General features: G+C 45.0%; 2 protein-coding genes and 1 non-coding gene across 9 annotated transcripts; 1 reads left to right on the forward strand and 2 right to left on the reverse strand.

The window, feature by feature from the left end:
• Window positions 1-9,071: 9,071 nt before the first annotated feature.
• On the reverse strand, window positions 9,072-20,000 carry ost4 (oligosaccharyltransferase complex subunit 4 (non-catalytic)). 2 transcript variants are annotated; one of them, XM_067993191.1, is made up of 3 exons: window positions 19,893-20,000; window positions 9,453-9,599; window positions 9,072-9,249 (listed from the first exon to the last, which is right to left on the reverse strand). In XM_067993191.1, exon 2 carries the CDS (start codon window positions 9,596-9,598, stop codon window positions 9,485-9,487), a length of 114 nt encoding a protein of 37 aa, XP_067849292.1. In that variant the 5' UTR covers window position 9,599; window positions 19,893-20,000; the 3' UTR covers window positions 9,072-9,249; window positions 9,453-9,484. The 2 variants fall into 2 exon arrangements, with proteins under 2 accessions (XP_067849292.1, XP_067849283.1); XM_067993182.1 differs by lacking the exon at window positions 19,893-20,000 and adding an exon at window positions 19,715-19,811.
• A 406-nt stretch (window positions 20,001-20,406) lies between these two features.
• trnag-gcc (transfer RNA glycine (anticodon GCC)) lies at window positions 20,407-20,477 on the forward strand. Its single transcript has one exon. It is a non-coding gene; the product is annotated as a tRNA-Gly (tRNA).
• Window positions 20,478-50,418: 29,941 nt separating this feature from the next.
• Window positions 50,419-181,310, reverse strand: LOC137327420 (short transient receptor potential channel 3). 6 transcript variants are annotated; one of them, XM_067993199.1, is made up of 12 exons: window positions 181,286-181,310; window positions 179,682-180,436; window positions 164,389-164,577; window positions 157,912-158,076; window positions 143,581-143,797; window positions 143,252-143,485; window positions 116,288-116,552; window positions 106,390-106,585; window positions 94,570-94,791; window positions 92,500-92,583; window positions 64,792-64,867; window positions 50,419-58,606 (listed from the first exon to the last, which is right to left on the reverse strand). In XM_067993199.1, exons 1-12 carry the CDS (start codon window positions 181,308-181,310, stop codon window positions 58,461-58,463), a joined length of 2,574 nt encoding a protein of 857 aa, XP_067849300.1. In that variant the 3' UTR covers window positions 50,419-58,460. The 6 variants fall into 6 exon arrangements, with proteins under 6 accessions (XP_067849300.1, XP_067849323.1, XP_067849313.1 ...); XM_067993222.1 differs by lacking the exon at window positions 164,389-164,577; XM_067993212.1 differs by lacking the exon at window positions 157,912-158,076.
• Between the last annotated feature and the right edge of the window lie 107,048 nt (window positions 181,311-288,358).

Genomic DNA, 288,358 nt, shown 5'->3' on the forward strand with positions numbered 1-288,358 from the left:
ATGTTGCCAAGGGGCAGCATAAAGATGAGAAATAGAATGGGGCCAAAGATAGATCCATGGACAACTCCAGAGGTAACGGTGCAGAGAAGCCATTACAGGAGATTCTCTGGCTACGACTGGATAGGTAATGGTGCAACAAAGCAAGGGCATTCTCACTCAATTGGACAATGGAGGAGAGGCATTGGAGAAGGATGGTGTGGTTAACCGTGTTTAAAAACTACTGAAATAAAGATGAGGAGGGATAGTGCGCCACGGCCACAGTCACAGAGGATGTCACTATTGACTTTGTTTAGGGTCGAAACCTGATGAGAGAGGTTCAAACATGGAGTTGCGGGAAAGATGGCAGACAGGGTATGGGGCCAACGCACAACAGCATTGCCTTCAGCTCCACAGCTGCAGATAATGCACAAGTGTCTTTTGGAATACAGGCGATTGGTGTTGGGAATTGCAGGCAACACAAACTGCACAGTGCCTCCTCTTCACTCCTATAGCTGCCCTGCCTGTTGGGTTATGTGTATCTATGAATGCTGTCCGTCATCCTTCCATTGCTCCTTTTCTTCATTCAAAAAAAAGAGATCACAAGAGAACTATGGATGGGCAAGGCCATTTGGCTTGCCTTGAATCAAGTGCTGATCCCTCTTTATGTGAAGAATGATTCCTTGATATCATTCCTACATTTGAATCTATGTTATTTTCTCCTATTCCGACGATGCTCCTTGTGGCTTTTCTCTGCACTGGCCACAGCACATCAGTAGCGCCCTTGTGCCTCAATAACCAGCACTGCACAAGGGAGTCAAGATGTGGTCTGAGCAGCAGACTGGTCACAACTTCCTCTGACATGAAGGCCTGGATTTTCCTTATGAAAACCACCTACTTTTGGTTAGTGGTCCGGCAAAGGAAGTGGGGCAGAGCACCTCAGCCAAAACTCCACACCAAAACTGGCCACCTCGATTTCAGCCATGATTTCCTTCCCATGACCCCTGTGTGGCCCTGATCATTCTGCTGGCAGCACACCCACCGGAATCATATGAACAGGGGCAGGGGGGAATTGCTAAATTCAAACACACGGGCAGTAACTGTTGCCACTACAGAAGTGACAACAGCTCTTATACCCCCCTCCTATTGTTTGGCTGACAGCTATATTGATCTCCTGGATGCCATGGGAACATAGGAATAGAAGTAGGCCACTGAGCCCCTTGAGCCTATTCTGCCATTGATCTGTATCTTCACTCCATCTACCAGCCTTGGTTCCATATCCCTTAATACCCTTGCCGAACAAAAATCTATCAATCTCAGTCTTGAAATTTTCAATTGACCTAGTCTCAACAGCTTTTTGGAGGAGAGAGTTCCAGATTTCCACTACTTTTTGTGTGAAGAAGTGCTTTCTGACATCGCCAGCGACGCCCACATCCCATGAACGAATATTTTTTTAAAAATCACCCCTGAACGGCCTAGCTCTAATTTTAAGGTTATGCCTCTTTGTTCCAGACTCTCCTACCAGAGGAAATAGTGTATCCTATATATCCGATCAAATCTTTTAATCATGTGAAACACCTCAATTAGATCACCCCTTAATCTTCTATACTCAAGGGAATACAAGCTTACCTGTCCTTATAATTTAACCTTTTTAGCCCCGGTATCATTCTGGTGAATCTGCGCTGCACCTCCTCCAAGGCCAATGTATCCTTACTGAGGTCTGGTGCTCAGAACTGAATGCAGTACTCCAGATGAGGTCTAACCAGAGTTCTGTACAGCTGTAACATAACTTCCACCCCTTTGTATTCCAGCCCCCTTAAGATAAAGGCCAACATTCCATTAGCCTTTTAAATTATTTTTTGTACCTGTCCACTAGCTTTTAGTGATTTATTTTTTATTTTTTATTCGTTCACGGGATGTGGGCGTCGCTGGCAAGGCCGGCATTTTTTGCCCATCCCTAATTGCCCTTGAGAAGGTGGTGGTGAGCCGCCTTCTTGAACCGCTGCAGTCCGTGTGGTGACGGTTCTCCCACAGTGCTGTTAGGAAGGGAGTTCCAGGATTTTGACCCAGCGACAATGAAGGAACGGCGATATATTTCCAAGTCGGGATGGTGTGTGACTTGGAGGGGAACGTGCAGGTGGTGTTGTTCCCATGCGCCTGCTGCCCTTGTCCTTCTAGGTGGTAGAGGTCGCGGGTTTGGGAGGTGCTGTCGAAGAAGCCTTGGCGAGTTGCTGCAGTGCATCCTGTGGATGGTGCACACTGCAGCCACAGTGCGCCGGTGGTGAAGGGAGTGAATGTTTAGGGTGGTGGATGGGGTGCCAATCAAGCGGGCTGCTTTATCTTGGATGGTGTCGAGCTTCTTGAGTGTTGTTGGAGCTGCACTCATCCAGGCAAGTGGAGAGTATTCCATCACACTCCTGACTTCTGCCTTGTAGATGGTGGAAAGGCTTTGGGGAGTCAGGAGGTGAGTCACTCGCCGCAGAATACCCAGCCTCTGACCTGCTCTCGTAGCCACAGTATTTATATGGCTGGTCCAGTTAAGTTTCTGGTCAATGGTGACCCCCAGGATGTTGATGGTGGGGGATTCGGCGATGGTAATGCCGTTGAATGTCAAGGGGAGGTGGTTAGACTCTCTCTTGTTGGAGATGGTCATTGCCTGGCACTTATCTGGCGCGAATGTTACTTGCCACTTATCAGCCCAAGCCTGGATGTTGTCCAGGTCTTGCTGCATGCGGGCTCGGACTGCTTCATTATCTGAGGGGTTGCGAATGGAACTGAACACTGTGCAGTCATCAGCGAACATCCCCATTTCTGACCTTATGATGGAGGGAAGGTCATTGATGAAGCAGCTGAAGATGGTTGGGCCTAGGACACTGCCCTGAGGAACTCCTGCAGCAATGTCCTGGGGCTGAGATGCTTGGCCTCCAACAACCACTACCATCTTCCTTTGTGCTAGGTATGACTCCAGCCACTGGAGAGTTTTCCCCCTGATTCCCATTGACTTCAATTTTACTAGGGCTCCTTGGTGCCACACTCGGTCAAATGCTGCCTTGATGTCAAGGGCAGTCACTCTCACCTCACCTCTGGAATTCAGCTCTTTTGTCCATGTTTGGACCAAGGCTGTAATGAGGTCTGGAGCCGAGTGGTCCTGGCGGAACCCAAACTGAGCATCGGTGAGCAGGTTATTGGTGAGTAAGTGCCGCTTGATAGCACTGTCGACGACACCTTCCATCACTTTGCTGATGATGGAGAGTAGACTGATGGGGCGGTAATTGGCCGGATTGGATTTGTCCTGCTTTTTGTGGACAGGACATGCCTGGGCAATTTTCCACATTGTCGGGTGGATGCCAGTGTTGTAGCTGTACTGAAACAGCTTGGCTAGAGGCACAGCTAGTTCTGGAGCACAAGTCTTCAGCACTACAGCTGGGATGTTGTCGGGGCCCATAGCCTTTGCTGTATCCAGTGCACTCAGCCGTTTCTTGATATCACGTGGAGTGAATCGAATTGGCCGAAGACTGGCTTCCGTGATGGTGGGGATATCGGGAGGAGGCTGAGATGGATTATCCACTCGGCACTTCTGGCTGAAGATGGTTGCAAACGCTTCAGCCTTGTCTTTTGCACTCACGTGCTGGACTCCGCCATCATTGAGAATGGGGATGTTTGCAGAGCCTCCTCCTCCCGTTAGTTGTTTAATTGTCCACCACCATTCACGACTGGATGTGGCAGGACTGCGGAGCTTTGATCTGATCCATTGGTTGTGGAATCGCTTAGCTCTGTCTGTAGCATGTTGCTTCCACTGTTTAGCATGCATGTAGTCCTGAGTTGTAGCTTCACCAGGTTGGCACCTCATTTTTAGGTACGCCTGGTGCTGCTCCTGGCATGCTCTTCTACACTCCTCATTGAACCAGGGTTGATCCCCTGGCTTGTTGGTAATGGTAGAGTGAGGAATATGCCGGGCCATGAGGTTACAGATTGTGCTGGAATACAATTCTGCTGCTGCTGATGGCCCACAGCGCCTCATGGATGCCCAGTTTTGAGCTGCTAGATCTGTTCTGAATCTATCCCATTTAGCATGGTGGTAGTGCCATACAACACGTTGGATGGTGTCCTCAGTGCGAAGACGGGATTTCATCTCCACGAGGACTGTGCGGTGGTCACTCCTACCAATACTGTCATGGACAGATGCATTTGCGACAGGTAGATTGGTGAGGACGAGGTCAAGTAAGTTTTTCCCTCGTGTTGGTTCGCTCACCACCTGCCGCAGGCCCAGTCTAGCAGCTATGTCCTTCAGGACTCGGCCAGCTCGGTCAGTAGTGGTGCTACTGAGCCACTCTTGATGATGGACATTGAAGTCCCCCACCCAGAGTACATTTTGTGCCCTTGCTACCCTCAGTGCTTCCTCCAAGTGGTGTTCAACATGGAGGAGGACTGATTCATCAGCTGAGGGAGGGCGATAGGTGGTAATCAGCAGGTTACCTTGCCCATGTTTGACCTGATGCCATGAGATTTCATGGGGTCCAGAGTCAATGTTGAGGACTCCCAGGGCCACTCCCTCCTGACTGTATATCACTGTACCGCCACCTCTGGTGGGTCTGTCCCGCCGGTGGGACAGGACATACCCAGGGATGGTGATGGAAGAGTCTGGGACGTTGGCTGAAAGATATGATTCTGTGAGTATGGCTATGTCAGGCTGTTGCTTGACTAGTCTGTGGGACAGCTCTCCCAATTTTGCCACAAGTCCCCAGATGTTAGTAAGGAGGACCTTGCAGGGTCGACTGGGCTTGGTGTTTTGCTGTTATCGTGTCCGGTGCCTAGTGGTCCGATGCCGGGTGGTCCGTCCGGTTTTATTCTCATTATGACTTTTCGTAGCGAGATTTTACAACTGAGTGGCTTGCTAGGCCATTTCAGAGGGCAATTAAGAATCAACCTCATTGCTGTGGGTCTGGAGTCACATATCGGCCAGACCGGGTAAGGGCGGCAGGCTTCCTTCCCTAAAGGACATTAGTGAACCAGATGGGTTTTTACGACAATCCGGTAGTTTCATGGCCATCATTACTGATACTAGTATTTTAATTCCAGATTTTTATTTAATTAATTGCAATTAATTAATTAATTGAATTTAAATTCGCCAGCTGCCGTGGCGGGATTTGAACTCATGACTCTGGATTTTAGTCCAGGCCTCTGGATTACTAGCCCAGTAACATAACCACTATGCTACCGTACCCTACATGGACTCCTAAATCTCTCTGCTCATCCACAGTTCCTAGCTTCCCGCCATTCAGAAAATATTCTGATCGATCTTTCTTAGGTCCAAAGTGGATAACCTCACACTTTCCCACCTTAAACTCCATTTGCCACAGTTTTGCCCATTCATTTAATCTATCAATATCCCTTTGCAACTTAGTGCACCCATCTACACCATTTACTGTGTCGTCAGCAAATTTAGATATACTGCTCTCTCTTCCTTCATCCAAGTCATTTATGTAGTAAAAGCTGTGGCCCCAGTACAGATCGCAGCGGGACACCACTATTCACATCCTGCCAATTTGAGTACATACCCAATATCCCTACTCTTTGTCTCCTACTTACTAACCAATTCCCTATCAAGCCAATAGGTTGCCTCCAATTCCATGTGCTCTCATTTTTGTTAACAGTCTTTTATGTGGAACCTTTTTGAGAGCTATCAGCATGATCTGTAAAAACTCCAACGAAACTCCCATCTGCTGGGGGAGTGAGGCCTCTACATTGTGAGTAGCTGCTGGCGGGATTGCTTGGACAGGCATATGTCCCACCCTACCACTTCACCAACACCATCTCATTGCTGTGTGTAGGACTTGCTGTGTGCAAATTGGCTGCGTGTTTTGGTTCCTTTATTCCCCTGGTCACGGCCCCCATCTTCACTTCTGCAAGCTCAAGGGGCACAGGCTTGGGTGCATCCAGTGCACAACACGCTTAACCATCCATCACCATATCAGGATGGCAACATCAAGTGCTTTCAGGCCTCACCATCCTCTCCCAAGACCGCCTACGACTCCAGGGTCATCCTGGAGAGAACAATGGCCCTCCGCTTCTTTACTGCACCATTGATCATTTCCATAAACTCGCCCCTACCTACCCCTCACATCCAAAAAGTTGTGAGGAACTCACTGTCACCGTGGTGCACTATGCCCCCTCGTCCTCACCCTCATGGCCCATGGTCATCGATCATCATCATGCCTTGGGACTAGGCCTGCTACAATGCGTGGTGTGAAAGGGCATCTCGGGAGCAGCAGCAGGTGGACCTTTGAATGGCCTACGAGCCTAGTGAAGCTCCCATGAAGGCCTGCCTGCACACTAAACACCAAATCGGCAAATAACATAAATGTAGTGTCATGCATGTTGGTATGACCAACACAGAATACGCTATCATTTACAGGGAATAATACTGAAAGAGGTTGAGAGAGAAAAAGATCTCGGTGTTATTGTGTACAGATCACTGAAGGTTCATGACCAATGTAGAGAAGCTGTAGCTAAAGCTAACGGTATTGGATTGTATTAATAGAACCATTCAGTACAAATCAAATGACCTCCTTCTGTCATTATACAGATCGCTGGTTGGACTGCATCTGAAGTACTGCACCCACTTTTGGTCCCCTCACATGGTGGGTGATATAGTGGCCTTGGAAAAGGTTCAAAGAGCTACAAGAATAATTCCTAGCTTAAAGAACCTTAGTTACTCAGATAGGCATAAAGAGCTCGATCTATTTACTGTAGAGCAGCGTAGACTTAGACACAAGCTGATACGGAGACTGGGAAATGGGGGTGGGGAGAAAGGAACGGGGTAGGATAAGTCAGGCAGTGAAACCTGAGGACCTTACTGTGGGTAAACAGTGAAAGATTGTTTCCACTGGCAAGCCAGACCCCACTCTATGGAGAGCTGCATGGCACCAATTTGTGCCAGTCATTGTGAACCTGGCATCACGCACAGCACACTATCAGCATGAGCTGTAAAAACTCCCCTGTCTGCTGGAGAAGTGAGGCCTCCACATTGAGCAGTCTCCCACCTCACTTTGACTCTGAAAACGCTCCACACCAGGCCAACCCAGCAATTGACTTGCGGGCCCCTTCAAATATGTGGCCGCATGAACAGGTACTGCAAGATCATGCAGGGTGCTGTAACCGTTTCCGAGGCTGAATTTGTAAAGTCTACAGCATTGACTATTTTACATAATTTGAGTTGCAAGGTTGGTTTAGTGAGACGCATTTCAGTGAACAAGAACAGGTGAGGATGAGGTAATTGGAAGTGACTTCACTAGCGGAGCCAGCCGTAGCTTTTTAGCATGCACTGAGAGTGATGTCATAGGGTGGCCCGCCGCACACGCAGAAGAACATCATGCGTCAATTGAAAACCGGAAACGTCCACACTGTTGCTAATCACTCCTTTAAACTAAACACTTTGGGAAAGCTGCAGTGACTCATGGGGCATTGTGTGTTAAGTCATGCATTGTTTTCAGGTTTACTGGGTAGAAAATAGTGCGGGGGCAGGAGGTGAAGAGAATGTGATCCATCTCCCTGCCTGGACCACGTTCTCCCTCCCCTCCCTTAGACCTGGATCACATTCGGCCACTTCACTTTTAGTGAACGGCAGTGAGGTCAGTTGGTGACCTACAATGCACATGCGCGGCAATGCCAGCGGCAAATTATGACATAACTTGCCAGTTAACACCGTTTCGGAAATTCCAGACCATCATGCAAAACGTCTCCTTTTCATCATAAATACTCCTCCTACTTTTCCCATTAACAGCTCTGTAAATATGAATTGTGTTGCAAACATTTTTCTCCTGGTAAAGAAAAAACCTGTATTTATGTAACATCTTATCACATTTCCCAAAAATTGTCCCAAACCTCTTCCTTTGCAATAAATTGTTTTTTTTTTGAAGTGCATTCACTGTTATGTAGGTGGCAATGATAATATGTAATGTTGCAGGCTATATCTTGCAGATCACTACATTGGAATTATGGGCAGTTCAATGTGTTTGTGGATAATTAATAGCTTGGTAATGCAAATTATAGTTCAAATTATAGGGCCTAGATGATAGAACATAAACCATGTAAACTTTAATTCCTGTCTGTTGTAGTCAGTTGCAGCTAGTTGTAACAGTAACTCACTCCAGAAACATTGTTTCACCCATTCACATCCCTTCCATTGTTTCATCAAGTGGAGCTGGTGTGATATATTTGTTATGTTCACAATATTGGTGGAGATAGCAATCTGCTAATAACAAATGGAGGTGAGAAGCACATGAGATATGTAACAGCCATGGAGAAAAGAAATTTGAGAGATATAGAATAAGCTTCTATGAAGTACAATTATTATAGCTACCAGGGAAAATATGAGAGGACCAAACAATAGAAGAAAAAACAAACAGAAAAAGAAACAAAAAAGAGAAGCAATGTACTGGAAAGACAAAGGCAACCACTAAGTTACCAATATTTTTTAAATCTTGTATGCACAAATACAACAACAGCATCAATGTTTTATTTTTTTCCCTTATGAATATACTAGTGAACATACTAAGATCTGTTGTATGACTGAAATCAGGTTTGCTTATAAATGTCTAAATCTGTGCAGAAAGAAGGGCACAAAGGAATCAGAGGAATTTAACACCCTTGGGGAGGGAAGGAAAAGGAGACAAGTATTTAAAATTTCACGTCAAAAGATTAATTTGTTACGCAGTGTGTAAAGAGTAAGTCTTATGAACCAGAGTTAAGTTTGCATATAATTATGAGATTGCATAACCTATTCTAACAGTGCAAATGTAGCAGTAAATATCCCAGAGTATGACTGCTACAGCAATGGGATATGCTTACCAAGTTATCTTATCATAAACTGGTATTACAGAACCTTGGCTATCATAGAGCTGCAGGAGGCACAAAGCCCTCTTGGGTCTTTAGGTGACTTCTGTTGCACTGCAAATTATTACTGCATTTCAAATTATCCATGTTATTACGGTTTAATCGGAGGCAGCATAGCAAACATCCCTTTCCTTATTTACACAGTGTTTATAGCAATTTTGTGTTGCAGATAAATTTAAAGGAATCACAAAGAAGTGCAGTTTGCAGTTTTAACAAGTCAAATATTTATTGACAAGGAACATTTCTTCAGTACAAAAACACACAATGCGGTTGTTGTTTACTATGGTATTGGCAAAGTCCAATGTGCATAGTGTTTCATCTGCTAAACTAGCTTCCATCTTTCAAGTAATCCATTTGTTATTGGTCCTAATTTTCACTCTGTAAAACAAGAAGTATAAAATAATTCCCGTGTACTACAGGAGGTGGTAGGCCTCTTGCTGGAGATTTGTTGCATTTCTCACTAAAAATTCACAAACCAATATTTTAAAACATATGAAGCTATAAATCACATACTATTTTCATTACCAAAATTTTTTTTAAAAAGATCCTTTGGTTATTTTATACAACATGTGGTTCATTACCTGTCACAGTATTATGCTCCTGTGCTATTCCATTACTCTAGTTTCTTGGGGTTATTAACAGCAACATAGTGGTACAGGACAACAAGAAGGAAAAGGGATACCCCCAACATGTTGGCGAAGATCGCCAGCTGTACGTCTGTAATCATCCTGCAAGATAAATAAGACCACCGCCATGTTAGAAATAAGTGTAAAGAATACAATGCTTGTGCATCTTTAGAAAAATACCTGTTATTTTGGGATAATATATAAGGGTGCCAAAGTTGACGGATGCCGAGTAGGGTTGTTGACTTGACAATTTTTGAACATCACTGCAAATGCTTCATTGTTGCCTCCATCACTCACATGCTTGTTGAAGATGTGGAGACATGGAGCCTCCTCCCTCTATTAGCTGTCTGATTTTCCACCTGTCTTGACCGTATGTGAAGGTAGTGAGATCACTTGCTCCTTTTGGTGTTCAGCATGCAGGCAGGCTTGTGTTGTAGCAAGCACTGAGGGAAGTCAGGACACATTCTAAGGTATGCCCGGTGCTGCTCCTGTGCACCCTTCCATACTTCCCAGGGTTGTCGCCTGGCTTACTGATAAAGGACACATCACACCGATGAGATTACACATTGTGTTGATATTATGCTGCTGCTGATGGCTCATAGCACCTCATGTTTCCCAATCTTGGGTTGCAGATTGGTCTTTAATCTGTTCCACATAGCATGGCTGTAGTGGCACACTACAGGTTGGAAGGTGTCCTTACAGTGTCTTCACAATGACTGTGTGTTGGTCACTTCTATCACTGCTATCACATATCTGCAACAGGTAGGTTGGTGAGGATGAGGTCAGTTAATTCACTTCCTCATGTTAGTTCCCTCACCATCTGATATAGGCCCAGTCTGGCAGCCATATTCTTAAGGATTTGGTCAGCTCAGTTAGTAGTGATACCAAGCCATTCGTGATTGACTTAAAGTTAAAGTCCCACACCTGTGTGCTTGCTTCTCTCAGTGCTTCCTCCAAGTAGTGTTCAACAGGAAGCAGTACTGATTTGTCAGTCAGGTGTTAATCTGGAGGGGGAAGGTTTCCTTGGCCTTGTTTTATTAAAGCAATGAGATGTCGTGGGGTCCCAAGTCAACATCAAGGTCTCCCTATCCAACTGTGCCTCCACCTCTGGTGGGTCTATCCTGCCAGTGGAACAGGCCGTATCCAGGGATGGCGACAGAGAAGTTGGGTTATTGACTGAAAGATATGACTCAAGAGTACTGTGTTGCTTGAATAGTCTGTGGGCCAGCTCTCCTGACTTGGGCACCAGTTCCCAGATGTAAGCAAGGATTTTGCAGGATTGAGTGGGTTGGGATTACCTGAGTCTTGCCAGAATTAATAAGATATTGTGGGACTGAAGTCAAATGTAGGCCAGAGCAGGTAGGTGGTTCCGTTCCCTGAAGAATACGAGTGAACCAGTGTTTTTGTTTTGGCAATCATTTTTTCTGGTACTAGCCCATAAATTACCAGATTTATTGAACTGAATTTCACAATTTGCCATAGTGGGATTTAATCTCAAGACTTCTGGGTGCTGATCCAGTGCCATAACCACCACATATCTCTCAACTCCTACTAGCCACATTGCATCATCAGTGCAAACAATGCCATTTTGGTATTCACCATAGAATTCAAGCAAAAAATATATGGAATGATTCACAAAATGTAATTTGAACATATGGGGACAATATATTGACACACACAAACAATTCACAGCTTTTTCTTCTCCTTAAAAAGGCACAAACTCTTCCCCACCCCATTGTCTCCTAGCCCGAAGGCAATGACTCTTCAATGAACATAAGAAATAGGAGCAGGAGTAGGCCATACGGCCTCTCTAGCCTGCTCCGCCATTCAATAAGGTCATGGCTGATCTTCGAACTCAACTCCGCTTTCCCACCCAATCCCCATGCTCCTTGATTCCCCTAGAGTCCAAAATCTATCTATCTCAGCCTTGAATATAATCAACTCAGCATCCACAGTCCTCTGGGGTAGAGAATTCCAAAGATTCACAACCCCGAGTGAAGAAATTCCTCCTCATCCTCAGTCCGAAATGGCTGACCCCTTATCCTGAGACTATGCCCCATAGTTCTAGACTCTCCAGCCAGAGGAAACAACCTCTCAGCATCTACCCTGTCAAGCCTCCTCATAATCTTATATGTTTCAATGAGATCACCTCTCGTTCGTCTAAACTCCAGAGAGTATAAGCCCATTCTACTCAAACCCCCTCATCCCAGGAATCAGTCTGGGAAACCTTTGTTGCACTCCCTCCATGGCAAGGACATCCTTCCTCAGATAAGGAGACCAAAACTGCACACAATACTCCAGATGTGGTCTCACCAAGGCCCTGTATAACTACAGTAAGACATCCCTGTTCCTGTACCCAAATCCTCTTGCAATGAAGGCCAACATACCATTTGCCTTCCTAACTGCTTGCTGCACCTGAATGCTCACTTTCAGCGACTGGTGTACAAGGACACCGAGGTCTCGTTGCACATCCCCTTTTCCCAATCTATCACCATTCAGATAACAATCTGCCTTTCTGTTTTTACAACCAAAAAGTGGATAACCTCACATTTGTCCATGTTATACTGCATCTGCCATATTCTTGCCCACTCACCCAACTTGCCTAAATCACATTGGAGCCTCATTGCATCCTCCTCACAGCTCACATTCCACCCCAGCTTTGTGTCGTCTGCAAACTGGATGAGTTCCCTCATCCAAATCATTGATATATATTGTGAATAGCTGGGGCCCAAGTAATGATCCCTGCGGTACCCCACTAGTCACTGCCTGCCACCCAGAAAAAGACCTGTTTAGTCCTATTCTCTGTTTCCTGTCTGTCAACCAATTCTCAATCCATGCCAGTATATTCCCCCCAATCACATGTGCTTTAATTTTGCACACTAACCTCGTGTGGGACCTTATCAAAAGCCTTCTGAAAATCCAAGTACACCATATCCACTGGTTCTCCCCTATCTATTCTACTAGTTACATCCTCAAAAAACTCCAGTAGATTTGTTAAGCATGATTTCCCAAGCATAAACCCATGCTGACTTTGTCCAATCCCGTTAATGCCTTCCAAGTGTTCTGTTATCACATCTTTTATAATAGACTAGCATTTTGCCCACTACTGATGTTAGGCTAACTGGTCTGTAATTCCCTGTTTTTTCCTTTCCCTCCTTTTTTAAAAAAATAGTGGGGTTACATTTGCCACCCTCCAATCTGTAGGAACTGTTCCAGAGTATATAGAATTTTGGAAGATGATCGCTAATGCATCCACTATTTCCAGGGCCACTTCCTTTAGTACTCTGGGATGCAGATTATCAGGCCCTGGGGATTTGTCAGCCTTTAACCCTAGTACTATTTTTTTTTACTAATATTGGTTTCCTTTAGTTCCTCCCTCTCACTAGACCCTTGGTTCCCTAACATTTGTGTCCTCCTTTGTGAAGACAGAACCAAAGTATGTGTTTAATTGTTCTGCCATTTCTTTGTTCCCCATTATAATTTCCCCCATTTCTGACTGTAAGGGACCTACATTTGTCTTCACTAATCTTTTTCTCTTGACATATTTATAGACGCTTTTACAGTCAGTTTTTATGTTCCCTGCTAGTTTACTCTCATACTCTATTTTTCCCCTCTTAATCAATCTGTCTTCCTTTGCTGAATTCTAACCTGCTCCCAATTCTCAGGCTTGCCGCTTTTTCTGGCAATTTTATATGTCTCCTCTTTGGATCTAATACTATCCCTAATTTCTTTTGTAAGCCACAGTTGAGCCACCTTTCCTGTTTTATTTTTGAGCCAGATGGGAATGAATAATTGTTGTAATTCCTGCACATGTTCTTTAAATATTAACCACTGCCTATCCAGTCATCCCTTTTCGTAAAGTTCCCCAATCTATCATAGCCAACTCGCACCTCATACTTTCGTAAATTCAGGACCCTAGTTTCAGATTCAACTACTTCACTCTCCATCTTAATAAGGAATTCTATCATGTTATGGTCGCTCTTCCCTAAGGGACCCCGCACAACAAGATTGTTAATTAATCCTTTCTCATTGCACAATACCCAGTCTAGGATCGCCTGTTCTCTAGTTGGTTCCTCAACGTATTGGTCTAGAAAACCATCACGTACACACTCCAGGAATTCCTCCTCCACAGTATTATTGCTAATTTGATTTGACCAATCTATATGTAGATTAAAGCCACCCATGATTTATAGTTGTACCTTGCTTGCATGCGTCTCTAATTTCCTGTTTAATGCTCTCCCCCTACACCTCCACTACTGTTTGGGGGCCCCCACCAACGTTTTCTGCCCCTTGGTGTTTCTCAGCTCCACCCATTCAGATTCTACATCATGATTTTCCGAGCCAATATCCTTCCTCACTATTGCATTGATTTCCTCCATTACTAACAATGCTACACCACTTCCTTTCCCTTTTTGCCTGTCCTTCCGAAATATTGAATACCCCTGGATGTTCAGTTCCCATCCTTGGTCACCCTGCAGCCATGTCTCCATAATCGCAACTATATCATAACCGTTAATATCTATCTGCGCTGTTAATTCATCTAGTTTATTGCAAATGCTCCGCGCATTAAGACACAATGCCTTTAGACTTGTCTTTTTAAGATTGCTAGCCATCTTAGTTTTATTTTGCACTATGGCCCTATTTGTTTAATCGCCCGTTTTCTCTGCCTTCCACTATTGCTTCTTCCCTTTCTGTCTTTTGTTTCTATCCTTGTTTCCCCCTCCTCTGTCTCCCTGCTCAGGTTCCCATCCCCCTGCCATTCTAGTTTAAACCTTCCCCAACAGCACTAGCAAACACCCCCGCAAGGACATTGGTCCCGGTCCTGCTCGGGTGTAACCCGTCATGCTCGTACTGGTACCACCTTCCCCAGAACCGGTCCCAATGTCCCAGGAATCTAAATCCCTCCCTCCTACACCATCCCTGCAGCCATGCATTCATCTGGTCTCGTCTCCTGTTCCTATACTCACTAGCACGTGGCACTGGTAGTTATCCTGAGATCACTACCTTTGAGGTCCTGCTTTTTAAATTTATCTCCTGACTCCTTAAATTCACCTTGCAGAACCTCATCCCTTTTTTTACCAATGTCGTTGGTACTGATATGGACCACGACTACTCGCTGTTCACCCTCCCCCTCCAGCCACTCCTTGACATCTTTGACCCTTGTAAACAATTTTGCAACACCAAGTTATAGTCCAGCAATTTTATTTTAAATTCACAAGCTTTCGGAGGCTTCCTCCTTCGTCAGGTGAACGATGTGACCCTAGCACCAGGGAGGCAACATACCATCCTGGAGTCACGTTTGCGGCCGCAGAAATGCCTATCTGTTCCCCTTACAATTGAATCCCCTATCAATATAGCCCTGCCACTCTTATTCCTCCCCTCCTGTGCAGCAGAGCCACCCGTTGTGCCACGAACTTGGCTCTTGCTGCTTTCCCATGATAAGCCATCTCCCCCCAACAGTATCCAAGCGCGGTATTTCTGTTTGAGAGGGAGATGGCCCCAGGGGACTCCTGCTCTACCTGCCTAGTCCTTTTACTCTGCCTGCCGGTCACCCATTTCCTTTCTGCCTGCGTAATCTTTACCTGCGGTGTGACCACCTCACTGAACGTGCTATCCGCGATAATCTCAGCATTGTGGATGCTCCACAGTGAATCCATCCGCAGTTCCAGCTCCGAAACGTGGTTAGCCAGTAGCTGCAGCTGAACACACTTCCTGTGCACACGGTCGCCAGGAACACCTGTAGTGTCCCTGACATCCCACATAGTGCAGGAGGAGCATATCATGGGTGCGAGCTTTGCTGCCATGACTTGCCTTAGATTTACACTGCGTTCGCCTCTCGGACTCTTTTCCCGCTCTCTAGACTCTCCTTTTACACTAGTTACAGCCTGTCAACCTGAAAATGACCCGTTTATTCCTACTCTCTGTTTTCTGTCCGTTAACCAATCCTCAATCCATGCTACTATTCTACAGGATGTGACAACCTTCTAATACTTCACCCATATAAGCATTCCTCAAATGACCCTGGAGAATATTTTTCAGCTGTTTGTGAGAGACATTTAGTTAAGCTAATCCTGTACTCACCTGATGTCCACATACATGCATTTCCAGCAGGATTCACTCACTGGGCAGTGATCAGGAGAATGACTGTGGCTGATTTATTCACCCCTCTCTTCAACCCCAGGAACAGCGGGATTACTAGGCAGTGCATTTACCTGCTATGCCATTAATAAAGCCAGTACAACAATGCTTACAACTAAAGCCTAGATCCTCAGTTTTTTGAGTTCTTGTGAAATTTTAAAGCAAGGTTTTCCAGCAATTTTTACATATGGTACTTGTATGCAAGCCCAATACAGCATAACAGATGCTGGGAAATAGTGGAAATGTACTCACACATTGCATTTATTTTTAACACTACAGCAACTCAATCTTCAGACAGTCACAAGTTATCTCCCTGAGGAGCACATAGTTGTAATGCTCCACAGCCATATTAGAATGGAAATTGGCAGATCTACAGAAAATCACTGAATTAAGGGATTACAATTTCAGTGTCAACAAGGCAAACACTCATTTTTTTAAAAAATATATAAAATCAGTTATTTCTAATGTCAGCTACAGTCAAGGGAGGATGTGAATACAAACTGGGCACTTCTCCACTGTGGTGGGAAAGAAGGCAAGATAGGATAAAAAAGGGTTACTTCCTCTTCCAGTTTACATGCAATTTTTAAATTGGCTTGACAGCCATTCATCCACCCTTTGATCTGGGTAGGAAATGATGGATAGCACAGATTAGGAACATAGGAACAAGCATAGGCCGTTCAGCCCCTCGAACCTGTCCTGCCATTTAATTAGATCATGGTTGATCTGTACCCTCAACTCCATTTACCCATCTTTGTTTCACAGTCCATGATATCCTTAGCTAACAAAAATCTATCAATCTCAGTCATAGAGTCATAGAGTTATACAGCACGGATAGAGGCCCTTCGGCCCATCGTGTCCGCGCCGGCCATCAAGCCCTGTCTACTCTAATCCCATATTCCAGCATTTGGTCCGTAGCCTTGTATGCTATGGCATTTCAAGTGCTCATCCAAATGCTTCTTGAATGTTGTGAGGGTTCCTGCCTCCACAACCCTTTCAGGCAGTGAGTTCCAGACTCCAACCACCCTCTGGGTGAAAAAGTTCTTTCTCAAATCCCCTCTTAACCTCCCGCCTTTTACCTTGAATCTATGTCCCCTTGTTATAGAACCCTCAACGAAGGGAAAAAGCTCCTTAGTATCCATCCTATCTGTGCCCCTCATAATTTTGTACACCTCAATCATGTCCCCCCTCAGCCTCCTCTGCTCCAAGGAAAACAAACCCAATCTTCCCAGTCTCTCTTCATAGCTGAAGCGCTCCAGCCCTGGTAACATCCTGGTGAATCTCCTCTGCACCCTCTCCAAAGCGATCACATCCTTCCTGTAGTGTGGCGACCAGAACTGCACACAGTACTCCAGCTGTGGCCTAACCAGTGTTTTATACAGCTCCATCATAACCTCCTTGCTCTTATATTCTATGCCTCGGCTAATAAAGGCAAGTATCCCATATGCCTTCTTTACCACCTTATCTACCTGTTCCGCCGCCTTCAGGGATCTGTGAACTTGCACACCAAGATCCCTCTGACCCTCTGTCTTGCCTAGGGTCCTCCCATTCATTGTGTATTCCCTTGCCTTGTTAGTCCCTCCAAAGTGCATCACCTCGCACTTTTCCGGGTTAAATTCCATTTGCCACTGTTCCGCCCATCTGACCAACCCATCTATATCGTCCTGCAGACTGAGGCTATCCTCCTCGCTATTTACCACCCTACCAATTTTTGTATCATCAGCGAACTTACTGATCATACCTTTTACATTCATATCCAAGTCGTTAATGTAGACCACAAACAGCAAGGGACCCAGCACCGATCCCTGTGGTACCCCACTGGCCACAGGCTTCCAGTCACAAAAACAACCTTCGACCATCACCCTCTGCCTTCTGCCACTAAGCCAGTTTTGTATCCAAAGTGCCAAGGCACCCTGGATTCCATGGGCTCGTACCTTCTTGACCAGTCTCCTGTGGGGGACTTTATCGAAGGCCTTACTGAAATCCATGTATACCACATCCACTGCGTTACCCTCATCCACACGCCTAGTCACCCCCTCAAAAAATTCAATCAAATTAGTCAGACATGATCTTCCCTTGACAAAGCCATGTTGACCATCCCTGATTAATCCTTGCTTCTCCAAGTGGAGACTAATTTTGTCCTTCAGAATTTTTTCCAATAATTTTCCTACCACTGATGTTAGGCTCACTGGCCTGTAGTTCCCCGGTTTTTCCCTACTCCCCTTCTTGAATAATGGTATTACATTAGCGGTTCTCCAGTCCTCTGGCACATCCCCTGTGGCCAGAGAGGTTCTGAATATATGTGTCAGAGCCCCCGCAATCTCCTCCTTTGCCTCACACAGTAGCCTGGGATACATTTCGTCCGGGCCTGGGGATTTATCCATTTTTAGGCCTGCTAAAACCGCCAATACCTCCTCCCGCTCGATGTTAATATGTTCGAGTATATCACAGTCCCCCTGCCGTATTTCTATGTCTACGTTGTCCTTCTCCATAGTGAAAACAGATGCAAAAAATTCATTTAGAACCCCTCCTACATCTGCCGGCTCCACACACAGATTGCCATTTTTGTCCCTAATGGGCCCTATTTTTTCCCTAGTCATCCTCTTACCCTTAATATACTTATAAAACATCTTAGGATTTTCCTTTATTTTGCTCGCCAGTGTTATTTCATGGCCCCTCCTTGATCTCCTAATTTCTTTTTTAAGTATCCCCCTGCACTTTTTGTACTCCTCTAGGGCTTCCTCCGTCTTTAGCCTTTTGTATCTGCCAAAAGCCCTCCTTTTTTTCCTAATCCATTCTCGTATATCCCCTGACATCCAAGGTTCCCTGGAGTTCTTGGAACCACCCTTGACCTTTACGGGAACATGTTGCCATTGTATGGTCTCAATCTCCCTTCTGAAAGACTCCCATTGCTCCGATGCGGATTTTCCTACAAGCAGCTGATCCCAGTCCATTTTGGCCAGATCCTGCCTTATCCTATTAAAATCAGCCTTCTCCCAATTTAGAACCTTTATTTCCGGCCCCTCTCTGTCCTTTTCCATGACCACCTTAAATCTCACCGAATTATGGTCACTCTCACCAAAGTGCTCACCACTTGGCCGGCCACATTCCCTAGAATTAGGTCCAGTACCGCCCCCTCTCTTGTAGGACTTTCTACATGCTGGCTCAAAAAGCTCTCCTGGATGCACGTTAAGAATTTTGTACCCTCTAAGCCTTTTACACTCTGAGTATCCCAGTTAATATTGGGGAAGTTGAAATCCCCCACTATTATTACCCAGTATTCAGAGCCTTTTTGGGGAGTGTTCCAGATTTCCACTACCTTTGTGTGAAAAAGAGCTTCCTGATTTCACTCCTGAATGGTTTAGCTCTAATTTTAAAATTATGCCCTCTTGTTCTGGATTTCCCCCACAAGAGGAAATACTTTATATCTACCCTAGCAAATCCTTTAATCATTTTAAACACCTCGATTAGATCACCGCTCTATTTTCTGAACTCTAGGGAATACAAACCAAGTTTATGCAACCTGTCCTCATAATTTAACACTTTTGCTATCATTCTGGTGAATCTGTGCTGTACCCCCTCCAAGGCCAATATATCTTTCCTGAGGTATGGTGCCCAAAACTGAACACAGTACTCCAGATGGGGTCCGACCAAGGCTCTGTCGAATTGAAGCATAACTCTCTCACCCCTCTTTGTATTCCAGCCCCTTTGGAGATAAAGGCCAACATTCCATTAGCCTTTTTGATTATACTTTTTGACCTGTCCACCAGTTTTTAGTGATGTGAAATGCAGGCAAAAAAAAGTGAAGAACAACCTGCGACATTATCATCAAGACACTGTGTTGGATTATTGCAAATTTAACACCTCAAATCAAACGAGAATCTCACTCCACCACTTTTCATTAGTTATCACTAAGGCCACAGATTTACACTTTCCAATGACAGATGGACAGAATAGAGGCCTAATCCTCCCAAAACACCCATAAATAGCCAAAGATGTCATGTAATAATAATATTCGTATTATCCAGTCACTATAAATCAGTAGCTCCTTTAATGCTCCCTCCCTTCTTTCTATTACTTACCCGAAAGCACAGGCAAGCTCTCTGCTCCCAGTCCTCTAGAAATGGCCTAGTTCCGCGGGTACGTGGAGGGGATTTTTTTTTTTTTAAAAAAAAAGTCTTATTTAATCGGCAAGCATCTCGGTCAAAAAAAAAACTGCTACCCTCCCCATAATTATCCAGGCCCAGATAACCCGCTCACCTCACTGAAGGACTCTTGTCAATTGTACTCCACTCCGATGCCTGACCAAGCCACGTCTCGGTAACAGCTGCACTGTGGGATTTACGTCTTTGCGTGATCACGTTCAGGCACGTGCTTGAAGGGCCCGCAGGGGCTCTGATCACGTGTCGGGAGGGTGGGACAGGTCCGTGGCGTCAGGGAGAGAAACCGGCTCGACCGGCAGGGAGCGCCCGTTGCAGTTGAGTGAGAGCTGTGGGCCTCTGTGAGGAGGCGGGCCCAGCCGTGAGAATAATTCGTAAGAACTGAATCAGTGTCGGTTTTGTGAAAAGGGAGCAGACTTGAAATTACCGATCACTGCTGCGCTACTTATAACGAGATAGACCTAAATCAGGCCCGGACTTCATGTCAATCTTAGCGGTCTGAAACGGGTCAGGTTTGATATAATTGATTTAAACAATAAATTATAGTAATGAATCAATGTGACGATGTGTTAATATGATGCATGTAAGTACCAGTGGGTACGTTTCAGTCAGTTGCATTGGTGGTTCAGTGGTAGAATTCTCGCCTGCCACGCGGGAGGCCCGGGTTCGATTCCCGGCCAATGCAAAGTTAATTTTTGATTACACAGGAATTAAATGTCATTTAGAGATTACATTTTAATGATTTTAAACTCATAGAAGCATGAAACAATTAAAAGAACAATATGTTCCAATTTTAAGAAGATATTTTGCACAAGGAAAATATAACAGATTTTTACATAAACATTTTTTAAAAAATGAGTATGCTAAATTTAAACACATCGAAGAATAAAACAAAAAAGCGCACTTACTAAAAAAAAATTTCATTTTTTTGCTTTTTGCTTCCCTTATCCATTAATATATTAAGGGAAGGAGTTGTACCAAAGGATTGTGGGTGTGGCATCCAGGTACCATTCGCAAAAAAGAAAAATAATTCGAATTCAAGACCAAGCTCCCCACTGACTGGAGAGTGGAAAGGCCAAACATCACAAGTGAAAACACAAGCCCCTGTACCTGTAGTCCACCAATCTGCACATCTACTTTCACTGAGAATAGATCAGTGATGCTGAATTGGAAGTCTATTTAATGAAAATTTCTGGCAATAATCTAGAATATCTGTTACAGTAAAAATTATTTGTTTAAGAGATAAGACTAGTTCTAATTTTAACTTGCACTCATATTTCTCTGTGCAGTTGATAGGATAATTGGATCACAAGTTTGTAAAAACTTGCTTGAGACAGACTCTGAGCATAATTTCCTCAAATTGTGCCATTTTTATTAGCATTTGGAGCTACCTGCATATCGTGGGAAAGCCCACCTGACACTACATGACTAGAATGCTTTGATGAGCAGTGACCAGCAAGAGATGAATTAAATAATCTATTTCAGGATCAAGAAGCATCTTATGGAACCTCAAGAGGTCATGAAGTAGATGTAAATCAATTAAGACCCCAGTTATGGACTTAACCATCCTTGCAACAGCATTCCAGTATGGTTGGAATATAAGGTGAGCCTGTCCAGAAGATGTGGAGGAGGCATTAGGTATCTATGAATTTCACTTGTGTAAGCAATGTGAGATATAATGGGACCTGCAAAAAAAATTTCAGTTCATCCTACAGTGTATTGGATACAGTCATATCAGTCACCAGTTATGTTCATCGCTCATCTAGAATACATAGCCCAGTTGGCTTTTGATGCAATTTGCAGATAGCAGGTGCTCCCCAAGTTCGTGGGAAATATAACAGAATAAAACAGGAAATTTCTACAATGCAACAAAAATTGTAGTCAGGTAGCCAAGGAACCTGTACAAATGTAACAGCATCAGATAGAAAATAATGTATTTCAAGTTTTTGGACGGAATTCCTGCAACAGGCAATCTTCAATAAAACTGGAGTGCACGGGAAAATTCCTTGCTATGTAAAAGTATTCTGAAAGTTGCTAATTGGTTCAATGTGTTGTGAGATCTGTTGAGGAAGTTTTTGAGCTCCTATACATTTCATTTAAAAAAATCAGAACTGTGTTACTGTCTAACGTTGTACCATTGTTTAAAAAGGGAGCGAGGGATAGACTGAGTAATTACAGGCCAGTCAGTCTAACCTCGGTGGTGGGCAAATTATTGGAAGCAATTCTGAGGCACAGGATAAACCGTCACTTAGAAAGGCACAGAGTAATCAAGGACAGTCAGCATGGATTTGTTAAGTGAAGGTCGTGTCTGACTAAGTTGATTACATTTTTTGAGGAGGTAACAAGGGTCGATCAGGGAAGTGCATTTGATGTGGTATAGATGGATTTTAGCAAGTCTTTTGACAAGGTCCCACATGGCAAACTGGTCAAAAAAGTACAAGCCCATGGGATCCAAGGGAGAGTGGCAAGTTGGATCCAAAATTGGCTCAGTGGCAGGAAGCAAAGGATAATGGTCGACGGGTGTTTTTGTGACTGGAAGGCTGTTTCCAGTGGGGTCCCTTGCTTTTTGTGATACATATTAATGATTTGGACTTAAATGTAGGGGGCATGATTAAGAAAGTTGCAGATGATACAAAAATTGGCAGTGTAGTTGATAGTGAGGAGGAAAGCTGTAGACTGCAGGAAGATATCAATGGACTGGTCAGGTGGGCAGAAAAGTGGCAAATGGAATTCAATCCAGAGAAGTGTGAAGTAATGCATTTGGGAAGGGCAAACAAGGCAATGGAGTACACAGTGAATTGAAGGATACTGAGAGGTGTGGAGGAAGTGAGGGACCTTGGAGTGCATGTCCACAGATCCCCGAAGGTAGCAGGACAGGTAGATAAGGTGATTAAAAAGGCATATGGGATACTTTCCTTTATTAGCCTAGGCATAGAATATAAGAGCAGGGAGGTTATACTAGAACTGAATAAAACACTGGTTAGGCCACAGCTTGAATACTGTGTACAGTTCTGGTCATCACATTACAGGAAAGATGTGATTGCACTTAAGAGGGTACAGAGGAGATTTACGAGGATGTTGCCAGGGCTGGAGATCTTTATCTATGAGGAAAGATTGGATAGGCTGGGGTTGTTTTCTTTGGAACAAAGGAGGCTGAGGGGAGATTTAATGGAGGTATATAAAATTATGATGGGATCAGATAGAGTGGCTAGGGAGAACCTATTTCCCTTAGCAGAGGGGTCAGTGACCAGGAGGCATAGATTTAAAGTAATTGGTAGAAGGATTAGAGGGGAGCTGAGGAGAAATTTTTTCACCCAGAGGGTGGTGGGGGTCTGGAACTCACTGCCTGAAAGGGTGGTAGAGGCAGAAACCCTCAACTCATTTAAAAAGTACTTGGATGTGCACTTGAAGTGCCGTAACCTACAGGGCTATGGACCAAGTGCTGGAAAGTGGGATTAAGCTGGCTAGCCCTTTTCAGGCCGGCACGGATGTGATAGGCCTAATGGCCTCCTTCTGTTCCGTAACTTTCAATGGTTCTATGAGTGCTTCCCCCAGGCCCAACAAGCCTACCTACAGCGAAGCCCCCCACAATCTCCAAACGCCCCCCACAATCTCCAAACCCCACCCACGATCTCCGACCCCCCCTACAATCTCTGACCCCCCCCCAGGATCTCGGACCCAGCATTAACCCCCAACCCGAACCCCCCCCCCCCATGACTGACCGCCCCCCGATGACTGACAGCCCACCGGTGACTGGCCCTCCCAATGATTGACTCCCGACCCCCTCCCAGTGACCCCTGTGACCCCTGAACTTCCTCCCCCTGATCCCCGACCCCACTCCCCACCCCAATCTAACACTTACCTGATCACCTCCTCTTTCTGGCTCTCCTCCTGTCTGACTGAGAGCCAGCCTGTCAATCAGGCTGGCCTGTCAGGCGGGAAACTGGCAAAAAAGAAAAAAAGCAACATCCTTACGTCAAAATCATAAGGACATCCGGGAAACCCATACTTCCTGGTTTCCCGTCAGGAATTCCACCCCCCTGCCCCCTGGCTAAAGTCTTGCCCATAGAGAACAAAAGCAAAGAAATTATGCTAAACCTTTATCAAACACTGTTGGAGTATTGTGTTCAATTCTGGGCACCACACTTTAGGAAGGATGTCATGGCATGAGAGAGGGTGCAGATGAGATTTACTAGAATGGTACCAGGGATGAGGGACTTCAGTTATGTGGAGAAACTGGAGAAGCTGGGTTGTTCTCTTTAGAACAGAGAAAGTTAAGGGGAGATTCGATAGAGGTGTTCAAAATCATGAATGGTTTTGACGGAGTAAATAAGGAAAAACTGTTTCCAATGGCAGAAGGGTCGGTAACCAGAGGACACAGATTTAAGGTGATCGCCAATTCTTTTTAGGTTGCTGTTACTCACTTTAACATTGATACCCCCCTAATTAAGGTATCACCCGTTCAGCAACAATGCTGGAACTAACTTGAATGCAACTCACACATGGGTGCCAAATAATACCAGATGAGAAACTGCAATACAATATTATTATTGTAGAGTATAAACAATGTAAGTTTAAACCATCTTCTTCTTTGGAATCAGATTTGGTGCAGTGACTCATTTCCTTCCTGTGCAATGCTGCTAGAGTTCTGCAGCATTACAACTTCCTGATTGGTTTGTGTATTTTGTATAATATATAGATAGATGTAGCTATATAGTTATATAAACCAACGTAGTTTCCCCTTCTCGTTTTCCAAGCAACTTTCTCCCTTTTCCCTGTTTTTTAAATGTACAAATGCAGCAATAAAGGTCGATCAAAAAGGGACTAGCTAAGTGAATGCCTGTGCTATAAAATATAATAAATAGAATCATAGAAGTTTACAACATGGAAACAGGCCCTTCGGCCCAACATGTCCATGTCGCCCAGTTTATACCACTAAGCTAGTCCCAATTGCCTGCACTTGGCCCATATCCCTCTATACCCATCTTACCCATGTAACTGTCCAAATGCTTTTTAAAACACAAAATTGTACCCGCCTCTACTACTGCCTCTGGCAGCTCGTTCCAGACACTCACCACCCTTTGAGTGAAAAAATTGCCCCTCTGGACCCTTTTGTATCTCTCCCCTCTCACCTTAAATCTATGCCCCCTCGTTATAGACTCCCCTACCTTTGGGAAAAGATTTTGACTATCTACCTTATCTATGCCCCTCATTATTTTATAGACTTCTATAAGATCACCCCGAAACCTCCTACTCTCCAGGGAAAAAAGTCTCAGTCTATCCAACCTCTCCCTGTAAGTCAAACCATCAAGTCCCGGTAGCATCCTAGTAAATCTTTTCTGCACTCTTTCTAGTTTAATAATATCCTTTCTATAATAGGGTGACCAGAACTGTACACAGTATTCCAAGTGTGGCCTTACTAATGTCTTGTACAACTTCAACAAGACATCCCAACTCCTGTATTCATTGTTCTGACCAATGAAACCAAGCATGCTGAATGCCTTCTTCACCACCCTATCCACTTTCAAGGAGCTATGAACCTGTACTCCTAGATCTCTTTGTTCTATAACTCTCCCCAACGCCCTACCATTAACGGAGTAGGTCCTGGCCCGATTCGATCTACCAAAATGCATCACCTCACATTTATCTAAATTAAACTCCATCTGCCATTCATCGGCCCACTGGCCCAATTTATCAAGATCCCGTTGCAATCCTAGATAACCTTCTTCACTGTCCACAATGCCACCAATCTTGGTGTCATCTGCAAACTTACTAACCATGCCTCCTAAATTCTCATCCAAATCATTAATATAAATAACAAATAACAGCGGACCCAGCACCGATCCCTGAGGCACACCGCTGGTCACAGGCCTCCAATTTGAAATAAAGGCTGGGGAACAGTTTTACATGCAGTGGTTGGTTACCCTTCACTACCTCATCCTCATTCCTTTGACAGTGAGGGCTCATCACAGCCGAGCATAATCCTGTTCTTGCCCTACACCTCCAGCAATGATCACTAAATAGTGATTGGGAGTGGGAATCTGGATTGATCATCTCGCCTTCCTAACCCAGGGGTGCTCCAACTAACATCAGCTGACCTAGCACAGACTGAAGATCAAACCAGGAACTTGCTGGTCTATATAGCTCAGCTATTCACTGGATAAATCTGCTGAGCCATTGGGGAGTTCTGTTTAATTTCTGACAAACTTTTCACCTTGGAGCCCGGATACATTAAACTTCCATGCTTTAAATTCTCCTCTATGTAACTACGTCATAAATATGGAAACTGGGGAATGGTGTTATATTGCCATCTGTTCAAGGATCCAAAATTAAAACAATGTGACAATGTAGCATCGCGAATGTCATACAATTACATGCTGAAATAATCAAGGAAGTAACTGCTCAGTTAAAGGGACAGTCTTTATGAAAAAGTAGCAAATCTCTTTTTTGTTTCTGGAGATGAAAGAATCATACATTAGGGTTAGGGTTAATGCAGCATCATGATGTTATGCATAAGTGACATGATGTGTTTTAGCTAAATTTGCATCTTTATGATGCATGCTTGTAAACAAATGAAAACAGGTTTGTCCAGTTCTGTCAGATTCATCTTCCTAATGCAATTGTGACCAAGGTGCATTATCCCTCCTTGATCTCTGCAACTTTTGACATGGTCAACCACACCATCCTCCTTCAACAGCCTTCACTGTTGTCCAGCTTAGTGGAACTGCCCTTGCTTAATTCCATTCTTGCCTATCCAATCGTAGTCGCAGCATCTTCAGCAATCGCTTTTCTTCCTGTCTCTGCAACGTTCGCTCCAGAGTCTCCTTGTCCCCTCCTTGTCTTCATCCACAGGGTTCTGTTCTGGGATCGCTGCTGTTCACTGTGAATATCAATGATTTGGATATAGGGCTAGAGGGAGTGATATCCAAATTTACAGATGATACTAAAATAGGAAGCATAGTAAATAATTCTGAGGATCAAAGGAAGCTGCAGTAGGATACGGATAAGATGATGGAACGGGCAAAAAAATTGCAGAGTGAATTCAATGTCCGTAAATGTGAGGTGCTCCATTTTGATTAAAAAAATTTAAATTGATAATTATACTTTGAATACGGAAAAGCTGGGTGATGTGGAAGAACAGAGGGATTTGGGGGTTCAAGTTCATAAGATATTAAAAGCAGCACCACAAGTGGACAAGGCCACTTAAAAAAAGCTAATGGAATACCAGGTTTTATGGCAAGAAGTATAGAATATAAAAGTTAAGACGTAATGATGAATTTTTTATAAAACCTTAGTAAAGCCACAGTTGGAGTACTGTGTGCAGTTTTGGGCTCCACACTATAGCAAGGATGTTGAGACAATAGAGAGGTTACACCACATAGAATTACATAGAATGTACAACACAGAAACAGGCCGTTTGGCCCAACAGTCCCATGCGGAATTTACGCTCCACACGAGCCTCCCCCCTCCTTACTTTAACCCTATCAGCATATCCTTCTATTCCTTTCTCTCTCATGTGTTTATCTAGCTTCCCCTTAAATGCACCATTAGAATGTTGCCTGTTATGAGGAAGAAAGACTTGAAAAATTGGGGCCGTTTACATTAGAACAGTGGAGTTTTTTTTCCATATAGATAAACTCCCTACTCTGGAGCACACAAGCATACCTGGGGTGATTTGATAGAGATGTTTAAAATTTTGAAAGAACGGGACAGTTTGGACAGATAGAAACAGACTGTTTCGAGTGATTGAGGGGTCATAAATATAAGATTAAATGTAAATGATTTTGTACAGAGAGCAGGAGAAACTTTTTTCCACAGAAGATTGTGAAATTGGAATGCACTACTGGAGTTGGTGATTGAAGCAGAGACCATGTTTAAGATACATTTAAGATTAGGTTAGATAGGTGATTGAAGGAAAGGGGAATAAAAGCATATGGGAACAGAGTGGGCACATGGAATTATGACTGCTGCTCATGTGGAGGACAAACACTGAGATGAACTGAATGGTCTGTTTCCATGTTGTAATTTCTACGTAGTGCTGCCCCTTGGCGATGTTGTCCACAGACGTTTGATCAGGTTCCACATGTATACTGACGACACCCAGCTCTACCTCTCCACCATTTCTCTTGATCCCTCCATTGCCTCTGTAATGTCAGACTGCTTGTCTAATATCCTATCTTAGATAAGCCGCAATTTCCTCCAGTTAAACATTGGGAAAACCGAAGCCATTGCCTTTGACTTCTTCCCAATCTCTGTATCATCGCCACCGATTCCATCCCCTCCCTGGTCATTGTTTAAAGTGGACCAAATTGATTGCAACCTAGATGTCCTACTCAACCCTGAGCTGAATTTCTGACCCCATTTCCTCTCCATCACAAAGACCGCCTACTTCCACCTCTAATATCGCCTGTCTCCATCCCTACATCAGCTCATCTGCTGCTGAAACCCTCATCCGTGCTTTTGTCACCTCTAGACTTGACTTTTTCAATGCTCTCCTTGCCGGCCTCCTACCGTCCACCCTCCATAAGCTTTAGCTCAAACAAAACACTGCTGTTGGTACCCTATCCTGCACCAAAACCTGTTCACCCATTACCTCTGTCCTGGCTGATCTACATTGGTTCCTGGTCCCCCAACACCTCAAATTTAAAATTCTCATCCTTGTGTTTAAACTCCCTCCCTATCTCTGTAACCTCCTCCAGCTCAATAATGCCCCTCCGAACTCTCCATTCCCCTGACTCTGGCCTCATGTGCATCCTCCCCTTCCTTTTTTCACCTCACCATTGGCAGTTGTGCCTTCAGCTGCCTAGGCCACATACTCTGCAATTCCATCCCTAAATTCCTCTGTTTCTCCACCTCCCTGTCCTTCCTTAAAACCAATCTCTTTGACTAAGCTTTTCATCACTCGTCCTAAGTTCTCCTTCAGCTCAGCTTCCATTTGTTTTATTATACCTCTGTGAAGTGCCTTGGGATGTTCATATTAAAGGTGCTATATAAATGTAGTTTTTGCTGTTGATCTGAAGATTTCCTGGTAGTTTCTGATCTATTAGCTGATGTCTCTTTACCTAATCTTTATCTGTTGCCATCCTTCTCTCTATGCCCCTATGAGCTGGTGCAGGTTCTATGAATATGATTTATGTTGCTGAGAGCATATTGATTGGAAATGAGGTAGGAGGTGTAGTTGATGTTGGTGCAGAGATTTACCAGAATGATACCAGGAATGGGGGACTTCAGTTATGTGGAGGGTCTAGAGACTGGGATTATTCTCCTTAGAGCAGAGACGGTTAAGGGGAGATTTAATAGAGGTGTTTAAAATTATGAAGGGCTTGAATTGAGTAAATAAGGAGAAACTGTTTCCACTGGCGGCTGGGTCAGTAACTAGAGGACATAGATTTAAGGTAATAGGCAAAACAACCAAGGTGAACATGAGAATTTTTTTTTACGCAGTGAGCTGTTATGATCTGGAATGCACTACCTGAAAGGGTGGTGGAAACAGATTCAATAGTAACTTTCAAAAGGGAATTGGATATATACTTGAAACAGAAATATTTACATGGCTGTGGGGAAAGAGCAGGGGCGTTGGACTAATTGAATAGCTCTTTCAAGGAATGGCCTCCTTTTGTGCTATAAGATTCTATGATTCTAGTGTGCTGTGGGGCAAGAAGTTGCAGTCAGGAGTTGAGGTGAGTTATGGAAGGTAGGAGGCAATGGGATCAAAAGATTTGGACAGCGCATATAATAGATATGATCAACAACAACAACTTGCATTTATATAGTGCTTTTAATGTAGTAAAACATCCCAAGGCGCTTGATAGAGCAAGAGGGTCAGCAAAAACTCGATACCATTTTGCCTCAATGTACAACAATATTAGGGCCAGTAACAGGGATCAGGAATGCATTGTGCAACAGTAGGGAGTAGTATTTATTGTCAGTTTTCTTCCTTATTCCTCCCCTGAAAGCTCAACTTTTCTGTCATCTCAGAAGGCTTTTTGAGGTTTGGTATATTTTTGGTGAAGTAATAGTGTGCATCCTCCTTTCCCAAGTTATATTAAAGCATTTTGGATGTTGGGAACTGTACTTAAATTGTGTTTTGCAGATTTTCTTTTAACTTGGCTGAAACTATTTTTAACAGTGCCATTTTACTGCTACTTTTATAGTCGTTTAGGGTGCACATCAAAAACAAAATTGGGTGTCATGCCCAAATCTGATTTCCAAGTGCAATGAAGCTACGAGTTGTGAGACCACTTCTAGGAGGATGCTTTACATCACTAGTGCTTTGCATCAACTATAGTACAATCCAGGTATTTCCACCTTGCACTCTGCTCAGTGAGGAGGGAGCTCTGTACATGTCTGTTTGCACACATGTCCAGTGCTCCGCTTCTAGGCCAGTGTGGTGTCGCGCAAGAAGCTGCAGTCAGGAGCAAAGTATGTTTTAAAAAGTGCTCAGGCATTGGACGTCCCAAACACTTCACAAACTTACTTTAGAGTCATTTTATTGTTGGTGTATCTCAGATTATTACAAGTCAGAGATTGATATCTGTAGCATAACTGCACTGTAAGATGCTGTACTTCTGTAGAGAAACACTGGTTAATCCAAATGATGTTTTATTGAAGCACTTTTCCACTTCTGTTGCTTTCATTATGTTTTTCTTGTCCGATAGGCAATATATAATTATGACACTAAGCTTGCATTGTTTGACTTGTCTGTGAATGGCTCAATCTCCATCTTAATTGTAATTTTGCATTCTATAATCTGAAAATCTACTGTAACATACATTAATATTACCTCCTATACGTTCTTCTCTATAAATCCCTTAAATCTCTTTTAGGTTCTTCTCTATAAATCCCTCAAATCTAAGGTAATTTTGCCTTGATGTATTTCCCAGACCGTCGCTAAATCATCTAGCCTTAGTCTCTTGATTGTATCTTTACATTTATTTATTTTATCTTCCTTTATTTTCTGTTATGTCTTGCTCATTTTTTGTGCTGAAGTTGTAAGGCTATCAAAAGTTTCCTGTATTTGTCCTTTGCAGTCAATAATGTTATAAAACATGCTGGAGGAACAGCTTTATTTACGTAGGACTCTCCACTTTCTAGTCCATCATTTTCATCCCATTTTACAGTCATTACAATAATGACTCTCACTGGACCTTTGTTTTTTCCAACCATCTGTTCAGCATTAACTTTAATTTAATACTCAATTAAGTAGGTTAAATAATAGATGAAGACAGACACAGGAAAAATTAAACCTGCTGCTTACCATCAAAGTTTTTTGAAGCTTTCCCTGTCACTAATCCTATAATCATGTAATAAACTTCAGTAGTAGAATTCACTGCAAATTCAAAGCATGCTGCAAATGGGAATTATGGCTGAAACAACTACAAAGCATTTATTTGACAGATACTTTGAAAATTGAGAAACCTTTTCCCTGCTCCGTTGGCGATCCACAAAATTCCTGCTTAATATTTCTCTCCCATTGACTTTTAAATGAAATTTTCAAGAGCACTGGACTGATTATAAACAGCATATATCTGGTTTATAATCAAACAAACACATACAACTTCTTGTTCATTCACTCATCTTTCATTTTTTCATCAGAAGTGCAAAGGGCTATATGGTTTCAGTCACCACTAAACACAGGTATTGAAATCTTTCACAATGGTTAAATCAGCAAATCCATGGCACCGTGGGAGACTTGGCTACACGGGGGCAAAAGAAGTGCAGTTGTTATAGGGGATTCGATAGCTAGGGGATAGACAGGTGTTTCTGCAACCACCAACGTGAATCCCACATGGTGTGTTGCCTCCCTGGTGCCAGGCTAAAGGACATCACTGAGAGAGTGCAGAACATTTTGAGGGGGGAGGGGAACAGCCTGAAGTCGTAGTCCACGTGGGAACCAATGATATAAGAATGAAAAGGGTCAAGGTCCTGCAGTCAGAGTTTCAGGAGCGAGGGAGGAAGTTAAAAAGTAGGACCTCGAAGTTAGTAATTTGTGGATTACTCCCAGTGCCACGTGCTAGTGAGTGTAGGAATAATAGGATAAGACAGGTTAATACATGGCTGGAGCAATGGTGCAGGAGGGAGGCTTCAGATTCCTGGGGCATTGGGACCAGTTCTGGGGCAGGAGGGATTTGTTCAAGATGGACAGGTTCTCGCCGGGAGGTTAACTAGTGCTGTGGGGGAGGATTTAAACTAATTTGGCAGGGGGATAGGCACAGGGTGAAACATTAGAAAGGAGAAACAAGATGCACAGAGGACTGGGAGGGACAAGTAGCACTAGAGTAAAGAATAGTTCAGATCAGACAGGGGTCAAATGCAAGGCAATCTATGATGAGTTTAGAGTGCATGTGTGTAAACACACGTAGCGTGGTAAATAAGGTTGGTGAGCTGCAGGCTCAAGTTGCCACATGGGACTATGATATAATGGCAATAACAGAGACCTGGCTCAAAGAAAGGGATGATTGGCTACTTAATATTCTTGGCTATAAGGTATTAAGGAAAGAAAGAAGGGGGGGTGGCAGTAATTATAGCACAGGAAAGGAATGATGTAGTTGAGGGGTCAAAGACAGAATCTGTTTGGTTAGAATTAAGGAACAATAGAGGAGCTATTACATTACTGGGTGTATACTATAGGCCACCAAATAGTGGGAAGGAAATAGAGGAGAAAATTTGCAGGCAAATTACAAAAATATGCAAGAACTATAGAGTAGCAATAATGGGGGACTTCAATTATTCCAATATAGACTGGGATAGTAACAGTGTAAAGAGCAAAGAGGGGGAGGAATTTCTGAAATGTGTTCGAGAGAACTTTCTTGATCAGTGTGTTTCCAGCCCAATCAGGAAAGAAACAGTGCTGGATCTAGTTCTGGGGAATAAAGTGGGGCAGGTGGAACATGTTTCAGTGGGGAAGCATTTGGGGAACAGTGATCATAATATCATTAGGTTTAGAATAGTTATGGAAAAGGATAAAGAACAATCAAATGTAAAAATGCTTAACTGGAGGAGGGCAAATTTCAGTGAGTTAAAAAGAGACCTTGCCCAGGTGGATTGGAATCAAAAATTGGTAGGCAAAACAGTAATTGAACAATGGGAGGCCTTCAAGGAGGAGTTGGTTTGGGTACAGAGCAGACACATCCCAACGAGGGGGAAAGGAAGAGCATCCAAAGCTAGAGCTCCCAGGATGACTAAAGATATAGAGATTAAAATGAAACAGAAAAAGGAGGCTCCTGACGAATGTAAGGTTTATAATACAGTAGAGAACCAGGTTGAATACAGAAAGTACAGAGGACATTTAAAAAAGGGAATAAGATGGGCAAAGAGAGAGAGTATGAGAAAACATTAGCGACTAACATAAAAGGGAACCCAAAAGTCTTTTATAAACATATAAATAGTCAAAGGAAGGGTGGGACCGATTCGGGACAAAAAAGGAGAGCTTCTCGTAGAGGCAAAGGGCATGGCTGAGGTACGAAATGAATAATTTGCACCTGTCTTCACTAGAGATGAGGATGCTGCCATTGTAGCAGTAAAGAAAGAGGTAGCAGTGATATTGGATAAGATAAAAAATAGATAAAGAGATAAAAGATTGGCAGTATCAAAGTAGAAAAGTCACCCGGTCCAGATGGGATGCATCATAGGTTACAGAGGGAAGTAAGAGTGGAAATTGTGGAGCCTGTGGCCACAATCTTTCAATCCTCCTTAGATATGTGGATGGTGCCTGAGGACTGGAGGATTGCAAACATTACACACCTGTTCAAAAAAGGGGAGAGGGATAAACCCGGCAATTACAGGCCAGTCAGCCTAACATTGGTGATGGGGAAACTTTTAGAGACAATAATCCGTACAAAACTAATTGGCACTTGGAAAAGTATGGGCTAATAAATGAAAGTCAGCACGGATTTGTTAAAGGAAAATCATGTTTGAATAACTTGATTGAGTTCAACTTGATTGACACAAAACTTGGAAAGGAAGTAAACAGTGGAGGATAGTGATAGACTTCAAAATGATATAGACAGGCTGGTAGCATGGGCGGACATGTGGCAGATGAAATTTAACACAGAAAAATGTGAAGTGATACATTTCGGTAGGAAGAGCGAGGAGAGGCAGTATAAACTAGAGGGCACATCTCTAAAAGGGGTACAGGAACAGAGAAATCTGGGGGTATATGTGCACAAATCGTTGAAGGTGGCAGGGCAGGTTGAGAAAGCAGTTAAAAAAGCATACGGGATGCTGGGCTTTATAAATAGAGGCATAGAGTACAAAAGTATGGAAGTCATGATGAACCTTTATAAAACACTGGTTCGGCCACAACTGGAGTATTGTGTCCAGTTCTGGGCGCCGCACATCAAGAAAGATGTGAAGGCCTTAGAGAGGGCGCAGAAGAGATTTAGGGATGATTCCAGGGATGACGGACTTTAGTTACGTGGATAGACTGGAGAAGCTGGAGTTGTTCTCCTTGAAACAGAGATGGTTGCGAGGAGATTTGATAGAGGTATTCAAAATCATGAAGAGTCTGTTCCCATTGGCGGAAGGGTCAAGAACCAGAGGACATAGATTTAAGGTGATTGGCAAAAGAACTAAAGGTGACATGAGGAAAAACTTTTTTACACAGCGAGTGGTTAGGATCTAGAATGCACTGCCCGGGTGGAGGTAGATTCAATCATGGCCTTCAAAAGGAAACTGGATAAGTACTTGAAAGGAAAAATTTTGCAGGGCTACGGGGATAGGGCGGGGGAGTGGGACCAGCTGGATTGCTCTTGCATAGACTCGATGGGCCAAATGGCCTCCTTCCATGGTGTAACGTTTCTATGGTTCTATGATTCTTTGATGAAGTAACGGAGAGGGCTGAAGAGGGTAGTGTGGTTGATGTTGTGTACATGGACTTTCAAAAGGCATTTGATAAAGTACCACATAATAAACTTGTTAGAAAAATTAAGCCCATGGGATTAAAGGGATAGTGGCAGTTTGGATACAAAATTGACTAGGGGACAGAAAGCGGAGTGTAATGGTGGACGGTTCTTTTTCAGACTGGATGGAAGTATACAGTGGTGTTCCCCAGGGGTCAGTATTAGGACCACTGCTCTTTTTGATATATATTTATGACCTGGACGTGGCTATAGAGGATATCATTTCAAAGTTTGCAAATGACACGAAACTCGGAAATGTAGTGAACAATGTGGAGGGTAGTAACAGACATAGGAGGACATAGACAGACTGATGAAATGGGCAGACACGTGACAGATGAAATTTAATGCAGAGAAGTGTGAAGTAATGCATTTTGGTAGAAGAATAAGGAGAGGCAATATAAAATTAATAGTACAATTTTAAAGGGAGTGCAGGAACAGAGAGACTTGTGGATGCACATACACAAATCTGTGAAGGTGGCAGGACAAGTTGAGAAGGCTATTAAAAAAGCAAATGGGATCCTGAGCTTTATTAATGGAGCCTTAGAGTACAAAAGCAGGGAAGTTTTGCTAAACCTTTATAAAACACTGGTTAGGCCTCAGCTGGAGTATTGTGTTCAATTCTGGGCACCACACTTTAGGGAGGATGTCAAGGCCTTAGAGAGGCTACAGAAGAGATTTACTAGAATAATATCAGGGATGAGGGACTTCAGTTATGTGGAGAGACTGGAGAAGCTGGGGTTGTTCTCTTTAGAACAGAGAAGGTTAAGAGGAGATTTGATAGAGGTGTCCAAGATCATGAACAGTTTTGATAGAATAAATTAGGAGAAACTGTTTCCAGTGGCAGAAGGGTTGGTAACCAGAGGACACAGATTTAAGATGATTGGCAAAAGGGCCAAAGGCGACATGAGGAAACATTTCTTTGCTGCGAATTGTAATGATCTGGAATGCACTGCCTGAAAAGGTGGTGGAAGCAGATTCAATAGTAACTTTCAAAAGGGAGTTGGATAAATACTTGAAGAGAAAAACATTTACAGGGCTATGGAGAAAGAGCAGGGGAATGGGACTAATTGGAGAGCTCTTTCAAAGAGCCGGCACAGACATGATGGGCTGAATGGTCTCCTCCTGTGCTGCACCTACTATGTTGCTATGATTTCATCCAGGATTTCTTCCTTCTTGTGCATGTGCAGCAACCTAAATGCTCCCCAACGGGAAAGGGAGGAGATCTCTTATCTTGATATGACAAAGACCTATCTTTAATTGAACAATTCCTGAATAGTGGACAGTATGAGTCATACTGACACCTGCAGACTCTTGTGAGCAGATGAGGGAGATTTCTTCCAATTCTTGCAATGAGATAGTTCCTTACATTACAGTTATGATTCCTTCAGACTCTTTGGCACTGCATTTGCACCTTGTAAGTCAATTTGCTTTAATTTGCTCTTTATGTATATTAATAAGTCCTGAAAATATGATGGCAATTAAGAAGGTACGGGATAAACATTTGGAAAGTGTAGCCTGGTGCTCCATGAAGTAGAAAGTATGTTGGTATTGTAGGAGCCACTTTACAAATTCCACGGGGCGGATTTAAACTCGGAGTGGGATCAAGTGCAAAACCGAGCAGAGGAGCAGGCAGCCATGCCGATTTTAACCACCGGATCTCAGTTAAATGCCGCTGGTCCACTTCCTGTCTGGAATGAGCGTGAAGAGGCCATTGAGCAGCTGCCGGCAGTTGAAGATTGTGCGGCCTCTGGCCACTCACCGGCTTCCAGGTAAATGGCGGGGAGGGTCTCGCAGGAGGGAAAGGCGAAGGCGGGGGTCCGGAACGGGGGAGGCGAGACTTATAAGTCCATAAGACCATAAGAGATAGGAACAGAAGTAGGCCATTCGGCCCCTCGAGCCTTCTCCGCCATTTATTGAGATCATGCCTGATCTGATTTTTACCTCAACTCCACTTTCCCGCCCTTTCCCCATATCCTTTGACTCCCTTGCTGATCAAAAATTTGTCTAACTCAGCCTTGAATGCATTCAATGACTCAGCCTCCACAGCTTTTTTGGGTAAAGAATTCCAAAGTTTCACGACCCTCTGGGACAAGAAATTCCTCCTCATTTCAGTCTTAAACGGGCAACCTCTTATTCTGAGACCATGCCCCCTAGTTTTAGATTCCCCCATGAGGGGTAACATCCTCTCAGCATCTACCCTATCGAGTCCCCTCAGAATCTTGTATGTTTCAATGAAATCTCCTCTCATTCTTCTAAACTCCAATGAGTATAGACCCAACCTGTTTAATCTTTCCTCATAAGACAACCCTTCCATACCTGGAATCAACCCAGTGAACCTTCTCTGAACTGCCTCCAATACAAGTATGTCCTTCCTTAAATAAGGGCACCAGAACTGTACGCAGTACTCCAGGTGTGGTCCCACCAGCATCCTGTACAGTTGTAGCATTATTCCCTGCTTTTATACTCCATCCCCCTAGAAATAAAGGCCAATATTCCGTTTGCCTACCGAATTACCTGCTGCACCTGTATGTTGACTTTTTGTGTTTCATGTACAAGGACACCCAAATCCCTCTGTACCGCAGCATTTTAGAATCATAGAATCATAGAAGTTTACAACATGGAAACAGGCCCATCGGCCCAACATGTCCATGTCGCCCAGTTTATACCACTAAGCTAGTCCCAATTGCCTGCACTTAGCCCATATCCCTCTATACCCATCTTACCAATGTAACTGTCCAAATGCTTTTTAAAAGACAAAATTGTACCCGCCTCTACTACTGCCTCTGGCAGCTCGTTCCAGACACTCACCACCCTTTGAGTGAAAAAATTGCCCCTCTGGACCCTTTTGTATCTCTCCCCTCTCACCTTTAATCTATGCCCCCTCGTTATAGATTCCCCTACCTTTGGGAAAAGATTTTGACTATCGACCTTATCTATGCCCCTCATTATTTTGTAGACTTCTATAAGATCACCCCGAAACCTCCTACTCTCCAGGGAAAAAAGTCTCAGACTATCCAACCTCTCCCTATAAGTCAAACCATCAAATCCCGGTAGCATCCCAGTAAATCTTTTCTGCACTCTTTCTAGTTTAATAATATCCTTTCTATAATAGGGTGACCAGAACTGTACACAGTATTCCAAGTGTGGCCTAACTAATGTCTTGTACAACTTCAACAAGACATCCCAACTCCTGTATTCAGTGTTCTGACCAATGAAACCAAGCATGCTGAATGCCTTCTTCACCACCCTATCCACCTGTGACTCCACTTTCAAGGAGCTTTGAACCTGTACTCCTAGATCTCTTTGTTCTATAACTCTCCCCAACGCCCTACCATTAACGGAGTAGGTCCTGGCCCGATTCGATCTACCAAAATGCATCACCTCACATTTATCTAAATTAAACTCCATCTGCCATTCATCGGCCCACTGGCCCAATTTATCAAGATCCCGTTGCAATCCTAGATAACCTTCTTCACTGTCCACAATGCCACCAATCTTGGTGTCATCTGCAAACTTACTAATCATGCCTCCTAAATTCTCATCCAAATCATTAATATAAATAACAAATAACAGCGGACCCAGCACCGATCCCTGAGGCACACCGCTGGTCACAGGCCTCCAGTTTGAAAAACAACCCTCTACAACCACCCTCTGTCTTCTGTCGTCAAGCCAATTTTGTATCCAATTGGCTACCTCACCTTGGATCCCGTGAGATTTAACCTTATGTAACAACCTACCATGCGGTACCTTGTCAAAGGCTTTGCTAAAGTCAATGTAGACCACGTCTACTGCACAGCCCTCATCTATCTTCTTGGTTACCCCTTCAAAAAACTCAATCAAATTTGTGAGACGTGATTTTCCTCTCACAAAACCATGCTGACTGTTCCTAATCAGTCCCTGCCTCTCCAAATGCCCGCAGATCCTGTCTCTCAGAATACCCTCTCACAACTTACCCACTACAGATGTCAGGCTCACCGGTCTGTAGTTCCCAGGCTTTTCCCTGCCGCCCTTCTTAAACAAAGGCACAACATTTGCTACCCTCCAATCTTCAGGCACCTCACCTGTAGCTGTCGATGATTGAAATATCTCTGCTAGGGGACCCGCAATTTCCTCCCTAACCTCCCATAACGTCCTGGGATACATTTCATCAGGTCCCAGAGATTTATCTACCTTGATGCGCGTTAAGACTTCCAGCACCTCCCTCTCTGTAATATGTACACTCCTCAAGTCATCACTATTTATTTCCCCAAGTTCCCTAACATCCATGCCTTTCTCAACCGTAAATACCGATGCGAAATAGTCATTCAGGATCTCACCCATCTCTTGTGGTTCCGCACATAGATGACCTTGTTGATCCTTAAGTGGCCCTTCAAATAATATTTTGCTTTTTTATTTTTCCTCCCAAAGTGGATGACTTCACATTTTCCCACATTATATTCCATCTGCCAAATTTTTGCCCATTCACTTAACCTGTCAATATCCCTTTGCAGACACTTTGTGTCCTCATCGCAACTTGCTTTTCCACCTATCTTTGTATCATCAGCAAATTTGGCCACAAGACATTCTGTTCCTTCATCCAAGTCATTGATATATATTGTAAATAGTTGAGGCCCCAGTGCTGATCCCTGCAGCCCCACTAGTTACAGATTGCCATTTTGAAAATGACCCTTTTATCCCGACTCTTTGTTTTCTGTTAGTTAGCCAATCCTCTATCCATGCCAGTATATTACCCCCATCACCATGAGCTCTTATCTTGTGCAGTAATCTTTTATGTGGCACCTTATCGAATGCCTTTTGGAAATTCAAATAAACTGCATCCATTGGTTCCCCTTTATCCACCCTGCCTGTTACTGCCTCAAAGAACTCTAATAAATTTGTCAGACACAATTTCCCTTTCATAAAACCATGTTGACTCTCCATTGTATTATGAGTCTCCAAATGTCCTGCTACTACTTCCTTAATAATGGATTCTAGCATTTTGCCAATGACAGATGTCAGGCTAACTGGTCTATAGTTACCTGCTTTCTGTCTCACTCCCTTCTTGAAAAGGGGTGTTACGTTTGCGGTTTTCCAATCAGCTGAGACCTTTCCAGAATCTAGTGAATTCTGGAAGATTACAACCAATGCATCCACTATCTCTGTAGCTACTTCCTTTAAGACCCTCGGATGCGAGCCATCAGGTCCAGGGGATTTGTCAGCCTTTAGACCCATTAGTTTACCTAGTACTTTTTCTCTAGCGATAGTGATTGTTTTCAGTTCCTCCCTCCCCTTTGCCCCTTGATTTTCTACTATTATTGGTATGTTATTAGTGTCTTCTACTGTGAAGACACATACAAAATATCTGTTCAATTTCTCTGCCATTTCCTTGTTTTCCGCTATTATTTCCCCAGTCTCATCCTCTAAGGGACCAATGTTTACTTTAGCTACCCTCTTCCTTTTCATATACTTGTCGAAGCTTTTACTGTCAATTTTTTTATTTCTTGCTAGTTTACTCTCATAATTTATGTTCTCCCTCTTTATTATTCTTTTAGTCATTCTTTACTGGTTTTTAAAGTTTTCCCAATCTTTGGTCTTACCAGTAATCCTTGCCATGTTGTATGCTTTTTCTTTTAACCTGTTACCTTCCTTGACTTCCTTAGTTAGCCATGGTTGGTTCACCCTTTTTGTGGAGTCTTTCCTCCTCACAGGAATATATTTTTGTTGCGAGTCATAAAATATCTTTTTAAATGTTTGCCACTGCTTATCCACCATCATACCATCTAATCTGCTTACCCAGTCCACTTTAGCCAATTCCGCCCTCATTCCTTTATAATTGCCCTAATTTAAGTTTAATACAGTAGTTTCAGACCCAAGATCCTTGCTTTCAAACTGGATGTGAAATTCTATCATGTTATGATCACTGCTTCCCAAGGGATCCTTTACTTTGAGATCATTAATTAATCCTGTTTCGTTACCCATTACCAGATCCAACGAAACAGCTCCCTCTTTCCCCAGTACTGGTGCGAATGCCCCATGAATCAAAACCCACGTCTCCCACACCAATCTTTGAGCCACGCATTCATCGCTCTAATCTGATTTACCTTGTGCCAATTTGCTCGTGGCTCAGGTAATAATCCGGAGATTATCACCTTTGTGGTTCTGCTTTTTAATTTAGTCCCTAGCTGCTCAACCTCCCTCAGCAGAACCTCTTTCTTAGTCCTACCTATGTCGTTGGTACCGACGTGGACCATGACAACTGGATCCTCCTCCTCCCACTCCAAGTTTCTCTCCAGCCCTGAGGAGATGTCCTTAACCCTGGTACGGGGTAGGCAACACAGCCTTGGCTGCGGAGAATAGCGTCTATCCTCCTAACTATACTGTCGCCTACTACAACCACATTCCTTTTTACTCTCCCCACTTGAATGGCCCCCTGAACCACGGTGCCGTGGCCAGTTTGCTCATCCTCCTTGCAGTCCCTGCACTCGTCCACAAGGGCTGCAAGAACCTCGTATCAATTGGACAATTGCAGAGGCTGAGGCTCCTGCAATGCTACCTCCTGGATCCCCGTACCTGCCTCACTCACTGTCCCTGACCACGTGCCAATTCTACAGTATTTAGTCTAAGGGACGTGACTGCCTCCTGGATCAAAGTGTCCAGGTGACTTTCTCCTTCCCTGATGCATCGCAATGTCTGCAGCTTGGACTCCAGCTCCTCAACTCGGAGCCGAAGTTCCTTGAGCTGCAGACACTTACCGTAGATGTAGTCGCCCTGGACAAAACTGTCCAGTAGCTCCCACATATTGCAGCTGCAACACATTTCCTGCCCTGTTAAAACTATTTTATTTATTTAATTGATTACTACAATGCCAATCAGATTATTTTTAGGTTGAACCAAATATTGGCCTTGTTAATTTATCAAATTACGTTTAGTTTTTTTTTTAAATTTAGTTTTATGCCATGTTACTTAGCCCACAGTCCTAAAGAGAGAAGAAAAGAGAGGAGATACTCACCTCCAACCACCTACCTGCCTTACCTGTGACGTCACACTGCAGTTTTGTTTTGTTGTTGCTGTGATCCACTCTCGGTACGCTCCTCTCCGCTGACTAATCAAATGCACCTCACCCCTTACTGCACCTCACCCCTTACTGCACCTCACCCCATACTGCACCGAATCCCGTCACTCACCAAATTATAGACTCTGTCAAAACCAGACTCCGTCGATGGCTGCTACTCCGTGCTACCTCACTCCGTGCGTTAGCAAAACCCTTCTGAATTTATGCTAGCTAGAATGCCAATCACCTGAGTCAGCCCCAGCTGACAGTAGATTACCAGTTCTTCCTTGTGGGGCCCAGAGGAGCACGCTTGCTTTTCCTGACCCCACAAAGGAAAGCTGTAGACTTGCCTGAAGGGCCTCATTTGTCAGCAAACCTGCTTCTGCCTAGCAGGAAAGCCACGACGGCTTCTTCTCTCAGGCACCAGTTAAAATTGAATCCGGGTCCTAGTGATGTAATAGGACCCTGATTTGCATATACTTATGAGACCCCTGCCTGCTTTAGGTGGGCACCATATTCACCAGCAAAACCTTGCAGGTTAACATCAGAAATGGTCGGGATCTGAGCGGGTAAGTTTCCTGTTTGCTTTTAACTGCCTGTCTGTCTGGTTTCTGCCGGGCGGCAGGGTTAAAATTGACCGTCTTTGTTCTTTAAGGATCTTCATGTTCTGACAAACTCTTAGAAAGACTTGCTTTACAGCAAGCTTCTCTGCGATATTGGGAACAATAATTTGGCTGCTTGTGCACTAACGTAAGTATTTCTTCCATGTTCTAACCTGGAAAACTACACAATTCTGGCAGGCAAGAGAATGCAAAAATTATTGAAAACTTGTCACAAGGGCATGTGTTCCAAAATTTAATGCTGTGACCTGTGTCACGTAACAGTTGGATATTTTGAAGTTACTTTAAGACAGACATTTAGAAACAGCCAGTTTCTTATTACAAGACAAAGACAGAGACTGTACCAATGCTGTAGTAATAACTTAAACTGTTTCAGGCAGTTATCAACATTGCACAGATGAACATAATTAATTCAGTGTATCATATGGCAGTTGGTGTCTGAAAATGTAAAACTAATTTATGGGAACTACAAAATGTAAAGGTACATTTCAGTAATTAACAATTCCAACGCAATTTAAATTAAAGATTTTCCATCTTAAGAAATCTGAAACGTAGTCAGTACAGATAATAAATAGACTTACTGTATTTAGTGGCTTAGTAATGGTTTGCCACATCGGGGTAATGGGTTGATTCCTGGCCAATACAGGGGGAATTTTTTAAATAATTACTTTGTATTTTATGCTACTGTGCCTCAATATTTACCTTTTGAAAAAATAACACTATCATCTCAATTGTCCTACTAATTCCATTTCTAAAAGGAAAAAGGTTCAAAGCTAAATAATGTTATATATATAGGGCTGATTTTAACCTTCGGCGATGGCGGAAAACGGAAGGTAGTGGATCGGCCACCCTTATACATCCCGCCGATTTTCCTTTCCATTGACTTCAGTATCTTAATGTTTTGTTTAAATTCTGCAGGAAGTTTAATTGAAATGGCGAATTTTATCCAAAAAATTTTTCTAGGAAGACTTATAGTATTTGGTAAGTTACATCTGGGATACTAATGTAAAATAATACACTCGTTAGATAGTCATGTCTCTGATCTTTCAGTGGAGTTGTTAACCCTATTATTTTAAATGGTTTGTACCCCGTGTAACTTCAGAGTCAAAATGTGTAGGGCCGATAGCCGTGTGATTAATAAAATAGACAGCGCTGAGTCTCACAAAATGAGTAAATAATCATTATTTGAGTCCAATATGTTGGAATAAAGAAAGCAAAGTAAATATTACTGAACAGCAAAGATTGTTCAAGTGATATTTAGCAATGGTGATACTACTGAAATGTATTATTGTATATTATTGTATTCCATTGTTCGTGTGTGTACTATACATGTGCATAAACTAGCGAAATTAGGGGAACATAGTTTGAAATATTTGTGACGTTATTACATGTTCAGTAGTCTATGTCATGACCATTTACTCTCTCTCTACCTCCATGGATTGAGTTGTCATTAAATTGACAATTTTTGTTGTTTAGTAGTATCAGCCTTGGCTCTTAGTCACACTTTTGCCTCTGAGTGAGAAGGTTATGAGCTCCAAGCCCCACTCCAGAGACTTGAGTACATAATCTCGGCTGACACTTCAGTGCAGTACTGAGGGAGTGCTGCAGCACTGTTGGAAGTGCTGTCTTTTGGATGAGACATTAAACCAAGGCCCTCATTGCCCTCTCAGCAGAGATAAAAGATTCAATAGCACTAATTGAAGAAGAGCAGGGGAGGGCCAACATATATTCCTGAACCAATACCATCAAAATAAATCCGATTATCTATCATTTATCTCTTTGTTGTTGCCTTTCCCATTATTACAGTGGTGACTGCCCTTCAAAAGTAATTAAGAACATAAGAAATAGGAGCAGGAGTAGGCCAATCGGCCCCTCGAGCCTGCTCCGCCATTCAATAAGATCATGATGTGGAGATGCCGGTGATGGACTGGGGTTGACAATTGTAAACAATTTTACAACACCAAGTTATAGTCCAGCAATTTTATTTTAAATTCACAAGCTTTAGGAGGCTACCTCCTTCCTCAGGTGAACGATGTGGAAATGAAGTCCTCGAAATGAAGTCGCATTTATAATTCACAGAACAATGCTGGTGATAACAGACAGTTTTTTCAACTGCCCGTTGCCAAGGCAATCAGTGTGCAGACAGACAGGTGTTACCTGCCAGGTCTCAGAATATACAAATCACCAAAAAAAACAACAAACAAAAAAAAACAGAGATAGAGAGGTAGAAACATAGAAAAGACAGCAACTGACCCGTTATATTAAAAACAGATAACATTTGTTCGCTGGTGGGGTAACGTGTAGCGTGACATGAACCCAAGATCCCGGTTGAGGCCGTCCTCATGGGTGCGGAACTTGGCTATCAATTTCTGCTCTACGATTTTGCGTTGTCGTGTGTCTCGAAGGCCGCCTTGGAGTACGCTTACCCGAAGGTCGGTGGCTGAATGTCCTTGACTGCTGAAGTGTTCCCCGACTGGGAGGGAACCCTCCTGTTTGGCGATTGTTGCGCGGTGTCCGTTCATCCGTTGTCGCAGTGTCTGCATGGTCTCGCCAATGTACCATGCTCCGGGGCATCCTTTCCTGCAACGTATGAGGTAGACAACGTTGGCCGAGTCACAGGAGTATGAACCATGCACCTGGTGGGTGGTGTCCTCTCGTGTGATGGTGGTATCTGTGTCGATGATCTGGCATGTCTTGCAGAGGTTACCGCGGCAGGGTTGTGTGGTGTCGTGGACGCTGTTCTCTTGAAAGCTGGGTAATTTGCTGCGAACGATGGTCTGTTTGAGGTTGGGTGGCTGTTTAAAGGCGAGTAGTGGAGGTGTGGGGATGGCCATAGCGAGGTGTTCGTCGTCATTGATGACATGTTGAAGGCTGCGGAGAACATGGCGTAGTTTCTCCGCTCCGGGGAAGTACTGGACGACAAAGGGTACTCTGTTGGTTGCGTCCCGTGTTAGTCTCCTGAGGAGGTCTATGCGATTTTTTGCTGTGGCCCGTCGGAACTGTCGATCGATGAGTCGAGCGTCATATCCCGTTCTTACTAGGGCGTCTTTCAGCGTCTGTAGGTGTCCATCGCGTTCCTCCTCGTCTGAGCAGACCCTGTGTATTCGCAGGGCCTGTCCATAGGGGATGGCCTCTTTGACGTGGTTAGGGTGGAAGCTGGAAAAGTGGAGCATCGTGAGGTTGTCCGTGGGCTTGCGGTAGAGTGAGGTGCTGAGGTGCCCGTCTTTGATGGAGATTCGTGTGTCCAAGAAAGAAACTGATTCTGAGGAGTAGTCCATGGTGAGCTTGATGGTGGGATGGAACTTGTTGATGTTATCGTGTAGTCTCTTCAGTGATTCCTCGCCGTGGGTCCATAGAAAGAAAATGTCGTCGATGTATCTGGTGTATAGTGTTGGTTGGAGGTCTTGTGCAGTGAAGAAGTCCTGCTCGAACTTGTGCATGAAAATGTTGGCGTATTGGGGTGCGAATTTGGTCCCCATGGCTGTTCCGTGTGTTTGGGTAAAGAACTGGTTATCGAAGGTGAAGACATTGTGATCCAGGATGAAGCGGATGAGTTGTAGGATGGCGTCCGGAGATTGGCTGTTGTTGGTGTTGAGTATTGATGCTGTCGCAGCGATGCCGTCATCGTGGGGGATACTGGTGTAGAGTGCCGAGACGTCCATCGTGGTGAGAAGTGTTCCTGGTTCAACTGGTCCGTGGGTACTGAGTTTTTGTAGGAAGTCTGTAGTGTCGCGACAGAAGCTGGGGGTTCCCTGTACGATGGGTTTCAGGATGCCCTCGATGTATCCAGAGAGGTTCTCACACAGGGTTCCGTTGCCTGATACGATAGGACGTCCAGGTGTGTTGGCTTTGTGTATCTTTGGGAGGCAGTAGAAGTCTCCCACGCGGGGATTACGTGGGATGAGAGTGCGTAGGATGCTTTGAAGGTCTGGATCGAAGGTCTTGATCAGTTTGTTGAGCTGGTGGGTGTGTTCTTTGGTCGGGTCTGCGGGTAACCGTCTGTAGTGTTCCTGGTTGTCCAGTTGTCGGTATGCTTCTTTGCAATAGTCCGTTCTGTTCTGTATGACTATGGCTCCTCCTTTGTCCGCTGGTTTGATGACTATGTTGCGGTTGGTCTTGAGAGCGTTGATGGCGTTGCGTTGTGCTCGGGTGACATTCTGGACTGTCTTCTGAGTGCGGCTGATGAATCTGGCATTGACCAGTTGAACCAGGAACACTTCTCACCACGATGGACGTCTCGGCACTCTACACCAGTATCCCCCACGATGACGGCATCGCTGCGACAGCATCAATACTCAACACCAACAACAGCCAATCTCCGGACGCCATCCTACAACTCATCCGCTTCATCCTGGATCACAATGTCTTCACCTTCGATAACCAGTTCTTTACCCAAACACACGGAACAGCCATGGGGACCAAATTCGCACCCCAATACGCCAACATTTTCATGCACAAGTTCGAGCAGGACTTCTTCACTGCACAAGACCTCCAACCAACACTATACACCAGATACATCGACGACATTTTCTTTCTATGGACCCACGGCGAGGAATCACTGAAGAGACTACACGATAACATCAACAAGTTCCATCCCACCATCAAGCTCACCATGGACTACTTCTCAGAATCAGTTTCTTTCTTGGACACACGAATCTCCATCAAAGACGGGCACCTCAGCACCTCACTCTACCGCAAGCCCACGGACAACCTCACGATGCTCCACTTTTCCAGCTTCCACCCTAACCACGTCAAAGAGGCCATCCCCTATGGACAGGCCCTGCGAATACACAGGGTCTGCTCAGACGAGGAGGAACGCGATGGACACCTACAGACGCTGAAAGACGCCCTAGTAAGAACGGGATATGACGCTCGACTCATCGATCGACAGTTCCGACGGGCCACAGCAAAAAATCGCATAGACCTCCTCAGGAGACTAACACGGGACGCAACCAACAGAGTACCCTTTGTCGTCCAGTACTTCCCCGGAGCGGAGAAACTACGCCATGTTCTCCGCAGCCTTCAACATGTCATCAATGACGACGAACACCTCGCTATGGCCATCCCCACACCTCCACTACTCGCCTTTAAACAGCCACCCAACCTCAAACAGACCATCGTTCGCAGCAAATTACCCAGCTTTCAAGAGAACAGCGTCCACGACACCACACAACCCTGCCGCGGTAACCTCTGCAAGACATGCCAGATCATCGACACAGATACCACCATCACACGAGAGGACACCACCCACCAGGTGCATGGTTCATACTCCTGTGACTCGGCCAACGTTGTCTACCTCATACGTTGCAGGAAAGGATGCCCCGGAGCATGGTACATTGGCGAGACCATGCAGACACTGCGACAACGGATGAACGGACACCGCGCAACAATCGCCAAACAGGAGGGTTCCCTCCCAGTCGGGGAACACTTCAGCAGTCAAGGACATTCAGCCACCGACCTTCGGGTAAGCGTACTCCAAGGCGGCCTTCGAGACACACGACAACGCAAAATCGTAGAGCAGAAATTGATAGCCAAGTTCCGCACCCATGAGGACGGCCTCAACCGGGATCTTGGGTTCATGTCACGCTACACGTTACCCCACCAGCGAACAAATGTTATCTGTTTTTAATATAACGGGTCAGTTGCTGTCTTTTCTATGTTTCTACCTCTCTATCTCTGTTTTTTTTTGTTTGTTGTTTTTTTTGGTGATTTGTATATTCTGAGACCTGGCAGGTAACACCTGTCTGTCTGCACACTGATTGCCTTGGCAACGGGCAGTTGAAAAAACTGTCTGTTATCACCAGCATTGTTCTGTGAATTATAAATGCGACTTCATTTCGAGGACTTCATTTCCACATCGTTCACCTGAGGAAGGAGGTAGCCTCCGAAAGCTTGTGAATTTAAAATAAAATTGCTGGACTATAACTTGGTGTTGTAAAATTGTTTACAATAAGATCATGGCTGATCTGATCCTAACCTCAAATCTAAATTCAAGTCCAATTTCCTGCCCGCTCCCCGTAACCCCTAATTCCCATTACTTCTCGGAAACTGTCTATTTCTGTTTTAAATTTATTTAATGATGTAGCTTCCACAGCTTCCTGGGGCAGCAAATTCCACAGACCTACTACCCTCTGAGTGAAGAAGTTTCTCCTCATCTCAGTTTTGAACGAGCAGCCCCTTATTCTAAGATTATGCCCCCTAGTTCTAGTTTCACCCATCCTTGGGAACATCCTTACCGCATCTACCCGATCAAGCCCCTTCACAATCCTATATGTTTCAATAAGATCGCCTCTCACTCCTCCGAACTCCAATGAGTAGAGTCCCAATCCACTCAACCTCTCCCCACACGTCCACCCCCCCATCCCCGGGATCAACCGAGCGAACCCTCCCGGCACTGCCTCGAGAGCAAGTATGTCTCTCCCTAAGTATGGACACCAAAACTGCACGCAGCACTCCAGGTGCAGTCCCACCAATACCCTATACAAGCGCAGCAATACCTCCCTGCTTCTGCACTCCATCCCCCCAGCAATAAAAGCCAACATTCCATTGGCCTTCTTGATCACCCGCTGCACCTGCATGCTAACTTTTTGATTTTCTTGCACTAGGACCCCCAGATCCCTTTGTACTGCAGTACTTTCCAGTTTCTCGCCATCAAGAAAATAACTTGCTCTCTGATCTTTCCTGCCAAAGTGCATAACCTCACATTTTCCAATATTGCATTGCATCTGCCAAATCTCCGCCCACTCACCCAGCCTGTCTACATCCCCCCGTAGGTTTTTTATGTCCTCCTCACTCTCCACTTTCCCTCCCATCTTTGTATCATCTGCAAACTTTGACATGTTACACCTGGTCCCCTCCTCCAAATCGTTAATATAGATTGTAAAGAGTTGGGGACCCAGCACCGACCCCTGCGGAACACCACTGGCTACTGGTTGCCAGTCCGAGAATGAACCATTTATCCCAACTCTCTGCCTCCTGTTAGATAACCAATCCTCCATCCATGCCAGAACATTACCCCCAATCCAGTGATTCTCTATCCTGAGCAACAATCTCCTATGTGGCACCTTGTCGAATGCCTTCTGGAAGTCTAAATACACTACGTCCACCAGTTCCCCTTTATCCACCCTGTACGTTATGTCCTCAAAGAACTCAAGCAAATTTGTCAGACACGACCCCCCCCCCCCCCCCAACAAAGCCATGCTGACTCTGTCCTATCAAATTATGTTTATCCAAATGTTCCGCTACTGTCTCCTTTATAATAGACTCCAAAATTTCAAATTTCACACACCACAGATGTTAGGCCAACTGGTCTATAATTTCCAGCCTTCTGCCTACTACCCTTTTTAAATAAGGGTGTTACATTAGCAGTTTTCCAATCTGCCGGGACCTTTGCCAAGTCCAGAGAATTCCGGAAAATCATTACCAACCAATTAATTGGCTGTGAAGTACTTTGGGACATGAAAGGCGATATATAATGCAAGTTCTTTCTTTTTCTTTAAGTGTGAGACTACTGCTCAACACTCATCTGCTACTGTTGTCTTTCTAACCCCCTTTGCTACCTTATCCATTACCTGACATATGGCTCTCCTGCTTGTTTAGAGTTGGGAATGCCACTCACCGTATTGAGGAACTTCCCTGAAAACCTCCAAAAGGACCTTCAACTAGATCAGGTTGGGTAGGAACGGTACAACATTCGTCAAAAGAGTAGTATTGGTGGTTTGTATAGGTTAGGGTACCGTGTGTTATCAAGAATCAACTGGTGACTATACATTGGACCATCAACTTCAAGGATCTAAGTCCCACAGAATGCCTTGCATATCCTGTTTTGAAATTATGGCACCCACAACAAAGATACACAAGGTGTGCCAGCTTGTGCAACGGTATTGCTACTGAAATAATCATTGTGTTGGTGAAACTTCCAAATGTGTCTTGGATTTTGAATTTGAAACTTCCAAATGTGTCTTGAATTTTGAATTTGAAAATCATCTGCAACAAGGACATAGTTCAGTGACAAAGCAGAAGTCAACATCTGACTCAATCTATTCAATGAAGTGGGACAAGAGCTCCAAAAATAAGTTATAGGATCAAAATTATTTTATTGAATTGTTTTCATCCATGACAGATAGCTATTGATTGCGAGATAGGTTTGGACGAAGAAGACCCTTCAGTTCATTTGATTTAATCCTTCCAGAACACCAACTGTGATATCTTCCCATTACAGTATCTAACTGTTTCGTAACGAGTCTTGGCTTCAAGCAATTTTCCTGACAATCTGTTCTAGCTGTTGATCAACCTCTGTAAAGGAATACTTCCTGATTTCCGTTATAAACTTCCTCCTCACAACCCTGAATGTGTACCCTCGTGTCTTGCTTTCTGTATCTGAAAGTATTGTTCTGGGTTGACTTTCTTTATCATCTTAAGTATCCCACTGAGACATCTCTTTTTAAGGTGGAAGAGCTATAGTTTATCTAGTTATTCCTCATATTATCTCTCATTGCTCTTCTCTGCACTGCCTTTGAATGCCTTGCTATGCACAAGAACTGTATTATAGCTTGGATTTCAAAAAATGAACAGAAATTTTTTTCAAACCAACTTTTATAATAGCATAGTATTAATGTAAAAATATGTTTTAAAAGTTTGTCTTATTTAACTGTTAAACATAGACAAATGCTATTTATAAAATGACACAATTCAACAGATAAAAGCCTGTCAGCAGTTGACAAAGCAAGAAGTAAGCTGCTACAATGCCTTATTTGTTCTTCAGATATCCACAGCACTCACTGAATAAACAAACCAAAATATGAAATTTGAGGATTGACTGTAACAGTATTCAGGGAACTATGTGGTACAGGGGGTCACGTTGCGTCTGTTCACTTTTTGGATTTGGGCTTCAATCCAGGCCAGATGAGTCCCTTCATCTCATCAGTCTGGCTGGATTTTAGCCCATCTCTGCTAAATGTAAGGGTTCTCAGTGAAATTAGCCTTGGCAATCGCAGTACAGTTCCAAAGCACAAAAATTCTTATAGGTCTGCACCAATTTACATGAATTGACACTCTCCAAGAAATTAAAAGGACAGTTGATGTTGCAAATATTATTTACACTGGTACAGTAGAAGATGCTTTTCTGCAGTGTAACAGGGTGACTGAGGGCCAGTAGGCAGCCGTAGGCTGATGAGGGCCCTGAGCCCCAAATAAAGGAATTAGGAAACCTTGCCTTTAAGAAGCAATTGAGGCTGGAGTAGGTGGAGACCTTCTCCAGTCAGGTGAGAGTAAAAGGGCGAGGTGGCAATAAGTAAGAACCCCTGAACAGAGCCCCTGAACAGGCAGCTGGGGCTGGCCTGGGCTCTGAGACCTGAAAGAAGTTGATGAGTTGAGGGCAGCTGCAGACATCTGAAAGATCCTGGGACTGGGAAAGTGTACTAGGCATTGCCAAAGATACTGTGAACTGGAAAAGTGTACTAGGCATTGCCAAAGATACTGTAGTGCGACTTTGTGTATAGTGAATTAAAAGAGAAGTGTTTTGAAGTACTACCGTTTGTCTTACAAAGAAGGTTACGAGATGGTAGGACCCTGTGACAGAGGATAGGATCAAGGCACATTGTTGGATTTGGCATCTAAACTGTGCTGCCCCAGACCGAGGAGTGCTTCTTGCTGAGACTGGAAAATCTAATATCAAGGACTTGGTTGGTGGTGTATTACCCTTTCACCTATGATACAAATTTCGCCCAGACTGATGGAATGAAAGTTCCTTCTGCTGATTGTAAGGATCCTATTTGAAATGGGTTCGGACAGTCTCTTAATTTCTAGTGGTTCGTTCCACAGCACAAGTGTCTGTAATGCAGCAAAAATTGTCATTAAGTTTGCAATCATGCCTCTTGGCCAAAGATTGTGGGTTCAAGCCGCACTCCAGATGTTGACACACAAGGGAGCTCTACACTGTTGGAGGTGCTGTATTTCATATGAAATGTTAATCTGAGGCCTTGCCTGCCCTGTTAGATGGATGTAATAGATCCCATGGCACTATTTGAAGAAGAGCAGGGGAGTTCTGGTGTTTTAGCCAATATTTATCCCTCAACCACATCAATATAACAGATTATCTAGTCATTTCTGTGTGCAAATTGGGTGCCATGTTTCCCCACATTACAGTAGTGACCGCACTTTAAAAGTACTTCATTGGCTGTTAAGTATTTTGGGATGTCCTATGGTCACAATGGAATGCAAGTTCTTTCTTTCAATCAATCAGAGACACCATGAGGGTGACTAGTGTGAGAAATGGAAATATTTTCTGGTGACTTGGAGGGTAATTTTCTGAGGTTAAGGTTAAAGGCATATTGAGGGTGGAGTAAAAGGATATTCACTGTGGCCTCTCTAGCTGTACCTGACCTGGGAGTATTTGCTATGGAGACAAGGGGCCCAAAGTAGAAAATTCTTCCATTCTCACCATTATAAGTATAAAAATTCACCAATGGTTAAAAAACTCTAAATTACCCCAATTTAATACTTGATGCTATATGTGAAAAGGGCAAGGACCCCAATTCCTGTGCATTATACAAATCAGTATCCCTCTTCAACTGCAGTTATGGAGTATTGGCCAAGATCCTGGCCTGAAGATTGGACTCAGTCTCCACCGGATTAGTTCACCCAGACCCAACTGGATTCATACGAGGATGCCTCCTAGCCACTGGCACCAGAGAATTGTTTAATGTTGTGCACCATTGCAACAGCACAAATACATCCACCCTGGACACAGAAAAAGCCTTTAACCAGGTAAATTAGAGCTTCCTCCTCCCCGTGTTTGACTAGATGGCATTTGGAAATACGTTCAGTAGACGGACCAAAATCGTCTACTCCTACCCTCAACCTTTTTCAAAACTAATGGCTACACCTCACACATTTCCCCCTCCACTGAAGGACCAGATAGGACCCCCTGTTCCCCTTCTCTTTGCCTTTACCGTAGAACCCCTATATATGACTGTAAGAATGAGTCCATCATCCATGGAGCCCAAAGCTGGTGGAGTGAATAACAAAATATCCCTCCATGTGAATGAGATCCTGCTGTCTAACCCTGTCACTTCCCTCCCCAGCATCTTTCAGACCATCAAATTAAAAAACAGCTGTCAGGCTACAAGCTCAACTACTCAAAAACAGAGGGAATGACCCTTGATCAGAAAATCTCAAACAAGTACATTAGTACTATGTACTTAGACACATGAGCTACACCCAAATTCCCAGCCCCCTCCCAGTCCTCAATAGGAAAAAAAAACCCTCTTTCCAGTATGCTCGCCAACCTGAACAGTTGAAACAGCCTGCCCATCTTGCTGCAATGGAAAGTAAGTAGGTAATTGAACCACTGGAAAGATGAATGTGCTCCCCAGCCTCCTCTACATGTTCCAGATGCTGCCCATCCACACCCCAGTAGAACAGTTCCAGGACTTCGACAGGCACTTTATCAGGTTCCTCTGGGCAAGAAGGCAGCCAAGGATATGCCTGAGACCAAGCTTCAACTAACCAAAAAAAGACAGGCAGAGTCTCCCAAACTTTAAGCGCTAAAGTTTGGGAGATGCAGCCCATCCAAGGCAATATTACCTGGAACAAAACCTCCCCCTCTGGCTATCTCATCACTTCATCTAGGACCCTATCATACTCTGTAAAATCCTATACAAATCAAACCCATTAGAGCACTCCCTCTGCAATACAGAGCCACTCCAAAGGTACATCACAGTCCTCCACTCAGTACTGTCCAGCTCTGCAGCAGATGGCTCCTGGGAACATGACATTGACCACCCACTCTTGGCAGAAACTGGAAACAGGCACTGACACTGGTCCTCATAACATCTACCTATAACAACTCACAATCCTCCACTGCACATACCTCACCCTGCACAAACTTAGAACATTCCACCTGACCCAGGGTACATTCCTGCATGCATTCTGGTGCTGTTCCACTCTCCAACACTTCTGGACAGAGACATTGGAGTCCACTGAAGCTATGACTGATGTACTCGGCCTTCCAGACACAAGCACTATTGTTTTTTAATGCAATCCAACACCTCCCTGCAACAAACATGTTGGCCCTAAATTTTCTTGATGTGATTTACACTACTCTTGTACCTGCAGACCTCCAAGTCTTTCTGGGGGACATTGAAAGGAGGACAAATGGACTCCTGGCTGTGGGAGCCACTAAGTCACCGAGAATGATCACTCATGCCATCTGGAGGGAGGTGGCACTGGTACTGACTACCAACTCCGTCATTCCCTGGAACAGTGCTGCAAGAGCTTCCACATCCTCAGCAGAGCATGCAAGGTAACACACAGCACACCTCTCACTTAAGGAGCGAGCCCTTGGCTTAGTGGTAGCATTTCTGCCTCTGAGTCAGAAGGTAACGGTTTCAAACCCCTCTCCAGATAGTCCTGGCAAATGAATTCTGGGTTGATTTCCAGCGGGATACTGAAGTCTGGTGGGAGTGGTTGGCTCCCACCCTCATCACATGGGTAGTGGGAGCCCATAAAACCTGCTGTATAGGATTAACCTCCCGATTGGCTGGTATAAAGATGGTTATGACCATGAAAGGAGCTGACTATTAAATCAGCCTGAATCCTTCCACCACTTCAAACTATTCTCCAAGGGAAGAGGGTGAAGATATGACAACAACAACAACCACCTCTTCCATGCCCATTCTGGTCATCGAAACTTGCTTCATCCTCATATAGCAACATTCACAGAATTAACTCTTCACTTTGCACACTGGTAAGGGTGCCTCTATCTACCTATACTGCACTATGGCTACACAGCAACTGCTTTGCACTACCCTAAAGCACCTTCGTCCACTTTAACACCTTCAGGCCCCCACTTCTATTACATCATCTCTACAATGACACTCGCCACACAGTCCTTAACTGCCAACCTTACCCTCATTTACTTATCTTTTTGCAGGAGAAGTTATTGCACAATGCCCGGCAAAAGCAGACCATCAGAGGTGGCATCCCCATCTTCAATTTCCTAACCTCTACAAGTACAACACCAGGCAACTTGTGGGCATGCCTGCTGCTATTGCCTTAGGAGATGGTGAGGTCGATGATATCTTGCCAGCACCAGGTTACTGATTGAGCACTTGCACTGTCACCCTGACATCCCTGTGAAGCACCACTCAGACACCACCCTCCACCTTTTTCTCTGTCTCCTTATTCCCAAGGGGGGTGATGCTCACCCATTCTTGCCTTCCACCCTCCCTTCCTACAGATCCAACACAGCAACAGGTGGCACAGGAGGAGGAAGATGATGGTGAAGAGGGTGATGAAAACAAAGCCACCCAGAATTCACAGCTGAATGCCATTGGACAGCAGCATATGCCAGGCCTCCAGTTGTCCCCCTCATAGCATCATGCCAGTGGAAGGTGGGAGGCGAGACCAAGCTGCCCAGGAGAATCCTCCAGAGATGCAGCCAGCAGAGGCTCCATGCCACAAGGCAGCTGGCATGGGACAAGGGCCACCTCAGTCCCATGACCCTTCTGTGCAGCATTAGAAGCCAATCACCTGCGATCCTGACCATCAGGTGACACCTCGAAGGGACGCAAGACTAGGTGCCTATAGGAAATGCCATATCTGCTCCCGAGTATCCCTGACATTGGATGAGGGGTCCAAAAATCTTCTGGCATTCCAACCTCCTGAGAAGCAAGTGCAGTTGTCTGTAGGCAGTATGCAAAAAGAAACTTTAAAAAATGTTTTCTACCTTCAGAAATCTTCAATTACAGATCTCCAGCATCATCTACTGCAAGAACTTCTCACTTCCACCTTTACAGCTGATCCTGACAGCTTCTGTGCCTCATGTCAACAGGCGTACTAACGAGGCAAGTCCAGGAAACCCCTGTACTCATGCAACTGACTCTCAGGCAGCTGCATGTAAAAGAGGCCAGTGGTGACTAGCAGGGGAATCTTAGAATGGCATCGTGAGGAAACTCTGGGGGGGCCTCTTAAAGGTGCATTAGCACCAGAAAGGGCTTCCCAGCAAATTTCCTTGCTAGAAAAATTTCCAGCCACCGGTCAGAGTGAGAAATGCACATGGGGCTGTTGGAACAGAAATCAGAAGAGGGGGGACACCTTCTTGCTGGCTAGCCCCCATCCACTCTAACCACCTAACAACAAGACCAACCCCAAGGATACCTGCTGAGGAGAGAGTCCCAGCAAGCTGCACAATGCTGACAAGTACTTGCTGCTACCATAGTGCAATAGCTCCAGGATTGTGAGGAAGCTCTGGGGGACCCTCTTAAAAGCACAAGAGAACCACCCTTCCCCATTCCTCCTCCCCCTCACATCCCTAGATCTCGGTGACCAGGGATGACCCAGCTTTGCCACCAAGCATCCTTCACCCTCGTACCAAACTCTATTACTATGTATAATATTCACTGCACTGACCCGCAAATACTGTGAAATGTGCACTATAAGTATATACTTTGTATGAAATCATGCCATGGAAGCTTGTAACCTTCTTGTTTAAAATTATTTTTAAAATAATGTGGATGATTCAATGTCTCTTTTTGCAGATTTAAGCTTTGAACAGTAGGTTAATAGGGTACTGATCCATTTTTCATACAACACATTTCCAGCAACCGGCAAAACCATCACTGTGTATGAGGCCTGAAGGGGGAAGGCTTGCTGGGAGCCAATGAACAAAATTGGTTGACCCTTTATAAATCACTGGATAGGCCTCAATTGGAGTATTGTGTCCAATTCTGGGCACCACACTTTAGGAAGGATGTTGAGACCTTGGCGAGGTTACAGAAGAGATTGATCAGAATGGTACCAGGGATGACGAACTTCAGTTATGTGGAGAGACTAGAGAAGCTGGGATTGTTCTTCTCAGAGCAAAGAAGGTTAAGGGGATATTTAATAGAAGTGTTAGAAATTATGAAGGCTTTTGATAGAGTAAATAAACTGTTCCCACTGGCAGGAGGGTCAGTAACCAGAGGGCACAGATTTAAGGTAATTGATAAAAGAACCGGGGGTGGGGGGGGGGGAGGAGAATTTTTTTTACGCAGCAAGTTTAACGATCTGGAATGCACTGAAAGAACTTTTTCACCCAGAGGGTGGTTGGAGTCTGGAACTCACTGCCTGAAAGGGTTGTGGAGGCAGGAACCCTCACAACATTCAAGAAACATTTGGATGAGCACTTGAAATGCCATAGCATACAAGGCTACGGACCAAATGCTGGAATATGGGATTAGAGTAGACAGGGCTGATGGCCGGCGCGGACACGATGGGTCGAAGGGCCTCTCTCCGTGCTGTATAACTCTATGACTCTATGCCTGAAAGGATGGTGGAAGCAGATTCAATAGTATCTTTCAAAAGGGAATTGGATGTATATTTCAAAAGAAAAAATTGCTGGACTGTGGGGAACGAGCAGGGGAATGGGACTAATTTGATAGCTCTTTCAAAGAGCGGGGACAGGCACAATGGGCCAAATGACCTCCTACTGTGCTTTATGATTATACCCCTCAGAAGTTGCACATGACTTGTGTATTAGATGAAATAGTCCTGAATTACTATTGATAATAACTATCAGTGAATGGTATATAAATTTAGCCTGCCTGTAATACCTAACTGTAGACCCTGACAAGTTCTGGTGTTAAATACCTATCTAATGGTATCACAGACTAATGATTGACACATGTTTGTTATAGAACATCATAAGAGAGTGAGCTAAGTAATCTGTAAACGTGCACATAGCTAAATCAAGTATGCAATTTTGGTACAAATAAGGTAACTAACGACCTCTGATATGATCACAAAATAGTCAACATGACCTTCAAAGAGCTATAAGTGGGAACACTGTTTTGTATTTTAGTTCTTCAGTAATGAATAGCAACTTTATATAAAATGCTACAAAGTGAATTTTAGGCAATCCAAAATTCTGTAAGTTGTAAAGACAAGGTATTTCTCACTGCACTGTACATGAATTGCAAGTTTATTAGTAGTAGAGTAATTACCTATTACGTACTAGAGATCTAAATACTCAATATGCTGACTCTCAAATTTTCATTTATAAACATTATTGCCTTAAATTGTGCTGTTTCTTGTTTCCATACATTGATAAATGGAATGTCCATTTTCAGGTTAAGTCACTAGTGTTTTTGTTTTGTCAGACAGGTATTAAGTTTTTCACCAAGTTTTTGAATGAGGAAAGCCAGCTCCTCGGTTGCTTGAGACTTGTCTTCTAGAAGTTCATATCGAAGACTTGAGATATCCTGTTTAATTTCTTTTAGTTCACCTGGGAAATAACATTGCAATATCAGTGAGGATACTAAGACAAAAGACATAACTTTATAAACATATTCTAGAATTTAAAGTACTGAGATATGTAAAATATCATTAGAAAAGAACATGGTGCAACAAAATAGGAAGTATTAACTGTACGTAGAATCTTTCAAAATTTATATTGTTAGAAGCAAATTGTAACACAGTTCACCCTGTTGCAGTTGCTAGTGATGGATTCTTCATCTTCTACCTACTCCCATTTATTCCTTATTATTCCCCCCATCACATCTACACTTCCTTCATTAGAACTCACAAGCTTTCGGAGATTTTCTCCTTCCTCAGGCAAATGTTTGCCTGAGGAACATTTGCCTGAGGAAGGAGAAAATCTCCGAAAGCTTGTGAATTTAAAATAAAATTGCTGGACTATAACTTGGTGTTGTAAAATTGTTTACAATTGTCAACCCCAGTCCATCACCGGCATCTCCACATCATTAGAACTAGGAGTAAAAGAATAACTTTGTCAATGTATCGGAACACATCTTTAATTTACTAACCTGTGAAATCATCTTGCAAGGCCACTTACTACATAATACAGACCAATGGGCAACTATAGATGTAAATGTGCATCAAAAATACAGTTGTGCATTGGAGTTTAATCACATGACTGCAACCTGTTACGAAATATAAGAGATAAAAAACAGACTTGGAAAGGGGAGTCAAAAATCAGGAATTAGGATATTTGATCATGACATTTATGCTGTTTGACTCTCCTGTCCCAAGTCTGTTTTTTTTCTCTCAAACTAAAGTGTTGACCTTGGCCCAGTGATAGCACTCTTGTCTCTGAGTCAGAAGGTGGTGGGTTCAAGCCCCACTCCAGAGACTTGAGCATATGAGCTAGCCTTCAGTGCTGCACTGTTGGTGGTGCTGCCTTTTGAATGAGACCTTAAACCAAGGTCCTGTCTGCCCTCTACATGGCACTATATAAAGAAGAGGAGGAGAGTTTATCCCTCAACCAACACCACCAAAAACAGTTTAATTAAACACTTGTCTTATTGCTGTTTGTATATAAATTGGCTGCTATGTTTCCCTACATTACAACAGTAATTATATTTCAAAATTAATTCATTTGACTGTGAAGTGCTTTGGGACAACCTGAGGTTGTGAAAGACAGGTTCATTCTTTCTTTATTTGGTAACTGTTTAACAAAAAAGGGAGAGGTTTTTCTGATCCACAGGCAGCAGTTTTCCCAGTTGGAGAGAAACAAAGAAGGACTAGCACTGTTTTTATATTGGCACTTGTTAGCTCAGATTCTGGGTGACCTGTGTCCATGTGCCAGCTCCTTGAGTTTACACTATGGCTCCTTTTATCCCAGTGGCAGAATCACAAAGCGACAAAAAACTGAGTTTACGATTCTATCGCCTGGATAAGAGAGCCAGATTTAGTGGTGTAAACTTGGAGTGGGCTCACGAACACCAGTCTTCCAGAATCTGAACTAAACAGTGTAAAAGTGGCTTAAAACACTAATCCTATCTACAGCAACAACATGGGACGTAATTGTCTTTTAACATCTTTCGGTTCTTTATATGGAATTAAAAGTTACTATTCCAACATATAAACACAGCTAGAATGCTCCAGTAAAGGTTGCTTTAGTAAAGAATGTTCCAGTAAATGACCTTATAATGTCATTTATCCACATTAACTTTGCCTTAAGTGTCAGCAATGTTACCGTACTGGTATCAAACAGGTTATATTTTCTAGTCACAAATGTGCTCCAGTTTCAACCAAAACTTAGAGCACCACTGGGGATAATTTTTTTTCAATTCGTTCATGGGATGTGGGCATCGCTGGTGAGGCTGGCATTTATTGCCCATCCCTAATTGCCCTTGAGAAGGTGGTGGTGAGCCGCCTTCTTGAACCGCTGCAGTCCATGTGGTGACGGTTCTCCCACAGTGCTGTTAGGAAGGGCTTTCCAGGATTTTGACCCAGCGACGATGAAGGAACGGCGATATATTTCCAAGTCAGGATGGTGTTGTTCCCATGTGCCTGCTGCTCTTGTCCTTCTAGGAAGATGGTAGAGGTCGCGGGTTTGGGAGGTGCTGTCGAAGAAGCCTTGGTGAGTTGCTGCAGTGCATCCTGTGGATGGTACACACTGCAGCCACTGTGCACTGGTGGTGAAGGGAGTGAATGTTTAGGGTGGTGGATGGGGTGCCAATCAAGCGGGCTGCTTTATCTTGGTTGGTGTCAAGCTTCTTGAGTGTTGTTGGAGCTGCACTCATCCAAGCAAGTGGAGAGTATTCCATCACATTCCTGACTTGTGCCTTGTAGATGGTGGAAAGGCTTTGGGGAGTCAACTGGTATTTTAATTCTAGAATTTTATTTAATTAATTGAATTTAAATTCGCCAGCTGCTGTGGCAGGATTTGAACTCATGACTCCGGATTTTTAGTCCAGGCCTCTGAATTACTAGCCCAGTAACATAACCACTATGCTACCGTACACAGCATTGTGCATCGTATGTACATGTGTGGCGATGCTGAGTTTTGGAGGAAATTATATGAGGAAATTATATTACCAAGAGTATGTGGGTTACTTTATCCACCTACATACACATTAGTTCAACTTAACAGCATGGGTCTACTGACCTGATGGGTTCAGAGTCATGCTAATAAACAAATAAGACAATTTCAATACATGTTGTGACATCACAACATTATGGCATGAGCTGTAATGACTCCATCTATTTGTCTGAAATCTATTGTGTGGGTTTTGTTGAAGGCAAAATTCTTGAATCGGGCGAGATTTAGCAGTGCTACACTATGATTGCACTGATGTGGATGTAAATCTGGTTTGAAAGTAACCCAAGCATTAATTAAGAGTACTTGGCTGGGAATTTCCTCAGAGCTGTTCCTGCTCCGCCACCATAACTTTGTCAGAAGTGCAACGGAAACCTCGTTTACTGGGATATTTGAATACTCAGGGCAGATATCCAGAACTGCAGTGGTGCAATAGAAGCTCCTACACCAATGAGGAGGCAGAAGTTAGAATGACAACCTACACAAGGTGCCTGAAATACAGGAGAGCAAAAAATTTATCTTAAAATCTTTTTTGCCGGGCCTTCTCTTTGATTGTAGTCGATCCCTCTGAGATCAATTACTGTTCTCTTTTAAGCTGCCAGGTTCTTTCCTAGGCCCAAAATAGGACCCACGCCTGCTCTCAGCAGACACACGTTACATTGCATCTATTGAAGACAAGTTGGGCAGAATGCCCAGGGTAGCCAGGAAATGCACCTCAGATACTTCCCTTGACTTAACGGGGACAGGCCTAAGAAAAGCCCTACCCCTTGGAGCAATGGGCCGCAAATCCAGCAGATCTGGGTTCTATTCCGAATTGTGGTCCCCCCACCAGGATCATGCCACAGTTCCAGCGTCCCCCCCGCCCCCCGACACAACTGGAATTTTTAGCCTTATATGTAGATCATGAGAGCAGTCTCTGAGATGGTTCAGTTGTTAAAGTAGTGAGTAGCTGAGTTGTCTGAAGGTCCCAGGTCTGTACTGAATCAGCTGATCTCATACAGGCAGCAGTAGTGGTGCTGCAACTGTTCAGTTGTCATGCAATGAGCAGAAAATTGGCCAGGGTTCTTATTCCTGATCACGATTCAGTCACCCTTGCATAAAGTGCACGTGTGTTTGTTGAGTGAGGACATGGTCAGGATCAACTGTGTTAAGAACCTAAAAAAAGCTAGGACAAAAAGGGGCATTCAGCCCATTGTAACCTATCCCTCAGTCAATGCTTATCCCTGAAAGTTCACTCTTCCAGTTTATCACATCATCAGAACCCCTTAAGTGTATTCCTTAAGTGTACTGTAACCTCTTTCAACAATTTTCTCCCTTAACTTCTTCCTCTTATGAAAGTAACAACACATGCTAAGATATAGTTCCATGGGTGGCTAATGGAATGCTGGCCTTTATATCTAGAGGACTGGAGTACAAGAGGGCAGAAGTTATGCTGTAGCTACACAAAACCCTGGTTAGACCGCACCTGGAGTACTGTGAGCAGTTCTGGGCACTGCACCTTCGGAAGGACATATTGGCCTTGGAGGGAGTGCAGCGTAGGTTTACTAGAATGATACCCGGACTTCAAGGGTTAAGTTACGAGGCGAGATTACACAAATTGGGGTTGTATTCTCTAGAGTTTAGAAGGTTAAGGGGTGATCTGATCGAAGTTTCTAAGATATTAAGGGGAACGGATAGGGTGGATAGAGAGAAACTATTTCCGCTGGTTGGGGATTCTAGGAGTAGGGGGCACAGTCTAAAAATTAGAGCCAGACCTTTCAGGAGCGAGATTATAAAACATTTCTACACACAAAGGGTGATAGAAGTTTGGAACTCTCTTCCGCAAACGGCAATTGATACTAGCTCAATTGCTAAATTTAAATGTGAGATAGATAAGCTTTTTGGCAACCAAAGGTATTAAGGGATAAGGGCCAAAGGCAGGTATCTGGAGCTAGATCACAGATCAGCCATGAACTTATCAAATGGCGGAGCAGGCACGAGGGGCTGAATGGCCTACTCCTGTTCCTATGTTCCTATGGGTGCTCTTAGTCTTCATCACCCAAGTAACAATTGTCACGCCATTAAAAGGGTACTTACGCTGTTAAGTATGAGCCCTAACTTTCTGTGGTGAATTTAATGGGCAATTAATGTGCCAATCTAGCAAGTTCTTAAAAATAATGGGGAGGTTGAGAGCGAGATGCTGTTTGTGCGAAGCAAACGGCAGAGCACCATAAATCAACCAGCAAGTTATGAAGATTTGCAACTCACACATATCTCTTCTTCCCCTGAAATTGCTGGCTGATTTGCACATTAATAATGGCATGTGTCGTGAACTTGCCGCTATTTTTCCAGGAAGATTTGACCCAGTGCATTTACTAATCCTTGGCTTTTAAAGAATATATAATGCAACATCAGTCCCATTTTTATGCTCTGAGGATGATTGAGCATGCTGAGGATGCCAGAACACAGTTCTTGAATAGTCTCTTTGGCCCCGATATTAGTGGGGAGGTAGGATGGCAGCAGGGGGTCCATTGGGCACGTGGCAATCCCGCATGAACCAAACTTACTGTTTCCGATGCGATCGCACATTGATAGTGATTAACGTCCTCTCTGGGTTTCGCGCCGGCGGCTAACATGAATGACAAGCTGGCTGCCATCAGGAGCTGCAACGCGAGGGTGGGGGGGGCGGTGGGAAAGAGAGAGAGCCAGACGTCATCCAGTGCTGGAACGGAAAGTCGGGTGGGGGAGAATGGAAGATCCGGTGCTGGACTGGAAGACCGGTGGGGGGGGGGGGAGAGGGGAAGATCGGGGGGGGAGAGGGGAAGATCGGAGGGGGGAGAGGGGAAGATCGGGGGGGGGGGGGGGAGGGGAAGATCGGAGGGGGGAGAGGGGAAGATCGGGGTGGGGGGAGAGTGGAAGATCGGGAGGGTGAAGAGGGGGATATCGAAGGAAGATTGGGAGGGTGAGATCGGGGGGACATCAGGAAGGTGAAGAGGGGGACATCGGGAGGGTGAAGAGGGGAATATCGGAGCGGGAGACATCGGACATCAGAGCAGGTTTCAAAGGTAGGTGCATTTCGTGTTTTCACTTCATTGCATGGTTTTTTATTTAATTTATTTACTTTCTTTTTTGCTGATCCAGCCCTTCATGCCTGGTGAAACCAGGCGTGAATCAGAAGCGGTGGGCAAGCTGCCCAGGTAAGTTAAAAATCTTTCTAATCCCTTCATCTGTCACAGGTAAAGTGCCTTAAGTACCTCAGTGAGGTACATTTGGATCTTTAACTGTCATCCCGCTGGCGTTAGTTGCCGGCGGGGCTTCCATTTTCGGGTCGCCCGCCGCACACAGGTGAGTCCCTGGGAAACTCGGAAGCCGGCGGGTTGGAGCTGGCTTCTGAACCCGAACGGGATTTGCCCAATTTTCGGAGTCCCCCTGCACCCAACGCACCCGCATTTGCCTCCTAAAATCACCCCCTTTGTGTGAGCTATGGGACAGAAAGAGAGAGGAATTTTACAGAATTACTTGTATTCCAAAAATATTTTTTAGACTATGATGGACTTTACTGGGAAGTGATATAGTCCTTTTTACAAGGAAATAGTTTCTGAGATATATATTATTCAATAATGTACTTGAATGCTGTTGATCCTTACCTTCATTAACTTCATCATTTTCTTTATCAACTTGCGCTTTCAAGACATACCGTTTAATCAGTCGTTTCATTATTTGCTGTGGATGACAAGAAAAGAATTAAAACAAGAGTATCCTAAATACAGATGACCTTGCTTATAACAAGAATTGTTATGTGTGAATTCTGATTTACAATACAACATATTTAAAATTGTGATGTGTTGATGTTTTATATCAAATGTGGCATTTAGAGTGTGACAGACATTCACAAAACTCAAGTGTCAGATTGGCTCATATTTAAATGTCCTGAATCAAGTGTTAATAGAATTCTGTAAATGCTGCTCACACATAATGAACGTATTATCTGTTTACACCGAACTAATTAGCACCAAAGAACATATAAAAACATGTGAATTGTTTTGTTCATCATCAAAAATCATCTTGTTCATTTGAACATTTTACAATCTATTGCATCTCTGCAGCTGGCACAGGTTAATCTCACGTTTACACTTGGCCAATGCAGTATTGATGAGGTGTTAATGGGGCCACAATCGTAAACCATTTGATAATGTCACTCTTTTCTGAAAATCCTGCTCTATCCTTTGCATAACAGCCTGGCAAATTTCAACTATTATATTCTGCTGTATTGAATTCAAAAGGTGCAGTGACTAGCCCCAGGGAATGACTTCTTCCGCTTTCAAAGACATGCATACGCACTCGGGTCTGGATCATGTCGGGGCCTCACATGCACACTCGATGTTGGGCCGCGCTCACGCATTCATTAGCCATTGGCCAAGCGTGTGGAGCCTGGACCCTGCTGTGCTGACCCCTGGAGCCTGAAGTTGCTTGCCAGCGAGTGTGTAGAGCCTGGGGCTTGCTGTGTTGATCTCTGGGGCCTGAAGCTGCTTGGAGCATAAATCTGTGGTATCTTTGGCTGTGCTTTGCTTTGTAGTTGTCGATTACTGCTTTAGTCACAGTAATATTTTGTGAGCTCATATTAGTTGCATGTTAACTTCAATAATAATTTGTGGTAGCTACTAGTACAGTTGAGGAGTTGTTTGCTTGCAATTTGTAGTGCTACACATGAGCTAATTGTGGATTGATTGCTCTAATTACAGTAGTGATTCGTGGATTCCTAGTAGTTCCATGTTAACCTCAGTAGTACTTTGTGGTAGTATCACCAACGACTGCATTAATCATAATCATCAGACAGGCGCTTGCTATATGTGGCCTCACATTTTTCTTCGCTGCACTAGCCCTCATGAGCATAGTATATTATGCCAATTCATCTTGAGGAATCCTTCGTGTCTCCACTCAGTGAAAGTCCATGGGTACAGTTATCTTCATTGTGTGAAAGTCTGTGAGTATAGTGCGCTATATGCCGCATATTCAGTGCATTTGGTCTGCTCCATGTGAAACTGCTGGTGTATTTTGTTTGGAGTGTTTTGCTCCATGTAAAGCTGCAGCACATTTGGTAAAGCCTATGTGCTCCCCTTTGTCCATTGTACACCGAGCTTCCCACCGTGTGCTCCCCTTTGTCCATCGTACACCGAGCTTCCCACCACGTGCTCCCCTTTGTCCATTGTACACCGAGCTTCCCACCACGTGCTCCCCTTTGTCCATCGTACACCGAGCTTCCCACCACGTGCTCCCCTTTGTCCATTGTACACCGAGCTTCCCACCACGTGCTCCCCTTTGTCCATTGTACACCGAGCTTCCCACCATGTGCTCCCCTTTGTCCATTGTACACGGAGCTTCCCACCGTGTGCTCCCCTTTGTCCATCGTACACCGAGCTTCCCACCACGTGCTCCCCTTTGTCCATTGTACACCGAGCTTCCCACCACGTGCTCCCCTTTGTCCATCGTACACCGAGCTTCCCACCACGTGCTCCCCTTTGTCCATTGTACACCGAGCTTCCCACCACGTGCTCCCCTTTGTCCATTGTACACCGAGCTTCCCACCATGTGCTCCCCTTTGTCCATTGTACACCGAGCTTCCCACTGTGTGCTCCCCTTTGTCCATCGTACACCGAGCTTCCCACCACGTGCTCCCCTTTGTCCATTGTACACCGAGCTTCCCAACATGTGCTCCCCTTTGTCCATTGTACACCGAGCTTCCCACCATGTGCTCCCCTTTGTCCATCGTTCAACGAGCTTCCCAACATGTGCTCCCCTTTGTCCATCATGCAAATGGCATCCCTTTGCCATTTCTCTGCTGCTGCAGGATTTTAGTTGTCCTCCATGTGATTTTCCCGGTGTATCCATTTAATTTCTAGTGCAACTGTGAGATCTGTATTTTCTTGCTTCCAGATGTGAGGTTATTGGGCAATTTTCATCCTTTGTGCATTTATTTGGCGCGTCTGGACCAAGATTTACCATTTGGCAAGCAAAAGCCCTTGGAGTCTGTGATCTGTGCAAAAAACAGTATCTGCACTTGGTGTTTGCGTCTTTTCTCCATTTTCTTCAAGGACTGGAGACCTGCCAGTCTTAGTCTGAGTATTTATTTTGATAAATTTCGATTTATTTCGAAACACCCTGCCCCTGAGAGAAAACCTTTAGAATTCTGCTGTCAGGGCACTGCAAGTATTCTGAGCGTATAAACAGTGTTCGGTGATCAGTATCTCCACTTAAGTTTCCTTGCGTTTTTTTTCCTCCTCACTCATTTTAGGTCAGGAACACAATCAGAGACCGTCGATGCACCTTCATAGTTGCTGAGAAGGGAGACCGACTGGAAATGACCAATCAAAGTGAGAATTTTGTGAACTTTCCCTTTTGTGCTCAATAGGTTATGTTTCCTAGATGCTTTACGAGTGAGTTGCATTTTGTCCCATTGCTTCCTCAGGCTCTGATGTGAGGCATGGGGGTGGGTGTGTGTCTAGGAAGAGCGCCCCAGAGAGGCTTGGGCCAATACCGGCTCTCCAGCTTGATCATGGACTCCTAGGGAACTTAACAATGGGCTGGTGAAATCCGCTGGAATCCAGTGGGGCCAAAATAATCGAAGTGTGGGTAAAGTCGGACCCTTTCCAGACAGGGAAACCTCATGGCACCAATTCTCTCCATCTCAAAGGCCATCTAGCCTTATCTCAGTGACATTACTTTCCCTTGCTCTTATCTCACCCCAGCCCATCTGCCACTGAAAATCACATTGATGCCTTTGTTAGCTCCAGACTCGTTGGGGGTTAAATTGGGCTGCATAGTGCTAAATTTTCAGGTGCTACACGGCCTACTGAGCCCCCAAAATGGCCGGCAGGAAACGTGTGCATACTTTCACCTGGAATCACCACCCCGATTGCCAGCGCTCCATGTCCCCTGATCTCTCTCACTACCGATCGCGGAACCCTGGCCCCAAGCCCCCATGTTCCTCCTGACCGATCGTGACCCCTCCTCCTGATGGTCAGGCCCTCCGCTAATTGTGGAATATTGTAGCAAAGCCTCTCAAGCCTTTCCTTGCAGTCTTCTCTGTGGAAGCTGCCTGACTTAATCACTGTTTCTTGCTCACTCCCACACTCCTCATATTACAGAAGCTATCTAAGTCACTCTGACTCAAACTGTGAAAGCAAACCCTTTGCCAAAACATCCAGGTATGTGTTCTGTATGCCATTGAGTTGTTTTCCCATGTTGTCATTCCAACTTAAGAACATAAGAACATAAGAAATAGGAGCAGGAGTAGGCCAATCGGCCCCTCGAGCCTGCTCCGCCATTCAATAAGATCATGGCTGATCTGATCCTAACCTCAAATCTAAATTCATGTCCAATTTCCTGCCCGCTCCCCGTAACCCCTAATTCCCTTTACTTCTAGGAAACTGTCTATTTCTATTTTAAATTTATTTAATGATGTAGCTTCCACAGCTTCCTGGGGCAGCAAATTCCACAGACCTACCACCCTCTGAGTGAAGAAGTTTCTCCTCATCTCAGTTTTGAAAGAGCAGCCCCTTATTCTAAGATTATGCCCCCTAGTTCTAGTTTCACCCATCCTTGGGAACATCCTTACCGCATCCACCCGATCAAGCCCCTTCACAATCTTGTATGTTTCTATAAGATCGCCCTAAGTTCAGTGTCATTCACTGTAGTTGCCATTTGTTCCATGTGCTGATCTGTAGATCTGTAGTCCGTGATGGCAAGTGAAGTGTCCATGGATACCACCCAGCAATTCAAGGACATCTTATCAACAGTGGAGTTTGATAGTTATGAAGAGCTTGTTTTGAAATTGGAGGAGTTTCAACAGGTACCTGTGCTCATATGTGCATTTTGTGTCCGGTGTGTTCAGCTGCAGGTTCTGTGTTTTAATCTTTCATTTTTGACGAAAGACTCAGGTTTCAGTGACTATCAACTCTCTTCTCGCAGGCGACTGTCAGCCTCTTCATGAAGACATGCTCACACACAGTGGCAACTGAGAATAAGAAACAGAAGATACCAGTCCCCACCAGCTTCAAGTACGCATCTGTGAAACTGAGCTGTGCCCAGTATGGGCAGCCACGCATCCGGTCAACTGGAATTAGACCGAATCAGCAGTAAGTGTTCCAGCTGCTACACATCTGCTTGGTTACTGTGATGTTCATGTTGAAATGGTTGTGGACTGATGTCCAGCAAGAGGACTGCAAGCATGACCCCTGCTGAGAGGGGCATGTATTCATGCCACTCTTTCAATCTGGTGAAATATTGAAAACCAGCAATCCAAGAGCCAGTAACTTAACTCTGACTTATGTGCTCACTGCCCTGTGGCTTCCTACCTGTCAGAATGAATGGTTGGGGAAAAATTGCAAGCTGCGAGCACATTGCCGGTAAATTCCAGCCACCATCTCAGGTGGTACCAGTGGCATCTTTAGCTTCTCCGCCATGCAATGCTAGGCCTCATCCCTCGAATAGATGGATTGTGCCTCTGGCGTGGGATTGTTTGTTCAACAGCACTGTCACTGCAACTAAACCTGTTCACTTCTCTCCTTAACCCTCCCAAACCTTGCATATGATGCACACGAGTACTGCAACAAGTGACTTACGTTGAGCACTAATAGGCTGTGGACATGATGCTTGTGATCTACTGCAATTGTGAGCATGCATGAATCAATTGTGTGCAGCTGATAATTCTGACCCCAATTCCATTTTGTTTCAGGTACCTCCCAATGGGATGTGAGGCAAAGTTTACCTTGGAGCGTGTCTCAGAGGTCGGGCAGGTGCTTGTGGAATTGGACATTGATAATATCGGGTTCATTGCCTTTGCAACAAATGCAATGCAGTCGCAGTTTGAGACCTTTCCCGAGGTTTTGTTCATTGATGGCACCTACAAGATAAACAAGCACGGCTATCCCCTCTACCAAATCATGGTGCAGGACAATCTTGGCATGGTTATGGCTGTCTTTTACGCCTTTGTAAAGAATGAGATCCGAGGTGCTCAATACCATTGTTCAAGCATTCATAAGAGTGATGGGATCCAACATTGATCCTGTGCAGACAGTCATTGTGGATAAGGACATTAAAGAGATTAATGAGGTCAGGAAGAATTTGCCAGCAGTCACTGTTCTGCTTTGCCACTTCCATGTTATGATGAACCTAAAGCAAAAGATCAGTACCTACTTGCTTCACAACTCTGTGAAGGATGAGATGTTACAAATCTGCAAGGAAATGGTTCATGCAAGTTGCAAGGAGAGGCTGCAGAGTTGAGTGGAAAGGATTGGGCAGCTCCACAGACCACTGCAGGTGGGTCTGTGCTTATTACAAAGATGCAGAGCTGCATATAAGGATGAGTCTACTGATTCCTGGACAGCAATGCTCTAACTTCTTTCTTTCTATTTCAGGTGTATCTGTTAGACAACTGGGTCCCGCAGAAGGAGATGTGGGCTACATACCTACGCAGTGCTGTGATGACATTTGGGAACAATACGAATAATCGTATTGGGTCCGAGAGCGGGAAGATCAAACACCTACTTCATTCTTCCTCATCGCTGGCAGAGTGTGTCACCGGCCTGTTGTTCCACAATGACATCCTGGATGAGGAGTGCATCGATGCTACGTTCCTGCAGCATGTCTCCTTCAAGTGGTTTGCAGAATTGCTGGCGGATCCACACTCTGCGTACAGAGTTCACAGAGTATGCTGCAAAACGAATGTGCGAGAATCACTGGCACGTGGATCAGGTGAGCATCAAGCAGCAGGAGGCTGATACAGTCACGGTGACCTCTGGTGACAAGGAGTATAATCTGCAAATATGTGATGGTCAAGCTATCTGCAACTGCACTTTCAGGCTTCAGTATTCATTCCCTTGCAAACATGCAGTTGTAGTTCTTTGGCATTTGGGGCAGTCACAGGTGTTGGTGTTGTGATAACTGAAGCCCATGCATGCCCCTCACAAGCGCTGAGAATTACCAACTTGCATCTGATGCAAGGCACCACCTGTCGTTCTTCCTGACCAGCACTGGAACAGAGTGCTTCACACAGACCATGGAATGGTTTTGGAGCCATATTTATATTTTGCAGCAAGGCGAGGAACCTTGGACAGAAAGTTCCGAGGGGACAGCTGAGCCAAGCAGCAACTCATTGAGCTTCACTGAAGTGCCTGTTGAGGATACCAGCCCTACTGTTCCAACTGCCATTGCTGACTCTGACCTCCACTTTGTGTATGGTGAGGAGGACGTCATCACCACCCCACCATTCGTGGGTGACAAAGCTCCTACCCCCTGGCCTCCTGATCACGCCAAGTTTGCAGCTGGCACTGTGGACTCCAGCAATGTCTGCCCACACACGACTCTGCTCCACACACCCGAGCAGCCCTGGCAGCAGACTGTCACATGGGGGTGGGACTGACTGATGTCTCACCTGGCCCAGCACAAGAGACAGCTGCAGCTACTGTACGGCCCCCGGACTTCTCAATGCATGGAGGATATCCAAGGGGGTCATAAGGCTTGGGACATTTCAATAAGAAGAAAAGACCACGAGAACGAAATGCTGCACTGGTTCGTTGCGGCATTTGTCACATGAGGGACCCTCCCAGCCACCTGAGCACCGAGCCAGAGGTTTTATGGATGCAATGTGGGCACAGGTGTTCTTGGCTGTTTCACTGTTGTTTGCTTCCCTCCCGGTGTGACTCCATACACATATAATGTGGGCAGTGCTCGTGCTAACCATGCATGTAAATGCATCTTCTCTATGATGGATGCCTAACATGCTCCACAGTGGATGGTTGCACTGAATCGCTCAGAACGGGTCCATTTGTACCAAATGTAAACTGATCTATATCAACAGCCAGTCTTTGCCTCACCTGCTCACATGGCCATGGCCAGTTGTTTAGTTTTGCTATCGCTGCATTTTATTCTGAAAATGTATCATGGCTGACCACGGCCTCCTGGAGCTTTGCTTGATTGCCTTTGGGAGTTGGAGAGGAATTTCCCAGAGTTTTTCCACAAATTGGACAGTGGTTTTCCCTCTGGGTTTTTGTCTCCCCCAGGAGTGAGAAATGTTACCTGGAGTTGATAGCTGGTGCATGCCATTACATTGACTAGTGAGAGTTTTGTCAACCCTGTATCCATTAAATCCATGAAAGTTGTACGATGTCACTTGTTTGTCTCGTGAGTCCTGTGTCAATGAATTTCATGAAATTCTTTCCGCGTTATGTGTTTGTTTCGCGAATCCTGCATTAATAAATTCATGCTGTGCTAGTTGTCATTGAATTACAGCCTGTGTTGCCTTGCAGTTTGTCAGAGGTGTAATGACGATTGAGTCTGCAGATTGTGGGGTGAATATTCAGCTGGAAGCCCCACAGCGCAGTGGACCACAGCACCATAGCATGAGCTTAGACACATGAACATCTAATTTCCTTTTCCCTCCCTTTAAAGTGCTGCCCTGGAAATATGGGGTGTGTCAGGCATCGCTGAGAGCTTCTGGCAGAAAACACATCCGTCCATAACGTCCCTTAAAGTGTCATTGGAAGGCAGCCCTCTCTTCTACTTATCTGTTACTTTACCCACTGCTCCTCTCACATATCTGCCCTTTACCTGCTCTGAGGTCAGAGTGCAGCATACACTGGCAGCCGCCTATTACCAATGAGCAAATTAAACAGGCCTTGCGCTGGAGTGGGGGTGATACTGCTCACTCGGGGAGCGGCTAGCTTTGATGCATGGGTCTTCTGCACCTCACCAGGGATATTGTCACAGCCCAGGGCCTTTGCTGTGTCCAGTGCACTGGGCCACTTCACCATGTTATGTGGAGTGTCCCCAGGTTTCACTCAGCCCATTACTAGCTGCTCCTCTCTCGGTTTCACTCCCACTCTCCATGTTCTTGCTGCTGCTCCCGACTCTGCCCAACTTACCCTGCTCCTTTCCTCTCTCCCCACCCCTATTCCCCAGTCTCCTTATCAGGTTGCATCTAAGTCTACGCTGCTCTAAAGTAAATAGACCCAGCTCTTCAAGTCTATCGAAGGAACTATGGTTCCTTAAGCAAGGAATTATTCTCATAGCTCTCCTTTGAACCTTTTCCGAGGCCATTATATCACCCTCTATGTGAGGGAACCAAAACTAGGTGCAGTACTCCAGATGCGGTCCAACCAGTGACCTGTATAATGACAGAAGGAGGTCCTTTGATTTGTACTGAATGGTTCTATTAATACAATCCAATACCGTTAGCTTTAGCTACAGCTTCTCTACATTGGTCATGAACCTTCAGTGATCTGTGCACAGTAACACCAAGATCTTTTTCTCTCTCAACCTCTTTCAGTACTGTTCCCTTTAAATGATAGCGTATTCTGTGTTGGTCGTACCAATATGGATGACACATTTATGTTATTTGCCGATTTGGTGTTTAGTGTGCAGGCAGGCCTTCACAGGGGCTTTGTTAGGCTCATAGGCCATTCAAAGGTCCACCTGCTGCTGCTCCTGAGATGCCCTTCCACATCACGCATTGCAGCAGGCCTAGTCCCCAGGCATGATGATGATCAATGACTATGGGCCATGAGGGTGAGGATGATGGGGCATAGCGCACCACGATGACAGTTCCTCACAATTTGTTGGATGTGAGGGGTAGGTAGGGGCGAGTTTATGGAAATGATCGATGGTGCAGTAAAGAAGCGGAGGGCTATCGTTGCTCTCCAGGATGACCCTGGAGTAGTAGGCGGTCTTGGCAGAGGGTGGTGAGGCCTGAAAGCACTTGATGTTGTCCATCCTGATATGGTGATGGATGGTTAAGCGTGTTGTGCACTGGATGCACCCAAGCCTGTGCCCCTTGAGCTTGCAGAAGTGAAGATGGGGGCCATGATCAGGGGAATGAAAGAAGTAAAGAAATAAATGATCCAAAACACAGCAGCCAATTTGCACACAGCAAGGGCCTACAAACAGCAATGAGGTGATGTTGGTGAAGAGTGGGACTTAAGCCTGCCCATGCAATGTGCCAGCAAGTACTCACAATGTGGCGGCCTCATTCCTCCAGCAGACAGAGCAGTTTTGTTGGAGTTTTTACAGATCATGCTGATAGCATTTGACAAGGTTCCACATAAGAGACTGTTAACAAAAATGAGAGCGCATGGAATTGGAGGCAACCTATTGGCTTGAATAGGGAATTGGTTAGGACGTCAGAGACAGACAGTGGGAATAATGGTATGTACTCAAATTGGCAGGAAGTGACTAGTGGTGTCCCCCAGGGCTCTGTACTGGGGCCACAGCTTTTCACTATATTTATTAACAACTTGGATGAAGGAATAGAGAGCCATATATCTAAGTTTGCTGTCAACACCAGGTTAGGAGGCACAGTAAATATTGTAGGCGGGAGCAGAAAGTTGCAAAGGGATATTGATAGATTAAGTGAGTGGGCAAAACTGTGGCAGATGGAATTTAATGTGGGAAAGTGTTAGATCATCCACTTTGGACCTAAGAAAGATAGATCAGAGTACTTTCTAAATAGCGAGAAGCTAGGAACTGTGGATGAGCAGAGAGAGTTAGGGGTCCATGTACAGAAATCACTAAAAACTAGTGGACAGGTACAAAAGATAATTAAAATGGCTAATGGAATGTTGGTCTTTATCTCAAGAGGGCTGTAATACAAAGGGGTGGAAGTTATCTTACAGTTGTACAGAGCTCTGGTTAGAGTACATCTGGAGTATTGCATTCAGTGCTGGGTACCGCACCTCAGGAAGGATATATTGGCCTTGGAGGGGTGCAGCACAGATTCACCAGCATGATATTGGGGCTAAAAGGGTTAAATTATAAGTATAGGTTGCATAGACTAGGCTTGTATTCTCTTGTGTATAGAAGATTAAGGGGTGATCTAATTGAGGTGTTTGAGATGATTAAAGCTTATGATAGTGTAGATGGAGAGAAATTATTTCCTCTGGTGGGTGAGTCCAGAACAAAGGGACATAACCTTAAAATTAGAACCAGGCTGTTCAGGGGTGATATCAGAAAGCACTTCCTCATACAAAGGTTAGCGGAAATTTGGAAAACTCTTCCCCCAAAAAAGTGTTGAGACTAGGTTAATTGAAAATTGCAAGACTGAGATTGATAGATTTTTTTAGGCAAGGGTATTAAGGGATATGGAACCAAGGCTGGTAGATGGAGTTAAGATACAGATCAATCACAGAATAGGCTCGAGGAGCTCAGTGGCCTACTAAAATTCCTATGTTCCTGTGGCAGTCCAGGAGATTAATGTAGCTGTCAGCCAAACATTAGGAGGAGGGTACAAGAGCTGTTGTCACTTCTGTAGTGGCAACAGTTACTGCCCGTGTGTTTGAATTTAGCAATTCCCCCCCTGTTCATCTGATTCTGGTGGGTGTGCTGCCAGCAGCATAATCAGGGGTTAAGGGAGAGAAATGATGGCAGAAATTGAGGTGGCCAGTTCTGGTGCGGAGTTTTGGCTGAGGTGCCCTGCCCCACTTCCCTTGCCAGACCACCACCCAGAAGTGGGTGGTTTTCATAAGCAAAGTCCAGGCCTTCATGTCAGAGGAAGTTGTGAACAGTCTGCTGCTCAGACCACATCTTGACTCCCTTGTGCAGTGCTGGTCACTGAGGCACAAGGGAGCTCCTGATGTGCTGTGGCCAGTGCAGAAAAAAGCCACAAGGAGGATCGCCAGTATAGGAGAAAACAACATAGATTCAAATATAGGAATGATATCAAGAAATCATTCTTCATACAAAGAGGGATCAACACTTGATTCAAGGTGAGCCAAATGGCCTTGCTCATCCATAGTTATCTTGTGATCTCTTTTTCTTGAATGAAGAAGAGAAGGAGCAATGGAAGGATGACGGACAGTATTCATAGATATACGTAACCCAACTAGCAGGGCAGCTGTAGGAGTGAAGAGGAGGCACTGTGCAGTTTGTGTTGCCTGCAATTCCCAACAGCTATCACCTGTATTTCAAAAGACAGTGTGTGTTATCTGCAGCTGTGGAGTAGAAGACAATGCTGCTGTCCATTGGCCACATACCTGTCTGCTATCTTTCCCACAACTCCATGTTTGAATCTCTCTGATCAGGTTTCGGCCCTAAACAAGTCAATAGTGACATCCTCTGTGACTCTGGCCGTGGTGCATTATTCCTCCTCATCTTTATTTCAGTAGTTTTTAAACATGGTTGACCACACCATCCTTCACCAATGCCTCTCCTCTGTGGGAATGTGGGAATGTCCTTGCTTTGTTCCAATATTACCTATCCAGTCGTAGCCAGAGAATCTCCTGCAATGGCTTCTCTTCCCACCCCCGCACCGTTACCTCTGGAGTCCCCCATGGATCTATCCTTGGCCCCATCCTATTTCTCATCTACATGCTACCCCTTAGCAGCATCATCTGTAGATGTATACTGACGACACCCAGCTTTAACTCACCACCACCTCACTTGAACTCTCCACTGCTTTTGTGTTGTCAGACTGCTTGTCCAACATCCAGCCTTGGATGAACTGCAAATTCCTCCAATTAAACATTGGGAAGACCAAAGACATTGTCTTCAGTCCCCGCCACAAACTCCGTTCTCTCGCTACTGATTCCACTCCCCTACCTGACCACTGTCTCAGGCTGAAACAGCGCAACCGCAGCATCATGATTGACCCTGAGCTGAGCTTCCGACCCCAAATCCTCTCCATCACAAAAACAACCTATTTCCACCTCCTTGCCCGTCTCAGCCCCTGCCTCAGCCCATCTGCTGCTGAAAGTCTCATCCATGCCTTTGTAACCTCCAGACTCGACTATCCCAATGCTCTCCTGGCTGGCATCCAATCTTCCACCCTCAATATAATTGAGCTCATTCAAAACTCTGCTGCACGTATCCTAACTCGCAGCAAACCCTTTCACCTATCACCCCTGTGCACTCGTGCTCTCTGACCTACATTAGCTCCCGGTCCACCAACAACTTGATTTTAAAATTCTCATCCTCATGTTGAAATCATCTCCATGGCCTCACATCTGAACTCGGTAGTGTCAGGGCTGTGCACTCTCTGAACTCGGTAGTGTCAGCTCTGTGTGTTCTCTGAACTCGGTAGTGTCAGGGCTGTGCGTTCTCTGAACTCGGTAGTGTCAGTGCTGTGCCTTCTCTGAACTCGTAGTGTCAGCACTGTGCGTTTTCTGAACTCAGTAGTGTTAGCTCTATCTGTTCCCTGAAATCAGCGGTGTTACCACTGTGCCTTGTCTGAACTCTAACCTGCTTGACAATGACTGGATATATGCTGTGCTGTGCTGCTATATATGCTGTGCCTTTATGCAACTCTTCACTTCACCTGACGAAGGAGCAAAGCTCCGTAAGCTTGCGATTTCAAATAAAGCTGTTGGACTATAACCTGGTGTTGTGCGACTCCTTACATTTGTCCACCCCAGTCCATCACCGGCATCTCCACATCATGGATCAAATTACACATTGTGGAAAACTTGAATTACTCTGCAGCACACTGGATCAAATTACACATTCCAGACAAAGGGTTGGGTGAGTATTGTCCTCCCACATCCTGTCGGTGACAATAGGGATTACCTTAATTCCACCATAGTGCTGGAAATAGACGTGACCTTCAAAGTACAATGCAGGGTAGTGATATTATGGGATAATACATTGCGGCTAAGAGTGGCACCATATGTTTATTCTACTTATCAACCTTTTCAAAAACCCAAATCTCAGCTGCCTCACCCACAGAAATAGAGCTAATAGCTTGAGGAGGGTGTCTTGCACTGGTGCAGGAGGGCCATATTAAGTCCAGTGAGGTCAGAACATATTGAGCATTGTGAAATTTAAGTGTGCTAGTTGATCTGCCAGGGCATTGTTCTAAAATAATCTAGGATTAGTTTTGCAGTTGTAATGTTTATCTGACCTATTCGTTTAAGGCCAGTGTGAAGAAATAAGTCCTGAGGTCCAATAGAATCTTACTAATTTTGCTGTTGGAAATTTCACTAGATTAACAGTGTTTGGCTCCTCTCCTTGTCACCTCAATACCTCTCCAGATTATCTCAAGGTCAGGAAAAACAACAGAAATGAATTGGCTTTCTTTCTTTTTGTGTACTTTTTAAAGATTGTGATGTGTTGATGTTTTATATAAAATGTGGCATTTAGAGTGTGACAGACATTCACAAAACTCAAGTGTCATCTTGGCTAATTTGGTAGCATTCTTGCCTCTGATTTCGAAGATTGCAGCCTCAAGTCCCACTCCAGGATTTGAAGACAAAATGTAGGCTGATACTTCAGTTCAGCACTGAGGAAGAGGGACTGGGGGTTAAATTCGATAACCTCTGAATCCAGTGTTCAGTGATTTCTCACCAGCAGGGGGGGCCCGATATCACATGAGTGGCTCTTAAGGCAGCCTGCACCTCTTATTTGCAAAAAATAAGATATGGGTCTGCACGGAGATCAGACATCGCACACGTAAAACACAGATGCAGGTCCCATCCCTATGTTTACAAACTATTGAATTATGTTAAAACGTTGAATAAAGGTTGCCCACTACTAAATCCCACATCCTCCAATCTGCACGCCAGACCTCACCAATCTAACGATCTGAGTTTGTACTAGGCCTGCGTGTACCAAGGTTCTCTGACGATGCACTAGAGGCCTTGGTGCAAGAGGTGGACAGAGGGAGGGCCATCCTATATCCAAAGCGGGGGGCAAGATGCAGGCATATGCTCCCGAGACAGTGGGAGGCAGTAGTGGATGAAGTCAATGCCAGGCGCATGGCACCAACCCCCATCACCCACCTACCAACAAACTCTTTCAATCAGTACTCAGCTCTTCCAATCAGATGCTTCCTCTCACCCTCACACATTAGCACCGTTGCGGGCCGCACACCCACAACTCACAAGTCATACACATTGGCAGCTATTCAACCATGACAGGCACATCACCCAAACATCCTGCAGGACACTCACCGACTCATGCCCTGCTTTCTTGCAGGAGAAGGTGGTTCATAATAGGATGCAGCAAGTGGCAATGACAATTAGCCCCTTGAGCCTGTTCCACCATTCAATCAGATCAGATGGTGGACCTGTGACCTAACTCCATATACCTGCCTTAGCCCCATATCCCTTAATATCCTTGGTTCTCAGAAATCTATCAATCTCAGATTTAAAATTAACAATTGAGCTAGCATGAACTGCCCTTTGCAGAAGAGCGTGCCAAACTTCTACCACCCTTTGCAAGTAGAAGCGTTTCCTAGTTTCACTCCTGCAAGTCCTGGTTCTAAATTTAACGCTATGGTCCCTAGTCCTAGTATTCAAGTATAGGAGACCTCCAAAAACAGATACAAATGCATCAGCAGCCAGAAGCAATAATCCAGCAACTCACCTGTAAATCCTGCACGGTCCCTTTAAATAGCACTGTTAGGGGTGGGGGTCCTCCAGGCCGTCTACGACATGTTCAGCTTTTCGTGATTAAGACAATGTGTTGGCTGGAATGTTGAGTGCCAAAATTGTATCTATCCCTTTAAATCAGCATTGCACACTGATCTAACACACATTCTCCTTACTTTACATGATACTGACCTTTATTATCTGCACGTGCGCGATCACCTTTACCAAGATGGAGTCTGGTGCACGTGTGCACGCATTCCGGACGCCATTTTCGGACCTTAGGAGGCTGCGTAACGCCTAAAAAACGGGCGCTATATGGCCAAATTTATAGCCCACATTGTCGGATGTCTTTCGGATGAGACATTAAACCTGGGCTGTGTCTACCTGTTCAGGAGGATGTAAAAAGATTCCTCAGCACTATTCAAAGAGGATCTAGGGTACGGTAGTATAGTGCTCATGTTGCTGGAGGAGTAATCCAGAGGTCTGGACTAATAGATTATATTAGACATGAGTTCAAATGACAACTAATAGACATGAGTTCAAATTCTGCCACGGCATCTGGGGAATTTAAATTCAGTTACTTAAATAAAATCTGGAATAAAAAACTAGTATCAGTAATGGTGACCATGAAACTACCGGATTGTCATAAAAACCCATCTGGTTTCCTTCCCTAAAAGTTTCCTTCCTTTAGGGAGGGAAACGTGCTGACCTTACCCAGTCTGGCCTAGATGTGACTCCAGACCCACAGCAAAGTGGTTGATTCTTAACTGCCCTCTGAAATGGCAAGCCAGTTGTCCATTCCCACTACAAAAAGACATATTAAGAATAAAACCGGACGGACCACTAGGCACCAGACAGGACAAAGGCAAACCAAGCCCATTCGACCCTGCAAAGTCCTCCTCTCTAACATCTGGAGACTTCTGCCGAAATTGGGAGAGCTGTCCCACAGACTAGTCAAGCCATACATGTCAAGCCTGATATAGCCATACTCACAGAATCATACCCTTCAGCCAGCGTCCCAGACTCTTCCATCACCAACCCTGCGCATGTCCTGTCCCACCTGCAGGACAGACCCATCAGTGGTGGCAGCACAGTGGTATACAATCAGGAGGGAGTGGCCCTGGGAGTCCTCAACATTGACTCCGGACCCCATGAAGTCTCATGGCATCAGGTAAGATATGGGCAAGGAAACCTCCTGCTTATCACCACCTACTGCCCTCCCTCAGCTGATGAATCAGCACTCCTCCATGTTGAGCACCACTTGGAGGAAGCACTGAGGGTAACAAGGGCACAGAATGTACTCTGGGTGGGGGACTTCAATGTTCATCACCAAGAGTGGCATGGTAGTACCACGACTGACCAAGCTGGCCGAGTCCTGAAGGACATAGCTGCCAGACTGGGCCTGCGGCAGGTGGTGAGAGAACCAACACGAGGGAGAAAACTACTTGACCTCGTCTTCACCAATTTACCTGTCGCAGATGCATCTGTCCATGACAGTATTGGTAAGAGTGACCATCGCACAGTCCTTGTGGCGACGAAGTCCCGTCTTCACACTGAGGACACCATCCATCGTGTTGTGTGGCACTCCCACTGGACTAAATGGGATAGATTCAGAACAGATCTAGCAGCTCAAAACTGGACATCCATGAGGCACTGTGGGCCATCAGCAGCAGCAGAATTGTATTCCACCACAATCTGCAACCTCATGGACCGGCATATTCCTCACTCTACCATTACCAACAAGCCAGGGAATCAACCCTGCTTCAATGAGGAGTGTAGAAGAGCATGCCAGGAGCAGCACCAGGCGTACCTGAAAATGAGGTGCCAATCTGGTGAAGCTGCAACACAGGACGACATGCATGCTAAATAGCGGAAGCAGCATGCGATAGACAGAGCAAGACAATTCCACAACCAACGGATCAGATCAAAGCTCTGCAGTCCTGCCACATCCAGTCGTGAAAGGTGGTGGTCAATTAAACAAGTAATGGGAGGAGGAGGCTCGGTGAACATCCCCATCCTCAATGATGGCAGAGCCCAGCACGTGAGTGCAAAAGACAAGGCTGAAGCATTTGCAACCATCTTCAGCCAGAAGTGCCGAGTAGATGAACCATTTCAGCCTCCTCCCGAGATCCCCACCATCACAGAAGCCAGTCTTCAGCCAATTAGATTCACTCCACGTGATATCAAGAAACGGCCGGGTGCACTGGATACAGCAAAGGCTATGGGCCCCGACAACATCCCGGCTGTAGTGCTGGAGATTTGTGCTCCAGCACTAGTTGCGCCTCTGGCCAAACTGTTCCAGTACAGCTACAACACTGGCATCTACCCGACAAAGTGGAAAATTACCTGTCTACAAAAAGCAGGACAAATCCAATTCGGCCAATTACTGCCCCATCAGTCTAGTCTCAATCATCAGCAAAGTGATGGAAGGCATCGTCGATAGTGCTATCAAGTGGCACTTACTCACCAATAACCTGCTCACCGATGCTCAGTTTGGATTCTGCCAGGACCATCGGCTCCAGACCTCATTACAGCCTTGGTCCAAACATGGACAAAAGAGTTGAATTCTAGAGGTGAGGTGAGAGTAACTGCCCTTGACATCAAGGCAGCATTTGACCGAGTGTGGCACCAAGGAGCCCGAGTAAAATTGAAGTCAATGGGAATCAGGGGGAAAATTCTCCAGTGGCTGGAGTCATACCTAGCACAAAGGAAGATGTTAGTGGTTGTTGGAGGCCAATCATCTCAGCCCCAGGACATTGCTGCAGGAGTTCCTCAGGGCAGTGTCCTTGGCCCAACCATCTTCAGCAGCTTCATAAATAACCTTCCCTCCATCATAAGGTCAGAAATGGGGATGTTCGCTGATGATTGCACAGTGTTCAGTTCCATTCGCAACCCCTCAGATAATGAAGCAGTCTGTGCCTGCATGCAGCAAGACCTGGACAATATCCAGGCTTGGGCTGATAAATGGCAAGTAACATTCATAGGAACATAGGAACAGGAGTAGGCCATTCAGCCCCTCGTGCCTGCTCTGCCATTTGATAAGATCATGGCTGATCTGTGATCTAACTCCATATACCTGCCTTTGGCCCATATCCCTTAATACCTTTGGTTGCCAAAAAGCTATCTATCTCAGATTTAAATTTAGCAATTGAGCTAGTATCAATTGCCGTTTGCGGAAGAGAGTTCCAAACTTCTGCAACCCTTTGTGTGTAGAAATGTTTTCTAATCTCGCTCCTGAAAGGTCTGGCTCCAATTTTTAGACTGTGCCCCCTACTCCTAAAATCCCCAACCAGTGGAAGTAGTTTCTCTCTATCCACACTATCTGTTCCCCTTAATACCTTATAAACTTCGATCAGATCACCCCTTAACCTTGGAACTCTAGAGAATACAACCCCAATTTGTGTAATCCCTTGAAGTCCAGGTATCATTCTAGTAAACCTACGCTGCACTGCCTCCAAGGCCAATATGTCCTTCCGAAGGTGCGGTGCCCAGAACTACTCACAGTACTCCAGGTGCAGTCTAACCAGGGTTTTGTATAGCTGCAGCATAACTTCTGCCCCCTTGTACTCCAGTCCCCTAGATATAAAGGCCAACATTCCATTTGCCTTCTTGATTATTTTCTACACCTGTTCATGACACTTCAATGATCTATGTACCTGAACCCCAAGTCCCTTTGGACATCCATTGTTTTTAACTTTTTACCATTTAGAAAAAACCCTGTTCTATCCTTTTTTGATCCAAAGTGGATGACCTCACATTTGTCTACATTGAATTCCATTTGCCACAGTTTTGCCCATTCACCTAATCTATCAATATCCCTTTGTAATTTTATGTTTTCATCTACACTGCTTACAATGCCACCAATCTTTGTGACATCGGCAAACTTAGATATGAGACTTTCTATGCCTTCATCTAAGTCGTTAATAAATATTGTGAATAATTGAGGCCCCAAGACAGATCCCTGCGGGACTCCACTAGTCACATCCTGCCAATGTGAGGACCTTCCCATTATCCCTACTCTCTGTCGCCTTTCGCTCAGCCAACTTCCTAACCAAGTCCATACTTTTCCCTCGATTCCATGGGCTTCTATCTTAGCTAACAGTCTCTTATGTGGGACCTTATCAAATGCCTTCTGGAAGTCCATATAAATAACATCCATTGACATTCCCCTGTCCACTACTTTAGTCACTCTTCAAAAAATTCAATCAGGTTTGTCAGTCACGACCTACCTTTCACAAATCCATGCTGGCTCTCTCTGATTAACTGAAAATTCTCAAGGTGTTCAGTCACCCTATCCTTAATTATAGACTCCAGCATTTTCCCCACAACAGATGTTAGGCTAACTGGTCTATAATTCCCCGGTTTCCCTCTCTCTCCTTTCTTAAAAAGCGGAGTGATATGTGCAATTTTCCAATCTAGAGGGACAGTTCCTGAATCTAGAGAACTTTGAAAGATTATAGTTAGGGCATCCGCAATGTGCTCACCTACTTCCTTTAAAACCCTGGGATGGAAACCATCTGGTCCTGGGGATTTGTCACTCTTTCGTGCTATTATTTTCTTCATTCAAGGCCAGACAAGTGCCAGGCAATGACCATCTCCAACAAGAAAGAGTCTAACCACCTCCCCTTGACATTCAACGGCATTACCATTGCCAAATCCCCCACCATCAACATCCTGGGGGTCACCATTGACCAGAAACTTAACTGGACCAGCCATATAAATACTGTGGCTACAAGAGCAGGTCAGAGGCTGTGTATTCTGCAGCAAGTGTCTCACCTCCTGATTCGCCAAAGCCTTTCCACCATCTACAGGGCACAAGTCAGGAGTGTGATGGAATACTTTCCACTTGCCTGGATGAGTGCAGCTCCAACATCACTCAAGAATCTCGAAATCATCCAGGACAAAGCAGCCCGCTTGATTGGCTCCCCATCCACCACCCTAAACATTCACTCCCTTCACCATTGGCGCACCTTAGCTGCAGTGTGTACCATCCACAGGATGCACTGCAGCAACTCGCCAAGGCTTCTTCGACAGCACCTCCCAAACCCGCAACCTCTACCACCTAAAAGGACTAGGGCAGGATGCACATGGGAATAACACCACCTGCATGTTCCCCTCCAAGTCACACACCATCCCGACTTGGAAATATATCGCCGTTCCTTCATCGTCGCTGGGTCAAAATCCTGGAACTCCCTACCTAACAGCATTGTGGGAAAGCTTTCACCACACGGACTGCAGCGGTTCAAGAAGGCGGCTCACCACCACCTTCTCATGGGCAATTAGGGATGGGAAATAAATGCTGGCCTTGCCAGTGGCGCCCACATCCCATGAACAAATTTTTAAAAATTTCAGGTGTTTGGCAAAAGAACCAAAGGCGACATGAGGAAAAACTTTTTTATGCAGAGAGTCGTTATGATCTGGAATGCGCTACCTGAAAGGGTGGTTGAAACAGATTCAATCTTAGCTTTCAAAAAGAAATTGGATAAATACTTGAAGGGAAAACATTTGCAGGGCTATGGGGAAAGACCGGGGGAATGGGACTAACTGGACTGCTCTTACAAAGAGCCAGCACGGGCTCGATGGGCCGAATGGCATCCTTCTGTGCTGTAACCATTCTATGATATTGCCTGTTATACACTATCGCCCAAAGTCAAAATGACCCCCTTCGTCTTTTAAATGTTCCTGGAGTCATGATGATCTCTAGCTCTCTCAAATTACTTTCAACCCTCGTGATGCACTCAAATATGCCATTTTCTAATAAAAGTTAGGAATTTATTTTCCTCGATTTCCTCCAGGAATCCCACATCACCAAAGTTTTAGCACCAGCCTTGTTCCTAATGTTATCTATTTTAGCCAGATGTATTTGTTCTTTACCTTCAGCTCAGCATTTTCCACATTCCACATGATGGCCCCAATAATAATGTGTAGACGGGATCAGAGCGGGGTGGGGGGAGAAGTGTTGCTGATAGCAGGCAACAAACGCCCAAGATCGTGGGACACGTGGGAATGTCCAATTTCACCAGGGATGCCTCATTGTCATTTTACTTTGGGTTTTGCATCCCCACTGCGTGTGAGCGGGCATGATGCGGATGCCCAGAGATGTCAAGGATAGCTCAGAGGAGCTCATTCCTGCTGAGGGTGCACCGGCACAGGACACATGCGTACCAGGCACCAGCACAGATACGAGAACTTCAGTGGATCCTCTTAGAGAGTTAGGTTGGATCTCACCAGATGAACCACACTTCACAAGTGAGCATGAGCAGAGAGTGGTCGTAGGAAGAGCTGTGGAGAGTCTGCATTGGAAGGCACAGACATCTCCAAGCTCTGCTCAGCTGGACAGTGATGCTGAACCCAGGGGGGAGACGATCAATGAAAAGGAGAATGATAGAGGGTCAGCAGCAACTGAGCAGGCACACTCTCCACAATGTCCCAGAGGATGGAGGAGTTCAGCTCAAGCTTTAGTGAAGTGATGTCGCTGACCCTTGCGAAGATGTCTTTCATTGAGAGACTGGCCTCCTCTGTGGAACTTGAATCATGGTGCACTAATGAGTCCCTGCAGGCCCTGATGGTGGCGCTGCAAACTATGAACGCCAACACGTCTACCGCCTTACACAGGATGATAGACAGATTAGACGTGGGCTTCCAAGGCAACACTGATGTCCTCCAAGCTGCTCTCCTGCAGAGAGCCAGAAGTGACGTGCTGCTGGCCCAGGAGAAGGATGATGGCGATAGGGGAGATGAAAGTCCGAACTCCTCTCAAAGCGTTTCCACGTCTCACCAGTTGCCCCCCTCCCCGCCTCCCACCCCCCCCACAACCAGTACCCGACATGCTGCCTCCTCTCCCGCTGGCCCACTCTGCACCTGCACAAGTGCAGGTATAGCAGTCATTGGCGTGGCCCTCACGGGCTCAAACAGCCAGAGGTTGTAAGCTGCGAGCACCTTAAAAGTCAGAGCAGGGATCACAGCAACCCGTCTCTACTTCTGCTGAATCCACAGGGATTTCACCACTTGGAAGTGCTAGGAGGGAGAAAGAGAAAAGCTTTGTAGTTCACTGAGGGTACGCACGCGGATATTTTTGAAAATTTGTTAACATTTTTAATTTAAGTCACATTAAACTTACTACCTCACACCACTTTCCTGTGCTCCCCATTCTTGCATGGTGAATGCCAACTCTGCTTTTCATTTGTTTGGTGCTGAATGTGAAGACATGGAATTGACTTGAGTCCAATTGGTGCATGTGCAATGAGTGGATGGATGGTTAAGGAATGCTTGTGTAAGTGGGGCTGGGGGGTGCAGGGGATGTGATAGTTATTTTGGTTCAGTGTGAGTGACTAACTGAATCTTCGAGCTAGTAGGGCATCCCTGGCATCCCAAGCAGCAACGTGATGGCTGCTCTGGAGTTGGGCAGCCCATTTTCCTCTTCCTTCTCCTCATCCTTCTCGCCATTGGAATCCTCATCGGATGAGCGGCTTGTTCCTCCTGCACCTCTAGTCTTTGCTGTTGTGCTATGTTGTGCAGAACGCAGCACACCATGATTATCCTAGAGATTCTCGCTGGTGAGTACTGAGGGCACCTCCAGACCTGTCCAGGCACCTGAAGCATAACTTGAGTATGCTGATGACTTGCTCGATGACACATCTGGTTATCATGTTCGCGTTGTAGTGCTCCTGGTGTTCATCGGTGGGGTTCCCCAGAGGTGTTACCAGCCAGGTTTGAAGAGGGTATCTTTTGTCACCTAGCAGCCACCCTTTAAGGCTGGTTCCAGGTATGAACATGTCGTGGATGTTGGACTACCGCCGTATGAAAGCATCATGGCAGCTCCCAGGAATCTGCCGCAGACCTGCATGAACCTTTTCTTGTGGTTGCACACCAGCTGAACACTTAAGGAATGAAATCCCTTGCAGTTGACAAATGATCGTGGTTGATCTGGGGGTGCTCAGATTGCCAAGTGTGTGCAATCGGTGGCACCCTGCACCTGTGGGAAGCTAGCCAGAGACGCAAATCTGAGTGCCCACTCATTCTGGCTATTGTCATCGTAGGGGAAGTTTACAAACGTCCCAGCCCTGGCAAACAATCCATCCATCAGCTACCTTATGCATTTATGTGCAGCCGACTGTGAGTGCCTCACTTTGTCTCGGGTAGCGCCCTGGAAGGAACCGGAGGCAAAGAAATTGGGGGCAGTGGTGACTTTCACAGCCACTGGTAATGCGTGGCCACCAGGTCCAGCAGGGAGCAGATTTTCTTTTAGGACGCTGCAGATCTCTGCAACCTCCTGATGTGACAATCTCAGCCTTTGGAAGCACTGCTCTTCTGACAGGTCAAGGAAGCTGAGCCTCTGTCTGTTGACCCTGTTAGGTGGGTAGTTCTTCCTGTGAACTCAGCCCCTCTGTTGTTCCCCTCTCTGTTGTCCACCTGCAGCTCCCTCCGCTGCTGATGATGCTCATTCTCTTCCTCATCCAAAATCCAATCAAAAGCAGCCATGGCGTCACCCATCCTGATGTTCTCTGTGTGAAATGAATCTCCCACACCATGTACTCTCACCAAACCGTTCACCAGAGGGAAGTGAGAAAGCAGCTGTGAGCACTGAACCTTTATTCAAATCGGGACTTCTGACCTTTAACCACCCCGATAAAATGCCGCTCAATCTCGCCTTGGTTTCACGGCCGACTTTGCTGAACTCTGGGGAACCCATACAGCAGCTATTAATTCCAAATCGGGCTCAAAATAGTCTTATAGGAGCCCGATTTAAATATGTTAATGATGGACCCACCTCCCCACAGCAGGATAATCAGACACCCCGATATCCGCCACTGTAAAAACGGAAATGGACACGTGCGCGACGGGTTGGGGTCGCGTTTTACGCATTTGATGATTTAACCCCCTCCCTTCCCCCGATGTTTAGAAAAGACAGGCAGAATGGAAAAGGAAGGGGTGTAGCCCTAATAATAAAGGATGACATAAGGACAGTGGTGAGAAACTATCTTGGCTCAGAAGATCAGGAAGTAGAATCAGAATGGCTGGAAATAAGAAATAACAAGGGACAGAAAACACTGGTGGGACTGGTTTATAGGCCCTTTAATAGTAGCAACACCGTTGGACAGAGTATTAATCATGAAATAATAGGAACTTGTAACAAAGGTAATGCAGTAATCGTGGGTGACTATAATCTTCATATAGACTGGGCAAATCAAATTGGAAAAGGTAGTTTGGAGGATGACTTCATGGGATGCATTTGAGCCGGTTTCCTAGAGCAATACGTCATGGAACCAAACAGGAAACAGGCTATTTTAGATCTTGTATTATGTAATGAGACAGGGTTAATTAGTAATCTCACAGTAAGGGATCCTCTGGGGAAGAGTGATCATAATATGATAGTATTTCACATTGAGTTTGAGAGTGATGTACTTAAGTCAGAAACTAGAGTCTTAAACTTAAATAAAGCCAATTACATAGGTATGAGGGGCAAGTTGGCTATGGTATATTAGGAAATTAGATTAAAGGGTATGATGGATGAAAAGCAATGGCAAACATTTAAAGAAATATATCAATATTCTCAACAAATATACATTACATTGAGAAATAAAAACTCCACGGGAAAAGTGATTTATCCGTGGCTAACTAAAGAAGTTAAGGATAGTATTAGATTAAAAGAAGAGGCCTGTAATGTTGCCAAGAAGAATAGTAAGCCTGAGGATTGGGAGAGTTTTAGAAATCAGCAAAGGACGACCAAAAAATTGATAAAAAGAGAGAAAATAGAATATGAAAGTAAACTAGCAAGAAATATAAAAACGGATTGTAAGAGCTTCTACAAGTATGTAAAAAGGAGGAGAGTAGTAAAAGTAAATGTTGGTCCCTTAGAGGCTGAGACTGGAAAAATTATAATGGGGAATCAGGAAATGGCAGATGCGTTAAACAAATATTTTGTATCTGTCTTCACAATAGAAGACACAAAAAAGATACCAAAAATAATGGGGAACCAAGGGTCTAATAAGAGTAAGGAACTTAAAGTAATTAATATCAGTAGAGAAAAAGAACTTGGGAAACTAATGGGACTAAAAGACAATAAATCTCCTGGACCTGATGGCCTACATCTGAGAGTTCTAAAAGAGGTGGCTGCAGAGATAGTGGATGCATTGGTTAAGATCTTCCAAAATTCCCTAGATTCTAGAATGGTTCCAGTGGATTGGAAGGTAACAAATGTGACCCTGCTATTCAAGAAAGGAAGGAGAGAGAAAACAGGCCAGTTAGCCTGACATCAGTTGTCGGGAAAATACTGGAATCCATTATTAAGGAAGTGGTAACAGGGCACTTAGAAAATCATAATATGATTAGGCAGAATCAACATGGTTTTATGAAAGGGAAATCGTGTTTGACAAATTTATTAGAGTTTTTTGAGGATGTAACTAGCAGGGTAGATAAAGGGGAACCAGTGGATGTCGTATATTTGGATTTTCAAAAGGCATTCGATAAGGTGCCACATAAAAGGCTGTTACGAAAGATAAGGGCTCATGGGGTTGGGAGTAACATATTAGCCTGGATAGAGGATTGGTTAACAGACAGAAAACAAAGAGTAGGGATAAACAAGTCATTTTCAGGTTGGCAGGCTGTAACTACGGAGGTACCGCAAGGATCGTGCTTGGGCCTCAGCTATTTACAATCTATATTAATGACTTAGATGAAGGGACCGAGTATAATGTATCCAAGTTTGCTGATGATACAAAGCTAGGTGGGAAAGTAAGCCGTGTGGAGGACACAAAGAGTCTACAAAGGGATATAGACAGATTAAGTGAGTGGGCAAGAAGATGGCAGATGGAATATCACGTGAGGAATAGAAAAACAGAATTTTTTTTAAATGGTGAGAAACTATTAAATGTTGGTATTCAGAGAGACTTGGGTGTCCTTGTACAAGAAACACAAAAAGTTAGCATGCAGGTACAGCAAGCAGTTAGGAAAGCAAATGGCATGTTGGCCTTTATTGCAAGGGGGTTGGAGTACAAGAGTAAGGAACTACAATTTTACAGGGCTTTGGTGAAACCTCACCTGGAGTACTGCATGTAGTTTTGGTCTCCTTATCTAAGGAAGGATATACTTGCCTTAGAGGTGGTGCAACCAAGATTCACTAGGTTAATTCCTGGGATGAGAGGGTCGTCCTATGAAGGGAAGTTGAGTAGAATGGGCCTTTACTCTCTGGAGTTTAGAAGAATGAGAGGTGACCTCATTGAAACATATAAGATTATGAGTGAGCTTGACAGAGTAGATGCTGAGAGATTGTTTCCCATGGCTGGAGAGTCTAGAACTAGGGGGCATAGTTGCAGGACAAGGTGTCAGCCATTTAAGACTGAGATGAGGAGGAATTTCTTCACTCAGAGGGTTGTGAATCTTTGGAATTCTCTACCCCAGAGGGCTGTGGATGCTGAGTCATTGAATATATTCAAGGCTGAGATAGATAGATTTTTGGACTCTAGGGGAATCAAGGGATATGGGGATCGGGCAGGAAAGTGGAAGTTAAGGTCGAAGATCAGCCATGACCTGATTGAATGGCAGAGCAGGCTCGAGGGGCCATGTGGCCTACTCCTGCTCCTATTTTTTATGTTCTTACTTATGTTCTCCCACCCATTGTGGCCGATGTTTCACACGGCTGCAGTCCTAATGAACACTGTTCAGCTGCTCATTAAACCCTGCAGGAGTTCACCATATTGCATCAAGCTTTTCCCTGATATCTTTCATTGTTTTATTTTGATCATTGTTGCATTTTTTGTATTGCTCTCTGTATGTCAAAGACTGTGCCCTCAGTGGATTAATCACTGTTTTTTTCTGGTAGCATCTTTATTAACAACACAAAGTACTTCAGCTTTATATACTCTGTTCCCCAGTCCTTTCATTTCCTTTCTGGTAATTTTTCTTTCCTTGAGGAAAGGTTTGAATAAAAATGAATCATGAGGTAAAACAGATCAAAAAAGATCAGAAATCCTGCTGCCCCATGTGACTTCCCCCATTCCTTTCTTAATTAGTGATCATCTATAGAGGATAGAGGGAGATGCCTTGTTATATATAACCTTCAACATAAATCAAATTCCTGATCAGACCTGGGATAGTATCTAGCCTTGTGGTGAATACTTGACCATTTGATCCCTGGCAGTCTAATTGAAAGAGGGCAATACATCTATTTAATCACTAGATTTAATAACTGAGGGCAAGAGAAACTTCTTCACACAGAGAGTTGTGAGACTGTGGAATTCGCTTCCAGGGTTAGTGGTTGAGGCAGAAACTATGTCAACATTCAAGATTAGATTAGATAGGTGGATGAAAGACAAGGAGTTTAAAAGATATGGGAACAGGGTGGGTAAAAATGATTAGCACTATTTGAAAGTAGGGTGCAACTGTGGCTGTATGATCCCTGGTAGCCTAGTAGAGCAGGGATTATTCTGTGCAGCCTAGTGGTGTTTATGTGTCCCTTTGATCCCTTGTAGTCTATTAGAGAGGAAGGAGGGGCTGATGACTGTATTTTACTTTGTCTGTCCAGTTGTTGGTAATCTACTGGAGAAGTAGGTATGCAGTCTGATGAGGTGATGTGTTACTTTGATCCATTTTTGAGGGGTTGTTGCTGTTTGCAGCTTTCTGATGATGATATCTCACCAATCCCTGTTGTCTAGTGGGATTTACCCAACTTAACCAAACATTCTTTTCTGCTTAAAAACTTGCTTACTATGGGTTTCTAGTCAAGGACACTTTGCAGGAATGGGAGAGAGAGTTCCTCTGTTCAATATTTGTACTAAAATCGTAAACAGACTCTTTATACACGTGTTTGCAGTATCGCTACAAATGGTGAACATTGGAAATCTTCCCCAAAGGTGACAAAGTAAAGACAACAAAACATAGTTTTTAAAATTTCAAATAAACTAGTTCAATCCTCCTGTCATTTCATAATAATATTTGACATCCACTCAACAGATTTGACAATCAAAAATTACTGCACAGAAAATATTCATAATTAGCATGTACCTGGTATCTCGTTGGTTGGTTTATAATACTGTTGAAACTTTGGGTTTCTGAAATCCTTAGATTAGACTGAGCAAAAAGATTCAGCTGGGAAAAACAGAACACAAACCTTTAAAATCATAGAATCTTATAGCACAGAAGGAGGCCATTCAGCCCAACATGTCTGTGCCGGCTTTTTGAAAGAACTATCCAATTAATCCTACTCCCCCACTCTTTCCCATAGCCTTGCAAGTTTTTCCTTTTCCTGTATATAGTCAGTTCCCTTTTGAAAGTACTGAATCAACTTCTACCACCCTTTCAGGCAGTGCAATCCAGATCATAACAATTCGCTGCCTAAGAAAAGTTCTCCTCATCTCCCCCTGATTCTTTTGCCAATTATCTTAAATCTGTGCCCTCTGGTTATTGACCCTCTTGCCAGTGGAAACAGTCAAAACTTTTCATAATTTTGAACACGTCTATTCAATCTCCCCATAACCTTCTCTGCTCTAAGGAGAACAATCCCAGCTTCTCCAGCCTCTCCACATAACTGAAGCTCCTCATCCCTGGTACCATTATAGTAAATCTCCTCTGCACCCTCTCCAAGGCCATGATAGCCTTACTAAAATATGGTGCCCAGAATTGGTTACAACACTCTAGCTGAGGCCGAACCAGCGATTGTGGAAAAACATATTAGTAATCCAAACAATCAATTCACTGGAGAATGGGGTGAATTATTTCACCTCTAGGAATTTTTGCAACTATTCAGATCCAGTTCTGACCAATGAGACAAATGTCTGTTCTCTCTGCTGGCTAAAATAGTTGCAATTGAAATAATTTTGAACCAGCATCACACACAAATTTTAGCACAAGGGTGATTGGCACATCACGCAGGTTCAGGACCTAATGAGCCAAAATTCCTCCATTCTATAAATTTATTGAAAAAGTAGATGTTCATAAAAAAGTGAAGAGAAAGTACTAACAAACTAGTCAAGGATTAACAAACCTTACAAAACAGTTTTGTGTTTGCTAAGGCTTTCTTACGAATAAGTGGAGACTCATTGAAAAAGTGAATATTTAATGTTAGTTATGCCTGGCACTATGCAACTTAATGAATAGGAAGATTTTGAAGTACTATATTACCATCGTAATCACAGAAGTGTACACTATAGCAGAGTTTTTTGCCCAAATCATTGGGTGCAGCAACTATTGTCTGGTTTCTTTTAATGGCCGAGGAGAGTGCAGACAGGAGAGTTTTGGAGGCACACAATTTGCACCATCAACTATCGCAGGCAGCAGGTATACCTCAACAAAGTCAATTCCCTCTGCATTACAGAGGATCTGTGCTGAGGAGATAAAAAAACTCTGCAAACTCTTTTAGACTGAAGTTAAGTAATATTTTCAAAAAAATGTGATTGTTCTTATGTTATGTATATTGGTTGCTGCAGGTCTCTGCTCTTTAAGGTTAATGCAAGTGTTGTTCCTAAATTATCCATGTTCGTTGCCATATATTTCTGCTGTGTAAAGTTACTGTAAATGTCTTTACAATAGACTTTGTGAAATAGTACTGCTTTGGTGTCAGCTGTGGCTCAGTGGTAGCATTCTTGCCTCTGAGTCAGAAGGTTGTCGGTTCAAGCCCCTACTCCAGGAACTATGACCACATAATCCAGGCTGATGTTCTTGTGCAGTACTGAGGGAGTGCTGCACTGTCAGAGATGCTGTCTTTCTGATGAGATGTTACGATGAGGCTCTGTCTGTCCTCTCAGGTGGACATAAATGATTCCATGGCACTATTTCAAAGAAGAACAGGGGAGTTCTCTTTGATGCCCTAGCCAATATTTATCCCTCAACTAGAAGACAGATGATCTGGTCATTATCTCATTGCTGTTGGTAGGACCTTGCTATGCACAAATTGGCTACCATGTTTCCTGCATTACAACAGAGACTACACTTCAAAAGAACTTTATTGGCTGTAAAGCGCTTTGGGTCGTCCTGAGGTTGTGAAAGGCACTATATAAATGCAAATCTTTCTTTTTTAAAACAATATGTTTGTCTGCTTTAACATTGAAATACCTTGTAAATCCTTTAAATACGTACCCTGGACTTTGAATTCATCATTCCAATTTCTACATCTTTCTTCAACCTTTTCCTTCTGCATTTGAACAGACCAAGAATACAGTTTTTGATTCTTACTATTAAACTGATGCATGATTTTGGAGTAGGCAAAAGACTGAACGGAGGGGGTAAGGTTTTCCCGTGGTCAAAGTAAAACAGCCAAAGCTTTGAACGAGCAAATTTCCATTCCACATCTGCATCATCCTAAGGAAAAAGATCAATAAAAGACATGCTCTGATTGACAGTAATAACCAAAAATGCCAATAACAATTTCAGTCGGGCTTTTTGGCACACGCAGAATGGTGGGCAAGTGCTAACCCAGAGGGCAGCAAATGAAACTGGAGCCAGCATAGACATGAACCTTTTAATGGATAGTTAAAAATTAACATTGGCGTGGGACTGGAATCAGAAATTTCTTCAGGAGCTGATATACATAACATAAGCAGAAAGGATATACTTGCCATGGAGGGAGTGCAGCGAAGGTTCACCAGACTGTTTCTTGGGATGGCAGGACTGTCATATGAGGAGAGATTAGGTCGACTAGGCCTGTATTCACTAGAGTTTAGAAGAATGAGAGGGGATCTCATTGAAACGTATAAAATTTTGACAGGGCGAGAGAGACTGGATGCAGGGAGGATGTTTCCCCTGGCTGGGGCGGTCCAGAACGAGGGGTCACAGTCTCAGGATACGGGTAGGACATTTAGGACTGAGATGAGAAGAAATTTCTTCACTCAGAGGGTGGTGAACCTGTGGAATTCTCTACCACAGAAGGCAGTGGAGGCCAAGTCACTGAATATATTTAAGAAGGAACTAGATAGATTTCTAGACACAAAAGGCATCAAAGGGTATGGGGAGAGAGTGGGAATATGGTATTGAGATAGAGGATCAGCCATGATCATATTGAATGGCGGAGCAGGCTCGAAGGGCCGAATGACCTACTCCACCTCCTGTTTTCTATGTTTCCATGTTTCTGATGCATATTGTAGGGACCTATGAGAGGTCTGAATGCAATTTACAAAAACAAGGGGAGAGGAAGGTAAGTGCAGTGGTGTAGTGGTAATTGTAGAAGTGGGTATACTGTATATCATGGAAGGATTTGTTTGCGAGAATGTGTAGTGGTAATTGTAGCATTCAGAAAAACCAGGCCTACATGTGGCCTAACAGGCGGTCTTTAAAGTAACTGACTGTTAGTCCCCAACCAACAAGTTTTAAAAATAGACATACCTTAAGGTGGAGCTGGAAGGAGCAGGAGTCCTACTCTCGATTCTACATTAAAAGAAGAGAGGCAGCTGCAACCCCGGCACCCCCCCAACCAATCGGCACCAATCCCTCCCACACCCTCGATTATCACCACTCCCTCCCCCGACCCGTTCACCACCGCCCCCTCCCCACAACCGCGCCTCTTCCTCCCCCCGATCATCACCACTCCCACCCCAAAACCTCCCCCCATCATCACCGCACACTCCCCCGCGATCGTCACCGCCCCCTCCCCCCCTGATCGTCACCGCCCCCCTCCCCACCCGATCGTCACCGCCCCCTCCCCACCCGATCGTCACCGCCCCCTCCCCACCCGATCGTCACCGCCCCCTCCCCACCCGATCGTCACCGCCCCCTCCCCACCCGATCGTCACCGCCCCCTCCCCACCCGATCGTCACCGCCCCCTCCCCACCCGATCGTCACCGCCCCCTCCCCACCCGATCGTCACCGCCCCCTCCCCACCCGATCGTCACCGCCCCCTCCCCACCCGATCGTCACCGCCCCCTCCCCCCCGATCGTCACCGCCCCCTCCCCCCCACGATCGTCACCGCCCCCTCCCCCCCGATCGTCACCGCTCCCTCCCCCCACCGATCGTCACCGCTCCCTCCCCCCACCGATCGTCACCGCTCCCTCCCCCCCCCGATCGTCACCGCTCCCTCCCCACCCGATCGTCACCGCCCCCTCCCCCCCGATCGTCACCGCCCCCTCCCCCCCACGATCGTCACCGCCCCCTCCCCCCCGATCGTCACCGCTCCCTCCCCCCACCGATCGTCACCGCTCCCTCCCTCCCCCCCCGATCGTCACCGCTCCCTCCCCGCCCCGGATCGTCACCGCTCCCTCCCTCCCCGATCGTCACCGCTCCCTCCCTCCCCGATCGTCACCGCTCCCTCCCTCCCCGGATCGTCACCGCTCCCTCCCCCCCGGAACGTCACCGCTCCCTCCCCCCCGATCGTCACCGCTCCCTCCCCCCCGGAACGTCACCGCTCCCTCCCCCCCGATCGTCACCGCTCCCTCCCTCCCCGATCGTCACCGCTCCCTCCCCCCCGGAACGTCACCGCTCCCTCCCCCCCGGAACGTCACCGCTCCCTCCCCCCGGATCGTCACCGCTCCCTCCCTCCCCGATCGCCACCTCTCCCTCCCCCCCGGATCGTCACCGCTCCCTCCCCCCGGATCGTCACCGCTCCCTCCCTCCCCGATCGCCACCGCTCCCTCCCCCCGGATCGTCACCGCTCCCTCCCCCCGGATCGTCACCGCTCCCTCCCTCCCCGATCGCCACCGCTCCCTCCCCCCGGATCGTCACCGCTCCCTCCCTCCCCGATCGTCACCGCTCCCTCCCTCCCCGATCGTCACCGCTCCCTCCCCCCCAGGATCGTCACCGCTCCCTCCCCCCCGGATCGTCACCGCTCCCTCCCTCCCCGATCGCCACCGCTCCCTCCCTCCCCGATCGCCACCGCTCCCTCCCTCCCCGGATCGTCACCGCTCCCTCCCCCCGGATCGTCACCGCTCCCTCCCCCCCGGAACGTCACCGCTCCCTCCCCCCCCGATCGTCACCGCTCCCTCCCCCCCGGAACGTCACCGCTCCCTCCCCCCCGGATCGTCACCGCTCCCTCCCCCCCGGATCGTCACCGCTCCCTCCCCCCGGATCGTCACCGCTCCCTCCCTCCCCGATCGCCACCGCTCCCTCCCCCCGGATCGTCACCGCTCCCTCCCTCCCCGATCGCCACCTCTCCCTCCCCCCGGATCGTCACCGCTCCCTCCCCCCGGATCGTCACCGCTCCCTCCCTCCCCGATCGCCACCGCTCCCTCCCCCCGGATCGTCACCGCTCCCTCCCCCCGGATCGTCACCGCTCCCTCCCTCCCCGATCGCCACCGCTCCCTCCCCCCGGATCGTCACCGCTCCCTCCCCCCGGATCGTCACCGCTCCCTCCCTCCCCGATCGCCACCGCTCCCTCCCCCCGGATCGTCACCGCTCCCTCCCTCCCCGATCGTCACCGCTCCCTCCCTCCCCGATAGTCACCGCTCCCTCCCCCCCAGGATCGTCACCGCTCCCTCCCTCCCCGATCGTCACCGCTCCCTCCCCCCGGATCGTCACCGCTCCCTCCCTCCCCGATCGCCACCGCTCCCTCCCTCCCCGGATCGTCACCGCTCCCTCCCCCCGGATCGTCACCGCTCCCTCCCCCCCGGAACGTCACCGCTCCCTCCCCCCCCGATCGTCACCGCTCCCTCCCCCCCGGAACGTCACCGCTCCCTCCCCCCCGGATCGTCACCGCTCCCTCCCCCCCGGATCGTCACCGCTCCCTCCCCCCGGATCGTCACCGCTCCCTCCCCCCCGGATCGTCACCGCTCCCTCCCCCCCGGATCGTCACCGCTCCCTCCCCCCGGATCGTCACCGCTCCCTCCCTCCCCGATCGCCACCGCTCCCTCCCCCCGGATCGTCACCGCTCCCTCCCTCCCCGATCGCCACCTCTCCCTCCCCCCGGATCGTCACCGCTCCCTCCCCCCGGATCGTCACCGCTCCCTCCCTCCCCGATCGCCACCGCTCCCTCCCCCCGGATCGTCACCGCTCCCTCCCCCCCGATCGTCACCGCTCCCTCCCTCCCCGATCGCCACCGCTCCCTCCCCCCGGATCGTCACCGCTCCCTCCCCCCCGGATCGTCACCGCTCCCTCCCTCCCCGATCGCCACCGCTCCCTCCCCCCGGATCGTCACCGCTCCCTCCCTCCCCGATCGTCACCGCTCCCTCCCTCCCCGATCGTCACCGCTCCCTCCCCCCCAGGATCGTCACCGCTCCCTCCCTCCCCGATCGTCACCGCTCCCTCCCCCCGGATCGTCACCGCTCCCTCCCTCCCCGATCGCCACCGCTCCCTCCCTCCCCGGATCGTCACCGCTCCCTCCCCCCGGATCGTCACCGCTCCCTCCCCCCCGGAACGTCACCGCTCCCTCCCCCCCCGATCGTCACCGCTCCCTCCCCCCCGGAACGTCACCGCTCCCTCCCCCCCGGATCGTCACCGCTCCCTCCCCCCCGGATCGTCACCGCTCCCTCCCCCCGGATCGTCACCGCTCCCTCCCCCCGGATCGTCACCGCTCCCTCCCCCCGGATCGTCACCGCTCCCTCCCCCCGGATCGTCACCGCTCCCTCCCCCCCCGATCGTCACCGCTCCCTCCCCCCGGATCGTCACCGCTCCCTCCCTCCCCGATCGCCACCGCTCCCTCCCCCCGGATCGTCACCGCTCCCTCCCCCCGGATCGTCACCGCTCCCTCCCCCCCCGATCGTCACCGCTCCCTCCCCCCCGATCGTCACCGCTCCCTCCCCCCAGGATCGTCACCGCTCCCTCCCCCCGGATCGTCAACGCTCCCCCACCCCCCGATCGTCACCGCTCCCTCCCCCCCCGATCGTCACCGCTCCCTCCCTCCGATCGTCACCGCTCCCTCCCCCCCCGATCGTCACCGCTCCCTCCCCCCCGATCGTCACCGCTCCCTCCCCCCGATCGTCACCGCTCCCTCCCCTCCGATCGTCACCGCTCCCTCCCACCCGATCGTCACCGCTCCCTCCCCCCGATCGTCACCGCTGCCTCCCCCCCGATCGTCACCGCTCCCTCCCCTCCGATCGTCACCGCTCCCTCCCCCCCGATCGTCACCGCTCCCTCCCCCCGATCGTCACCGCTCCCCCCCCCCCGGATCGTCAACGCTCCCTCCCCCCGATCGTCACCGCTCCCTCCCTCCCCGATCGTCACCGCTCCCTCCCCCCGATCGTCACCGCTCCCCCCCCCCCGGATCGTCAACGCTCCCTCCCTCCGATCGTCACCGCTCCCTCCCTCCGATCGTCACCGCTCCCCCCCCCCGGGTCGTCACCGCTCCCTCCCCCCCGGATCGTCACCGCTCCCTCCCCCCCGATCGTCACCGCTCCCCCCCCCCGATCGTCACCGCTCCCTCCCTCCCCGATCGTCACCGCTCCCTCCCTCCCCGATCGTCACCGCTCCCTCCCCCCGATCGTCACCGCTCCCTCCCTCCCCGGATCGTCACCGCTCCCTCCCCCCCGGAACGTCACCGCTCCCTCCCCCCCGGAACGTCACCGCTCCCTCCCCCCCGGAACGTCACCGCTCCCTCCCCCCCGATCGTCAACGCTCCCTCCCCCCCGATCGTCAACGCTCCCTCCCTCCCCGGATCGTCACCGCTCCCTCCCCCCCGGAACGTCACCGCTCCCTCCCCCCCGGAACGTCACCGCTCCCTCCCCCCCGGAACGTCACCGCTCCCTCCCCCCCCGATCGTCAACGCTCCCTCCCCCCGGATCGTCACCGCTCCCTCCCCCCCGGATCGTCACCGCTCCCTCCCCCCGGATCGTCACCGCTCCCTCCCTCCCCGATCGTCACCGCTCCCTCCCCCCGGATCGCCACCGCTCCCTCCCCTCCGATCGTCACCGCTCCCTCCCTCCCCGGGTCGTCACCGCTCCCTCCCCTCCGATCGTCACCGCTCCCTCCCTCCCCGATCGCCACCGCTCCCTCCCTCCCCGGATCGTCACCGCTCCCTCCCCCCGATCGTCACCGCTCCCTCCCCCCCGGATCGTCACCGCTCCCTCCCCCCCGGAACGTCACCGCTCCCTCCCCCCCGGAACGTCACCGCTCCCTCCCCCCCGGAACGTCACCGCTCCCTCCCCCCCGGATCGTCACCGCTCCCTCCCCCCCGGATCGTCACCGCTCCCTCCCCCCCGGATCGTCACCGCTCCCTCCCCCCGGATCGTCACCGCTCCCTCCCCCCGGATCGTCACCGCTCCCTCCCTCCCCGATCGCCACCGCTCCCCCCCCCCCCGATCGTCACCGCTCCCTCCCTCCCCGATCGTCACCGCTCCCTCCCCCCCGATCGTCACCGCCCCCTCCCCCCCAGGATCGTCACCGCTCCCTCCCCCCCGATCGTCACCGCTCCCTCCCCCCCCGATCGTCACCGCTCCCTCCCCCCGATCGTCACCGCTCCCTCCCCCCGATCGTCACCGCTCCCTCCCCCCCAGGATCGTCACCGCTCCCTCCCCCCGATCGTCACCGCTCCCTCCCCCCCAGGATCGTCACCGCTCCCTCCCCCCCGATCGTCACCGCTCCCTCCCCCCCGATCGTCACCGCTCCCTCCCCCCCGATCGTCACCGCTCCCTCCCTCCCCGATCGCCACCGCTCCCTCCCTCCCCGGATCGTCACCGCTCCCTCCCCCCGATCGTCACCGCTCCCTCCCCCCGATCGTCACCGCTCCCTCCCCCCCGATCGTCACCGCTCCCTCCACCCCGGAACGTCACCGCTCCCTCCCCCCGATCGTCACCGCTCCCCCCCCCCCCCGATCGTCACCGCTCCCTCCACCCCGGAACGTCACCGCTCCCTCCCCCCGATCGTCACCGCTCCCTCCACCCCGGAACGTCACCGCTCCCCCCCCCCCCGATCGTCACCGCTCCCTCCACCCCGGAACGTCACCGCTCCCTCCCCCCGATCGTCACCGCTCCCTCCACCCCGGAACGTCACCGCTCCCTCCCCCCGATCGTCACCGCTCCCTCCCTCCCCGATCGTCACCGCTCCCTCCCTCCGATCGTCACCGCTCCCTGCCCCCGGATCGTCACCGCTCCCTCCCCCCCGATCGTCACCGCTCCCTCCCTCCGATCGTCACCGCTCCCTCCCCCCGATCGTCACCGCTCCCTCCCCCCGATCGTCACCGCTCCCTCCCCCCCGATCGTCACCGCTCCCTCCCTCCGATCGTCACCGCTCCCTGCCCCCGGATCGTCACCGCTCCCTCCCCCCCGATCGTCACCGCTCCCTCCCCCCGATCGTCACCGCTCCCTCCCCCCCCGGGTCGTCACCGCTCCCTCCCCCCCCGATCGTCACCGCTCCCTCCCCCCGATCGTCACCGCTCCCTCCCCCCGATCGTCACCGCTCCCTCCCCACGATCGTCAACGCTCCCCCCCCCCCGATCGTCACCGCTCCCTCCCTCCCCGATCGCCACCGCTCCCTCCCTCCCCGGATCGTCACCGCTCCCTCCCCCCGATCGTCACCGCTCCCTCCCCCCGATCGTCACTGCTCCCTCCCCACGATCGTCAACGCTCCCCCCCCCCCGATCGTCACCGCTCCCTCCCTCCCCGATCGCCACCGCTCCCTCCCCCCCCGGATCGTCAACGCTCCCCCCCCCCCGATCGTCACCGCTCCCCCCCCCCCGGATCGTCACCGCTCCCTCCCCCCCCCCGGATCGTCAACGCTCCCCCCCCCCCGATCGTCACCGCTCCCCCCCCCCGATCGCCACCGCTCCCTCCCCCCCGATCACCATTGCTCCCTCCCCCCCGATCGCCACCGCTCCCTCCCCCCCGATCACCATCGCTCCCTCCCCCCCGATCGGCCATCGCTCCCTCCCCCCCGATCGGCCATCGCTCCCTCCCCCCCAGGATCGCCACCGCTCCCTCCCCCCCAGGATCACCATCGCTCCCTCCCCCCCGATCGGCCATCGCTCCCTCCCCCCCAGGATCACCATCGCTCCCTCCCCCCCAGGATCACCACCGCTCCCTCCCCCCCGATCGGCCACCGCTCCCTCCCCCCCAGGATCGCCACCGCTCCCTCCCCCCCAGGATCGCCACCGCTCCCTCCCCCCCAGGATCGCCACCGCTCCCTCCCCCCCGATCACCATTGCTCCCTCCCCCCCGATCGCCACCGCTCCCTCCCCCCCGATCACCATCACTCCCTCCCCCCCCAGGATCGCCACCACTCCCTCCCCGCCGATCACCATCGCTCCCTCCCCCCCAGGATCGCCACCGCTCCCTCCCCCCCCAGGATCGCCACCGCTCCCTCCCCCCCCAGGATCGCCACCGCTCCCTCCCCCCCGATCACCATTGCTCCCTCCCCCCCAGGATCACCATCGCTCCCTCCCCCCCGATCACCATCGCTCCCTCCCCCCCGATCACCATCGCTCCCTCCCCCCCAGGATCACCACCGCTCCCTCCCCCCCGATCACCATTGCTCCCTCCCCCCCAGGATCGCCACCGCTCCCTCCCCACCAGGATCACCACCGCTCCCTCCCCACCAGGATCACCATCGCTCCCTCCCCGCCGAACGCCACTGCTCCCTCCTCCCCTGATCGTCACCTCTACCACCCTCCCCACCCCCACCCACTGGCCACCGCTACCTCCCGACCCGATCGCCACTGCTCACTCTTCCCCTGATCATCACCTCTACCACCACCCCGCCCACCCCCACCCACTGGCCACCGCTACCTCCCGACCCGATCGCCACTGCTCACTCTTCCCCTGATTGTCACCTCTACCACCACCCTGCCCACCCCCACCCACTGGCCACCGCTACCTCCCGACCCGATCGCCACTGCTCACTCTTCCCCTGATCGTCACCTCTACCACCACCCCGCCCACCCCCACCCACTGGCCACCGCTACCTCCCGACCCGATCGCCACTGCTCACTCTTCCCCTGATCGTCACCTCTACCACCACCCCGCCCACCCCCACCCACTGGCCACCGCTACCTCCCGACCCGATCGCCACTGCTCACTCTTCCCCTGATCGTCACCTCTACCACCACCCCGCCCACCCCCACCCACTGGCCACCGCTACCTCCCGACCCGATCGCCACTGCTCACTCTTCCCCTGATCGTCACCTCTACCACCACCCCGCCCACCCCCACCCACTGGCCACCGCTACCTCCCGACCCGATCGCCACTGCTCACTCTTCCCCTGATCGTCACCTCTACCACCACCCCGCCCACCCCCACCCACTGGCCACCGCTACCTCCCGACCCGATCGCCACTGCTCACTCTTCCCCTGATCGTCACCTCTACCACCACCCCGCCCACCCCCACCCACTGGCCACCGCTACCTCCCGACCCGATCGCCCCTATTAATGGTCGCCCCCCTTCCTCACTAACCTGAGGGTCGCTGCAATGCCAGCATTGCCCCAATCTATCATGCTTCACTGGTGAGCACTGCTATTCTCCGAAGCTTGATGGGAATGAGACCCGAGGTCCAACATCAGGGTGCCTCGGGCCTCACCATTCAAGCACAGGGATCAATCCCTGCTCCCCCTATGCACCACCCAAATTTCTAGACCATAATCTACTATGTTGAACAAAAATTTATAATGGTGAATCATGTATGTTGTGGCAATCTATTATTAACAAAATAAAATAGGGGTAAAAATTCAGTTTCTCCGTTCGGAAAAAACTGGAAACTCAAATGGTGAAATTACACAACCCCAAAACATGTGAAGGAGGGTAGTAGTATGGTATGTCGTGCCAATGGGGACTGTATATGAAAGTAGTTTATACATTTATATATTTATAATAAATAAAACATTTTGCATATGTTGCACATTTCTAGTCCACAAACTTTACCTCCTGCTCTCATGATTTTTGGTCAGGCTTTTCTGCCAACATTTATCATTGTAAATTGGTATGTCAGCATTTTCAATTCAATTTTGCTATGTCAACTGTCACGATCTAGTTGCAGGCTCCGGCCACTGGGTAGCTCTTTGAACCAAGTTTCTGAAATCTTTTTCCCAGCTCCGTCACTATCTTGCCCATGTAAAAAGAAACTTGTACTGATTATGGGTAATGCCCTAGGCAATTTACTGGTATAAATGGGGACCAGATAGGAATGAAGTTTAAACAATGCATGTATTTATGTGGAATATGTAAGATATAATCAGGACCAAACATAACATAATGGAGTGAACTTTGAGGCCTCCTGCCCGGCGGAGACAGGGAAGAACTTACTGCCCCGCTGTCACTGTGGCCCTCTCTATTTTGTTGGTATCCTTCGAATAGGTGTCTGGGCGGATGCCTGAAGAGGATGAACAGCTAATTTATATATTTAAATTGGGATCCCAGGATATCGATTGCCATTTTAGGACTGAAGTGAGCGGAGCATGCGTCGTGCACACACTGCCCAGTATCAACTCATGGCCCGGCTGAAGAGGAGCCCAAAGGCAAGTACTTTCTTATTTTTGTGGAGCAGAGGTGCTCCTCCAGGCTCCACAAAACCAGCATGAGCCGCTGCCACTCTGGCTCCCCCCTCACCCCCCGCTTCCCCCCAGGAGTTGGGGTGCCCCTCCACCCCCAGGGACCTATTTTCCTTCGGCCTGGCCACCTGATATATTGTGACGGCCCAGAGGCAGTGGGCTGCCCAGGTCGCTCAATTTCCGTCTGTTGCCCACTATCCTAATGACACCTGACCTCAAATTGGACTGGCTGTCCTGCCAGGATTATCAGGCAGCCGGCCGGCACAGTCCGCCGGCCAGTCGCCCGAAGTCCGATCGGGGGAAAAAATCTACCTCAGTACGTTTAATCCTCTTTCATACCCTGCCTTCAAAAATAAAAAGTTGATATGTATAACCCTTCATTATACCCCAGATATACCTTTCACTGGTTCAAATCCAGCCCACATATTTCTAATCTCCAAGATGGTTATAAAGGAAATGCATTGGGCAGGATCACTTGGTTCAGTTCTTAGTGTGCAGCAAAAAAAAAATCCTACAACTTAGTGCAATTTGACGCTGAAGTGACAATCTCACAAAGACAGCCCATGAGGAATGATAGAAATGGCACTGATGCATTTGGAGGTGCTCTTCTGAAGTTGAAGGTGAATGCACATTGTTTGGTCAGAGTAGATAGCATTTGTCATGCAATCTGGCCCAGGAGTACCTGATGCTGACTGTGCAAAAAGTAGAAAATATCTGTTGGCCTCAAGGTTGATGGACACAACAGCCCCAATATTAACAGGGAGTCGGGGAGTTGTGTGGGAGAGGCCGAAATCGGCCGAAGAACCCAGCAAGGCTGGATACATGGAGGCCCTGCCAATCTTAACGGCAGGACCTCATCAACGGATTGAAGGGCTGCCTCCCGCCCAGCCGGCCAAATGACCCCCTCCAGTTCCGAAGTGAAGAGCCTGGCCGACGAGCGGAAGGGATCACCAGCGGCAGGAGGCCGCAGCCAGGGACACTTGGGGACAGTCCCCAGCACTGGGATGAGCGCATCAGCTACAGGCGGCAATTGGGAGGGCCGGGGGAAGAGGTCGGCGATCGGGAGGGCTGGGGAGTTGTTGGAGGCTGGAGATCAGGACTCGGGGAGGCCGAAGGCTTCCTTGAGGGGTCTAGGGGGGCGGTGAACTCCTGTTCTTCCACACCCACAACGAGTGCTGAAAGAGCCACTTACCTTGGGGAGCCGGCAGCTCCCATCTCGGATCAGCTGCAAGGAATCCCATAGGTCAGGCCTCCCCCTCAGCTACTATTAAATTTAAGTCGCGGTGCCGAATATGTCATCAGGCCATGACTTTAGTATGTTAATTAGGCCCCCCGCCTGCCTTTTGTGGGAGCCTCGTCCATGACCTGATTTCTGCACTTTAAAAGGGCGGGAATGGAATCGGGTTCGGGTCGGGTTGCCTGATCCTGATATTTTAACCCGCCCACTGACCCTCTCCCACCCGTCGAGGCGAGGGGAGGGGAGGGGGAGTTAAAATCAAGGCCAACATTTTTATAGTAACTAAAGTATTCTAAGATTATTAAAGCACTCAGTATGTCCTACCTCAATTTCTTGATATGAGCTATTGATCATAGCAATCAGCATGTTGAGCAAAACCACCACCATAGTGACGTTGTATATTCCATATAAAACATATCCAATGTTCTCAATGAATTTGTGGTCATATTTGAGGACAACAGAAGATACTTCAGACAAACCAAAGATTGACCAGAATAGCGTCTTGAAACTTTCTTCAACTCTGAGGAAGGCAACAGATTTAAATTTATTAGATGCCATTGTGACAGCATACTTTGTTAAGCTGTTAATAATTTACAGTATGTTTGAAAAGGTAAGAACTGATTGTTATACTACATAACAGGCACCGAATTTCCCAATAATCATTTTTTTTCTGGATAAAATTGTTTAAAATTTGGCTTTTTATTTGGCTTCCTTTTATTTTCTACCCTTATGTTTACCTTGAATGTTAGAACGTTATGGTCACTAAATCATAAATGTTCCCTTAGTTCTACTTTGGTTAGTGCTCCCTCCTTGTTCATTAAAACTAAAATCCAATATTGCATTGCCCTTTGTGGGTTCTTTAACATACTCTTTTAGAAACGAGTCCCTCACAATTTCAATAAATTCCAACTCGCATGCAGACTGTCCCCATTGTACACTCCAGTCAATATGTGGAAGATTGAAGTCCCCTGTGATCACTACTGAAGACTTGGATCTCATCTGTCATCGTCTCCCACAAAACTGCATCAATCTCACTTTGATTATTTGGTGGCCTGTCACATATTCCTATTACTAATATTTTTCCTTTACTATCCTTTAATTCTATCCAAAGAGACTCAGTGCCACATCCAGCATCCAGCTTCATTATAACTAGGCCCTTTCTAGCAAATAATGTCATCCCATATCCTGCCTTACCTTTCCGGTCCTTCCTAAAACACACAAAACCCTGCAGGCTAACTCTGCACTCATCATTTGATTTCCACCTGATTTCAGTCACTCCCTATGTAACAGTACTTCTAGCTCCCCCATTTTATTCCTAATACTCCTTCCATTCATATAACCACAATTTAGATTATCCTTTAATATCTGTTACATTAAACTTGTGTAGAACCTTGGTTAAACCACACTTGGAGTACTGTGCACAGTTCTGGTCTGCATATTATAAAAAGGATACAGAGGCATTGGAGAAGGTGCAAAAAAGACTTACTAGGATGATACCAGACCTGAGAGGTTATACCTATCAGGAAAGATTGAGCAGGCTGGGTCTCCTTTCTCTAGAAAAGAGAAGACTGAGGGGTGACCTGATAGAGGCCTTTAAGATTATGAAAGAGTTTGATAGGGTAGATGTGGAGAAGATGTTTCCACTTGCAGAGGAGACCAGAACTAGGAGCCATAAGTATAAGATAGTCACGATTAAATCCAATAGGGAATTCAGGAGAAACTTTTTCACCCAGAGAATGGTTAAAATGTGGAACTCGCTACCACAAGGAGTAGTTGAGGTGACTAGCATAGATGCGTTTAAGGGGAAGCTGGATAAACACATGAGGGAGAAAGGAATAGAAGGATATGCTGATAGGGTTAGATGAGGTAAGGAGGGACGAGGCTCTTGTGGAGCATAAACACCGGCATGGACCTATTGGGCTGAGTGGCCTGTTTCTGTGCTGTACATTCTATGTAATTCTATGTAATCTTTATTCCCTTTTTGCTAATTATTCTTAACCTATAGTCTGTTCTGCTTTCTCCTCCCCCACTTCCATACGCGCGTGTGTGTGTGTGTGTGTGTGTGTGTGTGATATTTTCTTCTCTTCTCCTTTCTAGATTCCCCATGAAAATTACCATCTTTCACTGCGAGGACAGACTAAAGATCCATTAATGCCTTTATAAAATGAATAGCTAGGAGCTGCATAAGAGTGAGCTGCGTTAATTGGCCCTGTTATTCTTTTCCTTCCATATCTGGCTTCTGTTCAGTACCATTCCATAATGACACAGCTGAGATTGAAAGCTTTCAATGTGGGGAATCAAAGGCATAAAATGCCAATTACATGTTGGGTACTGGATACCTGGGGCCATTACCATGGCTTTTCTCTAACCCAAGGTGTGCATGTACACAGATCACTAAATGTCAGTAGGCATATACAAAAGGTTAATCAAAAAGGCTAATGGAATGTTGGCCTTTATTTCAAGAGGATTGGAATACAAAGGGGAGGATGTTATGCTTCAGTTGTACAGAGCTTTGGTCAGACCCCATCCGGAGTACTGTGTTCAATTGTGCGCATCAAACCTCAGGAAAGATATCTTGGCCTTGGAAGGGGCACAGTGCAGATTCACCAGATTGATACCAGGGCTTAAAGGGTTAAATTATGAGGCCAGGTTGCATAAACTTGGCTTGTATTCCCTTGAGTTTAGAAGGTCGAAGGGTGATCTAAACAAGGTATTTGAAATGATAAAGGGATTTTATAGGGTAGATACTATATTTCCTCTGTTGGGGGAATCCAGTGACATAATCTCATAATTAGAGCTAGGCCATTTAGGAGTGAAATCAGGAAGCACTTCTTCACACAAAGGGTAGTAGGAATCTGGAACTTACTCCCCCAAAAGGCTATGGATGATGAGTCAATTGAAATTTTAAAGACTGAGACCAATAGATTTTTGTTAAGTAAGGGTATCAAGGCATATGGAACAAAGGCAGGTAAATGGAGTTGAGGTACAGATCAGGCATAATCTAATTGAATCATGGAACAGGCTCGAGGGGCTGAATGTCTTAGTCCTGTTCCTAAGTTTCTATGAAATTGTAGTGCTCACATTGCCAATCTGCCGGAAATCAGCTAACTCAGACAAGCTAAATACAGAAAGTGCAGAGGAGATCTAAAAAAGGAAATAAGAGGGACAAAGAGAGAGTATGAGAATAGACTAGTGGTTAACATAAAAGGGAACCCAAAAGTCTTTTATAAATATATAAATAGTAAAAGGATAGTCAAAGGAAGGGTGGGGCCAAATCGGGACAAAAAAGGAGATCTTGTTGTGGAGGCAGAGGGTATAGCTGAGGTAATAAATGAATACTTTGCATTGACCTTCACTAGAGAAGAGGACGCTGCCAATGTAGCAATAAAGGAGGTTGTAGCAGCGATATTGGATAGGATGAAAACAGATAAAGAGATACTTAAAAGGTTGGCAATACTCAAAGTAGAAAAGTCACCTGGTCTCGATGCGATGCATCCTAGGTTACGGAGGGAAGTAAGGGTGGAAATTGCGGAAGCTCTGGCCACAATCTTCCAATCCTCCTTAGATATGGGGACGGTGCCAGAGGACTGGAGGATTATAAATGTTACACCTGTGTTCAAAAAAGGGAGCGGGATAAACCAGGCAATTACAGGCCAGTCAGCCTAATGTCAGTGGGTAGGGAAACTTTTAGAGACAATAATCTGGGACAAAATTAATTAGCACTTGGAAAAGTATGGGCTAATAAATGAAAGTCAACACTGATTTGTTTGACTAACTTGATTGAGTTCTTTGATGAAATAATGGAGAGGGTTGATGAGGGCAGTGCAGTTGGTGTTGTCTACATGGACTTTCAAAAGGCATTTGATAAAGTACCACATAATAGACTTGTAAGCAAAATTAAAACCCATGGGATTAAAGGGACAGTGGCAGCATGGATACAAAACTGGCTAGGGGAAAGAAAGCAAAGAGTAGTGGTGAATGGTTGTTTCTCAGGCTGGAGGAAGTATAGAGTGGTGTTCCCCAGGGTCAGTATTAGGACCACTGCTCTTTTTGAGGGTATAATTTCAAAGTTTGCAGATGACACGAAACTTGGAAATGTAAACAATGTAGAGGATAGTAATAGACTCAGGAGGACATAGACAGAGAGGTGAAATGGGCAGACACATGGTAGATGAAATTTAACGCAGAGGAGTGTGACGTGATGCATTTTGGTACGAAGAATGAGGAGAGGCAATATAAACTAATGGTACAATTTTAAAGGGGGTGCAGGAACAGAAAGACCTGGGGATGTATGTACACAAATCTTTGAAGATGATAGGACAAGTTGAGAAGGCTGTTAAAAAAACATATGGGATCTTGGTCTTTATTAATAAAGACATAGAGTACAAAAGCAGGGAAGTTATGCTAAACCTTTATAAAACACTGGTTAGACCTCAGCTGGAGTATTGTGTTCAATTCTGGGCACTACACCTTAAGAAGGATGTCAAGGCCTTAGAGAGGGCGCAGAAGAGATTTAGTAGAATGGTGCCAGGGATGAGAGACTTCAGTTATGTGGAGAGACTGGAGAAGCTGGGGTTATTCTCCTTAGAGCATAGAAAGTTAAAAGGAGATTTGATAGAGCTGTTCAAAATCATGAACGGTTTTGATAGAGTAAATATGGGGAAACTGTTTCCAGTGGCAGAAGGGTTGGTAATCAGAGGTCACAGATTTAAGGTGATTGGCAAAGGAACCAAAAACGACATGAGGAAACATTTCTTTAAGCAGCAAGATGTTATGATCTGGACTGCACTGCCTGAAAGGGTGGTGGAAGCAGATTCAATAATAACTTTCAAAAGGGAATTGGATAAATACCTAAAGGGAAAAAATTTACAGGGCTATGTGGAAAGAGCAGGGGAGTGGGAGTAAATGGATAGCTCTACCAAAGAGCCGGCACAGGCATGATGGGCCTTATGGCCTCCTTCTATGCTATATCCTACTATGATACTATGATGAGGCCTTCCTGATCCATATGACCCAGTAACGTGCCATAAAATGCATTTACCAATTGGAACTAGTGTGGGATTTTAAAAAAGCAGTCCTATTGAGTCTGTAGAGTGGTGGTTTAATTCTTTCACCTTTAGGACCTGGATTAGAATCCACCCCAAGTATTGCAATGAAACTTTTTACCCTTTCGGCTGTATGTATCCCACATGGGACATGATTTTTACTTGGACCCGGGAAGGGGGCAGGTGGGTAGATTTTCGCGTGGGAAACCCGGAAGTGAAGCGAGTGCGTCGGAATCTGTAATCGCAACTCAATTAAAGGCAATTATTTTGCTTCCAGGTTTCCGGTCGCCAAGCTGCGACCTGAAGTCCATTATTTAAAAGGCCAATGCAAAAATGGATTTAGGAAGAGAAAGGAGGAAATAAAACTATGGATTCAAAGAGAGCAAGGGCAGCACCCAGGTTCACAGATGCTTCACTTGAAGTACTGTTGGGTGCAGTGAGTACCAGGAGGGAGCTAATTCACCCAAGCAATGAGAGGAAGAAACCTGGTTCTGCCATCAAGGTGACCTGGCTGGAAGTGAGATAAGAGGTGAGCAGCAGGAGCACGGTGCCCAGTAAAGTGCAGGAAGCGCTTTAATGATCCAACCAGGTCAGGAAAAGTGAGTACAGTTGATGATTCACCCACATCCTGTGGTGTACATTATCTCTCCTCTCACTCTGTCTTGGCAAGCCTACTCCATCCCATCACTCCTCACACCCACTTAAGTTTCAACTGCAACCATCCTTCACTTTCTATGCACTTCCTCACCTCCCCATTTATGCACCCGCCACTGCCGCTCACCCCAATCCCTATGCAATATGATGCATCTGTCTGATAGTCAGCCTCATCCAATGCACTGCATCCATCGGGTGAATACGTCATCTTCAGTTACTCACAGGTCTGTTCTTCCGCTCCATGTGGGAGAAGAGAGCACAAAACACAAAGGAGAGGGCGAGGACTGGAGGTGGCCCTCCACAAATAGTCCAGTTCACAGATACAGATGAGGAGGCCATGGAAATTAGTGTGACATCGGCATCCCCATCAATCGGGGAAGGAGAGACTGGGAACCCGCATATGCCTGGTGACAGAACTTAAACATCTTTCACACACATGATGACTTTATTTCAATGACTGAACTATGAGAAACCTGAGAATGGTGACTGGCAAGATTATTACTTTGCCATGATTAATTCATATCACTTCACATGTGGAAGAAGAATGGGCGGAGATGGAAGACATTGATTCCTCAGGGGACCTCATTCCTTCTGAGGGTGCAGGACATATAGCCATGCACAAGTGCAGATACTGGCATTTCGGTGGGTCACGTTAGCCAGTTATTTGGGTTGTCACCTGGTGATTCACAACTCACATGTGGCAGGGACAGCTGTGGAAAGTCCTTGTTGGAGGGCGCACTCCTTTACAAACTCTCCTCATCCTCTTCCTCTTCTTCAATGTTGTCGCTTTCAGAGGATGTCTGACGAGTGCCTTCATCCTCCTCCACCTGTAAACCTCTATGCAGCGCTATGTTGTGCAGGACACAGCACGCCATGATTATTCTGGAGACCCTTTCTGGCAAGTACTGAAGGGCACCTCCAGAACTATCCAGGCACCTGAAGCGCATCTTCAACGTGTCTATGGCTTGCTCAATGATACACCTGGTGGTCATGTGGCTCTGGTTGTATCGTTCTTTTGCTTCATTGGTGGGGTTCCTCACTGGTGTCATGAACCAAGTTTGCAGGGGGTATCCCTTGTCCCCAATGAGCCAGCTGTTAAGTCTGTATCCTGTTTGGAAGAGGCCTGGAATGTTGGACTGGTGCAAATGAATGCATCATGACAGCTACCAGAGAATCTGGTGCACATCTGCAGAAATCTCTTCTTCTAGTTGCACACCAGCTATGCATTGATGGAGCGATAGCCCTTTTGGTTTATGAAAACTCCTGGCTAATGTGGTGGTCCTCAGATTGCCATTTGTGTGCAATCGATTGCACACTGCATCCATGGGAAGCCAGCCAGAGAGACATTCTGGCTATTGTCATCGCACGGGAAGTTCACATAATCGGACGCCCTGGCAAACAACCCATCTGTCACCTGCCTTATACACTTATGTGCAGATGACTGACACACCCTGGAGATGTCACCGGTGGTGCCCTGGACCAATCCAGAGGCAAAGAAATTGAGGGCAGTGGTTACTTTTACAGAGACGGGCAATGCGTGGCCACCAGATCCAGCAGAGAGTAGCTCTTCCTCAAGGAGGCTGCGACCAACTGCCGACTCAATCTAAGCCTGCATAGGCACTGCTCTTCAGAGAGGTCCAGGAAGCTCAGCCTCTGCCTGTATACCCTCTGACATGGAAGTGCCTCCTGCCACCTCAGCCCCTCTGTTGCTCCCCTCTCTGCTGTTCTCCAGATCGATATTGCGCTCCTCTCTCTTGTGCACCTGCAAATCCCAACACAGCATGACATGGCTGCCGTGGATGGTCATTTTCCTCCTCCTCAGGCGTCCTCTGGAATACATGCATTTAGCCCCCCATCCTAATCTTGTCAGTTTGAGAGGCTCCAAAATTTTGCTATAGATGTCTCAACACAAGCACTCTCAGTCTCAACACAAGCACTCTCAGTCTCAACACAAGCACTCTCAGTCTCAACACAAGCACTCTCAGTCTCAACACAAGCACTCTCAGCCAAACATTTGCCTGAGAAAACTGAGACACCAGCTGCAATACCTAAGCTTTTAGGGAGACGTGTCAATCACAGATTTAAAAGCCCAAATTAACTTTGGCTGAATCTCGCCTCCGTTTCACTGGTGAGATTAAATTTGTTTATGCTTAAAAATCAATTTAAAAAACCTACCCCAATGATCTTAATTGATGCGCTAACGACCTGCCTGCCAGCGGTAACTTGGGACACGACCGCCGCATTTTGTCGGTGGGCGCGCATCCAAATGCGCCCACATTAAACCCGCCGCATTGGAGCTGGGTTGTAGTCGCATTACAAAAATCAATGATTTTCACTACTTCCCCGCCCCCAACTCATCCATTCTTGGGGGTTAAAATTCCCCCCATGGAGTCAGTTTGGGCCATCTCATCTCAGGTCTTAGTGGGTAGAATTACACAGCACAAAATAGCCCTCAACAGTTACCACAATAGGCTTACAAAGCTGGGCCTTTTTACTCTAGAAAAGCAGATTTGAGATTTGACTGAGATTTGTAAAATAACAAAAGGACTAGATTTGATGTGGATAGGCTATTTGAGTTAGATAAGTTAGGAAGGTCCAGAGGACTTAAGCATAAGCTACGTAAGTATAGAACTGGGTGAGATGTCAGGAGACTTTTCTTTTCATAGAGGGTCATCGACCTTTGGAACAAGTTGCGGCTCATGCAGTGAGTGCGTATTCACTGCAAACATTCAAAAGGGAGCTGGACGAGTTCCTAACTATTGCTGACATCACAGCGTACAAAAGGTAGTTGGAGCATTGGGAGATATATTTCCTGGTCACTGTGGTCTCCTGGAACCTGGAGATCGCCTTTGGGGGTTGGAGAGGAATTTCCCAGATTTTTTCTTACCTGAATTGGCCTAGGGATTTTTCTCTCTTTTTTTGCCTCTCCCAGGATATTACATGGCTGCTGTTGGATTGGGGAACGGGAGTCATCGTGTTGAGATGCACCATGACAGGATGGGACAGGTTCAATGGACAAGCTGGTCATTTCTAGGGGGCATAATCAAAACTGAGATGAGGGGAAACTTCTTCACTCAGAGGGTGGTAGGTCTGTGGAATTTGCTGCCCCAGGAAGCTGTGGAAGCTACATCATTGAATAAATTTAAAACAGAAATAGACAGTTTCCTAGAAGTAAAGGGAATTAGGGGTTACGGGGAGCGGGCAGGAAATTGGACATGAATTTAGATTTGAGGTTGGGATCAGATCAGCCATGATCTTATTAAATGGCGGGGCAGGCTCGAAGGGCCGATTGGCCTACTCCTGCTCCTATTTCTTATGTTCTTATTTCCTATTCGTCATTTTCGTATGGGACTTGCCATGGATCAACTATGGGCAATCTCACTCAGAAGGTTAATGTGGAATCAGAATTACATTTTGGAATTTGGAGTTAAGACACATTTGGGGCGCTTTTAACTATCAGGTGGATGGCTGGTGGAGCACGTAGGCTGTTTGTCCGATTCCCCTGGCAGGAGACCCAGTCGACAAGCTGCACATCCTGAACAGAGTTCCTGTTGCAGCTTGCCTGCTATGGCACAATATTAGAAGGTTTGAACCTTCTGGCAGAAGGGTAAGTCTTGGGGGAGGGGCAAGCGTGGAGGGGACACACCGATGGGCGGCAGCGGCCCATGTTGTTCTTGTGCAGCCCAAAGGATCACTGCTGCTCCTTTTGCCCCCACAAAAATAATTTTGAGACTTACATTTTTGGGGTCTCTTCCTCTTGACCGCCAAGTTTTACTGAACAGAATTCCATGACTCATGCTCTGCCCAGTATGCCTTCAAAATTGGATCGGCGTCCTATCTACATCATTTGCATTGCTTAATAAGGCTTCTGCCCAAGTTAAAATGGCGATGGAGCGGGAACGTTAAGTAGATCACCCCCATTTTAACCTCACTACCATCCTGTTTCTGCCAGGCGAAGGAAATTAAAATTGCCCCTATTGTTAGGACAAAAGGAGTTGCTTCACTCTACATCTAACCTATTCTATACACACCCTTGGAATGATGACACTGAGTGCCAAAAGTAGAAAAGTATTCCATTAACACTGATAGCTATCATTCTGCTGAGCAAAATAAATATAATTATGTTGTTAAAAAGGGTCTTGTTGATAAGACTGTCTCTTTAAGTAATCAGGTTTATCAGAATGTCAAAGGTTTGGCAGTATTGAAAGAGACACATTGGCATAGCAGTTTGGAGCACTCGCATATTGCACATGAAGCAGTGTACATTCAATTCCCTCAACCTGGTAAGTTTCCAATCTTATCCACGACCTTGTGGGGATGTAACAAAATCGGAGGGAAATTCACCCTTTTACTCTTGTAGCAGTTGATTTAGAGTGGTATTGATGGAAGGATGAAAGCAAAGCCTGTGCTTGCCTTCTGAAACACTGTTGGTATGTGGCTTAGGGAAACCAGAGAAGGGGAGAAAACTAGAAGTGTTATTATGTTATGATAATATAAAATAACTTGACAAAATTTGTACTCACGTTGTGAAGGCTGGATTCACTTTTGCACCAAGATAGTAGGAATACAGGATAAACATTCCAATCATGAAAGCAAGAAACACCATTATAAAGATGACCATAAATTTGAATATGTCTTTCACCGTCCTTCCAAGGGAAATTTGTAATGGACCAAAGCTTTCATTTGCAGGCAGGATATAAGCGATTCGTGAAAAACTAAGGACAACAGCTATTGCATAGAGGCCTTCAGATATGATCTGAGGATCAGAGGGAACCCATCTATCTCTGGCTAAAAAGATAAGAGAAAAATTGTTAGCAGAAGAATTCTTAGTTGCTCTGCTCCTGTTTGAAATCACTGCAGACCTGAAATGTTAACGGGGAGGTGGGGAGGGAGTGAGGGCACGTTGGGACGGTCCCCGGAAATTGAGCAAATCGGGGGTCATGGTTGGGGGAGCTTAGAGCGCGGCAGCCGGGAGAGACGGAGAGATTGCAGGGGGGAGAAATAGCGGGGGGGGGGGGGGGGGGGAGAGATCGCGGGGGGGAAGAGATCGCGGGGGGAGAGGTCACAGGGGAAGAGATCGCTGGGGAGAGATCGTGGGGGAAGAGGCCACGGGGGAAGAGATCGCAGGGAGAGATCGTGGGGGAGAGATCGCGGGGGAAGAGATTGCGGGGGGAACAGATCGTGGGGGGCGAGATCGCGGGGAGAGATCGTGGGGAGAGATCGCGGGGGAAGAGATTGCGGGGGGAACAGATCGTGGGGGGCGAGATCGCGGGGGGAGAGTTCATTGGGGTAAGATTGCGGGGGGAACAGATCGTGGCTGGAGAGATCGCTGGAGGGAAGAGATCGCTGGGGGACGATTGCAGGGGGAAGTGATCGCGGGGGGGAGAGATCGCGGGGGAGAGGTCATGGGGAAGATAGCGGGTGGAAGAGATTGTGGGGGGACAAATCGTGGGGGCAGAGATCGCGATGGGGAGGAGATCACAGGGAGGGTTGGCAGATCGCGGGGAGATCGGAAGATTGCAGGGGGAAGGTTTGGTTGAGGGGCCAGTGGAAGCACTCCTGCTCCTTTTGGCTCATAAGCAGTGCTGATAAAGCACTTACCAACTGGATCTGGCAGCTCCCGCCTCCCTTCAGCTGCTGGGTTTCCCGAGCCCCGGGAAAACCGGCCAGCTGGCCAATATTGAATTTAAATGGCTACCAAAATTTGAGGAACGCAATTATAATATTAAACATTATAATTACGAAACCGCCTCTAATGAGCGGGTTACTGAGATGCCCCCAAACCCGCCGCTGTTAAACCAGATGTAGGCACGTTCGCGGTGGGATAGGGTCAGGTTTCCCATTTTTAGCAATTTAACACCTCTCCCGATCCTCTCCCACCCGTCCTGGGGAGAGGGGTTAAAATTCCTCCCCATTCCTTTCAAGAAATCAGAAGCATTTCTGAATCACATCCTAAAATAATACAAAACTACAATGTTTCATTTTAAGAATCCTTACTGTAAGTACATACAAAGTAATGAATAGGACTTTAGGTAGTCACATAGAGAATAATGGACAGAAAATGCTGGAAATACTCAGCACGTCAGGCAGCATCTGTGGAGAAAGATACAGGATTAGCATTTCAGGTCGATGACCTTTCATCAGAACTGGCCAGGTCATCGATGTGAAATGTTAACTCTATGTTTCTCTCTCCAGAGATGCTACCTGACTGGCTGAGTGTTTCCAGCATTTTCTGGTTTTATTTCAGATTTGCAGTATCTGCAGTATTTTGCTTTTTAGAGAATAATGGATATGCAAGAGGAGCTCATGTAGAGCATAGGCACCCAATCTATAGCCCCGAGCTCTGGCAAAACAGCCCTCGAAGCCCAGGCAATTCAGTCCTACTTTATGTTTCTATTTTTTCTTTGCTGATTTGTCCTGTTTGAATTTCATGAGCCTGGAGGTTTGGAAAGGCCTGTTCCTGGCACTGTTGCTTCATTGATGGATTAGTTCTGAACCAGAATACGAAAATTTGATATTACAAGCAGCTTGCGATATATACAAATTATTGTGAACATGAATTTTAAACTTGATATGTGGCCCTTAAAGTTTGATGATATGGACATATGTGGTCCATGAAGACAAAACCTTGAATATTCTGACATGGAGAATGGACACCCTGACATAGAAAATAATTAATAGACAAGACAGTCATTGAAAGTAATGGATAGAAACGAGATCCATACACAGCAATAGATAGGCAAAAGGGAGTCACACAAAGAATAATGGCTAAGCGCGATAGAGTGATATAGAGAACAATAAATGGTCAGGAAAGTCATATAGAGGGTATTTGTTAGGCAGGAGGGAGTCATGGTAGAATTACACCATGGGATACGAGCATGTGAATGTTTAATATATTTGTCTGAAATTCCTTGCTCCATTATTTTAATGGAAGGAAGCATTAACCCATTTATTTTGAACGGGTTAACATCTCTGTAATTTGAGGGCCATACAAAATCATGGATAGGCAGGAGGGAAATGTATACAGAATAACACAGAGATTAATATGCTGTTATTGGATTTTATTGGGCTATTTATTCTCCTTTGGTTCAGTTTCATTGGCCACTCCTGTAAATGGACCTCCGGCACGGACTCGATGGGCCAAATGGCCTCCTTCCGTGCTGTAACCTTTTTATGCTTCAATGATTCTACATTCCATTCCTACGAACTAGAGTGCGTTTACTAGCTCAATATCGAGGTAAATCCAGGGAAAGCCAGGGGTTGAATCGAGAACCCTCGTCAATGTACTCCAGCTTACTGGAATACATCATGTCCTGCCCCTGATCTTCTCATCTTTGGAAGACAGAAGAATATACACCGTCAGATTGTAGCTCAGGCTATAAACCAACAGACTAATTTATTCAACATTCGACAGGTAAATGAATGGTACTCAGTATAAACAGTATATATACTTATAGTAATTACAAAGTTTACTTTTATCCTTGAACTGCCAAAATAACAAAGATGCTTCTAGGAACGTAGGAACATAGGAACAGGAGTAGGCCATTCAGCCCCTCGTGCCTGCTCCGCCATTTGATAAGATCATGGCTGATCTGTGATCTAACTCCATATACCCACCTTTGGCCCATATCCCTTAATACCTTTGATTGCCAAAAAGCTATCTATCTCAGATTTAAATTTAGCAATTGAGCTAGTATCAATTGCTGTTTGCGGAAGAGAGTTCCAAACTTCTACCACACTTTGTGTGTAGAAATGTGTTCTAATCTCGCTCCTGAAAGGTCTGGCTCTAATTTTTAGACTGTGCCCCCTACTCCTAAAATCCCTAACCAGCGGAAATAGTTTCTCTCGATCCACCCTATCCGTTCCCCTTAATATCTTATAAATTTCGATCAGATCACCCCTTATCCTTCGAAATTCTAGAGAATAAAACCTCAATTTGTGACATCTCTCCTCGTAACTTAACCCTTGAAGTCCAGGTATCATTCTAGTAAACCTACGCTGCACTCCCTCCAAGGCCAATATGTCCTTCCGAAGGTGCAGTGCCCAGAACTGCTCACAGTACTCCAGGTGCGGTCTAACCAAGGTTTTGTATAGCTGCAGCATAACTTCTGCCCCCTTGTACACTAGTCCTCTAGATATAAAGGCCAGCATTCCATTAGCCTTATTGATGATTTTCTGCACCTGTTCATGACACTTCAATGATCTATGTACCTGAACCCCTAAGTCCCTTTGGACATCCACTGTTTTTAACTTTTTACCATTTAGAAAGTACCCTGTTCTATCCTTTTTTGATCCAAAGTGGATGACCTCACATTTGTGTACATTGAATTCCATTTGCCACAGTTTTGCCCATTCACCTAATCTATCACTATCCCTTTGTAATTTTATGTTTTCATCTACACTGCTTACAATGCCACCAATCTTTGTGTCATCGGCAAACTTAGATATGAGACTTCCTATGCCTTCATCTAAGTCGTTAATAAATATTGTGAGTAATTGAGGCCCCAAGACAGATCCCTGCGGGACTCCACTAGTCACATCCTGTCAATGTGAGTACCTATCCATTATCCCTACTCTCTGTCGCCTTTCGCTCAGCCAACTTCCTAACCAAGTCCGTACTTTTCCCTCGATTCCATGGGCTTCTATCTTAGCTAACAGTCTCTTATGTGGGACCTTATCAAATGCCTTCTGGAAGTCCATATAAATAACATCCATTGACATTCCCCTGTCCACTACTTTAGTCACCTCTTCAAAAAATTCAATCGGGTTTGTCAGGCACGACCTACCTTTCACAAATCCATGCGCTAACCTCTGCTTAAAATTGATCCTTCAAATATGGCTGTTCACTTCTTACATGGTGAAATGTTGCCATAGAGCCTCAGATTAGCCCAGTATTTCTGCTGGCTTCAGACTCACTGCTGACTGGGAGAAAGCCAGCCACATATACACCATTCAAAATCTTTTGAAGATAAATTGGAACAAAGGACATTAAAAACTGTGTGCGCTAAATTGGGCCATGTGGCACCCGTTGTTTCGGCGCTACACGGCCTCTCCGACATCCAAGATGGCATCTTGGATGTGCATGCACGTTTCCAGCATGACGTGCGCCAGACGTCATCTTGGTATGGGAGTTAGCGCAGGCACAGATAACGAACGCTGGATTCATGTAAAGTAGGGAGAAAATGGCTTCAGTCAATGTGCAACGCTGTTTAAAGTGATAGACACCATTTTGGGACTTAACGTTCAACTCAACTCAACTTAACCCCAACCATCTGAACGTGTCTTAGAGTGCCTGGAGGACCCCCCCCCACCAGCGCTATTTAAAGGGGCCATGCAAGATTTACAAGTTAGTTGCTGGATTATTGCTTCTGGCTGCCGAGACATTTGTAACTGTTTTTGGAGGTCTCCTACACATGAATACTAGGACGTGGGGACGTAGCCTAACATTTAGAGCCAGGACATGCAGGAGTGAAATTAGGAAATGCTTCTACATGCAAAAGGTGGGAGACGTTGGCAGTTGATGCTAGCTCACTTGTGAATGTTAAATCTGAGATTGAAAGATTTCTGTGAAACAAGGGTAATAAGGGATATGGGGCTAAGGCAGGTATATGGAGTTAAGTCACAGGTCCGCCATGATCTCACTGAATGGCGGAACAGGCTCGAGGGGCTAAATGCCGCTGCCACTTGCTGCCTCTAGATATGCGCCACCTTCTCCTGCAAGAAAGCGGGACATGTATCTGGGTGATGTACCTGTCATGGTTGAATAGCCTCCAGTGTGTGTGGCCTCGGAGTTGTGGGTGGGCGGCTTGAAACAGTAGAAATGTGTAAGGGTGAGAGGAAGCATCTGATTGGCAAAGTTGAGTACTCATGGAAAGAGTTTGTTGGTATGTAGATGATGGGGGGGTGTAGTGTGTGGTGCAGTTGGTAGGAGACGCCAGTTAACAGTTGACCTCACTCACCTGGACCACTCATGTCAAAGCATTGAACTTCTCCCTGCACTGCATCAATATTCATGATGCTGTGCGCCTGGCATTGACGTCATCCCCTGCTGCCTCCCACTGCCTTTTGAGTATATGTCTGGAGGGCCTCTTGCACCACCCCCCACCCCCAACCCCGCCTGCGGATATAGGATGTCCCTCCTTTTGTCCACCTCTTGCACCCAAGGTCTCCAGTGCATCAGCAGAGAGCCTTGGTGCACGCACTCTCGCAGGCCTGGTACAAACTCAGATCGGCAGATTGGTGAGGTCCTGTGTGCAGATTGGAGGATGTGGGATTTAGTAGTGCGCAACCTTTATTCTATGTTTTAACATAACTCATCAGTGTGTAAACATAGGAATGGGACCTGCATCTGTGTTTTACATGTGTGATGTCTGATCTCTGTTCAGACTCCATGCAGACAGTAGACTGTTATTTTCAGCAAATAACAGGTACCAGCTACCTTTAAGAGATTTCTAAGAAACATCCTCCCTTTAAGAGATTGCACTCCCTCTGGTGGTGGAAAGAGCAAATTGCAAGGCCTGGAAAGGAACGCTGATTGCAGGTAAGTCCTGGGGTGGGTCGAAACGTGCGTCCTGCCTGCGAAGGGGCCATTGGGCGTGGGGTAATTGTGCTACCTACGCCCAAAAATGGCCCCTATCCAATTTTTCCCCCCCCAGTATCTCTGATAACTATATCAGCTGGCCAGTGAATGACAAGTTGCCAATTACATAGAATGTCTGTTGCAACCACTATGATCTGTGATTGCTAGAATTTAACATTTTGTCTTTCCATCGACACTGATGAGCGGAATGACACCAATGACTCTGCATTCAACAGACATTAGCTGTAACGTACTCTTAAAAGTAAACACCGTTTCATGTTTATTTTTTCTTTTTGAATGCTGTTGTTTTTTATTTACAACATGCTGATGTACATTTATACAGTGTAGCTGTCATAACATACGCAGTATATTGTGTCAGAGTGAGTGTGCTTTACTGAGTGGCTTGAGTTACGATTGGCCATGGTGATCAATTCAGGTGGTCGTTTGAGTGTGCCTTCTTTGTTAGGCCTGGGTGGGTTTGGAAATGTTGTTGGAGCTTTGCCAGCTACCTTATTCAGGTAGGTGAAGAGTGGTCTGAACACTTGGTATATGATCTATGTGGAAACGGTTATTGATATACCAATTGGCCATTGGCATTGGGCTAAGAACAGGGACATGATTTTCGCAAGCTAGGCTATTTTTCATAGTGTCTCAAATCACATTGACAGGTTTTGAACCAATGTGGGAGAGAGGGGTAGGTGACCTCTTGTTACTACCTCAGTGTGATGGACTGAGGTTAGGAGGAAGCCCAATAGCCTGCTCATGTTGGGTCCAGGAGGCAATCTGCTGGATCTAGATGTAGGTGTTTCGGAAACGATCTGCAAGTTTGCAGATGTTACCCAGTTACATGCTAGAGTCAGGGCTGCAGAAAATTCTCAACTATTACAGGCAGCTCTAAATGCATTGGGGAATTGGGCACGTAACTGGCAAATGATGCTGAATTTAGAAAAGTACAGTGTTATGCATATGGGCAGGGCGAATGCTGAACCTGCAGAGAAAAGTGCCAGTGGAGAAAGAAAGAGATATGGGCGTTCTAATGCACAGATCTCTAAAGGTTCATGACCAATATAAAACTCCCTGACTGCAATACACCACAAACACATATGGTAGGATGTCCCTTACTCCATCCCCATAGGATTAGGGCAGGACCTGCCTCGGTTAAGGGTCATTAACTATTCATAGCAGGCTCGCGATGGGATTCCTGCCAGCAAGCTGGAGGCCACCAGCGGCCCACAGGTTGATTTAAGTACCACCACTGCAGCACCAGAAGAGGGAGGAAGAAAGATTAAAGGGGCCACAGGGCCCTGAAGACTGGAACGTGTACTTCACTGACGGCCTTTACTGAGACCAAGGACTTCACCAAATAAGCCATCATGGCAAATTGAAGGGAGAGGAGACCTCTACTCGGACCACTTTTTCCATTTACAACTTTTGGGACCATTGCCACTGCTGCCTCGGGGTGTCAGCCGTGGCTCGGGTAGCACTCTCACCTCTGAACCAGAAGGTTGTGGGCTCATGTCACACTCCAGAGACTTGAGTACAAAGTATAGGCTGATGCTCCAGTGCAGTATTGAGGGAGTGCCGCATTTTCGGAGGTGCCGTCTTTCAGGTGAGACGTTAAACCAGGTGGACGTAAAATATCCCAAGCAACATTTCAAAGAAGACCAGGGGAGTTCTCCTTGGTGTCCTGACGAATATTTATCCCTCAACCAATATCGCTAAAACAGATTATCTGGTCATTATTTCTTTGACGTTTGTGAGCCTTTGCTGTGTGCAAATTGGCTGCTACGATCCTACATTACATCAGTGACTACACTTCAAAAGTACTCCATTGGCTGTAAAGCACTTTGGGATGTCCTGAGGTCATGGAAGGCGTTATATAAATGCAAATCTTTCTTTCAAGTCTTTTACTGCCACTTTTCACCAGGCAGTCCGAAGGAGCGGTAGAAAGAGTGGCAGACGATGCTCAGTTTGGGTTCCGCCAGGACCACTCGACTCCAGACCTCATTACAGCCTTGGTCCAAACATGGGTAAAAGAGCTGAATTCCAGAGGCGAGATGAGAGTGACTGCCCTACCAACTGCACCACACACTACACCCAATTAGGGAAGTGCAATAAATGCTGGCCTTGCCAGCAACGCCCACATCCCATGAACGAATAAAAATAAAGACGGGAGGCAAATGGGAAAGGAAGCAGGACCTTGCTTCTCCTGCAGGCATTTGCATGCCGTGCAATCCTTGTTTAGGTGATGGGTGGAAAATCATGGGCAAGGAGTTGGTAGGCCTCACTGCCTGATTTTCTCCACTGTTTCCGCTGCTACTGTGCCAAATGTGGGGCACAACAATGGAGGAAAATCCAGGACATAATGTTGTCAGCACACTGGACCATAGTATATTTTATATGCAGTTTGCAGAAACAGCTAGCAATAACTGATTTTAACCCTGTGTGTGACTAACAAGAAAGAATCCAATAAATAATCCACCATATACAAAAATGCTTTGTTTTTGTCAAATGTGTGTCAACAAAATGATATGTCTTGGGTTAAGATGATACCATAAATGGCAAAAGTGGAGCTCAAGTGGTTAATAAATCTCAAGATGTATTATTGCTTTAAAATACGGCCCTACTTATGGATGGGGAGGGGGAGGCCACGTAGCAGGTGGTACGTTCATGACAGAGACAGATTGCTGGTGCACAAACGCAGAGTGATGGGAAACAGTGGACAATGGGCCAGAAATCGCTCCCAAAATAATGGAGGAGCTCAACAACGCTCTCCCTTTTTAGTGGTAAATTGAAGGAGCAAGTCCCATGTTCGCACATGCGCAGTAAAATGCATAAATCGTGAACTCGCTCCTAATGGTTTGTCGGCGATATGACAGCTTTGAATTAAAGGGCCATTGCACGCTGCAATCAGAGAAATCATTGAAAGAGCACCAACTTACTTATTCGCCCAGCTGGAAAGTAACTAATTACATCACCAAATAGGTACGCTTTAGAATACCAGATCTAAGCTAAGTTTTAACAGTCTTAATGACTGCCACACAACTAAAAATTAACTTTTAAAAATATGGACTCTGATATTACTTCTTATTTTAATAGTTTTTGCTCATTAAAAAAAAAATTAAAATTTATTTTTTCCCTTCTGTGTCTTTAATTTAATTCAATTATTTCTTTGGCTTTTTGTAATAAAAATGTAAAATTTTTATTTACAACGACATCCAGAATACAAACTTTAAATGAATAAAGTCTGCTTGCCTGCTTGAGCAATGCAGGCTGAATCTGTGGCGTGACTTCTCTTCCTGCCAGATTTTGTGGGTGTGTCATCTCCTCACAGACTTTTCCAGTCGCGTGACAACTCACTCTGCACAGAGGCTGGGTTGATAGTGCACATTTTGTTTAAAGTTCAAATTCAAGCAATTCGACACCACAGCGCCTGCAGTAAGTATTTTCGTTAATTAAATTCATAGGAGCTGTGGTGAGCATTGCCTCGCTGCTCTGCACGATTTCTGGCCCAAAATCTTTGTCATTGTGGAGTAAGATATAATTAGAAAGATGGGACAGAGACAAATACAAACACAGATAGGCAGAGACAGGCAGCATCAATCAGAGAAGCCTTTGCTGTATAGAGTGCTGCTGTCTAACATTTAAAATAGAATTTCCTGTGTCTATCATAAACGTTGAGTCTGTTGCTGCGACGTGACTTTCGAGCCATTGGTCAGTTTTGTTCTTCCTTGTTGGTTAAATGTTTAAGTTTCTATTTTAACTTTGAAATTGGTTATCTTTACTTTCATTATACTTTGAATTATTCACCAATCATTTCAAGAATAACCTTTCTCCCTTTTTTGGTTATCTTTCCTATCACATTCCACAAACATGCAGTTTCTATGACAGATTCTCCCCCGGCCCATGCTAATGTATACTCCTAAAAATAAAATTGGAGCACAAAAAACACATACAAAATTCAAGAAAAAAACACACAAATTTACCATAAACATCCATCCCAGCTTCCAATTGCTCCAACAACTTACCACTTTTCCCCCCCACCCAGCAGCCCCCACCACTCCCATGCATGGCTTGACCCACAATATTTTATGTTCCAAGCCACCAAGTTGAATCCTGATATTCTGATCCAAACAACTATGCTACAACTTCCACAAGCTACCCTTGCAATCCATGCACAAAGGGACTCAATTGTACTGAGGATGATGTGACCACAACAACAACTTGCATTTATATAGCGCCTTTAACGTGTCGTAAAACATCCCAAGGTGTTTCGCAGGAGCGTTATCAGACAAAATTTGACACCGAGCCACTTAAGGAGATATTAGGACAGGTGACCAAAAGCTTGGTCAAAGTGATAGGTTTAAGGAGCATCTTAAAGGAGGAGAGATAGGTAGAGAGGTGGAGAGTTTTAGAGAGGGAATTACAGAGTTTAGGGCTTAGGCAGCTGAAGGCACAGCCACCAATGCTGGGGCGATGAAACTCGGAAATGCGCAAGAGGCCAGAATTGGAGGAAAGCAGAGATCTTGGAGGTTTATAGGGCTGGAGAAGGTTACAGAGATAGGGAGAGGCAAGGCCATGGAGGAATTTGAAAACAAAGATGAGAATTTTAAAATTGAGGTGATGCCGGACCTGGAGCCAATGCAGGTCAGGGAGCACAGGAGTGAAAGGTGAATAGGACTTGATACGAGTTAGGATATGGACAGCAGAGTTTTGGATGAGCTCAAGTTCACAGAGGGTGCAACGTAGGAGGCCAGCCTGGAAAGTATTGGTATAGCCCATAACCAAACAACTCCAAGAAGTCATCATGCAGCTCAAGGCCCACACTTTCCTGCTCCCTCCATTCTATTTGCGCCAACCCCAAATCCCACACTTTGGAATTCCCTTCTGGCCTCAAGTCTGTCCAGACTGCCTCCTGCTTCAAAACCTATTCTTACAATTTACAGGCCCTGCTCAATCTGCTCACACTTCTCCTGCACGTCTCGCTGCTTTCCTTCTTACTATTGATCCTTTCCTACTATTCTTCCTCCAAATGATTTCCCACATTCAACTCTGGACCTCTCTCTGTTCTTGTCTCAGTCAATGCCACTCTCCATTCCAGGCTGGGGCCTCACTCCAGGGGCAAACTTCACCACTCACTCCCATCCTGCCATGTGAATTGTCCAAGTATTGCTTCTCTTTCCTTCTTTCCCTTTCTAAATAACAATTAAATTGTTGAATACAAACATGAATGCAATTTTTCACAAACAAACGTCTGTCCATAACAAATTAAAATGGTACATCTTGTGTCATGCTAATCAAAGTCCAAAATATTCAAAATTCTGGGCACATTTCTGCAGTAGAAGTTCTGATGGCTTGCTCTTTTATGAAAATGAAAATATATGTAAGTTGCAATAAAAAACTCCAAATTTACAACTAAAATTTCTACCACATTTTATTTATATAGAACTATTTTCTGTATACTTATTAGTCATCCTGCCCTCTCCTTCTTGCTTTCAATCCAAAGCCCCCAAATTTCCCCATTTTAAGCCCCAGGCTTGGGACAAAGTTTGGCATTTTCCCCTTCATTACCATGAATATTGATGGATTTTAATTTTGCATCACTGCCAATTCCATTTCCTGCTCATGCTAACTGCTCTAATATGCCTCAGTTTGCCTCCAACCTTCAACACTTAAATTTCTGCTCCCACTTTATCTGCTTCTCTTCCATCTCATCCACAATTGCTTTATGGCTTCTTCCGCCTTCCCAATAGTCCAGTTCCCCTACAGACTGAACACCTGCTCCTGTTCCAGAGATGTTCAGCATGGATTTGTAAACGGTAAGTCATGTCTAACAAACCTAGCTAAATTTTTTGAGGAGGTAACTAAAGTGATAGATAAAGGAGTGTCTATGGATGTTATTTATATGGACTTCCAGAAGGCATTCGATAAGGTTCCACATTAGAGGCTGTCACCAAAAATGAGACCACGTGGAATTGGAGGCAACCTATTGGCTTGGATAGGGAATTGGTTAGGAGGTAGGAGGAAGAGAATAGGAATAATGGATATGTACTCAAATTGGCAGGATGTGAGTAGTGGTGTCCCCCAGGGATCTGTACTGGGACCTCAGCTTTTCACTACATTTATAAATGACTTGGATGAAGGAATAGAGAGCCGTATATCTAAGTTTGCTGATGACACTGTTAGGTGGCACAGTAAATAGTGTAGCTGGGAGCAGAAAGTTGCAAAGGGACTAAGTATGTGGGCAAAACTGTGGCAGATGGAGCGCAATATGAGAAAGTGTGAAGTCATCCACTTTGGACCTAAGAAAGGTAGATCAGAGTGTTTTCTAAATGGTGAGAATCTAGGAACTGTGGATAAGCAAAGAGATTTAGGGGTCCAAATACAGAAATTATTAAGAGCTAGTGGACAGGTACAAAAAATAATTAAAAAGGCTAATGGAATGTTGGCCTTTATCTCAAGAGGGCTGTAATACAAAGAGGTGGAAGTTTATGTTACAGCTGTACAGAGCTCTGATTAGACCCCATTTAGCGTATTGCATCCAGTTCTGGACACCTCATCTCAGAAGGATATATTGGCATTGGAGGGGTGCAGCACAGATTCAACAGAATGATACCAGGGGTAAAAGGGTTAAATTATGAGGACAGGTTGCATAGGCTAGGCTTGTATTCCCTTGAATATAGAAGGTTAAGGCGTGATCTACTTGAGGTGTTTAAGAAGATTAAAGGAGTTGACAGGATAGATGGAGAGAAACTATTTCCTCTGGCGGGGAGTCCAGAACAAAGGGGCATAACCTTAAAATTAGAGCTAGGCCATCCAGGGATGATGTCAGAAAGCACATCGTCACACAAAGGGTAGTGGAAATCTGGAACTCTCTCCCCCAAAAAGCTATTAAGGCTAGCTCAATTGAAAATTTCAAAACTGAGATTGATAGATTTTTGTTAGGCAAGGATATTAAGGGTTACGGAACCAAGGTGGGTAGACAGAGTTAAGATACAGATTGAATGGCGGAACAGGTTCAAGGGGCTGTATGGCCTACTCCTGTTCCTATGCTCCATTCTTTGTGGGATTTTTGTGTTCCTCACAGCCTCTCCTCTCACAATACCCACCTCATCTCCAACTGCTCTTCTCATACAGCCCATCCCTGTATCTTAACTACTCTCTCTTTGGTTTTGGCACAACTAAGTACTGCCAAGTCAAAATCCCCTCCAGCAAAATTATGCAATGCCTCACTCCTTAACACAGCCAACGTCTCTCCTTCCAACCTTACCATTTCAAATTGATTGTTTTACTGCAATTGTAGAGTCACAATAGCTGATCTGTTGTAACATACAGTCACGGTCTGCCAGCATCTCCGCAAGTGTGAAGAGTTACAAATTAAACTGAAGGTAAACATATAGTTGAATAAAATAAACTCTGTCCAGGTTAAATGCTTTGCACCACAGCGGTTTGATACAACTAAATGGCTTACTTATTCACTTCAGAGGGCAATTAAGAGTCAACAACATTCATGTGGGGGTAATATTCTGGCATGGGTGGAGGATTGGTTATCTAACAGGAAGCAGAGAGTTGGGATAAATGGTTCATTCTCAGACTGGCAACCAGTAGCCAGTGGTGTTCCGCAGGGGTCGGTGTTGGGTCCCCAACTCTTTACAATCTATATTAACGATTTGGAGGAGGGGACCGAGTGTAACATATCAAAGTTTGCAGATGATACAAAGATGGGAGGGAAAGTAGAGAGTGAGGAGGACATAAAAAACCTACAAGGGGATATAGACAGGCTGGGTGAGTGGGCAGAGATTTGGCAGATGCAATACAATATTGGAAAATGTGAGGTTATGCACTTTGGCAGGAAAAATCAGAGAGCAAGTTATTATCTTAATGGCAAGAAACTGGAAAGTACTACAGTACAAAGGGATCTGGGGGTCCTAGTGCAAGAAAATCAAAAAGTTAGTATGCAGGTGCAGCAGGTGATCAAGAAGGCCAACGGAATGTTGGCTTTTATTGCTCGGGGGATAGAATATAAAAACAGGGAGGTATTGTTGCAGTTATATAGGGTATTGGTGAGACCGCACCTGGAATACTGCATACAGTTTTGGTGTCCATACTTAAGAAAAGACATACTTGCTCTCGAGGCAGTACAAAGAAGGTTCACTCGGTTAATCCCGGGGATGAGGGGGCGGACATATGAGGAGAGGTTGAGTAGATTGGGACTCTACTCATTGGAGTTCAGAAGAATGAGAGGCGATCTTATTGAAACATATAAGATTGTGAAGGGGCTTGATCAGGTGGATGCGGTAAGGATGTTCCCAAGGATGGGTGAAACTAGAACGAGGGGGCATAATCTTAGAATAAGGGGCTGCTCTTTCAAAACTGAGATGAGGAGAAACTTCTTCACTCAGAGGGTAGTAGGTCTGTTGAATTTGCTGCCCCAGGATCATTAAATAAATTTAAAACAGAAATAGACAGTTTCCTAGAAGTAAAGGGAATTAGGGGTCACGGTGTTACGGGGAGCGGGCAGGAAATTGGACATGAATTTAGATTTGAGGTTAGGATCAGATCAGCCATGATCTTACTGAATGGTGGAGCAGGCTCGAGGGGTCGATTGGCCTACTCCTGCTCCTATTTCTTATGTTCTTATGTGGGACTGGAGTCACATATAAGCCAGACAACACACAATGATGCAAAGGATGTGGGAGACCTCACGTTACTGTTGCTGAGCTCAGTAACAGGGTAGCCAACCCTCCATCTGCCCCCTCGATCTCCCTAACTTTACCTCATAATGGTATGGTAATTATACCCTCAGCTATAGGCCATTACATCACCTCTCTTCCAGGACCTTTCCCCTTGCTTTACAATAACTTACATCAGCTCAGCATTCCAGAGACTTGCTGTCTCGGTGGTGTCAGTGGGTGAAAGCACCATGGCCTCCACTCATCCACATCAATGATGGGCTTAAGACACAACATAAACTCCCTGTCTAGCTAGACCTTGGGGAAAGTGTAAAAGCACTTCTTATATGGTTGTTATGTTACTGGACTAGCAATTGAGAGGCCTGGAAGGATCATGGAAGTTTGAGAATTTGAAATCAATTTTAAAAATCTGTAAGTAAAAAGCTGGTATCAGTAAAAGTGACCATGAAGTTGTCAGATTGTCATAAAAACCCAACTGGTTCACTAAAGTCCTTTAGTGAAGGAAATCTGCCGTTCTTACCCAGTCTGGCCAAATGTGACTCCAGTTGTACACCAATGTGGTTGACTTGTAACTGCCCTCTGAAGTGGCCTAGCAAGACATTCAGTTGTATCAAACTGCTATGGTTCAAAAAGAAAGCCCACCACCACCTTCCCAGGGCAACTAGGGATGGGCAATAAATGCCGGCCTTGCCAACAAGGCTCACATACTGAGAATGAATAAAAACAAGATAGATTTATCTATCAGAAGGTCAGAACTACACAAAAAACAAAACAACATTTTATGAGTAGAACTTGCATCAGCCATGGAGAGCCTTAAAGAATTGATTTGATTTTGGACGTGTTCCAGATATCGTTTGTTTCGGAATTTCCTGCAGAAACCGTTTTTTAACCTCAAGTCGTTAATACAAGATGGAATCCAAAGCTGTGCTACGTGAGATTGTCCAGATTGAATGACCATCTGCATTCTCTAACTGGAAGTATTATGATGAAGCAGAATTCAAATTATTCCGAATGGGAAAAGGAGGGTTTAGTGAATGAAAAATGCCAGAGAATGTAATTAATCCGAATAACCTCACGTAGCATAGCTTCTTTAACACAAACCACAGGCCCAGATGCTTCGAACAGCACTGGTACTGCAGGTACTTCTCAGCATCAGCAATCCAGAGCCACGAGGAGGAAGCAGCTCAAATCCTCAAAGCACGCACTGGCTAATCTTGCACAGTAGCTCCTTTACCTGCTAAGCACAAACCCACCCAACTGCCATATGCATATAGTATATCATCCCTTCAGACATCATGGGGGGAATTTTAACCCTCAAGAATGGGTGGGCTGGGGACGGGTGGGTAGTAAAAATAGTTGATTTTTGGTGCAGGATCGCATCCTGGCTCCAACGTGGCCACTTCCGGGTTTGACCCAGACGCGTTGGGATGCGCGCGTGCAACAGACACCCGGAAATCCCACCCCCACTTAAAGCTCGTGGGCCGATACTTAAAGGGGCAATGTACCCCATTGAAATAGCTAAGGTACTTAATTTTTTGTGTATTACAAAAGTAAAACAACTTTAACCTTACCTGTTCTGGTTTCCCATCGCTTCCGATTCACGTCAGGTGAAAGTAGGTGGGAAGGGCCAGATCCATGAGGTGAGTGCCTTCATTGCACTGCTTGTGGGCCTGGAGGAGCAGGAGTGGTTCATCCAAGCCCAACACATTCACCTGGCGTGACATGACCCTATGATCAGCCGTTCCTCCCCCACCACGATGCTGGACACCCCCCCCCCCCCCCGCCCCCAGCCGCTGGATCTCCGCATGGGAAACCCGGAAGCACAAATACTTACCTTCAATTGAGTTGCGATTGCAGATTGCGACGCACTCATTTGGCTTCCGGGTTCCCTACGCGAATACCTAAAGACGGGCTGGGTTCCTGACTCCCAGCTAAAATCATGCCCCACATTTCAACTGAACAATCGTAAAAAGGTATTAAAAAAGAAAGAAAACTAATTTGCAAGAAATTTTCTTTAGATTGGAAAATTCCACTTGTCACTCCGCTATTTAAGAATGGTGAGAGAGGAAAACCACGGAATTATAGACCAGTTAGCTTAACATCTGTTGTCGGGAAATTACTAGATTCTATAATTAAGGATAGAGTAACTGAACACCTTGAAAGTTTTCAGCTGATCAGAGAGAGCCAGCATGGATTTGTATAGGGTAGGTCATGCCTGACGAACCTGATTGAATTTTTTGAAAAGGTGACTAAAGTAGTGGACAGGGGGATATCTATGACTGTTATTTATATGGACTTCCAGAAGGCGTTCGATAAAGTCCCTCATAAGAGACTGTTAGCTAAAGTTGAAGCTCGTGGAATTGAGGGCAAATTATTGACCTGGTTAAGAAATTGGCTGAGCGGCAGAACACAGAGAGTAGGAATAATGGGCAGGTACTTAATTTGTCAGAATGTGACTAGTGGAGTGCCATAGGGATCTGTGTTGGGGCCTCAACTATTCACTGTATTTATTAATGACTTAGATGACGGGATAGAGCGCCAAATATCCAAGTTTGCCAATGACCATTAAGGTAGGCAGCATTGTAAGCAGTGTAGCTGGAAGAATAAAATTACAGAGAGATATTAATAGATTAAGTGAATGGGCAAAACTGTGGCAAATGGATTTCAATGTAGGCAAGTGTGAGGTCATCTACTTTGGACCTAAAAAGGATAGATCAGAATACTTTTTAAATGATGAAAAGCTCAAGACAGTGGAGGTGCAAAGAGACTCGGGGTCCATGTACATAGATCATTAAAATGTCATGGACAAGTACAGAAAATAATCAAAAAGGCTAATGGAATGCTGGCCTTTGTATCTAGAGGACTAGAATACAAGAGGATAGAAGTTATGCTGCAGCTATACAAGTCCTAGTTATATCACATCTGGACTACTGTGTTCAGTTCTGGGCACTGCAACTTAGGAAGGATTTATTGGCCTTCGGGGGAGTGCAGCGTAGATTAACTAGAATGATACCTGGACTTCAAGGGTTAAATTACGAGGAAAGATTACACAAACTAGGGTTGTATTCCCTGGAATTTAGAAGATTAAGGGGTGATTTGATCGAAGTTTTCAAGATATTAAGGGGAATTGATAAGGTAGATAGAGAGAAACTATTTCCGTTGGTTGGGGAGTCTAGGACTAGGGGACACAGCCTAAAAATTAGAGCCAGGACTTTCAGGAGTGAAGCTAAGAAACACTTCTACACACAAAGGGTGGTAGAAGTTTGGAACTCTCCTCCGCAAAGGGCAGTTGATGCTAGCTCAATTGTTCATTTTAAATCTGAGATTGATAGATTTTTGTTATCCAAAGTTATTAAGGAATATGAGGCTAACGCGGGTATATGGAGTTAGGTCACAAATCAGCCATGACCTCATTGAATGCCGGAACAGGCTCAAGGGGCTAAATGGCCTACTCCTGTTGTTAGCTTCCTATGTTCCTAAAATAAATGATTTTTGTAGAAAAATTCATTTCAAAATTATTTTCTTTCTGTGTTTTTCAAAAGATTTCATTCAAATTCATTTTTTCTAAACCATGACCCTTGAAAACCATAAAGCCCAAGCTACATCCTGCCAAGTATCCTTTCTTGGCCATTATCCCATCTCTGAAGCCATGCAACTTAGATTCAAACCTGTCTAATCACCTCTGTCCTACTATTCTGCAGAGCACTGTATAAACTCACAGCAATTATTAACTAGCATGCATCTGTCACATTTCAGAACACTGATCATTTTCTACTGTTTTATTTGACCTTGGTTACCTGGCCTCTCCCGAAGAGTAGGAGCTGGGGATTTACAAACAGCTGCCAATATACAGAAATATCCTTTAGCAATTAGCCTCTAGTTGACCTCAGGACTTGCCTACTTAGACCATGGCTCCGATATTACCAGGGAGACAGGTTGGCAGTGGGAGGTCGACTGGTTAACCCGCCCAGTAAAATCGGTGGGTTCCCCACGCGATCGCGAGTAAATTGAAGCCACATACCTTGGCTTCCGGGTTTCCCGTTGGGAACCTGCGCAGTGGGCGGACTGCGCACCCGCATCACAGGCTGTCAGCTGGAGGAGCCTGACTTAAAGGGGCAGTCCTCTAATGCTGCTCCTGCAGCAAACAGCCAAAATTACAGCATGGAGCAGCCCAGGGGAAAGGCTGCTCCCAGGTTTAATGATGCCTCACTCCAGGTCTTACTGGATGGGGTGAGAAGGAGGAGGGAGATCTTCTACCCAGTGGACAGGAGGAAGTGGCCTGCCTTTGCCACCAAGAAGGCCTGGCTCAAGGTGGCAGAGGAGGTCAGCAGCACCAGCAACATATCCCGCACCTGGATACAGTGCAGGAAGCGCTTCAATGACATAACTAGGTCAACCAAAGTGAGCAAACTTACTCATTCTCCTACACTCCGTCTTCCACATCACCGCCCCCACCCCACAACTCCTTCTGCGCTGCCAACATTACTCTATCACATCACTCCTCACACCCACTCAAACCTCATCCTCAACTTACCTGCACTTCCTCACCTCCCCAGTACTCATCCCACCACCACCACTCAACCCAATCCTCATACAATCTCATGGCTCTGTCCCATACTCACCCTCTGATGCATCTCTTTCACGGTTACCCTCACCCAACCTGCCATTACCTCTGCTGCAGCCACAGGGGATGCATCACGTGTGAGTAGTAGGGAGCATAAGACAAAGGTTTTGTGAGCACAAAGGGGATGCACAAGGGTGTTTGACAGTTTGTCATGTTTTTTATTTATATTTGATTTTGGTTCAACTCACATTAAATATTATATTGTCACCACTACTGCCATGTCTTGGCCATTCTTGACTGGCTTGTGCAATAAGTCCCTTTCATGAGGTTCTCCATGAACACCCACACTTGATGCCACCCATTAGGTCACCCTACAGTGGGTGTATGTGTAGTTGCATGACTATTTTGTGCAGGTGCCTGTGGCGCAGCACTGTGTTGTGGAGCTCCACGTGGCGGAGGTGGATGGTGTGCCTGGCAAGGCTGGTGATGTTGCTCGTCCTCGGATGAAGTGACGAATGCAGCCGTGGCGCCCCCCATCCTGACGGTGTGAGTTTGAGGGGGTCCGCAAAGTAGGTAAATGTGTTTGCACGGCAGAGTTTATGGTGTAAATTAATAATTTTGAATGGAAAGACAAAGGTGTCGCAGCCAAAACTTTGTCTGAAGTGACAGAGTGCCCTGCTGCAATAAATGAGGTATTCCCCCCAACTGTCAAAAAATCCTTTACATCTCCCACTGGCTGCTGACTGAAACACGTCTGCTCCTCAGCGTGTTACCACAACACGGGAAACACGCTGAGGATCCATGAAAATTGCACCCCTGCCAAAATCTCCTGTCAATGAGGTCTGTCAAGTACCTCAACTAGGTAAGTATTTAAATTGTCATCCCACCGGCTTTAATTGCCGGTGGGAGTCCCACATGCGGGAGCTGCGCGCGCACCCGAATGTGTCACTGGGGAACCCGGAAGTGGGTGGGTTGGAGCCGGGCTTCGGACCCGCTCCGGGATTCCCCGATTTTATGAGCCCCCCCGCCCCCAACGCACCCGCTCAGCCATCCTAAAATCAACCCCCATGTCTCACATGTAGTACCTGAGTAATAGCCTTAAAGGCACAGACTAGATTAAACATAACTCCATCCTATTAACTAAACATCACATGAAAGAAAAGTCACAATTACCGATGCTGTCAATAAACAAGAGTTCGCTGTAATAAAGCATAAACTATAGCACGGTATATATTTCTTGATATATAAAAAGTTGTTTATTGATACATATTTGATATATTAAAAGCTAAATACTACAGATCACATGTAACCAAAGCCATGGAAGAGCAATAGAAGGGATCACAAAAGAAAATGGGAGTGAAATTGGTCTTGGACGGTAACGCAAAATGGGCAATAGCGAATCGAAAAGAAAATTGGGCGGGGTGTAAAATGAGCTGCCAATTCGCAAGCACCCATTTTGCACTACTGCCCAAGACCCATTTCACCCATAAATAATTACATTGAAACTAAGGATTTCAAACTAAATATCAGAGAAGAAGAAATTTTAAAAATAAATTGATATGGAGAATAAAAATACACCAAATAATTACAGGATAAAATAGTAAATTATTTTTAATATTTTAATATAATGTTTAATGCCATGAGAGATCAACTTGTGATTATAATATTCCGTACAGGAGGACAGCTAAACCACTGCTGTTGTAGTGTAGGCACAAGGGCATGTCACATGATGCTTCATGGAAGTTCAATGGACAGAAAATCAGGGGTAGCATGCCTGGGTTTAGAAATAACCTCTCAAATAATAATCTCAAATAAACCATTGATATTTAGTCACATATGTGATGCAAAACCTTGTGATGTACAATTGAAAACAGCTTTTAATATATCAAGAAATGTATATGCTACTGTTTATGCTTTTTTACAGTTAACTCTTGTTTCTTTACAGCATCAGTAATTGTGACTTTTCTTTCATGTGACAGCTTTTGATATGTGACTATTAGTGTGAAAGATGCAACGTAAGACAGTTAGTTTTTTCAAATACTGTTCATAACATAGATAATCAACATTGGTTAGGAATGAATTACAAAGCTGTACTTCTCTGAGCTTTTATGACATCATAGCCCACAAATCTGACGAGGTAAAATATATTCCAAATTCTCTAATGAGGGTTCTTACACTTAGCTCAGGTTACCTGGACAATATCAAACATTTGTAATGTATATTACATTTAATCACAGTTGCAAGATTGCCACGGGGTAAATTTTACAAGTTAGCTCTCCTGGGGGCTGAGCTTTGCTTGACAGTTGGTTATGCAGCTTCACAAATTGACATGTCCAATTCATGGCTGTCAATTTTCTGGTTATTAAATTTAATGACTGGAAAATCAGGTGGGCCACGAATTGGGCTGCTAACCTCTGAGGTCGATTGTCCAATTTGCATTCTTCTAGAGACAGGCTACGCATTGGGAGCAGTGACCCTTTAAAGAAGTGATTTCAATGATGGAAGACAGATCTTGCAATAGAAAGTTCCTTTAAACTGATTCTTATTGCTTATTTTTGCAGCAATTCTTTTCATTTGTCTTTTATATTTATAAAGACTTTGCACTCCAGTTTTCTTCATAGCCATAGGGGACTTACTTCCTAAAATCATTACACAATTCAAAGTAGGTCATCTCCTTTTTCCATTACCAGCATTTGTGACTATTTTTCTGCGGCGTGAATGATAATTTTACTGCCCAATGTCAGGATCAATTACTGAATGTGGTTATAAAAGGTTATTTACTGCATCTTTTTAAAGCAGTTATTTCCAAAACCTGTTTAGAACATGAAGTGAATTGTAAACAGAATATTGCACCATTAGCATTCTGTGTTGCAATTCTTTTTCTTCCTTGCAACAGACAGCCACAATTCAAACGGACTTGTTTTTTCCACATTCATGAAATAACTCTCAGAACATATATCAGAGATACCTACTAAATTTATTTTACCTGGATTTGTATTCTTTCAAAAGACATATGAAACTTATTCCAGAAACCTACTTACTGTTGTTTCCTAATCGTAAATCAGAGGGACTACATAGAGATTAGTTGACTGATTTCTGAATTGGTTGACCTGAAACTGACAAGCAGATAATTGGAAAATGGATGCAGGAGCTTTGGGAGGTCCCTCAGTGTACTGGTGAATTTCCTGATTGTGCAAAGATGGCAACTGTGAAGAAAAACTGAGTTTATGGGGTTGATTTTAACCCTATCCGCCTGGCGGAAACCGGGCAGGTAGGCAATTTAAAACGAGCAGGTAACTTACCCATTTGGAACTGGATCCTAATGCAGCACTATTCCAATTTTAACGTTAAGCAGGCAGGAGCCTCATGAATTTATGCAAAATGGGACCGCAATTGCACTTTAACTCGGGCCTGAGAAGGAAGGCTGTCGCGGCTTTCCCACTAGGCTGAAGCAGGTCAGCAGTTGGTAAGAAGGACAAAAAGGCCCTCCAAGATAAGTATAAAACTTTTCTTTGTGGGGCCAGAATTCACCCGCTTTGCCTCCCTCACGACCCTCCTGAAACCTCCTCCCTGCCACTTACCTGCAAGCTGGAGGGTGGACTTGATCATTCCCTGCCGGCAGCTGCTGTATGCCCTCTTCTTGCCTGTTCCAGGCGGGAAATGGACTGGCAACATTTAAATGAGGCATTTAAATATGCACTGGTCCTGCCTGCCCGCTCGGGATTAAAACAACCTCCATAAGTTCATTTGGACAGCTAGTGAAAAGAAATATTGGAACAGAAGACCTACAAAAAAGTCAGTGCTTGAGGTTATGAAAAACTTGAGATTTATAAGACAGAAAGTCCCTTACGGATTTGAAAAAAGTGATGTACAATAGCTTATAAAAGAAATACCTATCTTGTTCCCTGATTGAATCCACTCACTTATCTCTCCGAAGGTTGAGCATAACTCTGTTAAACCTGAATTTATTTTTTCCCATTGCATTGCACGATGCTGGTATCTTCTGGCAGAAACTATAACTGATTTAGCTGTCTATTTTTCTTATGTAAACACCATGCACAAATACTCTACTTCCTTGCATTCTTACCCAGAAAAAAATCCAATAACATGGTCAGAGAAGAGGAGGAGAAGCTGCAATAGCCTAGTAGTTGGCTTTGAAACCAGATAACCACATGTTCAGTACCAAAGCAAGTTGTAGACACAAAAATATATAAGTGAGGAACTTAAAGTAATTAGGATTAGTAAAGAAAAAGTACTGGAGAAATTAATGGGACTAAAAGCCGACAAATCCCCTGGACCTGATGACCTACATCCTAGGGTTTTAAAAGAGGTGGCTGCAGTGCTAGTGGATGCATTGGTTTTGATCTTCCAAAATTCCCCAGATTCTAGAATGGTCCCAGTGGATTGGAAAGTAGCAAATGTAAACCCGCTATTCAAGAAAGGAGGGAAAGAGAAAACAGGGAACTGTCAGGGTGGGTGGTGGAGGCAGATGCAATTGTGGCTTTCAAAAGGGAACTGGATAAGTAGTTGAAAGGAAAAAATGTGCAGGGCTACGAGGGTAGGGCGGGGGAGTGGGACTAGCTGGATTGTTCTTGCATAGAGCCGGCACGGACTCGATGGGCCAAATGGCCTCCTTCCATGCTGTAACCTTTCTATGATTCTATAGGCCAGTTAGCCTGACATCAGTAGTATGGAAAATGCTAGAATCTATTATTAAGGACATAGTAACTTATTATTAAGGACGTGGTAACTGGGCACTTAGAAAAGTATAATATGATTCGGCTGAGTCAACATGGTTTTATGAAAGGGAAATAGTGTTTGACAAATCTATTAGAGATTTTTGGGGGTGTAACTAGGAACCAGTGGATGTAGTATATTTGGGTTTTCAAAAGGCATTCGATAAGGTGCCACATAAGAGGTTGTCGCACAAGATTAGGGCTCGTGGGATTGGGGGTAATCTATTAGCACGGATTGAGGATTGGAAAAGAGTAGGGATAAATGGGTCATTTTTGGGTTGGCAGGTTGTAACTAGTGGGGTGCCGCAAGGATCGGTGCTTGGGCCTCAGCTGTTTACAATATATCTATATCAATGACTTAGATGAGGGGACCGAGTGTAGTGTATCCAAGTATGCTGACGATACAAAGCTAGGTGGGAAAGTAAGTTGTGAGGAGGACGCAAAGAGGCTGCAAAGGGATATAGACAGGTTAAGTGAGTGGGCGAGAAGGTGGCAGATAGAGTATAATGTGGGAAAATGTGAAATTATCCACTTTGGTAGTAAGAATAGAAAAGCAGAATATTTTTTAAAACATGAGAGACTAAGAAATGTTGGTAGTCAGAGGGATTTGGATGTCCTTGTACATGAATCACAGAAAGTTAACATGCAGGTACAACAAGCAATTAGGAAGGCAAATAGTATGTTAGCCTTTATTGCAAAGGGGTTGGAGTAAAAGAGTAAGGAGGTCTTGTTGAAATTATATAGGGCTCTGGTGAGACCACACCTGGAGTACTGTGTATAGTTATGGTCTTCTTACATAAGGAAGGATATACTTGCCTTAGAGGGGGTGCAACAAAGGTTCACTAGATTGATTCCTGGGATGAGAGGGTTGTCCTATGAGGAGAAATTGAGTAGAATGGGCCTATATTCTCTAGAGAAGAATGAAATCTCATTGAAATGTATGAAATTCTTAGAGGGATTGACAGGGTAGATGCTGAGAGGCTGTTTCCCCTAGCTAGAAATAGGGGTCAAAGACTCAGGACAAGGAGTCGGCCATTTAGGACCGAGATAAGTAAAAATTTCTTCACTCAGAGGGTTGTGAATCTTTGGAATTCTCTACCCCAGAGGGCTGTGAATGCTCAGTTGTTGAGTATATTCAAGGCTGAGATCGATAGGTGGGAAAGTAAGTTGAGGGAGAAGATCAGCCATGATCTCATTGAATGGCAGAGCAGGCTCGAGGGGCTGTATGGCCTAATCCTGCTCCTATTTCTTATGTTCTTAAGTTGTCATTGAAAATACTCCTCAAGGTCACAAGATACTTATGGACGAAGAGGGCCTTTCATCCTATCTTAATTCATCCATCCACAAAAACCCTAATGTTCCCCCATTGTTGCATCTAATTGTTTCTTGAATGATTCCAGGGTTTTCACCTCTAGCATTCTATCTAGAAGTGCATTCCAAATGTTGTTCACTCTCTGCATGAAGTACTTCTTGATATCAATCCTAAAATTCCTTTTAAATAATTTGAACCTGTGTCTCCCAGAATTTTATTTCAATAGCATTTATCTTTATAAGCTCACCTTTTGGATGCCTCCTTTCAAGACTGAAAATCCCAAGTCTCTCCAATCTTTCCTCATTGCTCAAATTCCAACACTAAAGATCATTATCATGACTTTTCTCCTCACTATGGTCAGCATGTTCATGTCTCCTTTGTTTCTTGTGATCTTGTGGAGTATTTTCAATGACAACTGGATGCGGTATTCAAGGTGCGGTCTGACCAGAGCACAAGACGGTTTGATCATAATTTCCTCTGACTTGTACTCTAGTGTTCTGGCTGTGTTGTTCAACAATCTTTTGGCTCTGTTGATTGCTGCTGTGAATTGGTTGGACATGTTGATCATTGAGTCTACTAAAACTCCAAATTCATCCTTCGCTTGTTCAAAACTATTCATAGAGTACGTATGTCACCCATTTATCCTCCCAAGTGCAGTAAATTACATTTGTTGGCATTAAATGTCATCATTGCTTGGCCCACTCACATTTGTTTAACTCATTCTGTAATTTCTGAGCTGCTTCCTTTGATTCTACTGCTTCTCCTAGTTTGGTATTATCTGCAAATTTGACCAATTTGGATTGAGTTTCTGAATCTAAGTCATTGATGTAAATTAGATATGGTAGTAGTCCTAACACGGTGATCTGGGACACCCAACTCAGTAGGTCCTCCCACCCCGACATGACTCCTCTCACCAATAATCTTCAGCCAATTATCTTGTCCATTCCCAAATTTTATCCAGAATTCCCACAACTAGTAGCCTTTTGTGTGGGACTTTATCAAATAACTTTTGGAAATCTAAGGACACAACTTCATAGGGTTTACCACAGCCCACTTGGGTTGCCCTCATTGAAATTAAGGAAGTTGGGTCAGACAGGATCTATCCCTTCTAAAGCCATGTTGACTACTGTTTACTAGGTTGTTGTCGTACATATAATCCTCAAGTTTACTCCTGATAATTGATTCCATTATTTTACATGGAAAAGAAGTAAGACCATAGACATGAAAGGGCATGTTCAATGGATCTCACTTATTTAAAACAATCTTGGGGGTAAATGTCCTTGGAGCTTCTCCTGATCCGTCGCTGTAACTTCGGTGATAGTTTGACAGAAACCCTGTTTAAGCGCGCGATGGGGGTTTCCTTCGAACTTCCACCAAAGTTACAGTGGTGGAGCGGGAGAGGTTCCGAGGAAATTCCCAGTTTCAGTAACAACACCAAGTTAGCGATCTACCTGATTAACATCTGAATATCAACTTCATCTAGTTTCATAAAACTAGCACGGTTAATTCAGAGGTTTTACATTATTAGCATACCTTAACATATACCTTAACAAGCCAAATAAGAGTACAGTTTTATGAAACTCACTTTTAGATGTTACCTTACCATATGTGTAGTATTCAACTTCTGGTGGAAGTGTTACAAGCGACAGATCACTCTCCTCAACACGTTCGTCTACATACTGCTGTGCTTTGGAAGCTTCCAGAAATGCCATAAATCTTGCTGTAAATGCAGCTATAAAAATTGACAGCATTCCAAAATCTAAAAGATTCCACATTTGAAAAATGTATTCCCGTGGCCCTTCTATCCAGATTTCCTTACACTCAGTCCACATCATGCCTACAAAGACAGACATATTTTAAAACAATCAATTTGTACATAGTTTTTTTGAAAAAACATGAAAGATGTTAATATATAGAAAGGAGGCTACTTACCCAGTATCCACACCATGATTAGCATTTCAGTCCAAGTAAACATGGTAGTTTTCATTCTGAAGACTTGTTTGGGGTAATCCGTAACAGTGACATTGGGTAAGGTTTTGATGCCTTCAAATCTGTCAGAGGCATTAAATACTAGTAAACACAGAAAGATGATGAAGGATGCTGCATGCATCACAAACTTCATGAAGGGACTTCTTAGAATCTTCCCCAGCTAGAAGGAAAAATTAAAATTTGTATCTATCCTGTTGATGTAAACTGAGCATCAGTCATTTCACCTCAGGGGTATTTGTTTTGCTCTTTAACCACCTGGTATACCCTTTGTGTTTTGCTGCTGAGTTTCACATTAGTGAGGCTAAGTACATGTCATAACTGGAAGTTGATTACTTTTTCAAATCCAATTTCTCCTTTTGCTCTCCTGATGGTGTTGACCCATCTGGGGTATGGTTCTCTCTGTGCCAGACACCCTGTACCAAGTGTGAGCAGAGACTGAGTGTCAGGAGCCTATTAGCCCTTTGGGCATTTCAGCCAATCTCAATCCTGTTCTTCTTTGATATCCACAAACATCTTTTTCCAGCAGGAGTCACATATTTAATGTTCAGGTGCAGGGACCCGACCTAATTTGTTTTCCTATCCCTGGCAGAATGGCACTATGTCCAGTGGTAACACCCTTGATGTTGCCCTGAGACAGACTGGAAATTGAAGCTGGGACGTTCTTGATCTGCATAACCTAATTCTACACTAGATAGCAAATTTACCAATTGAGTAATTGAGGATGCATTAAAGCATTGGGCTGGATTTTGCTGTGAGCGGCGAACGAACGGCACAACCATTTGTTAGACTTGCACTTGCCCATAGACTTTCTATGAGCTTTTGCACGGCAAATTACTGTCAATGGGACAGCTGTTCAGCGCGGTGCCCTCTACAGGGCATCTAGAACCTATGTGAACAGGGCAAGCAGCTGTGTGTCTCCTTAACCAATCAGATTGAAGAATCGTTAATAACAGCGCAGTCAGAACCAGGAAGTGTAAGTTAGAATAGTGAATTCAATGTCAAATCAGGTACAGGAAAATAAATAAAGAGAGGGAAAGAAAGATTGAATTAAGAGATAAAAGAGACAGAAAGAAAAAGTTTTTAAAAATTATATAAATGTTTTTAAAAATGTCCAACAGTAATTAAAATCTGAAGGAATGAGACTCCACACTTGTAAAAGTTAATTTTCAGTGTCAGAGAGATTGTTTGTCAGACATACCACATCATTAAAATGGTACTTAGACTTGAAATGACTTGATTTAACTTTTTTTGGCGAATTTATTCCATATCTGCGACGTCAGTACTGGAACTTCACGCCACTCAATACATTTGAAGGGGGAGCAAGAGAGCGAGATAACATTTCCGTGCAGCCTTTGGAGAAGCATCACATCTCAGAGAGCAACTTCTAGATTTCTGCGTATGACTGCGCATGTGCGGTCGCTGGAAGTTGCTTTCCGTTTTGTACATAAATAACAGTGAGCGCTGTTAACCTCACCATCATTTTTACAGCAAAATCCAGCTCATTTTTTTACGATCCAAAACCAACCCAAATATCAGCAGACTTGATAAAAGCCTTTACAACACTGCACATTTTCCTGTACCTGATTTGACATCCGCCTGCCTTTATACAAGCAGCTGTTAAAGTCTGTCTTATGAGGAACCAATTGTACTTGCTATATAAACAGCCTAATTGATGCCATGACCTTTTGAATTCCAGCAACAGCTATTAGTATTATCAAACAAAACATTGATTTAGAATTCAATATTTTTGCAGTCTGTATCCTTGTACTCTTGCTATGAAAATCTATTTAATTAAAACATTGAATTTGAAAAATAATATCTGGGATATAATTACTATAGTTTAATAAGTCATTCTCAAGTCATTCATTTGGTCACACAGTGTTTTATTTTGCAGAACATATGCCTTCTTATAAAAAAATATATTTTTATGGTTAGAACAAAAGTTATATCAGGGACCCACAACTTTTGTTTTGACCAACAAAACAGTATTCTTTTAAAAATTGTCATGGCCATGACTGTACCTAATGTAGCAGATTGATGGTTTGGGGAGAACAACCTTCTGGGAAAAAAAGTGGAGATGGATAGTCCATTTTAATCACTTGTGAATACAGGTTGGCTAAGCTACGACTGAGTTTGAAGATAGAATATAAACCCACCTGCTAATTAATTCCTGTTAAACTACACAATATGGAAATAGCAGGCCAAATTGACATATTAGTGAATCGTCCACCCCCTGCTTCAGGACATAATTAATCAGCTAATACTTCAACATACATCTCTGTTTCCATGATATAGGGGTCAATTTTCAGAAGGCCGAGCGGGTGCGTTCGTGGCGGGCGGGGCTGCTAAAATTGGGGCTTCCCGGGGCGGGTCCAGAGCCCGGCTCCAACCCGCCCACTTCCGGGCTCCCCAAAGACGCGCTTAGATGCGCACGCAGCCCCCGCATGCGGGACTCCCACCGGTAATTAAAGCCGGCGGGATCCCACTTAAACCAATTAATTACATAGTTCAGGTGGTTTGCAGACCTGATTGGGGGATATTTTAGGAGGGGTGGGATTTTCATCTCAACTGAGCGTGTTTCCCGTACTGGGAGAAACACTCCCAGTTGAAACAGACGTGTTGAAGCCACCAGCCTGTGGGAGCTGCAAAGGTCCATTTGAAAGGTGTGGGGGAGACCCTCACTCATTGCAGGAGTCCACTCTCACTTTGGGGGGAGTCATCAAGGTCAGCGGTCATTAGGGAGTCATCGGGGGGGGGGTCGGTTATCAGGGGCTCAGTCACTGGGGGTTTGGACATTGGCGGGGTCAGAGATCGTGGGGGGGGGTGGATCAGACATGGCGGTCTGGAGATCATGAGGAGGGGGTCGGACATGGGGCGAGGGTTGGAGATCATCTGTGTGGGATCGCGGCAGGTAAGCTTGTTGGGCCTGGAGGAAACACTCCTGCTCCTCTTGGCCCACAAGCAGTGCAATAAAGGCACTTACCTCATGATCTGGGCCTTCTCGCCTCTTCTTATATGGCCTGAATCAGAAGGCCTGGGAATCCCGGCCCACAAGAGTTAAAAATAACAAACCTATTAAAATGGAGGCCCACAACCTCCTTAAAACCTTTCACTGACCGACCTGCCTCCTGAGAGCGAATTGGTCGCCTGCCCCTCGACCCACCCGCCACCAACCCACCCATTCGTGGGGTTAAAATTTACCCCCATAAGTTCAAATCCAATCATCTCAGTTTGAGAATTTGAATTCAGTTTAAAAAAAAATCTGGAAATAAAAAAGCTAGTATTGGTACAAATGACCATGAAGGATTTCAAGCATTTCTATTTTTAGATTGCCAGCATTTGCAGTTTTTGCAAACCAGCCTTGTTTTCTCTACTCATTTTCTAAATTCCCACATGCCATACGCCATTACTGAGTTGAGAGATTGGGGGCAATTAACCTGTCCTAGGCCTCAGTCTATGCCATTCAATAAGCAACCACTAGGAGCTGCCCAGGGTGATGCAATCCATGTTGTCCCTATCTGCCTGTGGAGAAGCTTTAAGCAAATCCCAAAGCTTACTGCAACAGAATTTCTTCTTCACAAAAAAAAATTCTTACAAAAGAGGTCAACAAGATAGCACAGAGAAGGAAATCATTCTACTTCTCGACCACAATAATCAATGTTACATTTTCCTTCTGGCACAATGGCATGAAAGCTGTTTGTGGCACTACATTGTATTTTGAATGGCAACTGCAGCAGAAACATGGATAACCGTGGTTGAAAATGCTTTAAAAGCCACTTCTGAATGTGGAGTCAGACTGCTTATGAATGCTTAAGTGAACTGTTTATCTTTGCAAACACTTTCTTAAATTATAATCGATTGGTCCTAATAAAAGAGTAAAATAGATCCTTGGTATATTATGGTTGATCATGCCATCCTCCTCAATCACCTCTCCTCTGCTGTCCAGCTCTGTGGGACTGCCAGTGGATGGTCCCAGTCCTACCTTTCCAAATGCAAACAGTGCATCTCTAACAATGGCTTCTCTTCGCACTCTGTGCTGTCACCTCTAGAGCCCCCCAAGAGTCTATCATAAACTCCAATTTGTCTAAAATGTGGGTGTCCTTACCTTGTCCCATAGTAAGTCCCACTTGCCCATCTTTAATTCTCTCTATGGCCTCACCCCACCTCTGAAACCCCCTCCAGCCTCTTCAGTTCTCTGACACTGGTCTTTTGTGCATCCGTCTCTCTCTTCACACTCAGAGTCTTCAACCTCAGCCCTACTCTTTCAAACTTCCTTTGTAAGCCCCTCTACATCTTTAAAAACTTTCTCAAAACTCATGTTTTCAACCTAGCTTTCAGTCACCTCTCCTGCCATGGCTTGGTGTCCGTTCCACTATCTGTTTGCGTTGTAAAGCATTATGGGATATTTTGTACATTAAAGGCACAATATAAATCCTAGTCATTGTTGAGGAGATAGTCAGTGGAGTAGTTAGGTTGTAGTGTATCAGCTGCAACAATAAAATAGATAAAGAAACAATAAGGTTTACCAGAGTCCAACAGAACCATACAGAACAGGAAAGATTCCATCCCTCAGTCTGTGACAAGTTAGCTGGAGCCCCCCAAGAGTCTATCATAAACTCCAATTTGTCTAAAATGTGGGTGTCCTTACCTTGTCCCATAGTAAGTCCCACTTGCCCATCTTTAATTCTCTCCATGGCCTCACCCCACTGCAATGCAGGTACTATGATTGATCTTAGTCCCTGGACTAGGAATGAAAAAAAATCAGCCAGGGTCCCTTTTCTTAATTGTTACCCAACTGGAAAATGTACATGTATAGATATTAGGTGAAGACAGGATTGGACTTGGCTGTGATGTCCTCCACAATGAAATAGCCTGCTGATACTCACTGTTTAGGCTCACACATGAAGAACAATTGCTACTGAAAGGCTGCCACCAGATGAAACTGTACCCCAGCAAAAGTTGGCACCATCAAGAATGGAGGGGGGAACTAGGAAAAAATAACCATGCCCTGGGGTTTAGAAGAAGTTTGGAACAAAAAATAATTCTCAGAAAATAAACTGGAGGAAGAAGAGCTTAACTTGCCACTGCATTTGCTTTCTGCAAATCTGTTGCTGCAGCAGTCAGGATGGAAGCTGAAGCAGAACAAAGCTCTGCCTCTGATTTAAATATAATTAAACACAGCAGCTAACTCTGGGGGAATAGTGCAATTTTTCATTCCTTAATCTATTTGAGCTATAGGTGGTGCTCATGTTTGTGCAATTTAAGAAGGATATTTTCCCATTGTTTTTTGCATTCTTAAAAAAAAGCTTTTAAAGATTTTGCTGTGAATCTGTGTAATGTGCTTTTTGATGGTCAATTTTCAAAAATGAGGCATGAGGAAAAACATTAGTGATGATCAGTGTTCTGAAAAATAAACTGCACAATCTATGAATTTATGTTTTATTATGGATACATACAAAATATAATAATACTTTGAAAAATTCCTGTAAGAACTCATGAGAGATACTGCAAGTAACTCAAATTGATTCTACTGTCTCTGCTTTAATTTATTTCCTGGATGAAAAATAGGCCCATTAGTTCTATAAGCTCAGGTCATTGATTCTGCAGAGCACTATGCTACAAGGTGAGCCGAACATTTGCAAGCACCAGCTCAACTACACATTTCAGAGAATGCAGCTGGTGAGCTCAGGGGGTAGTCCAGCATGAGTCACAGTGCACAGCATTGAGGAGGAGCAAGTAGTGGTGCCAGAGGAGGAGCAGGAACTCTGCTGGTCACATCAATCACCCCTGTACTTTGGGAAGTCCAGGCATGTGGTGAAATTGGGAGCTGCATCACACTGCTATTCAGTGGGGAAGAAGGTGAAGGTCTGCCTGTGCTGATGAATGCATTAATCAACTGTTTGTTGCACCTGTAGACAACAAATTGGCTGATAGTGCAGATGATCTTTATGCTAGCCTAGAAGGAGTCAGAGGCAGAAAAGTTAAGGCTGATGGTGACTTTGACCACCACTAGCAGTGCTGTCCTATGGTGGAGACTGCCTACAAATATCCTTGCAGCAAATGGCACAGCTCTGCAATTGCCTCTGTGCTGACCCAAGCTAAGGTTTGCTAAGGCCTGCAAATATAGTAAGTGGCATAATGATGGGCATTTGGGGCTGGTGTCAGCTGATCTTCCTGGCATGCTTTCTTTCATCTTGTATCACTTCACCCATTAAATATAGTGGTTGGGGTCTTTCAAAAGTAATCACCATCATTAATTTGAAACTAATTTGCAAAATGACATGGGATCCTGTAACTTGAAGTTAGATACTGTGTCCCTCACTGAGCTGGTGAGAAAGTTAGTATTCTAAGAGCCCCTATTCGGGTTCCCTCTTCTTTAAGGATCCTCGTGTTCTGCTAAACTCTTGTAAGTCCATTTACAGCCAACTTTCCAGTCATTTTGCAGACAATATTCAACCACTTTTGTGCTAACATTAATATTTCCTGCATGTTCTGATCAAACAAAAACAGAAAATACACCAGATCTAAAACCAGACAAGAAGCTGTGAAACAAGCTATTGGCTCATTCAGAGCCTTGCTGCTTATGGAACAAATGAACTTGCTAAAGGACAGGAAATTGAGTAAAGAATACTTAAATGTAATTTAAAATAAAATTGATTATTTTAATGAAGCTCTTGCACAATTACACTGGCCTAACAGGCCACCAGAAAACAGCATGAGTCAAGTGAGTCAAGTGGGGATCCATCAAAATCAATTTCCATATAATTTCCAGGCCCCAGCAGCCTGTTCCGACTGACTAGAAAATCTGCCCCTATGTCTGCTACATTTCCTTTTTTCCAGGAAGAACCTTCCTTCGGAGAAATCCAGGAATTTTACTGTACTCTAGAAGGGCCCAATATTGCATGTTCCAATATTGCATGTTAGTAGAACCCTGAGGAACATTCAGCTAACATCAGCGTGAGTGTGGTGTCTTTCCAGTCTAGCATTTTACAGCCCTTTGGATAGTACAGACTGCAAGCTTCATCACCTCCAAGAATATTCACACTCTGACTCATCTGTGTGATTTATAAGGGGGAATTGTGAAATCATCAGAATTTCAACAAAGTCTTAGATGGTTTTTAAAAAGAGCAATATGATTACTTTATGAGTGGGGTCATGCATATACATGTATTACAAACTGAGTTAGCTTCTATAATAATTCTTCTTCATATGTTTGTTCAGTAAAAATAAATAAATGTGTGGGGGTGGGTGCAGAATTGTCTAAGAATTGTTTTATTTTTCCTGTGGTTTGAAATAATAGATATAGGGCTTGATTTTACCGGCGGGTTCCGGGTGCGTTCCCGGCGGGGGGGGCGTCGAAAATCGCGATATCCAGGCGCGTCACTGGATCGCGCCTCGATCCCGCCCACTTCCGGGTTCCGCGCTGACGTGCGGGGTTGCGTGCGCAGACCCCGCTGGTGGGAATCCTGCAGGCAATTAAAGCCAGCGGGATGCCACTTGAGTGTATTTACCTTGCTTGTGGAGGTCATTAAATGACCTGATTCAGCTGTCATAACAGGAAGTGTGGGATTTTACCTTCAACTCAGACTGTTTCACACACTGGGGGAAACAGTCTCACTCCAACCGGACGTGTTGCAGCCAGCAGCCTGTGGCAGCTGCCAAGGTGCACTCCACGGGGGACAGCCCTCACCCACGCAGGAGGCCACCGCGTCACATAGGGCAACCCCTGCCCTCCACCACCCCCCGCCAAGACAGAGGACAGACCGACGTGAAACCGCAGCCCCAGTTCGAGGAACCACCTACCTACCCTGCACAACCCCTCAGACCAACACCTGTCAGATGGGTGGTGCGTTGACATCCTCGGAGGACGAACAGCATGACCAGCCCCAGCAGCCTCGCAGTCCACGCCGTCCGCCTCAGCGACGTGGAGCCCCCCAACACGGTGCTGTGGCACACCCACCTGCACAACAGGAGGGAGGGCAACCGCAGAGAGCGATGCGTCGCAGGAGGCACTACCCTCCGCACAGGGTCTACAGACCGAGGCTCAGCTTCATTGACCTCTCCGAGGAGCAGTGCATACGGCGGCTCAGAGTCAATCGCCAGGTAGTCGCCGACATCTGCAGCCTCCTTAACGACGAGCTGCTCCCGGATGGACCAAGCAGCATCTTCTTACCTGTCGCCGTCAAAGTCACCACTGCCCTCAACTTCTTTGCATCCGGATCCTTCCAGGGTGCCACCGGGGACATCACCGGGGTCTGTCAGTCGTCTGCACACAAGTGCATAAGGCAGGTCACCGATGGGTTGTTCCGCAGGGCCTCGCACTACATCAACTTCGCCATGGATGAGCGCAGCCAGATGGAGAGGGCGGTTGGATTCCTTGCCATGGCTGGCTTCCCACGGGTACAGGGTGTAATCGACTGCACCCACATCGCAATACGGGCACCTCCGCATGAGCCAGGGCTGTTCATCAACAGGAAGGGGTATCACTCCATGAACGCGCAGCTCATCTGTGACCACCGCCAGAGATTCCTACACGTGTGCGCCAGATACCCCGGCAGCTGCCACGATGCCTTCGTCCTCAGGGAGTCCACCGTCCCGCCCATCTTCCACGCACCCAACGCCGGCAACGGCTGGCTCCTCGGCGACAAGGGGTATCCCCTACACACGTGGCTCATGACGCCTCTGAGGAACCCCATCACCGAGCCGGAGCGTCGGTACAATGACAGCCACACTGCTACCAGGTCTACAATTGAGCAGACCATAGGGCTGCTCAAGATGCGCTTCAGGTGCCTTGGTCGTTCTGGGGGAGCGCTCCAATACACACCATTCAGAGTGGGACGAATCATAGTTGTCTGCTGTGCCCTGCACAACATGGCCCAACAGAGAGGGGTGCCGCTGGAGGAGGCCCCATGCACACCCGCCACCCACATTGAGGACGGCGATGAGGACGAGGAGGTGGAGGTGGAGGAGGAGGTGGAGGAGGAGGAGGAGGAGGGGGACGCGCCAGAGGATGACGTACGACCCATGCGCCGAACCCCGACTCACCGGGATGCTCGCCGGGCCAGGGAGGCACTCATATGTCAACGGTTCTCCTAGAGTCAGACAGTGCGAGGCGTTCGCATCTCCTCACCTGCACATGCGAGGGGCCATACCAGCCCCCTCCACTGAAGAGTGTTGCCAGTACTCCTGCACCCACAGCAGTGTGCCCAATGGGCGGCAGCAGGTGTCCGCCGTCATGATGGGCTGCACGGAACGCACCTATTGCACAGGCCGCGGAAGAATGGACGAGAGGTGGCAGGAGTGGTGAGAACGATAGTGTTTAATATGTACAAGGTGCAATACTATAAACAAAAAGTGTACAAATTAACAGACACCCTGGTGCATTCCCTTTGTGCTTATAACGCCTTTGGATTTCTTTTCCGGGTACCCCTACGTGGTGCTACCCCTGTGGCTCCAGCAGAGGTAGTGGCAGGTTGCTCGTGTTCTTGCCTTGACCGGGTAGATGCTTTGGGTGGACGGCCCCTGGGTTTCGGTGCCCGTGAGGGCACCTCCACAGACTGCTCCTCCTGCACCTGCGCAGGGGCAGACTCGGCCACCTGGAGAGGAGGCACCATTGCGGGTACTGGTTGAGAGGGGGGCAACGGGTGGGACGTGGTGGCACCTTGAGAAGCGTCCCTGCTTCCATGTCCCCGGTCACCATCATCCCTCTCGTGGCCTCGGCCCACATCACCCCTTCCACCCTGCTGGACGACAGTTTGGATCGCATGTGTGAGGCCTTGCAAGGCCACCCCTAGTGTATCCGTCAGCCTATTTATGGCGGCGGAATGTTGCTCACCCTGAATCCGTACAGACGTTGTCAGGGCCTGCAAGGACTCGATCTGGAGCTGTGCGTGACGCTCGAGGGAGGCTAGCCTGTCCTCCACCGCAGACAGTCCCGCACCTACCCGCGACACTATGTCGCCGGTACCCTCCTGTGCCTGCGCCACCATTGCCCGCATGCAGGAGTTGGACTCCTCCATCTCCTGCGCAATTGTGGACAATGCGCGCGGCACCTCTCCCAGTACCTCGGCAATTAGCTGATGACCCTCGACGACTCTCCTTTTGACTGGTGGCCCCCTGGGTTCAGCATCTGGGTCCGGCTGAGCAGAGCCTGGAGATGAGTGCTCCCACCGACGCGGACCCTCCGCGGCTGCCCCTGCCACCAGGGTCTGCCCATGCTCACACGTGCGCGGTGAATTACCAAGTGCTACCCCAACTAGTTGGCGAGGGGGACCCACCGAGGTGCGTGTCTCTGCGCTGGTGGATGGTTGGCTCAGATGTGACGATGCACCCTCAGAGACCGCCATGTCCTCTGAGGAATCGCCCTCCTCAATCGCAGTGCTCGCAGACGGCCCTGCAAGAGAACAGAGGGCACTATGAGGCATGTGCACAAACGTTACGGTGCGCCTGATGCCAGGTGATGATACGGTCACTCGCGATCATGAGTGTTGAGTGTCAGCTTTCCCTTACTGGCCGTTTCCGCAGCGACAGACTCGCCATCCGCTACAGAGAGGCAATGTGGCGTGCCGGCGAGGTCGAGCGCCTCCACCTCTGCATCGGTCAGATCGACCACATGCGGCGTGCCCCCTCCGGTGCGGGCCCTTTCTCTGTTGTTCTTGCATCTCTTCTCCTGTCAAGGCAAAGCACAGATGCGTTAGTGAGTGCATATTGCATAGTGAGACGCATCAAGCATCAGTGTGGGTGGGTTGAGCGTGGGGCAGATGGATGGGAGGATGCGTGTGCCACATGCCCATCCCATTGCATGGGGATTGGGGTGTGTGGTAGTGTTCGGGTGGGGACAGGGACGGTGGGTACTCGCGGGCACGGCGAGGATGGTGACTGAGTGGCTGTGAGGATTGCTGCCGGAGCGCTGTGGTGGCTCTGCAGGAGGGGTTGTGATCTGTTTGGCGTGATGGTGGGGACGGGTTGTGGGAGGGTGCGTTGGTGTACTCACCTTGCCGGACCTGTGAGGTCATTGAACCGCTTGCGGCACTGCTCCCATGTCCTGGGGGTGTTGGCCCTGCTGCTGACCTCCGCCGCCACCTCTGCCCATGCCTTCCTGGTGGCGGAGCCAGGGCACTTGCGTCCGTCCGCAGGGAACAGCGTGTCCCTCCTCCTCCTCACACCCTCCAGCATCAGCTGCAGCACGAGGTCCGAGAAGCGTGGCGCAGCCTTGCCCCTGGGTTGCGCCAATCTGTTTTGCCTCTTGATTGCAGCAGGAGGGGCTTTGGGGGACTGCCCCTTTAAGTGGAGCTCCTGCATCGCGCAAACGGTAGTGCGCATGCGCAGCCCGCCGGCACGCAGCTGGGGAGCGGAGAACCCGGAAGCAGGGTTTAATTTGATCAATTATCCCGCGATCGCGCGGGGGGCGCACTCAATTAGCCGTCCACGTTTTCCACGCTCCCGGAGGACCACCCGCTGGGAACCCGCAGGCCTGCTAAAATCGAGCCCATAATGTTACACGTACATTTAATTACAGATATAAGTTGAACACTATGGTATTTTCAGGAAAGTCAGGCACATATATTGCTATGTGGAGTAAAATCCCATTTTGGAACCCCAGGAGATTAATCAGGAAAAAAAGACCAATAGACTTACTAGTGGTGATCTAGATAACATCTGTGTCAAAGATTAGCTGCTAACATTAGGAAGTCGAAATTAGAAATAGGTGATTTTGCTGAATAGAGATCTGGTGTGGCCATTCCTTAATTTAAAAAGTTCAAATGAACTCAAAAACATTTACTCCATTAGTTTGAGATGTAATGTATGGACTATGAAAATTCAATGAAAGTAATTCTGTTGAATTGTACAACATTTCATGAAGTGAACCATGTATATCTTAACATATTGGGAATATTTATTTATCATATGACTATAATCCAATAAAATAAAAGCCAATTCAACATAATGTACTTCTTTGTCAGGAAAAGCGTTGCATTACCTAATCACTGTAAAATGGGAATATTATACTGCAAGATAGAGAATATTATTGAGCTGTAATAATGTAAAATTGTTTTGTGCGTCCAGACATTGTTTCTTCTGCTGAGATTTAAAATGTCAGTCATAATGAGAGTGTGGCTTAAAGCACAGGCTGAAGTGTTGTCCAAACCCACCTACAAACAACTTTTCATATTAGTGTAGAAATTAATGCAGTTCTCCTGAAGACTGTTTGTCTCCATCTGCTTTACAGTTTCATAGTTTCATAGTAAGTACAGCATAGAAGGAGGCCATTTGACCCATTCTGCATGTGCCGGCTCTTTGAGAGAGCTATCCAATTAGTCCCATTCCCCTGCTCTTTCCCTATAGCCATGCAAATTTTTTCCTATCAAGTATTTATCTAATTCTCTTTTGAAAGTTACTATTGAATCTGCTTCCACCACCCTTTCAGGCAGTGCATTCCAGATCATTAGTCTCCATATCTCCAGCCCTATTAAATGTTATAAGATTCATCGCTGTCATATGAAAACATTTTTCTACTTGACCCAATAACATCAACTCATGACCCCATAAGTCCATGACACAATTCATCATGTGTGGTTCTTGATTGCAACAGCTGTACTTCAAACTAGGCTCTTATCTTTGGCATAATATCAATAATTATATTTATATACTTCAAACAGTATAGTACCATTTTTCAGTGGATAGATTTATCTGCTCAGATTTTTCTGTTGAATTACCTTTGGAGGCATCCATGATTTTCTTAAAAATGCATGCCATAATAACATTTAACAAAAAATTACACTACTATCAAATGAGCAAGTCTATTGGGACATTGGAGGGACCTGTGCCTTAGTTAAGGTACCATTGCCTTAAAATGATTCTTTTCAGATATAAATGTACAAATACTTAATACCTTCACATGAAATTGTTTACTGTTTTAATAGTGGTGTTAAAATGAGTGTTAAAGTCTCTGTTAAAATAAAAGACAATGGAATTTCATGTGAACAGGTCAGTAGGCTAAAATTCAAAGAGCCTAATTTCAAGGTACATGTTTCTGCAGCCATTCTTAAGGAATACAGACTGACAGATTAGTCTTGAAGTAGCTAATGCTGTTTCCAGTAACAATGACACCCAAACAACCACTCAGCAAGAGTGGAGGTCAACATGCTGCCCACTAAATAAAAATTTTAATTTATGTCTTCCCTAAGCTATAGCGGCAAGTTCACTTTAAAATTTATTTATTTTGAAATGATGCAAGCAATAAACAGAAATCATTATTTTCTTAAAGAGCTGGGCCTTGAAATTATGCTGTGGGACACTAGCCATGTTAAGTTGAACACAATGGGGCAGAAATTGCTCCTGAAATAACGGAGGAGATCAGCAGCGCTCTCTGTTTTTAATGGCGAATTGAAAGAGCAAGTTCCCGCGTTGCACATGCACACTAAAACGTGGAAATCGTGAACTTGCTCCTATTGGGTCGCCAGTGATTTGGCAGCTGCGAATTTAAGGGCCATCGCACACTTCAATCGTTGAAATCACTGAAAAATCGTAAACTTGCTCATCCGCCCAGCTGGAAAGTAACTAATTACGCCATCAAACAGGAATGCTTAAAAATACCAGGTCTAAACTAAGTTTTAAAAGCACGGTTAGTCTTAATGGCTGCCAAACATCAAAAAAATACATTTTAAAAATGTGGAGTCTCATATTACTCTTTATTTTAATAGTTTTTGGTCATTAAAAAAATGTTGATATTAAAAAATATTTTTTTTTACTTTTCCCTTCTGTCTCTTTAATTTAATTCAATTGTTTCTTTGGCTTTTTATTAATTTTTTAAAAATTTACAATGACATCCAGAGTACTAACTTTAAATGAATAAAGTCTGCTTGCCTGCTTGTGGGCGTGTCTTGTCTTCCTGACAGATTTTGTGGCCGTGCCTTCTATTCTCATAGACTGTTCCATGCGCATCAACTTACGCTGTTCAGCGGCTGAGTTGATAACACAATTTTTTAAAAGTTCAAAATCAAGCAAACTGATGCCACAGAGTCCGCAGTAAGTACATTCGTTAACTTAATTTGCAGGAGCTACGGTGAGCGTTGCCATGCCGCTCTGCGCAAGTTCTGGCCCACTGTGTTTATCGGGAATTAACCTCTGCTATTTAAAATAAATTGTTTATGCCTTAGCTAAAATACTAGAAAGAGGAACATGAGACAAATGGGTTAAGGGTTTGTATGCTAGTATCCCACAGTGCGATTTGAAGACCTTATTTATTTCCTTTTCAAAGTCAACACTGCATACCTTGCTGCACGGTGCAATCCAATAGCCAATTGCAAGAAATGGGAGTCCAATTGCAACAACGAGCACCACAAGGCATTTCATAGCTATGGGCTGCTCCCGTAATCCTGAGATGTTTTCATACCATATTGTGAGTAGTTGCTGTTGGCAATTTGGGTGGGCAACAAACTGTAAGGAACAAAGAATCATTGGTTAAAACAAGTCCTGTAACATGTAGGTGGATGGGTTAAGTAACCTTTTCTCTTTCCAATATTATTATGTTCTTATTCATTTAATTTATGTGGACATTTTGTAGAACAGAAGTTCAGTAATGCACAATCATCAATGCGAGCGAACCTTTGGCTTACTGGTAGCATTCCCGTCTCTGAGTCAGAAGGTACAGAGTTCATAACTCCACTTCAGACAGTCCTGGCAAGTGGAGACTGGCTCTGAATTCTAGGTTGACATCCAATGGGTACCTGCATCTGGTGGGTGACACCCCTCAATATATGGGTTGTGGGAACCCATAAAACCCTCCTGTGTATAGGACTAACAACCCTGTCAGCTGCTATAAAGATTGTTATGGCCAAGGAAGGAGTGGTATGTCTGTTCAGGGCATACAACTCACTGGCGGCATGGTAATGAGGCCCTGCCCTCGAAATGGTTTCCCACCGGTAGGATCGAGCATTCGGACCGTGTACTCTGTTACCTTTTCCTGAGTAGCCCTTTGAGGACCGCTATTTAGGCTGCTCAATGCCCAAAACAACTGGGTCTAGTATGCAGCATGGAAGCTCCGCCTATTTGTACATTAAAATGGCAATTGGGGTCCTACAACTGGGAAAGCTTGGCACTCATTTAAAGGCCTGCCTGAAAGTTGAATCAGGTGGGCAAATCAATGTCAAAGGTGTCCACCAGATTTCACTCTGCCAGTTGCCCATTTTTCAGGCGAGAAACAGGCGGTCGGCAGTTGAAACCCCTCCCCTCCAATGTTAATGAAACTCTGAGAGTAGGTTGCTTGCCTATTCTCCTAATTGGGAAAGGAATGCTTTGAAATAACTTGAAGGGGGCGGGGGGATAAAATATACTAAAATAAAACATGGAAGAAGTGTGAATTTTTTTGAATACATTTTACATAAGAAATAGGAGCAGGAGTAGGCCAATCGGCCCCTCGAGCCTGCTCCGCCATTCAATAAGATCATGGCTGATCTGATCCTAACCTCAAATCGAAATTCATGTCCAATTTCCTGCCCGCTCCCTGTAACCCCTAATTCCCTTTACTTCCAGGAAACTGTCTATTTCTGTTTTAAATTTATTTAATGATGTAGCTTCCACAGCTTCCTGGGGCAGCAAATTCCATAGACCCACCACCCTCTGAGGGAAGAAGTTTCTCCTCATCTCAGTTTTGAAAGAGCAGCCCCTTATTCTAAGATTATGCCCCCTAGTTCTAGTTTCACCATCCTTGGGAACATCCTTACCGCATCCACCCGATCAAGCCCCTTCACAATCTTATATGTTTCAATAAGATCGCCTCTCATTCTTCTGAACTCCAATGAGTAGAGTCCCAATCTAATCAACCTCTCCTCATATGTCCGCCCCCTCATCCCCGGGATTAACTGAGTGAACCTTCTTTGTACTGCCTCAAGAGCAAGTATGTCTTTTCTTAAGTATGGACACCAAAACTGTATGCAGTATTCCAGGTGCGGTCTCACCAATACTTTATATAACTGCAGCAATACCTCCCTGTTTTTATATTCTATCCCCCTAGCAATAAAAGCCAACATTCTGTTGGCCTTCTTGATCACCTGCTGCACCTGCATACTAACTTTTTGATTTTCTTGCACGAGGACCCCCAGATCCCTTTGTACTGCAGTACTTTCCAGTTTCTCGCCATTAAGATAATAACTTGCTCTCTGATTTTTCCTGCCAAAGTGCATAACCTCACATTTTACAATATTGTATTGCATCTGCCAAATCTCCGCCCACTCACCCAGCCTGTCTATATCCCCTTGTAGGTTTTTTATGTCCTCCTCACTCTCCAGTTTCCCTCCCATCTTTGTATCATCTGCAAACTTTGATATGTTACACTCGGTCCCCTCCTCCAAATCGTTAATATAGATTGTAAAGAGTTGGGGACCCAGCACCGACCCCTGCGGAACACCACTGGCTACTGGTTGCCAGTCCGAGAATGAACCATTTATCCCAACTCTCTGCTTCCTGTAGATAACCAATCCTCCACCCATGCCAGAATATTACCCCCAATCCAGTGATTCTTTATCTTGAGCAATAATCTTTTATGTGGCACCTTGTCGAATGCCTTCTGGAAGTCTAAATACACTACGTCCACTGGTTCCCCTTTATCCACCCTGTACGTTATGTTCTCAAAGAACTCAAGCAAATTTGTCAGACATGACTTCCCCTTTTGCACTAGGGAAGACAATATTTTGTACAAGGGGAATCAACTGTGGTCCTCACAGTAAAGGTGAATAGCCAACGCTTATTGGCAGGCAGTGGGTGTTTAGTATTTAAACTAAAAAGTTGTTATAGATGCTGCAGCCCTTAAATTATACCGTGGGATACTAATCTTCAGTTCTATTATGGATTATCTGAAATTCCTTTTTGCTATTTCAGTGCAGCTTTAACACCGCTGCTAAAATAGTGGATAGAAGAATTTCTGATAAACACCATACGTGCACTAATATCCCACAACAGACGGGGTGGTCGGTTTTAGCCCAGCAGGAATTGGGCAGGTAGGCACTTAAAATCAAGCAAGTTACTTACCTGTTCAGATCCTGACTATTCGCGATATTAACCTGCAGGGTTTTGTAGGCGGATGAGAGGCCCTCCTAAATCAGGCGGGAGCCTCAAATATCTATGCAAATTGGGTTCCTATTACATCAATAGGACCCTGCAGTTTCAACCGAGGCCTGAGTGGGGAGGCCACCTCGGTTTTCCCTTCAGGCAGAAGCGGAATGCAGCTGGTCTGAAGGCATAAGAGGCCCTTCAAGGAAGTCTAAAACTTTCCTTTGTGGGGACAGGAGATGCCCCACAAGGAAAGTCGCGGCCTCCCCTGTTTCGGACTCTTCCAGCTTCCTTTATCTGAGACCCTTCTGAGACTCCCTCCATGCCACTTACCCCGTAAGGCCCCCCCCAAACGATCTTTACCTGCTGGCATACATTCTGCAACCTTTTCTACGCTCGTGGAAAGTGGACTGGGTATTTAAATGAGGCCAGGTGGGAAATAAACTCACCGGGGTAGAAATTGGTATGCGTTGCAGCCATTTCTCATCTGCCTGCAAAATCCTGCCAGTTAACATTGTAAATGGTCAGGATCTGAGCGGGTAAGTAACCTGCTTGATCTTAACTCCCCACCTGCCTGATTTCCGCCGGGCAGGTAGAGTTATTAGAAATTAATAAAACAATTAGGAAGGCAAAGAGGAATTACGAAATGAAATTATCAAAGAATATAAAAATAAATAGTAAAGCATTCTATAGACACATAAATAACAAAAGGAAAGTTAAGGTAGGGATAGGGTCACTAAGGGATACACAAGATAAATTCACAGGTAATGATTAAAATGGCAGAAATATTGAATTGTGATTATGCCTTAGTTTTTACCAAGGAGATTTACAAGGTGGACATGACATTAGAAGAAGAGATCAAAAAGGATATCAAGACGTTTAAAATAGAAAGGGGGGGAGATAATTGATAAACTACTCAAACTTAGAGATGATAAAACCATGTGTTCGGATGGATTGCATCCGCATGTACTCAAAGGAGCAAGGGAAGAAATAGCAGAGGCACTACTGTATGTATATATAAAATTTCAATAGGAAAGGGAATAGTGCTAGAGGACTGGCGGACAGCTAATGGTATTCTTATGTTCAAAAAGGGAGATCGAACAAATCCAGTGAACTATAGACCAGTTAGCTTAACATTAATGAAAGGAAAGATATTGAAATCTTTACTCAAAGATGTAATTGAAAAATATGTAGAAACCGAAAATATAATAAAGAATAGTCAGCATGGATTTCAAAAGGGAAGGTCATGCTTGACCAACCTTATTGAATTCTTTGATGAAGTATCAGCAAGAGTAGACAAGGGTGATACGTGGTATATATGGACTTTCAAAAAGCTTTCGTATCGCATAGTAGACTCATGATTAAGGTCAGAGTATTTGGAGTCAGGGGACAAGTAGCAGAATGGATAGAAAATTGGCTACAAAACAGAGAGTAGGGGTTAAAGGTAATTACTCAGACTGGCAGAAGGTGGGAAGTGGAGTTCCACAGGGATCGATGCTGGGACCACTGTTGTTCACCATTTACATAAACGATTTGGTCTCTGGAATCAGAAGTACAATATCAAAATTTGCAGATGACACCAAATTGTGGGGTACAATTAATACTGAGGAAGACTGAGACAAAATACAAAAAGATGTTGAAAATGGGCATGTAATGGCAAATGAATTTCAGTATAGATAAGTGTGAGGTGTTGCATTTTGGAAGGAGGAATAAGAAGGCCACCTACTCCTTGGAAAATAAAAGATTAAATGGGGTAGAGGTGCAAAGGGATCTACAAATCATTAAACATAGCAACGCAGGTTAACAAAGCCATAAAAAGTGCAATCAAAGCACTGGGGCTCATTTCTAGAGGAATACAAATAGAGAGAGAAGTTATGTTATATAAAACCTTGGTTAAACCACACTGAGACTACTGTGCACAGTTCTGGTCTCCATATTACAAAAAGGATATTGAAGCACTGGGAGAAAGTGAAAAAAGATTTACAAGGATGATACCAGTACTGAGAGGGTACAATCATTAGGGAAGGCTGAACTCTAGGGACTCTTTTCCCTAGAAAAGAGAAGACTGAGATGACCTGATAGAGGTCTTTAAAATTATGAAGGGGTATGATAGGGTAAACTTGCTTCCACTTGTGGGGGAGTCCAAAACAAGGGGTTATAAATATAAGATACTAGGGGCAATAAATCCAATATGGATCTCAGGAGAAATGTCTTTACTCAGAGAGTGGTGAGAATATGGAACTCGCTACCACATGGAGTGGTTGAGGCGAATGGCATAGATGTATTTATGGGGAAGTTAGATAAGTACATGAGGGAGAAAGAAATAGAAGGATATATTGCTGGGGTGAGATGAAGTAAATAGAGTGGGAGGAGGCCCGTGTGGAGCATAAACACCTTCCGGGACTTACCTGAGGACCACTGCCAGCAAGGCAGGTGGCACAAAATTGTTTTTCCCTGTCAGGCAAGTTGCCTGTGGAGGTGCGACCAGCACTAGCAGCTCGCCCCAATTATTCAGATGAGGCCCGAAGGTCAATTTCTATAAATCCTCGGGCTCTTAGTTTTGGTGCACATTGCCTCCTCTCCGAAAACGGGCCCAGACTAATTTCTTCTTCATCAAGACATTTTCTCATCTGAATACCACTCCAACTTAACATCCACCCAAGGGAGTAACTTTCAACTTTGGTGGGAGTGTAAAACAGGCAGTATCGGATCGGCTGTCCATCATACACCCCGCCCAATTTCCTTGCATCGGGTAGGGTGTATAACGCATGGCCGATCCCTTCTCACCCCGTTTTACGCCCCGCCAAAGTTGAAAGTTACCCTCCACAAGTTAAAGCCTAAGCCTGCTTGCTTGCACTGCTCGGGAGAGTAAAATTGTCATACACCAGCAATCCTGTTTGAATGGCACCTTCCACTGGCCAGTAGAATTCATGGTCCTATGGAAGGGCTGTCCCCGATACTCACTTCCCTATTGGAGCAGGATACATGATGCTGTGACATGATTGAAGAAAAGTAAGGTGAGAATATGAATATTTAAAAGTCACAATTAGACTACACTATATCTGAAAATTAGCATTATTAATACTGAACTTAACAGGGGTGATTTTAACCCCCAAGAACGGGTGGGTTGGGGGCGGGTGGGAGTTGAAAATTGTTGTTTTTAGGGTCGCAACTGCAAAATTTTCGGACTTTGCATTCCCAGCGGGAAGCTTGTACTTTTACGCGCCCAAGTTAAATCCGGAAATAAAGCCGGGTTGCGGTTGTGAGCCAAAAAACAACTATTTTCAACTCCGACTCGCCCCCAACCCACATGTTCTTGGGGGCTAAAATCACCCCCAACATGTCTAACGTGCCATTTTTCCACCGCTGGAGAGAAGAATCACAAACACTTTGACAGCAAATTCTGCCTTTTTTTTCCTTGTGAGTCTTTTGGCTCTGAATTGATGTTCCAGTACTTTGAAGAATTGTCAATACCTGGAACCTTTGCTCAAAGACAGCCAACTTATCCAAAATATCTACTGACAATGGCAAAACAGGAGAATTTAATGATTCACCATTTCAAAATCATGCAGTCAGTTCAAACGAATCCCAACATGTTTAATCTAGAGCAAACCCAATTATGTTGGACGTGACTTTATGGGGCACATTGTTAGTTATAATTATGACCATTACCAAATGCCAAGACTTTAAAGGAAAATGTACCTTTTTGACTTCATATTTAATGGCGAGTTTGACGCGAGTTAAACCTGCTCTTTGACAGTGGTGTCCTTCATCTTGCTCAGCTTCCACATCGCCGCTCAGAATCGCTTCAACTTCCTCACTGTCTCGGCACAGGTCAAGGACACCAACAACAAAGTCTTTGCATTGCATAGATAACTTGCGGTAGTCATTCTGAACAAAAACAATAAAAAGGCACTTATCAAGCAATTGGTTTAGCAAACCGTATGGTCATTCTGTTTATGGAATACTAAAAGGCAAATTTGCTTTAAAAAGTTATATTTTCCCTCTCATTTTTAAAAATAAACTTTCTCTCTTTTGATTCCTCCATGCCACAAACAATACCCCAACCAAGAAGTGGTGAAGATGGGAAAGTAGTCTTGTAAAGTTATGCTGATAGGGTTAGATGAAGAGGGGTGGGAGGAGGCTCGTGTGGAGCATAAACGCTGGCAGTTGAGCTGAATGGCCAGTTTCTGTGCTGTACATTCTATGTAATTCAATGTAATGGGAAGCACTAAACACTCTTTAGTCAACTCATCCAAAAATGTTTCTTTTACCTTTCAGAGAAGTGTCTCACGTCTGTTCAACACATCTTTCTAATAACCTGACTGAGGTGGACAATTTACCATGTGCTGAATTAGAGGCATTAATTTGCACAACTATGAATCATGGGGCACAGCCCATTAATACACCAAATAGTGTAGTGTAGTGTAGGCTAGGTTTTTTGGCATTGACCCAATTGGTGGGGAAGGAGCAAGAGTATATTCATGTATTGTTCCTATTCACGGTTTTTGGAGTAGATGAGAATTTTATTCATGAAATTACAGTAGTAGTTTTTCTTGTGTGTGTAAGATATTAATTTCCAGGGGCTGACATTTCACGTTGTCAAGCAGCACTGAGATGAAACATTAAATGCATGTTGGACTCTGCAGGAAAACTGAATTAAGAGGAGAGAGGACATTTAGAACTGTCCCGGTCATGGTTTGCTTTATTCCAGAAATGTCAGCTGTGAACTCAGCATGCATTCAAATTCCATTCACTCTTTGTAATCCAATCACCTATTTCATCCTGTTCCGATAGTCCAGATTTGTTCAGACCACTCTTGATAATCCAAGTTTGTTTAACCATTGCAATAGCAAGGATACTGCAGAACAACCTGCTCAGGTCAATGTTTTAGAATAAGTGGAGACCGCATAATTGACAAAACATTCAGCAACTTCACAACAGTCAACGCTGAGTTTTATGGTATGTTCTGTATATTACTTTTGAGTGAAGGCATATGAGAGTGTATTTGTGCTTTGCAGCAGGTTAGCTGGATAGTTCAATGTAGGTGCACAAGGTAGTGATCCAGTTTTTCTTTTTCCAGGAAGACATCAGACTTCTGCTCAGTATTTTCCCATTCAGTGCAGCTGAGATGGTGGCATGCGGCAATGAACTTACGTCCCTCTATTCCATGGTATTACTTGTTGGTTCTCTGACATTCAATGTCACTGCACCACCTGGAAGACCACTTCATTGATGAGAATCATAAATATTTTGGGGTGGGAGAAGAACCATAGGAACGGTACATAAGAATGGAATCTGTCACAATTAGATCAAGCACAAGTGACACATTACATTATCAGGGCACAATTTCAAAATTTGCAGGTGACACAAAACTTGGAAGTGTAGTGAACAGTGAGGAGGATAGTGATAGACTTCAAGAGGACATAGACAGGCTGGTGGAATGGGCAGACGATGGCAGATGAAATTTAACGCAGAGAAGTGCGAAGTATTTTGGCAGGAAGAACGAGAAGAGGCAATATAAACTAAATGGTACAATTCTAAAGGGGTGCAGGAACAGAGAGACCTGGGAGTATACATGCACAAATCTTTGAAGGTGGCAGGACACGTTGAGAAAGCAGTTTAAAAAAGCATATGGGATCCCGGGCTTTATAAATAGAGGCATAGAGTACAAAAGCAAGGAAGTTATTTTGAACCTTTATAAAACACTGGTTCAGCCCCAACTGGAGTACTGTATCCAATTCTGGGCACCGCACTTTAGGAAAGATGTGAAGGCCTTAGAGGGGGTTCAGAAAAGATTTACTAGAATGGTTCCAGGGATGAGGGACTTCAGTTTCATGGATAGACTGGAGAAGCTGGGGTTGTTCTCCTCAGAGCAGAGAAGGTTGAGAGGAGATTTGATAGAGGTGTTCAAAATCATTAAGGGTTTAGGTAAAGTAAATAAAGAGAAACTGTTCCCATTGGCGGAAGGGTCGCAAACCAGAGGACACAGATTTGAGGTGATTGGCAAAAGAACCAAAGGCGACATGAGGAAAATCCGTTTTACACAGCGAGTGGTTATGATCTGGAATGCGCTGCCTGAAAGGGTGGTGGAAGCAGATTCAATTGTGACTTTCAAAAAGGAATTGGATAAATACTTGAAGGGAAAAAATTTGCAGGGGTACGGGGAAAGAACAGGGGAATGGGATTAACTGGATTGTTCTTACAAAGAGCCGGCACAGGCTTGATGGGCTGAATGGCCTCCTTCTGTGATTTAACCATTCTATGATTCTTCTATGATTCTATGAATGCTGGCAGTCAGAAAGGAAACATTGCTAAGCTTTTCTATAGGTGATGGCGCCCTTGCAAAGGGCATAAGGAAAATATTTCAATTGCAAAGAGAAACATAAGAAGAAAAAGGTAACTTTTTGCTTTAAAGGGACATAAGCAAGAATTTGATAATAGACCATAAATAATATTGCAATATGTTGCTGGGGTGGTATTGCACTAATAAATGATGCCTCCTGAGGTGATGTGTAGACACAGGTTTGATATCTATCAGTCCCCTGGAGTTCCCAATTGTAGTCACGTTATTGTGGAGAGTTACTGAATGGAAGCCTGGCATTTCTTCTCTGGGACAGAGGAAAAGTCAGAAAGAGAGTCCCTTTTATACATCACCTGGTTCAAGAGCTGTGGGCAGCTCATCCAAACTTCCTATTTACTGCTAGATCAGTGTGGCTTGTGAAGTCCAGAAAGGAAGAAAAAGAATGGGCAAAAAAAATGTAGGATAACATATAACCGTGGTGTAGAAACACAGCAGTGATGAACACCCCCCCACACCTTTGGCTGCCTTTTAAATGTTGTACCACCTTAAAGACCCCCATTCCCTCCTAACAGCTGTATGAGGTGCCTTGTGATCCCTGAACAACCCAGATTATATTCCAGAAGTGACTTTGTATTTGGGATGTTTCCTGCATCTGTAGAACAGCATACACAACACAGCAACCGAATTGTGCTGTGGAACACTTTCATTAATGTTACTTCCGTTTTTTAAAATTTGTAGAAGTAAATTATTTAAAACACATCACAATAAAATGCGACTTTCTGCAAGATGAGCTCCTGATCTCAGTCATGTTGTTGTGGAAGGTGCTGAGTCCAGTCAATACCCTGCTTTATATGGAAGTAGGAGAGATTGAAGTGCCACTCAGGCCACTCTTGCTCATCTCCTGGCAGTCAGTTAGTCAGGGGTCTGGGACTAGATCAACAGTCTACCCTTTCCTTTGGATTATGGATTATGGCATGGAGTGACCCAAAAGAGGGGACGAGAAAAAATATAACATAACTTCAAAAAAATGTTAACGCTCACCGATGATGTCACGTTGTGTGGACCCTTTACCAACTCAATTTTCTTGTTTTTAAGCTAGAAAAAAGATAATGGAGAGGCTTTAACATCCTAATGATAGCCCAATGACACTGAATAGGTGCAGTTACAGTGTTAATAACGTGTTATAATTTTAATATTCATTTTTGCCATGCCTATGTATTATGTAATTCAATAGTCTCCATGCTCTTGTTAAGAATGTGTGAGAACATGGGGGGAGTTTTAATCCCCAAGAATGGGTGGGTTGGAGGCGGGGGGAAGTTAAAATAATAGATTTTTCCAGCCTGATGGCAACTCGGCTCCAACGCATCCACCTCCGGGTTTAACAGAGGTGCGTTTGGCTGTGTGCGAGTAACCTACTTGACGGAGATTGGTCGATAGTTAGTACAGGCGTGTGACTACTTATTAGAATAATTTACCTCATTATGATATGTTAAGTAGGTGTTTTTAAATTTAATTTAAGAGACCTTTGAATTTATTGCCTCCAGCACAGGTTTCCCGGGGCTTGTGAATCTCGGCAGTGAAACAGAGGTGAGAAGGGCCGGACCATGAGGTAAGTGCCTTTATTGCACTGCTTGTGGGCCAGGAGGAGCAGGAGTGCTTACCCACAACTCACCAAGCTTACCTTTTAAACACCCCACGATCAGCCAACGCCCCCCACACCCCGCAACGATGTCCGACTTCCCCCAACCTGCCACGATCCCACCCCCATATAAACACCAAACTCCGATCTCTCCCTGACCTCCCCCATACGAACCCCAAAGACTCCGATCTCTCCCTGGTTGCTTTTCCGCCCAACTAGACCCCTAAATCACCGGAAATGATCTGCTTCTATCTACTTTGCTCCATCCCTTCATAATTTTAAACAACTCTATCAAATCACCCTGTAATCTCTTCTGTTCTAACAAAAACAGCCTGAATTTTTCAAGTCTTTCTTCGTACTTGTATTTTCTCATACTAAGCAGCATCAATAGTGAATCTGCACACTTCCCTCTCTATTCGCTCAACATACTTCCTATAGTGTGGAGCCCAAAACTACACACAGTATGGTCTTGCTAAGGTTTTATTCAGATTCACCACGACATCTCGACTGTTATACTCCATGGGGGTGAAATTTGTCACGAGCGGTAGTGCAAAACGGGCCATAGCGAATCGGCAGCCTATTTTACACTCTGCCCAATTTTCTATTCCATTGAACTTTAAAGAACAATTTTTGACTTAGAACTTAAGGTGTAATTTTTATAACACGCCACTGTGCAGCTATTGGAGTCTTCCATGTATGAAATAATTGTCTGCTTGCTTTCCTTAATTCAATTTTTTTTTTGGTTGTTCCAATGAACAGATTATCAGGCTCTCAAAAAAAATATCCATGGGGAAGTTTTGCTGGTGGATCCATGTCCAAAACCTTTTTATTTTTGGATGCTGACAGACCCTGCTTTGTATTTCCAGCATTTATTTTATGTTTTTATTTCAGATTTCATTGCCGGCTGCTTCAGCTCTGATTTTATAGAGTGCCTGATGAAAAGTTTGAAACTCCTCATTAATCTCCTCTTAATGGAATGTCCAAGGTTCTCCTTAAAATTACTTTCCAATAACTTCTTGGCATTTTGCACTCGGTGATGAATTCTCCGATGAATGCTGAACAGAATCAATTTAACTAATCAGTTAAAAAAGTAGTGAGATGGTATTATACTTTTTGTTACAATTGTTGGGACCTGAGTGAGCCCTTTGATGTATTGCCTTTTTCCCATTAAACGTTCACCTATAGGGTTAATAATATCCTCCCCCTTTACCTTGTTTTTGGCTGAGGTATTTCTAGTGATATAATGTACTTTAAAAATATCCTATACTGACGCCCTGGCACCATCAAATCCCGATCCTCCTGAGAAAATATTCTAGTTCAGCTCTAATTTTTTGCAAAAATGCTGTGTGTTATCAACAGGCTAATGGCAAGGTTAATAGGTCATGATGTGAGATGATAATTTGATCAATAATGAAGTCTGTTGAAGCATGCAGCACATCATAATAAACCCAGACACTCATGATGTGTAAATAGGAAACCCAGAGGCTAGTGATGAGTAAACATGAAACATGTGTGAAGATGAATCTCACAAACCAGGACCCTGCAAAGTCCTCCTCACTAACATCTGGGGACTTGTGCCAAAATTGGGAGAGCTGTCCCACAGACTAGTCAAGCAACAGCCTGACATAGCCATACTCACAGAATCATACCTTTCAGCCAAGTCCCAGACTCTTCCATCACCATCCCTGGGTATGTCCTGTCCCACCGACAGGACAGACCGACCAGAGATGGCAATACAGTGATATACAGTCAGGAGGGAGTGGCCCTGGGAGTCCTCAACATTGACTCTGGACCCCATGAAATCTCATGGCATCAGGTCAAACATGGGCAAGGAAACCTCCTGCTGATTACCACCTACTGCCCTCCCTCAGCTGATGAATCAGTCCTCCTCCATGTTGAACACCACTTGGAGGAAGCACTGAGGGTAGCAAGGGCACAGAATGTACTCTGGTTGGGGGATTTCAATGTCCATCACCAAGAGTGGCTCGGTAGCACCACTACTGACCGAGCTGGCCGAGTCCTGAAGGACACAGCTCCCAGACTGGGCCTGCGGCAGGTGGTGAGCGAACCAACACGAGGGAAAAACTTACTTGACCACGTCCTCACCAATCTACCTGTCGCAAATGCATCTGTCCATGACAGTATTGGTAGGAATGACCATCGCACAGTCCTTGTGGAGACGAAGTCCTGTCTTCACACTGAGGACACCATCCAACGTGCAAAATGGGATAGATTCAGAACAGATCTAGCAGCTCAAAACTGGGCATCCATCAGGCGCTGTGGGCCATCAGCAGCAGGAGAATTGTATTCCAGCACAATCTGTAACCTCATGGCCCAGCATATTCCTCACTCTATCATTACCAACAAGCCAGGGGATCAACCCTGGTTCAAATGAGGAGTGTAGAAGAGCATGCCAGGAGCAGCACCAGGCGTACCTAAAAATGAGGTGACAACCTGGTGAAGCTACAACTCAGGACTACATGCATGCTAAACAGCGGAAGCAACATGCTATAGACAGAGCGAAGCGATTCCACAACCAATGAATCAGATCAAAGCTCTGCAGTCCTGCCACATCCAGTCATGAATGGTGGTGGGCAATTAAGCAACTAACGGGAGGAGGAGGCTCTGCAAACATCCCCATCCTCAATGATGGCGGAGTCCAGTAGATGAGTGCAAAAGACAAGGCTGAAGCGTTTGCAACCATCTTCAGCCAGAAGTGCCGAGTGGATGATCCATCTCGGCCTCCTCCCAATAGCCCCACCATCACAGAAGCCAGTCTTCAGCCAATTCGATTCACTCCACGTGATATCAAGAAACGGCTGAGTGCACGGGATACAGCAAAGGCTATGGGCCCCGACAACATACCGGCTGTAGTGCTGAAGACTTGTGCTCCAGAACTAGCTGCGCCTCTAGCCAAGCTGTTCCAGTACAGCTACAACACTGGCATCTACCCGACAATGTGGAAAATTGCCCAGGTATGTCCTGTCCACAAAAAGCAGGACAAATCCAATCCGGCCAATTACCGTCCCATCAGTCTACTCTCAATCATCAGCAAAGTGATGGAAGGTGTCATCGACAGTGCTATCAAACAGCACTTACTCACCAATAACCTGCTCACCGATGCTCAGTTTGGGTTCCACCGGCTCCACTCGACTCCAGACCTCATTACAGCCTTGGTCCAAACATGGACAAAAGAACTGAATTCCAGAGGTGAGGTGAGACTGACTGCCCTTGACATCAAGGCAGCATTTGACCGAGTGTGGCACCAAGGAGCCCTAGTAAAATTGAAGTCAATGGGAATCAGAGAGAAAACTCTCCAGTGGCTGGAGTCATACCTAGCATAAAGGAAGTGGTAGTGGTTGTTGGAGGCCAGTCATCTCAGTCCCAGGACATTGCTGCAGGAGTTCCTCAGGGCAGAGTCCTAGGCCCAACCATCTTCAGCTGCTTCATCAATGACCTTCCCTCAAACATAAGTTCAGAAATGGGGATGTTCGCTGATGATTGCACAGTGTTCAGTTCCATTCGCAACCCCTCAAATAATGAAGCAGTCCGAGCCCGCTTGCAGCAAGACCTGGACAACATCCAGGCTTGGGCTCATAAGTGGAAAGTAACATTCGCGCCAGACAAGTGCCAGGCAATGACCATCTCCAACAAGAGAGAGTCTAACCACCTCCCCTTGACATTCAACGGCATTACCATCGCCGAATCCCCCACCATCAACATCCTGGGCATCACATTGACCAGAATCTTAACTGGACCAGCCATATAAATACTGTGGCTACAAGAGCAGGTCAGAGGCTGGGTATTCTGTGGCGAGTGACTCATCTCCTGATTCCCCAAAGCCTTTCCACCATCTACAAGGGACAAGTCAGGAGTGTGATGGAATACTCTCCACTTGTCTGGATGAGTGCAGCTCCAACAACACTCAAGAAGCTTGACACCATCCAGGACAAAGCAGCCCACTTGATTGGCACCCCATCCACCACCCTAAACATTCACTCCCTTCACCACTGTCGCACAGTGGCTGCAGTGTGTACCATCCACAGGATGCACTGCAGCAACTTGCCAAGGCTTCTTTGACAGCACCTCCAAATCCCACGACCTCTACCACCTAGAAGGACAAGAGCAGCAGGTACATGGGAACAACATCACCTGCACGTTCCCCTCCAAGTCACACACCATCCCGACTTGGAAATATATCGCCGTTCCTTCATCGTCGCTGGGTCAAAATCCTGGAACTCCCTTCCTAACAGCACTGTGGGAGAACCTTCACCACACGGACTGCAGCGGTTCAAGAAGGCGGCTCACCACCACCTTCTCAAGGGCAATTAGGGATGGGCAATAAGTGCCGGCCTCGCCAGCGACGCCCACATCCCATGAATGAATGAAAAAAACTAGTGATGAGTGAACATGAAACCCAGCCACTAGAGATGGATATCATTCCATACAGAGTGTAATGTGTGATCTCTGACAGGGATTGTGTGGCCATATGTTGTAAGGCTAATCTCACCATCAAGTGCCAACTATTTGCAGAATAATTTATTTCCCAATTCTTTCTGTGCATTCTATTAAATATTATGGACCGGGTCTCATGCTGGGATTACTGGCCGCACGAAGTCTGCCTGGGGGAGAAATCCATCCAATTCTTGTGATAATACTTATTATCCATTGCTGCAGAGAATCAAAGAATGATGAAAAGCTCCCCCCTATCCACCCCTCCCTGATCCCCCAATTGTGTTGTAGCTTTTTAGATTCCACGCCATCAAGCTGGGACTGCTTCAAAACAGCAACTCTATTGTTTGGTTTCCATCAAAACTACAGCATTGTGACTGGACTATAGATGCCCTATTTGATCTACATTAATAATTTTAGTTGCACATTAATGCCAATCATATACATTTCGAAATAGTCTGGATAAAAACATTACAGTTTCATCCAGGTTTGTATCGGATAATCATGTCTGTTCCAGATCCCAGGGCATGTTTGGTGAGCTCAGAAGTAATAGCCATTGTCATTAAATGCTGAGGATACTGGAAATCCGATATGCCTACCTTGCTTCAAAAATGATTAGTTTCCCCGTGTCTTTGCCTCTCACCTATTTATTGGTCTGGAGTTGTGCATCTATCCAGCTCCCAGTCCATCCCAAGTATCCCTCTGCAGTAAAATGTATTTAGGCAATTGAGGGCTGTGTTGGGTCAGGAAAAGTGCACCACATCCATTCGGAATATAAACTAAAAATTCCTATAAAATATCTTGTGGATTCAAAACAAAAATCTCTACCATCAAAGGCATTTTTTGTGAATCAAGGTTTGTGCTGCGACTAGTGCAGACATGGCCTAGCCCATTAGTCATTTTGCAATTTCCATGATTCCATTTCCTCCTGAATCGTTTCTGGCACAAAGCCGAGCCTCTGCATCTGTCAGCACCTTTGATCTTTTATTGGAACTATGAATCCCCTCAATGCTTTGCGAAAGTACATGATGTTTCCATTCCATTGGGAGTAATTTAAACTTATCACTGGATGAAGATAAGGAATCAATTGCCCAATTTTCTTTTCCATGGCCCATTTTTTGCCCGGCGATAAAAATTCCTCACCTCAGGAAAGATATATTGGCCTTGGATGGGATACAAAGATGGCTTTTGCCATACATCAGTTTGGCAGTTTTAGCACCCTTTAAATAATTTCTTCAACTCTCAGTTACACCACTAACATGCTTCTTCTACATTGCTCGTGGTGTTTCTAGTCTCATTCTTCCTTACACCTCCAATCCCCCCAGGCTTGCATATTCAGTAAACACTGATTGTTTTTATTAATTGCTGACAGCTAGCAACATTACCTTTCCCCCATTATTTATCCACTTCTAGAATTTTTTCCATTTGAAAATCAATGCCCTCCTATAGATCATCTGGTGGGATGAAGGTTATAATCCTTGTTGAACTCATTACAATTTGCTTTATGGCTGTTAGCTCCAAAGCACCAGTGACACACTGGATAACAAACTTCATTTATTTCCAACCACCACAATAATCAATTTTATATGGTCTGTAATTCAAAGTCTCTCGGGAGGCTTATCCTCTTGAAGCCCAGACCTGCCTGCTCTTACTGTTAAATCCTGAGTGGTAATCATGTTCCTAATTACTGCTAATATATTTCCAATTGTCGCTCTTCATACTTTATAGCAAACTCTTGCCAGAACTTTTAAATTTGGTTGGGTTGTAAAACAGGCAATATCCGATCAGCCACCCTTTATACATTCTGCCTGATTTTCCTTCCATTCTCTCCTCCCCCATCAAAGTTCAAAGTTCTGTCCCCTTTGTTTGCGTCCTTTCTTGTGTCTGAAATATCATGCCCTTTCTACTGCAATTGGCATTCATTCCATTTTTGAAGTCGATCTTTCTGAAGAGTAGATTCTGCTCATTCCAATAAATTAGGGGGAAAAAAGTTTTGGGAGGTGAGATTCAACTTTGATGGGGTGCAAAATGGGATCTAGCAGATCTGTTATACACTCCGCCCGATTTTCCATTCCATTGGGAGTAATTTAAACTTTTATCACTGGATGAAGAAAGGTCGATAAGGAATCAATTGCCTGATTTTCTTTTCCACGGCCCATTTTTTGCCCGGCGATAAAAATTCCGCACTTCAGGAAAGATATATTGGCCTTGGAGGGGGTACAGCGCAGATTCACCAAAATGATATCGGGGCTTAAAAGGTTAAATTATGAAGACAAGTTGCTAAAACTTGGCTTATATTCCCATTAGTATAAACAAGGTGTTTAAAATGATAAAAGGTTTCGATAGGGTAGATACAAAGAAACTATTTCCTCTGGTGGGAGAGTCTAAAACAAGGGGACATAGCCTTAAAATTAGAGCCAGGCCATTCAGGAGTGAAATCAGAAAACACTTCTTCATACAAAGCGTCATGGAAATCGGGAACTCTCTCCCCCAAAAGGCTGTGGATGCTGGGTCAATTGAAATTTTTGAGACTGAGATCGATAGATTTGTGTTAGGTAAGGGTATCAAGGGACATGGAGCAAAGGCGGGTAAATGGAATTGAGGTAGAGATCATCCATTATCTAACTGAATGGTGGAACAGGCTTGAAAGGCTGAATGGCCTGCTCCTGTTCCTATGTCCCCGTGTCCTCCCGTTGAATTCAATCGCTGAAACGTTCAACTTCGGCGGGGGCAATGGACAGGAAAAGTGGGTGGACCAATCTACTAGTGCCCATTTTCCACCCCCACCAAAGTTGAATTTCATTCCCTTAGACTCCATTCAGCTTCATAGGATACTCCATATTGGGCTTGTTCACACATGCCCTTAATATCTTTCGAGCATGCCCTGAAGACCTTTTTATCTGTTTTGCAGATCTATTTAGCTTTCGTCCTTTGATTCCGACCACTTGGAAGGTAATGATGGTGTAATTAAATCTGAGCAATTTAAAAACGAGTCTCAGTATCTCCCCATTATTCGACTTAGAATGTGGTGCTTTGTAAGTCCTCCCGATCTCAATATTTTCAGCAGGGTAGGTTAACCCTACTAATGTAGATACACTATTGTCTACTGCAGATACTATCTAATGTAGATGTCATGTCATATCAAACTCTTCTCTTCCTCAGACAGTCTTCTGATGCAAAGATTATTTTGACAGGATTGATTTTCAAGAACCTCCTGTCTCAATGTCATCACCATAAGTTTCCTTTTTAGTTCCAATATTTCTTTAGTATTGCCACTCAATGAATTGTCTGATGAGCTTTGTCATATCTTCAGTTTCTCCAACTGTTTATTTCATGCTTTGGTCTATTTAGCTTGTCTGTCATTTCTGGTGGGATCTGTTTGATGAACAGAAGTTTTTACAAGTAGATGGCTCAGTTTGGCATGTTAGCAAAATTATTTTTCCCCATCTTCCGTTCAGGTTAAAGTCTTTTCCTTTTCTTCTAGTCCACCTTCTGTTTTCTTTTGATTTGTTTTCTCTTTGCTCTGCATATTTGAAGCTTCTGAAAGGGTAGAACTTCAGGCTTGGCTTAGGGAGGTTTAGGGAGTTTTTCCCTTAGTGAACTCAGAAGTTATCCCAGAATCTCGATGTCCTTCCTGATCCTTTGCTAATTTCAGCACCAATATCTAGATGTGGCTAATTGTTCCTCAAATACCACCAGATTGTTCTTCACTGTTTCAGTCTATTTGTTGGTCACTTTTTTAGTATGTTGCATGGAGCTTACTTGACTGGGATCTGGGGCCACCAAAGAGATTACTTAACTGTCGGCAGCCTTCCTGTTTTGACATGTTTTTACTTCCCTGGAGTTCTCAATGACTCAACCAATTTTCAGATTTTGGGCTTTGGATTAGCCAAAAAATGGTCTTTGGGTTCAGTTCTCAACTAACTAAAGCTCACCTTTTGTTGGAACTTCCATCTCCAAACTGGATGAAGGGAACCATAAGGAAGAATAAAACGGATAAGAAAATTGTTTAAAGCAGTTTATAAAAGCATAAAAAGATTTAGAATAGATAGATTAGATCATATAGAAAAACAAATAAAATTGAAGCTAATATAAAAATGAGAATGAATAGGGATGAAGAGAAAATAGGGAAAGTAGGCAAGAAGTTCTTAGTTAAAAAGCCTTTATTTTTGGAGTATTAAAATAATGTCACAATAATAAAGCTATTCCTGAGACCTAAATAGCTTTATTATTGCAATATAATGCTGCAACATGCTGACACTACTATCCATTGGGTAGATCTTGATTTTGTGCGATAGTATAAAACGGGTTATAGCAAATCGACAGCTCGTTTTACATCTCTCCTGATTTTTATTTCCGTTGACACCAATAGAAATAGAAATCAGGAGAGATGTAAAATGGGCTGCCAATTCGCTATCACCTGTTTTACACTATCGCACAAAATCAAGATCGACCCCACTGTGAGTTGCAATACAAGACCAACAGACCACATTTATACTACTAGCTGTGCAACTATCTGGGTCACAATAAGATCAGCCACAAAGGAGTTCTATGCATGAGTGTTTGGTCTATTTGCAGAGATCTGTTCCCCAAACTACGCATTTTTAATGTTGGGAGAGTGCGAGGTGGAAGCATCAGTTCTCTCATAACAGTAGAGAACTCCCTAGCTGACAGCACTGTGGGAGAACCTTCACCACACGGACTGCAGTGGTTCAAGAAGGTGGCTCACCACCACCTTCTCAAGGGCAATTAGGGATAGGCAATAAATGCTGGCCTTACAGCGACGTCCACATCCTATGAACGAATAAACAAAGTAAAAATATTCCATACAAAGATTTTTTTAATGCTACTGCTCTTTGGTTACTGCAAATTAGTACACATTATATTTATAGTATACACTAACCTTAGGATAGAAGACATAGTAGATTGTGGTAATGAATGAGCTTTACTGAGTGGATGGGGTTATGAAGATGAAGATAGAATCCAGGTTGTGACAGTGGTGCTGGTACGTACTGCTGTGCTCACCTGGGGGCTGGTGCTTATTGGGTTTTGGTTGCACCTTTGGCACTTACCCTGTTTGGGCGGGGTGTGACTTCATAGAATCATACAATGGTTACAGCACAGAAGGAGGCATTTCGGCCCATTGAGCCCATGCCGGCTCTTTGTAAGAGCAATCCCATTCCCCAGCTCTTTCCCCGTAGCCCAGCAAATTTTTTCCCTTCAAGTATTTATCCAATTCATTTTTGAAAGCCATGATTGAATCTGCTTCCACCATCCCCTTAGGCAGTGCATTCCAGATCATAAGAACTCGCTGCATAAAAATGGCTTTCCGCATGTCACCTTTGGTTCTTTTGCCAATCACCTCAAATCTGTGTCCTCTGGTTCGCGACCCTTCCGCCAATGGGAATAATTTCTCTTTATTTACTTTATCTAAACCCTTCATGATTTTGAACATTTCTATAAATCTCCTCTCAACCTTCTCTGCTCTAAGGAGAACAACCCCAGCTACTCCAGTCTATCCACATCCTTCCTAAAGTGTGGTGCCCAGAATTGGACATAATATTCCAGTTGTGGCCAAACCAATGTTTTATAAAGGTTCAACATAACTTCCTTGCTTTTGTACTCTATGCTTCTATTTATAAAGCCCAGGATCTCGTATGCTTTTTTAACCACTTTCTCAACTTGTCCTGCCACCTTCAAAGATTTGTGCACATATACCCCCAGATCTCTCTGTTCCTGCATCCCTTTTAGAATTGTACCATTTAGTTTATATTGCCCCCCTCATTCTTCCTGCCAAAATGTATGACTTCACACTTCTCTGCGTTAAATTTCATCTGCCATGTGTCCGCCCATTCCACCAGCCTGTCTATGTCCTCTTGAAGTCTATCACTATCCTCCTCGCTGTTCAGTACACTTCCAAGTTTTGTGTCATCTGCAAATTTTAGAAGTGTGTCCTGTACACCCAAGTCCAAGTCATTAATATATATCAAAAAAACTACATAACTACTTTTGCTGATGCTACCTGGAATCTGACAGTAGAGTATGAAGAAGACAGATTTCAAAGAATTTATCTTGTTTTAGCCTCAGGCTGTACATGATTTTCTTAGCATGGGCTATCTCTATATAAAGTTTTAAAATTTCTCAGGCAGTCCAGTGACCACATGGTCACTTTTCAAATGCATCTTGACATTGAGCTTGAGTTATACTGCAGCTAATGCAAAGTTAGACTGCTGTGAGTTGGCTCCTTGTGGGGCATTCTGGCACTGGATGGCTTTAGTGCGCTGCTGTGTTTGGATCAGGACCTTACATCCTAGTTATGCAGTCACTTTTGTGTTGATTCATGCACAAAATCACTTTGCATTAACCCAGAAAATGGCAGTATACTGCAGCCTGTTTGTTTCAGCATCACATGAGGTGAAAGATCAGAAAAACTGCTCTAGGGAGACTGTAGTTTTCTAAGACCTATTGGCAGTCTATGGGTTAATTATCTCAATATTCCTGTTCTCTAATTTAATCAGAGTTATAACTCTATGCAGTTTTCATAAAGTTAAAGTAAAATATATCTGTTTGGATGTGTATTTAAGAACTCATAAAACTTACCTTGAATTCTTTTTCAATATTTGCCAACTTGGCTAGTTCATTACTAAGTTCCAGTGCAGTATGTACTGGATCCTCACTAGACAAAGACAAATAGGCAGGGCTTGCTAATCCTTTGTATGCATTGATCCTAGATCTGGAGTGGCTAAAAGAATCGTGCTTTTGTTTCTCCACACATTCACTGCATTTACAGAAATAGTCGTGAGGTTTCTCAATCCGTGCTCCTTTCATCAATAGCATGTGCACCACTTCATATTTCTGGCAGTGGGCAGCCAGAATGATTGGGGTGATGTCTGGAGAAAATCTGGTGCCATCTTCATCATAGGCATAAAAGTCATCATCCTGCAGTTCTTGTTCGCATGGGCTAAGGGTCAGACGATTACTGGGTTCAAATCCAGAGTGATTCAAAATTGCTTCCACAATTCGTATATATCCCTTACTGATAGCAAGTAATAAAGCATCTCCAATTCGAGCCAGGTTATCCCTCTTCAGAAGAAGCTCTGTTACTTCCAAATGTTCATTTCCAACTGCTAGCTGAAGGGCATTTTGGCCCATATAATCAACACAATTAACATTCAGTGACTTGCTTTCCTCCAGCATTCTCCGGATAACAGGTATATTCCCATATTCGGCTGCATCCAAAAACCGTTCCTCTTCTGGAGTTAGGCTCGTGCCCTTGTCATTGAACATGAATGCTGGACCACGGATAGCCTGTCTCCTTCCCTTCTCCCGCAGCACTGTCATTCTCCGCTGCATTACTGACGGGTTACTTACACTCTGCCTAAAAGAGAGAGAGAACAGTAAACTAAGATAATATATGAAACGTTTCTGCCGTCATCACTACTAAATTCAGAGTTGCTAAATATTTGCCTTTTTATAGCAAACGATTTACATTAGTTTTAAATTTTTCCCAAGAAAGCCAACTTAAGCCTACTTTTGCTGGTGATTATGATTTTCTTATGCAGTTAACTTTGGTGAAATCAAAATAAACTATCTTCAGAGTGATAGAGTGGATAGGGAGAAACTGTTTCCACTGGCCAGAGGACCCAGATTTAAGACAATTGACAAAAAAGCCAGGGGGAGATGAGGAGAATTTTTTTTAACACAGCAGGTCTGGAATGCATTGCGTGAAAGGATGGTGGAAGCAGATTTAGTAGTAACTTTTAAAAGAGAATTGGATATATACTTCAAAATGAAAAATTTGCAGGGCTATGGAGAAAGAACAGGGAGTAGGACTAATTGGATAGCTCTTTCAAAGAGCCAGCACAGGCACAATAGGCCGAATGGCCTCCTTCTGTGCTGTATGATTCTAGAGTCGGGTGTTTTCTTCCAGCGTACTAAAAACAATTTACACTTATATAGCGTAGCAAAACTCTCAAGGCACTTCACAGGTGAGGGGGAAATCCTGAGACAGTCTAATGCTACAGGATGAAAAAATATATTTGAGTTCTTTAATTTACCAATTGTGTAAGGGCTCTTCATTTGACAATAATCTCAGTGCTGGGCAGCTTCACTTATGATTAAGTTTGACTGTTTTATTATTCTAGAAGATAGACATAGTGCATCTAAATAAATAATGACTGTGCTTTGGTAGAAATATTGAATGCACTGAAATGACTTATTTCTTTGCATCACTTAACAATACAAAACACTGTGGCCTCTCAGAAAAACTGCTAATAATGGATTGGCCCCGATATTAGTGGGGAGGCGAGTTGGCAGCAGGGGGCGCAATTGGTCGTGTGGCAAACCCGCATGAACCAAACTTGACGTTTCCGACGCGATCGCACATTGATTGATAGTGGTTAACGTGCTCTCCGGGTTTTGCGCCGGCAGCTAGCCTGATTGACAGGCTGACTGACATCAGGAGCTGCAATCTGAGGGGGGCGCGGAAAAGAGAGAGAGCCAGATGTCATCCGGCGCTGGACTGGAAGACCCGGGGTGGGGAGGGGGGGGGGAGGAGAGGGGAAGATTAGAGGGGAGAGGGGAAGATCGGGGGGGGGGAGGGGGAAGATCGGGGGGAAGGGGGAAGATCGGGGGGAGAGGGGAAGATCGGGAGGGTGAGACCGGGGAAGATTGGGAGGGTGAGATCGGGGGATATCGGAGCGGGAGACATCAGACATTGGAGCAGGTTTCAAAGGTAGGTGCATTTAGTGTTTTCACTTCATTGCATGTTTTTTTATTTAATTTATTTAGTTTCTTTCTCCCTGATCCAGCCATTCACGCCTGGTTTCACCAGGCATGAGTAGAAGCGGTGGGCAAGCCGCCCAGGTAAGTTAAAAATCTTTCTAATCACTTCATCTGTCACAGGTAAAGTGCCTTAAGTACCTCAGTGAGGTATATTTGGCTCTTTAACTGTCATTTCACCGGCTTTAATTGCCTGCGGGACTTCTGGTTTCAGGACACCGCGCGCACACAGGTGGGTCCCTGGGAAACTCAGAAGCCAGCAGGTTGGAGCCGGCTTCTGAACCCGAACAGGATTTGCGCGATTTTCGGAACTCCCCCGCCCCAACGCACCCGCATTTGCCTCCTAAAATCACCCCCATTATGTCTGAGCAATGCTGTCATCACCAAAGGTAAGCAAACCATCTCCAATTTTGCAGTCCCTCATTAAGACAAAAGGGCCTAGAAATTTGGGTGCAGGGATCGTTCCCTGTGCTTGAATGATGAGGCCTGATTTGCACCACACATTGGGCCTCGGGCCTCATTACCATTTAGCCAGCGAGCAGGAGGTAGTGGTGGCTGTGGGGGGGGGGGGGTGGTGGGGGGGGTGATATCAGGGGTGTAGCAGTGGCCGCGAGGGGTGATATCAGGGGAGTAGCAGTGGCCGTGGGGGGTGATATCAGGGGTGTAGCAGTGGCTGGAGGGGGGGCTGTGGGGGGCAGTGGTGGCTGTCAGCGGCCCCTGTTCTTTTAATGTGGGGTGGGGAGGAGCACTCCTGCTCCTGCCTCAGGGCAAACCAATCTTGCAGAGGGGACCTCAATCAGGTGTTGGACCCCTCATTTATATATGCAAAGGGCCTAAACCCTGTTTCAGGCATGGGCAATGCACGACGATTTTTTGGCCTCTACCAATATGGTGGGTGGCACACTTCCAGCTTGTAATGAGTGTGCTCTTCCTACCCACCATTTTGGTGGCTTAGGAAGCCATTTAGCTCCTGAAAAATGGGTGCTGCGCAGCTAAATTTCTAGGCCAAGACCTTTACAGTATCAACTTTGGTCTTGAGAGTCCTTTATTTTTAATACTATTCAGTGATTTTTTTTTCCACCTATAGCACTACTATTTTAATTTTTGGGTCAGGTAGGTATCCCTTTTCACCTTAAATAACCAAATATGTTCAGATAATGGCCAGGTATTCGCTGCAACAGCGATATTGGTGATGAACGCCATAAGTTAGATTGTTGCGCTTTCCAATCCTGCAGTGGCGAATTTACGCCACAATTTGCTGAAAAAATAATTACAATACGCAGCAGCAAGCATAGCGGCAGATCGGGAGAGGTACGGCCAGTGGATCGGTAAGAATTCATTTTGCTTGTTAATTTCTGCAGAAATTTCAACCTAATTTATTTCTCCATTTATTTTTATCTGGCAGCAGATTACTGAAAGGCATAAACAGGAATCAAATTAGAATTATCTAAGCTGTCAAAACTAACACTGACAAAATATGAGCTGTATCTTTATAGCGAATATTTAAAGCAAAAGTATAGTTTTGTTTTATTTTCATACATGTAATTAGCAACAGTATAAAAGGTTGAAGCTTATGCAGCAGAATTTGTTCTTTCTTTGTTCCCTCTCTTTTCCTTCCCTCTCTTTCTTTCTTGTGATGAAATCGATCTGCTGCCACTTAGTCCTGGTTTGAAGCTTCAGTTCATGTATTTTGTGATTGTTGTGAAAATTTGTTTCCGTTTCTATACTGTGTAGTCCTACTATAGAAATACAATAGAATTGAAAAGGAAGATGAAATAGCAATAGATATTTACATAAGAAAGGCCTCCAGTGCGATCACATTGGCATTACTTCAGCGCCATAATGCCAGTGGAGCTATAAAAATTAGCTGTTCAACTTTTTTGGAGAGGGAAATGGCGGAGTTGTGCAAAAGTTCCTGGAAATTATGGTGTGATTACAACAACAACAACAACAACAACAACAACAGACACTTGCATTTATATAGCGCCATTAACTTAGTAAAACATCCCAAGGCGCTTTACATGAGCGTTATCAGACAAAATTTGACACCGAGCCACATAAGGAGATGTTAGGACAGGTGAGAGGTAGGTTTTAAGGAGCACCTAAAGGAAGAGAGGGAGGAAAAGAGGCGGAAAGGTTTAGGGAGGGAATTCCAGAGCTTAGGGCCTAGGCAGCTGAAGGCGCAGCTGCTAATGGTGGAGCGATTAAAATCGGGGATGTTCAAGAGGCAAGAATTGGAGGAGCGCAAAGATCTCAGGGGGTTGTAGGGCTGGAGGAGATTACAGAAATAGGGAGGGGCGAGGCCATGGAGGGATTTGAATACAAAGATGAGAATTTTAAAATCGAGACATTCTCAGACCAGGAGCCAATGTAGGTCAGCGAGCACAGAGGTGATGGGTGAACGGGACGATGCAAGTTAGGAGCAAATGGTATGTTGAAGTAGGCGGCCTTGGTGACGGAGCATATGTGTGGTCGGAAGCTCATCTCAGGGTCAAATAGAACGCCAAGTTTACGAACGGTCTAGTTCAGCCTCAGACAGTGGCCAGGGAATGGGATGGAGTTGCCATGTTCTTGCCCACTCACTTAGCCTGTCTATATCCCCTTGAAGCCTCTTTGTATCCTCCTCACAACTCACATTCCCACCCAGTTTTGTGTCATCAGCAAACTTGGAAATATTACATTTGGTCCCCTCATCCAAATCATGGATATAGATTGTGAATAGCTGGGGCCCAAGCACCGATCCCTGCGGTACCCCCCTCTGCCAACCTAAAAAAGACCCGTTTATTCCTACTCTCCGTTTTCTGTCTATTAACCAATTCTCAATCCATGCCAGTATATTACCCCCAATTCCATGTGTTCACCAACCTCCTTTGTGGGACCTTATCGAAAGCCTTCTGAAAATCCAAATACATCCACTGGTTCCTCCTTATCTATTCTACTCGTTACATCCTCAAAGAACTCCAATAGGTTTGTCAAACATGATTTCCCTTTCAGTTTGCGGCGGGGTCCTAAGACAATTGCCTTGGTCTTCCCAATGTATAGTTGGAGGAAATTTTTGCTCGTCAGTACTGGGTGTTGGATAAGCAGCGTGACAAATCAGACATAGTGGAGGGGTCAAGGGAGGTGATGGTGAGGTAGAACTGGGTGTTGTCAGCGTACACATGGAACTTGACGTTGTATTTTCGGATGATGTTGCCATGTAGGTGAGAAATAGGAGGGGGCCAAGGATAGATCCTTGGGGGATCCTGAGGTAACGGTGCGGGAGTGGGAAGAGAAGCCATTGCTTGTGATTCTCTGGCTACGACTGGATAGATAAGAATGGAACCATGCGAGTGCAGTCCCACCCAGCTGGACAACGGAGGAGAGGTGTTGGAGGAGGATGGTGTGGTCAACTGTGTCAAAGGCTGCAGACAGATCGAGAAGGATGAAGAGGAATAGTTTACCATGGTCATATAGGATGTCATTTGTGATTTTGATAAGAGCCGTTTCAGTATTGTGGCAGGAGCAATTCCATAGATTCTGGAATGGTTCCTGCAGATTGGAGGGTAGCAAATGTAACCCCACTATTTAAGAAAGGAGGGAGAGTGAAAACAGGGAACTACAGACCTGTTAGAATGACATCAGTAGTAGGGAAAATGTGAGAATCTATTATAAAGGATGTGATAACAGGACACTTGGAAAATAATAATAGGATTTGGCAGAGTCACTGGGATTTATGAAAGGGAAATCATGTTTGACAAACCTATTGGAGTTCTTTGAGGATGTAACGAGTAGAATAGATAAGGTGGAACCAGTGGATGTATTTGGATTTTCAGAAGGCTTTCGATAAGGTCCCACAAAGGAGGTTGGTGAACACATGGAATTGGGGGTAATATACTGGCATGGATTGAGAATTGGTTAATAGACAGAAAACGGAGAGTAGGAATAAACAGGTCTTTTTTAGGTTGGCAGAGGGGGGTACCGCAGGGATCGGTGCTTGGGCCCCAGCTATTCACAATCTATATCCATGATTTGGATGAGGGGACCAAATGTAATATTTCCAAGTTTGCTGATGACACAAAACTGGGTGGGAATGTGAGTTGTGAGGAGGATACAAAGAGGCTTCAAGGGGATATAGACAGGCTAAGTGAGTGGGCAACAACATGGCAGATGGAATATAATGTGGAAAAATGTGAAGTTATCCACTTTGGTAGGAAAAACAGAAATGCAGAGTATTTTTAAATGGTGAGAGATTGGGAAATGTTGATGTTCAAAGGGACCTGTGTGTCCTTGTACATGAGTCACTGAAAGCTAACATGCAGGTGCAGCAAGCAATTAGGAAGGCAAATGGTATGTTGGCCTTTATTATAAGAGGATTTGAGTACAGGAGTAAAAATGTCTTACTGCAATTATACAAGGCCTTGATGAGACCGTACCTGGAGTAATGTGTACAATTTTGGTTTCCTTACCTAAGAAAGGATATACTTGCCATAGAGGGTGTGCAACGAAGGTTCACCAGGCTGATTCCTGGGATGACGAGATTGTCGTATGAGGAGAGATTGAGTAGACTAGGCCTGTATTCTCTAGAGTTTAGAAGAATGAGAGGTGATCTCATTGAAACGTACAAAATTCTTACAGGGTTCGACAGGGTGGATGCAGGGAGAATGTTTCTCCTGGCTGGGGAATCTAGAACCAGGGGTCACAGTCTCAGAATAAGGGTTGGGCCATTTAGGACTGAGATGAGGAGAAATTTCTTCACTCAGAAGGTGGTGAATCTTTGGAATTCTCTACGCCAGAGGACCTTGGAGGCTCAGTCATTGAGTACATTCAAAACAGAGATTGGTAGATTTCTAGATATTAAAGGCATCAAGGGATATGGGAATAGTGCAGGAAAGTGGCTTTGAGGTGGAAGATCGGCCATGGATGTGTTGGATGGCGGAGCAGGCTCGAGGGGCCGGATGACCTACTCCTGTTCCTATTTCTTATGTTCTTGTGAAACCTGATTGGAGAGATTCAAACATGGAGTAGTGGGAAAGATGGGCAAGGATTTGGGAGGTGAAAACACATTCAAGGACTTTGGAGAGGAAAGGAAGGTTGGAGATGGGTTGGTAATTTGCAAGGACAGAGGGATCAAGGGCGGGTTTTTTGAGGAGGGGGGTGGTGATGGCAGATTTAAAGGGGAGGGGGACAGTACCTGAGCAGAGGGAACCATTAACAATATCAGCTAATATGGGGGCTAGGAAGGGAAGTTGGGTGGTCAGCAGTTTGGTGGGTTGAGGAAGCAGGAGGTGGGTCTCATAGTCAAGATGAGCTCGGAGAGGGCATAATGGGAGATAGGAGAGAAACTAGAGAAAGATGTGAGTTCAGGGCCAGGGCACAGGGGAACCTTGGGGAAGTTTGGCTTGGTGGGCAAGGGGAAGAGAGAGAAGCGGCAGAGGCAGCTGAACGGATGGTCTCAATCTTAGTGACAAAGTAATGCATGAGCTCCTCGCACTTGTTGTTGGAAGTGAGGGTGGAGGAGGCAGGGGAGAGGGGTTTACGAAGATGGTTTGTAGTGGAGAAGCCAGGGGTTATCTTTGCATTCCAGGATGATCCTGGAATAGTGAGCAGTTTTGAGTAGCGATGTGAGTCACTTGTGCCATAATGTCCTGGGACTTTTGTGTCACAAAACGGGTCCTACGACTTAGATGCGCAATTACAATGACGCAAGTCTCCAGCAAATTCCGGTCCAATATATGTTTTTAGACCTTACTCTGAATCAAAAAGCTCTTCCATATTTATGAAGCAGATTCTTGCCACTAAAGTGTCTTTGAAAAATTAAATAAAGATAACCTATAACATTGAAAAAATATTGACTGTTGATATCATCATGGAAATTGGTTTGGAGAAGTTATTAAATCTGACACTGTACTGGAGCTGAATTAATGTGCCAATTAAACTGACGTCATAAGTTCCTTCAGTTAACATGTAAATACAGCTCCCTACCATTATCAAGCTCAATGATCTAATAATGCCATGTTCAAACAAAAGTATTTAAAATGTAAACCAAGAAAAATGAAGTTAATTAATTTTTTTTTATCAATGGATTTTTAAGAGGGACTAATCGTGATACTTCTTTTCAGGCTTAGGTTTCTTAGGTATGAGATTGCTTCTCGAAGAGCCAGTGCTTGGCTCAGTTGGTCTTACTTTCTCCTCTGAGCCACAAGGTTGTATGTTCAAGCTCCATACCAGAAGTTTGAGCTCATGACCAAATCTAATACTTCAGTGTAGTACTGAAGCAATGCTACATTGTTGAAAGCACTGCCCTAAGGATGAGGCATTAAACCAAGGCCTGACCTGTTTGATCTTATGCTTTAATTCCTGTTATTTTTTGGGTTCAGCACCTCAGACAACTCTCGTAGGTGAACGCTTACTCCCTACAAACTGGAGAGTGCCTTTAACTTCCCAATATCCAGGTAAATTCTAGAGAGCCCAGAGTCAAACAAAGACTCCATGTCACAGTGTTTTAGCTTACTGTTTACATATTGTGCCCTCATCATCTTCCTCAGTTTTGGAGGGCATTAACACTGCTGTAGACTTTGACAGGCTAAACTGACAAACAGATTTATTAAACAAGATGAAATGGATAAATGAACAGCACCAATGCCATACTGTATTATTGTTCCTTAAAATGGACCGGGCCTTCCGCCATGCTGCTGGGAGTCCGCTCGTTGGGAAAATTCACTCCATTTAGTGTTGAATCAACTAAAACCTCTAGATCTCTCAACTTTGCTGTAGCTATTTCAACACAATTCATGGAGTATTTATATCTCCCAGTCTTTCTTTCTCTGTGTAGTACCTTACACTTGTCTATATTAAATTTCATCTGCCATTGTTAGACCCACTTACATTTTTTTCCAACTCATTTTTTCATGCCCAAGCTTTCTCTGCAGAACCTAGTTTGTATCAACTACAAATTTGACCAATTTGCATTGAATTTCTGAATCTAAGCCATTAAAGTAAATTAGAAAATAGGAATCCCAATATTGATCCTAAGAGACAGAAAACAGAGAGTAGTGGTGAACAGTTACTTTTCGGACTGGAGGGAAGTATACAGTGGTGTCCCCTAGGGCTCTTTTTGATCTATATTAATGACTTGGACTTAGGTATTCAGGGCATAATTTCAAAGTTTGCAGATGACACAAAACTTCAAAATGTAATAAACAGTGAGTAGCAGATTTCAGAAGGACATAGACAGACTAGTGAAATGGGCATACACATGGCAAATGAAGTTTAATGTAGAGAAGGAAAAATGAAGAGAGACATTATAAATTAAATGGTACAAATTTAAAGGGTTTGCAGGAACAGAGAGACCTGGAGGTTCACATACAGAAATCTTTGAAGGTGACAGGACAAGTTGATCAGGCTGTTAAAAAAGCACATTGGGATCCTTGGCTTTATAAATAGAGGCATAGGCCCCGATATTAATGGGGATCCGGGGAGGAAGTGGGGAGTGCGTAATCAGCCGAGGAACCCAAACTAAATGGCAGGGTCTCATTACAATATTGCCAGGCTGCCAGGGGGGAGCGAAAATTAGCAGCAGGAGGCCACAGCCAAGGACCCATGGGGATAGTCACCGTCACTCGGTAAGGAGCATCAGCTCCAGGCTCGCGATCGGGAGGAAGATTGGAGGCTGGAGATTGGGTTCGGGGCTGGAGTGGAGGCTCACGATCGGGAACGTGGGAGGCTGGAGATCGGGATTGGGGCCAGGGGCAGGGGGAGCAGAAGTCATTGATCAGATGGTGGGGGGGGGGGTTTGTCCACGATTGAGGCCAAGTGGGGTGGGGGGGAAGGGGGTAATAGTTTGTCTGTGATCAGGGCACGGGTGGGGGGGAGCCCGGCTCAGGAGAGGCCCAAGGCTTCTTCAACAAGCACTCCTGCCCCTCCCTAGCCCACAAGAAAACCTGAAAAATAAACGTAAAACTTACCTGCTGGGTTTCTTCTGGCCCAGGATCAGGCTCCCAGCAGGTTTTGCCTGATGGGGTGGCAGACACTGCCCTGGCCCCAGCTCAGGCCTCAGGACGATATTGAAAGTCGGGGACTGATGACATCATCGGACCCAATCTGCACATTTAAAACAGAACCCTGCTTCCTTCCTGCGGGTGTCCTGCTTGTCTGCTGAAAAGATGGGGACACGTTGGGAAGGAAGCACCCGTAATTTTAACTGCTTCCCCGCCCAGTTTCCGCCAGGTGGGGGCAGTTAAAATTGGGGCCATAGAGTACAAAAGCAAGGAAGTTATGGTAAACTATGGTAGGCCTCAAAAAGAGTATTGTGTCCAATTCTGGGCCCCACACTTTAGGACAGATGTCAAGGCCTTGGAGATGGTGCAGAGGAGATTTACCAGAATGGTACCAGGGATGAAGGACTTCAGTTATGTGGGGAGACTGGAGAAGCTGGGATTGTTTTCCTTAGAGCAGAGAAGATTAGAGGAGATTTAATAGAGGTGTTCAAAATCATGAGTGGCTTTGATAGAGTAGATAGGGAGAAAGTGTTTCCATTTGCAGGAGGGTCGGTAACCAAAGGACACAGATTTAAGATAATTGGCAAAAAAGCCAGGGGTGAGATTAGGATCATTTTTTTTTAAGGCAGCGGTTGTAATGATTTGGAATGCACTGCCTGAAAGGGTGGTGGAAGCAGATTCAATAGTAACTTTCAAAAGGGAATTGGATAAATACTTGAAAATGAAACATTTACAGGGCTACAGGGAAAGAGCAGGGGAGTGGGTCTAATTGGATAGCTCTTTCAATTGCCAATTTCTTATCCATTCCCAAATTTTATCAAGAATCCACAATTCTTTAGAGGGTGGACGGTGGGAGACCAGCCAGAAGAGCATTGGAATAGTCAAGTATGGAGGTAACAAAAGCATGAATGAGGGTTTCAGCTGCAGATGGGCTGAGGTGGGGGCAGAGTTGAAGCTAGGAGGTCTTGGTGATAGAGAAGATATGTTGTCAAAGAGGGTGAATTTACATTGGGGTTCTCCTGCTCTTCTGCCATGTCTTTGGTGGAAGAGCCGCAGAAACTCTGGGTATGATCTGACCACCATTTTAACATCGGTCTGCAAATTCCTATATTGATCCCAATGAACTCCTTCACCTTTCTCTTTGCAGGATTTGTAGAATTCATTCTTCCTCCTTATTTCACTATTAATGAATTTGTCAACCCATGTATGCTCATCTTTGTTTAGTCTGGACTTGCTGATCCCTGGCATCTAACTGTCCTGCAAGCGTGGCATTATGTCTTTAAAGTAGCTCCACATATCCTCCCAGTGCCTGCCCCCCACAATCAATTTGCTTAACTGTTCTTTCGGATCATTTGGAATTACATTACGTCTTGTCCTTGGTTTTTTTGAATTCCAGATCGTGTTGAAGTTGGTCATTCTGTGGTTGCTACCCCCTAAAGGTGCCATGACTTCCATTTCCTGTATGCTATCTGGGTTACTTACCACTACCAAGTCAAGATGTGTACTGCCTCTTGTGGCAATCCTGATGCACTGGATCATGAAGCAGTCCCCCATTAAAATAACTTTCCTGGTTTTTACTTACTGGAAATGTTACCTCCCACAGGATGAACTTCTTCAATCTCCTGGGTACCCCTGACATATACGGCTACACCATTTCCTTTACTCTATCTTTTCTGAACATTCTACGCCCCTGTATCTTGCATTCATTACCATCCTCTACAGTCATCCACGTTTCTGATATTCCTAATACATTGTCGTTCCCTACTGCCACAACAGCCTCTAGTTCAGGCATCTATTCAAAGAAGAGCAATGCGTGCTAAAAAGACCAACAGTCATTTGTCTCCTTGCCATTTGTGAGATCTTACTGTGTACAAAATGTAAGGAGTCGCACAACACCAGGTTATAGTCCAACAGCTTTATTTGAAATCACAAGCTTTTGGAGCTTTGCTCCTTCATCAGGTGAGTGAAGAGTTGCATAAAGGCACAGCATATATAGTCAGATATATACAAAAGGGCTTCCACATTTCTCTAGATAACAACAGTCACTGCACTACAAAATAATTCATTTTATGTGAAGCACTTTTATTTGTAATATTTTTCATTTGTGATCTTTAATAAACATATTTAATCAATCTCCTTCCCTCTAATTAACAGTTTATCATTGTGCTCTCAACCCATGTGAATGCAACAAAGTAAACACACAAACGAAAAACAGAATTGCGCTGTTTCTGTCCAAATGTCATAACAAAATATATAACCATATTTACTAGCTGTGCAGTCTTTCGTCAAATCCTCTAAATTCAATTTAAGGAACATGTCTAATATATGAAAAAGGATATCAATCCATACATCGATGGAAGCAAAGTAAAATAGTTTATTGTAGCTCCAAAAGAAGTTCTTGCAGAGAAACATCGTAGAAGCAGATAATCAACAACGATTTACAACCATCTGAGGCTCACTTTAGGAGGCAGAAGTTGTGGCAGGAGAATGTATCACTTAATGAGATTTGTAAAACTACTGATGCAAAACCATGTATAACTAGTAAAAGTACAGCTATGACTGCAGTGTTTTAATGATGAATAAAACATACAAAGTAAACCCAAAAAGAATATTAAAGAATAAAAATTTCAGTCTAGCAGCTAACTCAACAAGGGGAAATGAACATTTTCATGATGGTTACATTTAATGTCCCAATGCATTTATACTGAAAGAGGGGACAGAGAACTCATTAAAGCATGTGGTGTAAGAATCCTTAATCCATTCACTGCCCCTTATTCATAAGATCACAATATACTTCTGGATGTGGGAGGCCATTCAGCCCATACTCATTCATCCATCCACAGCAACCCTACACCCAGCTCCCAGTGCAGCAACTAATTGTTTCTTAAACAATTCCAGGACTTTTGCCTCCAACAGTCTGCCCAGAAGTCCACTCAAAGTGTTGATCACTCTCTGTGTGAGGAAGGCCTCCTGATATCAGTCCTAAAGTTACCTTTTACTAGTTTGAACCTGTGTCTTCTTGTCCAATCCCACTGTTTAATTTCAAGTAGTATTCCAATTAACCTTTTTACTGTCCTATACAATCTCCTGCCACACCTTCTGCCTCCTAAAGTGATCCTCAGATGGTTGTAAATCGTTGTTGATTATCTGCTTCTACGATGTCTCTCTTCAAGGCCTTCTTGTGGAGCTACAATAAACTATTTTACTTTGCTTCCTTCACTGTACAGATTGATATCCTTTTTGCATACATTAGACATGATCCTTAAATTGAATTTATAGTCTCCATAAGATCACCTCTCAGTTGCATCTTTTCCAGGCTGCAAAACTCAAGTCCCTCCAGTCTTTCCTCTGACACTTGGGATCTTGTGGCTCTTCTCTGCACTGCCTCCAGAGCATGAATATCTCTGATGTCTCTCATTGACCAGAATTGTGCACAGCATCCAAGGTGAAGTCTGATCAAAGCACTGTACGGTTTGATCACGACTTCCTCTGATTTGTCCTCTTCTGTTTTGACTATGTAGTTCAACTTTCTATTGACTTTGTTAATTGCTGCTCTGCATTGGTTGGGCATGTTGACCATTGAGTCTTATAAGACTCCTGGGTCACCTTTAACTTCATCCTTAGCTATTTCAACATCATTAATGGAGTAAGTGTGTGACCCTATGTGCAGTTCTTTACATTAAATTTCATCTGCCATTTCATCGGGGCCCATTCACTAGACCCAGTTTTAATGGGGGGTGGGGGTGGGGGCCGGGCCCCAAAGCGGGCAGTGCACCTAGAAACAACGGAGATTTACAACACCCGGGCCTCACTTTCATAAATTTCATCGGACTTTCACCCGAACCCGGTCAGATCCACAACCTGGCCGGCAGGAGAGTGCAGGAATTCGGGCAGCAGGAGGCCTCAGCCGAGGACTCGTGGGAATGGTCCCCAGCAGTCAGGTAAATGGTGAGGGTCGGGGGGGGGTCATGGGGCAACCATGATTGGGGGAAGCCCGGGGTAAGGGAGGTCCAAGGTTTCCTTGCGGAGCCCAGAGGAGCACTACTGCCGCTCCTGTCCTCAAGGAAACCTAAAAAATGTTTTTGAAACTTACCTTACTTATTAAATTTAAATTTTAAATTTTTATCTTCTGGCCCATGATCCAGCTGCCAACAGGTTTGGTCTGGTGGGGAAGTCACTACTGCTCCCCCGCTCAGGCCTCGGACTAAAAATGACATAACCGAGACCCAATCTGCATACTTAAAGATGATCCCACTGGCTTCCTGCGGGTGTCCTGGTCGCCTGTTCAAAAAAGCAAGTTAAAATTGGGACCCGGCGAGAAGGCAGCAGGATAAGCTGCCACCCTCCTGCCCGGTTTTCACCAGGCAGGAGGGAGTTAAAATCAGAGCCACATATTTGGTTGTACTAATTCTGTAATTTCTGGGCTGCCTCCTTCAATAGAATCATCCCTCCAAGTTTGGTATCATCTGTAAATTTGACCAATTTGCATTGAGTTTCTGAATAAAAGGCCTCAATAATAATCCCCCCACATTATGGGCAGGAGAGGGTCTTGGGGGGTGGTTAAACAGTGAAATATGTGAAACGTGATCCTAACCCACCGCGTACCATTTTTACAGTGGCGGATATCGGGACGTCCAAGTATCCTGCTGTGGAGCGGCGGGACAGGCAGTAACATATGTAAACTGGACTCCTATAATGTGATTGGGAGCCCGATTTGGAATTAACTGCTGCTGTATGGGTTTCCTAGGGGTCAGGAAACTCGGCAGTGAAACCGAGGCGAGATTGAGCAGCACTTTATCGGGATGGTTAAAGGTCAGGAGGCCCGATCTCAATAAAGGTTCAGTGCTCACAGCTGCTTTCTCAGTTCCCTGTGGGACACATTTTGGTGAGAGTACTTGGTGTGCCAGAGTCATTTGTCGAGCTTTGAGGTGTTCAGACAGAGAAGATCACAATGAGTGACGCCACGGCTGCTTTTGATTGGACTTTGGGCAAGGAAGAGAATGAGCATCATTAGCAACAATGCCATGTTGTGGAGGGAGCTGCAGGTGGACAACAGACAGGGGAGCAACAGAGGGGTCGAGTTCGCAGGAGGAACTCCCCACCTAACAGGATCAGGTGGTAGGCTGCTCTGATCCCTGCTCTGACACTGGGTGTTGAAGCCCATCAGGACCTTGACAATGAATGCTCCACCTAAACCTGTGCAGGGGCAGACTGGGCCAGCGGGAGAGGAAGCAGCATGTCGGCGGGGGGGAGAACAGGTGAGACGTGCAAATGCTTTGAGAGGAGTTTGCACTTTCATCTCCCTGGGCCAGCGACACATCACTCCTGCCTCTGCGGGAGAGCAGCTTGGAGGAGATCAGTGACACTTTGGAAGCCCATGTCTAATCTATCTATCAGCCTGTGTAAGGCGGTAGAAATATTGGCATTTAGAGTTTGCAGGGCCTTCGGCAGGACCTGCAGGGACTCATTAGTGCACCATGATACAACTTCCATAAAGGAGGCCAGTCTCTCATTGGAAGATAATATCTTCGCAAGGGCCTGCGACACCACTCCACAAATGTTTGAGCTGGACTCCTCCATCCTCTGGGATGCTGTGGAGAGTGTGCCTGGCAGGACTGCCAGTACCTCGCACAGTTGCTGCTGACCCTCTATCATTCTCCTCTTCGTTAATGCCCCCCGCCCCCGGGGTTCTGCTTCTCTGTCCAGCTGAGCAGAGCTTGGAGGGTAGTGCGCCCTCTGACGCGGACTCTCCATAGCTGTCCCTACCACCACTCTCTGCTTATGCTCACTTGTGACGTGCGATTCACCAGGTGACATCCCACCTAACTCTCTAAGAGGACCCACCGTAGTGCTTGTATCTGTGCTGATGCCTGGTACACATGTGTCCTGTGCCAGTGCACCCTCAGCAGGAATGAGCTCCTCTGAGGTATCTTTGTCATCTCTGGGCAGGGGCTGCTGTTCTTCGTATGATGGCCCTGGAGGAGAGAAGAGATAGAAATGATTTAGTCATGGGAATATAAAAATGTTGAAATGCACATGATTAAGGTGATTATATTTCATTAAGAGCTGAAGTCAACTCAAGATGACCTTGTCTTGTAGAAGATGTGGGTCTGAGAGATTAAATCTGTCACTCTGCAACACGCACTACTAATCTCGCCATCTCCATTGCTGAGGGAGGCATAGATGCTGCTAATCTCCAACATCTCCTCTTCGCTGTGGTGAGCTCCACAACCTGTGGGGGTCTGCCTCCAGTCCTCTCTCTCTCCCTGGCATTTTGTGCTCTCTTCTCCTGCAACAGTGGCATGACAGACCTATGAGTGGCAGTAAGGCATATGTTCATCCTATGGATGCAGTGCATTCAGTAAAGGTAACAATTAGGCAGATGCATCATGAGTCGCACTGACATGTATTTGAGGGACGTGTTGACAGTGCCATTTGAGGATGTGTGCTGAGAATCGGGGTGCTGACTGAGGTGGTGTCACATTGCATGAGGATTGAGGTGAGTGGAAGTGGTGGATTCAGGAGGGGGAGATGATGATGTGCATTGAAACGGAACGATAGGTGCTGCTGAAAGTGAAGTAAATGTGAGGAGTGATATGAATGGAGTATGTTTGACAAGATAGAGTGAGAGGGAGTATACTGCAGAATGTAGATACATTTGCAACTTTGCTCACCTTTCCTGACCTGGTTAGGCCATTAAAACACTTCCTGCACTGTATCCATGTCCTCATTATGACGCTCCTGCTGCTTACTTCTTGTGCCACCTCCAGTCACTCCTTCTTTGTAGCGGCAGCAGGTTTCTTTTTCCTATTGCTGGGAAACAGGACCTCCGTTCTCGCCCTTACTGCACCCAGCAGTACATTCAGGGCCGCCTCATCAAATCTGGGCGCAGCATCTGTCCTCCTTCCTTCCATGACTCTGTACATACTCCGTCCAACTTAAAGTCGAAAATTCTAAACTCCTCCTCCACTGCATCCGTAAACTGGGCCTTTAAATAGCCGAGGTGAAATGGCATCATACATGTCCGCAACAAGCCTGCGCAGGCACACTGGAGACGCGGAACCCGGAAGTAAAATGATAATGAGGCATCCCTGTTGAAATCGGACAGTCCCACGCGCCCCATGATGTTGTGCAATTGTCGCCCGCTATCGGCCCCCCATCCCCCACCCCGCTCCGTTCCTGCCTCTGCGTTAATATTGGGGCCAATATCATTGATATAAATTAGAAACAATAGTAGTCCCAATACTGAGCCTTGGGCACACCACTCAGCACGTCCCTCCACTCGAACAACACTCCGCTAACTAGTACCCATAGTTTTTTACCCATCAGCCAATTTCTCATCCATACCCAAGCTTTTCCCTGAATCCTCACGGCTTTGATCTTAATTAGTTCAGTGGAACTTTAACAAAGTCCAAGTATATAACGTCAATTGACTTGGGTTGTTGCTTTCTCAAAGAGAGGAAGTTGGTCAGGCAGAATTTCTCTGTTAAAGCCGTATTGCTGTTTACTAGACTGTTGTACATTTTATTATCTAGTTTACTCCTGACAATCAATTCCATTTTTTTTTGCACGGAATTGAAGTAAGATTGATAGGTCTGTAGTTTTTTGTGTCTGTTTTGAACATTAGCCTGTTTCTGGTGCACTGATACCTTCCCAGTATCCATAGACTCCCTTGTAACAATTGTTAGTGCCTCATAAATCTCCTTGCACATCTTTCTCAACACTTGGGATACACACCATCAACCCCAAGGATTTATTTGTTTTGAGCCCTTTCAGCTTGTTTGGACTTCCATCTCCTTTATACCAAAGTCCTGAATTTTGCCTTTTTTTTGAGAGTGTATGTTATTCATGTCCTCCCTTGTGAATACTTTCAGGAAGTAATCGTTCAGAATATTTAATACCTTCATTCAGAATATTTACTATCTTTTGCTCATCCTCAGTTTCAAGCCTATTTGCATCTTTTAATGTTCTTATCCAATAATAAGTTTGCTAAAGTGTTCATAATAGCCGTCAGAATGTTAAATATGGCTGTCAGTAGTTTGGATGAAAGCAAACACGAGTCAATGATGGTTGTTTAAGAATGTGGCTGGAATGGCTTTCGATCTGCTCAGCTCATTGTCAGAATATTAAATACTACTCATTTACCTCAGGTGTGAACAATCATTTCCAGAACCCAAGAAGGCTATTTTGAAATCAATATGTCATTGGCTTCCAGTAAGATGCATTTCAATTTGTATATGGATGCATACAAACCTATATTACAGCACTTAAGCAATCATTTAACTTCCACATATGCTTGTTCACTATAAAATTTCCACAACTTTCTCTGTGATCTCAAAAGCCGGGGCAACACAGATACAGCAGTAAATAGAATAACAATTTTGTTAAAATAGAGAACTTCACCAAATGCATTAACTGATTCATGACAATCAGCACAGAAGAATCTCTAACCCCCAAGTGTTAAAAGCTCATGAAGAATTTGCAGTGGAGTTTATAGACATAACATCACCTGGTTCGCACAGTACAAACTGTGATTACAGCATTTACAGAAAAATGTTTATAAAAGCTAATTTCTTTATGGACTATTTTCTTTTCTAAATGTTATTTTTTCCCCAATTTCTTCCTGCCTTTGCTGAAGATGCTGACTCATGCTGCTGTACAGTTCCATTAATGCTGCCAACCCAAGTAGCCATTCTTCATTTGTGAGCCTAAATAGTGAGTGTTGACAGGTTATTTAGCCATCGAGGCATCACATCAGAGCTCAGTCCTGACCTCATCTTACATTCACATGCACATTTTGAGCAGGGATCACTGAACAGTGACCAGAAGGAGGAACATTAGCTGATTTTCCCATCATGGGGTCCTGAAGCCAATTGTAGCTCCTTTACGACGGACTTGGTGCAATTCGCTAGTTCAGTACAAACTCGAGATTGGTCCTGGAATCTTTCTAGCCAATGCTAAGGGCAGTACCTTTACCCACTAAACTGTGGGAGAAGAATTAAAAGATATTTTATCATAAACTTACTCTTATAACAGAGCAAATGAACACTAAATTACATAGAAAATATATTTTGATTTAAAAGAAAATTCAAGGAGCACAGGATTTTAAAAAAAAAATCATATTATCAACATATTAAATGTACAATCATTGCAAGTGTAGATCATTTTATATTTGTAAAAAAGATCAAAGAGCTCAATCTTGGATCCTAGTGAAACGCTATCAGTTAATAGTGAGCCACAGAAGATAAATTTCTTCCAATTGGGCTATCTGGGTGTGCTTCGCTAAAATGAATCATGTCTAGTGATTAAAAGACAATATGAGCTTCTAGTTTTCTAAGTGTAACAATATGGTGTATATAACATGGGATGATATTTGTTGTGGAGCAGCCATACATTTCACAGGTACAGATCTTTAAATGTACACTGTATCCAACATTATAGGCATTAGTCATTACCATTGTGCAGCTGCAACATGAAATTACTTAAGCATTTCATGTTGCAGCTGCACATTATGCCAAATATCTATTTTATATTTTATGGGTAAATGTAGCAGGGCGTTGACAAAACATTTCTCTCAAGTTTCTATATTTTTGTTACATGAAAATATATTAAGAATACATTCTCCACTCTGTTACAAAGTGCAGCCCTCCCTATACCAAACATATAGCTCAAGCAGGAGACATATCCCAATTAGAACAAGTGAGGTTTGGCCTCCAAATGGAACCTGGAAAATATCAAGCACTCTAGGGCCCATTCTTGAAGGCTCACTTAGCACAAACTGCTCTTCTAGCACACCAACCCATTCACTGACTATGAAGCCCAAATGACATGTTCACTAGTAAGCAGAGCCTTCTGCCCCTCCCCCATCGCAGATCTAACTAATTCCCAGAAACTGAAACTAAAATCAAACAAGTTGCCCTTTGACCTGCAGTGCCCCCAGTACAAGCAAAGTAATGCCAAGAAACCTAGATGTATCAATGCCCACAAGCATCATGGAATCAAAATGATAATGGATCCATAAAATATATATATGAATGCACACTTTTGAAAATTCAAGTGAAAAATTCTCATTGTGTTGAATCTAATTAGGACAATATTCCTTAAATAACCTAACTAAGATATTTTTAATTAAAGGCATGCTTGTTTACCCGTGGCTTTTTCCAGCAACATGATCCACTTCTGCAGCATCTTCTGTAAGTTACAGTTTTTAATATTAAAGTTGCTTTAGGGCTATATCAAATGCATTAATTTTGATAACTTGGGGTCTGTTTTTCAAAAATAGCAATGTTAACCAGAGGTCGTGTCAATAAAATTAATTATTTAAGAAAACACCATAATAATTTTTTTTAAAACACCACCATAACAGATTATTCAGGTGGTGTCTGGAGATCAAATTCTAAAATGCTAATGATTTTAATTATCACTCCTTGAAGCCAAAATAGATAGAGTATTAATCCAAAATATTGTAGCAACAGATCATCTCAGTACAGACAATGTCACTTGACTGGGCTATGGGGTAAGAGCAAGGGAATAGGATTAATTGGATAACTCTTTCAAAAAGCCGGCACAGGCACGATGGGCCGAATGGCCTTCTCCTGTGCCGTACTTACTATGATACTATAATACTGAATTCCTCAATGACTTTTAATGTATTTTCCTGGTACATGATTGAAGTTCAAATTCGCTCTTTCAGTGACTTACAATACTCTGTTTTCTCCTCTGTAATTACTGTACCATTGTTTGTACTCACTTCTGTTACTCTTGGTCCATTGCACAAGCAGCTGCGTCTGTCAATCCTGAGGTTTAAAATATTGACACCAGCAACATTGGCAAAATGCAGTGCCGGTCTCTTGCCCATTAAGTTACATAGAATTTACATAGAATGTACAGCACAGAAACAGGCCACTCTGCCCAACAGATTCATGCCAGTGTTTATGTCCACATGAGCCTCCTCCCACCCTAGTTCATCTAACCCAATCAACATATACTTCTATTCCTTTCCCCCTCATGTGTCTATCAAGCTTCCCCTTAAATGCAAATATGTTATTTGCCTCAACTACTCCTTGTCGTAGCAAGTTCCACATTCTATCCACTCCTAAATTCCCTATTGGATTTATTAGTGACTATCTTATATTTATGGCTCATAGTTTTGGTTTCCCCAACAAGTGGAAACATCTTCTCTACATCTACCCTATCAAACCCTTTCATAATCTTAAAGACCTTTATCTTCCATTTTCTAGATAAAAGAGCCCCAGCCTTCAATCTTCCCTGATGGGTATAACCTCTCAGTTCAGGTATCATCCTTTTAATTTTTTTTGCACCTTCTCCAATGCCTCTATATCCTTTTTATAATATGGGGACCAGAACTGTGCACAATACTCCAAGTGTGATCTAATCAAGGTTCTTTTCAATTCTATCCCTTTAGAAATGAACCCCAGTGCTTGGTTTGCCTTCTTTATAGCCTTATTAACCTTTCTTAATTAATCATAAAAATTAACCATTTCATGCTGAAATTCATGCTACTTGTTATTTTATGTATATCCTCTACATATTCTTGACATCTTTATTTAAGATTATCTTGCATTTTTATAAAATAGCTTATTGCCAAAGTTAGACAAAATTTACATTTTTTTGGTTTTTTTTTTACATTTCCTTATTTCCTTCTCTATAATGATTATGCTACATGGAAGGGAACATTACTATTATATCCATTGAGGTAAATTGCGACTATTCTCTAACATGATAGAATTTGAAATTACTGAATAGAACAGTGACAACACACAGGAAACAATCCAAACTTGGTAACTCCAAAGCCCTGGTGGCACAACTGAAAACCATCAGTCACTAAATAAGTAAGCAAGCATAGAGGCACACCCTAACAGTACTATCGCTCTGCAGAATTAGACTCCAGGGCCATCTGCAAGGGACTGTGTAAGGCTCACACTCTATAAGGAAACAGTTAAATTCTTAATGTTAACTTTAACTTTGAAGTGAGTTTCTGTTAGCAATGTTCAGTTAGTAAAAGGGATTCCAGTCCAGTCCAGCTGATAAGGAGAGGCCACAAAACTGTCTCTGTTAGCTCCAGCTTTGAAGACGCACCTGCTATAGGTGGTCAGGTTTGGGAAGTTATTCTTGTTAAAACTGAAGTTATTACAGCCAATTGGATACGGTAACATGGAAACACATGGATTCTCACGTAGCCAGAGTGAAAGAAAGGTATAAAAAGAGGGGTGTTGGAATAGAATTCAGAATTCAACAAGGCCTGACCAGCCTTCAGGATTAAACCTTCAAGCTCGAAACCTGTGACGCGGTGAATTCTCCCATACCTTGTATCACAAATGTGATTGAGTATATGTGTAATTATTATTAGTAACAGTTATAAGTGTATGTGTATAGCTGTCAGTAATAATAGTTATCATTGTATGCTTAATTCCTGTGAAAGCCAATAAATACCTTTGACCCCCTATTATCTGTGGAATATGAATACCTATTGGGGGAAAAATTGGATAAGGGTCCGTACTGAGCGATGGTAGCACAATACCACCCCGCGCCGAACAGACCCTCCGCAGGCAGCACGTCAAATTCGTGCTACTTACCCTGAAATCTCCCTGCAGCAAGCACTGCACGGAGAATGAGGAAGTTGAAAATGGGGCGTGGCCAGCACACGTCATCAGCTGCCTGCACTACTTAAAGGTGCAGGCACATTTCTAATGGCAGATATACAGCCAAGGAGGAGAAGGGAGAATGGCATCACGAGTAGCTGCACCAGCAAGAGAGCGGGCACCAAGATTCTCAGATGATGCTCTGGAGGCCCTGGTGGAAGGGGTGGACCAGAGGAGGGTAACAATGTACCACGTGGGTGCAGTGCCGCAAGAAATGTAATGACTTGACACGAGTGGTCAAGGTGAGTGAATTCAAGTGTCAAGTGGCACATCCTACCAACTGCACCAATACTCCATGCACAACACCTCCTATCACCCAACCACCCACCAACAAACACTGCCCATCCATACGCAATGCTGCATCTCACATGCACATAATACCATACTTGCAGGCCACATAACCTCCACTCAAGTCACACAAACTGGCAGCTATTCGACCATGACAGGCACATCACCCACAAACCTTGCAGGACACTCACTGACACACTGTCCTCTGTCTTGCAGGAGAAGGTGGCATATAACACCCACCAGCAGGAGGGACCTGAGGCTGGACGGGCACGTCTAAACGTCCTCACCCCACTACAGGAGACGGTGCTCAGGATCATTGGGCGGGCCATCGCTGCAGCCATTACAATGTGCTGCGCTGGAGGTCCCAGTCAAGGGGGTCTCTGCATATCTAATGATCCTTCTCCTTTTCCACATCTCCCTCCTCCCATAATCTTTTCCGACTCATGTGCTGCACATGCTGCCAGCACGCACCTCTTACTTGCTCCTCTCCCCACTCCACAACTCAACCTGTTTCCCTTTGTCATTGCAGATACCCAAGAACACGTGATGGCACCCAAGGAGGAGGAGGAGGAGGACACTGAAGCCACACTGTCACTCGATCTTTTTTTTTATTCGTTCATGGGATGTGGGCGTCGCTGGCGAGGCCAGCATTTATTGCCCATCCCTAATTGCCCTCGAGAAGGTGGTGGTGAGCCGCCTTCTTGAACCGCTGCAGTCTGTGTGGTGACGGTTTTCCCACAGTGCTGTTAGGAAGGGAGTTCCAGGATTTTGACCCAGCGACGATGAAGGAACGGCGATATATTTCCAAGTCGGGATGGTGTGTGACTTGGAGGGGAACGTGCAGATGGTGTTGTTCCCATGTACCTGCTGCTCTTGTCCTTCTAGGTGGTAGAGGTCGTGGGTTTGGGAGGTGCTGTCGAAGAAGCCTTGGCGAGTTGCTGCAGTGCATCCTGTGGATGGTACACACTGCAGCCACAGTGCGCCGGTGGTGAAGGGGGTGAATGTTTAGGGTGGTGGATGGGGTGCCAATCAAGCGGGCTGCTTTATCTTGGATGGTGTCGAGCTTCTTGAGTGTGGTTGGAGCTGCACTCATCCAAACAAGTGGAGAGTGTTCCATCACACTCCTGACTTGTGCTTTGTAGATGGTGGAAAGGCTTTGGGGAGTCAGGAGGTGAGTCACTCGCCGCAGAATACCCAGCCTCTGACCTGCTCTCGTAGCCACAGTATTTATATGGCTGGTCCAGTTAAGTTTCTGGTCAATGGTGACCCCCAGGATGTTGATGGTGGGGGATTCGGTGATGGTAATGCCGTTGAATGTCAAGGGGAGGTGGTTAGACTCTCTCTTGTGATGGTCATTGCCTGGCACTTATCTGGCGCGAAAGTTACTTGCCACTTATGAGCCCAAGCCTGGATGTTGTCCAGGTCTTGCTGCATGCGGGCTCGGACTGCTTCATTATTTGAGGGGTTGCGAATGGAACTGAACACTGTGCAGTCATCAGCGAACATCCCCATTTCTGACTTTATGATGGAGGGAAGGTCATTGATGAAGCAGCTGAAGATGTTTGGGCCTAGGACACTGCCCTGAGGAACTCCTGCAGCAATGCCCTGGGGCTGAGATGATTGGCCTCCAACAACCATTACCATCTTCCTTTGTGCTACGTGTGACTCCAGCCACTGGGGAGTTTTCCCCCTGATTCTCATTGACTTCAATTTTACTAGGGCTCCTTGGTGCCACACTCAGTCAAATGCTGCCTTGATGTCAAGGGCAGTCACTCTCACCTCACCTCTGGAATTCAGCTCTTTTGTCCATGTTTGGACCAAGGCTGTAATGAGGTCTGGAGCCGAGTGGTCCTGGCGGAACCCAAACTGAGCCTCGGTGAGCAGATTATTGGTGAGTAAGTGCCGCTTGATAGCACTGTCGACGACACCTTCCATCACTTTGCTGATGGGGCGGTAATTGGCCGGATTGGATTTGTCCTGCTTTTTGTGGACAGGACATACCTGGGCAATTTTCCACATTGTCGGGTAGATGCCAGTGTTGTAGCTGTACTGGAACAGCTTGGCTAGAGGCGCAGCTAGTTCTGGAGCACAAGTCTTCAGCACTACAGCTGGGATGTTGTCGGGGCCCATAGCCTTTGAAGTATCCAGTGCACTCAGCCGTTTCTTGATATCACGTGAATCGAATTGGCCGAAGACTGGCTTCCGTGATGGTGGAGATATCGGGAGGAGGCCGAGATGGATCAGCCACTCGGCACTTCTGGCTGAAGATGATTGCAAACGCTTCAGCCTTGTCTTTTGCACTCACGTGCTGGACTCCGCCATCATTGAGGATGGGGATCTGACACTTGCTTCCGCCAGCTCAGAGACTGACGCTGCGCGTCCTTTTGAGGTTAAGTTAGAGGAGGGATCTGCACGTGGTGAGACACCGAGCACAAATGCGCAGGAGCCGGGGCGGAGGGAACGGATACCATAGGAGCCAACTCGCCGGAGGGCGAGGTCGCTCACTAGTTCTGTTGCAGAGGAGTCAGATGAGGACTTCGATGGGCCAGGCTACAGAAGACGGTTGATGGACGTACACCAAAAAATGCTTGGGGCACTGGAAAGCCTGCGCATAATGAGAAGGGGCATGGAGGAGTCCAGCTCCAACTTGGCGCAGGGCTTTGCACAGAGCTTGGAGCCCATCCTTTCTCACATGGAACAGGTGGTCACCTCCATCAGCGCACCTGTGAAAACCACCATGATGCAGCGTCTGATGACTTATGTCACAGAATCCATTGCAGCACAAACATCTGCCATCCAAAGTCTGACTGCTGTATTGGAAGCTCAGACTGCTGCTATCATGGCTCTGGACACCACTGTGGAACGGGGCTTCCAGGGCATCATAGCACTCCAGCAATCCGTTCTCCAGCCGATCACCAGGAGTGCTGAGGCGCTGCCCCGGGAGAGTGGCAGTGGCGCCATGGCAGTCAGACCTGCTGTCCTCTCTCAGGACAACAGCATTCCTGCTCCCACCCCTGCCACTCCATCAGTGCCCCTGTTGTTGCCTGTTGGCCAGCCAGGCCAGACTGCTGCAGCCCATGCTGAGATGGTGCAGTCTGAAGCCGGGCCCTCCAGGCCCAGAGGTGCTCGAGGTCATCCTCCAAGGCCACCTGGATGTTCCTCCATTGAAAGCCAGCAGCTTCCACCACCCATGCTCCAGCCACTGGGGAAGCACCTCGTAGGAGCACTAGGATAGGTAAAGGCACACGGACAACAGGCACTAAGGGAATGCACAAGGGTGAATAGTTCTGTTATGTTTGCATATTTTGCATTTGGTGGTGGTTTTTATTCATGCAATGAGCTGAGAGGGACACCGATGTGTGATCTGATGGAGGGCGATTTGATTGTCTTGTGGGAGGGGAAAGGTGGGGAATGTAGGACTGTTGGTGAGTTGGGGGATATTGTTCCAATTATTGATAGCGGGCACGGATCAGGCGAGCACGCAGAGCCCTTGCAGACAAGGCGTGTGGTTCCTGCTGCAACCTTGCGTCTTCTTCCACCTCCTCTTCCGGCTCCACCCCCTCCTCCTGCTCCTCTTCAGCCTCTTCCTCCTCCTGCTCCTCCGCTCCGTCCTCCACAGCCTCCTCCTCCACCTCTGGCTCAGGATCTTCTGTAGTCATTGGTGGCAAAGGCTGGTCCCTCATGATGGCGAGGTTGTGCAGCATGCAACAGACCACCCGCTCAGGGGAGTACTGCAGGGCTCCTCCAGACCAGTCTAGGCAGCGGAGGCCTATGGTCTGCTCCACAATGTTGTGTGTGGCAGCATGGTTCTCATTATAGGCTTGCTGTGCACATGTGCGTAGATTCCTGACCGGTGTCATGAGCCACGTCGTGAGGAGATAGCCCTTGTCCAGTTGCCAGCTTTTGACTTACCGAGTCGGATGAAAGATAGCTGGCACGTTGGATTGCCGCATGACTAAGGCGTCGTGACTGCTCCCAGGGTAGCGGGCATCAACCTCCAAGATGCGATGCGTGTGGTCGCACACCAGCTGCATGTTGAGGGAGCGGAAGCCCTTTTGGTTGATGAAGACAGCGAGTTGATGTGCGGGGCACGCAGGGCAACATGCGCAGTCCATGGCACCCTGCACCATGGGGAAGCCAGCAATGCAGTCGAACCCCTGTGCTCGCTCATTCTGATTGTCTCTGTCGAGAGGGAAGGTGATGAACCTGTTCCTCTTGTGGTACAGTGCGTCTGTGACCTCCCTTATGCAGCAGTGCACTGCATACTGCGAGATGTTGCACATGTCGCCAGCAGAGGCCTGAAATGCTCCTGAGCCGTAGAAATTCAGCGCCACGGTGACCTTCACAGCCACAGGCAATGCTGTCCTCACCCTGCTCTGAGACTGCAGTTGTGGCCGCACCAGTTAACAGATCTCAGTGACGGCTTCCTTGGTGAACCTCAGGCGTCGGATGCAATCCTCCTCGGTCATGTTGAGGTAAGAGAATTGATCCCTGAAGGCCCTCATTGGGTAGGGCCTCCTGCTCAGTGCCCTGCGCCTCCTCGTCCTCCGTCTCCTCGCAGCTTGACCTGCTGGGCGTGGCCTCTCTGCATGCTCCCAGTCATGCTCAATGCCCAACGGGAGCCCTAGCAAACCACCCATGGTTCCGCCAGGATTGTAACTTTCCGACCCATAAGGCAATACCCGCCAAAGCACTCTCAAAAGTAGTGTAGGAACTCTCAATAAGAATAGGGAGCTTCAAAAAACACTTCCTGCTCCTCCAGCAGCCAGAAGCAATAATCCAGCAACTAACCTGCAACATCTGCATGGCCCTTTAAGTAGCGCTGGTTGGGGGGGGGGGTCCTTCAGACACTGTAAGAAACGCTTAGATGGTCGGGGATAAGACTGTGCGTTGAGTTGAGTGTTAAGGTCCAAAATTGTGTGTATCACTTTAAATCAGCGTTGCACATTGATTGCAGCCATTTTCTCCCTACTTTACATGCTTCCAGTGTTCGGGTTTAGCGCATGCGCTAACTCCTATACCAAGATGGCTTCTGGCACACATCACGCAGGAAAAGTGCTTGCGCATCCAAGACGCCATCTTGGATGTCGGAGGGGCCGTGTAGCGCTGAAACAATGGGCACTACACAGCCCAATTTAGTACCCTATATCTTGTGAAATAACTTATAAATTTGTAAGTAAAAGCATCCAACTCCAAACAACTCTGTACCGGGCACACTGTAGGCTATGAATATAAAATATTACAGTGTGTCGTGACCGGTGACCAATGAACAGTTGACTATAAGGGTAATATTCTGACTTCCCAGTGTGGAGCATTACCCCTCAGGAGCAAGTATTAGAAATTCAAGCATATGTTGTGCAGTTTTATAACCATTAATTTAAATAGTCAGAAAATCATGCATAGCGTACATTCATATTACCAATATACGCCCTCAGTGGGCAAGGGTCCCCACTGGTAGTGCAACGTTGGAAAATTCCCCCTTGTGAGGCAGGTATCTTAAGCCACACTTGAGTGCCTCCTAGTGGCCAGTTCAAATGCAAACATAGCAGAGGCCAATCAGCAGGCCATTTGTCCACTCATTAACAGGAAAGGTGTATCATGGGATGAGACTCGATCAGATGGGGAGAAAAATAAATTTAATCTGGGAAAAATGAAATAATACATCTTTCTGAGCATTATTTTATCACTTTTTAGGTGACTTGGTAGAGACTATAACAAAGAGCTTGCATCAAGCGTTTGTGTTTGGTATTACTCCAAACCTTTCTGAACAAAACATTTCAAATTTGCTTTTACTTTTTTGGTGGGGCGATTTGAGCGATGCTGACAAGGTTACATTTATTGCCCATCCCTAATTGCCCTGTGATGATGGTGGTAGGCCTTCTCATTGAACCACTGCAGTGTGGAAAGTGTTACATCAAAACTACAGCACAGAAACAGGCCATCCGGTCCAACTGAAATGTGTCAGCGTTTATGCCCCACACGAGCTGCCTCCCTCCTTACTTCATCTAACCCTATCCGGGTGCCCGTCTATTCCTTTCTCCCTCATGTGCTTCTCTAGCTTCCCCTTAAATGCATCTATGCTATTTGCCTCAACTACACCTTGTGGTAGCACATTCCACATACTTACCACTCTTTGGGTAAAGAAGTTTCTCCTGAATTCCCTATTGGATTTATGAGTCTATCCTAATATAATTGTAAACAATTTTACAACACCAAGTTATAGTCCAACAATTTTATTTTTAATCCCACAAGCTTTCGGGGGCTTTCCCCTTCCTCAGGCGGTGTGGAAATGACTGGGATAACAATAATAATATAAGGGGCACAGAGGCGGAAGAATTTTTGAAATGTGTTCAGGATAACTTTCATAACCAGTACATCTCCGGCCCAATGATGAAGGAGGCATTGCTGGAAATGGTTCTAGGGAATGAGGCAGGCCAAGTGGAGCAAGTGTCAGTGGGGGAGCATTTAGGGAGCAGCGATCATAGTATCATAAGGTTTCGAATAGCTATGGAAAAGGACACGGACCGCTCTAAAGTAAGAATACTCAATTGGAGGAGGGCCAATTTCAATGGGATGAGAAAAGATCTGGCTCGGGTAAATTGGAATCAAAGATTGGCAGGCACAACAGTAATTGAACAGTGGGCAGCCTACAAGGAGGAGATGATTCAGGGAAATTCTAAGCACGAGGCAGAAAGGTAGGGCAACCAAAGCCAGAGCTCCCTGGATGACAAAAGAGATAGTGAGTAAGATGAAATGGAAAAAAAGGGTGCATGACAGATGTCAGGTTGATAACACAAGTGAGAACCAAGCAGAATATAGAAAGTTCAGAGGGGAAGTGAAAAAGGAAATAAGAAGGGCAAACATAAATGGGAATCCAAAAGTCTTCTACAGGCATATAAACAGTAAAAGGGTGGTAAGAGGAGGGGTAGGGCCAATTAAGGACCATAAAGGAGATCTACTCATGGAGGCAGATGGGATGGCCGAGTTACTAAATGAGTACTTTGCATCTGTCTTTACCAAGTAAGAAGATGCTTGCCAGGGTCTCAGTGAAGGAAGATATAATTGAGATACTTGATGGGCTAAAAATTGATAAGGAAGAGGTACTTGAAAGGCTAGCTGTACTTAAAGTAGATAAGCCACCCGGTCCGGATGGGAAGCATCCTGAGTTGCTGAGGGAAGGGTGGAAATTGCGGAGGTACTGGCCATCATCTTCCAAGCATCCGTAGATACGGGGGTGGTGCCAGAGGACTGGAGAATTGCAAATATTACACCCTTGTTCAAAAAAGAGTGTAAGGATAAACCCAGTAACTATAGGCCAGTCAGTTTAACCTCAGTGGTGGGGAAACTTTCAGAAACGATTATCCGGGACAGAATTAACAGTCACTTGGACGAGTGTGGATTGATTAGGGAAAGCCAGCATAGATTTGTTAAAGGCAAATCGTGTTTAACTAACCTGATAGAGTTTTTTGATGAGGTAACAGAGAGGGTAGATGAGGGCAATGCAGTTGATATGATATATATGGACTTTCAAAAGGCGTTTGATAAAGTGCCGCATGGAAGGCTTGTCATGAAGATTGCGGCCCATGGAATAAAGGGGGAAGTACCAACATGGATACAGAATTGCCTAGGTAACAGGAAACAGAGAGTAGTGGTTAGCGGTCGTTTTTCAGACTGGAGGGAGGTGTGTAGTGGTGTACCCCAGGGGTCAGCACTGGGACCACTGCTTTTCTTGATATATATTAATGACTTGGACTTGGGTGTACAGGGCACAATTTCAAAATTTGCAGATGCCACAAATCTTGGAAGGGTAGTAAACAGTGAGGAGGATAGTGATAGACGTCAAAAGGATATAGACAGGCTGGTGGCATGGGCGGACAAGTGGCAGATGAAATTTAACACCGAGAAATGCGAAGTGATACATTTCAGTAGGAAGAACAAGGAGAGGCAATATAAACTAGAGGGCACAACTCTAAAAGGTGTATAGGAATAGAGAGATCTGGGGGTATATGTACACAAATCGTTGAAGGTGGCAGGGCAGGTTGAGAAAGTGGTTACAAAAGCATACTGGATCCTGGGCTTTATAAATAGAGGCATGGAGTACAAAAGTATGGAAGTCATGATGAACCTTTATAAAACATTGGTTCGGCCACAACTGGAGTATTGTGTCCAGTTCTGGGCACTGCACCTCAGGAAAGATGTGAAGGCCTTAGAAAGGGTGCAGAAGAAATTTGCTAGAATGATTCCAGGGATGAGGAACTTTAGTTACGTGGATAGACTGGAGAAGCTGGGGTTGTTCTCCTTGGAACAGAGGCGGTTGCGAGGATATTTGATAGAGGTATTCAAAATCATGAAGGGTGTAGGCAGAGTGGATAGAGAGAAACTGTTCCCATTGGCGGAAGAGTCAAGGACCAGAGGGCATAGATTTTAAGGTGATTGGCAAAAGAACCAAAGGTGACATGAGGAAAAACTTTTTTACACAGCGAGTGGTTTGGATCTGGAATGCACTGCCCGAGGGGGTGGTGGAGGCAGATTCAATCATGGCCTTCAAAAGGGAATTGGATAAGTACATGAAAGGAAAAAATTTGCAGGACTACGGGGAAAGAGCGGGGGAGTGGGCCTAGCTCGATTGCTCTTGCATAGAGCTGGCGTGGACTCGATCAGCCGAATGGCCTCCTTCTGTGCTGTAACCTTTCTATGATTCTATGATTCTAGTGACTATTTTATATTTTTGACCTCTAGTTTTGGACTCCACCACAAATGGAAACATGTCCTCTGCGTCTACCCTATCAAACCCTATAATTATCTTAAAGACCTCTATCAGGTCACCCCTTGGCTTTCTCTTTTCCAGAGAGAAGAGCCCCAGCCTGTTCAACCTTTCCTGATAAGGATATCCTCTCAGTTCTGGTATCATCCTTGTGAATCCTTTTTTGCACCCATTCCAATGCCTCTATATCCTTTCTGTAATATGGAGACCAGAACTGTGCACAATACTCCATGTGTGGTCTAACCAATATCCTATACAAATTTAACATAACTTCTTTGTTTTTCAATTCTATCCTTCTAGAAATGAACCCCTGTTCTTGATTTGCCTTTCTTATGGCCTTATTAATCTGCGTCATTACTTTAAGTGATGTGTGTATCTGTACCCCTAGATCCCTTTACTCTTCTATCCCGTTTAGACTCTTATTATCTAAGCAGTATGTGGCCTCCTTATTCTTCCTTCCAAAATGCACCATCTCACACTTATCTATATTGAAAATCATTTGCCAATTACTCGTCCATTCTGCAAGTTTATTAATGTCCTCTTGCATTTTGACGCATTCTTCCTTTGTATTAACTACACCCCCCAATTTGGTATTGTCCGCAAATTTTGAAATTGTACTTCCGATTCCCAAATCCAAATCATTAATGTAAATTGTGAACAACAGTGGTCCCTGCGCTGATCCCTGTAGAACACCGCTTCCCACCTTTTGCCAGTCTGAGTAGCTAAGGTCGAAATAACCTTGGACAGTGACTGCCGTATATCCTGTAGATTGAACGCAGTGCAGCCACAGTGCGCTTGGGATTGCGAGGAGGTAGATATTGAGTCCAATGGCAGGGGCACCAATCAAGTGAACTGCTCTGTTCTGGATGGTGTCGAGGTTCCTGAGTGTTCTTGCAGCTACACCCATCCAATATTCCATCACACTCCTCAATGAGTTTTGTAGATGGAGAGGTTTTGAGGGATCAAGTGTGTAGGTTTTAGAGATATTAACAGAAAATGGCTAACATACATTGACATAAAATGACTGATATAATATTCATTATGGGAAAGTGGAGTTCACCTGAGTTAGAAACCCAGACAAGCACTTCACTGCAGACGGGTCGTCAAGACAACACTCATAGGACATTCCACAGAGTCTACTTCAATGAGATAAGGAGGAAGAACAGTTTGTCATTAACTATAATATAAGAATGTTTTTCATTAACTATAATATAAGCTTAAACAAGAGTGAGCAATGGAATAGATTAGACTATGTGTGATGTTTATACTTATGATTCTGAAACTATAAGAAATAATATAATTAACAGTAGGCAAGTTAGTTTAGGGATAATGAGGGAATTACTGAAGGAAAGGAACGGAATGCTGCTCGGTATCAAGGAATGTGTCCTTGTAAATCACGGATTAGAAAGGTTCCAGCTGTCTTTTACTAGCTTTCCGCCAAAACTCAGCAGAGAAGACAAAGAAAAGTCAGGCAACATAGATGGATCACTACAAGGTTTAAAGAGTGAGAGCATCCTGGTGAGGAATGCAGCTTGAATTTAAGATACCAAGGTTCCATCCAGCAGGATGACTAATGTAATTTACTGTGGACACACGGTGCTTGCATTTTTACTATGATTGATGTATGAATTTAAGATACGGTAGAGGATTGAAAATCTGCTAATCTTATATTTCATATAAACTTGCTGGCACTAGACTCTCAAATCCTTTAATTAGTAAGACAAGGCATGAGGTACAATCTTACAAAGATGTAAGCCACTCATTGCAGAGTATCCAGCCTTTGCAGCCATGGTGTTGATATGGCTGGTCCAATTAAGCTTCTGGTCAATGATGATCCCCAAGATGTTGATGGTGTTTGACTCAGCAACGGCAGTATCGTTGAAGGTTGGGAGGAGATGGCTGGGCTTTTCTTGTTCCAGATGTGCCATGAGTGTTAGCTGCCACTTGTCAGCCCAAGCCTGCAAGTTATCTAGGTGCTGCTGTAGACTGGCATGGACTGCTTCATTATCAGAGGAGTTGTAAATGCAATTGAACATTGTAGAATCATTAGCAAACAGCCCCAGTTCTGACTAACCCTATGATGGAGGGAAGGGCATTGATGAAGCAGCTGAAGATGGTTGGGGCAAGGATGCTTACCTCAGTAACTACTGCAATCAGTGGCATAGGCAGGAAGGGTGTTCAGGGTGTTCAAACACTCCCAGAAATTTCTATCATTTTCTATGATTATATTTATCGGACCGCTCATTCTTTCGAAAGCAGGTGCCGGAGGTCACTTGATAGCACACAGAAACAACGGATTTTCTTCCAGAGCTAGTGAGTTCTACGATTCAACTAATGAAAACCAATTAGGTGGGCTTTCATTTCTAAAAGTTCACCAGGATATTGCAGTGAGGTTATTGATAGACAGCAACACGTAATCAGCGCTTGGACTTAGTGCTATAGAGTTTTTATAGGACAAGTCTGTTTTTTCCTTTTATTTGCTTTATTTGAATTGTTAGATTTATGGAAGTAATAATGTTTCTATTTGAACCTTATTGTGAAATTCCTATTTGATAAATTGATCTTTTGAAGTAGTTACAGATAATTCACCTTATGCACAAGGCATTAACAGAGCTTATCTAAAAACATAAGAACATAAGAAATAGGAACAGGAGTGGGTCATACGGCCCCTTGTGCCCGCTCCGCCATTCAATAAGATCATGGATGATCTTTGACCTCAACTCCACTTTCATCCCCATGCCCCTTGATTCCTCTAGAGTCCAAAAATCTATCTATCTCAGCCTTGAACATATTCAACGACTCAGTATCCACACCCTCTGGGGTAGAGAATTCCAAAGATTCACAACCCCCTGAGTAAAGAAATTCCTCCTCATCTCAGTCTTAAATGACAAACCCCCTGTCCCTAGTTCTAGATTCTCCAGCCAGGGGAAACAACCAAAGCATAATAACGTACGTTTATTATATTAATTCAAGATTCATCTCTAAGCTTTCCTTGTAGTTATACAGTTAGATTACTCAAATGTGTGGCACTTTCTCCTTGGATGAGCTGAACGGCCCTTGTTCATTCCTAACTTCTAATAGTCTTGCCTTCATTAGCTTTTGAATATAACTGACTCCTGGACCTATTGACATAGTTGTGGAAACCAGAAATCCAAGACGTGGCCCTTTTAATCCAGAGTCACCTTTGTTTTTAGACACAAAAATGTTTCAATAGTAGCATACAGCTCATAATACTGGTGGTTTACCATCTCTCAAAATTCAATTACATTAAAAAAAATCTGAGCAGATCTCATTAATTCAGGTGCCGCACGGTTTTACAAGTACATGAGTGTTGTACTGTGGAAAGCACAATGTATTATTCTGCTATGGTGAGACTACATACCATTTGAATATATTACGAATGGATCTCCTATGGCATTACTTACGAAAAGTTAGTGACACAATTTTATAAGGGCATAATGCACAATACATTATGTTGCTGTTAAGTGAAGCTATGTCTTTTTAAAGCCACAAAGTCTAATTGCTGTTAAGTGAACACCATGTCAAATCAGAGTTTAACTGTGTTATAGGTCAGAACTCTGGCTTTCCTTTCTTTCTGTTTTTTTACAAGTACGATTGGTAACATCAGTCAGATATTACAGACATCCAGTTGCTGTCAGTAACATATTTTTCAATTGCTGAGGGAAATTACTAACCTTTGTTTCTTTATACTTTGTTTTTAAATGTGACAGAAATTTGAGTGTGACCCTTGAAGTGTGACAGATAGGAAATGTGTGCTGGATGTACCATTTTTATTATACTGCATAGAAGATCGGAATGTTCATACTTTCAGTAGAAATATTAAGGCTGATTCCGTACTCTCATATTCACAGCAGGGAGCAGTTCTCACAGGAATTGCATTGCAGGAAATCACAGGTACACAGTATATGATTTTCAATCCATTAATTTTAACGAGCAGAAAATTGTGGGTTATGTGCCAGCAATTTGTGCAATGCACACCTGGTGTGCCGTGCCCTCTACAAGTGCAGAATCAGCCCTATTTTGTCTTATCTAAGAAATGTTGCAGCACTTTTCAAAAATACTGCACTTGTAAACTTCAACTACATTTGCAGTACTATTCACCCACCCACAGTGCATAATATATAAGATAACACACAATCGGAAGAGTGTTACAAGGCATTGAGGGGATGCTATGGAGTGTAATAATCTCATTCTTGTAAGAAAGAGAAAAAAATAAATAAACTTGCATTTATATAGCATCTTTTTATGTCTTCAGGATGTCCCAAATGACTTTATAATCCATTAATTATTTTTGAAGTGCAGTCATTATTGTTAAGTAGGAAAACACTGCAGCCAATTTGTGCAAAGTAAGATCCTACAGATGGTGTTGGTTTAGGGAAAAATGTTGGTCAGGGTACTGGGAGAAATTTCTGCTCTTCTTCAAATAATGCTATGTGATCTTTTATGCTCATCTGAACCATCGGAATAGGCATATGGGGCTTTGGTTTAATATTTCATCCAAAAGATGGCACATCCAACAATGCAGCACTCCCTCAGTACTGCAATGAATTGTCAGACTAGATTATATGCGTAAGTCCTTCTGACTCAATGGAAGTGTGCTGTCAACCATTTCTAAGGCTGAGTATAAACTTGTACAAAGGCTTCAAACAAAGACTCCTGTGTGTGAACTTTGTGACTAATGATATTGGGATTTATTTTATTGATCAATACAAGGGAATGTGGTTGATTTGTTATGTTGTATGATAGCTTGTATTGAACTGGGTTCTTTTACAGCTATCTTTTTCTGATATTTTGTTCTCAGCAAACCCATAATTGATTGTAAAAGCTTTCAGGAAAGCAGTTTTGTCCATGACAAGGCATACACAGTGTCATTATAGTATTGGTAATCCATTTCATTACTTTGCTGTAACATTTTAATTAAATAAACCTTTTCATTCAACTTATTCAGACCATACTCAGCTGAAATGAGCATGTTGAGAGTGTTAGTGTTTAACCTTGCAAATTGTACACTCAGGACATCAGCTGTGAATGTATATTCTTCAGTGATGCATGTCTTGGTAGCATGTTTTAATGTTTTTCTCACCCTCCAATATTCTCCCCTCTTTCCCTGAAACCACTAACTCATGTTGAGGAATGGTTCCACAAGCACAGCTATACACCAGTGTCTTCCAAGTGGCCATTTTTCATGCATGCTTTAATGTTCCTAAGGGAGGTTGTTGGTAAATTAGAGGACAGGTAGGAAATACCTTGATTTAATTTGTTTTTGTTCTAGTAACTGCACATTTTTGGGTTGTCTTTATACTTCTGGAAACAGCTGAACTCAGACTTAATCATGAATAGATGATCAATTAAGACCGTTAACATGATTGTCTAAAGGGGGACTCAGGAAAGAAAAAAGACTTGCATTTATATAACGCCTTCCATGACCTCAGGACGTCCCAAAATGCTTTATAGCCAATGAAGTACTTTTGAAGTGTAATCACTGTTGTAATGTAGGAAACGCGGCAGCCAATTTGTACATAGCAAGGTCCCACAAACAGCAATGTGATAATGATTAAATAATTTATTTATTGGAGGATAAATATTGGCCACAACACTGGGAAACACTCCCCTGCTCTTCGAAATAGTGCTATGGGATCTTTTACGTCCACCTGAGAGAGCAGACCTCAGTTAAACAATGCAGCACTCCCAAAGTGTCAGCCTAAACTTTGAGCTGAAGTCTCTGGAGTGGGACTTGAACCCACAAAAATATAGTATTGGAGAAGGACAGAAAAAAATATAGTATTGGAGATAAAAATGCTGTGAACTATAATTATTCCCCATTAAAACAGATCAAGAAAACTCTGAAAACATATATATGGGAAGGATATATTGGCCTTGGAGGTGGTGCAATGCAGATTCACCAGAATAATACCAGGGCTAAAAGGGTTAAATTATGAGGACAGATTGCATAGACTCGGCTTGTATTCCCTTGAGTATAGAGGATTAAGGGGTGATCTAATTAAGGTGTTTACAATCATTAAAGGAGTTGATAGGGTAGATAAAGAGAAACTATTTCCTTTGGTAGGGGAATCCAGAACAAGGGGGCATAATATTAAAACTAGGCCGTTCGGGGGTGATGTCAGGAAGCACTTCTTCACACAGAGGGTAATGGAAATTTGGAACTCTCCCCCCCCCAAAAGCTGTTGAATCTAGGTCATTTGAAAATTTCAAAACTGAGATTGATAGATTTTTGTTCGGCAAGGGTATTACAGAACCTAGGTGGGTAGAAGGAGTTAATTGAATGCCAGAACAGGCTTGAGGGGCTGAATGACCTACTTCTGTTCCTATGTTTCTATGGGCTTTCTACCCAATATCTGATTACAGATCAAATCACTTTTGCTGCATTTTGTACAGAATTTGCATATGAAATGTGGTCCACATATAGTGGCAACTCACATCAAATCACCCTCCCAACTTCATAAGATACTGATTAATGAGGAAGGCCATTCAGTTCATCTTAGAAAGACCCAACAACACACCCCCCTCCGCTGCACCATTGCTGCACCTGATTAAATAAAAAGAAAGACTTGAAAGACTTGGATTTATATAGTGCCTTTCACAACCTCAGGACGCCCCAAAGCACTTCACAGCCAATGAAGTGTAGTCACTGTTGCAATGTAGGAATATGGGGTATTGTTGTCTTCAAAAGTAATTTACCAAAGAAGAGAGCACTGAGGCGAATAATGACATAATAACATGATTTCATCATTGACTGTATCTGCTGCTAATGAAGTTTTACTAAATAAACCTAAAATTAGCTCAATAAAGCAAATCAGAAGCTCAAACAAAAACAAACTATCTCCAACCAGCAAAATGGTAGTATTATAGTGGAGTATATTGTGCAGGCCGGTATGCTTTCCAGGAACAATGTTACTCCCCTAATGATGGGGACGATGCCCATTTGAGATCAACCAATTCATGGACTCACCAGAGCCTCAATGCATTGCCTGGTGTGGTATTGGATCATACAATCCATGGTTAGCTAATCAGAATGGGGAACACCACTATTGATCTCAAGGCCTCAGGTTGGAGAGAGAAGAATCAGCCTGCTCCTGATCACTATCCAATGGCCTCTGCAGGGATGGGCATCAGATGAGAACAGTTTTAGATTCAGTTGTGAATTTCCCCTTAGCTATACTTACTGTCAAAGTCCACATATGAATAATGGCCACTTGGGTTTGGTACTGAATGCAGATTGCTGACTGCGGATAAATGCATTTCCTGGCATGGTACTGAGCCATATAATCCAGGTGTCGGTTTCAATCGCTGGTCTATGCCTAGTTAGCTAACTTGGGCAGTGGTAGGGCTGATACAATTGGTCCCAATGTCTCCAGATTAGCCGTGATGCCCATTATGGTAAAATAGCTTGCTAATGCTCGTTGTCTAAGCTCAGGTGAAGAATGGTCACCTGGGCAAGTTACGAGAGGGCTGTTATGCCAATGAAACTACTCCAGCAAATGTCAATGGAGAGAAAATTAGATTAACCAATTTGATATATCCATCTATAAACCTTAAAGACCATTTTGTTTCATAGAATCATAGAATCATAAAATGATACAGCACAAAATGAGACCATTCGGCCCATCATACCTGTGCCGGCTCTTTGAAAGGGCTATTCAATTAGTCCCACTCCCCCACTCTTTCCCCATAGCTCTGCAAATTTTCCCATTTCAAATATTTATCCAATTCCCTTTTGAAAGTTATTATTGAATCTGCTTCCACCACCCTTTCAGGCACTGCATTCCAGATCACAACTTGCTGCTTAAAATTTTTTTTCCTCATGTCACCTCTGATTCTTTTGCCAATTACCTTAAATCTGTGTCCTCTGGTTACCGACCCTTCTGCGAGTGGAAACAGATTCTCCTTGTTCACTTTATCAAAACCCTTCATATTTTTGAATACCTCTATCAAATCTCCCCTTAACCTTCTCTGCTCTAAGGAGAACAACCCTAGTTTTTCTAGTCTATCCACACAACTGAAGTCTTTCATTTCTAGTACCATTCTAGTAAATCTCCTCTACACCCTCTCTAAAGCCTTGACATCCTTCCTAAAATGTGGTGCTGAGAATTGGCCACAATACTTCAGCTCGGGCCTAACCCCAGTGTCTTATAAAGGTTTAGCATAGCTTCCTTGCTTTTGTACTCTATGCCTCTATTTATAGAATCGTAGAAAGGTTACAGCACGGAAGGAGGCCATTCGGTCCATCGAGTCCGCGCCGGCTCTATGCAAGACCAATCCAGCTAGTCCCCCTCCTCTGCCTTATCCATGTAGCCATGCAATTTTTTTCCTTTCAAGTACTTATCCAGTTCCGTTTTGAAGGCCATGATTGAATATGCCTCCATCACCCCCTCAGGCAGTGCATTCCAGATCATGACCACTCTCTGTGTAAAAAGATCCTAACCACTCGCTGTATAAAACCATCATAAAGCCAAGGATCCCGTATGCCTTTTTAAAATACTTCTCAACTTGATCAGCCACCTTCAAAGACTTGTGGATGTATGCCCCCAGGACTCTCTGTTCCTGCACCCCCTTTAAAATTGTACCATTTAGTTTATATTGCCTCATTCTTCCTACCAAAATGAATCACTTCACACTTCTCTGCATTAAATTTCATCAGACTACCAATTCCACCAGTTTTGTCTATGTCCTCCTGAAGTCTGTTACTATTCTTCTTGCTGTTTACTACATTTCCGAGTTTCGTGTCATCTGCAAACTTTGAAATTATGCCCTGTATACCCAAGTCCAGGTCATTAATATATATCAAAAAGAGCAGTGGTACTGTCCCCGACGACTGGGGAACACCACTGAACATTTCTCTTCAGTCTGAAACACAACTGTTCACCACTACGCCCTGTTTTCTGTCCCTTAGCCAATTTCGTATCCATGCAGCCACTGCCTCTTCAATCCCATAGACTTCAATTTTTCTAATAAGCCTATTAGATGATATTTTATCTAATGCCTTTTGAAAGTCCAGATACACAACATCATGCCGTCATCAAACCTCTCTGTTACTTCATCAAAGAGCTCACTCAAGTTAGTCAAACACAATTTGCCTTTAACAAACCCTTGCTGGCTTTCATTATTAACCCATATTTTTCCAAGTGCCAATTAATTTTGTCCCGGATTAATGGGACAGATTTTGTTTTGAGCGGCGAATGAATGGCGCCCCCTACAGGCATCTTGGACTGGTGTGACCAGGACAAGCAGCTGTGTATCTCCTTAACCAATCAGATTGAAGAATTGTTAATGCGCAGCACAGAGTCTGAAATGTTATTTACATTTTTTTTAAATCTCCAACAATAATTAAAAGCTGAAGTAATGATATTCCACACTTGTAAAAGTTAATTTTCAGTGCCAGTGAGGTTATTTGGCAGTAATTAAGACTTACCACGCCGTTAAACGGGTACTTAGACTGGAATGGACAAGCCCTAACTTTTAATGGAGAGGTTAATCTGGATCTATGATGTCAGTACAGGAACTTCATGCCATTCAACACATTTGAATGGTGAGCCAGTCAGCGAGATGCTGTTTTTGCACAGCTTACGGTGGGACAGCGCATCTCGGAGAGCAACTTCCGGATTTTCGCGTTTAACTGTGCATGTGCGTTCACCGGCACTTGCTGTCCAATTTGCGCATAAACAACGGTGAGGGCTGTTAGCCTCGCCGTTATTTTCACAGCAAAATCCGGCCCAATGTCTCTAAAACTTTCCCCACCACCAACGTCAGGCTGACTGGCATGTAATTGCCGGGCTTATCCCTCTCCCCTTTTTTGAACAGGGATGTAACATTTGTAATCCTCAAGTCCTCTGGCACACTCCCATATCTAAGGAGGATTGGAAGATTGTGGCAAGAGCCTCCGCAATTTCCACCCTTTCTTCCCTCAGCAACCTAGGATGCATCCCATCCGGACCGGGTGACTTTTCTACTTTGAGCGCTGCCAACCTTCTAAGTACCTCCTCTTTACCTATTTTTATCCTATCCAATTTCTCTACTATCTCCTCCTTTACTGTGACATTCACAGTATCCTCTTCTTTAGTGAAGACAGATGCAAAGTACTCATTTAGTACCTAAGCCATGCCCTCAGCCTCCACAAGAAGGTCTCATTTTTATTCCCTAATCGGTCCCACCCTTCCTTTGACTACCCTTTTACTATTTATATATTTAATAAAAGACTTTTGGGTTCCCTTTTATGTTACCTGCTAATCTATTCTCATACACTCTCTTTGCCTCCCTTACTTCCTTTTTCAGTTCTCCATGTACTTTTTGTATTCAGTTTGGTTCTCTACTGAATTATGAACCCGACATTTATCATAAGCCGCCTTTTTCTGTTTCATTTTAACCTTTAGTCATCCAGGGAGCTCTAGCTTTGGATGCCCTTCCTTTCCCCCTCATGGGATTGTGTCTCGTCTGTACCCGAACTATCTCCTCTTTAAAGGCCTTGCATTACTCATTTACTGTTTTATCTGCCAAACTTTGATGTTTGAATTAGATCTTCCTCGTTAGGCTGGAAACATACTGATCAAGAAAGTTCTCTTGTACACATTTCAGGAATTCCTCCCCCTCTTTGTCATTCACACTGTTATTTTCCCAGTCTGTATTAGGATAATTGAAGTCCCCCATCATCACTACTCTAAAGTTTTTGTATTTTTCTGAAATTTGCTAGAAATTTGCTCCTCCATCTCCTTCCCACTATTTGGTGACCCATAGTATACACCCAGTTCCTCTATTGTTCCTTAATTCTAACCAAATAGATTCTGTCTTTGAACCTTCAAGTACATCTTCCCTTTATAGTGCTGTAACAGTATCTTTGATCAATACTGCCAACCCCCACCTTTTCTTTTTTCCTTCTCTACCTTTCCTGAATACATTGTAGCCAGGAATATTAAGTGCCCTTTCCTCCCCTTGTTTGAGCCTGGTCTCCATCATTGCTACTATATCATAATCACATGTGGCTACTTCTCCCTGCTACTCATCAACCTTATTAACCACACTCCGTGCATTTATGCACATGCACTCCAAACCCATTCTAGTCTGCCTCGCATTCCCCCCTGTCTGATCCCTCCTATTTCTGAACTACTCTTTATCCTAATGCTGTTTGTCTCTCCCAGTCCTCTGTGCACCTTGTATCTCCTCTCTAAAGCTTCATCTTGGTGCCCCTCACCTTGCCAAATTAGTTTAAACCCTGATCTGATTTAATCTCAATCTATTTTTTCTTTGGGAAAATAGGTGTCACCTAATCTGAGCTCCACCATTTTAGTTCCCCAGTGCTCATCAAGTTTATTCTGGGAGTAGTTGAGTGCACAGATCAGGGTTCTTGTGTTTGATAACCAGCCTGTGCTGAGCCAGATGGCCTCAGCCAGGGGCAGCAGTTGTCTTTTGTGCCTCAGGTTAGGAAGGAGAAAATCCATCAGAATTTCTGCTTCTCATTACTATTCAGTGGATCCCTGTTGGAAACGTGTGTGTGTGTGTGTGTGTCGGAGGGGGAGGCAGGGCGGGCGTTTTGGGACACTAGGTAAGGACAGGATCAGGTTCAGGTGCAATGTCCCACATGGTCAGATAGCTGTTGACACACTCTGGCATGAATAATGAACACTTGGCCGAGGTACTGTAGGGATTGGTGACTGTGGAACTCTATCCCAGCATGGAGTCAAGAGTGGAAGGGAGGAAAGAATTGGGTAAGAAAAAATCTTAAGTTTTCTCTCCATAGATATATATTTTAGACAAAAAACTATAAAGTCAATGGATATATCAAAGTGGTTAATCTTTGTGCTGTTTTCACCTGAAGACACCTACTCATGATGGGATATGATTCCATAGGCAGTGGCAGTACTATTATCCCGTGCTCAGTTGCCCATTCTTCATGTGTGAAGTTAAACAGTAAGAATCAGCAGGATATTCAAGGTGGAGTGTAGGACAATCCAGTCCAGCCCTGTCCTCAGCTGCAAGGAAGATTTCCTCCAGTCACTGTGATCAACAGCATGATAAACAAATATATGATGTCCTCCTCATTATTCCTAGTGAAATCTAAACACATTGCACAATAAAATTCCTATTTATTTATGGCATGGCTACACATAGCAACTGGAGGAAATTATCCCAATAATGTTCTTAATAGGACAAAACAAAGTTTGGTACCATAAGCAAAAAACTGGAAAGAGCAAATGCTGAAAAACTCAGCTGGTCAGTCAGAGAACAGACAAGGGTGTAGATCCTGAACTTATCCATTCTCTCCACAGCTGCTGACTGACTTGCTGGGCGTTTTCAGCATTTTCTGTTTCACAGTTGGGTACCAGTCCTGGTATTGGGTGCAAGGAAGCTTGGCCAGCTCATAGCAGCCTCCCGTATCATGTAATGGTAGAACAGTGAGTGTTCCCTCCGCCCAGTATCGATCTGTGTTTGTGCCCGTTAGTGTCGTGATGCTGTTGAGTCTAATGATTATTAATGTTATTAAACTATTAAAATGATAGACGAAACTCTGTTACTTACCTGCTGCCTCACTTGGTGGCGCTAATTTTCCAGTGAGAGAATACACCGTGATCCTTGTGCTCGACTTAATTTTAACATATTAATTGTGTTTTTCTGAAGAAATATATTTTGAGCTGTTTTCATAAAGTCAAGCTTACGTGGTACATTTATTTTACAGCCTGAAGAATTCAATAATGCGTCTACTTCCGAGATTCATAAAACTGTGAAATTAAGCAAATTAATTTCGAAAGTAAAATTAGGATTTTAATATGTGTTTTCGTAGCCTTCCATGTGCATCATAAGTGGGTTTCTTTCTGGTACCTTCCACTCGAGGATTTAACATTCAAATAAGAGACGAAATTAATTAGAAGTTAAATAATCGAATACCCCAGTCTAATTCTAACCTCTTTACCGCTTTACTGTTACAATGTCATTTTTTCTAAATCGGGTTAATGTGGATACACAGCCGCCGAACCCCATGCCCAGGATACATTTTAAGTATCAGCATTCCCGATGTCATTTATTTCAAACATCCTACAAAAGTTACATTGTATTTAAATAGAAGTGGAACACCATTCTGCGGCAAAATTCATTCGAAATATCTTAAGACTTCTGATAGTTTATCCGCCTTTACTATAATTTGCTTAAATCCATTTACATGATTTTTTTTTTAAATCGCGCAATGGCTGCATTAAATGAATTCATTATTCAGTACAAGGAATAAAAGTACTTACATGGTGTAGGGGAAACCAGATACATCCCTGTGCTCTGCTATTGGGTTGTAATAGTGTGAAACCAAATCACCATTCTCCTCCTTCCAGTCCCGCCGGTTTTCTTCTTCATAAAAGGACACTCTTATCTGATCCGGACACCTTCTATCTTCCTCTGACATTCAAGCTGACTAGTTGTTCACTCCAATATTTATAGAAAGTAGAATTAATCACGTTTCAGTAATCAGCCGGGTTTGATTTACCCTGCTGCAGTGGGATTTCGCCTCGCCTTGTACTGGATAAACTGTTGGTGGGACTGGCGCAGATTCACCAGGGAAGAGTGACACTGACCAACCCCCTCCTCCCTGAGAGCTGAGTGAGAGACACTGTGATGCTGATCAACAGCAAAGGAACAGATTATCACCAATTCAACATTATATCAACCAAAAACAGTTAGTTGACACAGTAAACAAACGTAACAAAACTTCTCACAGGTGAAATCATATGGATCAGAAATACAATAGTAGTAGACAGTATACAGAAACAACATGGCCATCAAAGTACAGTAAATTCGGGATTGTGGGACCCGCTCATCGCAGCACAGGGAGAGACATCTCAGAGCAGCATAAGAGCTAACACGCGGTACAGAAGGAAAGTCAATTCACGACAAAGGGTCACCGTTCTGGAGACACAAACAGATAAGGGGCATTGAGGTTAGTGGGTGATCAATCACTGGTGAGGGTAGTGGGATCAATCATCAAAAGTTGTTATTAGCTGTGTAAAATCTGATTACTAGAAGTGGAAATGGCCAGAAGATCGCAGTTAAATATTAGAACAAGAAAGCAGATGGGTCAGTAATTGCTCAAGGTAGAAAGTGGAAGGATTACATTGAAAGAAACCACTGGGCACCGCCAAACACTGAGTGATTCAATGATCGCTGTGCCCGCGAAAGAGAAGGGCGTGTAATATTAGAGCGCTGATGAAGAGAGAGTCAGAGCATTCGTTTAAATATCAAGAGACCAATCACTTTTTATGTGCGTTTGTGTTTTCGTAGTGGGGGATATGAGTGCAGCAGATTAGACTCCTGCATGTACAATAATGGCAAGAACATAATTCCGAGGTCACAAACAGTGCATGTCAAGGATCAGACACAATCCAAACTATACCAGTCATAAATCACAACCGTGGTAAATATTTTCCTTTGTGGATTGGGAATAAGATTGCAGAATTATGGGAATCATCAATAAGAGCACTGGTTTGCAGTTTTTACTGATGGAGCAATGTCCCCAAAACAATGATAAATATCTGGAGTTCCGTGATAAAACAAATCATCTTAAACCAATGACCCTTGGTTTTGAGAGTTTATATTTTTCAAAGGATTGGGATTTGAGATTGGTTCATGCATTTTCAAATTCTGAACCAGAAACTGACATTTTGGGGAGAATGTTAACCTCCCACGACAGGTGGGAGAGGGGCAGGAGAAGTTAAAATTTCAAAAATCGGAAAACCCAACCCACCCCATCTTGATCTTTCGGTTTTAATGGAGGCGGATTGGGGGGCAGGTGAGTAGCAGAGCGAGTCCATAATTCAATAATTTTAATGAAGCTGTGTGCCTCAAATTTTAGCAGGCTTTTAGATTTAACACCCAGGGCTTGGGAAACCCGGCAGTTGGAGGGAAGCGAGAACGGCCGGATCCAGCAGGGAAGTGCCTTTTCAGCACTGCTTGTGGGCCAGGAGGAGCAGGAGTGGTTCTCCCTTGCCCCCCAAGCTAACCTGCCACAATCAGCCTCCCTCCCCACAATCCACCGACTCCTCCGTGATCTCTCCCCCCCAGCCTCCAATCTCTTTCCCCCCCACCGCCTTTCTGATCTCCCCCTGATCCACACCCCCTACCCGACTTCCAATCTCTCCCCAACTACCGATCTCCCCCTAACCACTGATCTCCCCTTGGTCTCCGATCTCTCCCCAACCTCCAATCTCCCCCCGGCCTCCAATTCCCCCCCGCCTCCGATCTGCCCCCAGCCTCCGATCTATCTCTCCCTCCCTCCCTCCCTCCTCTCCACTCCCCACTGTGGCCTGGTGCCACATGCCTTCCCACGTGGCAGCTAGGCAGCCTCTCAATCTGTCTGGCTGCCGGCCAGGAAATGGAAAAAAGAAATTTAAATGATTCCCTGTCGCTTAATTTGGCAGGAACCCTGGGTTACCCACGATGACGCCACCCCCTCCCAACCTCACCCCCGCTCCCTCCCCGCCTCCCCATAAATTTTGGGGCCTTTGTTTTTTTAAAATTTATGCTTTCATCATGAATTTTTTTCCCCTATATATCTGCAACAATATCTATCACAGTTACAGCTCACCTTGGACTCTTGAAGGTGTTATTTTCAAAATGCGTATTTGCTATGTGATTGTTTTTTTTTATTCGTTCACGGGATGTGGGCGTCGCTGGCAAGGCCGGCATTTATTGCCCATCCCTAATTGCCCTTGAGAAGGTGGTGGTGAGCCGCCTTCTTGAACCGCTGCAGTCCGTGTGGTGACGGTTCTCCCACAGTGCTGTTAGGAAGGGAGTTCCAGGATTTTGACCCAGCGACAATGAAGGAACGGCGATATATTTCCAAGTCGGGATGGTGTGTGACTTGGAGGGGAACGTGCAGGTGGTGTTGTTCCCATGCGCCTGCTGCCCTTGTCCTTCTAGGTGGTAGAGGTCGCGGGTTTGGGAGGTGCTGTCGAAGAAGCCTTGGCGAGTTGCTGCAGTGCATCCTGTGGATGGTGCACACTGCAGCCACAGTGCGCCGGTGGTGAAGGGAGTGAATGTTTAGGGTGGTGGATGGGGTGCCAATCAAGCGGGCTGCTTTATCTTGGATGGTGTCGAGCTTCTTGAGTGTTGTTGGAGCTGCACTCATCCAGGCAAGTGGAGAGTATTCCATCACACTCCTGACTTGTGCCTTGTAGATGGTGGAAAGGCTTTGGGGAGTCAGGAGGTGAGTCACTCGCCGCAGAATACCCAGCCTCTGACCTGCTCTCGTAGCCACAGTATTTATATGGCTGGTCCAGTTAAGTTGCTGGTCAATGGTGACCCCCAGGATGTTGATGGTGGGGGATTCGGCGATGGTAATGCCGTTGAATGTCAAGGGGAGGTGGTTAGACTCTCTCTTGTTGGAGATGGTCATTGCCTGGCACTTATCTGGCGCGAATGTTACTTGCCACTTATCAGCCCAAGCCTGGATGTTGTCCAGGTCTTGCTGCATGCGGGCTCGGACTGCTTCATTATCTGAGGGGTTGCAAATGGAACTGAACACTGTGCAGTCATCAGCGAACATCCCCATTTCTGACCTTATGATGGAGAGAAGGTCATTGATGAAGCAGCTGATGGGCCTAGGACACTGCCCTGAGGAACTCCTGCAGCAATGCCCTGGGGCTGAGATGCTTGGCCTCCAACAACCACTACCATCTTCCTTTGTGCTAGGTATGACTCCAGCCACTGGAGAGTTTTCCCCCTGATTCCCATTGACTTCAATTTTACTAGGGCTCCTTGGTGCCACACTCAGTCAAATGCTGCCTTGATGTCAAGGGCAGTCACTCTCACCTCACCTCTGGAATTCAGCTCTTTTGTCCATGTTTGGACCAAGGCCGTAATGAGGTCTGGAGCCGAGTGGTCCTGGCGGAACCCAAACTGAGCATCGGTGAGCAGGTTATTGGTGAGTAAGTGCCGCTTGATAGCACTGTCGACGACACCTTCCATCACTTTGCTGATGATTGAGAGTAGACTGATGGGGCGGTAATTGGCCGGATTGGATTTGTCCTGCTTTTTGTGGACAGGACATACCTGGGCAATTTTCCACATTGTCGGGTGGATGCCAGTGTTGTAGCTGTACTGGAACAGCTTGGCTAGAGGCACAGCTAGTTTAGAGCACAAGTCTTCAGCACTACAGCTGGGATGTTGTCAGGGCCCATAGCCTTTGCTGTATCCAGTGCACTCAGCCGTTTCTTGATATCACGTGGAGTGAATCGAATTGGCCGAAGACTGGCTTCCGTGATGGTGGGGATATCGGGAGGAGGCTGAGATGGATTATCCACTCGGCACTTCTGGCTGAAGATGGTTGCAAATGCTTCAGCCTTGTCTTTTGCACTCACGTGCTGGACTCCGCCATCATTGAGAATGGGGATGTTTGCAGAGCCTCCTCCTCCCGTTAGTTGTTTAATTGTCCACCACCATTCACGACCGGATGTGGCAGGACTGCAGAGCTTTGATCTGATCCGTTGGTTGTGGAATCGCTTAGCTCTGTCTATAGCATGTTGCTTCCGCTGTTTAGCATGCATGTAGTCCTGAGTTGTAGCTTCACCAGGTTGTCACCTCATTTTTAGGTACGCCTGGTGCTGCTCCTGGCATGCTCTTCTACACTCCTCATTGAACCAGGGTTGATCCCCTGGCTTGTTGGTAATGGTAGAGTGAGGAATATGCCGGGCCATGAGGTTACAGATTGTGCTGGAATACAATTCGGCTGCTGCTGATGGCCCACAGCGCCTCATGGATGCCCAGTTTTGAGCTGCTAGATCTGTTCTGAATCTATCCCATTTAGCACAGTGGTAGTGCCACACAACACGTTGGATGGTGTCCTCAGTGCGAAGACGGGATTTCATCTCCACGAGGACTGTGCGGTGGTCACTCCTACCAATGGACAGATGCATTTGTGACAGGTAGATTGGTGAGGACGAGGTCAAGTAAGTTTTTCCCTCGCGTTGGTTCGCTCACCACCTGCCGCAGGCCCAGTCTAGCAGCTATGTCCTTCAGGACTCGGCCAGTAGTGGTGCTACCGAGCCACTCTTGGTGATGGACATTGAAGTCCCCCACCCAGAGTACATTTTGTGCCCTTGCTACCCTCAGTGTTTCCTCCAAGTGGTGTTCAACATGGAGGAGGACTGATTCATCAGCTGAGGGAGGACGGTAGGTGGTAATCAGCAGGAGGTTTCCTTGCCCATGTTTGACCTGATGCCATGAGATTTCATGGGGTCCAGAGTCAATGTTGAGGACTCCCAGGGCCACTCCCTCCTGACTGTATATCACTGTACCGCCACCTCTGGTGGGTCTGTCCTGCCGGTGGGACAGGACATACCCAGGGATGGTGATGGAAGAGTCTGGGACTGTTGGCTGAAAGATATGATTCTGTGAGTATGGCTATGTCAGGCTGTTGCTTGACTGGTCTGTGGGACAGCTCTCCCAATTTTGGCACAAGTCCCCAGATGTTAGTAAGGAGGACCTTGCAGGGTCGACTGGGCTTGGTGTTTTGCCGTTGTCGTGTCCTGTGCCTTGTGGTCCGATGCCGGGTGGTCCGTCCGGTTTTATTCTTATTATGACTTTTCGTAGCGAGATTTTACAACTGAGTGGCTTGCTCGGCCATTTCAGAGGGCAATTAAGAATCAACCACATTGCTGTGGGTCTGGAGTCACATATAGGCCAGACCGGGTAAGGACGGCAAGTTTCCTTCCCTAAAGGACATTAGTGAACCAGATGGGTTTTTACGAGAATCCGGTAGTTTCATGGCCATCATTACTGATACTAGTATTTTAATTCCAGATTTTTATTTAATTAATTGAATTTAATTAATTAATTGAATTTAAATTCACCAGCTGCCGTGGCAGGATTTGAACTCGTGACTCTGGATTTTAGTCCAGGCCTCTGGATTAGTAGCCCCGTAACATAACCACTATGCTACCGTTTGCTGGTTAGTTCTTGCAGAACTTTGGTGGGTTTGAGATAAATATCTTCAATTTTAGACTGTCATTTGAATAATTATCAAATATACAGGAAATTCTAATGCCAAAGCTTAAGAGTGCTGACAATTGGCCTCAAGCATAAACTGAGAGGAGCTACTAAATATATTCTCTCAGAATCCTTTCCTCCACCAATTTTTCTCAGTAACTGAAAATTCTATGTCAAGAATAAAATTTTAAATGTAATAAAAACAGGGGGAAAATTACATATTTCTCAGTAACATGATTGAATCTACAAATAAAATTTTCTTTTGAGTGGCTTCATAAATGTATTTACATGAAGGTTTTAGCCTTTCTCAAAAGTCTGGAATTGAAGATTACATTTGACCGAAAGTGTCAGCCTTGGCTCAGCAGCATTCTTGCATTTGAGTCAGAAGGTTGTAGGTTCAAGCCCTACTCCAGAGATTTGCACATACATTCTCGGCAGCACTGAGGGAGTTCTGCACTGTCAGAGGTGCTATCCTTTGGATGAGATATTAAACTCAGGTGGATATAAAAGATCCCACATCATTATTCAAAGAAGAGCATGGACATTCTCCTCGTGTCCTGGTCAGCATTTCAAAGAATCATAGAATCAAAGAAAGGTTACAGCATGGAAGGAGGCCATTCAGCCCATCGAGTCCGTGCCGGCTCTATGCAAGAGCAATCCAACTAGTCCCACTCCATTGCCCTTTCCCCGTAGCCTTGCAAATTTTTTCCTTTCAAGTACTTATCCAGTTCCCTTTTGAAGGCCATAATTGAATCTGCCTCCACCACCCCCTCTGGCAGTGCATTCCAGATCCTAACCACTCACTGTGTAAAAAAGTTTTTCCTTATGTCACCTTTGGTTCTTTCGCCAATCACCTTAAATCTATGTCCTCTGGTTCTTGACCCTTCCACCAATGGGAATAGTTTATCTCTACCTACTCTATCTACACCCTTCATGATTTTGAATACCTCTATCAAATCTCCTCGCAACTGTCTCTGTTCCAAGGAGAACAACCCTGGCTTCTCCAGTCTAACTGAGTAACTAAAGTCCCTCATCCCTGGAATCATTCTAGTAAATCTCTTCTGCACCTTCACATCTTTCCTAAAGTGCAGTGAGACCATCTATTCAGCTGGCACTGCTGCTTCCCCCTGTCCCTTGACCACAAAGCCAAACCTCCCCTAGGCTTTCTCCTGCCCTAGCCCTGAACCGACTTTTCTCTCCTATCTCCCCTCATGCCCTCTTCAAGCTCTTCGTGCCCATGAGATCTACCTCCTGCTCCCTTGACCCTATTCCCACTAGACTGCTGACCATCCATCTTCCCTTCTTGCCTACCCATGCTAGCTGACACTGTAAATGATTCCCACTCCTCAATCACTGTCCCCTCCCTTTCAAAACCACTGTCATCACCTCCTCAAAAAATAACCATCAACCCCTCTGTCCTTGCAAACTACCACCCCATCTACAACCTCCCTTTCCCTTCCAAAGTTCATGAATGTTCATCAACATTGATTTCAATAACTTCAGATCATAACCACTGCTCCCATTTTTTTGGTCAGCTCGTGCTGGTAATGGTTCTGCTGCTGCCATTTACAGCTACTCCTAATCAATCTTTTGTTTCTTTACTTGTCCCATTACAAGCCTCCTTGCCTTGCACCATCATCCCTTTTGTCATTTAATCACTCCTGCCCTCCACCCGATCACAGACCTTCCCTTTTGTTCTTTCCTCCTCTCCCCTCCCTCCCCATCTTTCCCGTGCTCTGTACTTGCTCAATAATTTTAACATCTTCCAGTTCTGATGAAAGGTCATCGACCTGAAACATTAACTTTGTTTCTTTCTCCACAGATGCTGCCTGACTTGCTGATCTTCTCCAGCATTTTCTGTTTTTATTTCAAATTTCCAGAATCAGCAGTATTTTGCTTTTGATTTCATGAATGTGTTGTCACCTCCCACATCCTTGGCCATCTTTCCCACAACTCTCCAATATCCATCCAATGCCACAGTACTGAAACAGCCCTAACCAAAGTCACATATGACTTCCTCTATGACTGTGACTATGGTGCACTATCCCTCCTTGTCTTCCTTGACCTATCTGCAGCCTTTGACATGGTCGATCATCCTCTTGCAATGCCTTTCACCTGTTGTCCAACTTGGTGGAATTGCCCTCATTGGTTCCACTTTTAACTAACCGGTCATAGCCAGACCATCTCCAGCAATGGTTTCTCTTCCTGCTCCTGCATTATTTCATCTGGAATCCCACAAGAATCTATCTTTGGCACCGTCCTCTTCCTCATTATGGGCTGCCTTTTGGCAACATCATCCACAAACATGGTGGACATGGGGTCAGTTTCCACATGTATGCTGTGGCACTCAGCTCTACCTCTTCACAATCTCTCTCGACCCCTCTGTGTTGTCAGACTGCTTGTGTGCTATCCAATCTTGGATGAGCTGCAATTTCCTCCAGTTAAACATTGGGAAGACTGAAGCCATCATCTTCGTTCCCACCACAAACTCATATGCAAAAGGCCTAATGCTTGTTTCAGGTGGGGGCTCTGGATACCAGTGCGCCACCCCCCATATCAGATAAGGTAGCTGCACTGGCAGAGGGTAATCAGGGAGTAGAAGAGCTCCCTGATTACTCTCTGCGGATATGGCCTCCTGCACAGTACGCTCCTCCTCCTCCCTCTGGCAGCTGCTGCTGCTCTATGATGTCTCCCTTGCTGATCCCCCTTGACCTCCAGCCCAAAAGACATCCCTATGAGATTACCCAAGTCTGAAGCCAGATTATTTCTGAGGCAAAGAACAACAATAATGCAAGACCAGCAAAATCTTTCTCTGTGTAAACAAAGTGAACTTTCCAGAGTGATAAAATGTACCAAAAAACACCCAGAAATTAACCAGCAGCCTGAAATGATAAACCGGCAATTAATCTGTAAGTCCTGCATGATCCCTTTAAATAGCATTCGTGAGGGAGCTATCCTGCCGGTTAGCGCCACATTGTGCTGTGCGAGTTCAGCACGTGGCGAGTGTAGCGCTGGTGCATTCGAATATTGAAAAAAGGTCCTGTAAGACATGCAGGACCATAATTTGAAACATATAAGATCCTGAAGGGACTAGAAGGGGTAGAGAGGATGTTCCCCTTGTGGGAGAGACTAGAACTAGGGGCCACAGTTTAAAAATAAGGGGTCTCTCATTTAAGACGGAGATGAGGACAAATTTTTTCTCTCAGAGGGTTGTGAGTCTGTGGAACTCCCTTCCCCAGAGAGCGGTGGAGGCAGGATCATTGGATATTTTTAAGGCGGAGTTAGATAGATTCCTGATTAACAAGGGAGTCAAAGGTTATAGTAGGTAGACGGGAAAGTAGGGTTGAGGTCACAATCAGATCAGCCATGATCTTATCAGATGGCAAAGCAGGCTCAAGGGGCCAAATGGCCTACTCCTGCTCTTAAATTCGTATGTTCCTATGACTGTAGCATCTCGGCATGGGCTGCAGCAGTCAGGGCTGGCTGGCTGTATCAAGGGCATTGGCAGAGTGGCTGGCGAGTGGAGCCAAGGCCACATCCTGGGACGGGCCTTAGCACTCCTACGGCTCTGCTCGAGAACAGAGTGCAGGGGTGATCTGACCTCTGAAATCACCTGTTAACAGTGGCTCCCAAAGCCAAGATGGCAGCCGTCTCAGCTCCTATGTCAGCAGTGTGAGTTGCCACAGTAGCCGCCTGAGCCAGCTGAGCTTCCATGGCAGCAGTTTGTGCTGCGATGTGTCATTATAATCAGCAGGCAGAACGAATATCACGTGCTGCTTGAGTCAATACTAACAGGTGAATGCAGTGTTTGGACATGATCGGATTTCTAGGCCTAAGCAAATGCAGAAAATGATTTCATATTTTCTGTGTATTTATATGAGGTACCTTTCACCTTGCACACGGCATTTCTCCAGTATCTTGGAAGGAATTAAAGTTAGCAATAGTAGGCAGGCACAACCCTGATAATTGTATATTGTCATGAAGATATTTTAATATGCCAAGATCTCTGACTTTATTAGGTTCTAAGTACTCCAAGAATATCAATAAGTTTTAATCAATCCTGGCAACTATCCTTTCCACTAATCACTGGTTACAGGACTGCAAACTTTGCTTCAGTTCCACTCTACCTGCTAATTTAAGTTCTATTTATAGTGTCAGTGAACCATAGAAATAGAAATTTAGACAATGCTGTGATAAAGTATGAAAAGATACAGTTTGGGCAGTGACTGACATAGTTCTAGGGACAAACTGGTATATAATAAATTAGCCCTAGTCGTCAATACTGAATCAATATATGCAAATGAGAGACCACTGGATAACAAAAAAATTAACCAATGGCTTATGTCCTTCCCATGAGTAGTAGAAATAGCTGATAAATAACGATGAGTTGTTATTCAATTGTATATCAGTGCTGAACCCGATCACGTAAGCAATAAGTGTTGGTTATACTGATGAGGTCAATGAGTGGTACAAAATTTATATACCACAGAGGGACTAAGTGGCACAGTGGGTTACAATATTATCTTTTCACTTCAGGGACCTGAGTATAAATGTAGTCCAGAATTATGGCATGAAAGCCTACTTGATCTGTGGTTGTATGGGTCATAATATAAAATGAGTTCAATCAATTTCAATCCAGCTCCCAAAGAGCACAAATCCATAGCCTAAACTGACCATACTTCAATACTAATTCACACTAGATTACCAGTCTCAGGGAGGCCACAAGACAGATGGTTTGAGAAATAAAAATGTCCCACTAGTACAATAGGATGTGTCTTTTTAAGGTTGAGTTGAGGCATGTTATTGAGGCAGCACTTATGATATTAGTTGTCACAAGAATGCTTGATGCTAACACTATAGCCTCAATTTTAACTCCAGATGGTTTTTGGGGGGGTGGGGGGATCAGTAGCGAGGTGAGTTTAAAACTCACCTGCTGCATTTGAGAACATCCCAGGGCCTCGTTATAACGTGACTGGTGGGTTTCCCACTGAATTGGCTGACCTGAAGGGCAACCCATTCATATCCGGGCCGCAATTTCAGACAGGTCAGCCAGGGGCCTATTTAAGTGGGAATGCACCTCTTAAGGTGAGGTTGAATTCCCTTGTGCCTTGTTTCGTTTGTAAGGTGGTGGAAGAAAAATCTTCTGAGAAATAAGTGGGAGGCAGGTGCCAAGATTTTCAGAAGCCTCCCTGAAGGTGCTTCTGGAAGAGGTGTGGGCAAGGAAAGAACTCCTCATCAGTGCCAGGAGGCTTGCCAAACACGTTGTCCACCAGGCATGGAGAAAGATTTCAGAGGTCATCAGCTCCAGGACTGTCACCCCCAGGATCTGAATCCAGTGCAGGAAGCACTTCAATGACCTCACTAAAGTAGCAAGGGTAATTGCCGCTCTGCATTTATCCCTCCTTCTCTCTCTCACTCTCTACAGCACATGATAGCAGCCCTTCACTCTCTCTCAGCATTCTCAACAATTCCCTTCCCTTCACCACCTATCTCAAGGCCACAGTAGACCAAATCTCATCCTCATCCCAAACACACACTCACCTCTTTCTTGCTCCCCTCACCCAGAGACTAGCAGCATTCTCCTCTCACTTGCTAGGCTTAGCACAATTACCAACTTCTCTCAGGACTCCTTCCTCACTTCACACTCTAGACATTCCATTCAACACCTCCCCATCCTGCTTAAATCTTGCTTCTTCTCCCTCTCCGTGTATACACTACCAGCACAAGCTCCACACATCTGCACTTTCCTTTTCAGTAGCCACTCACTGGCCTAGAAATTAATTCGTACCAGTCTGCCGGCAAGTACTGGGTGCAGGGAACAATCCCTGCATCTGAACCGGTAGACCCGAGGCGCAAGCAATATTGGGCCTCAGGCCTCATTTAAATGAGACTGACGAGCTGCTGAGACCTGCTGGGTGTCCCCAGGCTGCTCGCCGGTGAAGAGGTTTTGAATTTCAGGCCACTGTGTTGCCAGCAGCGGCCCTCAGGTGGGTCATTAAAGGTGAAGGGGATGTGATCGGGTGGGGGGGCTAGCGGGAGGTGGTGGTCGGGAGGAGGGCCAAGGCAACAATCAGGAGGGGTGAGAGGTGGCCAGCCCATGGCCTGCGACCACGGTTTTAAGGCCCATGGTTAGCAGGAGTGCTCCTCCTGGCTCCACATTCAGGTAAATATTATTTACAAACTTGTAAATGAACCGTCACGCACTTCATCATTCCCAAGCACCAGCACAGAGACTGGGTTAGAGATTTAGTTAGAGGGGTCTTCACATGGTGATGCACGTAGCACTAGTGCACAGGAGCAGATAGTGGTGGCAGGGATAGCCAAAGAGAGCGCTCTCTGGAGGGCAAGGTCTTCTTCCACCTCGGCTGTGCAAGAAGGAGATCAGGATTTCAGGGGTCCAGCTACAGGAAGAAAACTGCTGGCCTTACACAAGAGTTGTGTGAGGCATTGGAAGTCCTGCCTAATATTTATTAGGCACCCGCCTGTTTTTGTTGTGTGACTTTCCCACACATTTCAGTCCTGCGGTTAAAATGGCGGATTTCTGTGATTTTAACCACTTGATCCCGCTGGATGGGTAGGGTTAAAATAGGGGCCGGTGTCTATTTCAACAGCATAGACATTCCACTCTCTGAAAAGCAAAAAAAGGCAACAAAAAATTCAACATCAGAGGGCATAGTCACATGTCTGATTATTGATGCTGTCCTGTTTTAATATCATGGCTTCACAGACCAGAACCAATGTTTAATCTGTTTTCACTATTTTACTGTTAAATATTATAATTTCTAGCAATAGTTAATTTGCTTTTGAACTTTATGGAAAAAGCTTAGTGTTTCAGCACTAAGACAAATAACATTCTTAGATGATATTGTACTCCTTTGATGTCGTCATTATTGTAGGTTTACAAGGAAGTAATTTCCTGTAGATCGTACAATGTGATTTAAAAATCATTGAATAGAATCATAGAAGTTTACAACATGGAAACAGGCCCTTCGGCCCAACATGTCCATGTCGCCCAGTTTATACCACTAAGCTAGTCCCAATTACCTGCACTTGGCCCATATCCCTCTATACCCCTCTTACCCATGTAACTGTCCAAATGCTTTTTAAAAGACAAAATTGTACCCGCCTCTACTACTGCCTCTGGCAGCTCGTTCCAGACACTCACCACCCTTTGAGTGAAAAAATTGCCCCTCTGGACCCTTTTGTATCTCTCCCCTCTCACCTTAAATTTATGCCCCCTCGTTATAGACTCCCCTACCTTTGGGAAAAGATTTTGACTATCTACCTTATCTATGCCCCTCATTATTTTATAGACTTCTATAAGATCACCCCTCAACCTCCTACTCTCCAGGGAAAATATAAACTGAACAATATGGGCCATTCATGGAAGCCTGGAAATCTGGAAAGAATAACTTATTGTACAAGTCTGAATTCAGCAAATAAGCGAATTTAACCGGATAAGATTCGATGATATTTTTGTGACAGCCTATTCTTTAACACAGCCAGTTTTGACAGGAAGTTACTCCATGCAACATATACAATACAAATATCTTACAAATGGTGAATCTTCCACAAATGGTTATTGAAACGTACAGTACCATGAAATGATGTTTAACCATGGTGGGCAGACTTTTTAATCATGTCATTGACTTTTGAATTCTATGAAGTAGGAGAAGACCATCTCAGTGGGAGTGTAGATACTCCTTTCAGGGGAACAAATAAACCGGTATAACTAAATACACCTGAGAACTGAAATTCCCAAGCTAACACCATTGTGGGAACACCATCAACACAGGGACTACAGTAGTTCAAGCAGAAGGCCCACCACCTTCTCAAGGCAACGTGGAAGGTGCAATAAATGTGACCTTGCCAGCTTTCCCCATGTCCTGAAAGCAAATAATAAATACTGTGAAATGAATGGATGATACCTGGAGAGGCATTGCTCCGTCTTCCCTTTGCCCTTCCACCTATGTTCCCATTTTGACGGGTCATCCAATCACCTTCTGGGTTTAATGGATGGACGTTTTATTTCTCTAGATAAATCAATCAAACTACTAATCGCAGCAGCTTTTGCTGCAATGTCACCTGAAAATTTTCAGTTTCAAACATTGGTAGAAAGTAACATATATTGTTTGAAATCCTGACCAAGGTCATAGTCTGAGCAAGTAATACATAAAGCAATTGAGATCATTAGTAACAGTTTCACTTTGACAGGGAAACACTCTGCAATATTTCATACTCAATGATTATTTAAATAGCTCTTCAATTCAGCAGTTACCATGGCCAAAATTAATGAATGTTCTCCTAGTCTTACAGAATCAATAACTAACTAAATCAAAGATACTATTAACGTCAAAACAGGATTTTGAGAAAATTACTGTCTTTACTAAATCAAGTATTATAAAAATGAGTTACAGCAAACATTTTAAAGACAGACCAGAAAATCAAATGTTTAACTGCTTACACCAGATGTGGTAGTTGCAGTGTATCAAACAATTTGCTGCGTATAATAAGAGACTCTGTCAATATTCAAGGCTGTACTGTATTCATGGGACAGATCAATGAAAAGACGAATTGAGGGGTCATATGATGATTCCACCGTGAGGGCTGAAGCACAGAGACGATCGTAAAGAGAGTGGATCATGAACCGAGTGGGAACTTGAGAATTTGGTGAGAGTGGGAATTAAGTGTAGAGGGGGAAGGAGGTGCTAAATTTTTTTTTAAAAACAGACTAAAAAGTAATTATCTATAAATAAATAGAATATTTAGTCGAAAGAAGTGGCGCTGAGCACCATAGGAGGGGCCCATTCCCCATTCACTAAGAACAGAGAGAGTAACATAACAATGACATCACAGTGAACAGACAGGAGAAACTCTGAGAAACCCAGAATAAAAGGGCAGTAAATAGTAAGTAAATTAATAATAATCGAGTATCTAAAGGGAGTTTAGAAAAAAAAGGTTTCTAAATATAGTGAATGAGCAGCTGAGGCCCACTGCCTGCAATTCCTGTGCCATGTGGGAACTTCAGGACAGTTCATGTGTCCTGGAGGGCCACATGTGCAGGAAATGCCTCCAGTTGCTCAAGCTCAAACTGAGGGTTTTGGAGCTTGAGGGGAAGCTGGAGTCATTGCAGAGCATAAGGGAGGTTGAAGGTTTCCTGGATCGTATGTTCTAGGTCATCCTGCAGCCACAGACAATTCAGGATAGCAAGTGGGTGATCATCGGAAAGGGTAGGAAGAGGTGGGCAGTGCAGGAATCTTCTCGATGTGTGGCATTCTCAAACCAGTATTCAGCATTGAATACCAGTGAGAGTGACAACACTTCAAAGGAGTGCAGTCATGAGCATGCTCCATGGGCAAAGGACTGCACAGGGGGGCACAGTGAAGTGTAGAAATGCAGTAGTTAAAGGGGATTCGATAGTCAGTGGGACAGTCAGGCATTTCTGTGACTGTCAACGTGAGTCCCGCATGGTGTGTTGCCTACCTGGTGCCAGGGTAAAGAATATCACAGAGAGGGTGCAGAACATTCTGGGGGGGGAGGGGAAGGGGAACAGCCAGAAGTCATAGTCCATGTGGGTACCTACGACATAGGAAAGAAAAAGGATGAGGTCCTGTGGTTAGTTTCAGGAGCTAGGGAGGAAGTTAAAAAGCAATCTCTGGATTACTCCCAGGCCACGCAGTAGTGAGTACAGAAATAGGCAGGTTAATGCGTGGCTAGATACATGGTGCAAGAGGGAGGGCTTCAAATTCGTGGGCACTGGGAGCAGTTCTGGGGCAGGAGGGACCTGTCCAAGATGGACAGATTGCACCTCAACAGAGCTGGGATCAATGTCCTTGCAGGGAGGTTCACTGGTACTGTGTGGGAGGGTATAAACTAATTTGGCAGGAGGTTGGGCACCAGAATGTAGCATTAGAAAGGAGAAACAAGGTGCACAAAGGATTGGGAGAGACAAGTAGCTCTAGAGTAAGAAATAGTACAGTATTAGGTAGGATCAGACTAAGCGAGAATACGAGAAGGTCTAAGATAGGTTTAGAGCGCGTACGTGTAAACGCACAAAGCGTGGTAAATAAGGTTGGTGAGCTGCAGGCACAAATAACCACATGGGAATATGATGTAGTGGCGATAACGGAGACCTGGCTCAATATTCCTGGATACAAGGTGTTCAGGAAAGAGAGGGAAGGAAAAAAAGGAGGTGGAGGGATGGCAGTATAGATTAAGGAGAATATTGCAGTGCTAGAGAGAGAGGATGTCCTTGACGGTCAAGGACAGAATCTATTTGGTTAGAGTTAAGAAATAATAGAGGTGCCATTACACTACTGGGTGTATTCTATCGGCCACCAACTAGTGGGAAGGATATAGAGGAGCAAATTTGCAGGGAAATTACAGAGAGGTGCAAGAACAAGAGTAGTAATAATGGGGAACTATAACTATCCTAATGTAGACTGGGATGATAATAGTGTAAAGGGCAAAGAGAGGGAGAAATTTCAGAAATGTGTTCTGGAGAACTTTCTTGATCAGTATGTTTCCGGCCCAAGGAGGAAGGAGGCATTGCTGGATCTGGTTCTGGGGAATGAGATGGGTCAAGTGGAGCAAGTGTCAATGAGGGAACATTTAGGGAACAGTAATCATTGTATCATAAGGTTTAGATTAATTATGGAAAAGGACAAGAAGCAACCTAGAGTAAAAATACTTAATCGGAGGAGGGCCAATTTCAGTGGGTTGAGAACGGAACTGGCCCAGGTAAATTGGAATTAAAACTTGGCAGGCAAAACTGTAATCGAACAATGGGCAGCCTTTAAAGAGGAGATGGTTTGGGTACAATCTAGGTACATTCCCACGAGGAGGAAAGATAGGGCAACCAAAGCCAAAGCTCCCTGGATGACGAAAGATGAAGCAGAAAAAGGGGCCGTATGACAGATGTCAGGTTGACAATACAAGTGAGAACAAGGCTGAATATAGAACCTACAGCGGAGAAAGGAAATAAGAGGGGCAAAGAGAGAGTATGGGAATAGACTGACGGCCAACATAAAAGGGAATTCAAAAGTTTTCTATAGGCATATAAATAGCAAACGAGTTATAAGAGGAGGGATGGGACTGATTAGAGACCAAAAAGGAGATCCACACATGGAGGCAGAGGGCATGGCTGAGGTACTAAATGAGTACTTTGCATCTGTCTTTACCAAGCAAGAAGATGCTGCCAAAGGCACAATAACAGAGGAGGTAGTTGAGATACAAAGATCAACAAAGGGTCACAAAACAGATAGTAAGAGCTACAAAAAGAGAGTATGAAAAGAAACTTGCAAGGGATATCAAAACCAATACGAAGAACTTTTATAGTTACTTAGGAAAAAGAGGGTGGTCAGGAGCAGTGTTGGCTCCTTAAAAACTGAAAGTGGGGATATTGTCATTGACAATGGGGAAATGGCGGACATGTTGAACAATTACTTTGCATCAGTATTTACAGTAGAAAAAGAGGATAGCAGGCCGGAAATCCCAAGAAAATTAATATTGAATCGGGGACAGGGACTCAATAAAATTAACATAAGTAAAGCAACAGTAATTAAGAAAATAATAGCACTAAAGAGTGACAAATTCCCAGGACCAGATGATTTACATCCCAGGGTTTTAAAGGAAGTAGGTGAGCACATTGCAGATGCCCTAACTATAATCTTTCAAAGTTCTCCAGATTCAGGGACTGTCCCTCTGGATTGGAAAATTGCACACGTCACTCTGCTTTTTGAGAAAGGAGAGAGAGGGAAACCAGGGAATTATAGACCAGTTAGCCTAACATCTGTTGTGGGGAAAATGCTGGAGTCTATAATTAAGGATAGGGTAACTGAACACCTCGAGAATTTTCAGTTAATCAGAGAGAGCCAGCATGGATTTGTGAAAGGTAGGTCATGCCTGACAAACCTGATTGAATTTTTTGAAGAGATGACTAAAGTAGTGGACAGGGGAATGTCAATGGATGTTATTTATATGGACTTCCAGAAGGCATTTGATAAGGTCCCACATAAGAGACTGTTAGCTAAGTTAGAAGCCCATGGAATCGAGGGAAAAGTACAGACTTGGTTAGGAAGTTGGCTGAGCGAAAGGCAGAGAGTAGGGATAATGGGTAGGTACTCACATTGGCAGGATGTAACTAGTGGAGTCCCGCAGGGATCTGTCTTGGGGCCTCAATTATTCAGAATATTTATTAACGACTTAGATGAAGGCATAGAAAGTCTCATATCTAAGTTTGCCAATGACACAAAGATTGGTGGCATTGTAAGCAGTGTAGATGAAAACATAAAATTACAAAGCGATATTGATAGATTAGGTGAATGGGCAAAACTGTGGCAAATGGAATTCAATGTAGACAAATGTGAGGTCATCCACTTTGGATCAAAAAAGGATAGAACAGGGTACTTTCTAAATGGTAAAAAGTTAAAAAAAACAGTGAATGTCCAAAGGTACTTAGGGGTTCAGGTATGTAGATCATTGAAGTGTCATGAACAGGTGCAGAAAATAATGGCCTTTATATCTAGAGGACTGGAGTACAAGGGGGCAGAAGTTATGCTGCAGCTATACAAAACCCTGGTTGGACCACATCCTGGAGTACTGTGAGCAGTTCTGGGCACTGCACCTTCGGAAGGACATATTGGCCTTGGAGGGAGTGCAGCATAGGTTTACTAGAATGATACCCGGACTTCAAGGGTTAAGTTACGAGGAGAGATTACACAAATTGGGGTTGTATTCTCTGGAGTTTCGAAGGTTAAAGTTTATAAGATATTAAGGGGAACAGATAGGGTGGATAGAGAGAAACTATTTCCGCTGGTTGGAGATTCTAGGAGTAGGGGGCACAGTCTAAAAATTAGAGTCAGACCTTTCAGGAGTGAGATTAGAAAACATTTCTACACACAAAGGGTTGTAGAAGTTTGGAACTCTCTTCCGCAAACGGCAATGGATACTAGCTCAATTGCTAAATTTAAATCTGAGATAGATAGCTTTTTGGCAACCAAAAGTATTAGGGGATATGGGCCAAAGGCAGGTATATGGAGTTAGAGCACAGATCAGCCATGATCTTATCAAATGGCGGAGCAGGCACGAGGGGCTGAATGGCCTACTCCTGTTCCTATGTTCCTATGGATGGGCTAAAGATTGATAAAGAGGAGGTACTAGAAATGTTGGCTGCACTTAAAGTAGATAAGTCACCCAGTCGTGATGGGATGCATCCAAAGTTGCTGAGGGAAGTAAGGGTGGGAATTGCAGAGGTTCTGGCCATAATCTTCCAATCCTCCTTAAATATGGGGGTGGTGACAGAGGACTGGAGAATTGCAAATGTTACACCCTTGTTCAAAAAAAGGAGTAAGGATAAACCCGGCAACTATAGGCCAGTCAGTTTAAACTCGGTGGTGGGGAAACTTTTAGAAATGATAATCCGGGACAACATTAATGGTCATTTGACAAGTGAGAATTAATAAAGGAAAGCCATCACAGATTAATTAAAGGCAAATCGTGTTTATCTAACTTGATTGAGTTTTTTTGATGAGGTAACAGAGAGGGTTGAGGAGGGCAATGTGGTTGATGTGAATGTGGACTTTCAAAACGCATTTGATAAAGTGCCACATAATAGGCTTGTAAGCAAGCTTGAAGGCCATGGAATAAAAGGGGCAATGGCAGCATGGATATGAAATTGGCTAAGCGACAGGAAACAAAGAGTAGCGGTGAACGGTTGTTTTTTGGACTGGAGGAAGGTATACAGTGGTGTTCCCCAGGGGTCATTACTAGGATCTTGATATATATTAATGACATGGACTTGGGTATACAAAATTTGCAGATGACACAAAACTTGGAGGTGTATGAAACAGTGAGGAAGATAGTAATAGACTTCAAGAGGATATAGACAGGCTGGTGGAATGGGCAGATGAAATTTAACACAGAGAAGTGCCAAGTGATACATTTTGGTAGGAAGAAAAAGTAGAGGCAACATAAACTAAATGGTGCAACTCTAAAGGGGGTGCAGGAACAGAGAGACTTGGGGGTATATGTGCACAAATCTTTGAAGGTGGCAGGACAGGTTGAGAAAGCAGTTTAAAAAAGCATACGGGATCCTGAGCTTTATAAATAAAGGCATAGAGTACAAAAGCAAGGAAGTGATGTTGAACCTTTATAAAGCACTGGTTCGGCCACAACTGGAGTACTGTGTCCAATTCTGGGCACTGCGCTTTAGGAAGGATGTGAAGGCTTTAGAGAGGGTGCAGAAAAGATTTAATAGAATGGTTCCAGGAATGAGGGACTTCAGTTACATGTATGTACATGTGGAGAAGCTGGGGTTTTTCTTCTTTGAGCAGAGAAGGTTAAGAGGAGATTTGATAGAAGTGTTCACAATCATGAAGGGTTTAGATAAATTAAATAAAGACAATCTGTTCCCATTAGTAGAAGGGTCGAGAACCAGAGGACACAGATTTCAGGTGATTGGCAAAAGAACCAAAGGTGACATGAGGAAAAACTTTTTTATGCAGCGAGTAGTTATGATCTGGAATGCGCTGTCTGAAAGGGTGGTGGAAGCAGGTTCAGTCATGGCATTCAAAAAAGAATTGGATAAATACTTGAAGGGAAAAAATTTGCAGGGCTACAGGGGAAGAGCGGGGTAATGGGACGAACTGGAATGCTCTTACAAAGAGCCAGCACGGGCTCGATGGGCCAAATTCCTTCTGTGCTGTTACCATTCTATGATTCTATGACTCTATTATGATAGCACTTCTTAGAAGCTGTGATCCTTTGTGGCAGCTTTGACACTTTTAATGTGTTTTTTCACATATCTAGTCCTAAAAAATTAATAATAAATGCTACCTCAGTTGGTTGATCTTTTAAATAGCAACCTTGAACATAGGATGAACATTTAATATGGGTAAAAATGAAGGCAAAAAGTAAGAGTATTAGATCCTGCAATTGCCAGGAACTGCCGAGACAAGAACTTGCTGTTGTGTTTCAGGAGATGGTGACTAGCACGCTTATTTCCAAATTTATACTTCTGCTTAAGTGAAGATATGGCCGGGATGAGTCAAATAATTGCAGTGGCAGAGGATGGAATATCTGATGAAATAGACCTGACATATGGCAGAGATCATGGTGATAAATACCCTGCATTGAACTGCTATCTGAAAATCTCAAGAAAAGAAACAAAGGATCAGTGTTAATCTGGCGGTCCCCTGTTACAAATTCAGGTCTGCCATAGATACCTTCCTGGGCTTAGCGGTGTCAGTCACATTGTCGGGTGGATGCCAGTGTTGTAGCTGTACTGGAACAGCTTGGCTAGAGGCGCAGCTAGTTCTGGAGCACAAGTCTTCAGCACTACAGCTGGGATGTTGTCGGGGCCCATAGTCTTTGCTGTATCTAGTGCACTCAGCCGTTTCTTGATATCATGGGGAGTGAATCGAATTGGCTGAAGAATGGCTTCTGTGTTGGTGGGGATATCGGGAGGAGGCCGAGATGGATCATCCACTCGGCACTTCTGGCTGAAGATGGCTGCAAACGCTTCAGCCTTGTCTTTTGCACTCACGTGCTGGACTCTGCCATCATTGATGATGGGGATGTTTTCAGAGCCTCCTCCTCCCGTTAGTTGTTTAATTGTCCACCACCTTTCACGACTGGATGTGGCAGGACTGCAGAGCTTTGATCTGATCCGTTGGTTGTGGAATCGCTTAGCTCTGTCTCTTGCTTGTTGTTTCTACTGTTTAGCATGCATGTAGTCCTGAGTTGTAGCTTCACCAGGTTGGCACCTCATTTTTAGGTACACCTGGTGCTGCTCCTGGCATGCTCTTCTACACTCCTCATTGAACCAGGGTTGATCCCCTGGCTTGTTGGTAATGGTAGAGTGAGGAATATGCCGGGCCATGAGGTTACAGATTGTGCTGGAATACAATTCTGCTGCTGCTGATGGCCCACAGCACCTCATGGATGCCCAGTTTTGAGCTGCTAGATCTGTTCCGAATCTATCCCATTTAGCACGGTGGTAGTGCCACACAACACGTTGGATGGTGTCCTCAGTGCGAAGACGGGACTTCATCTCCACGAGGACTGTGCGGTGGTCACTCCTACCAATACTGTCATGGACAGATGTATTTGTGACAGGTTGATTGGTGAGGACAAGGTCAAGTAAGTTTTTCCTTCGTGTTGGTTCACTCACCACCTGCCGCAGGCCCAGTCTGGCAGCTATGTCCTTCAGGACTCGGCCAGCTCGGTCAGTAGCGGTGCTACCGAGCCACTCTTGGTGATGGACATTGAAGTCCCCCACCCAGAGTACATTCTGTGCCCTTGCTACCCTCAGTGCTTCCTCCAAGTGGTGTTCAACATGGAGGAGGACTGATTCATCAGCTGAGGGAGGGCGGTAGGTGGTAATCAGCAGGAGGTTTCCTTGCCCATGTTTGACCTGATGCCATGAGATTTCATGGGGTCCAGAGTCAATGTTGAGGACTCCCTGGGCCACTCCCTCCTGATATTAAAACATCAAAGCATCCATGATGGCCTAGAAATTTGTTGGTGCCGAGCAAGTTTTACAAGTGTAAAATGCATACCTAAGCGTTTAATATAGCGGACACGCATACCGCGCCAGAAATGTGCTGGCCACCATATTGAACAGTTCCATTCGCAACCCCTCAGATAATGAAGCAGTCCATGCCACATACAGCAAGACCTGGACAACATCCAGGCTTGGGCTGATAAGTGGCAAGTAATATTCGTACCAGACAAGTGCCAGGCAATGATCATCTCCAACAAGAGAGAGTCCAATCACCTCCCATTGACATTCAATGGCATTACCATCGCCGAATCCCCCACCATCAACATCCTGGGGGTTACCATTGACCAGAAACTTAATTGGACCAGCCACATAAATACTGTGGCTACAAGAGCAGGTCAGAGGCTGGGTATTCTGCGGCGAGTGACTCACCTCCTGACTCCCCAAAGCCTTTCCACCATCTACAAGGCACAAGTCAGGAGTGTGATGGAATACTCTCCACTTGCCTGGATGAGTGCAGCTCCAACAACATTCAAGAAGCTCGACATCATCCAGGACAAAGCAGCCTGCTTGATTGGCACCCCATCCACCACCCTGAACATTCACTCCCTTCACCACCGGTGCACTTTGGCTGTAGTTTGTACCGCCTACAGGATGCACTGCAGCAACTTGCCAAGGCTTCTTCGACAGCACCTCCCAAACCCGCGACCTCTACCACCTGGAAGGACAAGGGCAGCAGGCGCATGGAACAACACCACCTGCACGTTGCCCTCCAAGTCACACACCATCCCGACTTGGAAATATATCGCCATTCCTTCATCGTCGCTGGGTCAAAATCCTGGAACTCCCTACCTAACAGCACTGTGGGAGAACCTTCACCACACGGACTGCAGCGGTTCAAGAAGGCGGCTCATCACCACCTTCTCAAGGGCAATTAGGGATGGGCAATAAATGTTGGCCTTGCCAGTGACGCCCATGTCCGATGACCGTACAAAAAAAAATATTGGTAAAGGCTCCTGCATAGACGTGCAGGGCCCGCACCTGAAACAGTTGTTAGTGCCTTTGCGTATGCTTGTTTGAGGCCCCCTTTACAAAATTTGTTAGTGACTGATTGCAAAATATGCTGTGCATGCTGTGGTCAGTATTCTCAGGCGCTTGGCAGTCAAAGCAGCAGTTATTAAGGGGATTGCTGGAGGCTGCCTCCATAAAGGTAAGATGTAACTTTTTTACTTACCTTAATTTGGAGCCAGGAGGAGCAGGAATTCTTTTACCGACTTCACATTAAATCCGCAGCCCACTACTGGCCACTGCTCGTCACCACCTCCCCCCACCTCCCGATTGCCTCCCTCCCCTCCCACACTCTGGTTACCACCTCGCCGGCCAATCTTCATGCTCTCTAGGACCATTGAGCTGCTTCTGGGGCTACGACTGGCGCCTGCAGCTTTCCAGGAATAAGCTAATGAGGCCGGGGGATCAATTTCCCATGGTCCTGCGACCGGCCTCATTAGGCAAGTGCATGTTGTGCTGCACCAGGATGGCGTCCCAATTCGGGCATGATCCAATTTCTAGGCTGATGTATCTCCCTTCCCAGGGTAGGTCGCTTGCGTGTGAGACCTACTGCTCACGTGTGAATACTGTGCATTCCTCACTAGCTGTGCCACGGCTGCCAATCCTACTAAACCCAGAAGCCCGTAGGCTGCATGGAAAACTGCCTGAAATGTGCAACTCCATTACCTGGTACTGTCTTGGGATGGTAGCTAGGTGCTGTTCTTGTGTTCCTCCATGGACTGCCTCTGCCTGTCAATCTGCCGCCCAGATGAGCTAACCATGCCGAATGAATGACTTGCCCTGTCCCTGATCGGATGGTATACCAAATGAGCTCCCATGATCCCCCTTGAGTTGGTAAGACACATTTGGCTATTTCATCCTGCACAAGGTGTGGTGCAGATCTGCTTCCCAAACATCCCCGTCCTCTTTTATGACTGAACTACACCCTTCCAGGATATCGTGCCCTTTTAAATTCAGTTTGTGAGGTGAGGGCAGAGCTTTCTCTGTGCCCTTAGGCATGGTTGACCAGCTGCACCTCTTTCAACCCCTGCTCGGTTTGTACTATCCAGACCTCTCTGAACTTTGAAACCCCAAGAATCATTTAGCCCACCACTTGCCACTGTGCACCTCCACTGTGCTCCGAGCCGAACTAGCAAGGCTTGTGCCTAAAATTGCCTGCACTGTCTAATAAGGTCATCCTTGTTCTTCACCGCCCTAATTCCTTCTTCCCTGAGCTGCTTGTCTAAAACTCCCCCAGTATCCATGTCATTCCCTGTTAAAACATTGACCGGCAAGGATGAATAAAATCCCACTTCGATGACCTCTACTTAACCAAAGCATTCCAGTTCGACTTCTGTGGTCATCCATAAAGTCCCCAAATGCTTTTACACAATTGTAGTCTTTCACCAAGTTGTGAAGTACTATTGTGAAAGAGGAACCAGTGTCTCACAACTCCCATATTTGTGCCTCATTCACCATAACCAGGTGAAGGTAAGGTGTCAACCTATAACTGGCTGTCTCATGCCTTATAGAAACATAGAAACATAGAAAATAGGAGCAAGAGTAGGCCATTCAGCCCTTCGGGCCTGCTCCGCCATTCAAAATGATCATGGCTGATCGTCTAACTCAGTACCCTGTTCCCGCTTTTTCCCCATATCCCTTGATCCCTTTAGCATTAAGAAATATATCTATCTCCTTTTTGAATACATTTAATGACTTGGCCTCCACTGCCTTCTATGGTAGAGAATTCCACAGGTTCACCACCCTCTGAGTGAAGAAATTTCTTCTCATCTCGGTTCTAAATGGCATACCCCGTATCCTGAGACTGTGACCCCTGGTTATGGACTCCCCAGCCTTCGGGAACATCCTCCCTGCATCTAGTCTGTCTAGTCCTGTTAGAATTTTATATGTTTCGATGAGGTCACCTCTCATTCTTCTAAACTCTAGTGAATATAGGCCTAGTCGACCCAATCTCTCCTCATACATCAGTACTGCCATCCCAGGAAGCAGTCTGGTAAACCTTCGTTCCACTCCCTCCATGGCAAGGACATCCTTCCTCAGATAAGGAGACCAAAACTGCACACAATACTCCAGATGTGGTCTCACCAAGGCCCTGTATAACTGCAGTAAGACATCCCTGTTCCTGTACTTAAATCCTCTTGCAATGAAGGCCAACATACCATTCGCCTTCCTAACTGCTTACTGCACCTGAATGCTCGCTTTCGGCGACTGGTGTACAAGGACACCGAGGTCTCGTTGCACCTCCCCTTTTCCCAATCTATCACTATTCAGATAATAATCTGCCTTTCTGTTTTTACAACTAAAGTGGATAACCTCACATTTAGCCACGTTATACTGCATCTGCCATGTTCTTGCCCACTCACCCAACTTGTCTAAATCACATTGGAGCCTCATTGCATCCTCCTCACAGCTCACATTCCACCCCAGCTTTGTGTCGTCTGTAAACTAATATGGTGTCCTGGTTTGCGTTATAGGATTTCTGTAATTTACCTTGTGGCCTACCGTGCCTCATTTAAAACACGTGTGCAATGCTCTCTCTTAAACAGGGCAGCTACAATTCCAGGCAGGTGCCACGCATTGCAAATTAGGGGTTTGCCTGGCTGGAACCCAAACTTCAGCAACCAGTCTCAGTCTGACAGACATACCTCCTTGCTTGGTTACAAGGTAGCGATCAGGAGGAGGAATCCAGCTGATTTTTGCCCTGCCTAGCCCAGAGACTCTGATTATTGCTATATTAGACACAGCATGTACCCACTGCACTACTGTGGAGCTTTAGAAAATATGGCCAGGGGTTTTTGCTTCAGCACTTGATAGCACTCATTAAAGTGAATGGGTGGCAAGCACAGAAGTGGAAAACTCAGGTTTGTACTGTTAAAGCTGGCATTTAAAATAATTCCCCACATGGGGTACCTGAATTCAGTTCGGCTGTCTAAAGGGAATCATGATGTGGAGATGCTGGTGATGGACTGGGGTGGACAAATGTAAGGAATCTTACAACACCAGGTTATAGTCCAACAGTTTTATTTGAAAATCACAAGCTTTCGGAGATTATCTCCTTCGTCAGGTGAGTGAGTGAATGAGAGGTTCTCAAATCGCATATCTTATATTAGGCTGGGACACCATCACACCAATCAAAGGTGTCGTTGGTGTTCAGACAGGTTAGCCACGGAAAACAGTAGGTCCCAGTATACTGAATACACAATGGGTCAAATTACACAGACAAAGAGAGAAAGAGACCCGAAAGGCAGAGAGAGAGAGAGAGAGAGAGAGAATGTCCAGTTGTATTAAAAACAGATAACTTTTTTTTCCTGCTGGTGGGGTTATGTGTAGCGTGACATGAACCCAAGATCCCGGTTGAGGCCGTCCTCATGGGTGCGGAACTTGGCAGAAATTGGTAGCCAAGTTCCGCACCCATGAGGACGGCTTCAACCGGGATCTTGGGTTCATGTCATGCTACACGTAACCCCACCAGCAGGAAAAAAAAGTTATCTGTTTATAATACAACTGGACATTCTCTCTCTCTCTCTCTCTGCCTTTCGGGTCTCTTTCTCTCTCTGTCTGTGTAATTTGACACAATGTGTATTCAGCATACTGGGACCTACTGTTTTCCGTGGCTAACCTGTCTGAACACCAACGACACCTTTGATTGGTGTGATGGTGTCCCAGCCTAATATAAGATATGCGATTTGAGAACCTCTCATTCACTCACTCACCTGACGAAGGAGATAATCTCCGAAAGCTTGTGATTTTCAAATAAAACTGTTGGACTATAACCTGGTGTTGTAAGATTCCTTACATAAAGGGAATCAGTGAGAGCAAGTAAGGCACATGTCTGCAGGGAGAGAGGAAAATGCAAGAGTGATATTAAACTCTTGACAATTTATTATAACCCTTCATTTTCCTGCAAAATCTCACATTGTTACTTCACCCATTAGATAAACATTCATCAACTTGCATTGCTGACAAATAATTTAACAGGTCAATTTATGCCTTGTACCATTACTACTCTACAATGAAATTGAAACCAACAAAAAAGCAAAGACTGGAATACAGCATATTGAAATCCTGCGAAATAAAATATTGGCCCAGAAATTACTGGAAGAGTGCATCATCCATACCTTTTGCAGATGCTATGGAAATTGATTAAAGAACAAAATAGAATCATAGACTGTTACAGCACAGAAACTGGCCATTTGGCCTATCAATTCTTTCCAGTGCTTGCCTTTCTCCAATTAGCCACACACCCCAATCCCACTTCACCTGCTCAGTCTCCATATCCTTTAATATTCCTCTTTTTCAAGGCACTTTCTAATTCCCTTTTAAAATAATTTATGGACCCTGCTTCAACAGCAGTTTGTGGTTGAACTTTCCTCATTCTCCGTGCCCTCTGTGTAATGTTAAATATGTATTTGTCACATTCCATTACTGTCAAAAGGGACAGTTTAAAACAAAAGAGTGAAATAAAGAAGTAAGGCCAACTTCCAGCTGGTTTAATTTGCGCTAGAGTTATAAAAACAGAAGATTTGGTGCTGGTTGGTAGTTTTGCTGAACTATCTTGCTATTAATCTAGTAATTCCCTGTGGTAATATATCCTTTCCACCAGCAGTGGAAGGTCCAGCAAAAGAAAAATATCTGCCAGCCAGGGCAAAATCTAGCCCAGTGGCTGCAAGTTTCCCAAATACAATTCTACCTATTGTTTCTGTCATATCTAATTTCAATTTTGTGCAGGTTTGCAAGTTCTGAACCGCAGTGTAAAAGATCACCAACAACTTTAAAGCAAGAGCCAAGTGAATAATTAGAGAGCTAGAGTGAGATACAACACTACAACAGCTAATAGAAAACAGTTCAGTCACTGAGGAAATTCAGTCCGCTGAGTCACTCTAGTGCATTAGACATTATTATTTGCTTCCGCACTGCTTCACATTTATTGTATTATGTGGTTTATTATTATTATGAAGTAATTGTTCCTAAATACTTCATTTTATATTACCTTTCTGGACTAATGCTGTTTGATACATAGGCCAAAACAAAAAAATATATACACAATCAAGGAATATTAATAAAATATTTAGACACCCCATTTATTTATTTAATGAGTCAAGATTGCACTTAGTTGAAAATTAAAAACCAGATTAAGTATGAAAAAAATCATTTAATTCTCTTCTCCCACAACAGATAATTAAACAGATGGATAGATACAGATGTATCAGCTTCATTTGATTTGGATCTCTTTACATCCTTTACTCCAAGGCCTGTCATGCCTCACCTGCTGCTCAATACATTTATGAATTATCATTGGTTTGTTTTTTGAGGTGGCTACAGACAATAATCTCTTACAATGAAAAATCTGGTGTGAGATAAAGAACAGATTTACAGACTCTTTGAGAATAGTTCGGCAAAGAAAAATATCTAACCCAGTGGGTTTGTCCATATGAATAGTGACAAAATAGTTATTGATTTCTTCTAGTCATTGTGATAACAAAAACAAAGAGTTTGCTTCAAAAAGAGAACAGTGCAAGCTCAGAGAGATCTGGAGCAAAAGGAGGCATTGAATGACAGCATTCAAAGGGCACTGGTAAAAGGCAGAGGGGAACAAAAGCAGAGAATGCTGAATGCTCCTTCACGGTATCAGAGCCAAATTCTACAAGCAGGGCTACAAGCTTGGAAATCTCTTTACGCACACCCCACTGTAGCAACTACAAAGCAGAACTTTTACATCAATTAAGTAGGTCCTAGGGCCTCATGATTACCCAGTCAAATTTTACAACGCCCTACCAAACTAAGGTCTAATTAATAGAGTTCTTTGGGAGTCATTGGTGGTAAAATTGGTCTTGAGCAGTAGTACAAAATGTGCCATAGCAAATCGGCGCCCATTTTATTCCCCACCCAATTTCAATGAAAAGGAAAACCAGGTGGGGTGTAGAACAGGCAGCTGATTCACTATCCCCCATTTTGTGCTATTGCACAAGACCAATTTCATCCCCATCAAGTGGTGGAACTGGAAGCAACCATGTGGCATGGAAAGGAAACTGGTTGTTGAGAGTTGAGATAAGAGACATTTTTGGATTGGTAGGCAGTAACAAGTGCTGTCCCAAAAGGATTCATGCTGAAGTTCCATTTTTGCACTCTAAATATAAAGGGAATAGAAGGGAGCATATCCATGCTTACAGATGGTACTAAGCTAGGACATATTGTGAGTTTTGATGAAGAAAGCAGAAAACTGCAAAAGAACATTGGCAGGTTGAGAGTGATGGATGGCAGATGCAGTTCGCCACAACATTTTGCTAGCAATTATGGTTTGGATGTAAGAAGGACAAATGCAAGTATTAATCTAAATGGGGAGGCATGGGGGAAGGGCTGCAGATGAACAAAGATTTTGGATCTGCGTTACATAATTTATTAAAAGCTAGCTTGCAGGTGCAAAAAGCAACCAAATGGAATCCTGGGCTTTATCATAAATGAAAGCAACGAAGGCCTATTGTAATTACATAGAGCACTGGTCAGGCCTTATTTGGAATATTGTGTTTCAGTTTAGGAAGGACACACTGGCCTAGAAGAGTGTCCAGCAGTGATTCAACAGGATGATACCAGGCTGTTAAAAGAAGCGAGGAAGGAAATAACGGAGGCTCTGACCATCATTTTCCAATCCTCACTGGGTACAGGCGTGGTGCCGGAGGATTGGAGGACTGTTGTACCATTGTTTAAAAAGGGACCGAGTAATTACAGGCCAGTCAGTCTAACCTCGGTGGTGGGCAAATTATTGGAATCAATTCTAAGGGACAGGATAAACCGTCACTTAGAAAGGCACAAAGTAATTAAGGACAGTCAGTATGGATTTGTTGAGGGAAGGTCATGGCAGACAGGTTGTATCTTGTGATATGTATTACAAATTGGAGACCCATTTAGAATATTAACAAATTGAACAGTGCACACAATGAAAATGCATATTGAGCCTGCTATTCATTAATGTCAAGCTCACCTGAGTGAAATCATTCTGGTGTGCTTTAAAGAAGCATGTGATTTAGTCATTTTGTTCTATGTGACCTCTTCATAGACAGTAAACATTCATCCCATAGCTAGTTCAACACAAATCTGTTTGAATTCTGTTCTTTGACTCCTCTGATCATTCTGTTTTTCTACCCAACTATGCATCATCCAAATTTTGATATTCTATTTAAAATACCATCAACAAAAACATTAATACATATTATGTGGTTGAAATTGGGACGGGCTATTTTGCAGACATCCAGGGCACCCACCCACAACAGGTTTTAGGTCCCCTGCATATTCTAGTGAGGATCCTAACGCCTGTTTTAGGACCCCTCAGGGAAATTGGGCTGCCCTGAGCTTTCCCCCACCCTTTTCAGCACTTACCTGAGGGCCGCTGCTGGCAAGGCAAGTGACCCGAAATTTGTTTTCAGAGATGGGCGAGCTACCTGTGGTGAAATGAGGCACGAGATCCAATTTTGGGCTGGCCTCGGGCTTCCTGGTTGGGGCACTTCCTGCACAGCGCCAATTCTGGGCTGGAAAACAGTTCCAGATGAATTTTTACCCTAAGCAGATATCCTAGAATTGAGAGATTTTACTGGTCACGGTTGTCAAATTAGAGCCATTAATATTGATAAATACCCCCTTTATCTTGTTTATAAATTTGCAACATTCTTAGAGAGGAAAGATAATCTGGTGTGATTCTGCCTAGGGATTGGTATTGAAATGTTCTCCATAGGGAATTGCTTGCTGCCTAGGGAGGAGGTATTAATTAGTAAGAAAGTCTTGGTCCAGTCTTTACATTATGTGATGCTAGAGGAATGTTTACATTATGTGATGCTAGAGCAGGCTCTGACCAATAGTAAGAAAGTCTTGGTTCAGTCTTTACATTATGTGATGCTAGAGGAATGTTTACATTATGTGATGCTAGAGCAGGCTCTGACCAATGGACTACTAACTATGTCAATCTAAGATTCTGACTGTGTTCTCTGTCACATTCAGCAAGGGCTCAAAATGTTCCCAGATTGGTTGATACATTTAATTGCCCCATTTTTTGCAGGCCAAGTAGTATATGTTATTATTTTCAAGAATGGCATTGAGCTATTACTTCTTACTGTGGGAGTTATCAAATTTTAAGGTTAAGATAATCAGCCTTTTTGCCACTTGCAGGGTTGAGAATATCATCCATCTCATAGTCCCATGGACCTCAAAATTTGTTAATAGCCTAAAGAGGTAAACTTATGTGTTTCATCAGAATATTCATAATTTAACAGTAGAATTAAGTTATCTCTGGACACTGCCACATAATTTGATTTGAATAGTCTTTAATTAATTGGCAGGATAATAGGAAACAGAGGGTATTTATCAATGACAATAATTCTAATTTGGCAGCAGTGACTAGAAGTCTTCCTGGGATCATTTCTGGGACCTCTGCCATTCAAAATATTTGTCAATTAATTGACTGAGTAAAATGTATAAGACTTATGGATAATATCAAGTTGTGTAGAAATGCAGGAAGTTCCGTCTAAAGGGATAATGATTATCCTTGTCTACTGAGCAGATGATTGGTAGACAACATGTAATTATTAATAAATGTGAGGTGCTGAAAATAGCAAGTATCATTGCATAACAAACTGACAATCTTAGGGAAGGTGAATCAGGAAAAATAAAGATTGTAAAATTCTTTGGCAGCAATTATGACCAAGGCAAATGGAATGTCAGGATAGGGAAGCAGATCAGTAGAATACAAATTCAAGGAAGTGATACTAACGTTGTGAGACTACAAATGGAACATATATCCAAGTTAACCATAATGCTTACAAAATAATATGGGTATTAAAAACAATTCCAAGAAGATAACAAATGACGGAAACAAATTATCAAGTGATGAAAAGAAACCAAGAGAACAAAATATCAGGGGTGAGGCAGTGATGGAGAGGGGTGTTGGGGTTTGGTAAGATTGGCAGGAGTATGCAGGGTTCTGGATGTGACAGCAGTAAGGAGGGTCCTGGAGTATGGCAGTACTGTGTACTGTGTGGGGGAATGTGAGAGTTGAAGAACCTTGGGGCATTGGGAGAGTTAACAGGGTCTGTCAGTACTTGGGGTAGAGAATTCTAGCGTGTGGGACTACTTTGGGGGGGGGGGGGAGTGATATGATATGTGGAGAATTGATGCGAGCTTGAGGTATGTCAGGAGATGGAAGAAGGGGTTCTAGGCATGTGGCTGTATCACAGGGAGCCTGGTAGTATTGAGGAAGGTGGGAGCTTTGGGATAGAGCTCACAGAGTCTGCGTGCAGTGAAAATATGGGTTTTTATGGTCTGGCATTACTGCAAGGAACCCTGGGTTGTGAAAGCACTTGGAGAGAGGTTATGGGGTCTGGGAGCAATGGGAAAAGGTTTATGTGGTCTGGCACTACTGGAAAAGGATCCCATGATGTGGAAGCACTAGAAGGGGTGCTGTGGGAGTATTGACGGGAGTTTATAGGTCTGGGACTGTACTGCAGGGGAGGTTCCTAGGATGAGGGAGAATTGGGTGTTAGGGTCTGGTAGTAGTGAGAAGGGGCAAGGATCTGGCAGCTTTGTGGGAAATGGGGCTGAGGAGAATGTGGCCCAAATTCCCCAGGCCATTTTTGGGCCCCACTGCATTTCACTGTCTTGTCTGGGCCACATTCGGAAGGTCTGTTATCGTGTTCCCGCCCGTCAGCCAATTCACCCATTTTAGTAATTTTAAAGTTTAAAGTACAGTTTGCCAAAAACAGACAGCTTGAATGAGGCCCAGTTAATTTGGGGGTTGCAAAATGAAGGCTGGTAATGCCTGGCGTCAAGGTGGGGAGCAGAATAGGTTGCTGAATGAGAATAAGAGTGGTTGGAGAGTGGGAAGAGAGAATGAAAGTGACCAGGGAGCAGGGAGAGAGCTTGGGAGTTGTTTCAAAGATTCAAAAAAATTATTGGATTGTATCTATTTGCTGGGAGTCTATCATGAGGGAAGTATAACTCAATCAAGTGTGGTAAAATAAATTTGGCTAGTAGAATAAATTTAACTATCATTGAGTCACACTGAAGTAGTACACAAATGTATCACTACAACAACAACAACAACAACAACAACTTCTCTAGCGTTTCGAAGGATAAGGGGTGATCTGATCGAAGTTTATAAGATATTACGGGGAACAGATAGGGTGGATAGAGAGAAACTATTTCCGCTGGTTGGGGATTTTAGGAGTAGGTGGCACAGTCTAAAAATTAGAGCCAGACCTTTCAGGAGCGAGATTAGAAAACATTTCTACACACAAAGGGTGGTGGAAGTTTGGAACTCTCTTCCGCAAACGGCAATTGATACTAGCTCAATTGCTAAATTTAAATCTGAGATAGATAGCTTTTTGGCAACCAAAGGTATTAAGGGATATGGGCCAAAGGCAGGTATATGGAGTTAGATCACAGATCAGCCATGATCTTATCAAATGGCGGAGCAGGCACAAGGGGCTGAATGGCCTGCTCCTGTTCCTATGTTCCTATGTTTCCTATGTTTTGACGCATCATAAAAAATGCCACAGAAAATCTGCTATATATATGGTATAAATTTTAGTTCTGCAATTTTCATTTTGTTGTTTATATACCTTTAAAATTGTTAAACTAGAATGAAAAGTACTGAGACATAATCCTAAATATTCTGTGCATCTTGTAGTCTCTCTGCTCTCCCGTTACTCTGTTTCATATTTTCAAACTGATCAGTAGCAGATTGGTAAAGACCATTTTGAGTTTCAAAAACATTGCACGCAGTTCCCTATTGAGTTTGGGATGTCAATGGGGAGGAGCGGGGAGGAGTAGGGTGGAGCAGTGCTTGAGGCTTGAAAATTCAGTATTGATTAAAAACACCACGATTCAAACTGGCCCAAACATTGCTCAGAGCGGCGAACCAACAGTGCTCGCTGCTCCATAGATTTATACTAACCCACTAACTTACTCCGGGCACGTCCTCTAATAAGAAGCGGAGAAGATCCCAGGGTTGCTCCAGCAAAGCTGGGACTCATGGGAGAAGCGAGAGGATCACTCTCTCCCTTGACTAATCAGATTTTTGACAAGCTGCGAACAGTTTTTGCAAGCTGGAATGTAAAATCCAGGAAGTGAAAGGTACAACATTAAAATCATTTGTGAAAACAGTTATAGACAGCGAAAAAAAGAGAGGGTAAGAAATAATCAAATTAAATAAAAGAGACAGAAGGGAAAAGAACATTTTTTAAACATATTTTAATTAAATTTTTTTCATGACCAGAAACTATTAAAATAAGGAGTAATGAGACTCCACATTTTTAAAAGTTAATTTTTGGTTGTTTGGCAGTCATTGAGACTTACCGTGCTGTTAAAACTTAGATTAGACCTGATATTTTTAAGCATACTTATTTTGTGGCAGTATTAGTTACTTTCCAGCTGGGCAGATGAGCAAGTTGGCACTGGTCCGTTGTTTCCACTGATTCCAGCCAGCAATATTCTTTTAATTCGAAGCTGTCATATCGCCAGTGAACCAGGAGGAGCAAATTCTGGATTTCCGCGTTTCACTGCGCATGTGCGAATGCAGGAACTTGCTCCCCAATTTCGCCACTAACAATGGTGAGCGCTGTTGAGCTCACCATTCTTTTTTAAGCAATTTCTGGGCCATGATTTTGAAAAGAAGTGAGCACATAATCTATGTTGACATTCCAGTGCACTACTGAGTGACTGTTGCTATGCTAGAGGTACCATCTTTTGGTAGAGATGTTAAACTGAGGCTTTGTCACTCAGGTGGATGTTAAAGATTCCATGACACTATTCAAAGAGACATTTGGCATTCCTCATGTCCTGGCCAACACTTATCCCTCAACTGGCACCAATAAAACAGCCTACCTGTTGGTGGCACAATTTTAGCCCCCAAGATCAGGTGGGTTGGGGGGCGGGAGGGCAATCAAAATTGGAGAATTCCGGGGCGGGAACGAATCCCAACTCCAACCCGCCGACTTCCACGTTCAACCCAGACGCATCCGGGTGTGCGTGATTCAGGAAGCCGGAAGTCCCGCTGGCAATTAAAGCTGGCGGGCCGATATTTAAAACAGGGATAGTTAAACTTGTTGAACTAGTTAATTTTTTGTGTATTGAGGCAGGGAAAGGATTTTAACTCTGCCTCAACGTGTTTCCTGTGGCCTCTGAAACACGCCATGGAAACGGAGGCATGTTGCAGTCGGCAGCCAGTTGGACATTTAAATCACTGTTTGACAGATGGGGAAAAAAAGGTGAGTTTTTTCAGCAGGACACTCAGTTCTCTCAGCATACCTTTGGCGAGGAGTTCTTTGTGTTTAGACTCAGATTTCTTTGGTCACACTCAGAATTCTTGTGCTCAGATATATTTACCTATATTTTGGACCCCCTCAAACTGACACCATCAGGATGGGGGGTGCAATGATTGGATTCAGCAGTACATCTGAGGAGGAGGCACATCAGCATCCACGGTGGGCATGGCGTGCAGTTCTGGGAGTTGCAGTTCCACAAGACAGAGATGCGCCACAAGGACCTGCAAACGAGCAGAGAGGGGAACAACAGAGGGGCTGAGGTCGCAGGAGGCACTCCCCTCATAAGAGGGTCTACAGAGAGAGGCTGAGCTTCCTGGACCATAGAATGCAGTTGAATCATTAAGTGTACTCACTTTTGCTGACCGGGTTAGGTCACTGAAGCATTCCTGCACTGAACCCAACTGCGTGAGATGTTGCCGCTACTGGTCACCTCCTCTGCCACCTCGAGCCAGGCCTTCTTGGTGGCGCTTGCTCCTGTCCGCTGGGTACAGCGTCTCCCTCTTCCTCCTCACCCCGGCCAGTAGCACCTCAAGTGAGGAGTCACTGAACCTTGGCGCCAACTTGGTCCTCTGCTGTTCCATTTTCATAGGTTCCTTCTCTCTCCCACAAAAGCCGTTCATGCAATGGCCTTTTAAATACCCCAGCTGACAGCACGTCATTCGGGTGCACGGTGCGCCCGCTGCGCAGCTTGGGGACACCAAACCCAGAAGCCATATTAATATGCATCAATTACATCACAATCGCTCATCCCGCCACCATAATAAAATTATGCCCAGGGTATTCGTTTGGGGATTTTTTTTAATTTCAGAGACAAGATACATAAACTTTGAAATATATCGTTGATACTGAAGTATATACTACAGCAGAAGGAAAACGTCATCACAGTTTAACATGATGTTAATGTATACCAAAGTGCCACTGGTTTTTGGTTTGTCAATGTCGGCTGGCAACTTTACTACATATATATTCTGTCAGACTTTGCCAGCCCCATAGCAGAGTTTTTCGCATTGATATCTTCCCAATCATCATATATACACTTTATATTGTGGAATCTGCACAGAATTGTTGTTAAATATATATTGAGGCTGAAATTCGTCAGGTCAAAATCCTAGCAGTTACACTAACGTTTGTGGGGTCGGTGGGAGGGCACCCCATCTACATGGAACAGTTGGGCACAAGTACCACAATGGGCTCCTCTCGGGTGCCCACCTGCCTCATTCAACTGGAAACTCTAGCACCTGCCCACTACTAGGCAGGTGGATGGTTGCTTCACCCCCACCTCCCCAACTCCAGCCACTTCCTCCACAGCTCCCTATGTAAGGAGGCCAATCTGCTTCTGTATTTTATGGGGCCATTTCTTCGGGTCTCCAGGCTGTTCTATGGCCTGGACCCCAACAGTGAGGCTGATATTCGTCAATATGGAGGCTGGTACGTCTCAACACACTCAGCATACCGGCTTCCACAGATACAATGGTCCTGACTGAGCCACTGGAGCAGGAACTCCTATTGTAGGCAGTCCCCGCCCCAGCTCTACTCTCCAACAACATTTGCCTTGCAATGGAAGTCAGAAACATCTGGAAATGACGGCTCAACTGGGTCTCCACTGCTTTTTAGGGGTTCTGCCAGTCTCTTGCTAGAAATGTGGCGAGAGACTGGCAGAACCCTCAAGGAATTTCAACCCTAATATCTTTATCTTATTAAAAACCTTATGTCTGCATGCACTTCCTATGTACAAAACCTTACTCCTTAGTGTTACTTTTTTGTCACACTTGTGTGTCAGCTTTTTCTATTATAAATTCCTATTTCTACATTTATAATTGAAACTGCCTAAATAAACTTGTCAGGCTGTAAAAGCACAATCTGATCTAAGGGTGAATATTTTCACATAATTTCTTTCTGCAAATTTTCATAGAAACGCTGTTTATGATGGTTTCTCTTCGGGTAAGTTTTAACTTTAAATTTAATCTCTTTCTTTTATTTTTTACAGTTTAGTTATACTTTTTGTCCTTTTTTGGCTGTTGCCATTTTTGAACCTCCTGCCACCCCTCTAAAATTTAAAATTAAATCAGGTTCCTGACTACTCTCGCTGGCCTTTGTCTCCTCTCCACCCACACCTGGGCCCTCTAGGCGGCTGTTTATAAAGTTACTTTAAATTCCATTTTAATGTATTATAGCATCCCACGAGCTCTGTGGCTCCAATTTTAAGAAATATATTATAGTGCCGCTGACTCTTTCGGCTCTGGTGACATGGTCCCATACCTCCCACACCATTGGTTGCAGCATTAGATCCAATGCTGCCGTCCCAGCCTCCATGTCATGTTCCCCCAGCCAGGCAGCTGCTCCTCGTTAGGGCTGCACTTGAAGCCCCGGCAACCAATGAGGCTGCTTCAACTGATGCCTTGACCTCCTCCCACCGCTGGCTGACTGTTAAGTATTTATTCATAATAAAATAAGTTTTCCAGGTGATCTTTTTGAAATTATTATTTCTGTTTGTGCTTGGCAACTGAAAAATCAGGAAAACTCCTTCCTCTTTCCGTCTCTCCTTTCTCCCCTGTCTTCTCCTCTTGTCCCCTCTCCCCTATCTCCTCTCTGCTGATTTTCCTTTGCTTTATACTGGGAGTCTATTTATTCCTTGGGCAGAAAGAATTGGAGAGGGGCAGGCAGCAAAGACACACCCAAGACAAATCCTTTTCTCTTTCCCGGGGTCAGGCATCAGCATTGGAGGCCTTCCTGCTGCTGTTTTTGGACAGCAGCCATTCTCACTCTGGCTTGCAGGAGTGGCTGACTTTCATGCCCTGCTTCTAGGTACCAGGCCCTGCCAGGAGTCGAGCTGGCTCCAGGGGAGCATCTGGACCATATAAATAACCTGAACCCTGAAACACAGGTGGGTAATTGGGCCCAGGCCAGCCATGGTATTCTGCATCAACAATTGATCCTATTTCCATAATAGCACTTGCTAGAATGTACTTTATAATTCATATCATATCCTGAGGATGTTTGTGTTACCTTGAATGCTCCCATCCTTGCTTTTGTTTATCTGCTGTATTGCATGGAATGCCTGTTTAGGAAAAAAGAAATGTGAAACAAAAATTCATCTGTTCTCAGTTATTAGTGAAATTTCAGGTCCTCAAAAGATTGCTGAGAGTGTTCGGAGAATGGCTGCTGCCACAGAATATGCAATTTGAAGTACATGGTATGGATTTTACCTGTCCTTCAATGTAATTGGAGAAAAAAAATCACTGACATTTCATTGAAAAGACAGGAGTTGTGAGGAGGGAGAAATCCTCAGTGGTTATTACTGATCAGCAGAAGAGCATCTTAAGTATTTATTTTGTTGGACCTAAAAATATTTACAGTGAATGTTAGAAATGAGGTTAAACTTTTATGATTGTTCAGAGTTGGGTGTCGCATGCAAATCTTCAATTTTTTAATGCAGTGTGCAAACTGACAGTACAGCAAAAAAAACTTACTAAAGTCCACAGTGTCAATGTGAGTCAATCTAGGGTAGTAGAGCTGGATCATTGGGCTTGCCAATGTAATATCAGAAATAAAGGTCTCAAACTCAGATCAGAGCAGCAGTGCGGTAATACATTTAAAATATTTGACAAAGCCAAAGATGGAAATTTTTTTTAAAAATAGTAGCTATTCATTATTAAAAAAAAACTGTTAAGACATACTTTTAAAACATAAATCAGCAACCATTAAATCATTTTATAGACATGATTTGAAGTATTATACAAAATAGGTCCTCCAATTCAGAAGCCAACCAGAGGCAAGAATGCATTTTTTATTCCTGTAGGGTAAGCCCAAACCTAAACCTCTCTTCTCGACTGCTAACTGCCTTCAACCTCCTTCCCTTACCTCCAACACCAAGAGTGAGGAGTTTTGGGGTTTTGTCTCCAAAATTGAGACCATCGTCTCAGTTGCCCAAGCCTCCTGCTAATCCACTGCCCCTACCCACCTGTACCCCAAAATATTCTCTAACTTCTCCCATATCCCATATCCTCAACAGATTCATCTCCTCTATGAGACCCACCACCTAATCTCTCAATCCCCTTCTGAGCCAGCTGCAGAGCCTCAACTGAATCTCTTTGGCTCAATAATCGCTGATAACATCAACAGATCCCTCTTTTCAGGTGTTGTTCACCCAGCTTTCAAAGCTGATGTTATCACCCCCTCCTCAAAAAGTTCATTTTCACCCCTCTTCCCATTTCTAAACTCGTCTTCCTCTAAAAGGTTCTTGAATAATCATTGCCACCCAATTCTGCATCAACCTCTCCCTGTTTGAGCCCCTTCAGTCCGGTTTTCAACAGTACCAACCCCACCCGAATCAAAGTCACGAATGATATCCTGTGTCTACAATCTTAGCACTTTATCATTCCTCATCCTCAGTCTCATCTTCAATAAGGTTGACCACTCCATCCTCCTCCTGTTACTCCACCCTACGTCTGTAATGTCCTCCAACATTACATCCCAACTTGCACCCTCCAATCTCCTCTCTTTCCACCCTCTCCCCTGGTCCAACATTGCTGGAAGAGCCTTCAGCTATCACGGCCCTGCACTCTGGAATTCCCACCTTAAATCAGTCCGCCTTTTGTAAACCTCCTCCCCCCCATCTTTAAAAACGTCCTCAAACCTACTTCTTCCAGCCTGCCTTCAATCACCTCCTCTAACTGCTCAGTGTTGGACATTTTGCTACATTAAACACACATGCAAGTATAAATTGTTGTTGTTCAGAAGATTTCTGAGTAATTTTAAACTTTATTTTAACTAAGCTGTGATTTTGAAGAGTTTCAATGCACAGTTCCATGGAGTAGTAGAATAGGAATTTGTGGACATGATTCCCTGCAAATGAGTTCCTGATCTCAGCTGTACCATTGTGGGCAGGTGGCAAGCAAAAGGCAGATGCTTTTTCCACAGGAAAGGAGTGAAAAATCAGAGGGCAAGCAAGCCAAGCAAACTGCTAATGTAAGGCCTGAAAGCAAATATCTAACCTGCCTTCTTAGCTGGCATAGAAACATGGCTCATAAAGAATGCAGCAGCAAAAAGAGAAATAAAATAATACATTTAGAAAGGAGGAAACTTCAGCACAAGGGTTTATAATCAAAATAATATGCTCATATCTCCAGGGTTCGGTACCTATCTAGACTGAGTCGCAGAGAAACTAGCTGGTGCTGCTGAAGCTCAACACCTCCAACTGGCAATTTGGTAGTTTATTACATGTGCAGACAGGGGCTTGATTTTTTGCCCCATTCCTACCTCCAGCAAGCTTCTACGCCACTGGAGCTTGGAAAAGTAGACCTTTATGGTAAATCTTCTGCTGACTCTGCAGTCGTTACTCAATGGACGTAGTGGATACTGTTCACAGTGCAAATCAATGGTAATAAACAACAGAAGCACCAAAATAATAAACATCAGCCCTCATTTATTAAATATCAAATAAAATCTGTGCTGTTTTTTGAAGATAAAAACTATTTACTGTTGTCTGTATAGAGAAGAACACAGCAATATGTCAAATCAATGATGAAGGAAGGCTTTTCCATTATTGTGTTCTTCGAAGTTTTGTTATAAATGGTAATATAACAGCATCCGTCAAAATTGGAATTAGTCTGGTTTTCTCTGAAGGTCAAGCTGTAAATCTATGAATCGCATCATCCAGATAAATATCATCCAGATTATGAAATCTGCAACCTATCTGTTGAATTAGGATGACCAAATCATATACTGCGGGACCAGTCAGCAATACATCTTTCCCTCTTAACTAAGATGACCTTCAGATTAAAATTGCTTCTGTGGAATAAAAATGCAGAGGTAACATTTTTGAGGGGATTCTCCTGATCTCCCTCCATAACTTCAAAGGAAACCCTGGAGAAGCAGCGTAAGCAGCCATTTATCTGTTTCTCTGAGGTTTCTGCCAAAGTTATGGTCGGAGATTGGGAGGTGCCCCATGGAAATTTTACCCCTCAGTGCCATGGTTATTCGAATGTGTGGACCAAGAGAGCAGTCGTCAGTGAACAAGACTCACAAATGACGGTTTCTTTAATTTTTATCTTCGCTTGTAGTCGATGTAAGTTGAACAAGTTTCCATGACTCCTTCCTGTCATGTCTTCTTTCATCATGGCAGAGAAGAAAGGCCGAACACTCTGCGTGTCAGAACAGTCTGATGCTTTTTCCATCACTGATGGAGTCTGATGATTTCACACTGGTGTTTCAGAAAGCATCGGGCATTGCCCTACTGATAATCATTGTCCCTTATATTCTATTGTGTCGTTGTCGAATCATATTGATAAACTTGTCGGAGCGGTCAAACTTGGTTAGGATCTACACCAGTCTGCTTCTTATGTCAAAAGCCTTTGCCAGGATTTTGAAGGGCATGAGCAGGTTCTTGTTTTGTTCTTTTCCTGAATCTGACTTGCAACTAAGATCTTATCCACAGTGATGTGCATGGATTGAAATCCACTGTGTGTTCTGGAAGAATACCATCATTGTTTAGATAGTTCAAGGGGATCCTGGCAAAGGTCTTCTCATCAACAGACAGAAGCAAGATATCACAATGATTCCCATAGTTGGAACCATCACCCTTATGTTTTGTATGATGTGACAACAAACTCATCCTTCAACTGTAGAGGAATCACCACTTCATCCTGATTCAGTTGGAAGATTCTGTCTGAAGACATTCTTTGCAAAAGTTGGCTCATCACTTTAGTATATTTTACCTGGAGTGCCATTGGAAGCTGGTGCTTTGCCATTCTTAATTTGCGTACCCAGAAAGTTACAGCGAGGTTGAGAACGTTTTGAGTTGGTGGCAGTAAAATTCTGGCTATGGCGACATCATCTATTGTGGATGTTCTATTGAGGAATTCATTGAAATGTTTAACCAAAAGTACCAACCTCACAGAGATCAATGTATGACCAACTGCAGTCCTGAGGCCGGCTGGGGGTAGCATTGTTGGTGAATGGCCCATATATAGCTTTCAGTGTATCACAGAGGTTTTTTTGAGTCATGTTGGTCTGTGTATGATAAGAGCTTCTCTGCTTTCTTGGAAACATAGAAAATCTCACAGTTCGAAAAGACCATAGGCCCATTTAGACTGTTGCAACTGATGATTCAAGATATTTGTCTAATTTAACCTGAATGAAATCTTTGCTACTTGCCCCTCCAATCTCCCTTAGGAAGCTATTGTTATCCCATTATGAGTTGTTTGTTTATTCCAATTTAGTCTATACTCCTGTTTCTGATTCTACTTTGGTATTCTTTTGCAGCTGAGCTCTTATAATTTCATCCAGTTGAGGTGAGCAGTGGGTTCCTCATCAAGAAGAGTCATAGAGTCATAGAGTTATACAGCACGGATAGAGGCCCTTCGGCCCATCGTGTCCGCGCCGGTCATCAAGCCCTGTCTAATCTAATCCCATATTCCAGCATTTGGTCCGTAGCCTTGTATGCTATGGCATTTCAAGTGCTCATCCAAATGCTTCTTGAATGTTGTGAGGGTTCCTGCCTCCACAACCCTTTCAGGCAGTGAGTTCCAGACTCCAACCACCCTCTGGGTGAAAAAGTTCTTTCTCAAATCCCCTCTAAACCTCCCGCCTTTTACCTTGAATCTATGTCCCCTTGTTATAGAACCCTCAACGAAGGGAAAAAGCTCCTTAGTATCCATCCTATCTGTGCCCCTCATAATTTTGTACACCTCAATCATGTCCCCCCTCAGCCTCCTCTGCTCCAAGGAAAACAAACCCAATCTTCCCAGTCTCTCTTCATAGCTGAAGCGCTCCAGCCCTGGTAACATCCTGGTGAATCTCCTCTGCACCCTCTCCAAAGCGATCACATCCTTCCTGTAGTGTGCCGACCAGAACTGCACACAGTACTCCAGCTGTGGCCTAACCAGTGTTTTATACAGCTCCATCATAACCTCCTTGCTCTTATATTCTATGCCTCGGCTAATAAAGGCAAGTATCCCATATGCCTTCTTTACCACCTTATCTACCTGTTCCGCCACCTTCAGGGATCTGTGAACTTGCACACCAAGATCCCTCTGACCCTCTGTCTTGCCTAGGGTCCTCCCATTCATTGTGTATTCCCTTGCCTTGTTAGTCCCTCCAAAGTGCATCACCTCGCACTTTTCCGGGTTAAATTCCATTTGCCACTGTTCCGCCCATCTGACAAACCCATCTATATCGTCCTGCAGACTGAGGCTATCCTCCTCGCTATTTACCACCCTACCAATTTTTGTATCATCAGCGAACTTACTGATCATACCTTTTACATTCATATCCAAGTCATTAATGTAGACCACAAACAGCAAGGGACCCAGCACCGATCCCTGTGGTACCCCACTGGCCACAGGCTTCCAGTCACAAAAACAACCTTCGACCATCACCCTCTGCCTTCTGCCACTAAGCCAGTTTTGTATCCAAAGTGCCAAGGCACCCTGGATTCCATGGGCTCGTACCTTCTTGACCAGTCTCCTGTGGGGGACTTTATCGAAGGTCTTACTGAAATCCATGTATACCACATCCACTGCGTTACCCTCATCCACACGCCTAGTCACCCCCTCAAAAAATTCAATCAAATTAGTCAGACATGATCTTCCCTTGACAAAGCCATGTTGACTATCCCTGATTAATCCTTGCTTCTCCAAGTGGAGACTAATTTTGTCCTTCAGAATTTTTTCCAATAATTTTCCTACCACTGATGTTAGGCTCACTGGCCTGTAGTTCCCCGGTTTTTCCCTACTCCCCTTCTTGAATAATGGTACTACATTAGCGGTTCTCCAGTCCTCTGGCACATCCCCTGTGGCCAGAGAGGTTCTGAATATATGTGTTAGAGCCCCCGCAATCTCCTCCTTTGCCTCACACAGTAGCCTGGGATACATTTCGTCTGGGCCTGGGGATTTATCCATTTTTAGGCCTGCTAAAACCGCCAATACCTCCTCCCGCTCGATGTTAATATGTTCGAGTATATCACAGTCTCCCTGCCGTATTTCTATGTCTACATCGTCCTTCTCCATAGTGAAAACAGATGCAAAAAATTCATTTAGAACCCCTCCTACATCTGCCGGCTCCACACACAGATTGCCATTTTTGTCCCTAATGAGCCCTATTTTTTCCCTAGTCATCCTCTTACCCTTAATATACTTATAAAACATCTTAGGATTTTCCTTTATTTTGCTCGCCAGTGTTATTTCATGGCCCCTCCTTGATCTCCTAATTTCTTTTTTAAGTATCCCCCTGCACTTTTTGTACTCCTCTAGGGCTTCCTCCGTCTTTAGCCTTTTGTATCTGCCAAAAGCCCTCCTTTTTTTCCTAATCCATTCTCGTATATCCCCTGACATCCAAGGTTCCCTGGAGTTCTTGGAACCACCCTTGACCTTTACGGGAACATGTTGCCATTGTATGGTCTCAATCTCCCTTCTGAAAGACTCCCATTGCTCCGATGCGGATTTTCCTACAAGCAGCTGATCCCAGTCCATTTTGGCCAGATCCTGCCTTATCCTATTAAAATCGGCCTTCCCCCAATTTAGAACCTTTATTTCCGGCCCCTCCCTGTCCTTTTCCATGACCACCTTAAATCTCACCGAATTATGGTCACTGTCACCAAAGAGCTTGAATCTTAACTTAAGAAATTGGGAATTGCGGCTGATTTTGTTAGAACAGGGTGATTCGATAGAGGTGTTTAAAATTATGAAGGGATGGGACAGAGTAGATAGAAGCAAACTGTTCCAGTGATTCCATCCGTGCATATTAAAAGAAATTAAGGAAGAGATAGTAGAGACACTATTGCATATATCTAAAAATTCATTAGAAAAAGTAATAGTGCCAGAGGACTGACGGACAGCTAATGTTATTCCTATATCTAAAAGGGGAGATAGAACAAGTCCAGGGAACTATGGACCAATTAGCTTAACGTTGGTAGTAGGAAAGATAATGGAATCTTTACTCAAAGATGTAATAGAAAAACTTCTGGAGAACAAAAATATAATAAAGAGTAGTCAGAATGGATTTCAGAAGGGAAAGTCATGCTTGACCAACCTTACAGAAAGAGTAGACAAGGTTTATGCAGTAGATGTAATATATTTGGATTTTCAGAAGGTATTCAATAAGGTACAGCATTGTCGACTCATGACTAAGGTCAGAGCATGTGGAGTCAAGGGACAGGTAGCTGAATGGATAATAAGCAGGTTACAAAACAGAAAACAGAGTGTAGTGGTTAAGAGTAGTTACTCAGACTGGCCAAAGGTGGGAAGTGGTGCTCCACAGGGATCGGTGGAGGGACCAGTGTTGTTCACAATTTACATTAACGATTTGGACTTGGGCATCGGAAGTACAATTTCAAAATTTGTGGACGACACCAAATTGGGGGGTGTACTCAACACAAAGGAAGAATGCGTTAAAATGCAAGAGGACATTAATAAACTTGCAGAATGGGCTTGTAATTGGCAAATGAATTTCAATATAAATAAGTGTGATGGTGGTGCATTTTGGTAGGAAGAATAAGGGGGCCACATACCACTTGGATAATAAGAGTCTAAATGGGGTCGAGGAGCAAAGGCATCTCGGGGTACAGATACACAAATCACAAAAAGTAGTGACGCAGGGCAAATTTTTTTTTATATTCGTTCATGGGATGTGGGCGTCGCTGGCAAGGCCAGCATTTATTGCACATCCTTAATTCCCCATGAGAAGGTGATGGTGAGCCACCTTCTTGAACCGCTGCAGTCTGTGTGGTGACGGTTCTCCCACAGTGCTGTTAGGGAGGGAGTTCCAGGATTTTGACCCAGTGGCAATGAAGGAACAGTGATATATTTCCAAGTCAGGATGGTGTGTGACTTGGAGGGGAACATGCAGGTGGTGTTGTTCCCATGTACCTGCTGCCCTTGTCCTTCTAGGTGGTAGAGTTCATGGGTTGGGACTGTCGAAGAAGCCTTGGCGCATTGCTGCAGTGCATCCTGTGGATGGCACACAATGCAGCCACAGTGTGCCGGTGGTGAAGGGAGTGAATGTTTTGGGTGGTGGATGGGGTGACAATCAAGCAGGCTGCTTTGTCCTGGATGGTGTCGAGCTTCTTGAGTGTTGTTGGAGCTGCACTCGTCCAGGCAAGTGGCGAGTATTCCATCACATTCCTGACTTGTGCCTTGTAGATGGTGGAAAGGCTTTGGGGAGTCAGGAGGTGAGTCACTCACTGCAGAATACCCAGCCTCTGACCTGCTCTTGTAACCACAGTATTTATGTGGCTGGTCCAGTTAAGTTTCTGGTCAATGGTGACCCCCAGGATGTTGATGGTGGGTTTTGTTGATGGTAATGCCATTGAATGTCAAGGGGAGGTGGTTAGACTCTCTCTTGTTGGAGATGGTCATTGCCTGGCACTTGTCTGGCGCGAATGTTACTTGCCACTTATCAGCCCATGCCTGGATGTTGCCCAGGTCTTGCTGCATGTGGGCACGGACTGCTTAATTATCCAAGGGGTTGCGAATGGAACTGAACACTGTGCAATCATCAGCGAACATCCCCATTTCTGACCTTATGATGGAGGGAAGGTCATTGATGAAGCTGCTGAAGATGGTTGGGCCGAGGACACTGCCCTGAGGAACTCCTGCAACAATAAGGCCATAAAAAAGTCAAATCAAGCACTGGGGTTCATTTTTAGAGGGATAGAATTGAAAAGCAAAGAAGTTATGTTAAACTTGTTTGGAACCTTGGTTAGACCGCACTTGGGGTAGAGTGAACAATTCTAGTCTCCATATTATAAAAAGGATATAGAGGCATTGGAGAGGGTGCAAAAAAGATTCACCATGATGATACCAGAACTGGGGGTGTGCTGATCAGACTGGGGCTCTTTTCTCGAGAAAAGAGGGGCAACCTTTTGGAAGTCCTTAAGATATTGAAAGCGTTTGATAGGATAGATGTAGAGAAAATGTTTCCACTTGTGGGGGAGTCCAAAGCTAGAGGTCATCAATTTAAGATAGTCACTAATAAATCCAATAGGGAATTCAGGAGAAACTTCTTTACCCAAAGAGTGGTAAGAATGTGGAATTGGCTACCACAAGGAGTAGTTGAGGCAAATAGCATAGATACATTTAAGGGGAAGCTAGCTAAACACACGATAGAGAAAGAAATAGAAGGTTATGCTAACAGGGTTAGATGAAGTAGAGCGGGAGGAGGCTCTTGTGGAGCATAAACGACGGCATAGACCAGTTGGCCCAAGGGCCTGTTTCTGTGCTGTAGGCTCGGTGTAACTCACTGTAAGAAATTCAGGACCAAAAGCAGGAGGCTATGTTTTACATGCACTACTGGAGTTAGTGATTTAAGTAACCACCATGTTGAATTTTAAGAATAGGTTGGATAGATTTTTGAAGGAAAAGGGGATAAAGGAATCTGGGCATTCACATGGGATTAGGACTATTGCTTGTATGAAAGCTAACCACAACCTACCTTTGTGTAGCACCTTTAACACAGAAAACAACCTCAAAGCGCTTCATAGAGGCTTAATTACACAAATGTGGATGCCGAACCAAAGAAGGAGAATTAGGAGGCATAACCAAAAGCTTAGTCGAAGAGGTAGGTTTTAAGAAGGGTCGTAAAGGAAGAGAGGGAGGTGGAGAGGCGAAGAGGTTTAGGGAGGGAATTCCAAAGCATGGAGCCTAAACTCAGAGCGGAGCTACAGGCGGGACCAGACCGAAGAGAGCGCGCGGGACCTGGAGACTACGAAAGACCCAGGCTCGAGGGCCTATCCGCAATCGGAGCGGAGCTACAGGCGGGAGCGGACCTAGGAGAGAGCGCGGGACTTGGAGACTACTAAAGGCCCAGGCTCGAGGGCCTATCCGCACTCGGAGCGGCAGAGAGGCAATCGGTGAAAAAAACAAGGAGTGACGTCACAGGACAGCAGGTAGGTGATTGGCGGGTGAGTATTAGTTTTTTTCTCTGAGTTAGGGAATTGGGTAAAATTGAATTTAAAAACTAGAAGCGTAAAACTACTGGTACCTTATTAAAATTAAAGCTTAAACTACTTAACTAGAGTAATATATCCAAAAATAACTGTATTTGAAGCTTAATTTGCTTTTTGCTTGGTTTAAGTTAATCCAATATATTTTGTGGTTACTACGGTCTCTTTGTGTAGTTAAGCAGGGGCACTTGAGTATATCACTTAATTCCACTGTGATTGGTGGGATCCATTTAATTTTAATTTAATTTAAATCAATTAAAGGGTAAGTCATGGCAGGACAGCTCAGCCTCGTGGCATGCTCCTCCTGCTCGATGTGGGAAATCAGGGACACTTTCTGTGTCCCTGACGACCATGTGTGCGGGAAGTGTATCCAGCTGCAGCTACTGACAGACTGCATTGCGGCACTGGAACTGCGGATGGATACACACTGGTGCATTCGCGATGCTGAGAACCACGTGGATAGCACGTTTAGCGAGTTGGTCACACTGCAGGTAAAGGATGTACAGGCAAGAAATGAATGGGTGACCACCAGGCAGAGTAAGAGGTGCAGGCAGGTAGTGCAGTGGTCCCCTGTGGCCATCCCCCTCTCAAACAGATATACCACTTTGGATATTGTTGGGGGGATGACTTATCAGGGGAAGGCAGCAGCAGCCAACTTCCTGGCACCATGGGTGGCTTTGCTGCACAGGCTGGGAGGAAAAAGAGTGGAAGAGCTATAGTGATAGGGGACTCAATTGTAAGGGGAATAGATAGGCGTTTCTGCGGCCGCAACCGAGACTCCAGGATGGTGTGTTGCCTCCCTGGTGCAAGGGTCAAGGACGTCTCGGAGCGGCTACAGAACATTTTGGAGGGGGAGGGTGAACAGCCAGCTGTCGTGGTGCACATAGGCACCAACGATATAGGTAAAAAAGGGGATGAGGTCCTAAAAGCAGAATATAGGGAGTTAGGAGGTAAATTAAAAAATAGGACCTCAAAGGTAGTAATCTCAGGATTGCTACCAGTGCCATGTGCTAGTCAGAGTAGAAATAGGAGGATATTTCAAATGAATACGTGGCTAGAGGAGTGGTGCAAGGAGGAGGGATTCAAATTCCTGGGGCATTGGAACCGGTTCTGGGGGAGGTGGGACCAGTACAAACCGGACGGTCTGCACCTGGGCAGGGCCGGGACAGCTGTCCTAGGGAGAGTGTTTGCTAGTGCTGTTGGGGAGGGTTTAAACTAAAGTGGCAGGGGGTTGGGAACCTGAGCAGGGAGACAGAGGAAAGCGTGTCAGGAAGGGACAGAAGGTATGGAGTAAAAGGTAAAGTGTTAAAAAAGGAAAAAGTAGGAACTAAGTGTCACAAAACATATTTGAAAGTTCTTTATCTGAATGCACGTAGCATTCGTAACAAAATGGACGAGTTAACGGCACAAATAACTACGTTTGGGTATGATCTTGTGGCCATTACAGAAACATGGCTGCAGGGTGACAACGACTGGGAATTAAATATGCCAGGGTATTTAACAATCAGGAAGGACAGGCAGGAAGGAAGGGGAGGTGGGGTGGCTATGTTAATGAAGGAAGGAATCACTGTAATACTGAGAAATGATATTGGGACAAAGGATCAGGATAATGAAACAGTTTGGGTAGAGATAAGGAATAATAAAGGGAAAAAAACACTCATGGGCGTAGTATATAGGCCTCCTAATAGTTGCAACTCTGCTGGAAGAAGTATTAATCAGGAAATAGTCGGGGCATGTAATAAGGGAACAGCTATAATTATGGGGGATTTTAACTATCATATTAACTGGACAAATCAAATTGGGCAGGGCAGCCTTGAGGAAGAGTTTATTGAGTGTATTAGGGATGGATTTCTTGAGCAGTATGTAACTGATCCTACAAGGGGGCAAGCAACCTTGGACCTGGTCCTGTGTAATGAGCCAGGATTAATTAATAATGTCCTAGTTAAGGATCCCCTTGGAATGAGTGACCATAACATGGTTACATTCCATATCCAATTAGAGGGTGAGAAGGTTGGTTCTCAAACAAGCGTACTGAGCTTGAATAAGGGAGACTATGATGGTATGAGAGCAGAATTGATTAAAGTGGACTGGGAAAATAGATTAGAGGGTAAGACGGTACATGAGCAGTGGTGTTCATTTAAGGAGTTATTTTACAACTGGACTTAGCAAAGGTCCCGGCAGATTGGAAAACTGCTAATGTAACACCCTTATTTAAAAAGGGTAGTAGGCAGAAGGCTGGAAATTATAGACCAGTTAGCCTAACATCTGTGGTGGGTAAAATTTTGGAGTTTATTATTAAGGAGACAGTAACGGAACATTTAGATAAACATAATTTAATAGGACAAAGTCAGCATGGCTTTATGAAGGGGAAGTCATGTCTGACAAATTTGCTTGAGTTCTTTGAGGACATAACGTACAGGGTGGCTAAAGGGGAACCAGAAGGCATTCGACAAGGTGCCACATAAAAGATTATTGCTCAAGATAAAGAATCACTGGATTGGGGGTAATATTCTGGCATGGGTGGAGGATTGGTTATCTAACAGGAAGCAGAGAGTTGGGATAAATGGTTCATTCTCGGACTGGCAACCAGTAGCCAGTGGTGTTCCGCAGGGGTCGGTGCTGGGTCTCCAACTCTTTACAATCTATATTAACGATTTGGAGGAGGGGACCGAGTGTAACATATCAAAGTTTGCAGATGATACAAAGATGGGAGGGAAAGTAGAGAGTGAGGAGGACATAAAAAACCTACAAGGGGATATAGACAGGCTGGGTGAGTGGGCAGAGATTTGGCAGATGCAATACAATATTGGAAAATGTGAGGTTATGCACTTTGGCAGGAAAAATCAGAGAGCAAGTTATTATCTTAATGGCGAGAAACTGGAAAGTACTGCAGTACAAAGGGATCTGGGGGTCCTAGTGCAAGAAAATCAAAAAGTTAGTATGCAGGTGCAGCAGGTGATCAAGAAGGCCAACAGAATGTTGGCGTTTATTGCTAGGGGGATAGAATATAAAAACAGGGAGGTATTGCTGCAGTTATATAAGGTATTGGTGAGACCGCACCTGGAATACTGCACACAGTTTTGGTGTCCATACTTAAGAAAAGACATACTTGCTCTCGAGGCAGTACAAAGAAGGTTCACTTGGCTAATCCCGGGGTGAGGGGGTGGACATATGAGGAGAGGTTGAGTAGATTGGGACTCTACTCATTGGAGTTCAGAAGAATGAGAGGTGATCTTATTGAAACATATAAGATTGTGAAGGGGCTTGATCGGGTGGATGCGGTAAGGATGTTCCCAAGGATGGGTGAAACTAGAACTAGGGGGCATAATCTTAGAATAAGGGGCTGCTCTTTCAAAACTGAGATGAGGAGAAACTTCTTCACTCAGAGGGTGGTAGGTCTGTGGAATTTGCTGCCCCAGGAAGCTGTGGAAGCTACATCATTAAATAAATTTAAAACAGAAATAGACAGTTTCCTAGAAGTAAAGGGAATTAGGGGTTACGGGGAGCGGACAGGAAATTGGACATGAAGCTGAGTTCGGATCGGTCAAGGCCCTGTGGGTGGCGGAGCGGGCCCAGGGGCTGAGTGGCCGGGTCCTGCTCCTACTTCTTGTGTTCTTTAGATTTGAGGTTAGGATCAGATCAGCCATGATCTTATTGAATGGCGGAGCAGGCTCGAGGGGCCGATTGGCCTACTCCTGCTCTTATTTCTTATGTTCTTATGTTCTTTTACAGCTGAAAACACAATTGCCAATGGTGAGACAAAGAGAGGGGCGATACACAAGGAAAATTGAGAGTTCTGGGGTGGAAGGAGTTGTAGGGCTGGAGACGGTTACAGAGATCGGGAGGGGCAAGACCTTGAAGAGTTTTAAATAGAAGGATGATAATTTTAAATTACAGACTTTTGGGAACTGGGAGCCAACATTGGTCAGCTAGGAAAGCTGTGATGGGTGAACACGACTTAATGTGAGTTAGCATAACAGCAGTGGAATTTTGGATGAGTTGAAGTTTACAGAGGGTGGAGGATGGGAGGCCAGCCAGGAAAGCATTGGTATAGTCGAGTTTGGAGATGACAAATGCATGGATAAGAGTTTCAGCAGCGGATAGAGTGTGACAGCAGCAGAGGGAGAGGAGGGCGATATTGCTTAAGTGGAAGTAGACGGCCTTTGTGATGGAAAGGATATACGTCGGAAGCTCAGATCAGGATCAAGTCGGATGCCATGATTGCGACCAGTTTGGTTCAACCTGTGACAGTGGCCGGGGAGGAGGATAGAATCAGTGGCAAGGGAATGGAGTTTGTGGTGGGGACCAAAGAGGCTGGCTTTGGTCTTCCCAATGTTTAACTGGAAGAAATTGTGGCTGATACATGACTAGATATTGGACAAGCAGTGTGACAACACAGCGTTGGTGGAGGGGGTCAAGAGAAATGGTGGAGAGGAAAAACTGGGTGTCGTCAGCATACATGTGGAAGTTAACCCCATGTCTGTGGGCAATGTTGCCAAGGGGCAGTGTGTGGATGAGGATGGGGCAAAGATAGATCCTTGAGGCACTCATCAAAATGGACTGCTTGGGCTGAACAGCCTGATTCCATGTTGTAATTTCTACATGATTTTTGTCAAATTAGTCCTGGTGATGATAGTAATTGTAACCCATATACTTGATTGAGGCTTTGTCGACAGCTTCCTTGAATTTTTTCTACTTAGTTTTCATGACAAGTGCCATGTTATGAAGTGTTTATTTGACCATCTGAGCGAGTTCTTGATGTTGAGTGGGTGATTTAAACCGACTGTTATCCATTTTTTTCATAGTTTTGGAAACCTTTTGTTAATATAAGGGATAATGATAAGAGACAGCTCAGAGCAGATTAATGATGATCTAACACATGGTTCAAATAATGTGTACATCATACTTTCTTACAATAATATCATCAAGAAGATACAAAACTTTATGTGAGGGTGCAGCCAAGTTGTTCTGTAATTTATCAGCTTGCCAAATTAAGATATTGATGATTATTTGGACTTGATTGCAATCCGTGTTTGTTGATCACTCATTTTCATGTCTTGTGGTCCTGGCCCACAGTGTGATTAAAATCTCCAAATTTGCCCCCTTTTGGATCAAAAAAGATGGCCTGATGTAGGTCTTTGTACATAGCTGTCATTCTCACTCATCATGATTGATGCCTGAATTAATCTGCTGCCTGTCTGTTAGGATGTATACATTCCACAATACAATGGTAAGTGATTTTCTTTTCCATTTGTTTTGCCGGCCTGGAAGATGATCCATTAGCTGCAGCAAGCTAGCCAGGTAGTTGAAATAGGCAATTTTGAGGGTACCTTTACTAGCCTCTCTCCTATTTAGGGTGAGTAGTTCAGTGCTAAAAAGGACTGCTCAGATTTCCACTATACTTCTGTACACAGTTGTCACTCCAGTCTAACAGCAGAGAAACTTAAATCTTGGCTTGCCTGTGAGCAACTGCAAAAAGCCAGTGCTATCTACATCTATTGCTTCATTGATTGATAGCCCGTTGTCACAGGACTTAATCTGGTCCAGAATATATGTATCATTGTGAGGAAGAAGCGCACACAAATCTACTTCATTATCTTGACTGCAGATACGAAAGACAGGACAACAGAAGGCTTCGGTAAATAGCTAGATATATAACCAAGGTGATGCCCTAATGCCTTATAACCTTGCAAGCTGGTTGTCCAATAGACTTCAATAGAGTTTTAAAAGCCATGTGGCCTTGCTACAGCACCTTCAAATGTTGTTGAACTTACAAGATGAAGATTCCTCTGCTAGATCCATTGCTGTAGGTTTATTTAGTTGAGAAGGATCCTCACCATTCACTGATGGTCAGATCTCCAGCTACTCTCGTCTAATTTTCTTGGTCAGTTGCCTCGGATGTGACTGCTGTCATAGATGAGTGCTGAATGGCAAGTAAGGATAAGGCTCCTTAGTCATCTGATGGACGTGGCTGTTCCATGGGTAGAACACTGCTATTGTAAGCACTCCATATATCCAACGTATATGTTGGTTGGTTGATTGTCAGAACAACAATGACATATTGATCAGCTCATAGCAAGTCTAAATTTACATGGAGGGACAAGAGTGTGTCAATAACTGTTGATGGAAGACATGTCTAACTCCATCCATTTTGAGAACTAATTTTATTTTAAACATGTTGTCGTTCAATTCAGTGCTCCAAATGCTGTGAGAAGCAAGCTTTGGAACTCCAGACTGAATTATTTAAACAGTTTCTCACTCTCTTTAAAAGCTTTTAAGTGAATTGGTGTTAGAAAGAAAGGAACAGTTCGATGGCTAAATGTTTGGGAATAAATTCTCGTCTTCAGTCAGAGGGGAATGCTCACATGGCTTTTAAAACTCTATTGACGTCGATTGGACAACCAGCTATTTAATTTTAGTGTGATGGGTCCAAAATGCTGCCAAACTAAAATGTTATTATAGATGCCTCGCTGAAATTATAAACCTTTTGTTTTTACTATGACACCCTTTTTAAGGTGTGAAATGACAAATTCTTCTTATTTTGAAAAGTAATTAATCAGTAATAATTTTAATGCAAAATAATGCTCTTTTCATTAAATTATTCACTGGGTGTGTGGGAGGCAATTAGTCAAATTAGCAGGGTTGCTGAATTGAGAAATTAGGTATTTTATTACTATTTTCATCTGCTGATTTATTTTCCTTCTGTATCATTTTATTTCTATCAATAAACTTGATTAGTAGTTGTGTTGTGTGATCTACCATTGAAATGTTTTCTGCTGATTTGGAAAGACCTGAGGAACATTGGGGAGACAATTATTTTCAGTGCATTCACAATGGTAGAAGGGTTCATTGTTTGCTATGTGGCAATGTTATCCCAGATATTTTGTGCACAAGGTCAAGTTTCTATTCATAAGAAGTGCAGGCAGATCTATGAAAGCTAACTTTTGAGGACAGCATGATTAAAAAGTATAGGGAAGTAGCCTGAATTGTAATGACTATGTGTTCACAAACAGAATTTCTTAAAAATGAGTACAGTGACCAATGTTTGAATATAATTATCACCCGTTTGTAATAAGTGCAGGCCAGTGTTGATATTTTAATGGGTAGGAGGGGGCAATCACAGATTCCTGCCTGAATTTCGGCTTGTTCACTTTTTGATTGCCCCAGTGGAGAGGTGTCTGAAGGTGCTTGGTGCATGGGCCCGCCCCCAAATCTCTATGGATCAGAGGGTCTATGGAGATCCTAGGGGCGGGCTGAAGATTATCCATGCAAGTATGAAACTTCAATTCTCTTCCCTACCACCACCCCCCAACCCTGCAAAATGATTTTAAGCACTCGGCGTGTTATAAACTGGATAGCCAGGTGGTGAAGGACTGAATACTAGAGCCTGATCTTCAGTTGCTTCCAAACTTTTATTCACCTTTATTCACAGAGATCCACATTACCCACTCCACATCCTAGATAAACTCTCATATAAATGGATACAAGAGAGTCCCCAGTTGATATGCATCACCTGAATACAATTAACACTAATTGATATAAATTATTTGGATACAATTAACATGGAGGGCCTTTTGGCTGATTCTCCACAGCAGCAGCCACAAGTCCCCACTCTCGGCACAGCTGCACAACTGAAAGGCCATGAAAATAATGAATTCCATGGTAATGTTATTTTGAAAAATATACATAGTAAATCAAAATGTAATTCGCAGTTCCCTCATCTAGTAATCTTCCTCAAACTGTGCAGTGCAACAACTGAATTGAGAGCTTCTTTCCTCTCACAGTCACCTTGCACTATTTGTTATATCAGTTGGGAACAAAGTCATTCGGGCAACTGGCCATACATTAATACCCCATATTATGGTGTCAGCCTTTGCTCAGTAGTAGCATTCTCAGCTCTGAGTCAGAAGATTGTAGGTTCAAGCCCCACTCCAGAGATTTGAGCATACAATCTGACACTTTAGTGCAGTACTAAGGGAGTGCTGCAATGTTGCAGGCACTATCTTTTGAATGAGACATTAAACAAAGTCTCTGTCCTCTCAGGTGGACATAAAAGATCTCATGGCATTATTTGAAGAAGAGCATGAGAGTTCTCCCAGTGTTGTGGCCAAAATATATCCCTCAACCAACACCACCAAAAACAGATTATCTAGTCATTTATCTCATTGCTGTTTGTGGGACCTTGTTGTGCACAAATTGGCTGCCACATTTCCCTACATTACATTAGTGACTACACTTCAAAATTACTTCATTGACTATGGTGCTTTCGGATGTCCTGTGGCTGTGGAAAAGACTAAGAAATGCTTTGTTAAGGTTACTTTTCACTAATCTCTTCTTTTTTTTTACACACTTTTCATCAAACCTTCAGCCTCAATCTTTCCCTAAGATTTTTACCAAAGGCATCAACACTAACAACAAGGGGACATTCCCTATGCTTCTGTTGTCCTTTCATATAAACAAATGTGCAAGGGACTTTATTAATTCTTCAAGAAACTCTAATCGTCCCAGTTTACACCTGCAAAGCATCAAAGGATAAGTTAAGTAGATAGTATGGTTAAAATCCAGTATGAAGCAGAGCAAGAATTGTAACAGTGAATTAAAATATCCTGAATTTTCACACAGCTTTAAAAACAGTAATATGGAAGAGACTAATTAATTATACATAATCCAAGTGCATCAAGAAAGTGTTACATAAAACACCTATTAAGAGAGGGAATGAGAGAAAGAAAGAATGAACTGTTATTTGGAGCCTGTGCTCCAAAACATTGATGTGAAATTTCTTACGTAATGATACTTCAGCAACACTGAAGGCAATAAAAAAAAGTTGGTGTGATATTACAATAAATATAACATATTACTCAATCTCCCATTCTGCAGCTCACAAAGAGTCAAGACAAAGTATAGTCTTCAGGTGAAATGGGGTTAGAAGAGTGATGTCAAGTACGTTAGCCATTAGCCACATGTGGCTAATTGGGAATCCAGACGTGGTGAACTGCATTTCTGATTAATAAATAAAAAGAGTAATAGACATTGCCATTGGGCATATAATCTCAATACTCATATTTGCACACCATATGCCTGTGTATTTTAACCTTTTTGTACATTGTTGATAAAATGGTCAGACAAAAAGCAGAGTGTGTGTGTTTTTTGATTGTTATGAGTGCTTTGCTTCCTTGGTTACTGAATGGTATAGATGATAAGTAAATATACATTTACCTGTATATTGTGGGAGTATGTAAAATGTTTTCTACTAAAATTGGTGCATGTGATTAAAACAGTATCACCATAGTCACATGTGTAGTTAGTCATCAATTCAATTGGACGATTCTGGATTAGATGGCAGGGGATAATTTGACCAGGGTGCACAGATGTGATTTACTCACCACATTAAAGTCATGGCTTGTGTTCTTATTTTTATGTAACACTTTGATTTTACATTATCTACAACTAAATAACAAAACAGGAAGCAGGGAAGTAGAGTTGGTCGAAATATAGGAGTTTCTGGAGGTACTTGAAGATGCAGAACTCAGGTGCTGCAGCACCACCACTGGCAGGAGGGTGTAATTACAATGTGACGATGCAAACATCGGCAGTTTCTATTATAAAGGTGGAGATAAGAATTTATTATCGGAAATGTGGGCAGGAAGTGCATGCAGTGACAAGATTTTTTGATATGTATATATTATTAGATCTCCATTGGCATTGGTCACTATACATCTGGGGATTTGTTGTTTTATAACAATAGGGGAGATTATGCCATGTTGAGAATAACCTCAAAGCCACTAATTTATAGGCCCAGATATTTACTTGGAGCTGGGAAGGGAGCAGGGTGGGGAGGATTTTCGGACAAGAAACCCGGAAGTAAGGGTTTCCCGCACCCGTGATGTTTATGACGCTAGGACATCTTTTACATTTTTTCAACAGGTTTCGTGCCTGACAGCCAGCCAGATTGACAGGCCGGCTGCCTATCAGGCGGGAGAGCAGGGAGAAATCAGGGTCATCGAGGTTTGGATGGAGGGGAGGTCAGGGAGAGATCAGGGTCTTCAGGGTTTGGATGGGGATGGTCAGGGAGAGATCAGGGTCTTTGGGGTTTGGATCGGGGGGGCCAATCACTGGGGAGGTGGGAAAATTCGACAACATGGGACTCGGGGCGCATCGGAAATCGTGGGGGGTGAGCAGTGGGAGATCAGAGGGGTGAGCAGTGGGAGATCAGGGGGGTGAGCAGTGGGAGATCGGGGGAGTGAGCAGTGGGAGATCAGGGGGGGTGAGCAGTGGGAGATCGGGGGGGTGAGCAGTGGGAGATCGGGGGGGGGGGGGTGAGCAGTGGGAGATCGGGGGGGTGAGCAGTGGGAGATCGAGGGGGTGAGCAGTGGGAGATCGAGGGGGTGAGGAGTGGGAGATCGGGGGGAGTGAGCAGTGGGAGATCAGAGGGGTGAGCAGTGGGAGATCGGGGGAGTGAGCAGTGGGAGATCGGGGGGTGAGCAGTGGGAGATCGGGGTGGGATGAGCAGTGGGAGATCAGAGGGGTGAGCAGTGGGAGATCGGGGGAGTGAGCAGTGGGAGATCGGGGGAGTGAGCAGTGGGAGATCGGGGGAGTGAGCAGTGGGAGATCGGGGGGTGAGCAGTGGGAGATTGGGGTGGTGAGCAGTGGGAGATCGGGGGGGTGAGGAGTGGGAGATCGGGGGGAGTGAGCAGTGGGAGATCAGAGGGGTGAGCAGTGGGAGATCGGGGGAGTGAGCAGTGGGAGATCGGGGGAGTGAGCAGTGGGAGATCGGGGGGGTGAGCAGTGGAAGATCGGAGGGGTGATCAGTGGGAGATCGAAGGGGTGAGCAGTGGGAGATCGGGGGGGTGAGCAGTGGGAGATCGGGGGGTGAGCAGTGGAAGATCGGAGGGGTGATCAGTGGGAGATCGGAGGGGTGAGCAGTGGGAGATCGGGGGGGTGAGCAGTGGGAGATCGGGGGATGAGCAGTGGGAGATCGCTGTGTGAGAAGTGGGAGATCGGGTGGTGAGCAGAGGGAGATCGGGAGGTTAAGCAGTGGGAGATCGGGGTGGGATGAGCAGTGGGAGATCGGAGGGGAGTGAGCAGTGGGAGATCAGAGGGGTGAGCAGTGGGAGATCGGGGAGATGAGCAGTGGGAGATAGGGGTGGGATGAGCAGTGGGAGATCGCGGGGGGTGAGCACTGGGAGATCAGAGGGGTGAACAGTGGGAGATCGAGGGGGGGTGAGCAGTGGGAGATCAGAGGGGTGAGCAGTGGGAGATCGGGGAGATGAGCAGTGGGAGATAGGGGTGGGATGAGCAGTGGGAGATCGCGGGGGGTGAGCAGTGGGAGATCGGGGAGATGAGCAGTGGGAGATAGGGGTGGGATGAGCATTGGGAGATCGGGGGGAGTGAGCACTGGGAGATCAGAGGGGTGAACAGTGGGAGATCGGGGGGGAGTGAGCAGTGGGAGATCGGGGGGGTGAGCAGTGGGAGATCGGGGGGGAGTGAGCAGTGGGAGATCGGGGGGGTGAGCAGTGGGAGATCGGGGGGTGAGCAGTGGGAGATCGCTGTGTGAGAAGTGGGAGATCGGGTGGTGAGCAGTGGAAGATCGGAGGGGTGAGCAGTGGGAGATCGGAGGGGTGAGCAGTGGGAGATCGGGGGGTGAGCAGTGGGAGATCGGGGGGTGAGAAGTGGGAGATCGGGGGGTGAGCAGTGGGAGATCGCAGGGTGAGAAGTGGGAGATCGGGGGGTGAGCAGTGGGAGATCGCGGGGTGAGAAGTGGGAGATCGGGGGGTGAGCAGTGGGATATCGGGAGGTTAAGCAGCGGCAGATCGGGGAGTTGAGCAGTGGGAGATCGGGGGGTGAGCAGTTGGAGATTGGAGTGGGGAACAGTTGGAGATCGAGTGGGGTGTGCGGACGCTGATTGTGGTGGGTGCGTGCAGTCGAAGATCGGGGGCTGGGGGCAGACAGAGATCGGAAGGGCGAGCAGTCAGAGATCACGAGGGTGTGGGGCAGTCGGACATTGTGGGGTCGGATCAGAGGTTGTGTTAACAGGTTAGCTTGGGGAGCCGAGGGAATTACTCCTGCTCCTCCTGGCCCACAAGCAGTGATGTAAATGCACTTGCCTCATCGATCCGGCCCTTACATCGAGTTACATCAAAACTACAGCACAGAAACAGGCCATTCGGCCCAACTGGTCTATGTTGGCATTTATTCTCCTCACAAGCCTCATCCCTCCCTACTTCATCTAACCCTATCAGCACATCCTTCTATACCTTTCTCCCTCATGTGCTTATCTGATTTCCCCTTAAATGAATCTATGCTATTTGCCTCAACTGCTCCTTGTGGTATTGCATTCCACATTCTTACCACCCTTTGGGGAAAGAAGTTTCTCCTGAATTCCCTATTGGATTTATTAGCAAATTTTCTATTTATGACCTCTGATTTTGGACTCCCCCACAAGTGGAAGCATTTTCTTTACGTCTACCCTATCAAATCCTTTCATTATCTGAAAGACCTCAATTGGGTCACCCCTCAGCCTTCACTTTTCTGGAGAGAAGAGCCCCAGTCTGTTCAGCCTTTCCTGACAAGTATATCCTCTCAGTTCTGGTATCATCCTTGTGAATTTTTTTTGCACCCTCTCCAGTGCATCTATACCTTTTCAATAAAAGCGGGCCAGGACTGTTCACAGTACTCCAGGTGTGGTCGAACCAAAGTTCTCGACAAGTTTAACATAAATCCTCTGCTTTTCAATTCTATCCCTCTAGAAATGAACCCCAGTGCTTGATTTGTCTTTTTTATGGCCTTAATAACCTGCGCCTCTATTTTTAGTAATTTGTATATCTGTACCCCGAGATCCCTTTGCCCCTCTATCCCATTTAGACCCTTATTATCCAATCAGGCCAGGACCTACTCCGTTAATGGTAGGGCGTTGGGGAGAGTTATAGATCTATGAGTACAGGTTCGTAGCTCCTTGAAAGTGGAGTCACAGGTGGATAGGGTGGTGAAGAAGGCATTCAGCATGCTTGGTTTCATTGGTCAGAACATTGAATACAGGAGTTGGGATGTCTTGTTGAAGTTGTACAAGACATTAGTAAGGCCACACTTGGAATACTGTGTACAGTTCTGGTCACCCTATTATAGAAAGGATATTATTAAACTAGAAAGAGTGCAGAAAAGATCTACTAGGATGCTACCGGGACTTGATGGTTTGACTTATAGGGAGAGGTTGGATGGACTGAGACTTTTTTCCCTGGAGAGTAGGAGGTTTCGGGGTGATCTTATAGAAGTCTATAAAATAATGAGGGGCATAGATAAGGTAGATAGTCAAAATCTTTTCCCAAAGGTAGGGGAGGCTATAACGAGGGGGCATAGATTTAAGGTGAGAGGGGAGAGATACAAAAGGGTCCAGAGGGGCAATTTTTTCACTCAAAGGGTGGTGAGTGTCTGGAACGAGCTGCCAGAGGCAGTAGTAGAGGCGGGTACAATTTTGTCTTTTAAAAAGCATTTGGACAGTTACATGGGTAAGATGGGTATAGATGGATATGGGCCAAGTGCAGGTAATTGGGACTAGCTTAGTGGTATAAACTGGGCGACATGGACATGTTGGGCCGAAGGGCCTGTTTCCATGTTGTAAACTTCTATGATTCTATGATTCTATGATCACTGATCCCAAAGTGATCCCTCACTAACACTTCTGTCACCTGCCCTTCCTTATTTCCCAAGAGGAGGTTAAGTTTTGCCCCCTCTCTGGTCGGGACATCCACATACTGAATGAGAAATTCCTCCTGAATACACTCAACAAATTTCTCTCCATCCAAGCCCCTAATGCTGTGGCTGTCCCAGTCAATGTTGGGAAAGTTAAAGTCCCCTACTATTACCACCCTATTTTTCTTGCAGCTGTCTGTAATCTCCTTACATATTTGCTCCTCAATTTCCCGTTGACTATTTGGGGGTCTGTAGTACAATCCTATCAAAGTGATCTCTCCCTTCTTATTTTTCAGTTCTACCCATATAGACTCAGTGGGCGAACCCTCGGATATATCCCCTCTCACTACTGCCGAGATGTTCTCCCTAATCAAGAACGCAACTCCCCCTCCTCTCTTACCTCCTGCTCTATCTTTCCTATAGCATCTGTACCCTGGAACATTGAGCTGCCAGTCCTGCCCCTCTGTAGCCATGTTTCAGTAATAGCTATAACATCTCAGTCCCATGTACCCATCCATGCCCTGAGTTCATCTGCCTTGCCCATCAGACTTCTTGCATTGAAATAAATACAGTTTAATCTAGACTTCCCTTGGTCTTTGCCCTGCTTTCTCAGACCATCTGTCCGGTCATGTTTTGTACACTCTCCTTTATTGCCTTTTGTTTCTGTCACCACTTTACTTCCCACTGACTTCCTGCATCGGTTCCCATCCCCCTGCTACATTAGTTTAAACCCTCCCCAACAGCACTAGCAAACAGCTAGGGTGTGTGGCCCAACTAAGAGTTCTATATACAAATGCACGGAGTATAAGGAATAAATTAAATGATCTACAGGTTCAAATTCAAATTGGAGGGTATGACATGATAGCTATTACTGAGACTTGGCTGCAGGATGGTCATGATTGGGAACTAATTATACCAGGTTATAAGGTCTACAGGAGAGATAGGGAAAACGGAAGATGGGGAGGAGCAGCCTTAATGATTGGAGATGAAATCACTTCAATGATAAAGGGGGATATAACGAGAGGTAAGCAGCCAACAGAGACCTTATGGGTTGAATTGAGAAATAGGAAAGGATTTAAGACTATCGTGGGAGTTGTATATAGGAGCCCTGGCAGCAGCTCTGAAGTGCTAGATTGTATAAATGCAGAGATTAGACAAGCGTGTAAGAAAGGCATAGTGGTCTTAATGGGGGACTTTAACCTTCACATAAATTGGGAAAAGCAGACTGGCAACTGTCAGAAAGGTAGTGAATTTCTTGAGTGTGTCCGGGATAGTTTTCTACAGCAGTATGTCCCAAAGGCAAC

Source organism: Heptranchias perlo, chromosome 1, assembly GCF_035084215.1.
Source record: "Heptranchias perlo isolate sHepPer1 chromosome 1, sHepPer1.hap1, whole genome shotgun sequence".
NCBI lineage: Eukaryota > Metazoa > Chordata > Chondrichthyes > Hexanchiformes > Hexanchidae > Heptranchias > Heptranchias perlo.

Coding starts and splice junctions, on each gene's coding strand:
- ost4 (XM_067993191.1), bottom strand. CDS start 9,598: ATGATTACAGACGTACAGCTGGCGATCTTCGCCAACATGTTGGGGGTA.
- LOC137327420 (XM_067993199.1), bottom strand. CDS start 181,310: ATGCAAAGAAATAAGTCATTTCAGT. Junction 143,486..143,580: donor AATCATGGTGTGGATACTGG/GTAAGTAGCCTC, acceptor CTGTCTTTGTAG/GCATGATGTGGACTGAGTGT. Junction 92,584..94,569: donor TGATGAATTCAAAGTCCAGG/GTACGTATTTAA, acceptor TGTTTTTCCCAG/CTGAATCTTTTTGCTCAGTC.